The 288,358-nt window shown below is 39.4% G+C and overlaps 4 protein-coding genes, 2 long non-coding RNA genes and 1 other non-coding gene across 17 annotated transcripts in view; 2 read left to right on the forward strand and 5 right to left on the reverse strand.

The window, feature by feature from the left end:
• Positions 1-7,023, reverse strand: part of PGAP4 (post-GPI attachment to proteins GalNAc transferase 4) — a 20,433-nt gene extending 13,410 nt beyond the window's left edge. Inside the window, exon 1 of one of the 5 annotated variants that reach the window (XM_036854661.1) lies at positions 7,003-7,023. The gene's annotated coding sequence lies outside the window, so the exon portion shown is untranslated. Of the gene's footprint in view, positions 1-3,767; positions 3,811-4,033; positions 4,300-4,355; positions 4,972-7,002 lie in introns of those variants that run through there. The other 4 variants (XM_036854660.1, XM_036854659.1, XM_036854664.1 and 1 more) reach the window with 4 other exon arrangements.
• On the forward strand, positions 2,572-2,676 carry LOC118897566. The gene has a single exon (XR_005020461.1). It is a non-coding gene; the product is annotated as a U6 spliceosomal RNA (small nuclear RNA).
• Positions 7,024-35,580: 28,557 nt separating the features above from the next.
• On the reverse strand, positions 35,581-48,288 carry LOC118897514. Of its 3 annotated transcripts, none has more exons than XR_005020447.1 (4): positions 47,907-48,288; positions 45,618-45,760; positions 41,112-41,234; positions 35,581-38,079 (listed from the first exon to the last, which is right to left on the reverse strand). It is a non-coding gene; the product is annotated as an uncharacterized LOC118897514 (long non-coding RNA). The 3 variants fall into 3 exon arrangements; XR_005020448.1 differs by having other exon boundaries at positions 48,095-48,271; XR_005020449.1 differs by lacking the exon at positions 45,618-45,760 and having other exon boundaries at positions 48,095-48,271.
• Positions 48,289-48,368: 80 nt separating this feature from the next.
• Positions 48,369-74,809, forward strand: RNF20 (ring finger protein 20). Of its 5 annotated transcripts, none has more exons than XM_036856391.1 (20): positions 48,369-48,414; positions 49,576-49,730; positions 55,269-55,436; positions 55,557-55,704; positions 55,857-56,039; positions 59,434-59,552; positions 61,743-61,889; positions 62,064-62,141; positions 62,349-62,468; positions 63,600-63,779; positions 64,741-64,876; positions 65,583-65,704; positions 65,827-66,197; positions 67,441-67,558; positions 68,146-68,295; positions 69,857-70,069; positions 70,617-70,742; positions 70,910-71,050; positions 71,795-71,896; positions 72,149-73,251. In XM_036856391.1, the coding sequence occupies exons 2-20, from the start codon at positions 49,602-49,604 to the stop codon at positions 72,323-72,325; spliced, it is 2,928 nt and encodes a 975-aa protein (XP_036712286.1). In that variant the 5' UTR covers positions 48,369-48,414; positions 49,576-49,601; the 3' UTR covers positions 72,326-73,251. The 5 variants fall into 5 exon arrangements, with proteins under 5 accessions (XP_036712286.1, XP_036712287.1, XP_036712285.1 ...); XM_036856392.1 differs by having other exon boundaries at positions 48,378-48,428; XM_036856390.1 differs by having other exon boundaries at positions 48,400-48,505.
• Positions 74,810-81,023: 6,214 nt separating this feature from the next.
• GRIN3A (glutamate ionotropic receptor NMDA type subunit 3A) lies at positions 81,024-231,486 on the reverse strand. The gene is made up of 9 exons (XM_036856781.1): positions 230,101-231,486; positions 183,207-183,811; positions 167,168-168,215; positions 128,937-129,082; positions 124,757-124,872; positions 115,857-116,008; positions 87,671-87,835; positions 86,253-86,329; positions 81,024-81,774 (listed from the first exon to the last, which is right to left on the reverse strand). Exons 1-9 carry the CDS (start codon positions 230,797-230,799, stop codon positions 81,435-81,437), a joined length of 3,348 nt encoding a protein of 1,115 aa, XP_036712676.1. The 5' UTR covers positions 230,800-231,486; the 3' UTR covers positions 81,024-81,434.
• Positions 90,194-107,788, reverse strand: LOC118897504. The gene is made up of 3 exons (XR_005020446.1): positions 107,706-107,788; positions 103,024-103,027; positions 90,194-90,205 (listed from the first exon to the last, which is right to left on the reverse strand). It is a non-coding gene; the product is annotated as an uncharacterized LOC118897504 (long non-coding RNA).
• Positions 97,992-98,501, reverse strand: PPP3R2 (protein phosphatase 3 regulatory subunit B, beta). The gene is given in 3 exon segments (XM_036856782.1): positions 97,992-98,127; positions 98,129-98,198; positions 98,201-98,501. Coding segments are annotated over 3 exon segments (507 nt in total).
• Positions 231,487-288,358: the final 56,872 nt, after the last annotated feature.

Here is a 288,358-nt window from a genome sequence, read left to right on the forward strand (position 1 = left end):
TATTGCCCTCCAAATTTCTTTTCCCCTCCATAAAAGCACTCGCCTTCCCTTGCTGTGCAGGGACTTGCACATGACTCACCATGGTTGCAGACCCTGAATTGCACTTCTCTGCTGATCCCAAATAAACCCATCTTTGTTGGAGAAATAATTGCCAGTCTATTTGTTTTAGGTAAACACTCCCAACCAGAAATAATGTCTCTTTTTCCTCAAGTGCTAAGGCCCTTTACATGAACTTTCATCCAAGGACATTCATTTGTCACTTTCTACTTTAGACTGTATCTATTTATAGTTACCACTAATTAAGCTCCTACTACATAACCAAGTTCTGTACTGGACTCTTACGTATATTTCTTTTGACCAAAAGAGCAACTCTCAAACAGTAATGGAACTAATCTCATTTAAATTAAAAAAAAAAAATGCTACCAAGTTGAAAGCAGGAAATTCAAACACAGGAAAAATTTCAAAGCCTATGCTATTTTCATGATGCCTGCTGCCTTACATGGCTTTTTTCATGGCCCTTGATTTACAACCCAATTGGCCTTATAAATCCCTCATTAGTGGATTCAGTCTAATTTATCTTTGATATTCCTCACAGACCCAGCACAGTATTCTATGCATAGAAAAGGTTTCATATTTGTTAAGCAAATAAATGATCTCTATGGGTCTCAATTCCTCAGCTATAAAATTGGGAGTATCAAAGACTCCCAATTTAATGTGCAGAGATCAACTTACTTGGAAGTGCTTGCTGAGCACTTATTATGTGCTGGGCACTGTTCTAAGCATCTCATTGATCCTCACAAGAAGCCTATGAGAAGTACTATTATTAAGTCCATTTTATACCTGAAAAAAATTAAGGCACAATTAACCTGTACCCTAGGTTAACAAAGTTTTAAATGGGTAGCAAAACTTGAAATCCAGGCAGACTGGTTCCAGAACTCATGTTCTCAACCAATACGCAATATTGTCTCTGCATGGATTGGGAACCCAAGAAAATCAGCTGAAAAACCATTAGAAATGGTAACAGACTTTCAGAATGTGTTCAGTAACAGAATTAATAAGCAAAAATAATATATAATATTATACACACACTACATATATACACTGATTGCTTTCATCTAATCAGACAATTACTAAATTAATCAAGGGGATAAACTATCTCAGTCAAAATGAAAAAAAAAGAAACCAAAAATATCTAGAATAAATTTAAGAAATATGCAGAATATACACACCTATAAAATTCTACTGAAAGACATTCTAAAAGTGAAATAAATGGATAAAATAACATCTTCCCAGCTGAGAAGGCTCACTAATGAAAGAAGAGATGGAGGTCTCTTTCTCTAAAATTAATCTCTATATTTAACATAATGTCAATCCAATTTACTTCAAGAGGGAGTGGGCCAGTACAGTAAATGGGCACTTTCATATAAATTGGTGGAACCTTTGGAGGGAAAGTTGGGATGGTATCTACAAAAATTTTATATGTGCATCTCCTTTGACACAGAAATTCTACTTCTAGGAATCTATCCTGCAGAAATGCCAACACATGCTACCAAACATAGACAAGGAATGTTCACAGCAATTTTGTTTGTAAGTAAGAAAGAGAGGGAGAAAGAGGCGGAGAGGACTAGAGGACCGGGCAGGGAGAAGGATAGACAAACTACAGGGAAAGGAAATGGCCAGCAATAGGGAACAGATGTTTAGATAACTACACATGGGGATGATATGGAGACATTAAAAAGAAAAAGAAAGGTTTAAATATACTGACATTTAAAAAGTCTTAGCTAAGACTCTGCTGTGGACTGAATGTTTGTGTTCCCCCCAAATTCATGTATCAAAATCCGAATCCCCAATGTGATTCGGGGTATTTAGGGTATTTAGATGGGGTATTTAGGAGATATTTAGGTCATGTTTGTGGAACTCTTTTGCTGGGATTAGTGCCCTTATAAGGGACAGAAGAGAGCTTGCTTCCTCTCTCTCCTCTGCCAGTGAGAACATAGCAAGAAGGTGGCCATCCATAAACCAGGAAGAGGGCCCCTTATCAGAACCCAACTGTGCTGGCACCCTGATCGCAGCCTTCCAGACGCCAGAACTGTGAGAAATAAATGTTTCTGCTGCTTAAGCCACCCAGTTTATGGTAATTCGTTATATCGAACCAGGCAGTTTGAAAAAGTCTCTAAGGGAAAAATGCAAACTATGTCAATGCAAATTGTAGAAAAGTGTACATAGTATGATCATTTTATTTTTAACATGGAGTATAACTTAGTGAAGGAGAGATGAAGGTATGAAGGATGGAGGTTTCCTGTTTTGCCCTCTACACTTCTCAAAGAGCATATATTACTTTTATGATCATTGTTAAAAGTTTAATTCAACAAATACTGAGTCTTGTACCAGGCACTGGAATAGTGAACGCGACCCTCAGGAGTCCTACTCTCAGGACCCTAATTATCAAAAATCCAATAGAAATCCAAACATGATTTGTTTCTTTTGGTGGAACAGGAGGGGGCTGGTTAATTTGACCAAAGCATTCTAAAGATAACCTGGAATTAGTACTAATAAAAACTGCTAGGAAATGCTCGCTTTGCTGGGACATATACTAAAACTGGAATGATATATTGAAGATTAGCATGGCCCCTGTGCAATGATGACATCAAGTTTATGTAGTACTCCATAATATTTTATTGTGATGGTGGTTATATTTGACAAAATTCATCAAAATATACATTTAAATGGTGCATTTTACTGCATGGAAACTATACCTTAATAAAACTGATTTCTTTAAAAGCCAGGAAGATGATACTGGGTAATATGATATTAAACTTGTTACAAAACTTCAGTAATTAAAATAACATGGCACTGGCACCAAAATATACTGAGAGACACATGCAAAAATCTACAAATAGATATAAATACATAATAATTTAATATACCATAATTGTAGCAGTCTAAATCAGGGGTAAATAATGAACTTAATAGCTTTGTAGCAACTGGCTAACCATTTAGGAAAAGTAATTAGCTCTCCACTTTACAACTTAAACTAGAATAAATTACACATTAAAAATTTTAAACCAAAGCTTAAAAGTACCTGAAGAAAATACAGGAGAATATTTATACAAACTTGGGTTAGGAAAGGCCTTTCTCAGCAAAATACTCGAGCAGAAACCATAAAGAAAAAAGAAGAATAGAGCTGAATGGCCAAAGATGAAAAACTGACAAAAACATTAAGTAAACTGGGAAAGACTGTGCAACATAGATGACAGGATTACTAACTTAATGTGTAATATATAAACAGCACTTAAAAATCAGAAACAGAAAGACACTCCAACTGAAAAAGGGGCAAAAGAATTAATAGTCAATCCACACACACAAATGCAAAAGGCCAATACACAGAGAAAAAAGAATTGATTCCCCCTGGGTAATCAGAGGTACAAATTGAAACAATTTGTTTTGCCCACATTACTGGTTTAAATGTGTGCATGCAGAGAAAATTTTAAGATATCTAGGAAATCTCAACAATCTAGATGAAGTTTTAAGTTATCTTTAGTTTCTCCTTTACATTTTTCTGTTTCCTGAATGTTTTGTAATAAGCTTATCCTGTTAAAAAATTCTAATTTTAATAATGTTAGACAAACATGGTTTTCTCTTTTCACCTCCTAAAATACCTGGTGCAGTGCACTCTAGAAATGCATCCCTAAAAGCCAATCCGCCTTACGAGGTTTAGTTCTCTAGGGGAAACGCGCGCACACACGCGCGCGCACACACACACACACCTGCAGGTTTTGCTAATGATCGGCATAGTGAGATCATCATTGGATCCGCCCTTGTGTCCCCTCACCTAGGGGAGAAAAAGGGACAAGCAGGGGATGCCGGGGTTACACCCACCCTCCAATACTGCGGGCGCAGTGCGGCACTGGCAACGAACGCCCGCACCCAGAGGCCAGGAAGAGGGCGAGACGAAACGGGGTGGTCCTAACTATCCCTCATGGAAAGAGAATGGCAGCGGAGGACCAGAGTGGATCTAGGGTCTGCCACTGACCTTGGGGAGTCCCCGCCGCGCTCGGGTCTCAGTTTCCCCACCCGTAGGAGGAAACAAACTGTCTCAATCGCCGGGTTGCCTCCCTCGGTCCGGTCTTTCCGGGAGCTGGGAAGGACGCCTTCCTCTGTCCGGTTGCCCTTCCTCGGTCTCGGGGCTGCGAGGTCGCCCGCAGAAACCCAACGCCGCAGCAGCGCGTGTGTCGGCGCGCGGGGCTGGCCCGAGGGGCCGACGCGCGGCAGAGGCAGCCACGAGCGGGCGGCCATTAGGCGATCCACCCTTAGGCTGCTCGGCCGGGCCACGCTGGGCAGCAGCTGGGTCTTACCTGGACTCGCACACGCCCGGCTCCCGCCTTTCTGTCGGCCTCGCGGCGCCACGGAAGCGGACGAGGGGTAGGGAGGCAAGCTCGCTGCGACACTCAGTCATCCCTGCGCAGATCCCGGCCCTGGCCGCGCGGGGGACGCCCTTTTGGGGTCCCCGCAGTCCTCCGGGAGGAAGCAGCCACCGCCACGAGCGGGGCCGCAGCGAAGCCCGCCCGCCCAGAGAACACCGCCGGGGTCGCAGGCCCTCCCAGGCTGCGCCAGACCCTGCAATTGCTCTCCGCGTGCCTGCTGCAGCAACCCTAATTCTTTTTCCCTCGCTCTGGAGACATCTCCGGGGTGGGCGCTCCAGTCATGATGCCAAGGGGGCTGAGCAGATTGTGCGCAGCGGAAACCTACCCGGTGGGGGCGGTCAGCTCCGTCCCCTGCGCACGCTGAAGGCCGCTGCTGGTGTCGCCTCGGCTATCTGGCTCATGCCCACGGAGGAGCCATCGCCGGACCCTGAGGCCTCGGAGGAGCGGGCGCAGCCGGGTGCGCGCGGAAGCCTCACCTCCTGCGGCGCAGCTCCGGCGCGGAGTCCCCTCGCTCTGGCAGGCCATGTGACCTGAGAGCTGGGGAGCGACTGCAGCCCCCAGAAGCCAGCTTGGGGAAAAAAGGACGGGAAAGGCGCCAACTGATGGGCAGAAAGGGAAAAGCAGGCTCAGGGCAAAGGAAGTTGAAATGCTGGAAGGATTAGGTATCGGCAGTGTTCACAGCCCCAGCTGGCCATTAAGCTTGTTCTCTTAATCATGGGAGAAGATTTGGGGCTTTTTTTGTTTTTTTATGTGCAGTCTTATTTTTTTTTTGTTATTTATTTAACATTTTTATTGGAGTATAATTGCTTTACAATGTTGTGTTAGTTTCTGCTGTATAACAAAGTGAATCAGCTATATGGATACATATATCCCCATATCTCCTCCCTCTGCGTCTCCCTCCCACCCTCCCTATCCCACCCCTTTAGGTGGTCACAAAGCACCGAGCTGATCTCCCTGTGCTATGTAGCTGCTTGCCACTAGCTATCTATTTTACACTTGGTAGTGTATATATGTCAACGCTACTCTCTCACTTCGTCCCAGCTTACCCTTCCCCCTCCCCGTGTCCTCAGGTCCATTAGGGGATTTGTTTTTGCCAATAATAAAAATAATAGCGGACACCACTTCCACCCCTAATCCCCACTGTACCCCACGTTATGCCAGACACCGTATGAAAATTCCTCTCACTTTACTCCTGTACATTAGAGACTGTCATCCCCAATTTGTAAATGAGGAAAAAATATTTGAGAAGGTAATTTGCCAAGTGCAATACTCCAAAAGCCAGAATTTAAAAACAAACAAACAAACAAACAGGAAGGTTTGCTCTAATCAAATTACCTAGCCAGGCATGGGAATTAGGTCTGTGGTTCTTTCCACTCACCTGTCAGTCTCTCCCAGGAGTGGCTTTGGTGGTTCATTTGAGTCCAAAGCAACCTCAACACTTAATTTTGGTAGATAGATAGTCATACTCATCTTACAGATGGAAAAATTGAGGTTTGGCCAAAGGAATGATCTTGTTCAAGTGACAGAGCTGGTCAGCCTAGCCTAATACTTAATAATGAAGTGGTTATTTGCTGGCACTGTGCAAAACACATAATTCACATTATTTTAGTGCTCACAACACTCTTATAAGGAAGCTACTATTTTCATTCCGAGTTAAGAAAACTGAGGCTCAGAGGGATTATGAGTTTGTATAAGGTTACACAGCTAGTAAGTGACAGAGTTTGGATTTAAATCTAGGTCTTTTTGTCTACGGATGCTTCAAGTCTCCAAAACCATTCTTCCCCTACACTATGCACCTTCTTGCTCCTTCCATTACTTTTAGATTTTGCCAGAGAGGAGTGGAGTACCTAACTTTTATCCAGAGGCTCAGGACATAGTAACAGCATCTAGCCTAGTACTGAGCTCATTTGCCAAGGCATCTTCTGGATGACGTGCATAGCACTTAATAAATTCAAGTATTTGTTAGTCAGTGGCTGGCTTTCTGTGTATAGGGCCCAGGCTGTACTATTATGGATTCTGATGTTTTTCCTGAAGAGTAACACACATAATTTCTAGGGGCAGATCAGAGTTGGGTATATTTCACTCATAACAAAAGCCAAAGTTCTTACAATGGCCAGCAAGGTCCTGCAGGATGTGGCTGCTGGCTCCTGTCTGGCTTCCTATCCAACCACCCTCCCCTTTTGCCCTCTACTCTAGCTACACTGGCCCTGCTCTTTCTCCAATGCATCAAACACACTCTCACCTTAAGGCCTTTGCACTTGCTGTTCCCCTGCTTAGAACATTCTTCCTCTAGATTTCCATGTTACAATTTATTGGCTTGTCAATGATGTCTCATTTGTTATTAGTTAAGGCACATTTTTGCACAATTCTTAGGGATTCCTTTCTGAGCAAATAATTTTTTTTTTTTTTTCCCAGCAGGGTAAGCACAATTCACAGTCTAACAAAATGGAGTCTTAAAGTACAAAGTGGAGTTATTACTGACAACTCCTTCCACATTTCCCCCTTTGGCTCATGATTTTTCCTGACAAAATGTCAGCAGAGCACCATTAGTCGCTCACGGCCAGAGTGGTTTGATTACCTGCTCCGGTTCCATCTAGTTCCTCAGTTGGTGGAGGGGAGGGTCTAGTGAAGGCAATATCAATAATTTCTTCCAAATCTTCTGATTCATAAAGTCTGTCTCAGTGAAGAACATCTAACATAGCCATCTGTGCAAACATAAACTGGGTAGTTAAGCAAGTTACAACAGAGGTTATAATTTTTAGCAAGCATTTGGTTAATATAACAATGCATATTATTAACATAAACAATAATAATCCAGTTTGTAATACTGTTCTTAACCATGGCCCTATTCCTGATGGTAACCAACTAGAGAGATCTAGATAATCCTCAGGTTTTGGTGTGTATCCTATTTCAGCCAGCAGATTGATATTACCTTTTATTACCTTTAGTTCTTGTGTTACTTTGCCAGAATGACTGATATAAAGCAACATTCTTCCCCTAGTAATGCACAGGTGCCTCCTGTTGAACTGTCAAGATATTAAGTGCCCTTCTATTTCATAGGACAACTTCTGCCAGGCTATCAATTTGAGTTTCATGATATTCAAATGCTTAGACAGAAGCATTGAAGGGGTTGGTCATAACTTTGGATAATTGTGTATTGCTTTTTCTACCCCAAACCAAGGGAGGAAGGCCCTGGCAAAAGCATGACCAAACCCTTTCTGTCTACAATTGGGTTATTAGTTGGCATATATTCAAAATTATAACCATCTCAGCTTCTCCGAGATCTTTTTAACTGATATGAGAAAGACCTTAAGTTTGCTATGTGAGCAGTAGAGGGAAGGGTCTTTCTAACAGTGACGTCAAGGGCAAGAGCAATGATTCCGCAACACGCTTTCCATTTAGTAGGAAAAGTTGAGTAAATATTTGTGCTACACACACAAAATGCCCAGAACCTTCTAGGGACAAAGAATAAGTAGGTTCTTGAACTGAAATTCTTTTATCAGTTTCAAAAGAAGAAATTTCATGGTCAAAAAAATTCATCTTCACTGAGTACACGATAATCTGGTTGACTGGAATTGTGTAAGTGGCTATAAGAACATCTTATATTTCTATATGCCTGAAGTAATAAATGAGTTTATTATGGATCAAAATTTTGCCTAAGATTTGGGGAGTCTCCAGAGAAGAGGTAGGTGGAATTAAATTCCCACCATTTTCCAGATTTCTGATAAATTCTCCACATTGTCCTATTAAGGGGGAGTACCTCAGTGTCCCAATATCCAGTTCTGTTATAGATTTCATTGCCCTACCACAAGGATTCATTGTGAGAAGTTACACTGTAGTCATGTAGACTCCAAGGAGGAGTGAACTCAGGATCATCCGAATCATACGAGTGTATAGTCACAGACATGCAATGGAAGGTAACATAATGTTTTACCAGTACCATTTATATTTTCAAAACATAGGGAAGTATTATGAGTCAACATCCAGATTCTAGTATGAAGTATTCCTTTATGAGCAGGGGAAACCCAATGGAAAGTAGTAATATCTGGGACATGTCTCCCAGAGGGAAGGTGATGAGTGCTTGCTTTCAAAGATACCAAAACAGAACCCTACGTTTTTGTTTGTTAGGGCCTTCCATTCCCCTGAGGACAGAGGTCAATCCACTAATTCTGGAGCATCATGAGTGTGGTTTGCTCTAGCACAAATCCAACAGTCAATAAGATTTGCAAAATCAGAAAGTTTCTGCAGGGTAGAAACAAAAAAGTGCGGTAAGGCATCATTATCAGCAATGAGGCTCACAAGAGAAGATAAAAGGCCAAACCAAGAGTTAAAATTATTCCTAATAACAAAAGTCATTATAAGAAGAATCTAAAGAGGGGTGGTTCACTATGTTGGCCAGTATATGAGTACCAGGAATAAACAAACAGTCAACAAGCAAGGCATTCAAACTGCAGGGCAATATAAAGGCAGCAAGTTCCTCTGATTTCATGGGGTTTTACCACCAACTGAGAATTCCTATTGTGTGTAGTAAGGCAAAAACCATTAGAATACCTATTAAGATAAACAGCAGTCCAAATACTTCAATCCAACAATTCTTCATGTCCAGTTTTCCAAAGAATTTGTGAGATGCTCTTTAAATTAAATATCAAGCATAAGCCTTCACTATGTGCAAGGAGGTCCATAAGAAAGAATACAAGAAGACAGGTTATAAATGGTAACGTGTTTATAATATATAGAAAATTCTCCTAGTAGAATAATTAGAAAGGCAATAGCAAATCAACAAATTGTTCTGTGGAAAAAAATACAGACCTGGTCCAGTCTTGGGAAAGCTATTCGTTCAGATGTCATCTTCTTCAATTCCAGGTCAACTTGAGTTTAAAATTTCCAGTTGGTTCCATTGTCCACTGGGGGACAGGAGCTTTCTTTAAACGAGAATCATGGGTCAACACCCTTATGTTTAGCAGCACATAGATAGTTGAGATAGATTTCAAATTCATTAAAACAATGGGCAGAAATTGTGATCGAGAGAGGCTAAAAATTTCTACATATTTAGCATTGTGTTTTAATAATACCATTTGTCCTCTCAACCAACCCAGAACAGAGGGTGATAAGCACAACTGAAATGTTGTAGAATAGGCCAAGTATCACAGACTGCACTAAGAATTTGACCAGTGAAATGGGTTCCTCTATCACTAGGTAATTCCAATGGAATTCTTCAAGTGGGAATTACTTTTTCCAATAGAATTTTGGCCACGGCAAGAGCACTAGCCCTTTGACAAGAAAAGCTTCCACCCAATGAGAATACATACAAACCATTACCAAAAGAGTTACAACCTTGTGAAGGAGGTAATTGAATAAAATCTAATTGCCATAACTTGAAAGGGCCTTTGGGTAAAGGGAAATGGCCCACTGATGTGTGTACAAGCTTGCCTGGATTATGTTTTGGGCAAACAAGACACCTTTGAAATACCTCAGAGGCAACTCTGGGAGAAGGGTTCCAAAAATATTGTCATCCCCAATCTAATATTTTGTCTGTACCTCAATGTATCATTTCATGTGTCAATTTTAATATTATTTGTTTGTTGTGTGACATTGGATAGGGCCAGACGATGTCTAGCCTATCCCATAACTTAGACTCAGGATTATAGATGCATTTAGCATCTTTCCATTTTTGCTTTTCTTTAGCAGTAGCATGCTGTTCCCATATCTAATTACCTCCTTCAAATCTCTAGTGTCATTCACAATGGGGGAAATCATAAGTAAACAAGAAGAGTTTGGGAGAGTAGCTCTTTTAGCTGCCTCATAGGTCTGATGGTTTCCATGACTTTCATCAATATCAAACTTTAAATGACCAGGCACCTTAATAATTGCTAATTGTTTTGGCAGTAAGATGGCATCTAACAAGGCAATAACATAGGAGCTATTTAGGAGAATTAATGATTGAAAGGATGTGAACATGTAGTGACAAAAACAGCAGTTGAGCTAGGAGAACTAGTAAGAATGTAAACAGTTAATCAGCCATATGGCAGTCTTTAGTTCCTCCCTGAAGTACCTAGATAACAGTATCTGATGCACATTTCCTGAGTTGTTTTACAGATGTTAAAACCTCCACCAAATGGAGGAAGTTAACTACGTGATGACCATGAGCACATAGCCCCCAGACCTACTGGAGCCTGAGGATTGATAATGTTAACCCCTGTGACACTGCCCTGTTACTTCACCATCAATCAATCAGAATTTTGCATGAACTGATCACACACCCTGTGACTTCCCTCCTTCACCTTGCCTTTAAAAATGCTTACCTGAAACCCATCAGGGAGTTCAGGTTTATCTGAGTATTGGCTGCCCTGGACTCCTTGTATGGTGTCTACAGAAAATGCTGCACTTTCCTTCACCACAACCTGGTGTCAGTAGATTGGCTTTATTCACGTGGGTGAGCGGACCCAAGTTTGGTTTGGTAACACAGGGACAGTGGGGACCTGTGGATGAGAAGGAGCCACCGCAGTCTTGGCTGCTGTCTTGCCAGTAGTGCTGTCCTCTTGACCCCTATACTAGGCAGTATTGGCTGCACCAGGGCTTTCTGCCCTCCTCACTGACCTCCTGGGGTCAACAGTAGCATTCTCCATAGTCACTTCCAGTTTGGTAAAGGAAAGTGGTCAGCCCCATGTGCCAAGAGGCAAGACCAGGAAAAGACCCAGATAATGAGGACCACCTGACAGAACAGAAAGAGGATGCTCAATCCGAATTCAGGAAAGGACACCAGGGATGCCTGAGTGGGAAAAGGTCTTAAGGTAGGTACTCGACCAGTGACTTGACCGCTTCTGGTCGGTGCCAGTTTCTCCTGTAAGCTGTTTGCAAGACCAGAAACCCCACTATCAGGATGCCCTGTGAGCTGCTGGCGAGAAAGGAAACACCCACCACCCAACCTCTCTTCCCCCAACTGCTTGTGAAGCGAACCTTGGATTCCTTATCGACCAAGATTCTAGGGCTCTCCTCCCGGTACCAGCACAGAATGCCAGTTGCCCCGGAGATCTGGGAAGTACCCAGTGGGAATCCCTCCTGATTTTAGCCCTCACTCAGAAGTCCAAAAACTCCTCCTTTTCAGCTGAAAGGAGGAAAGAGACCCCCGCCTCAGACAGCTGTGCCACTCCCTAACAGACCAAGCTGGTCAGGAACTAAGGTGGCTAAGCTGCTCTGGCCCAGAGGCAGTCTTACCTCCTGCGAGATAGTCCAACTGAGGAGGGACTTACTATCTCAAGCATGGATCATTATAAATTCAAGGACGACCCTCAGTTATATCAGAATCCATGCCAATTTGACACCTCCTATTTTGGTCTTTTGAGGAATCCATGAACAGTTTGGTACTGATTCCAAGTTTCCTGAACCATAAACCTTATTTGGGTCAAATATTGTGGTATTTGTCTGCCAACAAATCACTCCAACCGCATCCCCCCGCTGCCCCTGCCCCTGCCCCCCATCCACTGCAGGTAGTTGGAAACAAATCCAAAACAGAACATCTAAGGTATAAGGAACAAAACATCCACCATACTAAACCATAGCCCGTTAGGGTGTACCCCACAGAACTGGAAGTTTTTTGGGTATCACCCCCTGACCCCAAAACATTTAATCTTCCTATGTAATACAGCCTGGCCCCAATATTGGCTGGGAGATGGGGAAAGTTGGCCCGTCAATGGGTCTCTATATTACAACACCATTTTACAGTTGGACCTGCTATGCCAGAGACAAAAGAAATGGGATGGACTTCCCTGGTGGTCCATCGGAAGCCTCCATGCTTCCACTGCAGAAGGCACGGGTTTGATCCCTGGTCTGGGAAGTTCTGCATGCCACACGATGTGGCCAAAAAAAGAAAAAAAAGAAAAAAAGAAATGGGATGAAATTCCCTATGTCCAGTTTTCAAATAGCCTTATATCAGAACAAAGGCCTTCAAAGGGGATGTGGGCTCTCCTCCACTGAGGTAATACCAGTTCTTGACCCTCCCCCTGAGGACCTTCTTGATCGCTTCCCTACCCTCCTCCAGTATGTAGACAACATTCTCAATGCCAGCCCTACTAAGGAGGCCTCTGACAAAAATACTGTAACCACTCTGAACCACCTAGCCAATAAAGGTTGTAAAGTGCCCCCCCAAAAAGGCTCAAATATCACAAACTAGGGTGACCCACCTAGGCTTCTTTCTCACAGAAGGTCAGAGAAGCCTACACCAGGAAAGAAAAGAAGCCATTTGAAGCCTCACCCCTTCTAAAACTAGAAGACAGCTTAGCGGTTTTTCCTGGGGATGGCCAGGTTTTGCTGCATCTGGATCCCTAAATATGGTCTAATAGGCCTCTACATGAAAAGTTGAAAGGAAAGAATGATGATATTTTTGAACGGAATTCAGAACGCAAAGGAGTCTTTCAAGAATTGAAAAAGCAATTACTTCAGGCCCTTACCTGTCCCTTTCAGATTTAGCTAAACCTTTTGACCTCTACATTAATGAGAGAAGGGGAATCGGCCTTGGGGTATTAGCTCAAAAACTGGGACCCGGAACTCGGGTGGTTGCTTCTGTCTCTAAACAATTAGATCAAAATGCTAAGGGATGGCCTCCTTGCCTATAGGCAGTAGCAGCTACTACAGCCTTGCTAAAGGCGGTTGAAAAGTTAACATTTGGTCAGCCAATCACCATATGGACTTCACATCAGTTTCAGGTTTTAGTAAGTTCGAAGGAAACAGAATACCTATCTCCCAGAAGGTCGATTCAAGTTCAGGCTATGTTTTTAGACAACCCAGTGGCTACCATAAAAATCTATCACACACTAAATGCTGCCACCCTGCTACGCACAGAAATGTGGCCCCTGGAGCATGATTGTATAGAAATCATAGAGATGATCTTTTCCATTCATCCCGATCTAGGAAGTGAGCCTCTCCCAAACGCCGAAAAGGAATGGTTCACAGACGGGAGCAGTTTTATGAGGGAGGGAAAAGGGCTGGCGGGATATGCAGTGACCTCCCACACCTAAGTCACAGAAGCAAGAAGCCTACCCCCAGGGACTTCTGTCCAAAAGGCAGAGCTGATAGCCCTCACCCAAGCCTCAGAGCTCAGGACAGAGAAGACTAAATAGTTTACACAGACTCTTGGTATGCGTATGCCATCCTACACACATATGGGGCTATTTGGAAGGAAAGAATTATGCTTATTGTGGAGAATAAGCAGGTGAAACATGGCTTAAACATATTGAGACTTCTAGGAGAAGTGCAGCTTCCAAAAAAAGTGGCAGTGATTCACTGTAGGGGTCACCAAAAGGGGATGCAGAGGTAATAAAGGGAAACAGTAGGCAGAGGCAACTGCCAAAAGGATGGCCCTAGAACTACTAACTTGGCAATTACCCCTCATACCTAAGAGGCCAGATCCATCCAATTACTCCCCAGTCTATACAAAGGAAGAATTAGACACAGCCCCCAAATGGGGCTTCAGTAGAGATCTAGGAGGCCCTGGGTGGCTAGTTAATGAACACAGGAAATACTTCTTTCCCCAAACTGCAGCTTGTCAAGCCATCAGGGAGGCTCATCAAGAAACTCACTATGGAAGGGAATTCCTATATAATTGGTTAGTTGGGGTCATGATAACTCCTGGCATGAAAAATACAATCGGGCAGATAGTTGAGACATGCCTCACCTGCACAATGAACAACCCCAAAACCAGACCTCCCAGAGACCCCTAGATAAGGCCAGTTCAGACCAGAGGGACATATCTTGGAGAAGACTGGCAGATTTATTTCACTGTCATGCCAAGAGTACCAGGCAACTTCAGCTATCTTTTGGTGCTAGCAAGACACATTTTTCCGGGTGGAAAGAAGCATTCTCTGCTAGAACTGAAACCACAGCTGAGGTGGCTAAGGCATTACTAAAAGAAATAATCCCTAGGTTTGGGCTCCTAGGGTCCCTACAAAGTGATAATGGTCCAGCATTTGTGTCTCAAATGACAAAGGGGATAACAAGTGCCCTGGGCATAAAATGGATCTTGCACTCAGCCTGGAGACCCCAATCACCAGGGAAAGTAGAGAGATCCAGTCAGACCTTGAAATGGGCCTTAGCCAAGCTATGTTAGGAAACTTAAGAAAATTGGATAAAGTTGTTTCCAATTGCCCTGCTTGGCATGCAGTCAGCCCCAAGGGATAAGTTAAAGTTAAGTTCATTTGAACTCATGTATGGTAGACCCAAGACTGAGAGAAGGGACACCTTAACCCTCTTGAAATGGAACAACTCAAGCATGCCCTCCAGGTAGGAGAAACCATGAAAGCTGCCATGGAACATGGTAACCAAATGCTGCCCACACCCACCGAATTGGCCCTCCACCCGCTGAAGCCAGGAGACTGGGTGCACCTAAAAACCTGAAAAACCGGTAGCTTGCAAGGTCAGTTCACTCCTAAGGGGAATGGACCCCACCTGGTGATCCTAAACACCCACTCTGTCCTGAAGTAGCAGAGGATCACTCTGTGGGGACATTACACTCAAGTGTAGAGGGTCCCTGAGCCCCAACCTCCAGAGAGACAACCTGGGGCAACAGACCCCCTTGACTATTTGAGAGTGAACCCCTCTGACCTGAAGCTTCTCTTTCAGAAAACTACAAAAGTGTAACCAGAGAGAGTCAGACCACGGCAGTGAGCCTGTACATCAGGGCACACTTTTGCCTACAGGCAAAAGACCTAGATACCTTCATGTTTAGGAAAATATGACATGTGACGATTATTCTCTTGCTAATATTTGGGCCATATATCTTAAATTGTCTGGTGTTCTTTGTCTCTAAAAGGTTAGACAAAAGGGGGTTTTGCTCAGGGATACACATGCTTAGGGCTGAGGCCTGGCGACAATCAAACACATCTAAAGGTGGCTGGGGAAAAGTTCTGCTCCTCTCCCCGAGGTTATAACTACCTCCCAATTCAACAGGAAGCAATTACAGAAGACAGACCTGCGCCTCTCAGCGCCCCTCAAGAATGAGGAGCGGAACTAGAGATGGAGGCAGGATTTGTCATCAGCAAAGCCCATTAACATTTCCCAGGAAGTAAAAATAGAATCTGGGTAATTAAATAAAATCTAACCTTTTTTTTCTTTTCCTCTGTGCTTAGTCTAGTTTCACTTGCTCATAAGGTGCTGCGTGTAGAGGCCTCACACCCAGCACTTCAGACCACAGTTCCTAGTGAGAAATGGCTGCCCAACACTTCAGCTCAGGACCATGTGCAGGAGCTGCGCACGACACTCAATTCAAGATGGCGGCGGCGGCTCATGTGCAGAGATGCTCCTCGCGCTGTGATGTGGAGCGTGAGCAGAGCAGCCTCACCGGACAGGCGAGGACTCCACTTCCGCCCCGCTGTTGGGAACCTGGTAAAGCGGCTCCGTCCATGGCTTGTGGAGATGGGGGAGAGTGTGTGCTCTAGAGCACAAGCTCACATCCCTCCATTCTTTGATCAGATTCAAGCTTTCCTTGGTCTTGTTCAACTGCCGGCCGGAGAACACTCGTTGGGACCTGACTCAAAGGGGTCAGTAACAAAATCTCCTAAGATGTGCATCTACCAGCAGAAAGATGTTGAGTGTGTGAAAGTTTAAAAGTGTTTCTACTGACTACTGTACATAAAATAAGTAAGTGGCAAGGATTTACTGTGTAGCACAGGGAACTTTATTCAGTATCTTGTAATAACCTACAATGGAAAATAATCTGAAAAAATATATATATATATAACTGAATCACTTTGGTGTACACCTTTAACTAACACAATATTGTAAATCAACCATACTTCAATATTTTAAAAAGTGCTTCTACTGAATGTGGCACATAGATTCTTAAAGGGGAACCCATGGCAATTTCTTTGGTTGCTTTGAGTTGGAGGGCAGTAGCAGAGAAAGTTCGTAAACAAAGAGGGAGTTCTCTAGCAACAGGGTTTAGTTGGCTATAGTACCCAATTGGTCTTCTATGGTCCCCATATTAATGGACTAGGATGCCCAAGGCATTTCCTTCTCATTCACAGACGAAAAGGGAAGGGGAGAGAATAGTTGAAATATTTTAAGGTGGGGCTGTTATTAATTCATGTTTTCCAGCCTGGAAGGCAGATTCATATATTCCTGGCCAGATAACTGGATTCGGTTCATTTTCCTTTAACAGGGCAGATAAATACTGAGCATACAAGGAAAAATTTGGAATCCAGTTTCTGCAATATCCTGAGAAGACTTCTGGTTTCAGGGAGAAGGACATGAATAATTCCCAGGATGTTGTTAGGGTCCAGCATTAACTAACCCCTGAGGTGTGATTAGATGTCCTAAATATTTAACCTGGGTTTTAATGAATTAAAGGTTTTCCTTAGAGACTTTATGTCCATTTAGGGCTAATTGAGTCAAGAGGAAAAGACTGTCTTGAATGTATTGTTCCTCAGAGGGGGAACAAAGGAGGAGATTATCAGCATTTTGTAACAGGTAGATCTTTGAGGGAAAACTACATCAGCCAAATCCTGCTTAAGTATTTGGGAGAAATAGGATGGACTTTCAGTATAGTCTTGGGGCTTAACAGTCCAGGTGTGTTGTCAGCCTTCCCAAGAAAAGGCAAAAAGGTATTGACTTTCTGAGTCAACAGGGATGCTAATAAAGGCATTACATAAATCTATAACAGAAAAGAAGGCTCTATCTGTAGTAATGGAATTAAAGATTGTGTATGGATTACGCACAGTAGGTTGTCATGGAATAACAATGTTGTTGATAGCTCTAAGGTCTCGAACAGACACCCATGCTTGCCCATTTGGCTTACGAACAGGAAGGACTGGAGTGTTACAGGGGTTAGTTAGTACATGGAATAATCAGGCCTTTGGCAATGTATGCCTTTACTATGGGATGAATTCCTTTAAGGGCCTCTACTCTTAGAGGATATTGCTTAATATTAGCTAAGAGTTTGGAGGCATCAACCTGAATTTTAATGGATGGAGTTGAATGAATGAGACCAATATCATTAAAAGATTGTGACCACAAATTAGGAGGAACAGATTCTAACAATTTACTATTGGTTTGCTTGGCTATTACTGCACTGGAATTCTAAATTCTAGTTGTTGTGTAGATGAATTATCAAAAAGGTTCAGTACCTCAAGATTAATCTGGCCCTTAGGGAAAAGGAGATATCGGCCTTGAATTTTTCTAAAGATCTCACCGTATCAAATGTACTGGGGGATTTCCCTGGTGGTCCAATGGCTAAGACTCTGTGCTCTCAATGGGGGCCTGGGTTCAATCCCTGGCCAGGGAACTAGATCTCACGTGCCACAACTAAGAATTTGCATGCCGCAACTAAGAGTTCACATGCTGCAACTAAAGATCCCGCACACCACAACTAAAGATCCGGAATGCCACAATGAAGATCGAAGATCCCGTGTGCTACAACTAAGCCCTGGTGCAGTCAAAATAAATAAATAAATATTTTTTAAAACATGTACTGGGACAGAAGGTACAAGGAGAAATTGAGGTAATCCTTATAAGGGGGCTATGTCAAAGGATAAAGAGACACCACAACTAAAGGTCCGGAATGCCACAATGAAGATCGAAGATCCCGTGTGCTACAACTAAGCCCTGGTGCAGTCAAAATAAATAAATAAATATTTTTTTTAAAATGTACTGGGACAGAAGGTACAAGGAGAAATTGAGGTAATCCTTATAAGGGGGCTACGTCAAAGGATAAAGAGAGACCTGCATACTTCCATAACATGATTAGAAACGCCCACCATTTTAATTTTTTTAGTACTCTGAGGAAGAAGTACTGGCAGTGTCATTATATAAGTGAGTCCTGTTGTTGCATTTATCACTAGTCATAGGCAGAAACATTTTCTTTTCATAAGTATAGGAAATTTTTAACCTTTAATTTATTAAAACTGTTACTTTAGCAAAACACTATAAACACTTCATTAAAGACATATTGCAGACTGTGTCCCAAGAAGTGCCTACAATTTATATGAACATGCTTGATTTCCTTCTTTGCCCACATCCAGAAATATCTCCAATTGCTCATCACCCTCAACGTGGAAATGGTGCCATGGTAAACTCTAACCATCACTTAATCTTGTGATTCTTCCCATTTCACAAAAGAGAAAAAACCAAAAAGCAGAGATTCTCCTGGGTAAATCTAAAAGTAGATATTCTAATCTATTTTTATTTAAGTAAAACTTTGATTAGCCAGAACTAACATTTTGAATCTATGAATAGTCAGAGCATTTACTCTACTCACCTGACGTTTGGACAGCAGGGCATAGATAGATACTCATAGGTATTACTCATTTGGTATTAGTCTCCTATTCAATCTCAGGCTCTTTAGTCTTTGGCTTCTAAACACACCTCCCAAAGGGCTACCCGGTGAGTTTTCTAAAAACATAAACCAAATCAGGTTTTTCTCCAGCTTAAAACACTCCACCTGGCCAAAGAGTCATTTGCATGACATTTAAGGCCATTCATAACCTGGCATCTGCCAATAGCTTCTGCCCAGGCAGGATTGCCTCTCTGGAAAATGAGTTCCGCGTGGGCATGGAGCTATCTTCTCACACACCAGTTACTGATAATAGATATTTTTGAAATGAGTGAGTGAATAAACAAATGAAGGAATCCTTTATAAGTAGGTCTGGATACTACCCGTGTGTATTACCATTTGAGGTAGCCTTGATCAGGTGGGGACTGCAGTTGATTTTTGATATCTGCACGCAATAGTTGCTTAAAGAAACACAATTTGGTATTTTTGCTGCAAGTCTGATTTTAAATTGTGCTTATTTTTACTGCCTAATGTTCTTGTAGGTTCAATCTAATTTATTTTAGACCTAGAGTTCACAAGTGATAACTTTTTCAAGTTTCTAGGGGGATGTCAAATTAAGCCTTTATTTGATTGGCATACATTTTTTTACATTTCATATTTAAATATGATATACATATCATCACATTTTTAAAACCTGAGATTGTTTTCTTTTATGGTTGCTGTAAGTATTTAGTTATGATAATGAGTTGTTTATTTAGTTTTAATTTTGGAGGGGATGGGTTTTCTGCTTAGAAAGAATTACCTACAGTTACATGTATTGAAAATTAAGTCAATATATTAATGTTGAAATTTTTATTTTTAATTTTTTTAACAAACAACTCTTTATTGAAGTATAGTTGATGATTTACAATGTTTTGTTAGTTTTATTAATGTTGAAAATTTTGAAACCTACTTTTTTTAAACCTAACTATAATTTATAAATGTTTTTCTATTTATAAATCTAATAGTTATATACGCAAATAAGCAGGTTCTTAAAAAATAATTTCAATTACATTTGTACATTTAAATATATTTGATTTTTTAACATGTTTTGAATACCTGACAGTAAACTCAGCACTTTCATAAGCAAAACCTTACTAAGCATTTAAACAACTTTTGAACACTGAATACATTCCTATAGAGAATACCTCTCAAAATCTTGTAACCCCTTCAATGTATTTTCCGCATTGAGTCAAATTCTTCCACATCTTTCAACTTAAAATTATAAGACTAACTGCCAGGTTTTCTTAAACATTGTAAACATACTCAGATTTTCCTGAATTAAATGAAAGTAGTAATACTATGCACTTAATGTATTTTCTCTATACTTTATAAATCTTCCCAGAGTTGAAAAGTCACTTACCTAACTAAGAAGAGTTGTTTTGCCCTCTCAGGGAAGCTGAAGATGCTGGGTCAAAAATTCAGAAATAGGAATCAGAAGCATATCAGAGTTTGAGGACTGAGACATATTACAGTCACTATGCTGCTCTTTTTATTGGGGACTCTTATGTCCATGCCTCTCAGCAACAATTTTGGTTTCTTGATTTGTGTTGGTAACTAACTTCCATCACCCTGATCATATTAAGCCTCTGCTGCAGCGAATGGAATCTATATTCCTCTCATATTTTTGTCAAGCTCTTGTCAACAACTTCAGAGTCATTTTAAAAATAGATTATACCTAATTGCTCTATTTTCTGTCTTAAAGTTTAGTTATTTTACAAAGAACTCATGCTCATTGTGAAAAATCACAAATATAATCAAGTAAAAATCAAAACCTGTCAGATTACACAATTATTAATATCTTTATGTATTTCCTTCTCTCCATCTCTCTTATTCTGTGTGTGTGTGTGTGTGTGTGTGTGTGTAAAACAAGACACTTTTGGCTCTTTGATGCTGGCAATGACATCACTGCAATTTCCCACTGATGTGTGTTTGCATCCATTGAAATACTGGGGCTTTTATTCTTTAACTAGAGGAGAATAGAGTTCAGTTTGGTTTGGGGCAGGGTGAAAAGAGATGAAGGAAAACTAAAAGGAATAGGATGATGTGTGTCTCATCTTACCCACTGAGCTGGTTTTGGGACACTCTGATTAGAGTCAGAAATGGAACAAACTGTAGTTAGGTCAGGTCTGCACCATCTCCCTCATCATCACTTTGCAGTAATGTGGGCATATATAACATCTCCTGTTGGTAACTTAATTTCCAAAATAATTAGGGGACACTTCGATTGGGACTAAGGTTCTGCTTTGGGGAGAGATGGCTCAGAGGTATCATATTTGGTTATATATATAAATGTGATGCTACTTTAAATTCATTCAATTCTCCAACCAATGTTTTGAGTGCTGTATTAGTTTCCTATTGCTGTTGTAACAAATTACCACAAACTTAAAACACAAAAGTATCATCTTATAATTCTGAAGGCCAGAAGTCTGAATTAAGTCTTATGGACTAAAATCAAGATGTCAGCCGAGTTGGTTCCTTCTGGAGGCTTCAGGGAAGAATCCACTTGTTTATCTTTTCCAGACGGATTCTAGAGGCTGCCCATGTTCTTGGCTTATAGCCCCACACCACATCAACTTTTCTTCCCCTTCCTCCATCATCCCATCACTTTCATCCTCCTTTAACCTTTCTTCCTCCCCCTTATTAAGGACCCTTGTAATTACATTTAGGGCTTACCTGGATAATCCAGGATAATCCTTGTGTCTTAGTCCATTTGGGCTGCTGTAACAAAATGTCATAGACTGGATGGCTTATATATACTAAACATACTAAAAGAGATTAGAGATGTTAATAATATGAAACAAGAACAGGAAAATGTAAAACAAGAATAAAGGAGAAATATTAGATATGAAGAATAGGTGAAATAGCAGAATAAAGTCAAGGAAAAAAATTAGTAATGAGAAGGACCAGATTGAGGAATTTTCCCAGAAAGAAGTGGGAAAGGACAATATAAAAGAAAATCTGAGAGATATGGAGGATAGAAATAGGAGTTCCAGAAAGAGAGAGGGGAAAACACAACAGAAGAGAAAATATTGAAAAAATAAAAGATAAAACTCTGATATCATAAAAAGATGAAAAGAAATGTCAAAGAGGAGAGGTTAAAAACCCACAATTAGACACATTTTAGTAATATTTAAAATATGAAAGGCAAAGAAAAATGTTAAAAGTTTACAGAGGAGAACAGATCAAATACAAAGGAACAAATATCAGATTGTGAATAGATTTTTCAACAGTAATCATGGATGCAATAAGACAATGGAATAGGGCTTTCAAATTATTAAAGGAAGAAAATTTAGAATCCAGAAAATTTTATATCCAGCAAACTGTTATTCAAATATGGGGGTTTGACAAAAATGTTCTCAAGTATAATCAGTCCTCACTTTGCACAGTAGCACAGGACTAAAAATGATTGTGTAAGCTGAAACCATACAAAGCCATTTTAATAATTAATCAGAAAATTGTGATTGTTCTATGACCTTAAAATTTTTTGCCAAAACGTTACAAACTCTCTTACTGTTGGTTATAAATATATGGGGAAATGAAAAAAATAGTCAAGCTATTATTTATTTAGTACATTATCATTTAAACATTAGAAACATTGAGAATTAAATGTTGTTTGTAAAAAAGCATTGAGAGTATTTTGAAGAGTGCTTGCCTTCTTTTTTTTCATATAAATTATGATGTATAGATTGCCTCTTAATAAAGGAGCTAATCTATGTTTAACTCTTTATTGGCCACTTTGAGAGTCTGTTTTTCTTTGCACAAATTCTTGACGGTTTTGAACTCTGAAAAGGCTTGTCTCATCAACATATAATATTTGGTGATCATCATAACCAACTGTGTGTCCTGATTTCCCCAAAATACTAACTCTAATCCTAAACAAAACTGAAGGTTCTTCACGGCCTTAGAGCACGACCTTACAGCTTCCTGGAAAGTCAGTTACAGACATGTAAACTTAAGCAAATAAGGAATACCATAATTTTCCAGAACACAGTGGAAAACAATCTACTTATTCATGCTTTATAAACTTAGCTGTAACTACTGAGAGCTGAGCTTCTTTACCACCTTCAGTTTGGAAGTCTCCTTTTCTGGAACAGTTTGTTTCTTGTTCAATAAAATATTCACAGCAAGTTAAGCTCTCTGAATTTTCTTTTGACAGAAGCAATAAATAGGATGGGGGACACCATATGGTTAGTGTAAGTTGCTGCTGAGGTCCTAGTTTTGTTTTGGGAGGTTTGGTATCCAGTCCAGAGACTGCCACATGAACAGTGTTTCTCAGGACTTACCTTGGACCTCTTTTGAAGCTCTTAAATTAATAAGCAGGGAGGCCATTAGACTGAGGTGGCTCTAATGTCATGGTGCCTACATCAGCAAATCAAAATATAAGCCTGTAAATGCCTCAAGGTTACAAAATCAAAACACTAAGGACAACCAATCACAAGCAGCCAACTAGGTTTTAAGCTATAGCCAATCAATAATTTCCTTACTTTGCTTCTGTATTTTGTCTATAAAAATTTCTTCACAAGCCCGTTTTGGTGGAGTGCTCCTAATGTTCTCGTTAGGCACTGCCTAATTCCAGTCAATTTTTCCTCAAATAAACTCTTAAATAGGCCTCAATTTCTTTTAACAAAGTATAAACCAGACTCTATTCGCTTCAGAGGGAATGCATTTTAACAATGGCAATAATGCCCTCTCTTTAAATAGCTAGGTTTGTGTTTGCTACTCAGTCTATGTATTAAATCCTTTTCATATTTATTCATATGTAAATAGTTGGTGAATTGAAATATTTGATTTAGAAAATGGAGTGAATGGGAGGTGAGTAAGTGGAGACTGAAAGTGGAGACAACTAGTGCTGAGTCCTAATTTCTTGTAAAAATGAATGCTACCCATATATTCCTGTAACCTGCTTACCCCATTCAACAATACATTGTAAGTTTATTTCATATTAAGAAATACAGCTCCATATCACAATTTTAACGCCTATATAGAATTCTATATTATGGATATACCATAATGTATTTAGATTGATTCTAAAAATTTTTAAATTATAAATAATGCTATGATAAACATTTTTGTACAGTCATATTTAAACAATTATTTGATCTTATTTTCTTGAGAATACAGATCTTCCTCAACTTACAATGGGATTACATCTTCACAAATCCATTTTAAGTTGAAAATATCTTAAGTTGAAAATGTATTAAATACATGTAACTTACCTAACATCATAGCTTAGCCTAGCCTACCTTAAACACGCTCAGAACACTTATGTTAGCCTACAGTTGGGAAAAATTATCTAACACAAAACCTATTTTATAATAGAGTGTTGAATATCTCATGTAATTTATTGAATACTGTACTGAAAGTGAGAAACAGAATGTTTGTATGGGAACAGAATGATTGTAAATGTATTGCCTGTTTATCCTTGTGATCACGTGGCTGACTGGAAGCTGAGGTTCTCTCCCACTGCCCAGCAATACAAAAGAGTATGAACGTGTATCACTAGCCCAGGAAAAGATCAAAATCTAAAATTCTAAGTACAGTTTCCACTGAATGTGTATTGCTTTCACATGATCGCAAAGTCAAAAAATTGGAAGTTGAAGCATCGTAAGTCAGAGACCGTCTGTATACAACTAGAATTACATATTTTAATTGCTGGATCATTGGGTATGACATATTATAGACTTTTAGCACAAACTGACAGATGGATTGGCACTCATTTTAAAAGTAGGACAGTCTACACACGAATAAAAACATTACAAAACAAGATGTTCAGTACTTCAGGTATTTTAGCATTAACAGCTTGAGACCCCACATGTCTTTGCTATTAGTCTAAATATTAAGGTCTTATTTCAAACAAGGTGATCTAATTAGGCGTGATCATCATTCAGCTGTAAGTGTCCACATACATAAGTATTAGATTAATGAAAATAAGCACAAGCCAAAAAGAGAGATCCTGTATAGTCTTAGGGGAAAAAGTTTTCAAAGTTAACTGAACATTTGAAATGTCAATGCAGTGTCAAAATGTACTCCATGCTTTGGACATGTTCAAGTAACAGTATCTTTATAACTATACTTTTTAAATGCCTATTATCCTGGCATCCAATTCCTTTTAAAGCCTTATTCAATTACAAGCTGCAAATGAATCCCGCTTCTAGGCTAGTGCATAAATTATAATTTGAGGTATCAACTGACAGAAAAACACACAACATAAGAGTTGTGAGTTTCAGTTTTATTCAGGGAATTACTGAGGACTATAGCCTGGGAAACAGACTCTCAAGATAGTTCTGAGGTACTGCTCTGAAGAGGTAGGGGAGAACCCAGTATATATATATATATATATATATATGAATTTTTTGGCTAAGAAATACATGTAGTCAAGCATACATCTTGGTAAACGATTACTGTTAATCACAAAGAACAGATATCTCAAGTTAATGGTTTTAGTGCTTTTCTGTGTATGGGAAGATGCCAGAATCTGGGATCATCAAAATTCTTCCTAGATTCTTAACTATCTAGGGGCCCATTTATTCAAAGCACAGAATGCCTCATCCTGTTTTCCATCCTGCATTCCCTGCAGGGTGCACTGTTGGTGGGCGACTGCACTGGGTTGCAATTTAACCCTCTGTATAAATGGATGATGAGTGACACACTTTGTTCTTTTTTGTTCACAGATTCTCCCCTTTTGGTTATAAATCTGACCAAGGTTTGGGAAGCATTTCATGACCAATTTGTCCCACGGCATTAGGAAGGCTCATTCTTAGGTAAGGCAAGGATTTCATTGATAGGCCATTCATGCACTATATCTGGATAAGACCCCATTGATAACCTAAAAATTCTCTGGATCACCTCTTTTAGTAGTCTGTTATGATCCAGGACATGTTTTCCTTTGTTGCTTCTTCCCATATCTAGAGTTGCACTACTACTATTAATTTTATTTAGGACTATATATGTGATCAATTGCGTCAAGGCGTTTGGCCATCATTAATTTTGTCAGAGACCTGGTTACACACTGGGTAATACAAGAAACAATAATCTTATAAAAATAAACAGGATGTAAGTAATATAGCTAGCAGTATTAATAAGGTCTTAAATAGGGATTTAAGCCATGAGCTTCTGGAACCAAACCAGCTCTTTAAAAGATCAACAAGATCTCGAGGATTAACCAAGATGGCGGAGTAGAAGGACGTGCTCTCACTCTCTCTTGCGAAAGCACCAGAATCACACTGGCTGCTGGATAATCATCAACAGGAAGACACTGGACTTCACCAAGGAGGACACCCCATGTCCAAGGACAGAGGAAAAGCCACAGTGAGACGGTAGGAGGGGCACAATCAGAGTAAAATCAAATCCCATAACTGCTGGGTGGGTGACTCACAGACTGGCGAACACTTATACCACAGAAGTCCACCCACTGGAGTGAAGGTTCTGAGCCCCACATCAGGCTTCCCAACCTGGGGGTCTGGCAACGGGAGGAGGAATTCATAGAGAATCAGACTTTGAAGCCTAGTGGGAATTGATTGCAGGACTTTGACAGGACTGGGGGAAACAGAGACCCCACTCTTGGAGGGTGCACACAGAATAGTGTGTGCATCGGGACCCGGGGGAAGGAGCAGTGACACTGGGGGAGACTGAACGAGACCTACCTGCCGGTGTTGGAGGGTCTCCTGCAGAGGGGGGGCTGGCTCTGTTTCACCGTGGGGACAAGGACACTAGCAGCGGAGGTTCTGGGGAGTATTCCTTGGCGTGAACCCTCCCAGAGTCTGCCATTAGCCCCACCAAAGAGCCCAGGTAGGCTCCAGTGTTGGGTTGCCTCAGGCAAAACAACCAACAGGGAGGGAACCCAGCCCCACCCATCAACAGTCAAGTGGATTAAAGTTTACAGAGCTCTGACGCCACAGCAACAGTCAGCTCTACCCACCACCAGAGCCTCCTGTCAAGCCTCTTAGATAGCCTCAACCACCAGAGGGCAGACAGCAGAAGCAAGAAAAACTACAATCCTGCAGCCTGTAGACCAAAAACCACAGTTACAGAAAGATAGACAAGATGAAAAGGCAGAGGGCTATTTACCAGATGAAGGAACAAGAAAAAATCCCAGAAAAACAATTAAATGAAGTGGAGATAGGCAACCTTCCAGAAAAAGAATTCAGAATAATGATAGTGAAGATGATCCAGGACCTCGGAATAAGAATGGAGGTAAAGATTGAGAAGATGCAAGAAATGATTAACAAAGACCTAGAAGAATTAAAGAACAAACAACAGAGATGACCAATACAATAACTGAAGTGAAAACTGCACTACAGGAATCAATAGCAGAATAACTGAGGCAGAAGAACGGATAAGTGACTTGGAAGACAGAATGGTGGAATTCACTGCTGTGGAACAGACTAAAGAAAAAAGAATGAAAAGAAATGAAGACAGCCTAAGAGACCTCTGGGACAACATTAAATGCAACAATGTTTGCATTATAGGGGTCCCAGAAGGAGAAGAGAGAGAGAAAGGACTAGAGAAAATATTTGAAGAAATTATAGTCGAAAACTTCCCTAACATGGGAAAGGAAATAGCCACCCAAGTCCAGGAAGTGCAGAGAGTCCCATACAGGATAAACCCAAGGAGAAACACGCCGAGACACATAGTAATCAAAGTGGCAAAAATTAAAGACAAAGAAAAATTATTGAAAGCAGCAAGGGAAAAATGACAAATAACATACAAGGGAACTCCCATAAGGTTAACAGCTGATTTCTCAGCAGAAACTCTGCAAGCCAGAAGGGAGTGGCATGATATACTTAAAGTGATGAAAGGGAAGAACCTTCAACCAAGATTACTCTACCTGGCAAGGATCTCATTTAGATTTGATGGAGAAATCAAAAGCTTTACAGACGAGCAAAAGCTAAGAGAATTCAGCACCACCAAACCAGCTCTACAACAAATGCTAAAGGAACTTCTCTAAGTGGGAAACATGAGAGAAGAAAAGGACCTACAAAAACAAACCCAAAACAATTAAGAAAATGGTCATAGGAACATACACATTGATAATTACCTTAAACGTGAATGGATTAAATGCTCCAACCAAAAGACACAGGCTTGCTGAATGGATACAAAAACAAGACCCATATATATGCTGTCTACAAGAGACCCACTTTAGACCTAGGGACACATACAGACTGAAAGTGAGGAGATGGAAAAAGATATTCCATGCAAATGGAAATCAAAAGAAAGCTGGAGTAGCTATACTCATATCAGATAAAATAGACTTTAAAATAAAGAATGTTACAAGAGACAAGGAAGGACACTACATAACGATCAAGGGATCAATCCAAGAAGAAGATATAACAATTATAAGTATATACGCACCCAACATAGGAGCACCTCAATACATAAGGCAACTGCTAACAGCTATAAAAGAGGAAATTGACAGTAACACAATAATAGTGGGGGACTTTAACACCCCACTTACACCAATGGACAGATCATCCAAAATGAAAATAAATAAGGAAACAGAAGCTTTAAATGACACAATAGACCAGATAGATTTAATTGATATTTATAGGACATTCCATCCAAAAACAGCAGATTACACGTTCTTCTCAAGTGCGCACGGAACATGCTCCAGGATAGATCATATCTTGGGTCACAAATCAAGCCTCAGTAAATTTAAGAAAATTGAAATCATATCAAGCATCTTTTCTGACCACAACGCTATGAGATTAGAAATGAATTACACGGAAAAAAACGTAAAAAACACAAACACGTGGAGGCTAAACAATACGTTACTAAATAACCAAGAGATCACTGAAGAAATCAAAGAGGAAATCAAAAAATACCTAGAGACAAATGACAATGAAAACACGATGACCCAAAACCTATGGGATGCAGCAAAAGCAGCTCTAAGAGGGAAGTTTATAGCTATACAAGCCTACCTAAAGAAACAAGAAAAATCTCAAATAAACAACCTAACCTTACACCTAAAGAAACTAGAGAAAGAATAACAAACAAAACCCAAAGTTAGCAGAAGGAAAGAAATCATAAAGATCAGAGCGGAAATAAATGAAAAAGAAACAAAGAAAACAATAGCAAAGATCAATAAAACTAAAAGCTGGTTCTTTGAGAAGATAAACAAAATTGATAAACCATTAGCCAGACTCATCAAGAAAAAGAGGGAGAGGACTCAAATCAATAAAATCAGAAATGAAAAAGGAGAAGTTACAACAGACACCGCAGAAATAGAAAGCATCCTAAGAGACTACTACAAGCAACTTTATGCCAATTAAATGGACAACCTGGAAGAAATGGACAAATTCTTAGAAAGGTATAACCTTCCAAGACTGAACCAGGAAGAAACAGAAAATATGAACACACCAATCACAAGTAATGAAATTGAAACTGTGATTAAAAATCTTCCAACAAACAAAAGTCCAGGACCAGATGGCTTCACAGGTGAATTCTATCAAACATTTAGAGAAGAGCTAACACCTATCCTTCTCAAACTCTTCCAAAAAATTGCAGAGGAAGGAACACTCCCAAACTCATTCTATGAGGCCACCATCACTCTGATACCAAAACCAGACAAAGACACGACCAAAAAGGAAAATTACAGACCAATATCACTGATGAACATAGATGCAAAAATCCTCAACAAAATACTAGCAAACAGAATCCAACAACACATTAAAAGGATCATACACCATGATCAAGTGGGATTTATCCCAGGGATGCAAGGATTCTTCAATATATGCAAATCAATCAATGTGATACACCATATTAAGAAATTGAAGAAGAAAAACCATATGATCATCTCAATAGATGCAGAAAAAGCTTTTGACAAAATTCAACACCCATTTATGATAAACACTCTCCAGAAAGTGGGCATAGAGGGAACGTACCTCAACATAATAAAGGCCATATATGACAAACCCACAGCAAACATCATTTTTAACGGTGAAAAACTGAAAGCATTTCCTCTAAGATCAGGAACAAGACAAGGATGTCCACTCTCACCACTATTATGCAACATAGTTCTGGAAGTCCTAGCCATGGCAATCAGAGAAGAAAAAGAAATAAAAGGAATACAAATTGGAAAAGAAGAAGTAAAACTGTCACTGTTTGCAGATGACATGATACTATACATAGAGAATCCTAAAACTGCCACCAGAAAACTGCTAGAGCTAATTAATGAATATGGTAAAGTTGCAGGATACAAAGTTAATGCACAGAAATCTCTTGCATTCCTATATACTAATGATGAAAAATCTGAAAGAGAAATTATGGAAACACTCCCATTTACCATTGCAACAAAAAGAATAAAATACCTAGGAATAAACCTACGTAGGGAGACAAAAGACCTGTATGCAGAAAACTATGACACTGATGAAAGAAATTAAAGATGATACCAACAGATGGAGAGATATACCATGTTCTTGGATTGGAAGAATCAACATTGTGAAAATGACTATACTACCCAAAGCAATCTACAGATTTAATGCAATCCCTATCAAATTACCAATGGCATTTTTTATGTAGCTAGAATAAATCATCTTAAAATTTGTATGGAGACACAAAAGACCCCGAGTAGCCAAAGCAGTCTTGAGGGAAAAAAACGGAGCTGGAGGAATCAGACTCCCTGATTTCAGACTATACTACAAAGCTACAGTAATCAAGACAATATGGTACTGGCACAAAAACAGAAACATAGATCAATAGAACAAGATAGAAAGCCCAGAGATAAACCCACGCACCTATGGTCAACTAATCTATGACAAAGGAGGCAAAGATATACAATGGAGAAAAGACAGTCTCTTCAATAAGTGGTGCTGGGAAAACTGGACAGCTACATGTAAAAGAATGAAATTAGAATACTCCCTAACACCATACACAAAAATAAACTCAAAATGCATTAGAGACCTAAATGTAAGACTGGACACTATAAAACTCTTAGAGGAAAACATAGGAAGAACACTCTTTGACATGAATCACAGCAAGATCTTTTTTGATCCACCTCCTAGAGTAATGGAAATAAAAACAAAAATAAACAAATGGGACCTAATGAAACTTTAAAGCTTTTGCACAGCAAAGGAAACCATAAACAAGACGAAAAGACAACCCTCAGAATGGGAGAAAATATTTGCAAACGAATCAACGGACAAAGGATTAATCTCCAAAATATATAAACAGCTCATTCAGCTCAATATTAAAGAAACAAGCACCCCAATCCAAAAATGGGCAGAAGACCTATATAGACATTTCTCCAAAGAAGACATACAGATGGCCAAGAAGCACATGAAAAGATGCTCAACATCATTAATTATTAGAGAAATGCAAATCAAAACTACAATGAGGTATCACCTCACACCAGTTAGAATGGGCATCATCAGAAAATCTACAAACAACAAATGCTGGAGAAGGTGTGGAGAAAAGGGTACCCTCTTGCACTGTTGGTGGGAATGTAAATTGATACAGCCACTATGGAGAACAATATGGAGGTTCCTTAAAAAACTAAAACTAGAATTACCATATGACTCAGCAATCCCACTACTGGGCATATACCCAGAGAAAACCATAATTCAAAAAGACACATGCACCCGAATGTTCACTGCAGCACTATTTACAATAGCCAGGTCATGGAAGCAACCGAAATGCCCATCAACAGACAAATGGATAAAGAAGTTGTGGTACATATAAACAATGGAATATTACTCAGCCATAAAAAGGAACAAAATTGAGTCATTTGTTGAGATGTGGATGGATCTAGAGACTGTCATACAGAGTGAAGTAAGTGAGAAAGAGAAAAACAAATATCATATATTAACGCATGTATGTGGATCCTAGAAAAATGATACAGATGAGCCAGTTTGCAGGGCAGAAGTTGAGACACAGATGTAGAGAACAGACATATGGACACCAAGGGGGGAAAACTGCAGTGGGGTGGGGATGGTGGTGTGCTGAATTGGGCGATTGGGATTGACATGTATACACTGATGTGTATAAAGTTGATGACTAATAAGAACCTGCAGTATAAAAAAACCAAACAAACAAAATAACTAATACTAAACTTTCATTGGGTTATTTGTATGGAAATATGTTAATATAAATGTTTCAGACATTACATGAAATTTCTAAAAATCTCATATGTTCTGGTATAATGTTATAAGTCATAATCCTAGTTATTACTTTAAAATGTATATCTCAGAAATAACTAATTTTCTTGTCAACTGCATTATTATGAACTTTCATCAAATCTTTAACTGTGGTCATTTTTAAGTCTTTTGTCATTTACAGACAGTTCTGGGCGTACTCTGATGCTTTTGCAAATATGTTCCTATAAAAGGGTTTCATCTTCAAGAAATTCACGGAAAAGACTCTGACAAGTACAGGTTTCTGGTAACTGACTGTACTGCTGAACTGAATGAATAAGCATTTTCAGAACTCTAATGAAAAACTGATGAACTTATAAAAGTGCTAACAAAAGATCAAGATGAAAAAAAAATTAATTACATGGGACTGAGTGAACTGATGAGGATGATTATAATTTTTGTGACTTTCTGTTTGAAATAAAAAAAAAAAATCCCACAAGGACTCAGAGGCAAAGAATATACAAAACAATTTTCACTGCAAAGTAAAGGAGCTGTTACAGTGGAGGATTACTGGACTGAATGTCAATATTATGACATAGTATGAGTGTGTTTCATGTTTGGTAACTGCAATCATTGTTGCTTTTGTCGTGGTCATCCATGTACAATGCTTGGTGTCAGTCTATTTCTCTCTTGTAAAAATAAAATACAGTGTGTGTGTGTGAAAAAAATAAAAAAATTAAAAAATAAAAAAAAATAAAAGATCAACAAGCCTAGAAAGTGGATCACTTAAAGTAGAAATCTAATTTTTCATGTAGGTCACTAAATGTCTTATATAAGAGGATTCATCTGGTATAATAACACAGAATTTAATTTGAATTATGGCACAGGTGCCTCCTTGAGATGTTGTAAGGATATCAAGGGCCGTGCCATTTTGTAATACTGCTTTTCTCATCACAGAGACTGCAGAATTCAGTAAGCTAATAGCTTGATTACTATCATTTTAGGCCTGTTAGGTGTTAAGTCTTCGATGTGGGCAATTACATCTTCCAATCCTGCTGAAGGCACAAAAATAGCTGCTAAATGGCCATACCAATGAAAGGCAGATCTCTTGATCCATCAGGCTTGTACTACCGGTAAATTTGCTGGAGTCATATATAAATATGCACACGTGTAGCCTTGAGCTCAAGGGAATTCTAGGGGACATATTCCCATCCATGCTGGCTGAAGCCAGGGCCATAAATTCGTGCTGCAAAGCCAATGAGTTCCATTAGGTGTGACCCAGTATATTCCTGGTCTCCTGACCCAGTCTATTTCATACAAATCAATATCTTTAAGAGAAATAATGTGTTGGCATTTTTCATAAGGCACCCAGCCTAATTTCCTAGTGTTATTAGGCTGATTATCTTTAGTATGATTTAATTGTTTCTAACATAGGGGCCCTTTAAACTTAAATGACCATAGCCTTGTATTAGCCATATAAATCCATCCCATAACAGAGGGATATAATTGGGAAGTTATATATATATATATATTTTTTTTTAATAAATTTATTTATTTATTTATTTATTTTTGGCTGTGTTGGGTTTTCGTTTCTGTGCGTGTGCTTTCTCTAGTTGCGGCGAGCAGGGGCTACTCTTCATCGCGGTGCGCGGGCTTCTCACTGTCGTGGCTTCTCTTGTTGCGGAGGACAGGCTCTAGACGCGCAGGCTCAGTAGTTGTGCCTCACGGGCTTAGTTGCTCGGCGGCATGTGGGAACTTCCCAGACCAGGGCTCGAACCCGGGTCCCCTGCATTGGCAGGCAGATTCTTAACCACTGCGCCACCAGGGAAGCCCGGGAAGTTATATTTTTTGACTGAATTTTAGCTCATTGCTCTGACTGAGCTTGAGTAACTTTAAAAGAAAATTCATATTTATGGGGCAGGTTCAGAGCAACTGTAATTGATTAGCCAAATGAGGGGATCTCATCTAGTAATACCAATAGTGGATCAAACAGAACTACAACTTCACTTTTCTAAAATAAATTTTCTAAGGGCCATCCAATCAGAGTCTTGAAGAGGAAAAATCCACCAAGGTAAATCAGAAGTACTGGACATAGACAGTTGACCACAAACCCAACAATTGGATTGGTTTTTACAAGTCTACATAGAATAATGCCCATGATAGAAAAACATTTGAATTATATAAAAGTCCAGGAAATCAAGAAAACACTGTAAGTAACCACATAGGTCAGGTTCAGCATCTTGGGATAGCTGTGTATTTCTGATGTCATCTTCTCATCCTGGTGTGGATTTCATTTCTTCTCTGTTTGAGCATTGTTTTAAGGTGACTTTCAGGTCAGCACCCCTCTCTTTAGATCAGTCCAGTGCAGGGGTCCTTTTTAAGTGGGAAATATGAATCCAAGAGTCAACTCCCTTCAGTTTTGTTGTAAGCTAGTTAAGAATACATTATAAGGGCCTTCCCATCTATGCCGGAGAGAGTCCTTTAAATGATGTCTTTTCCAGTATATATAATCTCCTGGTTGTAGGTTATGGGGTATCTGATCTTCATCCAAAGATATATTTCTATCTTTGATAAACTTCAGAAACAGACTTATAATGTCCTTTTAATAATTCAGTTAAACTTTGCTATACTGTAATACAGCAATAAGAAGCCAACTAGGAAGTGAGTTCAGGCTGTAATTACCTAACCTGGAATACAATTAGCAGCACTAGAACTTAATATCCACTAAAACATTTTTTTTTCTCTATAATTACTTTAATTTCCACCAAACATAGTCAAATTAAGACTAATTTATTTGCAAAATAAGTTTGGTTTCAATAAGTTTGACCTGATTATTTACATAAGTGTAACAAGAATGGCAATTGATCACGTAAATTTACTTCAATAGAACTTTTTATAAGGAATCTCAAATTGACTGTTGAAAGACTCCTGAGGCCAGAAACGTCATTCCAAGGACTCACCATGAGATTTGACTGTAATACCTAGAGAGTTGGGTGAATTCCTTTCTTCTCAAGGCTCCCAAAATATCTTTAGGTTCTTACACCTGCCAGGAAGTGACCTTTCTTAGTCACCTGGTAAGGTTGCTGGGAACTCTGTAAGCAAGGTATCAGACTCTTTTTTTCTAAGGAAATGGCTCCATAAAGTCCATCTTAGTTCTTTAAAGCTGTCTGGTTATATCTGATTCTATGTATTTCTCAAACATGACATTCCAGTCAAAGCCTTGGTAATATAACCAATGCTCCCATTTGTGTCCTGTTATAAGGAGAACAGATTTTTATTGAACTTATGCAAATAACTATACTGCCATAAAAATAAGAATACTCACTAAGAATTTCAAATTCTGGAGAGATGTTACAGAGAAAAAGACAAATGTTTCAATTCTGCTTACAAAGGTGTAATTTACCAAATTGCTCCAAGTTATAGTTAGCTTAAGGGGGAAACTTTCCTTATATCTGGAAAAGGAAGATTAAAAGACAGTAATATTTCAGACAAAAAGTCATAAAAATGATCATTCAGCCCTGTGTAACTAATTCTTGTTGATCATGATTTCCATTAACAGTTTATGAAGTCATAAAGTTTTTCCATTAGTGTTCTGGAATTTCTTACCCAGTTCAGTGGTATTATCTAAAAGTTATCAGAAACCTGCCCCCTGCACTTGTCAAAAAGTCCTTTCTATTAATCTTCTTGAAGAGTTTCATCTTTGTAAAGACATCAGAGTAAAACAATAACTGTCTGTAAATGACAAAAGACTTTAAATGGCATGGTTAAAGACATGACTACAACGCAATTGAAAAGGAAATTTTGATATTTCTGTGGCATACAAAATTTTAAGATAATAACCAGAATTATGACTGACAACATACCAGCACATATCTGAATTTTAGGCATTTCAAATAACTTCTAGAACATTTATATTAATAATATTTGCCAATACAATATAATCTAAGAAAGTTTATCATCACTCATTTGACAATGCTTCCGACATAATTCAACATACCCAAATAAGCATCATTGGTTTAATACCTCTCTTTGAGATGTTTCAGGGAACCTCTGAAACACCCCAAAGTTAGCTAGAGGTCAAAAGGACTTCATTTAGAATTGATTTGGGGAGTTAGTCAAAGATATCAAAAGGTTTTAAAACACTTGGAAAAACTTGGTCAAACAGAATCACAGTCACTGTGAAACAATACTCAGTTAATTATTTAACCAAAGCGACACTAAAATATTTCAAAGGTAAACTACAGAAAGTTATGACAGGGAACTTAAAAGGTAAAGAAACTTTAGAAGCTATTATCAAAAGCAGATCAATATTCCAAGAAAACTTTGTCCTATTAACTGAGAGAAAACCAGACTCTACTTTTGGACCAGCTTACTTTTAATATTAAAACTTATTCACTCACTTAAATTTATTCCAGTGTTAGCCAGTCCTGATCACATACAGAACTCTTTTCTCAGGGATTCTTTTCCACAAACCTGTAACTTCCTTTTTCACCTTCAAATTTTGTCCCATGCTTTCCCCTTTTCTCTATTTTTTAACCTCTCTTCGGACAAAATTACTTTCTTTTCCCTTAACAAAATGCATTTACAATCCTTAAACTCTTTTTTCCGTTGCATATGAAGATGTTTTCCTTATTAATTTTAGTAGTCCCAATTATATGTATTAATTGTATTCTTAAAACCCCTAATCTCTAGAGAAAACTAAGCAGCAAGTAATTGTGAGCTGTCATACTAGCATTTCCTGACTGGAAAACTTATGAACATGCTCCACAACCTCTAGAAACACAGATTGTCTCATAGCATAATTTCTCTCCTTAATGTGGTACAAGATGTATGGGATAAACCCAAACATCTTTGGCTTCTTACTCTTATAAGAAGATGAAAGTAGTTAAACTTAGACATGCTCAACAATTAATGTTTCATTATTTTATCTTATTTGGAAATGATCTGGATATTCAATAAACTTCCATCATTTAGCTTACTTTAGAAAAAACTCTAAAGTTTTAAATTACCAAAAAGATTTGAAGAAACTATTTAAATAGACATATCATAAAACATAATTTCTTTTTTTAAAGACCTCAGAAAGATTTTTTTAAATTGAAGTAACATTGGTTTATAACATAATAGAAGTTCTATGTGTACAACATTATGTTTCAACTTTTGTATACACTTACAGTGCACCTACCACCAGAAGTTTTGTTTCCACCCATCAGCATACAGTTGGTCCCCTTTACCCATTTCACTCTCCCTCTGGTAACCAGTACTTTGGCCTCGTTATCTATGAGTTTGTTTTTGTTTGGTTTGGTTTTATTTTACTTTTTAAATATTCCACATATGAGTGAAATCATACGGAATTTGTCATTCTCTGATTTATTTCACTTAGCCTAATATCCTCAAAGTCTATCCATGTCATAGCAAATGGCAAGATCTCATCTTTTTATAGCTGAGTAGTATTCCATTGTAAATATATATATATATATATACATATATATACATACAACATCTTTTTTTCTGATGAATGCTGTAATTTTTATTGAGATATAACTCACATGCCATAAAATTCACCCTTTTAAAGTGTACATTTCAGTGGTTTTTTCACAGAGGTGTACAATCATCACCATTAGTTCTATCACCCCAAGAAGAAACCCTGTATCCATTAGCAATCGCTTTCCATTTCCCACTCAGTCCCTGGCAACTGCTAATGAGCTTTCTATGGATATGCCTACTCTGGATATTTCATATAAATGGAATAATTACAATATGTCTGGGTGCCAGCAGTTTCTACTTTTAAAAAGGCTTCTTTCCCTCTTTTTATTCTCCCTTTAGGTTTCAGGTTCCACCTGATTGAGTTAACTAGGCTCAGTCTCAGGCCATTTTGGGCTGTGTTTATATTTCTGATCTTGCAAATACTTGCAAGACAAAGACAGTTGCTTTCAATTTCCCAAAGAACTGGGGTGCTGCCTAAATGATATCAAAAGATTGACTTGCCCAACTCTTACCGAGTCCAAGCTCATACTGCTCACCACATGACAGACCAATCAACTGAGAGACAAGATGTTGGGGCAAAGAACAGCAACATTACTTGGAAAACCGGCAGACTGAGAAGATGGTAGACTCATGTCCCAAAGAACCATCTTGCCATAATTAGAATCAGGCTTCTTTTACACTGAAAGGGGAGGGAGTAAAGTCAAACATTTCCTGCTTCTGGTCAGCTTCCAGAGGGGATATGTTAATTTCTTCCTTCCTGCAGTCATTCACAGGTGGGCCTGGTCAGGATGTTTCCTGTGAACTAAACAAAGGTATTTTAGCTTAATGCTCATTACCTGGGAAGCAGGGTTCCCAGAGATGTTCCACTATGTATAATTTAACTTATAGGCAACATCCCTTTACTGATTAACTTGTAATAGATTACAAAGGTTCTTCCCTATTACACAACTATATTTAAAAAAGTTTTGCTTCCTTATATCCACGAGATTTCCCACTAAACTGAAAATCAAAAGAGTTCCATGTTCTGGAACTCTAAGGTTCAATGTATCATGCTTTCAAAAGTTTGTACAAGGCATTCAACAAAGGCCCTCTTCCAAGGGACACAAGTCAAACCCAGACCAATTAACCCTAGGGGCAAAAAAGTCTCCATTATTGCTTTTATTAGCCCCTGAATATTAGCCCCCAGTTTTTACCTCATGCTGTGTGGGCTCCAGTAACCCTACTGGTTCCCCTTTATTATGTTAAATTAACATTGCCTGGGGGGCAGATTTATATGCCCTGTTTCATCATAGCAGGTGGGGAAAGCATTCAACAGTTGAGACATAATGTCTATCTCCACAATATAATCAGCCAAAAGAGATGCACCCATCTTATATAAAGCCATTCAAATAAACCAACTTTCTTATAAACTTCATCTCAATTCTATTAACTCTTACACCCTTAACCTTAGCATCCGTTAGGACCTCATTAACAAAGTCTTGGTCTCACAGGAGCCCTGGAAACTTTTTTATCCCCTGGCAATTTTATCCATTCCTGTATAAAAAGGCTCTGGGGTCTCTGGTGAGGGGTGGAGCCAAGGGACCCAGGCCCATTTGTCAATCTTTAACTTGATTAATTGGCCTAACTGTTGCCCCAAGCAATTGCTGGTCAGGTTTCTCAGTGTAATTTTATCTTCCAGCCTTTTAAATTTTTCTAAAGTGAAAGAGTAGACTTGTATCAACAACAAAGATGAAATTAATCAGTTGATCTAAGAAAACAAATGGACAATTTTATTCACGCCAAATTGATGATTATAACCTGAGAACAGTTCTCAGAAAGCTCAAAGCACAGTTACATAAGTGTTTGAGACAGAGGGTTGTACATTAAATGATGTATTATTGACAGTTTACACAATCCAGATCTAAACAAAGTACAAAGCAAGGAGTGGGTCATTGGTCATCAAGCCCTTTACAGGATTAAGAAGGAAAATTATCTCCTAAAGAGTTGTGACCCTAGATGAAATTAAGAAGAAATGTTATCTCCTCAGGAAGTCTGGTTAAAGCAGATGCACAACACACACTAAAGGGGAAGGAGGAGGCCCAAACGGGCAAAGAAAAATTCTATGTTTAAGTTTTTCTTGTCTCTCCAGAAAATAAGAGTTTTATTTCATCAATTGTTTGGGGCCCTTTAATGTTGGAGGACCAAAGACGGTCCTTTTGGCTCATCTAACTTTAGGTAGTGCTGTATTCAAACCTTTGTTTTAATCCCATCAATGTCTATTTTACCTATTCGATTTCTTAATGGCCATCTAAAGACTTCCATTCTGCTGGGACAAGTCCTTTTAAAATTTTCCACCTTGTTGGGAAGAGTCTCTTGACTTTCCTCTCAGCTTTTTATTCCCTTGTTAACTAACCTAATTAGCATTAACTTAATATTTTTATTAACATATGTAAGACCCATTGAGGGGAAGGTGAGATCACAATTTCAGTAAGTCTTCCCAAACCATTTTGTTTGTTTGTTTAAAATAAGGGAGTTCTTAAGGTTAGCCATTATATGTCTTTGTATCCACCTTTTAATTTGGTCTTTCCATAGGTACCAATAAGCAGTTATTCATGATGAGAGCTCTCTAAAAATTTTCCATTTTATTAGTTTATTACAATTTAAAGGGTCCCTCATCTAGAGGATCTTAATAGCAACTCAAATCAACAACACACAAGAGGTGTCCCCACAAGAGAGTGCAAAGGATGTAGCCCTTACAAGATCTAGAAAGCTTACTCCCCTTCAAAAAAAGTCTGGAAAGTAAAAGGTCTTTGTTGTACAGGTGGATGCAATGAAGATTGAAATGACAAAGGGCCCCTTGTGGACTGGGACCCCTTATGACAAATTTTCCTGAGAGCTGGCATGGCCAGACAAAGAGACTGTCTGGAATCCCAGTGTATTTGATTGGCTGCCAAATGTACACCATATGCATACCTTTCAGATGGCAGAGACCAAAGAGAATTCTCTCACTGGTCAACAAGCCAAAGAGGGTACCTCTTTCCTGAACAGCCTGAAGTTCAAGGAAACCCTACTCCTTACAGCAAGGAGTTTATCAACCACCAGATAAAACTCAAGATTATCAACCAATATGGGAGGTCTGAGACCCAGGAAAGATATACCCAGGTGTCTGGACTCCCTGAGGAGGTAGATGGGTACAAGGGGCCCTTGCTGGTACCAAGGCTCTGGATCCTCATAGAGCTCAGTTGAAGGAGAGAAATCTGCTCAGTTCCCTTCATGGTCACCCAAACTGTCCACTGAAAGAAAAACATACAATCTAAAAGTTGTTTCAGTTTTACTGAGGGAACTTACTGAGGATGAGAGCCTGGGCGGCAGCTCTGAGGAACGGCTCCAAAGAGGTAGGGGAGGAGCCAGTATATACATGGAACGGCTCCAAAGAGGTAGGGGAGGAGCCAGTATATACATGAATTTTGGGGGCTAGGAAATACATGTAGTCAAGCACATATCTTTGTAAAAGATTACTGCTAATCACAAAGAAAAGATATCTCAAGTTAATGAATTTAGTGCTTTTCTGTGTATGGGAAGATGCAAGAACCTGGGATCCTTGAAGTTCTTCCTCAGATACGTATCTTAACTATCTAGGGACACATTCCAAAGCACAAAATGCTTCATCCTGTTTTTCCATCTTGATTCCCTTCAGGCTGCACTGTTGTTGGGCAACTGCAGTGGGTTTTGACTTAACCCTTTGTATAACTGGATGATAAGTGACACCCTTTGTTCTTTCTTTGTTCACAGAGGTTTTAGTTCAATAAGTAAGGCATAACAACTTAATCCATATGAAGGGGAAAGGTTACCTACCAGACTATGCTTGGGAGGAAGAATAGGGAAGGGATGTCATCTGAACTCTCTCCCACCTGCTCCAAATAAGATCATGTATCTCCTGCTTTACAAATGTCTCCAACAGGAAATATCACCATCATCCTACAGTAAAGATCAAGCAAGCAAACTTCAAATGTGAATGAGTCACTTGTGACAGGTAACACATCAGCTTAAATTCACAGTAGTCAGTATGTGTATGTGCAAGGTCAGAGTGTTTCCTGAGGTTCTGAGAAGAGAGAAGAGAGTTGGCTGAGGTATCACGAGGTGATGGGAGTAGGAACACAGCTTTGAGGACTTTACAAGAGCTGGGATGCTGGAGGGAGTCTTGGCTGACTTCACAACTCTGTAGTAACTGTAACGGAGTTAGTCATCAGTGTTGTCAGCCTTATTCTTCCTCTGAGGTGGAGAAGGAGTGCCAATAAGGCAAGATTCTAAACATCCATGGGGTCCTGGCCATATATTGATACTACTACTACAAGACCTCCTTTCAGGTAAGTTTGGCCACATGACTTCAAGCCCCAGAAATTAGTAACTGAATATATCCAAATGAATGTGAGTAACATCTTAATACATGTAGTTTGTTAGAATCAATGAATATTTAAATTGATATACTATGCCAGTTATATTGACATCAATTCTCCTTTATTGATCTCAGAATAATTTAAAAGATAGAGAATGAAAAAGACTAGAAATAAGTAATAATCATGAACCACACAAGACGTATATATACAATTAAATAATAAATAGTATTTTTCAAACTTAAGTAATGTACAGATTCCTGCCTAAAGGAAAATAAACTTCTCATGGACCACCTAGTGCTTACGTAAATTATTTTTATTATAATGTTTGGTAAAAATATATCAATGTAATCTTGGTATAAATGCCTTATGCTTATATAGCTATAAAACCAAAACATATTTACAAATTCAATATAAATAAAGTCAAATAAGCTTCACCTGAACAACACTTGATGTGACACTTGATGTTGTTTTGCTGAAATTAAGATCCTACCCAAAATGTGAATATGGTATGATACAGATTCTTTGGAGTTCAATGATCCATCTCATAACTCTTGACTGCTCATTGGGGAAGATGCCTGACCTCTGTCCATGTGGATTCTCTTGAGACTCCTATAAACTCCAAGGGTGGGGACGGGGAGTTGTGCCTGGAAACCTGACTGCCCCAAATTTGTGCTTAGAGGGGTTGAACTGAACAAGCAAGCACAATTACCCTGGGCTGGGATAATGATTATTGCATTATAAAAAAAAATTTTTTGGGGGGTGGTGAGAACATTTAAGTTCTACTATTATAGTAAATTTTAATTATAAATATGGTTCAATTTTTTTCATGAAAATGAGAGCATACTATTCATATTGTCATGGTGTTTCATATTAGCACTATAAATTTAGATACGTTTTCCATTGTGAAGCTGTATCATTATTTAGCCAGCCATTCTTGATATGTACCGTAAAAATAATACATCTAATCCTGCTTGTTTTCATTCCAGGTTCACAAAGTAGCCTTCTGATTATCTATAAATGTGGGTTCATGCACACACCAGCTACAAGAAGAGAAATTAATAGCCAGAGAATGAAAATTCTTGTCTTGTTGAAATAATTAACAAAAGGTCATTTTTGTTAGAACACTACATAGAAGTTTGGATAATGAGTGTTTTCTTTACTCCCTGATCACCTTTGGGGGTCCTAAAACTCTAATCAGTTTTGTGTTTGCCCCAGAATAGGAAATAAGGTGACTTCACCTACATACCACCTGGAGAGATATCTTTATGCTAACCAGCCAGCCTTCCTTAGGGGATGCCTCCTTCTTGCATTGCCTTTCAAGTTTTAACACTACCTTCATTGTCAGAGTTGGTGAGTTTCGGCAGCAAGAGTCTGGGACATGATCTGGAAAGTCTTAATCAAAGGAATAGAGATATGAATTGGGCCTTAAAAGACAGATATGATTTAGATGGGTGACCCAGATGGGGCATGGTGATTAATAAATGAGGGTCATATCACACAAGCAAATTCAGCTGTCAACTGCTGAAAGACAGTATGTAAGGTGATTGGCATGGACTGAAAACAAACATGGTGGGAAAATACATGTGGTGGGGGAAAAAAACATGAGGAAGGGAATCTTCAGTATCATCATTCTCTTCAAAACATAATGAGATAAGAAAAGGGATAAAAGGAGTATACATATTGAAAAGGAAGTATGACAACTATTATTATTTGCAGATTATATGGTTCTTCTCCACCCAAAAAAAGGAAAAGGAATCCAAGAGAATCAACAAGAGAGTACTGTAAGATAATAAGTCACAAGCTATATATATGTATATATATGTGTGTGTGTGTGTATATATATATATATATATACGCATATGCACGCACATGTATACATATATAATATAGCACTGTCCTATATAGCACTTACAAACAATTGGAAAATATAATTTAAAAAGTCTTATTCTCAATAGTAGCAAAACCTATGGACTATCTAGATATAAACCTAATAAGTAATGTGAAAGAGTTATAAGAAGAAAACCATGAAATTTTACTGAAACATAAAGGAAGACTTAAGAAAATGGAGAGATATGATATATCCCTGGTTGAGAAGAATATTAGAAAATTTTCATTTCTCCCTAAATTAGTCTATAAATGTAATGCATTATATCAAAATCTCAATGGAATTTTGTTTGTAAAGTTTACAGATGGTTTTGATTCCCTGCTCCTGCCATAGGCCCCATCTCCAAATACCATCACATTGGGGGACACATATGAGTTTGAGGGGTGCACAATTCAGTCCACAGCACTGGGTTATTGGAAGTGTTGGGAAATGGGCTCTTCTTCCATTTTTATCTCTGCAGGAATAAAAACAGAGCCATAATTTCAGAGTAAAATACAATAATCTCCATACAAACCATCATCTGAAGGGATCAAGGGAGTACCTATATGCTAGGAGTTAGACCACTTTCCAGCAAAGACGCCACACTTTCTTTTGCAGAAGTCAAGTGGGAGCCCTCGACCTCTGTGTCTCTTAGCAAGACTAAACTGACATTCTTTCAACTCTCATAGCTCTAGGACCTCCAGCGCTGATTACCCCTATCCTTTGCTCAACCAGTGGATGCCATGGTGTGTTGCCAACATCTTCCCCACCCCCCATTAGAACTGAAGAACTCATTTTCCCCAGCTGCTGGGAATGTTGGACGTTGACAGCAGTGAGTTGAGTTCCCCTCCACAGTTTGCCCTTGGCTGAAGGAAGCCACCTCGTTCAAGCTCCTGCCCCCTTCCCCAGGCCACCCAATAGCCACATCCAGTGACTGACTGATGTAGGGGTATAAAAGCCTGGCCTCCTTGCCTCAATTCAGGGCAACTCTGAAAGGCTTTCCCAGTTCTAGAGCTACCCATCCTACCAGTAGAGGCCTTTGTTGTGACAGCAACACAGTCCAACTTCTCCTTCTCCCCAGTCCTGCTTCCTTTACTTCCCTTAGGTATTAAACCTCTTGCACACAAATCTCCATCTCAGAGTCTATTTCCTGAAGACTCCGATAAGGAACAATCTCTTGTTCCTATCTGGCTTTGCCCGTGGCCTTTATGTATCCTTCCTTCACCCCTCTGCATTCTTTGAAATTCTTTCTAAGTGCCTTCTGGAATTCCTGATCAATCAGCAAAAATCTTTATACGAAGGTTTGAGACAGACAATTTTCTTTCAGTTCCCTGGATGTTAGAAGAGTTATATCTAGTTTACTCTTTTGGGGAGGGGTCTGTAATAGGCACCCAACCTTGATAGTTCCTGGGCTTTGTCTCCTGCCCCACCTTGCCCTTCAAGGCCATGAAAACCTAAGTTCATATTTGCCCAGTGTGACAAATACTGTGCTGCTGGAAATGAAAATTCCAAAACTCACCTTTGTAATTATGCTCTGTACCCCCACCCTGATGTAAGTACAGTACTCTCTGCAGGCGAAGTTTTACAAGAGGAACTGGGGGTGGAAGCATGTTGCCTGCTGCCACCTGGTGGCAGAAGTGTATATTTAACGAAGACAGGCAGCAAGGCTGAAGACTTGGGTCCTTTGAGAAATATTAATCAACTAGGAAAAATCACTTGAAATCTTTATGACTCTGTTTGCTCCTTTAAAAAAAGGACTATTACCATATTACTTAAATTATAATGTTGTTGATACAAGCAATTAGAACTTTCGAAGACAAGTGGTATAAAATAGCAAGTATTCTTATAGCACAGCAAACGTTCTGCCATTTAGTAGTGAGAGCCAAAATTATTTTTCCAGGGTTATTCTTTTTTTCTCTTGATTACGATTGTGAACATGTGGTAGCTGATCAGAAATTGGAAACATGGTCAATGAAAGAGGTCTCTGACATCCTCCATTTCATCTATTCCATTTTCCCAAATCTCTAGGGTTAGGCTATCTCTTTGGATCAGGACAGGATATTGGGAAGGTGTCAGATGACTGGAAAAGATAGATCTCACCAGTAGCTGGAGAATCTGGTTATCTACATGGTGAGAAGTGAAAGGTTCTATAAAGGTCTGCTTTCTTCTCAATATCTTCTTCAGCACTCTGAAGTGTGGGTGGAGTAGGGGTGTCCTAGCTGAGTTGATCTGGTGCCACTTCCCTGTTAAAAAAGAAATGACAAGGTTTCCCTGGTGGCGCAGTGGTTGAGAATCTGCCTGCCAATGCAGGGGACACAGGTTCGAGCCCTGGTCTGGGAAGATCCCACATGCCGCGGAGCAACTAGGCTCGTGAGCCACAACTACTGAGCCTGCACGTCTGGAGCCTGTGCCATGAAACAAGAGAGGCCGCGATAGTGAGAGGCCCGCACACCGCGATGAAGAGTGGCCCCCACTTGCCGCAACTAGAGAAAGCCCTCGCACAGAAACGAAGACCCAACACAGCCAAAAAAAATTAATTAATGAATTAAAAAAAAAAAAGAAATGACAGGCCCAAAATGGAATCACCTGTGCTAAAACGAAGACTTAATACCTGACCTTACTGCAGTTACAACCTTCTCCAAGAATGTAATCCTAACTGGTCAGTGTGGAATTTTCCAGTCAGCACCAATGAGGTAATTCTTTCCATCCTCCAATAGGAAGATGAGGTAACCTGGCACATAGATCCCCTTCATCCCATAGAGATACATTATCTAAGCCTGAAATGATCTTTATGTTTTGTTTTGTTTTTGACTTCCTTGCCTTACCTTTAAAAACCTCTCCCTTTCTATAGCCTTTTAGAGCTCCCCTCTACTTGCTAAGTGGGATGCTGCCCAATTCATGAATCGTTCAATAAAGCTAATTAGATCTTTAATATTTACTCAGAGTTTTGTTATTTAACATCCCTGAGATTCTCTTTCATCTCTGTGCTGGTTTCATTATCAAGCCGGGTAGCAAGAAGGCTCCAACAGTTTCAGGCCTCACAAGAAATTCAGAAGATAAATAAACTGCTTCAGTCCTAGTATTCCAAGCAATTCACCCTGATTAAACTATCCACTGTTTAGACTAGGACTTTGGCTTGGGGAATAGGACTTACTATTTAAATTAAGACAATCCTTGGAGATGGAAGTGAAGTCAGCTTCCTTCAAGACATATAGAATGAAGGGGTCTAAATGGATATAAATAATCATATGAATAAAATCCTGGTTGTGTTCTATTAAGAAGGTGAGAGGGGAAATGGATGCTGAGTAGGCAATCAACAACGTTCACTTAGTATCAGGGATTGACTTAGCACAATACAGCACACAGGTGATAATGTTCAAATGAAATCCAACTAGTGTCAGGGAATCGATAATGAATAGTGGGGATCACGGCAAACAGGAATAAAAGAACAACCCAATTCTAGGCAATGTGGCCACGCAAGAATATAAACCCAGTGTTACTAGATCTTCAACATTTTCAAGAGAAGTTGGTAATCTGGATTTTTATGTAAAATATCTTATTTTAAATGTTGGCAACTAAGTCATTTCTTGTTTTCAACCATAAAAGGCAGCCGATACCGTCCAAAATAAGCAAAGCATACCTGTTGGCCACATACAGCCTGTGAACCTCAAGTTTACAAACGTTGGGCTAGAATCATTGCTTGCCATTCAGTGGCTCTGTGGATGCAAGGCTTGCCGAGAGCAGAGCAGAGCAGCCAAAGGAGGGAAGTCAGAGAATGTCATTATTTCATACAATGCTTTTCCGTGGTGGGTCCCCAAACACGGTTCTCAGGCTTCTGCTTCACCTAACAAAACGTGAAGTCCATTTGGAGCCAGTTACTTCTTTCTAGGCTAGGCAAAGTGTGCTAGTACCAGGAACCGTGAACACTTGTATCCCATTGTTTACGTTCTGACGTTATTACGTAGTTTTTCATAGCTCTGCGAGGCATACAGCTTTTTATCGATACATTAGATTGATTACCTTCCTATCATTAAAACACAGACATTTAGTTTAATTGGGCGGGAAATAGCAGTTTGTTATTAACTAAAAAAATCAATGCTTAATTAGCTTAAAATAGGCTAGAGTTGAGATCAGAAACTACTTATTGATTTACGTTTATCTTTTCCCTGGTCAATTTCTGCTTCAAAAGAAGCACAAAAGCAATTGTCAATCCCGTTTGCACATTAGAATCTCGTGCGGGTGCGGGAGGGTTGGGGAAATGCTTTTTAAGAAAGTGTGGATGCTCAGGCCCTACCCTAGAGGGAACAGAACTCCCCGAGTGACTCTAATGTGCAGACAGAGCTCTTATACATTTCCCTGTAAGAAAAGTCTACAAGCTCCGAAACCTACCGAATCTCTTGGGTTTTCTCCAGAACTCTTCATTTCATCAAGAAGGGGCTAGAAGTAATATTTTCCCCAGGTGTCTGAAAACTAGTTCTTTCCCCTGGAGATTGACGGGGCCATCAGCCAATCGGCAGTCTAAGGATAACCAATTGAATCTAGGTAGACCCAATAATAGGCAACAAAAAAATACGCACTTTAAATAAACAGGCACTTCATCTCAGTAGAAAAAGCAGGTCGCAGTAGCAATGGCCAACAAGCGGAAAAAAGCAGGGGCACCCCCTGCGGCGTCAGCGAGGCCTCGGGACGCCCAGAATTCTGAGCTGCCGCCGGGTCCCCAAGCGTTGCTAGAGAGACAACGCTTACTTCTGTGCCGGGGCGCCCTCGAAGCGCGTCACTTCCGCCCGGTTGGGTCTTGTGGTCCACTGCTCTAGGTTGAAGCGACTTCCTCTTTTCTTTCCCTTCTTCCTCTCCCTGGCCCCGCCTCCCGGAAGCCTCGCTTGGTCTTCACTTGCGGGTAAGGGGTGAGAGGTGGGTGGGTTGCACGGACCTTGGTGAATAACTGCCCAGAGTTCCGCTCTCGGGCGGCGCAAGTTGGAAGAACTCAGGTTAGATCTCTGACAAGGATGGGACGGGACTCTGCAGGCAACGGGATCTCCACCCTCTCCAGCTCCCAGGCCTCCCTCTCCGGGGCCTGCATTTGGCTCATCCGGAGGGTGGGGTCCTTGGCCCCTCTCGAGTTGGATTGAGGTCCTTGTCCTGCTCCTCTCTCTCCAGGCGAGATCCCACTCAGGTTGCTGCCACCGATACCCTTCTCCTGGAGCTTGAATTGGAAGCAGAGTAGTGTGCAGTCTCGTTGATGGCAGGGCTATTTCCTAAAGTAGCAAAGTGCTTTAGCATCTATTCCGCCTCCTTTGAGCTCCGAAACCTTGGGAGGCAAGTAGGGCAGACAATATCCGTTCGCTTGCATTATGCATATGGAGAACTCACTCTTCCAAGGCAGCATGGCTCCCTAAAAGTTAGAACTGGGATTCACACCCAGGTCTAGCTTCCACCGGGTTGCACAAATTCGTGGGGAGAGCGTTTGGAAATAGAGAAGAAACTGCAAATATAAAAAGGAGAGCTAGCATTTCTGAGTGCATACTTCATGCTAGGCATGATGCTGAGTTCTTTCTGTACTTATTTCTTCCTTATAAGGAGCATAGGAAGCTTATATTGTTGTTATTTCTGGTTTAGGAACTTGAGGCTCAGAGATGATAAATGACTTGTCCAGTATTAGTAATTTAGTGGACATCTCCCAGGTCTCTTTCAGCTCTCTGATTCTCCCAACACTATAGAATTAACTTCTTTTCTAATCAAACTGAACTTTTCAGATGTTGACATTTCAGGAAATGAGATTCCTGAAATTTTTCTTGGTCTCTTCACCCTTTGCCCATTGTCTTATTTCTTAGCAGCATCCTATTTAGAAATTTGTAGTTCCGTAAATTCAGCTGTGACTCTTACTCCACAATTTTTCTCTTTCCAAGAGGAACTTAAGGATCATGTTGCTGAGTGTGGAATTAATGGATCCAGGTTAAAGGATTGGCCAGAAAAACTGCTAGTTTTTACATCATAGGTGGACCCTCTTTAGTTCTCTTTGCAAAACTTAACTAAGTTTCTGTCTTTTTTTTCTCTCCAGGAAAAGAGCTATCATCTTGTGCCAAGATGTCAGGAATTGGAAATAAAAGAGCAGCCGGAGAGCCTGGCACATCTGTGCCTCCGGAGAAGAAGACAGCTGTTGAAGATTCAGGGACCACGGTGGAAACAATTAAGCTCGGGAGTGTCTCTTCAACGGTATGTGGAAACAATGCTGTGAGAGTGTGTTTTTCTTCTGTCAGTGGCAATCTGAAAGTAATAATTTATGGAAGCCTTCTGGAGTAAGGGAAATTGATTTGAAAAGAAGAGGGAAATAAAACAGCCAGAAGTAGATGAAATGATGCATTGCTCATTTCTGAAGAAGAAATATATTGACATTTGATCTTTATTTTTAAAGGTATGTTTATATTCTCTGAAGAGTCTGGTCCCTGATACAGCACTGAGGTATTTAGCATTATAGGCATTTAGCAGTGAGGGAGCTATACACTGATTTTTCATTCACTGAAAACGTAGGTGCCAGGTACTAAGAGGCAATGTAGCAAAATCACTGAGAGAGTGTCTTCTTATTTCCTTGTCTGTAAAATGTAATTATAGTGCCTAACTCACTGGGTTTTTGAGAGGATGAAATGAAAGAGTTCCTGTTAAGGAATATTACCTTTAACATGGTAATGTACTATTAATAGTTTTTATTGGGCTAGATATTGTGGCTATAATGGTGAATAAAATAGATATTGTCCTTGCTGTTATGGAGTTGACAGTTGTATTAGACTGTTATACACCAACAGCTTATAGTAATGTTATATGTCCATTAGACATCAGAAGCTCACTATAATAGGTCAGGAGTCTGTATTTTGGAACTCAGCCATGGTGATATGGTGTAAAAATGCTTCACATTTGTATAGCCTACAAAACCACATCTACTCTTTGAAATTGAGGATCAGAGAGAATAATAGGAACATTCAGAGTAAATTGTTGTTAAGTATCATTTCTGAAGTTGTCTGGGGTTCATCAGCCTCCTGTTGCCAGGAGGTGATTTTTGTCTTGGCACTGTCTCACGTCATGCATCCCAAGGACATTTATTCATTCAATAATAAACATTTGTTGAGAATCTGTTATTTGCCAGACACTGTGCTTTACCCTAAGGACAGCCCCTGGACTTCAGTTTGTAGGTTGGCACTGAGAAGGGAACAGACTGTCATAATAGAGTGGGAAATGTGCTCTTCACAGGGATAACCACATGTGCTAAGGGAAGCACCGAACACACGTCCCATTTTGGACTTTATCTAGAAGGCAGTGAGAAGCTACTGGAAGGTTTTAAGCAGGGGAATAACATGCTCTGACTTAGGTTTGGAGAATAGACTGTAGGGGAGCAAGGGTTGTAAGCAGGAGTTAAGTTAGCAAAATTGTTCCCTCATTCCTTCTCCCTCTCCTCCCTCCCACTCTCCCTCTCTAAGGGTGGGGAGCTGGGGCATGTATCCACTGATTCCTGCCCCAGTTGGTTGAAGGTTGCCCTTGAAGGCAGTAACTCCTCCTTTGCACTTTGAGGTTGCTGTAGTAAACAAACTGAGATTGTGGAGCAAAAAACTTTGAGACTGCAAGGTATGCTTGAAGTGGGACACTGGTAGGGTGACTGGAGCTGTCCACCGGAGGTGTGCTGGAGTCTGGAAGGCTGACAGATGGGACGCATGGGACGCAAAAGTGTCTGCTACATGTAGGAGGCTGTTGCCGTAATCTTGAGGGATCACGGTGGCTTGGGCCACTGTGGAGGTGGTGTCGACAAGATTTGCTCGTGGATTGGGTGAAGTCTGTGAGAGGAAGGAGGCACGATGACCCCAGGATTTTGGAAGTATGGAGTTTTCACTAACTGAGCTAGGGAGGGGTGTGAGAGGAGCAGATTTCTGGGAGCTGTGGGGGATGAATCATGAGTTTGATACTGGACATATAAGTTTGAGGTATTTATTAGACCTGTGAGTGGATAGGTAGTTGGATGAGGTGATCTGCCATCTGTGGAGAGATCTGGGCTAAAGCTGTACATTTGATAATCATTATTTTTTAACTGGTATTTAAATCCATGAGACTATAGGCTCTCCCATAAGGAATGAGCATAGATAAAGAAGTCTGAGGACAGGGCCCTGGAGCACTGCAACCCTTCACGTCAAGGAGATGAGAAGAGACTAATTGAAGAGGAGCCATTGAAGTAGGAGGAGAATAAGAGAGAGTGGGGTCCCAGAAGTCAAAAGAAGAAAGTGTTTCAAGAAGGAGTTGATCAGGTGCTCCTGTTGGGTTGAGCAAGGGGAGGACTGAGACTTTAGATTTAGCCATAGAAATTTCACTGGAGACTTGACAAGAACTGTGTTGGTGGAGTGGTGACAATGGCAGCCTGACTGCAGTGAACTTAAGAGAATATGAGAGGAGGGGAATTAGGGAAAAGAGGGCAGAGATGTTGCTTTGGAGGAGTATTGATGTAAAGTAGAACAAAGAAAATGGGGCCTTAGCCAGAGGGAAATGTGGGGTTGAGGGAAGGTTTTCTTAATTTGTTTTTTAAAGTAGGAGATATTACAGCATTTTTATTTATTTATTTACTTTAATTAATTAATTAATTTATTTATTTTTTTGACTGTGTTGGGTCTTTGTTTCTGTGCGAAGGCTTTCTCTAGTTGCGGCAAGCGGGGGCCCCTCTTCATCGCGGTGCGCGGGCCTCTCACTATCGCGGCCTCTCTTGTTGCGGAGCACAGGCTCCAGACGCGCATGCTCAGTAGCTGTGGCTCACGGGCCCAGTTGCTCCGCGGCATGTGGGATCTTCCCAGACCAGGGCTCGAACCTGTGTCCCCTGCATTGGCAGGCAGCTTCTCAACCACTGCGCCACCAGGGAAGCCTCATTTTTATTTATTGATGAAATGATTTGCTAGAGAGGATAAAGTTCATGATGTAGCAGAAAAAGAAGACAGTTACTGGTGTGATGTCCTTGAATAGAAGAGAGAATGTAATATGATGCACAAGTGGGAGAATGGACCTTGACTAGGAGAGGGATGGTTTATCGACAAGAAGGAAGGCAAGGGATGTGGGTTCAGATGTAAGCAGGGCAGTAGTGAGGGTTGTGGGAGATGGATGTGGACATGCTCTTCTGATTGCTTCTGTTTTTTTTTCAGTGAAATCAGAAGCAAGACTCATCTGAGAGTGAGGATGGGGGAGGAAGTTTTGGAGGTGCGAAGAGACAGGAGAAGGTAGGAAGTAGTCATCTTGAAGAGAGAATGGACTCGAGAGAAGGAGTAGGGCTGCTGGGCAGCACTGAGGACCTACCTGAGTCTGTGAGCATGAGTTTAAAGTGAGGCCAGTCAGCATGGTGCTTTATTTTTTCTAGTCACATTTAGCTTCATGGATGTAGGTGAAGAGTCGGATGTTACCAGGATTGGGGTTTTTAGCAGGCAAATATGGAGCAAGGGAGGAGAAGGTTATAAAGCAGTGTGACTGGTCATGGAATTTAAGTTTGATAAGGAAGTAGGAAGTGAGAGGAGTGAAAGACATAGGTACAAGACGAAGGTATAGGACCAGTGGATTGTATAATAGATCCTGGAGGAGTTGAAGAATTGTTAGAGTTGATAAACTAGAGAGAGTGAGCTGGAAAAACAGGTGGTAATTGTGGAGAATGGGATGTTTGAAATTGAGCTTATAGAGAACATCCAGGTACAGCTAAGACCAAGAATAGGAATAACTGGGAGTTTGGTGACTGAGGGAGGTAAAGGACAAGATCATTGGAGGAGAGGAGGTCAGGATACAGGATCTGAGATACAGGAACGATCATCTATATGGGAATTGAAATCAGTAAGAAGTACAACATGAGTCGTATTGGAGAGAGTGATGACAAGCCAGGTACTAAATCTTCAGGAAATGTGGGGAAGTGACCTGGGCATTTATAGGTGAGTGCAGCAAGGCAGGGTGGCAGGTGGTCCAGACCAATGGCATGAGCTGCAAAGCTAGGAGGTTTTAGGGAGCAAAGTGGATAATGGCTTAGTGGCAGTGGAGAACAAGGAGGACACCCACCTGCCTCCAGGCACAGGGCTTCAAAGCATGTGGGAGAGAAACAGCCATCACTGGGGAAGCCTGCAGGGAAACAGTGTTCTTATCCAGGTTTCAGGTGGAGCAAAGAAGGGGGAGGTGATGCTCAGAAAAGAGGTTAAAGATATAGTTTATTAATAGTATTCATAAACTGGTACAGTTGGGAAGCTGTTGACTGTTTTGGCGTATCAAGACTGTTTAACCAAATGGAAGAGAGAAAGTAAAAGTGAAACAAGAAATTGGTGCTCTAATAAATGGTTCTTACTTTAAAATATTCATTAATTTCTAAGTAAAGTAAAAATGTAATCCTTTCGACATGCTGTTTCTTTGTCTGAGGTTCTCCCTCCCTCCCCCCCCACCCCCATCCCCCCACCAGCTTTTCTTAGAGAGAGGTTAAAGATACTGAGAGGGGTACACAATTACTGATGGAGTGACGTTTTGGCAGAAACAGAAGAGAAGGGGTCCTCAGCACAGGTTGAGGTTTTAAGAATATGGGCATAAGTTGGTAAGTTGTGTGGATGGGTTTAGGAGATGGGAAATTGAAGAACTTTCCATCTGATGGTTTCTGTTTTCTCTTTAAAACGGAGGCCAAGTCACCTGCTTAGTGTGATGTGAGAGGAGACAGGGTTTGGTAGTTTGACGTTGCCTCAGTGTAGAATAGGAGCTAGATCACTTGATCCAGAAAGAAACATTTCCGGACAAATGATAAGATCTGCTCAGGTTAGAATTCATTTTATAAAGGCACCAGTCTCCCTGGTTTAATGACCTTATCTAGAAGTCTCAGCATACTGGGTATAGGAATGGAATAGTCTAATACGTGGATTAATTCAGATTGGGGTTTGTTCGCAGAGGTAAAATAAAAAGATTAAAGGCAGAGAACTTGAGGAGCCTGATAGGCAGGAGTTTGAAGGAATGTATTATAGGGTATAGTCAAGGTATGGAAGATAGTGGAGACAGAGGAGAAAGGAGAAAATTCAAGATTTTGGAGATCCAGATGAAGACTGGTATATTGAGATAAGAGCATGAGCTATCTGGAAAGATGGTTTTATTCAGAGAATGGAAAGTCGGAATTTAAGATTTCAGATGTGACACAGTTCTAGATAATGACAGAAGTCTAGGATGTGGCTTTTGAAATGTCTGGCTGAAGCACAGTGAAGGAAGTGATCATTGGAGTTAAGGGATTCAAAATGCTGACAGTGTAGATGCTAGAGGATTTGATGGTTTGTCCACACATGTACATGTCCACATGTATAGTGAAGTCACCAGATGTGTTGACGGGGACTGGGATACAGAAGGACCTGGTTGTCAAAGTCTTGAATAAATGACGGGCAGTGGTTAGGAGATAGCTGATTGATTGGGGTAGAGGATGGTCTAGCTGGGTGGTGGAGCCTCACAGTAGCAGTATTTTGTGGATGTCCACGTGACTAGAACAGTGAGCTGGGTGAAGTCAAGGTTCTAGTGTATTTGTGTGTGTCATTCTTTCCTCCCATCATTACAGACCTTTACCTTTATGTATTTCTTCTGCTCCTACTTCTTATCTCATTATTTGCTGTAAGATTTTTTTAATAAATAGCTTTATTCATAGGAACTAAGTAATGCACATTTTAACCCCTGTTGAGTTTAACCACTGATTTGTCTAATTTCTTTATGGAGACTAATAAGACTGGTTTCCTGGGGCAGGAGGAGTTAGACATTCGAACACTGCAAGCCAAAAATCGCAAACTGGCAGAAATGCTGGATCAACGGCAAGCCATTGAAGATGAACTCCGTGAGCACATCGAAAAACTGGAACGAAGACAGGCCACCGATGATGCCTCACTATTGATCGTCAACCGGTACTGGAGTCAGGTAGCTAGCTTGTTAATGTACTCAGGTTTTTATCTGAGCATTGTAGTTCTCCTTAGCAGTCTCTTTATTTCCAAAGTTGTTTCCTTTTGTATTTTCATAACTGTACCTTCCCTCCTCCAGTTTGATGAAAACATCCGTATCATCCTTAAACGTTATGATCTGGAGCAGGGTTTGGGAGACCTACTCACAGAAAGAAAAGCCCTTGTTGTGCCTGAGCCGGAACCAGACTCTGATAGCAATCAGGAACGGAAAGATGACCGAGAGAGAGGTGAGTGTTGGTGGCGGATTTGCCACTTCAGGCTTTATGGGTGTTTGAAGTAGAGCTTCGCTTTGAGGCTCTCCATTTGAGGAGAAAAAATAGATTTTGATATTTCCAGTTTTATAATTTTAGGGGCTTCTTTTTTCCCCCTGTGTCCTCAGGGGAAGGGCAAGAGCCAGCTTTCTCTTTCCTTGCTACTTTGGCCAGCAGTTCCAGTGAAGAGATGGAATCTCAGCTGCAGGAGCGTGTGGAGTCCTCCCGCCGAGCTGTGTCCCAGATTGTGACCGTCTATGATAAACTGCAAGAAAAAGTGGAGCTCTTATCACGGAAGCTGAACAGTGGAGGTGAGGCAAAAACCAGGAGACTGGAAGCAGAGGGGGAGAAATAGGAACTCACCTTTGTATGCTAGTTTGTAGTTTTCAGACTCACATATTTATTTTTAATTAAATTTCTTGGAGTCAGTTTTAATATGTCCTTGATTTTTGTGTTTCTGTTATCTCTAATATTTTCAAAAAGAGTTGACTCAGGCTTTAGAATTGTTAGATTTCAGTGTTTAAAAAGATAAAACAACAAAATATTATAGGGATGGAAAAGTGTCTATTTGAAATAAAAGTATTAATTTATGTTACTGATTAGATTTAATGCAAAAACTTATATTTGTTCAGTGTAGTTAAGTATTTGTGTAGTTAGGTTGCATCTTCTTTTTTTTGAATTTATTTATTTTTGGCTGTGTTGGGTCTTCATTGCTGCGCGTGGGCTTTCTCTAGTTGCGGCGAGCCGGGGCTACTCTTCATTGCAGTACGCGGACTTCTCATTGCAGTGGCTTCTCTTGTTGCGGAGCACGGGCTCTGGATGCACGGGCTTCAGTAGTTTTGGCACGCGGGCTCAGTAGTTGTGACGTGTGGGCTCTAGAGCGCAGGCTCAGTTGTTGTGGTGCGCGGGCTTAGCTGCTCCACGGCATGTGAGATCTTCCCGGACCAGGGCTCGAACCCGCGTCCCCTGCATTGGCAGGCAGATTCTTAACCACTGCGCCACCAGGGAAGTCCAGGTTGCATCTTCTTAAGTGTCCTGATTTCATGCTTTAAATAATAATCCTGGTCTAGTTGTAATATCTTAATTTCTCTGATTGTCATTAAGATGTTTAACTGTTCATTTCTGAAAGAAATATGTCGAATGCAATGGAGGTTGAACCATTGGCTGGGAAAATAAGAATTTTCTTACTCTGTAATTTTGTTTTTTAAGATACTTGGGCTAAATTATCAATAGAATTAAAAGAAGAGGCATATTAAGGACTTGTGAATATTTTGTGGGCAAAGGTTTCCTTTGCTTTTCCAATAAGGTGTTTGTGTATTTCTGTATTTTATTATTTGGATAACAGATACTTGTTTTAAGATATACAAATCAGAAATCACATGAAGTACACTACAAAAGTCCTTCCATCTTACTTTCCAAAGACAGCCATTGTAAACAATATTATTCGTGTCCTCCCAGACTTTTGTGTTCATATATTACATCTACTTTTGTGTTCCCAGCTAAGCTATGTCTCTTGGTGCAGTGCCTTGCCTCACTCTTCTTTGTTTCTCCATTTTCTAGCACTGTTTCTGGTGTCTAGTGGGTGCTTACATAATGGTGAATGAATGGCTATAAATCTTCCCCGTCACCTAATGTAAACCGAGCTGTATGTTACTTCTTTCTCCCTTGGCTCCACTTGAATAGTTAGAAGGTATTATTAAACATTAGTAATATGCCACACGGATATACCATATGCATTATGGTTTATACCATATGCATTATGGTTTATACAATATGCATGGTATACCAGATAATATGCTATATGCAGAGGCTATGTCGTTATTAAACTTGATTTTATAAATGAATATCAAGTAAAGGAATTGCTGTATTTAAAAAGGAACTAAAATGAGTAGCGCATTAAACAGTACTTTAAAATTGTTCTTTTTGATGGCATGCATTTTAAGGTAGGACTTAAGTTAAAAAATAAAAACATTCATTACAAGTTACAAACTGCTAAGCTATTATTTATAACATAAAAGGCAATTGCCATTGATAAGCTGAATGTTCTAAGAGATAAAGGCGTATAAAGTATGAATTGTAGCATCAACTGTAACTTTTGGCGGTTCATTTTTTTCCTCATATTTATTTGGTCCTTGATTCAAAAGAATTATATTTATCAGCTTGTTTATTAATTCACTAAATATTTATTGAGCTCTTATTGTATTCTGGGCCTTATTCTCAATATTTTAAGATATTAAGAGGACTAAAATTCAGCCCCTAGTTCTTAGCTTGGGTTATGAATCAGAATCACTTTGAGAGTTTTCGGAGCATACTCTTTCTTGGCCCTGCCCATGTTTATTCTTATTTAGTAGGTATAGGATGGGTCCTAGGTAAGTATCTAATTTTAGAGGTTCCACAAGTGATTCTGATGGGTAATCTTGGTTGAAAACCATGAAAGCCACCGCATGACCAACCTGTATTATGTTTCTAAGAGTGGTGTCAATTTTACTTCCTGATAACTGTCTCTAGGGGCAGTACATAACCCGAGAGTATGTGGTTTCATTTACTAACATTTGGATTTCAGCTATAGTATTTGTGACTCCGATTTTAAACATACTAATTTGGTATGGTAAGTTCTGTAGATTTACTACCTTCTTTGTAAATAATACTGCACACTTTGGGTTTTTTTGTTTGTTTTTGTTGTTGTTTTTTTTAACATCTTTATTGGAGTATAACTGCTTTACAATGGTGTGTTAGTTTCTGCTTTATAACAAAGTGAATCAGTTATACATATACATATGTCCCCATATCTCCTCCCTTTTGCATCTCCCTCCCTCCCACCCTCCCTGTCCCACCCCTCTAGGTGGTCACAAAGCACCGAGCTGATCTCCCTGTACTATGCAGCTGCTTCCCACTAGCTATCTATTTTACATTTGGTAGTGTATATATGTCCATGCCACTCTCTCACTTCATCCCAGCTTACCCTTCCCCCTCCCCGTGTCCTCAAGTCCATTCTCTAGTAGGTCTGTGTCTTTATTCCCATCTTGCCCCTAGGTTCTTCATGACCATTTTTTTTTTTTTCACACTTTGGTTTTTGAGCCTCAGGAGTGCCTCTGGCATAGTATATCAGAATATGATAAGTAATTCTATGCTCGTGTCTTTATTCTTCATGATTTTATAGGTGCTCATTTGAACAAGGAAATTACTGCTCCCTGCCCTGCCCTTCCCTTCTCTCCCAACAGAGAGATGCTTCATGTTGGTGTTAGTGAATAATAGGAATTTGTGACAGCCTTAGAAAATAGAATTTTATTGCTATTAAGTCTGACATTGATTAGAGATACTTCTGTCTTGTCTACAATGCTAAAATGCAATTTTTTGGGGTGATTGTGCCTTATCTGAATAAAGTTATAGGACCTCTCCTTTTCTTTTCTCAAGGCATTTTAATTTTATAGAAAGGGATGGGCTTTAGGTGACCTTGCCTCTGTGTCTACCTCTACAGAAGCACAAGGTTGACTTATTTCCTTAAGCAAGTGCTTTAACTAAGGACTAAGTCCTCTAAGCAAGCCTGGGTTCTTAATCTGTCATGTGAAGATAATAAAAACCAGCCTACTTCTTGAAGTTTTCAGGAAAATAAAGTGAGATAGCACGTTAATGCTTTGGTGGGATACACAGTTGTAAAATCTGACACTATAGATGCTAAACTAAAGTACAGTTCTTCTCCCTCAGATAATCTGATAGTGGAGGAAGCAGTGCAGGAGCTGAATTCCTTCCTTGCACAAGAGGACATGAGGCTACAAGAATTGACAGACCTCCTTCAGGAGAAGCATTGCACCATGTCTCAGGAGGTACTTGACCAGAAAGGAGATGGCAGTTTCCAGTGGCCTGTGGCAGACATTGACTCAGAATACTAAGTGCTTCAAACATCATCTTACTCTAGAAAGCCTGTTTTTATACTGAAGAGCACGCAGGGCAGGTTAAAGCAACCAGCTCTGAGAAATCAAAATCCGAGGAAAGGTTAACGGAAGGAAATAATTGAATGTTTCTCCTTGACTCTGCCTCTGTTTAAGTGGACATTTTAGAATCTTAGTTTTTAGGAAGAATTACCATCATGGAGGTTTGCAAAACAACACACCAAACCCCCAAATATTAAATTACTCCAAATATAAAAGACCATGTACGATGTTACTGAGGAATAGGTTGGTAGAAATTTATCTGAGAATGGAGCAGTAGGAAATACTGCATTTATGATGACCTACGAACTTGAGGAATGTGGGTTTTCAATCCAAACTTAGACACAAATAGTGCCATGACCAAACTATGTCAAGATTTGGGTATTTGTTTATTGTATAAAATGATTGAGACAAAGTGGTGATAACTCTTATGCATATTGGTAAGTTAATAGTTAACCGTTTACTTAGTGCCTAGCACTTAAGTACTTTACGAATATTATCTCTCATGGTCAGATAACTCTCATCTTACTGCTAAGGAAACAAATTCAAAGAAATTGGTGACTGGTCTGAGGGCACGCAGCCAGAAAGTGATTGAACTGTGATTTGAATGTAGGTCTGTTTAACTTCAAAGCCTATGTTCTTCATTATGCCCTCTTTCCTAAACTGCAGTGCCAAGGTGCATGCTGGGCTGGTTGCATAGGAATCATTTGGGAAGTTTATTAATACTTCTCATCAACCTTCAAAGGGCTTAGAGTATAGTCGTGCTTATAAAGAAATAGGAGTGTAGTAAAAAAAATCAGTATAACTTTCTGTCATGTTTTAAGGCATAAGCTAGGTGCTGCCAAGATGAAAAGGTCTTCCTTTACCAGCCCTTTCCCAAATCTCATTTAGCATTACTAAGCTGGAGAGACATATTGCTCTGCTCAGCTGAGCTGATATCCAAGATGGCTCTCATGGCTGGTTGTTTTTTTGTTTTGTTTTCTCTTGTTTTTTGGGTTTTTTTGGCCATGCCACGTGGCTTGTGGGATCTCAGTTCCTTGACCAGGGATTGAACCTGGGCCACGGCAGTGAAAGCACTGAATCCTAACCACTGGGCCACTAGGGAACTCCCAACTCATGGGTGGCTGTTGATGCTGCCTGTCAGCTGAGAGCTCATCTTAGTTGTCCACTGGAGTGTCTCCTCTCCAGCACGGAAGTTTCAGGGAAGTTGGACTTCTTACATGGCAGCTGACTTCTTCCAGAGAATGAGTGTTTCAAGAATATCAGGCAGAACCTGCATGGCCTTTCAGACATAGCCTTGAAGTTATGTAGCATCATTTCCACTGGGTCACCAAAGTTGACCCAGACTTAAGAGGAGGGGACAATGACCTCGCCTTTTGTTGGGAGGACTGTCAAAGAATTTTGGGGCCATATTTTAAAACAAACACAAAAGATACGTGGAGATTAATGTGAACATGTAACGGTTTTATAATTAAAGTATTAAATAGCATTAGCTGTGTATATCTCCCAAATAAGCAGAGAACAACATAGATTTTTGTATCTTTATAGCATCTGATTCTAGATTGCCCTGGGCTCAGCTTGAAAAAGAGAATGGAAGTTTTCCTTCCATTCTCTTTGGATTATCATTTGTTGAAATATGGGAAGGGAAAGTAGAGAGTAAAGATAGCTGTCTTTTCTAAATAAATATTTGAATTTTTATCTCCTAAAATATTTGTCTGGTAAAATCAAGGATGTTATCTTTTGTCTCTTAAAAAACATATTTTCTGATGGGTTTGTGGTCTATATAGGGAAATGGTGCTTCTCAGAGGTAGAAAAATTATTGAATCTTAAGTAGTCTTTTCTTTGTGAGAGTTCTTGTAGACTTGTACAGTTTTCATGATTGTGACTTACCCAGAACTGTTAAACCTGTGATTTCAGTTTTATACTCATGTGTTGGGAAGAGGGTGAAGTAGCTTTTACTTAAATCTTTTCTTTAATGACACATAAGCAAGGGTTAATTTTGTGGGATTTGGGATCTAAGGCATTCCTTTTCTAACTTGGTCTTTTTTTGCTGTATTTTTCTGAACACCTGTGTTTGGGATGTAGTTCGCCAAGTTGCAGAGTAAAGTGGAGACAGCTGAGTCACGAGTATCTGTCCTGGAGTCCATGATTGATGACCTGCAGTGGGATATTGACAAAATTCGAAAGAGGGAACAGCGACTCAATCGACACTTGGTAGAAGTCCTAGAACGGGCAAGTGCTGTTTTATGCATAGTTTGAAGTCTAGAATCATTTTAAGGAGTCTACTCAGAAAGGATGGACTTGGGTAGTAGTACTTGGAGAAAAAATGGACTTCTTTGAAAGTACTTTGGTTATCAGACTAAAATTTTAGGGTCTCTCACTAAAGGATCTTTGTCTTCTCCATAGGTGAATTCAAAAGGTTATAAAGTATACGGTGCAGGGAGCAGTCTCTATGGTGGCACAATCACTATCAATGCCCGGAAGGTAAAATCGCGACTCCCTGAGGGTGTGTTTTTTTGACCTGGTGTCAGGTATTGTGTTCGGTGCTTAGGATTGTGTTCACAAGTTCACAAGTGACAGCGTGGGGTTTTGCTAGAAGAGTGGATCATTGGAGCTGGAAGCTTAGGAATGGGAATGATTTAGAAATTCCTTTTCTCTATTCTCACTTTGCTATTTCCTCCTTTTCTCCAGTTTGAGGAAATGAACGCGGAGCTCGAGGAGAACAAAGAGTTGGCTCAGAACCGTCACTGTGAGCTGGAGAAACTTCGGCAAGACTTTGAGGAGGTCACTACACAAAATGAAAAGCTGAAGGTAGGAGACACAGCTCTGAGGGGCAGTAAAATGAAACTTTTTGCTGATCAACTCACATATGTGTTGTGAACCGTCATAATTTATTACGGAAAAGAAAAATGTAAGTTTTGTTGCTATATCCATTTATTTAGTTATATATATATACTTAATATTGGTACCCTGCCTTTTCTGAGAAGGATTTAAAGCAACCTACAAAAATGCATTGGCTGAATCAAAGTGCACTAACTTAAGAATTGTTGAGAAAAAATGAGGAGTAGGGTGAACTAGGGTGAGGATCCAAAGTGGGTTTTCAAAATGGGGCTTGTATACAAGATATACGCAAGAAGCATGTAGCGACCGTGCGTAGGCCACTCCCAGGTCAGTAATTGCCAAATGTGGGCCACAGAATTTGCCTCTGCAGTTTCTAACTGCCAAAACAGAGAAAGAAACATGGTCAGTGATCCTGTTGGTTTTCAAACCTGCCCATTAGAATTTTCTCTCCCTGGTTCTTGGGGGGAAGAAAGTAGATTCCGAAAGTCTTCCCACCCCTCTTTCAGTCACAACCACCCATCTTTTATAATTTGATTTGTTTCTAGGTAAATATATGAATAAAGATGTTTGAACTGAAAAGACAAAAAAAAAAAGAACAAAAACAACCTGAGTTGAATCAGTTGAAGTGTTTGGGTAATTAAAGTAAACAGTTACTTAGGAGAAGCATAAGTATTTTTGATACAATAACAAAAATATTTTTCTCCGTGACTGTCAATAAAGAGAACAAGTTAGTGGCTAGGGTCCTCAACTATGTTCTTAAAATAAGTATCCTGACAAATTTCATAGTGCTCTTCTCTGTCCCTAGATCTGACAGATTTCATAGGGCTCTTCTAGTGTCCTTGGATCTCGGTTGACACATAATGTAAAACATGTATCAATTAAAACAGTCCTTGGGTGGAAGAATACAGGTACCAGATACCACCTCTTGGAGGGTCTAATTTAAGTTAGGATAGATTTTATGTAACTAGAGGAATAGGTAGATAGATTTCATTAAAGTTTGTCTCAGTTGCACAAGACGTCAGAGAGTTTAAGATTTTATTTCCAGGCTAGTAGCATCCTAGATTCTGCCTCTGACTTTCCTTTGCTTTGGGCCCTCCTAAGGTGGAATTGCGGAGTGCTGTGGAGGAAGTGGTCAAGGAGACTCCAGAATATCGCTGCATGCAGTCACAGTTCTCTGTCCTGTACAACGAGAGCCTGCAATTGAAAGCCCACTTGGATGAGGCTCGGACCCTGCTTCATGGCACCAGGGGGACCCACCAACGCCAAGTTGAGCTCATTGAGGTAACAGCCTAGCTTTGTCTTCTGTATATAAGCTTTCTCCCTCATAAATTTTATAATTTTACTCTCTTATGCTCAATCTTTTATTCATTCAGCAAACATTTATAGAGTGGCTGTAGGTCTTTACTCTGCTAGATGGTGGGCATCCTGCCATCAGAGATCTTACAGTCTAGTGGGGAGAACAGTATCCAGTAGAATGCAGTGTGTTGCAATAGAGCATATCCAAAAGGTGCAGTGATAAAGGAGACAGAACATCTGATTTGACTGTGGAGCCGTCCTGATTCCACTTACCAAAGTGCAGTATGACTCTTAAGGATAAATACAAGTTTACTGGTAGATAAAAATAGGAGAAGGGCATTCCCAGCAGTGAGAACAGCAGATGTAAAAAAAATAGTTTAGTATGGCTGGAGTCTTATGTGCATTGGGGAGAATAGTGTATAGAAGCTGTATCACTGCTTACGAGCCATTATATCGTATAATGGCATATGTAAATAATGTTTTTAAGGCAGAAACTTTCATTCATGTGTTCACTTCTGTATTTTCCATTGCCTTTAAGGTTATGTTTATAGTAGTTGGTCTTTTACTGTATGTCTGCCAAAGAGTTGAGTATATCTTACTTTGCTGTTTATATACTGTTTTATTCTTTAGTTCTCCAACCAAATTGTAATATTCTCAGAGTTAGGAACCATTTCCTATATTTCCTGAGTCTCCTGCTAGTTCTCAGATCAGTGTTTTGTAGCTGTCTGGTGCTCGTTAAGTATTGATTGAATTGGAACTTTTCAGAGTAATCCCTCTTCTCTTGATATTTTCTCTTTTTCTTCTTAGATCCTTATAGATCAAGGATCTATATACATAGATAAGGATCTTGATCCTTATAGATCAAATTTAGGAAACAGTAATAGAATATGATGACATGTCCACATTTTGATAAGAATTTTTGATTGATTCCTTTTTCTGTGTGTAGCGAGATGAGGTTAGTCTTCATAAGAAGCTGAGGACCGAAGTGATCCAGCTAGAAGATACACTGGCCCAGGTCCGCAAGGAGTATGAAATGCTGAGGATAGAATTTGAGCAGACCCTTGCTGCCAATGAACAAGCAGGTACAGTTACTCTGGCTCCACCCTCTGGTTCGTCTGCTGCACATGCCTTCCTTGAAAGACACAGCGTGGTCACCAGGGTTTGTTATGGAGCTCAGAAGTCCTAAAGAACCTTAATTCAGATCCTGTCATTCATTTTGGTTTACAGCCTGGGTGCTTGTTTTTTTTGTTTGTTTGTTTGTTTGTTTAAATTTATTTATTTATTTATTTTTGGCTGCGTTGGGCCTTCGTTGCTGCACACGGGCTTTCCCTAGTTGCGTTGAGCAGGGGCTACTCTTTGTTGTGGTGCATGGGCTTCTCATTGCGGTGGCTTCTCTTGTTGCGGAGCATGGGCTCTAGGCGCGCGGGCTTCAGTAGTTGTGGCTCGCGGGCTCAGTAGTTGTGGCTCATGGGCTCTAGAGCGCAGGCTCAGTAGTTGTGGCGCACGGGCTTAGTTGCTCCGCGGCATGTGGGATCTTCCCGGACCAGGGCTCAAACCCGTGTCCCCCGCATTGTGAGGCGGATTCTTAACCACTGCGCCACGAGGGAAGCCCTGGGTGCTTGTTTTTTAACTCAGATTGGCCAGTTTTGTTTTCATCTTTTGAGAAGGAATCTTCCTTTTGTCAGTTCTCCCTGTTTCTCAGAGGTCCCTCACGTGTTCTACACTTTCTTTCCTTGTGCCTTTGCCCTCGTCACAGTTCCTCCTGACATTGCTATTGCTGTATTTAAGGCCCCATAAACCGGGAGATGCGCCACCTCATCAGTAGCCTCCAGAATCACAATCACCAGCTGAAAGGAGAGGTCCTAAGGTATAAGCGGAAACTGAGAGAAGCCCAGTCTGACCTGAACAAGGTAAACCAGGAGGAGGAGAATAAGTATTATTTTCTGTTAAGTTTGCAAAGCTGTCTTGGGGTGAGGAGAGTGGTGTGGTCACCATAAGTGTGGGTGCTGCTTTCCTTTCTCTGCCCTCCCAGACACGGCTGCGGAGTGGGAGTGCCCTCCTGCAGTCTCAGTCCAGTACCGAGGACCCTAAGGACGAGCCTGCAGAGCTAAAACAAGATCCTGAGGACTTGTCTGCCCAGTCCACCGCATCGAAGGCATCTCAGGAGGAAGTCAACGAAATTAAGTCCAAACGCGATGAGGAAGAGCGAGAACGAGAAAGGAGGGAGAAAGAGAGGGAGCGAGAAAGAGAGCGGGAGAAGGAAAAGGAGAGAGAACGAGAGAAACAGAAACTAAAAGAGTCAGAAAAAGAGAGAGATTCTGCTAAGGATAAAGAGAAAGGGAAACATGATGATGGAAGGAAAAAGGAAGCAGAAATTATCAAACAACTGAAGATTGAACTCAAGTAAGAGCAATGTTTAGAGTAACTGTTTCTGACTCAAAAGCTAAGGTTAGGACATTGTGCATGAAATGTTTGAATGATGGCATGGCTTATTCAATAATTGTAATGTATCAGGTGTAACTAAATGTACAATTAATGTGGTCTCAATTCTTGATCAAGTGTACAACTTCAGTGGCCTGTGTGGCTATTGTATAGTCTGGTTCAGTGATCAGGTCTCAGTAAACCCCATTGTTGTAGCCTTATTCTTCATGAATCCAAATTAAGGAAAAGGATGTCATGATTGAGGTAACACTCATGAGAATTATTGGAAATAAATACTGCTGTTTACTAGATTTGGGCAAATTGTTGGCATTAATTATAATTTAAATTATAGTAGGTAGAATATGTATCGCTATAACTTGAACAATATTGATCTCTTTGCCTGACAGTTAAGTAGTCTGTGTATATATCAGATCATTTTAAGAGATTTCTAGGAGGTTTACTCCTACAGGCATTGAAACGGTAGGACAGACCTTTAAGTCGAGAAACACTGCCATAATCTCACATATCGCCGCTTCTCATCCTGCTCAGCCGTACCTTTTCTGATAGAACTGGTTCCTTCTTGCTCCCCATTGGTCATGGTTGAGCCTTTATTGATGTTTGGATTTAAGGGACTACTGTGCCCAAAACATTTGAACTTCTTTGGTATATAAAAGGAGAGTTAAGAGGTTCGAAAATTTAGTAAGATAAAGTTTTAGCCTTTAGCTCATGGTTAATCACTCAATTGTCAAATCTAGGATTAGCAGTATATTTTAAACTTTGAATTTTCTCCCTTTTTTTTCTCTCTTCCTCTTGCTCTCTTTAAGGCAGTTTTTTTCTCCTCCAAGTGTGGTATCAGAATCATTTGGGTGACTTACTTAAAATACATTCCTGGACTCCATCCCAGACCTACAGAGTCTCAGTTTCTAAGAGTGGCGCCCCAGAACTTTGCCTATTTAACAAGTGCCATAAGTGTTTATTTTATAACTATGTTGGAGAACTTGGTCTGACGGGAGAAATGAGTCTTTTTATACAACTTACTTTTCTATACTTTCTGAGTGTATCCAGAAATCTCTTGATAGTCTGTGCAAAAGTTTTGTCTTTTAGATGTGGTATATAAAGTGTAAAATAGAACTGTTGTAAAATATTTTGCATAATTCAAAATTCCCTTGCTCTGATGCCCTTTGTTTTCTCATTACACCATTCCCCTCTACCATCCTCATCATAGGAAGGCACAGGAGAGCCAAAAGGAGATGAAACTATTGCTAGATATGTACCGCTCTGCCCCAAAGGAACAGAGAGACAAGGTTCAGCTAATGGCAGCTGAGAAGAAGTCTAAGGGAGAGGTAATCTAATCTGCCATTACCTGTCATTCTGGTCAAAATCTTCCATTTGTGGGATTTTCCTTCACACTTCTGAAGGCTGTAGTTTCTTTAAAGTTGGCATTTAAGACTTAGCAACATTTTCTTGCCTTTCAAAGACCATCTAATATAGAGACTTCCAGATTTTCCACTAGGTGGTAAGGTATATCAGAATTACGGGGAATAGGAGTAACCTTTTCAAACTTTTTGTTCCCCTTTGTGCCATATAAATCATTGTCATACTGATTTTTTTTTTCTGGTTACTTTTGGGAAGAATGCCTTATTCTTTTAAAATTGGGAGGCTAGGAAAAAAAAGGGTGAGAACTATTCTAAAGAAAAGTACATTTGCACTCCTCAAAAATGCTGCTTGCAGAAGCGTGTGATGTTGGAATGGAGTGATGTTAAAGCAGGGTTGTGATGTGGCACTAGTGTATCATTTGTCTCCTTCCATAATCCTATAAAGGTTCTTTTGTTGTTATGGGCCCTCCATCTGTGCACAATATTAATTGATTTTTGAAATTGTATTATAGCTTTTTTGTTTTTCTTTTTGTGTGATTTCTTTCCTCCTATAGTTGGAAGATTTAAGGCAAAGACTCAAAGATCTGGAGGATAAGGAGAAAAAAGAGAACAAGAAAATGGCTGATGAAGATGCCCTGAGGAAGATCCGGGCAGTAGAGGAGCAGATAGAATACCTGCAGAAGAAGCTGGCCATGGCCAAGCAGGTGGGCATACTTTCTTTATTTGATGAGCTTTTTAAGTAAATTTTACTTGATAAGTAAGTTATTGACAGTGAAATTTGCCCTGTCATTCCAGTCTTTTTTTTTTTTTTTTTTTGGTTAATATTTTTTTCTCCTATATGTTTGTTTTTACATTGAAGTCTCTCATCCTTCAGTTACTTTGTTTTGTGTATTTGTGAGGAAGGAAATTTACTTCTATTTTCAGATGGATAGCCAGTTATTCAAAAACTGTTTCTTGAGGGATGTATCGTTTCTCTGCTGATCTGCAATCGGGATGTAATGAATATAAAATTTTATAAAAAGATATAAAATTTTATACACATTATGATTATAAATACATGAAACCAAGAAAAACACATTCCCCAAGTAGTTTACAAATAAATAACCAATATGTTAACTGTAGTGGTTTCTGGATCATAGAACTATAGAGACTTGTCCCCTTCTCATAAGGAACATATATTTCTTTATTTTTAAGTCCCAATGAATTTTATTAACATTCGATAATAAAGATACCAAAAATGCTTGGAAAAACCATATAGGTACATAAATAGACCAAAGTACACATGGGTATTTAATATGTGCAAAAGATATAGTTTTAAATCAGCAAGAAAAAGGAAGACGATTAAATGTGGTGGGCAAAAACAAAATAATTTTGGAAAAAAGTTGAAGATATATTTGAACACTCTACACTAAGATAATTTCCAAATGGAACATATATATAATGTTAAAGAAATCCATAAAAGAACCAGAAGAAAACAGATAAATTTCTTTTTAAATTTGAAGTGGAGAAGATCTTTCTAACTATTAATAAAAGTCTAAAAAATATGAAAGATAAGATTGATAATTTTGACTTGTGAAAAAAACCACACAAAACTTCTACATGACAGCAAAGCCAAAGGGTAAATGAGAAACCTGGAAAAAATATTTCTAACTCTTACCATGAAAGGGCTTATCTTTCTAATGCATATTTAAAAATGCCCAAAAAATGATAGGGAAGAAAACTCAAAAGCCCAATAGAAGAATAGACAAAAGATATGAATAATTCATAGAAAAACAAATGGCTCTTAAACGTATGAAAAGATGCTCAGTGTAATTTATAATAAGACAAATGTAAATTAAAACTATTTTTACATTCAGTTTTTCACCTATCAGGTTGTTATGAAACAGATGTTTTCAGAGTCGAAAAGTCTGTAGATTCAAGTCAGTATTATAATTGTGGAAAAGTATGAGAAAATGTGAGGTTTTATGACAGAAATTTTCTTAACCAACTCCTACTTGATCAGTTTGCTAGATTATGATGTGTATAATTTTAGTCTGCTTCAGCTGACCTCAAATATGGATCAATTAATTAGCATCAGACCAACAATCAATGCCAATGGCTTCAGATTCCTAGGGCTAACCTAGTGACAAAACTAAGCTTCTTAAAACTGTCTTCTCTGTCACTAGGTTATTTCCATAACAACAGTAGGAAAGTTTAGTTTCCTGTGTGCACTTCTTTGGAGTTAGAAGATTCTATTAAAATGAAGGTTCTTCTTTCTTATTTTAGGAGGAAGAAGCTCTCCTCTCTGAGATGGACGTCACAGGCCAGGCCTTTGAAGACATGCAGGAGCAAAATATCCGTTTGATGCAGCAGTTGAGGGAGAAGGATGATGCAAATTTCAAGCTCATGTCAGAACGTATCAAGTCCAATCAGATCCATAAGCTGCTGAAAGAAGAGAAGGAGGAGCTGGCAGACCAGGTTTTGACTCTGAAGACTCAGGTAACTAGAATGAAAAAAGCTTTCCAGAATCCTGTTGAAGTAGGATGCTTTCTACACGAAGATACAAGTAAAACAATGATTATTGTGGCATTTTTTGTAATAGGAAAAACTCCCCAAAACTAATGTACATGATTAGGATACTGGTAAATAAATTATACATCCCTACAGAGGAGTACAGGGCAGCTGTTAAAACAAAAGTGTATCTGCTAATAAGGAAAAATGTTTAAATATATCATTAAGGGATTCATCTATTTATCCCTTTTGTGTTAAAAATGTGTATGTCTTTTGTGCACGTGCTGTGTATCTTAAAAATTTCTGGAAGGCTGCATGAGAAGCTGTAAGAGTGGTTACCTGATTACGTCTGAACGTTGGGATGAGAGAATTACCATAGTCTTGCATGTAATTTGAAGGGTTCATGGATAAAATCAGTAATAGTTCGAGTTTTCTAACAGATTCTCTTTTGTGGGCCTGTGGATTAACAGAGCCCAGTCAGTTTTTTGTTTTTTTCCTTCCTGTTTGTGTTAAAATGTGATTTTCTTTTTCTAAGGTTGATGCCCAGTTACAGGTAGTGAGGAAACTGGAAGAGAAGGAGCATCTGTTACAAAGCAACATTGGCACAGGGGAGAAGGAGCTGGGTCTTAGGACCCAAGCCTTAGAGATGAATAAACGCAAGGTATGATCGATTACTCTGTGGTCTAAAGTGACAGTTAGTCTTCAGAGGAACAGATAAGTTTAACACTGATGAAATTACAGGTTCACTTTATTCCTTGGGCTTGGTAACATTTTGTCTCACTGGAAATAAGTGGTGATAAGATAATGTTGTTCATACATCCCTCATAGGCAATGGAGGCAGCCCAGCTTGCAGATGACCTCAAAGCACAGTTGGAGTTGGCTCAGAAGAAGCTACATGATTTTCAGGATGAGATTGTGGAGAACAGTGTCACCAAAGAAAAAGATATGTTCAATTTCAAACGGGCCCAGGTCAGTTGTTTTTTCTTCACTTTTTGCCTTTTAGGTATTTTCTGAGCTCTAAAATGACCTATGTTATAAAAGAGTCATTGGTCTATCGTATCAATATGTCATTTCCTATTTAACTGTAAGTTCCTTGAGTGAAGAGATAGAGTCTGTTTTCTTCATTGAAAACTATCCCCAAAGCCTGTCATGGTGGCTGCCACCTAATGGGCATGAAATAAATACTTATTTATTTAAATGAATGAGTTAGTGAAATTGTAAAGAAATAGCAGCAAAAAAAACACTAGAGAATTTTAAAGTTCTCCTTTAAATTCTTCTACAATTTTTCTATTTTTTGCATGCCAACTGTTTCTCCTGATGCCTTTCTATACTTATCTATAAATCTGTAAATTTTGATCCAGTCTATCTTCAGCTTAAAAACTAATTGCCTTAAAATAAGATGGCCTATCAAGTTTTCATCTTTTTTCTTTTTTTTAAATTTAATCACTCTAAACTTAGACTGGAGTTTTGCAGAACTGAACTGACAGTAGTTAGATGCAACTGAAGTTTGGTGATATGATTATGGTTGCCTGTTCCGAAACAAAAGAAAATAGCTGGTCATTTGCAATTCTCTACATTCCTAAAATATAGTTAGGCATGAAAGGACAGAAAGTCCTTTCTTTCTGCAAAAGAAAGTTCATGTTGGAGCAATTAATTTTTCTCAAAAATGACAGATCTGGGGGAGTGTGTAATGGGTATGCTATCCCACCACAGGAGGACATCTCTAGACTTCGAAGGAAGCTGGAGACCACAAAGAAACCAGACAATGTACCCAAATGTGATGAGATTCTGATGGAGGAGATTAAGGATTACAAGGTTAGAAAAACTGCCTCAGTGATTTGTGTGTGTTTTTTTGTTTTGGCCTACAATGGCCTACTAACAGATTGGGATAATAAATACTGAACCTCTTTACTTGAAGGTAACAGAGAATGGTTTATTATATGTGAATGGGTGGGCATGTGGTGCTATTACTGTCTTAATGCTTAGTGGATTTTTTGCTTATATATAAGAGCCCTTTGGGTCATAAACCTTTATGGTTGCTCTGACTCTGATTTCTTTTTTTTCTAGGCACGCCTGACCTGTCCGTGTTGCAACATGCGTAAAAAGGATGCTGTACTTACCAAGTGTTTTCACGTTTTCTGCTTTGAGTGTGTGAAGACCCGCTATGACACCCGCCAGCGCAAATGTCCCAAGTGTAATGCTGCTTTTGGTGCCAATGATTTCCATCGCATCTACATTGGTTGATCCAAGCCAAGGGAAGAAGAGGGGCAGGCTGGACAGGCACTTAGTCATTAACCACCAAACCTCCACCTCTTCTCTCCTTGACTGTCACCCACAGGGCAGTTTGTCCGTCAGCTCCCTTTCCTTCACAGACTTTACGTTCAGGTTCTCCTCTCTAATACCTAGGTGACTTCTGGAGGAAAGGACTGGTAATGCAAGTCTTGGGTTTTAGAATGGATTAGAAACAACTTTTATTTGTCTTCCCTACCAGCTTTGTGTATTTCCTGCTTTTAGACTTTTCAACATCTTCAGGCTTACTGTATAATCTTGGATTGTCCATTCCTCCTGAAGAAGTCAAATTGGTATTTTTGACACAGAGAAAGAAACAAAGAAGAGTAGAGACACATGGCTACTTGCAGTGGGCAGTGGTCTTTTAGAAATAAGCTGTTTGCAGGCATAAACAGTACTTGATTTGGGCAGTAAACTTTTTGTAAACTTGGATTATAAAATGGTATCATCATGCTACTTATTCCTGGATGGTTTGAAGCCTTAATGAAATTTATGTCCAGGATGATTCAATCCATTTCCTATTCACTGGCTAAGTAATTTGTTAAGGTCAGCTGGCCTCCTTGTTACAGTTATGTAAATTTTGAATGTTCTACTCATTGATACCTTTACATTTCTCGAGGCTAGAATAATTTCAAATACTATAGCCCCTTTTATCTTATAATGAAATCAAGATTGGAGAGGATGGAGCACAGAACTGAGATGGTGAAGAGATCTTCTGGGTACTCTGCGACCGATACAGGGAGGCCTTGGTGAGCTATGAATTACTCTAATCTGCCTCTCCACAGGGGTTGTCGTGACTCCTGTTTTCCAAAAGATTCTCTGTAATGTTTCTGTAGGACTTTATACTCCACAAGCTTCAATTAAAGCAGGATTCAGTTTGCTTTTGTTTTCATGTTTTCCTTTGAAATTTTTCTATTTGTCAGTATTAGTTGATTTTATACCTGCTGTTTTAGCATTGAATTCTTTTGAACAGAAATAATCAACTTAGATTAAGGGGCTAGCTCTGTTTAAAGTATTTATTTCTCTGATTAATTGAAGCACTTTTCTCCCAGTTTTTTTATTGAATCTGCTCTGGGGAGAGATTATGCCTAAAATATGATGGCTTATTTGACTATTTAGTTCGCTATGGGGGTAAGAGATTGTGATTTGTTTTCCAGAGGGTATCAGACTGCCTGGCACTTTAGTTTGAGAGTTCTTGAAGTATAAGATTTATAGTAACCAGAAAACCAGAGGTTTTCTATATCTCTGGTACGGGGTTGTGTAAAATGGATCCCTTCTTGATCACTGCCTGTCCTAGAAGATGGGTAAGGACAAATTGCATGTCCTTCTGTGGTCACTACCTGTAATTAGAAGGACTTGCGATGGGTTCTACAGAGTCATGTGGAACGGGTTAATAAATGAGTCTAACTGAGAAACCCTTACAGTGTCATCAAAGAGGTCACGAGCCTCTCGATCCCCCCACTCCCCTACCCAACACACACACAGAGCCATAAGGGGGTCTGGCCCTGCTTCAGGATACACGGTGCCTTTGCATTCATTAATAGGGCACTTTCCCCTTACTGTTCTCTTCTTATAAGGCAAGCATGAGCATAAGTTTGTTGTGAGGGCAAACAGACTATTTGGGCAGCTAGTGGTTTGGGTTTGGATATTAATTGTTTATGACACTTGGCTAGGAAAGGCAGCTGCCCAACATCAGGGGACCCTGGAGCCTGTGGAATGTTGTGGAAGAAACCAGGAGTCCCATGGGGAGCTGGATTTAGGGGAAGTTCCTCTAGGTGGAGAGAGCAGGGAGCCCCTGGTCCCAACTAGCTTCAGGTCCAGGCAATACAGGAGGAGCTCTTAAAGTCATTTTTAGGTAACGACCAAAAGCGATGGTGACTTGGTGCACTCGGCTTCTCATTAGAGAAGAGGTCAATGAATGGGCTTCAGGAATACCCACAAATGGTATACGAAATTTTGTTTGTGTGTGTGTACATTAGTCATAGCTTTTTTCAGATCCTTAAAGAATCAAAATTTCTTAAAGGAATTTTGAAACTTACCAATACCAAAAAAGCTAAGAATCACTTCCCTAGATGCATAAGAGATTTTTTTGAGGATTTCTTTAAAGTAATGCCTATAAATGCCAGTTTCAAAGATTATTGTAGAAGTACTAGAGTCTCTCTTTCTCACTTTTTTTTAAACATTTCAGGTCTTGTAGAGATGGTCTATTATTCTTTTTTCTTTAGTTGTTACCTTGGAAATTATCTTGGCAATTTGGACCAAAATCAAGGTTGATGTGCTCTAAGGCATATATCTTAACTGCATGGCTTGGCTCTTACCTTCTTACCTACTCTAGGGATCTTTTTCAAAGGTCTTTGGCTGTTTCTGCTAGCGACTGCATTCTCATATGAATTTACACTGGGATTTCTTGGTTTTTTGTGTTGGTTTTTTTAAAAATTATTTATTTATTTAATTTTATTTTATTTATTTAGCTGTGTCGGGTCTTAGTTGTGGCATGAGGGTTCTTGGTTGCGGCATGCATGTGGGATCTAGTTCCCTGACTAGGGATCAAACCCGGGTCCCCTGCATTGGGAGCGTGGAGTCTTATCCACTGCACCACCAGGGAAGTCCCTAGGACTATGTTTTATTCCCTTGTTTAATGAGAGTTCCCATAGCATTTTGTTCTAGCGTAGAATTGAACCAAAAGGATCTTAGATTTCTCCTTGCTCACCCAACCCATTTATGCATTTGTGGAGTGCTTATTGTGATTCCAGGCACTATGCTAAACGTATTTCTCACGAAGTCAGACTTGGGTGAGTATGGCCCAGCTGCTTAGCAAGTTACTTCAGCTCTCTCTATTTCAGATTCTTCATCTATAAAATAATAACTACTTTGTAGGATTGTTTTGAGGATGAAATGAGACAACATATACAAAAGATTTAGCCCAGAGCTTGGCACCTAGTAAATGCTCAAAACAGCATTTTGCAAATAAAGAAATTGAGAGGTCAATTTTTCTTTCTTCTACATTTTCTTTCTGTTTCTAGGAAAAACAAGACTGACATTTTCTTTGGAATCTAGGCCATGTGTGTTTATCTGTGTCTGTCTGTCTCTAAGTCCACCTGCCCCTGTTAAATGATGCCATGGCCAAGTCATTCCAGAACATCAAAAGGTTAGCTTCATTTGCTCACTGCCCTGCGAACAAGTGCATGTGAATGACAGCCACGCCCACCTAGTGGTGAGGATCCCGATCTTTTCTCAAATCCGTTTTCAGCTTAAAATCCTTGAATGATTCCTATAGTGTTTGGGATACAAATCCAATTTAGCACAGTGATCTTGCCTCTGCTTTTCTCTTTCTGGGCCTGATAGCTTGCTACCCACCTTGTGCTTTATGTTTCTGTCATGTTGAACTATTTGATGTTCCTAAGTGCCTTGATTGCCATAGTTTCCCAACTCCAGAACTGCACGTGCTGGTTTTTTTTTTTTAACCTGGGATGCCTATTACCCTCCACTCGATTTCTCCACTGCACACTACATACACACACACACACACACACACACAGGAAAAAGGGAAAAAGTGTCTTCTTTGCTCCCGTAGTACCCTATGTGCATTTCTTTATCAGAGTACACGCCACATTGTTTTCCCAGTTTGTGTCTCCCCACTAGACTGAGCTCCATGGGATCAGAATCTGCTTTATGTCTTTCTATCTCCAGCAGCCAGCCCAATGCCTGGCTCAGAATAATCATCTAAAAAATGAATGACTGAATGATGCACAACAGACTTGGGTAAGTTGGTGGTTGAACTAGGTTATAGTAGGTGTATGTTTTTGTAGGATTTGATTTGGGTATATGCCAAAAGATTGTGTGGGAAGAATGCATCCATCCAGCTAGCAGATTCATGACAGCAAGTTTGCCAGCAACTAATCGCAAAATGCCTGAGACTACAGGACTGCTGAGTGATTTGCAGCTGTGTTTGCACCAGTTCTTGGTTGGACTAGAAAGCAAAAAGAGATGCCTGAAACAGTATTTCTGTGCTACTTAAGGGCTACAGCATGGAGTTCAGTGGACCATGGCAGGTGCAATTACCACGTGAGCTTTCTGTGGAGCTGGGGACCAGGCTGAGGCATGGGCAGGAGGCAGTATGGCAGAAAGACTAGAGAGGGGGAGGGTTAGAGGAAGAAGGGGAAGTTGTAAGGAAATAATCAGTGTTCTGACAACATAGTCTGGTTGTTCTGGAATTGCACTGCTTGCATATGAATCTCTGCCACTACTCTTATTAGCTGTGGGACTTTCCATCTATAAACTACAGGTCCAGTTTATCTACTCTAGACTAGGTCTAGAGTACCAATCTCATGGAATTTTAATGGAGATTAAATGAGATCACAGTTACTAAAATAGATGCTCAATCAATGTCAGCTATTATATATAGTATTATCAGTTTACAGGTTGTGAAGAGGACAGATGAGAAGGTCCCTGAGGTTAAAGACCATGCCCATCTTATGATGGTCTCCAGCACTTGGCACATAAATATAAATTCTTTAACAAATGTTTGTTGAATTACTAAATGAGGGTGGTTGGAGCAGAGTTTTTCAGAGATCTCTTAATAGTGTGGCTTTTCCTAGAATGTGTCAGACGAAGCTATTTCAGTTTAACGGCATGATGCCAGGGCTCTGAGTTTGCTCAGCACGTTTTGTGTCGCTTTGGACTATACCAAAGAAATAAGCATAAGTCACAGCATCACTGGGTCTCCTGTTAGGAAGGGGCTGGTATCATGTCAACATTTGAGTCCCCAAAGACAATGCCAGCAGTACATCTGGAAGTGAAGTTTTTATCTCAACATTTATTCCACAGTCATAGAAACTGAAAATGGAAAAGGCCTGAGGACATGTAGTCCATCCACGTGGTTGTACAAGAAAAGTGGCTGGAGCAAAACAGCCTGTTCACCTCATGCTCACAAGACAGCATTTCAGTTCTTCCTGGAGCGGAGCGATTGCAAACACATTAAAGTGAAGACACAATGCAAACACTCTTTACAAACCTTAAGAAAATACTTATAGGTACGTTATTTTCATAAAATGATTAGGAACTAAACTTAAAGCATGAGGGAATCCTGGATTAGATGGGTGTGGGTGGGTGAAGAAAGGAATAAGTAAACACTGCAGAGTGAAGTGGTTTTGATGACTAGAAAGTAGTTCCTTCTGAAGACTGGATGGATTTTCTGGTTTGCCTATCAAATATATGAGTTGGGAGGAGGAGAGACTAGTAGTTTCTTTCCCCTTAAGTCTTCGTCTGTACTGAGGAAGTGGTCACTAGCTCCAAGGCTCTAACAGACCCAGCACCATCACCGAGAAGTCTGTTGCCCAGATGACAGCTCTGTCCTGCTCAGCAGCTGCGCCACTTACCGCTTAGCTGGTTGGCACAGAAGCAGCAGCTCGCATATAAGGTTTGTGCAACAGCAAGATCCGTGGATAATGGAGAGTCACCTCCAGGCACCTTAAAGACCTCGACTGATTGGGTCCCTGTGGCTGCCTCACTTGTCTGTCCCAGTCATTCTTCCAACCTGTCTTCAATTGTTGGAGGGATCCCCCTGCTCCTCCACCTTGGGCAGCCACACTCTGGGGCCCTTATTTTCTTTATTTACATGAACCAACAGCCCTATCTGTTCCAACTTGCCCAGTCCTACTTTATTATATGCTTCCTGCGCCAGGAATTCCCCCTTGGAAAACAGGGTTGGGGGGTGTGATAGTGGACTTGTCGTGCACCTGATTTCCTAGCATCAGAGCTTGGAAAAAAATGGAGGTCTTGGGCTTCCCTGGTGGCTCAGTGGTTAAGAATCCGCCTGCCAATGCAGGGGACACAGGTTCGAGCCCTGGTCCGGGAAGATCCCACATGCCGCAGAGCAGCTAAGCCCGTGCGCCACAACTACTGAGCCTGCTCTCTAGAGCCCGCGAGCCACAACTACTGAAGTCCGTGCGCCTAGAGCCCGTGCTCCACAACAAGAGAAGCCACCGCAATGACAAACCGGCGCACCGCAACGAAGAGTAGCCTCCGCTCGCCGCAACTAGAGAAAGCCCGCGCACAGCAACGAAGACCCAATGCAGCCAAAAATAAAAATTAAAAAAAAAAAATGGAGGTCTTCCTGATCTCATGAATGAGAAGCCCACAGTAGGAGGCAAGGTAGCATCCCTTATCTCTTTCTTCTTTACCAGAAAACCACCCTCCACCTGAAGACTTCTGATCTTTGTGTTTCTTGAGCCTGAGGGGAGTTGAGAGAACAGAGGTGGAACAGAACAGGAAGGAAGGTTTTCAAAGGACCCACCATTTCATGAACTCTTTTTACAAAACACAACACACTGTTTCACAAATTGCAAAACACTGTTCAGTTACCATTCCTACTTAACATGAAGACTGCATCATTTCAACACAAGCGATTATGCTTTGTTTTTCTTTGTCCAGAACATGGAGGCATTTCAAGCAATGCTGACGGCAGTAAGCCTGCTTTCAGCTCCTGCTGCTTCTGGCCACATCCTGGCCGCAGTTTTGGCCAAGTAGTTCCTCAGAAGATATTCGAGGAGCCATGCTCTGGTCGTCTACTTTTTTGTGGGTAGGCAGGGTGGTCTGGCATGTTATCACCACTGCTCAGAATGCCTCCGTAGAGAAGCTTAAGGTAAACCTGATGTACAAAAATCCAAACTTACAAAACAAATACATTAAGGGATAATTAATTGCATTACAAAAGGATTCTTTACAAAAGAATTCACCTCTGGGTTCCTTTAAATAGCCAACTTCTCAAATACAGTCAGAATCAGAGCTGCGTTATAAAAAATGTCCAGGTACAATATTAGGAGCATGGTTGTTACGTGAGTTGAGGTACACCTATACGTCAACCTCCCAGGCTGCGCACAGGTTAGGGGTGCAGAGCATGATGGCAGAGTCTCTAGAGCATCCTTAGCTGTTGCAGATGGGCGGGGATGGCTAAGGGGCATAATCTTCCAAAGGCAGTTGCAAACCTCCTTTTGTGTCTGGGGTGAGAACATGGGAGGATGGGCATTTCAAAGGAGAGCTGTCCTTTCTGTTTCCAGGGATCACTGTTCCCTCATTGTTGAACTGTTTCATCTGTGAGGTTGATGAAGTCTAACTTTAGAACCCGTCCACCTCCCTCATCAGAATCTCTAAGCCTATATCCCCCCCACCAGGGTTTTCTCAGACAGCTAATTGGTAGAGTGTTATCTAATTGCAGCTTAAAGTGTTATCTTTCCTTGGGGGACCGGGCAGCTCTTGGTGGAAATGCAGGGACTGCATCCAAAAGTAGGGGAAGAAATTTTGTGGTTGAGGAGCCTTCCCAATGATCTGCAGCTTACAGAGCACGGTGCTTGGCACAGAGCTGAGCACTCTTTGTAGGCCTTCAAACTGATTGGAGCGGAGCAAAGATGATAAGCAACTGAGAAGATAAAGCAATTAATTGATAGACAAGGAAGTCTAGTCCTACATGGTGTCCTGGGGTGGGCGTGGCTGTGTGGACAGTGAATCATCAGGTGTGTGCTGAAGCCTTTTGAGAAACTCTCAAAAAGGCTCTTCTCAATTCTCCCCATGCCTGGAGCAGCCAAATTTCTAGAACAATGTTTCCTGAAGAGTAATTTTTAGACCACATGTCAGTCACCTGGGAGTGTTGGTGACAGGTTTCTGAGCCCACATCCACCCCCTTTCCCATCTCATCCTTTGGGAGAAGAGCCCTAGCAGTCAGCATCCTAACGAGTTCCTAGGCGACTGAGAACTGAAGTTCTATAGTTCACGTATTCCTTTCCCTTTCTGCGTGTCCAAGCCTATGCACACTGGAAAAGGATACCTAGGCAGAGGGGAAACAGCTTACTCATATCAATCTCTTGGAGGCATTAGATGGGGTTTGGGGGAGAATCAGAGGGACCAGTGCCTGTTCACAGTTTCTCACAGATGAGGGGGTGTGAGGCTGCAAGACTGACTTGCTAGTGATCCATATAGGTATGAAAAGCACAGGGCACGTTCCTGAATGTTTAAGCTTGTGGTGTTCACAGGCTTGAAGTTCACTTCCGGGATTCCTACAGCTAAGACATAGGTGACTGCTGATCTGAAAATATCCAAATATATGGCTTGCAGAACATCTTCCCTTAACTCACAGTGCCAACTCACATGTCGTGTGCAGGCAATTAGCAGGAATATTCCAGTTTCATCCTAAGGCCACATCCTTGCCTTGCTTTTCTCTTTCCTTTATGAAAGGCACACACTGTAGTGGAGATGCTTAATTAGATTAGAAGTGTGGGCCTATTCATTCCTTAGCCAAATTGCTTTTCTGGCCCAGAGCTTTTGTTTGAAAAGCATGGGATACATTTTAATGCCTCTTCTGCCTGTGCTCTTTCTGCTCACCACATCCCTGTTCCCTTTCATAGTGGCACGTAAACATGTTCCTACTAAACGTTAGGATGATGTTGGAGATCCAGGACCCTTTCAAAAACATGGCTCTTGCCTGATCCAATCAATCCTTGGCCTGCTATGATGTGAATGAGTTCAGTTAATTTTTCTAAGTACCCACCTTCCCGTCCTAAGTTTCTCTAGCTCTTCCCTGGCTCCCCATTCAGACTGTAGGAACAAATCTACACTGGGGAGTTATAGCAAAAGTCACAACCCTGAATAATCCCGCTCTATACTAAGATTAAAACCAACAACCCAGTAAGACACAGGTATGAGTAACAATTTTATCTCTTGTTGATAGTGCAGAGAAAGGGCTAAAAACCAGAAATGTTACTGTGGCACCAGGTGAAAAGATTTAACAGGAGCTGGCGTTGTCTGGTTCTTCACAGATCCCTCACACGGTGTTTACTTCTGACTAATGTAAGATTCCTGCTCTGAAAAAGACTCCTACCCTGGAGACCTAGGAATGAGCTTGAGAAGACTGGCTGCTGCTTTGCAGGCTAGGGAGAGCAGACTTGACCTCTAAGAAGACCCAGACCTCAGCTTCCCCCCACCTTGGTCAGTAGTTACAAAAGAGCATTACAAAGTGTCTTAAGGGCTCAGAGGAAGGCCAGGAACTGAGAAAAGAGAGCAGCGTGGCCACTTAGGGCTCACAAGTCCGATTTGTCCTTTGGTACTCTTCCAGCTCCGTTTTCCTGCTCACAGCCAGCTGCAGCTCTTGCTGGATCATCTGAATCTGCTTCTCCAGCTCTGAGAGCTCCTGCATCACTGAGTTCCGAGCCCCATTTAGGGAGTCTGCTTTCCCATTGGTGGTCAGCGAGGCAGGACGCTCTCTTCTTCTTGGTGAGAGAGGGATGTCTTGGTAGGTCCGGAGGCTCAGCTGGTTTTGTCCCCCCTCATCACTGAAGGTATATTTTCGTCGATTGTCATGACTCAGATTGGACGTATTCCACACAGTGAGCTGACAGGGTCCCACATTGGACCTAGGAAACCAAGAGACACTTTAGATCGACTTTCTACTCTGCAGCTCTCCCCATCTTTTAGCTACTTCCTTGTGAGTAATATGGAACTGGGTACGCAGATGGAGATGGAGTCACAAAACCATGGACAGACTGCCTGCTGGAGTGTCAGGGGAATAAAAGGAGCCAATGCAATTCTTTTCAACTGAAGTTCAATGGTTCATCAAGTCTCATGCTGTCCTGAAACTTGAATGGGTGTTTTACCTGGAGGGCTGATGGACCAGGGTATGGCACATTCTTTTATGAAGAACCTTAGATGCTTTTCTGTTCTCTTCCTGCCAGTGAGGCTCAGAAATCTGCACTGACTTGAAACAGTCTATGGCTATGAAGATGATGCTTTGGTAGAAATGAGACTCTGTTTATTCAGCTGTTGGACTCTAAGCATGGTCCTGCTGCTAGATACTCTAATATGACTCATCCTTAGCCCCGCAGGACAACCCTGATGTTTACTAGTTGAGTTTGAGGAGAATAAAAGCATACAAGCTGCAGGTTTCAGCCAAAAGTGTCCCATTATAGGGAGACTTTGTGAGTTGAGAATGACAGCTGAGGTCTGAAGCTTAAAAAAAAAACGACCCAAGAAAGCCTCAAGTTCTTGCTGGAATAATGAAAGTCAAATTGAAATAGATTCATAATCCTCTTTCAGGCTCGTGTCGAGCCACCTACCACCATCCTTGAGATGGCTGTAGACAGCAAAAGAGTTATTGCTGACCAGGCACAGGAAGAGGGGGTCTGGTTTCTGAAATACACTTTGACAGATGCAATGAGAAGAGCTTCTTGCTATAAGAACAGATTAGAGCCCTAAGCACATGGCTGCTAATTTCTTCTAGCCTTGTTGAAGGAGAAGGTGGAGGAGGAGGCCGAGGAGGATTATGACCACTTTTGCAATCTACCACAGGGCAAAACAAAATAGAAACACTCTATTCAGTCCTTGTGTCTTTGTTCCCATCCATGTAACTGAATCAAGACTTTATTCCTGGACTCTTACTAACCAGGAGGAGAAGGGAAGGACCTGCAGGGGAGGGGAAGAGGGAGAAATAATTAAGTGTTGATTCAGTTACATGGATAAGTACAAAAACACAAGGACTTAACTAGGGTGATCCTGTTTCATTTTGCCCTGTGGTAGATTGCAAAAGTGGTCATAATCCTTCGTTCTTCCTTTCATCCATATCCCTCTGCAGTGTGACTTAGCAACTCACCCTTGTCAAGGGGGATTCCAGGGGAAAGTCTTCTTTCCCTCCCCGTTGAATTTGGCCTGGTCTCATGACTTGTTCTGGCCAATAGAAAGTGGCAGAAGTGGCAGGTGGTGGTTCCAAGTCTTGCACACTTCCACTGCCTCTCTCAGAACCCTGCTGCTACAGTGGAACCAGTCCAGACTAGTCTGTTGGTTGATAACAGACCATTGGAGAGAGTCCCCAGTCTTCCCGGTTAACCAGCTGAGGCCATCCTAGACCAGCCAGCCCTCTGCTTCTCCCTCCTTTCCCCTAGCTGGCTGTAGACACAGGAGCAAATGTGACTACGATCAGCCAAGTTTGGCCCAAATCAGTAGCCTGCACAGCTGACACATAGATTCATAAGCAACTCACTGTTGTTTAAAACGTTATGAACTGAGATAATTTCTCACACAGCAAAAACTGATTGATACGTGCTCCGAGCCATTAAAACACACAAACACATTCCAAACCACTCTGCAGTTCTTTAACATTTCTCATGGTTTAAGTCCCATATAAATGAGCAGGGAGCACCACAGCCCAGCTTTCCTGTGTCCTGGGCTGGGTAAAAGTTCTATAATGAGCTCACTTACAGCTCCATTGTCTTTACACTGGGTCAAAGGTGTGGTTATAATTTTCCTTCTAGCCTTACAGTTCCCTTTAATTCTTCCTTCAAATCTTTTCCTATTGAGTTGGAATAATTTCAAAACAATCTTGTTTGTGGCATGTGTTATTTGCAAATATATGGTTTACAATTTTTGTATATCTTGAGGTGAGAGGAAAGAGAAAAGAGGAGGTGTATTGGAAACCCAGTGGAGTGAAGAACAGACCAAAATTTACATGAAATCGCATGTTGAATAAACTAAGGACTATATATATAGTCTTTTGCAATATCTACTTTTCCCCTCTGCTTTAAATAAAAAAGGAGCAAAATCTTTTCATACCATGGCCCATAATTTCCCCAGGCCTTTCCTCAAACCCGTATGTTAGTAATTCATTCATTTATCTATTATTTTATTCACTCCATAAATATGAAACATAGGGGAGGGATGTCAAGTTGCAGCAGATAAAGGTATTTGCATAGATATTCTTCCAAAGAAAAAAGAGGGAGAGAGTTTTTGAGCCAACGGACCTAACTCTAGCATCATGGAATGATTCATAGTGGGGAAAACCTGGGAGTTAGGCATCAACACATTTTCCTGGAATGTCCAGGCAACCTCAGAAATCAGGCAAATAGGAATAACCAATCTGGTTTTCTCCAGAGCTTTGTACATATGTCTGGGAATATAATATAGAAGAATAAGCAAAAGCTGGCTTCCATGACATACTCTAGGTGGTAGCATCACAAGTGCTCTGATGATTGACATGCGGCTCTGAGCCACCTATGAATGCAAGGTGATAGGTGCTGAATGCCAGATATGGTGTCTAATTGGAAGAAATGAACGTGTTATATTGTTGGCCTCTACAGTGCTTTGACTGTGGTTTGTAAGCTTTCCTCAGCCTTAGAGTGTAAGGCGACCAGTGAGTTAACTGAAGTTAACACTAAAAAGCTTTCACAGGACAATTTTGTAACGCTGAGTTTCAATACTCCACTAGACCATTCAGAAGAGATGTGACAGCTGTGAGCCCTTAAACACTCACTGCGTTTGAAAGGTTATAGGTGGGTGTTGGGTTGTAGGGAGGTACCACAGGAAACATGGGCCCAATAAGCCATGAGTGTGTGTTGCCTTAGCTCCTTCTCAAAATAAGGGATTTCAGAAGGGAATCTGCCAACAAAAATGGATAAGCTGAGTGAAAGATGCATTTGGTTCTGAATTTAGGTGAGAGAAATGTGAATAGGAGTCATCTCACAGTTGGAAATGGGATCACTGGCAGCTCCCTGTTTCTCTTATGGCTGGAAAACAAATGCTTTGTTATTATGAGATGGTGTCTTTGCTGCTATGTCTTCTTGTGTTCCTCTCTCGTTAAAAATTTATGTTAAAAATAATCATAGAAAAAATATATGTAACACGACATAGAACAGCTGTGACCTGATTAGTAGGCAGCTTGCTGCTGATGGGGCCGCAGTGTGATACAGGAACACCACAGACCCTGAGGGAGAGGGGGGTGTGCTCGCTGCCTGGGAAGAGAGGCTTTAAGAGATAACAGAAATGATTCTGACAAGCTCGATGCAAATTGCAGAGAAGGGGACTGCAGCATTCCCCGAGGAGGTAAAAACAATGAAAAAGAATCATGTTTTCCACCCCCTTTTCCTTGTCCTCTATTGTGAATAGGAAGTGTGAGTGTCAGGTTTTAAAATTACCCAGAAAGCCATGCTTGGAGCTGAGGATCTGCCATAGATGACAGAGTTGCTTGGAGGAAATGCTGTAAACCGAGGCCTCTGGACATAAGAAAGAACAAGGAGGCTGTCTTAGGCAGCATGAAACAGAGGCCAGCCAGGTACTAGACCCAAATACTTCTAACATCTTTAGCCACCATGAATGAGGCAACAGTCTTCCACAGGCTGGATGTGGGGAAGGTACAGAGTTTCAATTTTCAAATGTCAACTATGCATTTAATGCTTGTTACTTCCTATTAATGAGATGCTCTTTTCTGGGGAGTTTGTAGTAACAGTGCCAGGAAATGGGTTAAACAGAACACGTCTGTTGCATATTTCAAATATTCCTAGGAGTGCTGGAAGGGAGTGGGGAGTGGAAACATGCTAAAAGGGCAATATTGCATGAAATTGCCTGTGGTACTTATGAATTAAGTCTAACTTGTATATTGTACACAATAATAGCTAAAATAGCTTTGTTTTCAGGGCTTTAGATGTGTTATCTCATTGAATTCTTATAGCATCTCTAGAAAGTAGGTACTCTATTTATCTCATTTTCACGAATGAGGAAATTGGGGCATAGAGAGGTTAAATAAAGGACTTGCCCAAGACTACACATATTGTGAGTGTCAGAGTCAGTATTTGGATCCAGATGCTTGACCTTAGAGATCAAACCAGCACTTAAACCACAACATATATTGCTTCTACTGCATTTCAGTGTCCATGTATGTACAGATATGTTTTTTATTTTGTCTGTTCTATTTCTATTTGAGACCACATATTTTTACTGATGGTGTTTATCAACAACTTGGTCCTGATTTGATTCATTATACATAATTTCCCTTTTGAGCATGAAGTCTCAGTTACATCTCTAAACTTTTAACAAACATACATGACACCTGGAACCGGCCTCTTCTTACCTCTTTTCCACACGCTTAGTCTTGAAACGCTGCCGCTTTTCCTCTACGAATGATGTGTTTAGTGCTCTATGTAATCTCTGGCAGAAAGAACAGATTCACACACAGAGACTGTTAGAAACACACAACCAGGGGACAAAGTACCCCCTGAGATTTAATCTCTTCACTACAAACCTAGGCCTCTTTAAACAACTTAACAGTGATGCCGGAAAAAAGATCAATATTCAGTCCCAAATCTCAAGAGAGCAAAAATTCTAATTATGTTATTATTCTACCTGGAGGAAAGAAAAGTAATTTGATGGGAAGCTTAGAAATACTCTGAGTTGTAAAAAGGTATAAAGAAGAGTTATCATAACCAACGCGTGGCAAAGGGCCTGGTACAATCGCTAAAGGTGAGTCAAAAACTTAAGTCTGACTTCTTAACAGCCAAAACAAAGAAGGTAAGAACTCCTGATTAATTAAATTAATCATGCTAACATACAATGGAGAGGATCAGTTGTCTGCAGAGTCCTCCTTAGGAGACCAAATAGGTCCTAGGATGAAAGTAGGAACAACAAGGTTCACATGTAACCAAACCAATGATAGTGACCTATCTAGAAAAAAAGTACTGTGTTAACAAAGCAGAGAGTCAGCATAACAATGCAGGGGGCAAAGATGGCAGAACTGGCAGCCTCATTACTGAGAGGCTGCGATAGTGCACTGGGAAGTAGGAGGGAGTCCGTCGGGAGGTCAGGATGGCTCCTCCGGCCTCGCCCGACACCGCGCTCAGGGGGGAACTGCTGCCTTTGCTAGAGCTCCTTCATCAGTAAGAAGCCTTCGGAGTACATTTCGGCTCTCAGTGCCAGTTTCCATCAGGGTGAGATGTGCAAAGGAATACGCTTGAATGGTGGTCTGCCTGACATTTTCAGTTCTCTCTGTAAGTGAGTGTGTAGGTGTCTGGATTACATGAAGGAACTTTGATCCTATGAGCTTGGCCTTGGCACCAGTGGACTTCAAAGCTCTGGACCATTGAAATGCAGTGAGAACAGGGGCTGGTAGGTTCATCTAAAGGGAAATGGACTTCAAGCTCATTTAATGGGTTTCAATTTTGGCAAGAAAAGAGTCTATAGGAAACAGATCTTTCACACCATCTCTTCAGACTGTCACTAAGAGAAGCCAGGTTAAAAGTGACGCTATTGCTTCCACTCTGAGCAAGAGTGGAGGGTTATATGAAAGGCACGAGCATTATGGGATAGCTTAATTTAAGGGGCAAGTGAATTAATGGGATAGAGGGAACTCCATCTTGTACGTTGAGAGTGTCTACACACCCTGGTTCTCTTGGTAACCTGTCATTTGTCAGTCTGACTTGGGGCCCTGGATTCTCCGATTACTGGGAATTCTGACGTTTAGGAACATTGGAGGAAGATGCCTGTGGCACTCACCTGACTGGTGTGGAGCCAGTATTGCAGCCTAGATTTGTCCTTGATGCGTGGGAGCAGCAGCCTGTACACTATGTGCTCACCGATGGTGGTCAAGATGGAGAGACCAAATCCAATGCACAGCAGCACGAAGAGTCCAGAGAAGTGTTCGATGCCCATTTGCAAAGTCTGTGGCAGAACAGGAAAGGAAAGGCCATGAATGTGACGCTCCATCTGGTCCCACGATTGTTCACTCTTAGGAGCAGATTCTTTTTTGCTGGACCCAAGGAAAGCTGGAGACTGTTCCTCTGCGTGCTCCGCAGGCATCACTAAACTACACTGTGAAGGGAATCCATCCAGGACTGAGGGCTGCTGCAGGGCACAATTCCTGGGATGCTACTCACATACAGTCCTATTGTATGAATGATTTCTGGAGTCGTGCAGAGGCCCTGCGTCTGGACCACCCTATGGTCTCAAGAGAGACACAGAGAGATAGACATCGAGAGAGACTGAAAATTGAAACAGTTTAATATATTAAAACATTAAATAGTTATCAAGGAAAGAATCTCTCTCAGGGACAGAGAATGAGTAGATTTAAGGGGAAAAGATGATGAGTTCAATAATTTTGACATTTAGATCTGACAGGAAACATGGAGATCATCTAGTTGAATGTCCTTATTTTAAAGGTGAGGAACCTGGGCCAGAGAAGTGAAGGAAATTGATCCAGGTCACAAAATTAGACAGCCACAGAGGAGAAAGAGAAGGGACCTATTTGTTGATCGCTTACTTTTTTTTTTTGCGCCGAGATAGGTATGATAACTGCAATTTATAGTTGAGGAAACTGAAGTTCCTGCAGCATTTAAGTGAAAAAGCTGGTCTATAAGTCAATGTTTGTTTAGCTCCAAAGCCTGGGCTCTTTCTACTCTACAACAAAAGAGCAGCAACAGCCATAAATATAATAACTTTAACACCTGTGACAGGCACTTTGCTAAATGATTTACACGAAGTCCTTATGAAATAGATATCATCCAGCCACTGACATCGATGACCAGTCAGTCATGCAGAAAGAAAGACATTTGATGCCTTGAGTGCCGACTATGTGCCAGGCACTCTCCCAAGTACCGGGGGGTGAAGATAAGAGGGTTATGTCCCTGCCTTCAATCAGCTCGAATCTAGGGACGAAGCAAACATTTATACCCCATGATAAATTGATCCACGCCTCCTGGGTTTTGCAGAGAAGCTGGCTCATGAGATAAGACTTAAAGTAAGGGAGGTAGAATGTGGAGGCTCGGGTGGGAAAGTAGCACTCTAAGCTGAGGGAAGTAGAAACAAAGAATGTAACAAAGACATGAACTTCCAGCACAGTGATCTGGGGGCTTGTGAAACAGAGAGCTGTGTTCAGGGGTAGGGTGCAGAAGGCCTGTGTCCTGAGGGAGAAACAGGCCCGCGCTAGGCAAGCCTAGATTAAGCACCTCACCCAAGATCATACAAGCCAATGCTAAGGAGCCTAGGTGTCATTCCTTTGCTGGAGGCTTTTGGTCACCATCATCATCAACAACTATTTAGCACTTAATATGTGGAGGCACAGTTCTGAGCTCTTTATCAATGTAGCAACTTGCTTAATCTTCCTAAGGACCTATGAGAGAGGTACTGTTACCATCTCCATTTTACAGGTGAGGAAACTTAGGAACAAAAGTATTAAGTGACTTGTCCAAGGTCACATAACTAGTAAAGGTCAGAGCTGGAGTTCACACCCAGGTAGTCTGGCTCCAGAGCCTACACTCTTAACCACCTCATTTGACTGACATGAGTGATCCTCCCATCCTCTTGATGGGGTCTTCCTTTCTTTCATTCTCTCCACCTCTACCCCCAGTCCTGGAGAAGCAGCCATTCGGGATGGCTCAGACATGGCTAGACCTCCGTGGTATGCCAGGAAGTCTATCTGGGGGCCCAGACTCAGAGGCAGAGCTTGGAGATTTCAGTCTTTGGGGGAGCCTGGGTCATGGAATCTCTTTTCCTCCATGACACTACTTCTGGCAGTGGCTCTGGACCAAAGATGGGTACTAGGATCCCTGAAGAAGAAAAGACTAGAGGTGAGCAGGGGCATAGAGTATGCACCAGGTTTAGGAGACTGGGACACAGGCAGGAAAACTAGCAGACACCTGAGAATGAAGGAGGAAGCCCAGCCTTAGGGAACAAGAAATGCTGGTCTAGGAAATGTGAGAGGTGTATCGGGCCCTGAAGGCTACTCGGGTACGAGGGCTTTTCCTGAGACATCTCTGTACAAGTGGTAACCAACCTGACCTCCAGAAAGTATACACAAATGTGTTTGAAAACAGCCCTTGGCCTGGGCCTGTTGTAATGTGTACAGGACACGGCTATTACAGAAGGATTCAATTACTACTGCTGTGGATGAAGAATGAACTGGGGGAATTAATTTTGGACTTTAACACTAACAGCATCAAACACTCAGCAAAACACTAAACAGACCGGTGTTGCTTTCTTATAAGGTGCTGCCAAGATGAAGAAGAAAAATGTAACTTACAGTGAATCATCCTGCTTTTAAAAGCATGGTGTTCCCTCTGTTTTTTTGTGCATAACAGTAATTAGTCTCATTTTCCTCTTATTATCCCAATAACAAAGAGGCTGTATTCAGTTTATTTTATACATTTCTTTCTTAAATTTCTGTTGTTTACATCCACATGTTAATAGACGAATAGAAGTAGTTGCTGTTTTTTTTTAATTGGACATCTGTGTGTCAGACACCATATATGCATATTATGATCTTATAATAACATTGTAAGTTAAGTATTACTATCCCTATTTTACATTTGAGGAAACTGAGGGTCATTAACTACCATACCCAAGATCATACAAGCTAATAAATGGGGAAGCCAGGCTATGGATCCAGGATTGTCTGATGCCAAAGCCCACACTGCCTTCAAGCGAACACCATTCACAGGTACCCCTTGCTATCTGAACTCTTACTATTCCCTGTTACAACTTGCAAAAAATTTTATTCAGAACTCACCATCTGAATAGAAAATCCACTATAATCTGCCTTTGGGCACCAATGAAAATGTTTATACTGTGTCTGGGTCTCAGTGATAAGATGTACCGCTGCAGTTGTAATTCAGCTGTCCTTCCCCTAGGACCACACTGCTTCAATGTGCTATGCATTACATATGTGCATCGGCCCCACGTTATCAAGTGAAAACTTTTCGTCTGATAGAGTGGAACTTGCTCAACTTGACATTTAGCATTGGTCAGAGGAAGAAGAGGAGCAATGAATATTCAATGTCAATCTTTAAAATAAATTTGAGTGATGCAGACAAAATAATGACTGCAGGTGCAAGTGACAGGAGTAGAAACATCACATTCAGAAATGCAATCACAGCCCAGTCTCATGTTGTCAAGAGCTGTATTAATGAAAGCAAAGAAATGCAAACAGACATAAGTTTTTTATTTTCTTCATCCCATTACTTTATCCCATTTGATAGCTCACAGCCACATACTTCTGGAGTCTCAAGAGCCAAGGAGAGAAGACTGTCCCAGGATTTAGCCACAGGCAAATCTCAGGCATTTATGGCTTCACTTAGTCCTTCGTAGGCTCACTCTAGCCCATCCAATCTCACTCTGTTAACTCTTTAATCAATACATAACCACTCAAAAAATTGTCTTGCTTGCTTATTTTATTTTGCTAAATGTTATTTATACTTGTTATATTTCTTTAACATTTTATTTTATTGTTCATTTACATTAATATATATCCACTGTACTGTGGTGGGAAAGCATACTCTGTATTATGCACACATGAATAACCACTGATTAAGCATTAAAGAACTGGTGTTTTAAATGCTTCATATTATGCAGAAATCATTGGTGGATTGTCATATACAACAATCCATGCGTTGTGCATTAGATATTAAACGTTAATAAATGTCTAAGAATATTTTAGTGATATTTAGGGAAACTGGTTGGGCTTTTTGGATGAGGTGGGAATGCTTTATTGTTCATCTCATACAAGATAACGGAAAGGACTCCTACCATCTGGAAATTTACCAGCCAACACATTTCCAGGAACAGACTAGATTCAGATAAATGGTGATGCCTGTACTATCAAAGGTTCTGAGTGGTCTCTGCCTAGATCATCAGTGACATGTAGAGGCCAAGACCACCAATTTTGTTGCTGCTAAACCCTCCTTTGCATCTTGCTCAGATGTGGACCCTTGAAACATCTGACAGCTGGTTAGATAACTGACTAGGTTCTGAAAACTCCAGCAAGAAATGCAGTTAAAGTATTTCAGTCATCATTTGCCTCAGATGTTACTGGTTAAATCTTATGATCTAAGCCTCCCTAGCCCCCATTCCACATCTCCCAATACACAGCAGCTACCCATTTTCTCTAGTCCTCTAAAGAGTCTGTAATCATTGCTTTCAATTCCTCTCCTAGATACTTGGAAGCAGGATGAGGAGAAGGCAAATGCTGTTTGTAACTTTGAAGACCTGATTTCCTTTTTTTTTGACACCCCACTATTTTGCCCAGAAGAGCAAGTAGCTCAATAAAATTTGGCAGACTTGTTGTGTCTGTACATATAGCCCTTTGTCTGGGTGGGAGGAGGGGCACAGAAGATGGAGACCTCCACCTGCATGAGGTGTGGGCTCCAGAGGTAACAAGGACAGCTACTGCTGGAGAGAGTTTGCCAGGCTGGAGACAATGAGGTAAGATTGTGTGATGTAATCATGTGGGATTTCTAAAAAATTGTAACAACAATCATGAAAAGGGATAAAGAAGATATTCACTCATAGAATCTGGAACTTTCTCATCAATGAAGACTGAAAGACTGAAAGATTACATTTAACAAAAGAAACAAAAAATGATTTGCAAAATCCTGGGAGACACTGCATGAGTGAAGTTAACAGTGCTCACACATTTGGATAAGAAAATAATCTAGATGGACAGTAAAATTAGGGTCCGCAGGAACTTCCCATCGCATCCCTGGTCCTGGCGGCTGTGGCACCTCTGTCTCTTCTAACCTGGAATCTGCTTAATGGCTCCTCAACATGGCACAGCCCAGGTTGCTGAGGAGATGCCCTCTTTCTGTTCCTTGTGCTGCCAGAGCCCCCGCCCCTTCTAGGTTTGGGAAACCATCTTTTAGCCTTGGACCTGGTGCTTAATGTGCTACATTATCTCCACTGTGCGGTCTTTTGAAAAGTCTTAATTTATTAATAAAATAACTCAGAAAAATATTTCTAAAAATTAAATTTGAGATGATTACCATTATCCTTTTACTATATACTTTCAGTTCTTCATTTTCTCCTCTGAACTACAACCATATGCACATATATTTTCCAGAGTTGTAAACTCTGTTATATGTTAATATAACAATTATGCTTTTTAAAAAACTTAATCTAAAAATTTATGGATTTATACAGTTATTTTATTTACTAACTTTAATAGCTTTATATTATCAGTAACTATTATTTTATCATAATTGACTTTACTCCCAAACGGTCAGGTGTTTAATATTACTTATTATATATATATATATAATAAATATTGCCACAATAAAAAATCTTTTGCATATAGCATTTAAAAATCATTTTTGATCCTTTCTTTGAGATATATATTGCAATGGGTGGGATTACCAGGTAAGATCATATAACCGTTCTGATGCCTTGTGATGTGTGAAATGGTCCTCAAGAGTGTGAAAACCATTCCCAGTGATTCCCAATATGCCCCATTGCACAGGATGCTCACATCCTCTCCAACCCTGTTTTGCAACTAATCATTTTTTCCTGTTTTAGGTATTCTGATTTGTATTTATTCAATTTTTCAGGCTACTTTTTCATGTTTGTTTTTCCTGTTGCCCCAGGTATGTATTATATATTTATATGATTTGCTCAATTATGCATTTCAGAAAAGGCATGGATTTTTACTGAAAAAAGCTATTAACCCCTTTCCTAACACATTACATATGTGTCTCAATTTTTAAGTTTTCCTGTTAGCTTTGTTTTGTTAGATTTTATTATACAGGTGTTTGAATTCTATATGGCTCTATTTGTTTTGATTATTGGAAACTCTTCTGTTATTCAGTCATTAGAAATAGCAGTTGTTGGGATGTTTTATGACCAATTGTTTTATTTCTGAAAAATAATGAACACTTCAGTCCATCTTGAGCTTTTTTAACAAGAGTGGAACATATTGCTTTCTCTTTATTGAGACTTGATTTCAGCCCCATGCTGCAGAGGTACCTTAGTCAGTAAAAGGCCATTCCCATCCCGGGGTGGTCTGCATTCCTTTATGCTAATTTTGATTTTTACTTAAAATCCTATTTTAAAAAAAATATTGGCAACATACACATGCACACACACATACACAAAACATTGTGAGAACAAACACCATGTAAAATTAACAACCAAACAATTTATTTTTGTGTCAGATTTAGTCTAAGAGCTGTCAGATTGTATCCTTTATCTACACAGCTTTTATTGCTGCTCATGTCCCTTCAGTGTTATGGTTTTTCACCATGAATCAGCTAGTGCTTTAAAGCTGACACATGGTTTGTTGCTATTTACACAGTCACCAGCCAGTGGAAGAGCTAGGGCAGCCAATACGGAAGGAGAGAGGTCCAGTTCCGATTCTCAGTCTAGCGACCTGACTCCTTTATCATGATGCCACCTTGTCTTAAAAAACATCCAAGCCTCTCCCTTTTCAAGGCATGCAAAAGAGATAAAACACAGTAGCCAGACTCACGAACCACTTTAAATCCTAACAGAGAGAATCAATAAAAAATTCCTGAAGGTTTTTCCTTGAGAATTCCTCTAAAGCAAGATAGATTTAGAGAATAAACCAACTATGCTAAGGCCATATTTTTTCCTACGTTTCAAAAAAAAAAGAAGTGTCTAGTGGTTTGGGGATTGCAACATATGGTAGAGAGCAGACACGATCCATTAATATACAATTCACAACAACATAGTGTTACTGATGTCTACAGCCTCAAAACATATTGGTTGCTGTTACTGTTACCAGCTTAATCTAAATACTGTCACTTATTTCTCAAGATGAGATGGAGGTGGATGATGATGTAAGACTGCCTTGCCTAATACTTTTAATTTTTAATTTTTTGCACTGTATAGAACCAAAGAGGTAGAAGCTGCTTGCTCCTTGAAAAGCAATTCACCTTTTTGTAAAAACTGAGGCTTGGTTTGATTATATTAATAAGACTATCAGGAATAATTTGAGGCAGGTAAATACAAAAACCATAAAAATAGGAGGCAGTGGAGTGAGGTGAAAAAAGCTCAGCATCTGGGGTCACAGAGCCTGGTTCAAGTCCTCGCTTTGCCACTTACCAGCTGGGATATCTTGGAGAAGATTCTAGATCTCTCCATAGCATCATCTGTAAAACTGAGATGATAGCACCCACCCCACAGTGTTGTTATGATGATTAAATGATATAACAAATGTAACAGGACCTGGAACAGCTGTTCAATATGCATTAACTACTATTATTACCCCAAGGAACTGTACAGAACTAGATTTGTTGGCAACTGGCAATTAACAAAGAGAAGAATCAAAGCATTCTAATTTGGAAGTAAATGTGATCTCTCTTCCCAAATATTCATACAGTCAGATCTTTCTAGTTGCTGAAGCTAGAAACAGGCTCACAGTTCAAGGTCACTGCCACAAAGCCTTGGGTAACTATATTAGGTAGACTGATCAAGCAATTAGCTTGTGAATTCCAGCCACTCTAGAAGCTGAAATAGTTTTCCTCCTCTTGTTAAATTTGAACATGTAATCCAACATGTTTCAAACTCTCAGTCCTAATTTTAAATTTCCATATTTTAACGTGCACATTGCAGAGTATACAAATAATGTCTCTCTTTCAGAAATCCTCTTCCCTGGCATTACACAAGCTCACTTTTCTCATGCAAGGTTTCCTCCACAAAGTCAGATAGGTTGGGCTAGAATGAGAGTCTCTCTCTTTTAAACTTTCTCCACTCAAGACCTCTGTTATTCCCTGTGCAAATGCTGGGGTGGGGAGGATCTTGACATTATTTCCATTGTTTCCTTTCTGGATTAGGATCACACAAATGTCCAGCTAATCTGAGAGTGGGTGTGGCTAAGTACTAAGTAAGCATTCAAAAGGAACCAAGAGGCCTCCCTCTCCCTTATATATTGACTTAGTAGAAGAAGACGAAAGGGGGAAGGGAAGGACCTGAGTAGCGTGAACGTGTTTTGCTCTAGCACTTTACATGTTTAATCTTCTTGAATCCTCAAAATAACCTGGGGATGGAGCCTCATTTTAATCAGGAGAAATGACACAAAGAGGTTAAGTAACATGCTCGTGCTCGCACAACTAATAAGAAGTGACTGTGTTAAAAACCCAGTTGTAACTGCATCCAAACCCATCTGAGTCTTTGAACTATGTTACCCTGAAATGGGGGTAAGACTCGTATAACTACAGGATTGGGAGCATTTACTGATCATTAATACATTTTATTTAGGACTGCGCAGGAAGTTAAGGGGCTGGATACCTATTCTTTGTGGTTCATAAGTAATTTATTAAATAAAAAGTATGGCAGGGTGTCTTGGTAGATGGGTGCTCTGACAGTAATTCAATTTGTGGATTTACTTGTCCCACTTTTGGTTTTTTTTTGCGGGGGGATGGGGGCAGGGAAGACTAGCTAGCAGCCTCTTCGAAATATAAGGATAATAAATCTTGAAACAGATCTTTCTTGTCCTGAGAAAAATCACCTGGGTTTTGTCCCTTGGCTAAGTACGTGTAGGGAGAGTACGTCTCATTGTCCTGGTATTTTGAGAGCCTTAAGCACCTTCTACAGGGAGTGGACCACTGTGAGAAACAGGCCTGATGTGAAGTGGCAGACATTGGGACCAGCCCTGTCCCAGCTCTTCTGAGGACAGCTTGTTCTCTGGGATCTGACAGTAGTAAATGGGACCACAGAGAGCTGGTAACATCTAGGATGCAGGCAGCAGTGTACTTACTGGTACACTGGCTCTCCAAAACAAGCAGAAGCAAAACAACTAAAACTTTTTGCTTTTTTCTGTGATGTACTTACTACTCCCACTATGGCTGATTTCAAGCGATCAACATGACATCACTGAACATGGGGTTGGGGAGGGATGTGCACACTTTGATTCTCATCCAGTATGAATAGGCTCCAGCACACCCCTCGGCTGCAGGTTTATTAGGGTGTGAGGGACTCTGGGCTGACTGTTACATTAGAGAAAAGGCTTCCCACCATGAGAGAGCTCTTGCCTTCCCTGCCAGGCCCAGGTCTGATTTTAAAAAGTAAGCTTTGTTAGTGTAGACAGCGTCCACCCCTGCTGCAGAGGTGTACCTGCTCGCCTCTGCATCTTTTGAGTGCCAGGAGCAACACCGCTTCAGCATCCTGGGGAGAGTCCACTGCAGCTGGAATCTTCACTGCCTCTGCCTGTGGGAAGAATGACTCTGAATGTGGCCTATTCTCTCCAACTGGAGTGGGGCTGAGTATTGGAGGTGAGAGAGCTTCCTACGAAGTTCTCTGCCCTGTTTGAGCGGAAGCCCCATTAACGGAACTTAATACTGGGGTGGGCAGCCAACCCTGAAAACCCACCTTCACTGAGACTGATAGTTAGACTGGGCATTTAGTCCAGTCTTAGCATTTCTTACAAGAGCCCTGAGTTTCTGCTCTGAACAGAAACTGTTCAGGAGCTGGAGCAATGAGACAGGGGGAGCCCAGCTGGATTCCTAACCCTCAAGACATGCTCGGGGATTTCTGGATGTACCATGGGGAGTGGGCTGCGGCTTTTAAAAGGGAAAGATGGGTTTTTGTTGCCCAGAGAGAGATGATTAAAAGATGCTCAGCCAAGAGAAATATATTCATCCCTGTTGCTACAATAAGTAGATAACAATCTGTCAAAAGATGCCTGAACACCACAAGTAAATGAAAATAGTTCACCTAACACCTTTTTGGAATTTTTCCCCACATATAAAACCATGAGAAGTAAAGGAAAAGATGTATATTTCCTTATTTTTGAACTTTAAAAGTTCTTCTTTACTCTTTATAGTTTGGCATCTGAATCAAAACAAAGAAAAAAATATGTTCATAAAAGCCATTTCCTTTTCTTCCCCCGCCCATGCTCCTGCATTATGTTCTCCCTGACTTAGGAAATTACCAGGAGAATAAATAACACTGAGGTGGTCAAGAGGTTGGTGTTAGCAAATGTTGCTTCACAAAGAGAAATACTTCCCAGCAGGTCAGAGAGACGGTTGCTGGGCCTCTTGAGCTGATCTTTGAGAAGAAAGAAAAAGTTGTTGTCGGGTGGTGCTCTTCTAAAAGCTCACACAATTGTCACCAACTTCTTGTGGCTCTCCAGGCTTCCGACCACAGCACTGAATTCCTGGAAGGATCTTTTCCCATCGCGATCCTTGCCCAGGACGATGATGGTTTTGTCCACGAGCTGCTGTAACTGCCAGTTTCAGGTTGTCCCCCACCATCATCGTCAGCACCTGGAAGAGCTCCCCGTTGGAAATGTAGCCGTCTTGCCCATGTCGTAGATGGGGAAAGCAAACCTCAGCTTCTGCTCCTTGTCTCCCTTGCCACTGAACTGGGAGGTCCCCAGGATGAATTCCCCGAAGTCCACCTCTCTATTGCCGTCTGTGTCGAAGACGTCTGTCACTCGCTGCACCAGTGGGTTCTCCTGTAGCTCCGGCAGGGACATGAACTCCTCCACGCTCAGAGCGCCCGAACTGTCCGAGTCCAGCTTCTTAAACCGCTTGCCCAGCCGTTTAATTTCGTCTTCGTCAAAGTGGGAGCACATTTCTACCGGGTAACTGGACTCATTTCCCATTGTGGAGCCAGTCTGCTCATAGGGTCGGGGGAGGGAGCAGGGGCGGTGGGCGCACGCAGGGATGGAAAAGGACTGTTACGCCGCCACGTGGGGTGGGGGGGGGCTGGGGGGACTGCGGGGGCCGGGCTCGTGGGACCTCTTCCCCCGCACCGTCTCCTCTCACCCCCCCTACCCGTTCGCACGACCAGGCAAGAAAATGGGCAGCTCTGGGAGCCAGGCGGGGGAGTGGGTGAGCAGGGGGAGAAGAGGGGGTGGGAGGGGGGAGTTTGCAGGGGGTAAGATAGGAAGATAAATAGGAGAGGGGAGCTAGGGGGAATGCCCGGGACAGGCTAAGAGCAGGGATAGCCGCTTTCTTCCTTCTCTCGGTACCTTAACCCTTATCTCTCTTGCTATTTTTAAAAACCTTCTCGTGTCACTTTTCCTTCTTCCCTTGGAAATTAAACTCCAAGGGGGCGGGGCCGGAGCTGTATTAATCACCGCGGTATCCCCAGCATGGTATCAGAAATGCAGTATGTGCTTAATATATGTTGAATGACTGTGTAAACTGCAAGCAGGGGCTCTTGATGCTTATTTGCAGGCCTAGTGTAAGGACTAGATGAGCTAATACATCAAAGCGTTGATGTCATGTATACATCAATAGCTGACTCTTGAACAACATGGGTTTTAACTGTGTGGGTCCACTTATATGCAGATACTTTTCAACAGTAAATACTACAGTACTACTAGGTCAGCAGATGGTGGAATCCTCTGAGACAGAACCGGGGATACTGAGAAAGGATACCCAGGGCTGACTATAAATTATACAAGGATTTTCCACTGAGCAGAGGGTTGGCACCCCTAACCCCCTGGCATTGTTCAAGGGTCAACTGTTTTTCCTAAATTCTCTAGGAGGGAAAGCCAGGATTGACATCCTTCTGGTACAGTGGCCAATGACCTTTTCAGAACATGGGGTTCAGGGTCTTTGTAAGAGACCACCCAGATATTACACAAAATTTCTCACATGGATCATCTACAGGCAGTAACATATTCTTGAAGAATATACACAATGCTGAATTCAGGGCCCTTTTCAAGAAGACACAGGTCCCAAGACCATAGCCTCTGTCACCCTATTACAATACTTCAAATCCATCCTTTCATACCCAGTCCTTATCTTTGTTGGGCTAGTGCCTGGCGGCCGTCCTGCAGACCACTTTGGGGAAAGGCTGTAATGTGTCCTGAGAAGCCTCTGCCATGTTTTGAGAGTAAAAGTGGCCCCTAGGCTGTCTCACTCTTTCCCTCGTTGTCTGAAGTGGATTTGTCCTTTTTTGTTGAAGATGAATCTCACCCCTGCCTCCCATATTCCTTCTTCCTTTAGTTACTCCAAATGCATACGAAGTACACTTGGTTCAAGAACAATGCAGCTCTAAGGGACATGGGGGACTCCCAGGACACTAAATCAAACTGAAGGGGCCAAACCCTCTCTCATTTAAAAAAAGGCTGCCACCTTTTCTGTGCTTTAGTTCAGCCAAGATATCAGCCTACAGGTAAGCATGCTGAAACTGGCACAACAAAGACGTGGAATACCTTACCATTAGATCTACACAGTTTAAAAGAAAAGGAAAGGTTTAGAGGCTAAAATATTTGATGACTGAATTATTATCCTGACTGAATTAACTAGATCTTAAAGAAGCATGGTAGGGTGGAAAGAATTTGGAATAGTATAATAGGGGCGGGGCGGCGGCTGTTAGCGCGAGACCGAGATGGTTAACGCGAGACCTTTAGCTCGAGACCTCGAGACCTCGAGACCGTTAGTTTTCAGCGTTTAGAGGTCTCACTCGGCCGACAGTTAGCTGGGCAGTGGTCTTCACGGCAGAGAGTGAGGTGAGAAGCGGATCGCGGTCTTTTGTCAGGGGCCCTCCCTTCCAGGCCCTCTGGCCTCGGGCCGGTGGGTGAGCCGGGGGGCCCGCGGACAGGCTGAGGGCTGTGTCCTGCAGAGCTCCAGAGCCCTCGCCATGGCCCCCTACTGGCCGGGTCCAGGCCCTGAGGCAGCAGCGAACCTCTGCCCCATCCCCACCTCCGCCACCTAGTGGCGGCGGCAGTCACCGTGGGTCACAGTCCGTGGGACCTGGCCCTCGTCTGGGGGCCCTGAGGAGCCTGAGGGCCGGCTGGGTCCTGGGCGTCTGGCTGCCTCAGTGATGACGGCTGCGCAGGATCTGGGGGCCTGGCCCTGAGGGTGCTGCCAGCTGAGCTCTGCCTCTTCAGTCGGTCTGGGCACTGGCGGGAGGACCCAGACTGAGTGCTGGACTAACGCTCCCGGGCAGGGTAACCGGCCCCCGCAGGGACCCCTTTCTCTTAGCCAGGGCCTGGGCCTCAGAGGGCGAAAGTCGAGCCTTGGGACCTTGAACAAGTAAAATGAGGGGTAATGATGTCGCTTTGCTTACAGAATTTGGTAAGTGTTAAAAGCCGCAAGGAGGCATGGAGACAGAACTAAATGCCTCCCCTTCCCTTTCTTGTCAGAACAGAGAATAACATTTGTTTTGGTGAGGTTTACAGGAACGTCATGACCTCAAGAACAGAGGATCTGACACCAAGAAGTCTGCATCAACTAACCACGCCCCTCCCTCACCTTCCCTATAAAAGGGCTTTGCTGAAAGCTTTCTGGGAATTCGGCGTTTTCAAGGTATGAGCCACCCGTCTCCTTTCATGGCCCTGTAATCAACCTTTCTCCGCTCCAAACTCCGACGTTTTGGGATTGTTTGGCCTTACTGCGCATGGGGCACACGGACTTGTATTCTGTAACAATAGGGCAATCAAATCTTAACTGTCCACTTAGTAGCAGTAAGCAACTTGGAGAAGTTGCTTAATGTCAGTTTTCCCCATGTGTAAAATGGGGCTAATAATATATTTTAAACAGTTGTATGAGGATTAAAGCTGTTACTAGCCAATATGATAAATCATTATTATTGTTGTTATTATTACTAATTTTACTACTATTTACCCTGCTGGTGGAGATGAAGGCTTAAAGAAAGAATACTTGGCAGCCTGGGCACTTAAGTGTATGTGCATTCATTTAATGCACACTCCTTGTGTACCGTGTACAATATGCCAATCGCTGCTCTAAGCCCTTTGCCAGCATTCACTTCAGCTCCTCCAGGGCACTGTTCTTTGGGGGCTGATGGCAGATTTTCCATTGCAGGCTTGAGGAATGCAGTGACGGACCTCACTCGTACTCTTATGGAGTCCTCATGATTTTCTCCTGAGTAATGCCTTGATGGTTGTCCTTTAGGAAGGAGTCATCAGTGTGGAAACTCTTAAGTAAGTGTCTTCCTCTATGCGGTGTGTTATTAGGAGGTAGCGAGGGGCAGTGGTGAGAGCATAGGAATTAAATAGACCAGGTTCCAGTCCCTGCTCTGCCCCATGAGCTGTGAGCTCTTAGAGGAGCTGTTACTGTCCCAGCCTCAGTGTCCTCATCTGTAAAGTGGTGATAATAATCACCTGCTTTATATATTCTAAGAGTGAGATGAGGGATTGCATATAGAAATATTATGTAGAAGGAGAAATATCGTCCCAAGGGTTAACTAAGTTAATGGTCAAACAGACATTACCAGGAAGATGGTACCACTTCTTTGAAATAAAACGGTGCACAATCAGAACTGCTTTACTCCTGCCTTGTAGAGGAGGTAATGTGATGCTGGATCTGAAATTTTAGTCAGTGTGAAGTCGAGTTCCCCATTGTTCCACATTTTATGAACTTTGTAGTTCAGCATTATTATGGGACTCAATGCCATTGTTTCAGTTTTCTCCAGCCATTATTCTTAGTCATTTCCATGGAAAACACTATTTGTCACTCTTTCCATTTATCACTGTGGGGGGATTTGGATTGCTGGACATTCACTGCAGGAAGCACATTAAAAGGACTGGCTGATTGCTTTGGAAGAAATCAGGATTCTGACACCACTTCCATTTCAGTAAGCCATTTTTTTTTTCCTCACAAGTTTTCAGGAAAAAGACTATGAGGGGTTACATGCAAATACAACTGACACTGGAAAATAAAATAGAAACAGAAGTAATGAGAATTGAGGCTCATATAAAGCTTCATCTTCCAAGTTATTCAGCAGAACAAGTTTCTGAGTAATTCACACAGTCACTCTGGGAGCTTTACAGGTGGAAGCCCTCACCTTTCTGTGATTTTGCTGGGCACCATCTTTAACATCTATTTGTATTGAGGTAGCCACTGTGTAGACTGTGGAACCACATCGCCGTGAGTTTAAAAGCATTCATGAGCATCAGAGTTCTCACCTGCAACTCAGAAATACTATAATGGTGTCATATAATGTTATTATAGGTTTAAGTGGGATAACATCTAAAAATTAAAAAAAAAACAAAACACAACACAACTAAAAGAGCACACCAGCGCACATTAGGGGCTCAAGAAATTTTATACCTTGTCTCCTTACTTTTCCCTTTCCTACTCCTTTATTTGCTTTCTCCAAAGCAGAAATTTGACTCTGGCTCTATGTGTTTTATCTTCCTTGGATGTGACAAACCTTGTTTGAAGTTTAAATCCATTTAACAAATATTTCAACAACATGGATGGACCTAGAGGGTATTATGCTAAGCGAAATAAGTCAGAGCGAGAAAGACAAATACAGTTTTCACTTATATGTGGAATCTAAAAAATAAAACGAATGAATATTATAATACAGAAACTGACTCACAGATACACAGAACAAACTAGTTGGCTCCCATTGAGGAGAGGGGTGGGGGGAGGGTCAAGGGAAGATACGGGGATTTAGAGGTACTACTAGGTATAAAATGAGTAAGATTTAAGGATGTAATGTACAGCACAGGGAAAATATGGGCAATATTTTATAATATCTTTATACGGAGTATGATCTATAAAAATAGTGAATCCCTATATTGTACACCTGAAACTAATATTGTAAGTCAACTCTACTTCAATAATAAAACAATCTATTTAACACATATATATTGAGCACTTACTATGTGCCAGGCCCTGTGCCAGGTAATGGAATTTTCTGTGGTGAACAAGACACAGTCCCTTGAGAAATCTACAGTTTAGTAAGTGGTATGGCTTTAAGGATGTATCACTATTTGCTCAGTCTTTTATGTTTATCATGTATATTCAAAAGGATCAAGAGTAATATGCTTGATTTTCTTTTGTAATTCTGGGATGGTGTTTAATATGAGCTTTGGAATATATGGTTTTTCAATCATAGTTTTGCGATTTAACAACTCTGTGATCTTGGGCAGAGTTACTTATCTGAGCCACTGTTTGCTCATGTGTAAAACAAGGATACAATTGCTAACTTATAGCATCATTTTCAGAATTAAATGAGATAAAATGCATAAAGTATTAGACTCAGTGCCTAGCACATAGTAGGTACAAATATTGTAGATATTACAATTATTGCCTACTGGAGACTTGTCTAGAAAATTCTAATTCTAGTAGATTGTTTGTATATCTACACATGCACATATACTCAAGTACTCATTTGTTTTCTACACAAATATCTCCTGAGCATCTGCAATATGAGAGGCATATGGTAGTGACCTAAGGCTGATACTTTCCCAGCTGTCTCTGTCCTCATGGAGCTTACCGTTTGTAGGGAAGATGCACATGAACCAAATTATCATACCTATAAATGTACAGGGGTACCTGTGGTGAGTGTCACAGATGAGAAGTAACACAATAGGAATTTAATCTAGTCAGAAAGATTAACAGAACTTTAATTGGGGAAGTGATGATTGAGCTGAAATCTCAGGGAGAAGTTAACTGGATGTTTAGGCAGGGATGCGTGTTCCAGGAAGAAGGACTTCCATGTGCAGAGGCACTGGGGCAGGAAGAGCATATCAAGTAGGACAAACTTAAAGGCCAGTGTGGCCAGAACAGGGAGGACAAGGGAGAGCATGGTATTAGATGAAGTGAAGAGATGATCTGACCATGCCTTAGACACTGAAGAAAGGGCAACATTTATTCAATCATTCCTTTACAGGGCATCATTTATCCAATTATGTTTTGACATATAAAGCATTGAGGGCATTCAGAGATGGTCCCTACTCAGAAAGCTTACCTACTGCTGAGTGAACTGAGGCATTAGAGATTGTGATTAATTATAGCACAAGATGGAAAAAGAAAGATGTCATCAGAGAGGTAAGGGCAAAGAGCTATAAGAATTCAGAGAACTGAGAAATTGTTGAGAACTTCCTAGAATTCTTGCTGGGGACAAATGGAGGAAGATTTTTTTTCCTAAGAAGTATTGTTTGATCCTGATGAAGACAAGGGTGACAAATACCATAATCATAGAAGTAGGAAAGGGAGTAGGCATAGATACCAGCAACTAGTTTAATGCGGCTGAAATACTTGAGCAAAATATGAGAAGGTTAGCTGGAAGGAAACAGATCAAGGGGAGTTTTGAATGTTTGGCTGAAGACACTTGGTTTCCATATGACAGGGAAAGCACAGATGAGTGACCAAATCAGAATTTTGTTCTAAAAAGATCAATCTGGCATTGTTAAGGGTGAGCTGAACGGGGGAGAGCCTGGCAGTTGGGAGAGTGGCCAGCAAACAATGACAACTATGCATGTTTGTCTGGAATATGGGAGCCTGAGCTAGGATGAAAGAGGCACTAGAGGTGAAAGGTGAGGTGTATTCATTTGCTAGGGCTGCCATGACAAGTACCAGAAACTGGATGGTGCTTTCAACAGAAATTTATTGTATCCCAGTTCTGGAAACTAGAAATTTGAAATCAGGATGTTGGCAGGGCCATGTTCCCTCTGAAGCCTGTAGAGGAATCCTTCCTTGCTTATTCCTAGTTTCTGATAGTTTGCCAGCAATCTTTGGTGTTCCTTGGCCTGAAGCTGCATAAATCCACCCTCTGCCTTCGTGGTCACATGGTGTTCTCCCTGTGTGTCTGTCTTTGCATGCTAGTTGTCTTCCTATAGGGACACCAGTCATGTTGGATTAGGGACTCTCTCTACTACAGTGTGACTGTTTAATCTCATCTTTGATGACCCTATTTTCAAACCAGGCCCTATTCTGAGGTACCAAGGGGTTAGCTCCTTAGGACTTAAACCTATCTTTTTGGGGGGGTACAATTAGACCCATAACACTAGGCCCGGTGTCTTACTGGACAGAAGGACAGAGGGAGGAAGCAAAGGTGAGACTCCAAATGTGACTGCACTGGCTTCCCTGGCTAACCAGCCCTGTGCTTGGATGTTGCAGGAAGCCACCTCTACTGTGTGATGAAGGGCTCACACGGTGTGTGTAAGGGCTCCGGGGCTCCCCGCCCCGCACCCCCTGACGATACTGGCTTCTCATCCAACTCCCACAGCCGCATGGGAGGAAGTGTCTTCAGAGGAAATGTCGGGGCAATTTCTCACATTCTTAGACTTGGTTAATACCATCTGTGAGATATAAAAAAGATGGTTTTCTGATATTTTGTGACACTTCACATTATAGCCACTAGGTGATGATCTTCACACATTTCCTTCCTTTTTTTTTTTTTTTTTCAAGCTGGAATCTTCAGAGCCTGGAGAGTTAACTGTTTAGCACTGGGAATAATTAGGGAGGAGTCCCGTTTCATGTGATTCCCCCACAGATTTCAGTGTATGGAAATCTAAAAAAGTGGAAGGAAGACTGTCTCTCACAATTGTCCTGATCAGTCTGAGCATGAGTTCATTGAATTCAACCAGGGGAAAAACAAGGACTGTTAACAGTATGCGATCTTGGGTATAACAGATGCTCAAGCATCTCTGGTATATAAAAGAGGAGACCCTTATTCCATGTTATCTGTTTAATTGCTCATTAGCATGGGTAAAGCGGGACACTTGCTGGAATTAGTTTTCACTGTATCAGAATTAAAACTTCTGTCATTTATAGTAACCAGAGAGCAACAGAGAAGCAGCCCTAGCTTTGTGATGATATGGGGTGAGGAGAAAACAAGACTAGAGAATTGTAGGTCCCCAGCTTGTGCACCCAGCAACCAGACTTTGAAATACCATTGACCACATTTAAAGAAAGTAGTTACTGTTGTTTCTTTAAAGATCTGTTTTAAGTTCAGGCTAATGGTTTGTATAAGCCACCTTCCTGTTTTCCCACTCAACCTAGAAGCTGAGTTGGACAAAAGGAATAACATGATACTGTAAATGCTGGTTAATCCAACACATTGCGAAACAGAAAATTCTAGAATCATGTATTTCACAAGTCCTCCCTCCAAAAGTCTTCAGTTCTAGAACATGTAATTAATATAATATAAAGAACATTTATGTTGGAATTATAAGGTGCTTCTGCTTTTTTGGAGATGGGTCCAGGAGTAATTTTTTGCATGTGTTTATTATTTATCAAATATTTTTTCTTCTATGTGCATAGCTCTATACTCAGGGAAGGAGGGGGGAACATTTGCTAAGCTAGGTGTTCTCCATAAACTATCTCATTAAATACATTTTATTACTTACAAGTAGACTCTATTGTCATCCCCAGTTTTGGGGTGAAGATGTGAAGTTTTAGAAGTTTCACGGCTTGCACAGACACAGTGATAGAGCCAGGAGTCAAACCCTAGGATGTCCACTTCCAGGACTGAAATTCTTTCCATTATTCCAGACTGCCTTCCATACTAGAAAGGATGTCCCTGCCCTCGTGGAGATAATGGTGGGCTCCAAGGCAGAACACAGGAAAAGTCAAAGACCTATAATTTATTCCTGGGTCTAGCTGTGGCTGCATAACAAGTGGGCCAGGGAAGGTGGCCACCTGTAATTTTAGAATCCCTGAGGAGGGCACCACTAAAAGCATGTGGAATCCTGTGCATCCAGTGTGGTTTGGTGCGGTGTCTCTGGAGGGTGGGGCCAAATTGCATTGCTTTTAATTTCATGCCTTGGTGTCTTGCTCACGCTCTGACCAGAGGGCTCTTCACTCTACAGGGGCTTCCCTCCTCCAGAAAGCCTTCTCTGATTCCTTCTTGCTCTTCTGTGAGTGAACCATGGGCTTGCCTGTGTCACTGTTCCACCTTGCATCTTCTTCTACTGCTGCCCCTGTGGGGTGTGGTCTAGGGCAGGGGTCCCCAACCCCCAGGCCACAGACCGGTACTGGTACCAGTCCACGGCCTGTTAGGAACCGGGGTGCACAGCAGGTGGTGAGCGGCAGGGGAGCCAGCGAAGCTTCATCTGCTCCCCATCGCTCCCCTTTGCTCACATTATCGCCAGAACCATCCCCCTCCCCCCCAGTCCGTGGAAAAACTGTCTTCCACGAAACCGGTCCCTGGTGACAAAAAGATTGGGGACCGCTGGTCCAGGGGGTTTCTTCACAAGTCTGTCTCTACCTGCCTGTGAGCTCTGTATTCATCTCTGCATCAGCTGCACCTGGCGTGGAGCTGGCACACAGGGATTCAAGACATGTTTGCTGACAGATGAATGAATGAATGAATGAATGAATGAGTGAATTTGTTCTGGTAGCGGAGTAAGAGAAGGTGAGGCCTTTCTGAGACTGGGCTCCCTTTCTTCATGCACAATTCCACTCCACATCATAAAAGGACATAGATACAGCTTTGTGTTTCTTCAGGTTTCCAGAAAGCGCTACCTGGATAGGTTCCATCTGACCTTATGCTTGGCTTAAATACTAAACTTAATTACTTAGGCTAGTCCAAGGGAAGCACTCAGCTGTCAAGATGGTTCTTGACTTACACAGGTTTTCAATTTAAAGCAATCTACAGTCATTAACTCTCCCTGCCTCGCTGTAACTTTCATCAGGTTGAAGAGCAGACAGTGACATTTTAAATTGAAAAAGGAAGGAGTAGGGATGAGAGAGGTGCAGGAGGCTGTTGAGATGTGACGTAGTTGTCAAGAGCAAAAAAGGACTGCATTAAGACTCCCCCCTCCCCCACTCCCATACTGTTCCATTTGGGTCTTTAAAAATAAACTGCAAAAAAAAAATAAAAAAATAAACTGCAAAGAAAATTGACAGGCATTGAAGCTTCTTGATGGGACTGTGTGATCTTTTCAGATTTCAGTGTATAGTTGACTAACGCATTACTCCTCCCCACAAAAAATTAACAGAGGGGGCTTCCCTGGTGGCGCAGTGGTTGAGAGTCTGCCTGCTAATGCAGGGGACACGGGTTCGAGCCCTGGTCTGGGAAGATCCCACATGCCGTGGAGCAACTAGGCCCGTGAGCCACAACTACTGAGCCTGCGCGTCTGGAGCCTGTGCTCCGCAACAAGAGAGGCCACGATAGTGACAGGCCAGTGCACCTTGATGAAGAGTGGCCCCCGCTTGCCGCAACTGGAGAAAGCCCTAGCACAGAAACGAAGACCCAACATAGCAATCAATCAATCAATCAATCAATCAATCTTAAAAAAAAAAAAATTAACAGAGGGAAGAATGGGTCTGCCATGAGAAAGCTCCATTTTCTCAGTGAACAGATATTATTAGGTTTCACACTAGGTGCACGTTTTGGTGGTCTGGGGCAGTGGTCAGGGATGGAGAGCCCACACTGGAGGCCAGTCAGTTCATTGTCCTCCTCTGTGTCCCAGGATCCAGATCTTCAGCTAGTTAGGTTGGGATCCCTCTAAACGCGCCTGCTTGAGAACCACAGCATTCTCTTAAGCTGGACATGCTGCTCGGCTCAATCTTAAGGGCAGGAAACAGGCTTCAGAGAACTTAAGTGATTTGCTGAAGGTCACTCAGTTGGTTCATGGCAGAGTCAGGACAAATATGGTAACTACCATTCATTCAGCAGCTACCACATGTCAGACACTTTTATGTACATTATCTCTGTTCCTTACACCAAGCCGAATCATCAAATATTCTTCTCTCTATTTTGCATAGGAGGAAACTCAGAGAGGTTAAGTAATATGTGTTCGTGATGTTTTGATGTACCTTTTACATGTGGATATTTTGACACCGTGGTTGTTTTTGCATTTGCACCTCTACCGTGGTCCTAAAGACAGACCATTTACACTTCAGCTTAAAAAAATTACCTAATAATGAGCTTCACAAACATCTTCACTCCACCCCTGTTCCATGGCCTCATCCCTTACTGGATGAAGTTCAGGAATGGGGGATGCCAAGGATGGGTAAGATTAAGAATGAATTAAAGGTCAGGTTGGGGTTGGGTGCCAGGAATGGGGTGAGGTCAAGGACTGAGTAAGTTCAGGGATGGGGTGAGGGTCAAGTTGAAGGTGAGGTCATGGGTGGAATGGGGCAACGTTTCTTAATGTGCACTTTCCTTAATAATAAAAAAACACTGAAAAGATTAGTGATTTATTTTTAGACTATTTCAACATTTCCTTTTCCTTTTCCCTACCCTATGTAATCGAGGTCTCTGGATTCCTGAAATAGAGCTCTCTCCAGTGCAGTGTTCCACTTCTTGCTTAGTACGTATTTGTTTCCCTAAATACTCAGTGACAACACAAGGAGACCCATGGATTCAGAAGCAGAAAACCTTGTAAAAACCCAGGAAGGTATGGATTCAACTGAGGCTCACAGAGATTCAGTAACTTTCCCGAGGACATAAAACTGCCTCCTCACAGTAATGATGAAGCAAGGGTGACTCCCAAGACCAAGGTCATTCCAGTGGCCTGGTTGTCCTTCTCCCTTCTTCCTGATCCATGCAAGGCATGATCTCCCTCCCTCCCAGAGGTTGGACCTCTGCAGTTGCAGAAGCCGCACATTCATAGGTGGTCAGGCTGCCAGCGCTTTCCTTCAGCTGGCCCCATCCCCACCTTCTTCTGCCATGAGGGGCTGTTCTGGACATTCTTTTGCCCTTCCAGATCCACTTTGCACCTCTTCCCATCCTTCTTTGTGCCCTGGGGAGGTCCTATATGGACCACATTGACAGGCTTCCTTGGCTTAAGGCAGTGGTGGAAGATTGGAGGGCCAGAGGAGACTAAGGTCAGGTATTTACTTCCTGGCTCTCTCTCAGCCAGGTCACTGTGGCATGGCTATGTCCCTAACCAAAGGCTGCAGCTCCTATTAGAATGCCCTCTCTTGTGCCTCCCTGGGTTCTAGGAGTGGCTCTCTCCATTTTCCCCTTTGAGCTAAGGTGTGGTAATGGCTCCTTCAATTTACCTGCGCTGAGAGATTGCACTATTTCTGTTGGTTTCCTTAAACCATACCTCTGCCAAGAGTTTCTTGAAAACTCTCCTTAGACTGTTTGAGTATGCTATCCATTCCCTGCCCAAACTGTTTCCTCTTCCTTCTTGACTATTCCCAGTTGGTTAAAAGGCACATTATTCAACCCAATATTTAAAGGAGACTTTCAAAAAGAGGTATCATCATATATCTTAATAATTCCTTGAAGAATTTTGGGAGTTTCCTAAGCTGTGATCTGCTGCCTTCCTTTTCCTGATTTGTAAATAACAGATTTCACAAAACTGTTGCCCTGGAACTCTTAAATTCAGTCAGTGGCTCAAAAAAAAAAAAAAATTATATTTTTTTGCTGAGTCAGAGGGAAATGAAAGCAATTTAAAGCCTGCCATACGTGTTCCCCCGTGGAATCGATCCCCGAGCCCACTGTGGGCAGAGGCACAGCTATGCTAGGAGGATCGTGAAGAAACATCTGAGGTCAGTTTAAAATTCCTCTCTGAAAATTGCTGCAGTCTGGCCTGCAGAATTGGACCTGCAATTTCCTAGGTGACTCTGGGAGCAGATAAAGCCCTAAAATTAAAAAAAATGAGTTTATTCTCCAAAGAGATTGCAACTAGACAGCTCTGGTGTTGCGAAGAGATGGGAGGTGAATAGATCAAGGTTCTGACAGGGGACCAAGTATTAATGTCCAACTGTGAGAAACAGGTGGAAAAAAGCATCTTTCATGTCATGTTACTAGGTGACCATATATCATTCATTAGGCAAATGAGGATATTTTTTTCAGAGTGAAATTGTTTAATTACTTTGTGACAGCATACATGGACTAGGACTGTACCTGGAAAATGGGAGGTCAGAGGAGTGTCTTTCTCAGGAGCACCTGTTGGGAGAGGTACCCTCCAGAACATACCTGCTTCTGCTGTGCTGTGCTCTGCACCCCTCCCCCTGGGGAGGACGAAGGAGGAGGGATGTGGTCATTAAACTACCATTTTATTAACTCTTCACAAGAAGTTACTGAAGAGATGAAGAAGCTGAGACTGAGGTGGGTTAGTGATTTTTCCCAAGTCAAGTGGATGGTAGAGGCAGGCTTCAAATATGGCTTCTCTGAATTCAAATCCAGTCCTACTTTCTTCACACTAATAGCCCAGCAATGTATGACATTTGAGGCAAAAGGGATGGCAAGCAAGTACTGACAAGCATGCTTCCTTCTGACCTTTTCTGGGAGAAAGCTAAACCCCCCACCCAAACAGCAGGTAGAAACTCATGGATTGAGTGATAGAAAATCCAGCAGGCACAGGGCCTTCACAGAGGAGACTAAGCTCAGCCAATGAGCTGAAGATGGGTTTCATTTAATTACATTGTACCTTTAGGTTCTGTGAGGGTGACATCCTGAAATTCTGTCTTAGGTTGTTCAAGACAAACATGCCAGTCAGTGCACAAGGGTATGCACTCCGTTTAAATGCACACAGGTGAGCAACATTGCAAAGCAGATTGTTAACTGCACAGACCAGAATATGCAGTAGTGCAGGCCACCATCACTCAGAAGTGCTCCATACATGTTCTTAACATTCCCTGAAGCTGGGGGTGGCACCCCCATCTCTACACACACATGGATGTTATTATAATCTTTATTTCTGTCTCTGAAGTTCCAATTAAGGGTACACCTCTCTTCCATTCTCCTCATTACTACCTCTCGCCCCGTTCCAAATTCAGCTGACCTGGAAAATGGGCCCAGGGTTGTGTTAACAACCATAACTTGATCCTGATATCAGCCTCTTATCCAGTTGCTTCCATCTCACTACATCCAGAATTTCCCAAATGCCTCTCCCCTGAATTTGTCCCATTAAAAACCATGGTTGAAAAAAGATGTGGTGTGTTTTGCACATATCATCTGAACAGTTTATGGCTTTTGCTGATTATTTGTTTGTTTTTCAAAATCTGCCTTCTTTTTTGTCCACACTTAATTTGGTTTTGTTTGAAATTACTGATAAATCCTTACAGCCCTGGAACAGTTGAAACCTCATCATCCTTAAGGATATAAGTTACTTTGTGGTTATCATACTTGGATATAGGCTCAGTATTTTATAAGCATTAATTATCTGCCTTAATTTTCACCACAATCCTATAAAGTAGACATTATCACCCCAATTTGCAGAAGCTGAGGCTCAGAATGGACAAGTAACATGTCTTGTATCACACAGGTGGTGGCGTTCAAACCTAGAACTGTTTCCAAAGCCCATGCTTTCAACCATTATGCTATACTGTAAATATATTAAATATTCTCATCTCAGGATGATGTAAAGGAAAGACCGTAATCACTGTATCAAAGGTGGAGGGCTCTTGAATATGATTAAATCCACATACCTTATTGTAATGATGACTAGAAGTGGGTAGGATGGGAGAGAGTGTAGAAGAGGTGGTTGGTTGCCTATTTAGCATTCATTCTCCTGTCTCCTCCTTCCTAAGGGAACCCTGCTTTCGTTTCATTTCATTTAGAGAACCTCATTCTCTACGGGGCCATGTATTTCAAGGGAAGCTGCCCCTGGAGCAGCTAATAAGTCCTGGAGGATGAGTCACGACTGGCTAATCTATCATGGTGATCTCATTCCCCTCACCACTGATTGGCTTTAGACATGGACAGATGATGTAATTTTGGCCAATGAATATGAGGAAATCTACTGGAGAATTTCTGGGAAGGTTTCCTTCTAAATAAAGCTGCAGAAAGATACCTGAAGATATCTGTGAACCCCAGGAAGTTTTCCTGATGGAAGGAGAGGAAGTATTAATATTTCTATTATTTACTATGCCAGGTTTTTTACTCGGTCTCTCCATAAATGATCTCTTATTCCCAGAACAAAATGACAAGGCAGGTTTTATCATATCCATTCATGGATGAAGAAATTCAGACTTAAGAGCAGTTAAGTCACTCAGTTGTTAATTGGTAGAGCCAGGATGCAAGTCCAGAAATGTATGGCTTCAAATTTATCATGCTTTGTGTTAGATATTTTCACACTGGAATCAATAGATGTATGTTAGTGCTTGTTAGTCTCCAAAAGTATGTTCCCCTGTATGTGCCCAGGTGGAGTTAGGTTCTGAGCCTGAAGAGCCCTGTACCCTCAGAGGCTTGCCCTGGGAGTCAGTCCATCCAGCTGATGTCTTGGTCTGATGGTCCTCTGAAATGGCACAGCCTAGAGGTATGCTTGTGATCAGGGAGGTGCCAGTCATTCTGTATTGCTGGCTTTGGGGGCATGACGGGGAGGCTCCCTTCGTCTTGTCTAATGTCTTGCTGTCAACTTTGAATCACTTGGAGATTTTGGCTTGAGTTAACCATGGTCACAACAAATGGTAGGAAACATGAAATGCTTGTTGCTTTCTTTGCACAGTTTAAGCAATTGGTTTGTTTATTTTCTAGGCTGAATTAATTCAGCTGACCAGTGTAAGCCCAATTTTATTTCTTTTAGGAAAAGCCATGCAAATATCTCCAAAAAAATATAAAAATGCTTGCCTTACAGGGTTGTAGTGAGAACCAATGAGTTAATGTCCCTAACAGTTTTTGTCATGTGATAAGAAACAGAGCATGCTAGTTCCCTAATTCCTCATTTCCCTCTTTGCTTCCTTTAAATCTTTGCTCAATGACCATCTTCTGAATAAGATATAATATGAGATTATAAAGGGAGATATGATTCAGATTGCATCAGGGACTATGGGCAGGCTGTGAAGAAGGGAGATTTCAGCTGGGAGTTTATAATGAGAAGGCATTAGCTAGGTAAATGTCGGGAGTTGGGGAGAGGAAGAGTATCTGGGAAGGAGGATGCATCAGCATGTGTCAAGACCTCAGGGCAGGAAAGCCACTGGTGTATCTCCATCTGGAATGACCATTTTGGTGGGGTGTAATGAGCCACAAGGAAAGTTGCATGAGATGAGGCTGAAGAAGTAGGCAGGGTCAAGTCCTGCAGGGCACTGCAGGCCATATTCAGCATTTCAGATTGTTCCCTAATTAACATGGGAAGCCATCGCAGGCTTCTAAGTAGGAGAGTGATCTGCCATGTGGAAAACAAATTGGAGAACGGCAGGCATGAAAACAGAGAGACCAGTTAGGAGACTTTTGCAGTGGTCCAGGTGAGGGATGATGGCTTGGACTAGAGAGATGACAGTGGAGATGACAATAAATGGGCATATTTGAGGCATATTTTATAGAGGAAAAGATATGGCTTGTTGATGGATGCAGAAGGTGAGATGTGGGAGGCATTAAGAATCCCTGCCAGTTTCTGGAATGAGATACTCGATGGACAGAAGTGCCATTATCCAAGATGTGACGCACAGGGAGAAAAGCAGATTTAGGAGAGAAGAGCAGGGTTCAGTTCTGACAAGTTAAATGTCAGATGCCTGTAAGATATTCAAGTGGAAATGTCAAATAGGAAGGTAGATATATGGTTCTGGAGCCCAGAAGAAGAGTTGGTGTTGAAATACAAATGTGAAAGTTGTTGGCGAAGAGAGGCTATTTGGAGTCATTATTGTTGGCTTTAGATTTTTTTTTTAAATGTCAGGCAGACCTCGTACTGCTTTATTTGGCTTCTCTTTTAAATACTGGAGCCTGTGGCTCTTGTTACACCTTTTAATCTCCTCTCTTAATCATCCAATTTCTGGCTCACTTTGCAGGTTTCTTTCTAATTACATCGTAAAGGCAGAGCATTGCAATAAAAAGATGTAGATTCTGACTATTTGTGTGCCTTGGGCAAATCACTTAGGATCTCTGGATATTAGTTTTCCATCAGTAAAAGAAGGGAATTGGTTGTTTTCAGTTTAAAAAATCTAGGATTATCTAAGAATTACCAGTTATAAGTTAATATCTCTTTCTCTAAGCAGGATTCATCACTGGACCACTGGGAAGTTAGATCTTGAGAATATTTTGAAGTCCACATTGTGACCAGCAATTAACAGTTAAACCAAACACTGTTAATGTCAATCTCAGATACTATTGCTGTAATGCAGAACAGCATTTCTTCTGTACTTGTGGATATAACATATAGGCAAAAAATAGAAATTCAGACATTTACTCATCAAAATAGCATCACAGTTAAATCCAAGACAAACTTGTCTTACAGAAAATTCCTATTGAATAGGCATCCTTCAAGTGAAATTAGGAGTAATCTAAATACCATGGTGAGTCTTAGGAGATGTAATAGCCTGGATTATTGGCCACATATGACAGCATTTCCTCATATTTTTCAAGGTAAAGCTGTACAAAGCATCAACATTATCAGCAGTTTTTCCCTTACCTCAGTGACAGCGAAACTTCTCTTGCCACAGGGAACCACCTTGTACCACTTGTCATATAGCACATCCATAAACCCATGTGACTTGTATTGACTGATTAGCTCGGATATATTGGAGGTCAAAGGAGAGTTGGGAGGGAGACCGATGCCGTATCCTAGGAGAAAATATAATCTCAGATGAGTGTTTCACCTGAGAGGTTCCTGAGATGTTGCCACCACACTTGCGTGATGTTGCTGTCAGGCCTGGTAACAAGGGCATAGTGAGCTTTCACCATCTTTCCTCCAAAGGACTCAAAAATGTCCAAGGTATACGGGGAGGGGGAAGGGTAAGTTGGGACGAAGTGAGAGGGTGGCATGGACATATATACACTACCAAATGTAAAATAGATAGCTAGTGGGAAGCAGCCGCATAGCACAGGGAGATCAGCTCGGTGCTTTGTGTCCACCTAGAGGGGTGGGATAGGGAGGGTGGGAGGGAGATGCCAGAGGGAGGGGATATGGGGATATATGTATACGTATAGCTGATTCATTTTGTGATACAGCAGAAACTAATACACCATTGTAAAGCAATTATACTCCAATAAAGATGTTAAAAAAATGTCCAAGGTATGATTACCTTGGATCTGCTACCTCTCTGAGTAAAAGAGATGAGTCTGGAAAGGAGAGGAATGAGCTGCGTGGTGTGTACTGGGGCACATTGTATTCCAAGGCTTTCTGCCCTTCCCTTCAAGATATTCTTTAGAAGCCATCTTTGAGGTCTTTACCAGGGCTAGGATTCCCTATCTACTTCTCCCAGAACCCCTCCCCTGGACCTTAAATACACAAAATTAGATGAATTACAATCCCTGGTTTATGAAATACTCTTATCATTGGTCATGCATGACCCTCTTTTACTTTTATTTTATTTTTTAATAATAGAATGAGACCATGTGAATGTACAATATAGCATAAGTACTAAAACATCAGCAAAAACTTGTCAAAAAAAAGGGAATCTGATAAAACCAAGTGTTGGTACAAATGTAGATCAATAAGATCACTTATTCGTTGCTTGTGGGAATGCAGATTGATGTACCCACTTTGGAAAACCGTTTGCTATTACTTTGTATAGTTGAAGATTTATAAGCTCTAAGACAAGCAACTTTAAGTACATTCCTAAAGAACTCCTCCATAACCACACCAGGAGATATGAACAAGAATGTTCTTAGAGGCATTGTTCATAATAGCAAAAATTGGAAACAACCCAAATGTTGACGAGAGAATGGGTAAATAAATTGTGGAATGTTTACACAATGGAATATTGTATAGTGTGAAACATAATGAACTAGAATGACATGGAATAATATGGATGACTCTTAGCAACACTGAATGAAAAAGGTCTATCCCAGAAGATTATAGCCTGAATCCATTGTGTAAATGTAAAAACATTCAGAACAAAACACTGTATTTTTAAGAATTCATATGTATGTGATAAAAGTATATTCAGAAAAAAGTCAAGGAATTGATAAACCAAATATCTGTGACAATGGTTATTCAAGGCAAGAGAGGAAGGGGAAAGGATGAAGGAGGAGCGTAAAGAAGATGTAATTGTTGTCAGAGTTTTATTAATTAGCTTGGACTCTGTATCCTCACTTAGTATGGGGCTTTACTTGCTTTCCAAACTGTTACTTCACTGTTAATCTCTTTGAAGAGCTATGTGAAAGAGCTAATTACCTACATTTTGTCTGTAGCTATTGGATAGCATAGTCGAAAAAAGATGTATTGCCCTCAAGATGATTGAGGAAGACAAACTGAAACTATAGCTAGCTCCTTTTTTCGCATATAAAGACCAAAAGGCTGTCAAGAATCCAAAGATACTTCATGGAAACAAATACTTGCTATAATGATTCCATCTTTTTTTTTTTAATTTATTTTTATTTATTTATTTTTGGCTGCATTGGGTCTTTTTTGCTGTGTGTGGGCTTTCTCTAGTTGCGGCGAGCAGGGGCTACTCTTCATTGTGGTGCTCTGGCTTCTCATTGCAGTGGCTTCTCTTGTTGCAGAGCTCAGGCTCTAGGCGTGTGGGCTTCAGTAGTTGTGGCACACGGGCTCAGTAGTTGTGGCTCACAGGCTCTAGAGCGCAGGCTCAGTAGCTGTGGCGCATGGGCTTAGTTGCTCCACAGCATGTGGGATCTTCCCGGACCAGGGCTTGAACCCGTGACCCCTGCATTGGCAGGCAGATTCTCAACCACTGCGCCACCAGGGAAGCCCAATGATTCCATCTTACAATTTATTTCCAAGGACATTAGTTTTTGTTCTTTTTTTAAATTACAGATACACAAATCCTTTTTTAAAAAATATAGGGCTTGAGATTTGTGTATAACTAATAAAAGAGAGGAAATAAGTAATACAGAAAAAATTTTTGCGTTTTAAAGAGCTATATGTTTTTTTCCCCCTGGTAATTTTGTTTGTTCCTTAACAATGGCGAGTCAAGGAAATGATGACAATGTCAAGAGCATGATTAGAATTTTCCATTCAAAGAGCTATTTTGAGTGCCTATTTTGTGCCTAGTAGTTTTGGTTTGAAAGGCAAGACTGACAATAAAAGACTTTACACAGGCAGTCTGTTCTTCTGCTGATTCTACCATGAAATAACATTTTTTTAAAGTAATGGGTAACTATACGGAAGTAACCGATTTTCTTTAGAAACTTTTATTATAATGAATGCTATTGACAAATTCAGTTGCACAGATTTTCATTCAGTACCTATTTACATGTCAGGCACAATACTAGTCATGTGTATGATAATATTCACTGACTAATTCACACATTTATTCATTCACTCATTCATCCATTCAACAAATATTTATGAGTGAATAGGCACTGTGTTAAGTGGTTGGGATTTAGCAGTGAGCAAGGTAAATATGGTCCCTGCTGTCATGGAGTATACACTCTCTTAGGGAGACATATATTAAACAATGCACTGCATAATGATTATTTCATTACAACTGAGGCATCCCAGCTTGTACCAGCTTGAGGGAGAAGAACTGGGACTTATACAAACAAATAGTAGAAGATCTTGGAACTGTCTGGTGGGTATGGGTTGATGGTCAGGATCATTAGGTCAGGTTTGCTGAATATTTTATATTTTTTCCCCTGGAGGCAATAATTTTCAACAACAACAATTTCTAATACTTATAGAGGGCTTACTATACACCAAGTACTGCTCTATAATAAACTTTTTACATGTCTTACCCCACTTTGTAGATCATGCACTAGTCTAAGATTGCATACTGGAGTGTGGCATACAGGTCAGTTAAATCACTCTGGGATTCTAATAATGAGAACTAGAACATACTGAGCCCTACTGTGTGCCAGATACCATTCCGCATGTGTTTAACCCCTATGTGAACCCATGCAGAGTAGAGACTTAAAGATTGAATAGGGCTTCCCTGGTGGCACAGTGGTTGAGAGTCTGCCTGCCGATGCAGGGGACACGGGTTCGAGCCCTGGTCCGGGAGGATCCCACATGCCGTGGAGCAACTAAGCCCGTGCGCCACAACTACTGAGCCTGCGTGTCTGGAGTCGTGCTCCGTAACGAGAGGCCGCGACAGTGAGAGGCCCATGCACCGTGATGCAGAGTGGCCCCCGCTCGCCGCAACTGGAGAAAGCCCTCGCGCAGAAACGAAGAACCAACACAGCCATAAATAAAATAAATAAATTTATAAAAAAAAAAAAAAAGATTGAATAAATATACAGCCCAAGTTCACACAGCTCATAGATGGCAAAGCTAGCATTTGAAATTAGGTCTGTTTGAGTCTAAAACCAATGCTCCCTCCACTGTATCCATTATAGCATGTGACCAAGGCAAAGGAATACTTGACCTATTCCTCCCCTTCAAACAGGCCCTATCACTACAATCATATTGATATAATCTCCCTAAACCAGGCAATGCAGTAAAAAACTACAATCATCTAAACTGGTGGTTTGAATTCAGCAGACACAAGTATATATTATTCACGGGCAGATTTTGTCATAAACTTCTCAATAAGTTGTGTAAATATAGTGTAAGTACAGCCCCAATTGGTATATGATTGTACATAAATGAGGAAATTAACTAGCAAGGACCCTCCCTGACTATATTGTTTCTCCTAAAAATCCCCTTAAAGCCAGTAATTCCAGCACAGGTTACTGTAATCATGGCAGAATTGTTTTCATTTTTCATTTGATAAGCATTTATTGCATTCATCTATTCATTAATTCCACAAACAGGGGTTGAATGCTATTCTGTCCCAGACACTCTGACAAGTGCTGTGGAATTTACCAAGTTAAATTAGACACCAAGTCTATCCATATGAAGCTCATGGTGGCACGGGGGAGATGAAGCATGCATAAATAATTACACAGCATGGTAGAATGTTATAGGACTTTTCTTGAGAAAAAAGAGAGGTGAGTCATAAATTCAATAAACATAAAATATAATGACAAAGATGCAACGAAGAGGATGAAGAAAACTCTGTTGTTAGGAGGAGAGAGATTGCTACCAGATGAAGGGATGAGAGAAGGCATCTTGGAGTGATTCTTGATAGTGGTATTTTGGATAGATGAGACCAAAATGCGTGATAAGAAAGTTTAAAAATTGGAAATTAATATTTATGATAAATTTACATATTCTAAGAATAGAATTTTGGCAGTACAACAAAAGTATAAAAATTGCCTTAGGGAAAAAGCTATGTTGAAGTTGCAGAGACATTTATAAAAAATTGCTACATAGGAGATAATAAATATTAAATCACTCCATTCCATCATGTCAAGGTTAATTTGTAATTGACCGCTAAAAATAGATTCCTGTTCTTTAAAATTTTCTGTTAATGCATATATTAAATATTGATATTTTAATAATTATTGGCATAAATAATTATTATTATTATCTAATTAAAACAAACTATGCATATGGAACAAGGGGAGAAACAGGAAAACAAAGTTATGTGGCAATTTGAAGAGGTATGTGTTAAAAGACATAAAAATCAATTTTATTCAGAAACATAAAATAGTAAAACCATTTTTGTCCTCTTTATCAGCTGCTTTTCAAATTTGATTGTGTTCATTGGTCAAAGAATTCTTAATTTTAAATTGCTGACTCAACTTAGCAGCCTGAGTTGCTTTCATTATCATTAGAAACGTGGCTTTGCAATAAAGACGAGGTTGACTATTTTGTGGTTGATAGATGAAGCAAAATGGAATCCTTCAACCCTAGAGATGAAGGCTTCAGGCACCCTTGAAATTGGATACAGCTTAATAGCCCAAGAGAACAATTTTCAGAATAGAATTCTGATCTTTTCCCCATGGATAAATCAGCTTTACTCAGCTAAGAGTGGTGGAAATATATTTTGGCTAGCAAATGTATAGTTAGAAATTCATAGACTTCAAAAATCTTCCTGAAATGTGGTTGGAAAATAGATATTTTGAAAATAAGGTCTTAGATAGGGTTAATAAGACTTCAGGAAGAAAAATTAATTCTGTTTTATGGTCTGGCCTTGGAATACCATATTTAGCTACTGCAGGGCAATGGTTGAGAACATATTGGAATAGTCCTAACCTTAAAGGAGACTTTAAAAATGGGTTTCCCTTACCCCCAGCACATCAAAGTGGAGAGAGAAGTATGTGTGTGAAGCTGAGATATATGAACGCTATCTATCCTAGGATAATTTATAATGAATTGGTCTCAATCTATTAATTCAATATAATGAATAATAATAATAATTTATTGGGCACTTACTGTGTGCTTGTACATGCTTAACACATATTATTTTACTTACTCTTCACGACAACTCTGTCATAGATGTACTATTCACAAACCCATTATGCAGATGAGGACCTGCCCAATGTAGCACAGTTAGTAAAAGAAACTCTATTCTAACCCAAGTACTCAGACTCCAGAGCTAGTGCTCCAAGCACTGTATTAAATAATTAGTGGAAAGCAAGTAACAGAACAAACTCAAAAACGCGCAAAGTCTTCAGCAGAAAGGTCACAAATCAGTACTGTGCAGTTCCATTACTCTTTCTTCTCATTTGACCTTTACTGTCAGCTAACTCCAATGCGTAAATTTGGGACATGTATTCATTTATCTCAACACTTTCTTTTTTTCCAGAGTGCACAATATGTCTTTTTGTCCCTGGTGTATGGTTTTTAATATGACCAGAGACTTTCCATATGCTCTTGAATTCTTAAAAGTTTTGGTTTGCTGCACTGAAGACTTACGAAAAGGTTTCAAACTCAATGTGGACTATTATCTTTCATTTGTCCCACTTGACCTTTAAACCTTAAATAAATGCAGGATGGTGAAGTTGGGAGGGGTATTCAGTAGTCACATCGAGTTGGTATAATGTCGTTACTACAGAGAGCGAATGTACATTCAGCATGAAGGAATCAGTGGACTCCATTTTCTTTCCTAACTTCCCGAAGTCATTTAAGCACTTTGGAAAGTGTATGCAGACCTTCAGGGTGCTTTTGATTACCTACAATAATAAGTGAATTAGGTACTTATTTCAAATACAACCTAATAGTTATATAATACGTAATACATCATTTATTACATAACTGATATATGCTTTGCATTATACTAGGTCCTATGACAGGATACAGATAGACATATGAAACATTCCTGTAAGCTAAGTGGGTAAAAATTGTTCATAAATTGCTTTTATGATATATTTATGCCTATGAAGTCTAATTAATTAATAATAAAGTCCACATTTTCATAAGTTCACGAATCCTAAATGTTGCTAAAGGAAAGCATATAATATTTTTTAAAAATTTCATGAGAGAGAAATATTCCATAAAAATCTATGAGATTAACTTTTTTGTTAAAAGCAGCAATCAAGACTTTTACTAGTATCTCTATCATGTTGTTTTTAACTTATGTGTCCTCCCTTTGTGTTTTACAAAGTTTTGCTTTTAGGTTGTAAACTTGTTCACAGAGGCAGTATTGAATTAAAATTTCTGATTTGCACCTCACCCAGAATAAACCTGCAATGGTTTTTTTAGAATAAGCCAACAATGACGAGACCGTTCTCTGTATTCAAATCTGTAGTCTCTCTGCTCTCTTGCAGAGAGAGCACTTCCTTGCGCCATTTTGTATTTATCCCCTTTGAAAACAACGCGGTATCTGGAGATGATGGGAACTGCAAGACACCAAGTCTCAGGAGCACAGATGGAAATGTAAACAGGAAACCAGTGGGGAGTTAATTGTGTGGCATCTGGCACTGGGGTCTAGCAGAGGCAAACAAGCTATCTCACCACTGCCTTTTGACAAGATAGAGTTGCCCCCTAAGACAAAGGTGGAAAATAGAGTCCTTCATTCTTTTGCCCACTACAGATAATTCATTGTTAACAGCTGCTAATGGCAAAAGGGACCTCAATTACCCAGTGCATGTAGGACAGAAAAAAAAAAAGTAACATCTCTTCCATATCCCTAGATGCCACAAAAACTGGGTATTTTCCCACTGTTACATCAAAATGAGGTTATATAATGAATGTTCTTTGGTTTTCTAGTTTTTCTTTGGCTTTTCTTTTTGTGCCCTGCTACATCAGACTGTCATTTTTTTTTTTAAACATCTTTATTGGAGTATAATTGCTTTACAATGGTGTATTAGTTTCTGCTTTATAACATAGTGAATCAGCTATACATATACATATATCCCCATATCTCCTCTCTCTTGTGTCAGACTGTCATCTTAATAGAAGATCCCTACCACTAAATCTCTCTCTTCCTGAGTTCTATTCCTGGTTCAGGTGGAGGTAGCTTTGCCTGGAGAGGGGATTGATTTCTCTTAGGAGAGGATTGATTTCTCTTAGGAGAAGGCTCGAAGAAACAGCATCAGCTGTTACATTCTCATTCATCACAAAAACGAAGACTGAAGTAAAAAATTTGCTGATGTATTTAGGGGAGACAGGGACCAACTGTGGTTGGGGAATTGGAATCTGAATAGTCTCGATATACTAGTTAACATACAGGAAAGTATAGTTTTCTGGAAATAGGACTTGGGCACCCCCGTGGGATTGTTTCAAGTCAAAGTGCTTTCTGACAAGTGAGTATGGCTGTTTTGGGAGCCAGCATGTACTGTCAGAGGAGGGAAGCTGGGAACTGGGCGATGTGAAATTTGCTGGTTCAGGCTACCAGCTCCATATATCAACTGTTGTCCAGAATGCAAGGAGCTACTGACAAAGCAGTCTTTCTTTGGTCCTTAAGTTTGATTGATTGGTTGACCAAATTGAAAGCAAAAATTTGCTGCCAGTGGGAAGAAAGACAAACTCAAGGTCCCAAACAAGGTTTTGTTTAGGACTCTTAGAGGTTACTAAACCACAAAAGTTGATTTTTTTCTACTTATTTTCCAATAGTGGAAATATTTATTTAAGGGCCATGAGATTTGGATTCTAATTCTAGTATTATCATCTAATTGTGTGATTATGAGGAAGTGATAAAATGTCTCTGGGCTTTCTTGTGGATAAAACTGAGTAGATTGGATTAAATCAACACTGGGGTCCTTCCAGTTGTAATGCAGTCATTCTAGTTTTAGCATCAGATTCATTACAGGATTTGGACATTAGAAAATACAGATTAAATTAAAACTGGACTCCCTATTTATTACACTGTCACCACTCCCAGATATCTAAAGCAACATTGTTTGGATAACAATGGCGTTTTGGTTGTTGTTTTTCTAACAATTGGATAACAATATGTTTGTGGAGTAGGGAGAAAATAAATACCTAACTTCAGCAACTTAATAGCTGAGTGCTTAAGAGCTGAAAATGAAAACAGGGAAGATGAATAGGTCTTTGCCTCTGACATTGGCATTTGTGACTTGCTAGGTTGGCAAACTGAGCACATTCCGAGTAAAAGTGAATCAAGAATGACTGATTGATACCTTCCATGGCAAATGGCTTCCCCACAGTTAGAAGTTTGCAGTCAGCGTCTACTGACACTTCATAATCCAGAAGGGCTTTGTCCATAATGAAGGCATCTAGTTTCTCTGGATCATTCCTATGTTTAAGACGAGGAGAAGAAAAGTGAAAAATGATTCATTAATAGACAGGAAACCCTAAGGCTGACAGCTGGCTTTTGTTTAGGGAACAGAAACCTGGACAATAAGGGCAGTACAAGCTGGGCAGCTGCTGGCTCTGCCTTGCTGACATCTCACTGACCTGCAGAGAATAGACCAGGGGAAACAGACACTCTTATAAGAGAGCATGACATCTTTCCAGTGGATTCATCTACCAGTTTCTTTCATTACTTCTAAATCCAACAACAAAACCAGAGTGATTATGAATTGAATGGGAAGGTAAATAGTCAAGGTTCATTTCTCTTACAATAACTGAATGACTTCTTTGTGTAAGCATTGTATTTATTGTTCTCCATACATTTTACCCCTTATAATAACCTTGAGGGGGGTGGTAGTATCCCATTTTAGCAGATGGAAAAATTCAGGCTCAAAGAGTCAAAGTAACTTAATCCAGTCTACATAGCCAGTAAGTGTTGGAGCTGGGGGTCTCATTAATCAGTGTGTGAAAATTCTTAATTCTTTCTGTCATGATCACTATCATATTCTTCAGAGATCAGGCATTATTTCATATTTGGGAGTACATATTAAGGAAGTGCAAATAAGAGATCCAGCACTCTTGGGGAAAAGGGAGTTCAGGTCTCTTTAAAGTCCTTAGGCTGGTGTTCAATAAATGGAATGGGAAGCATATGTAATAGATCTTTGTAATCTGATTTATTAATATATCTCCAGAGACTCATGTTTCACTCCCATCCCAGGAGGCAGTTCAGGCAAAAATCATTTAAAGGCAGGTGTTTCTGGACTCTATCAGTGAGTCGGCTGTGGGCTGGGCTCAAGGTGCCAACAGACATCCTTGTGCATCCTTCATGTGTTCTCCCCAGTCTTTGGACATAGGCACAGAGATGGTCCCAAGGAAGGCAGTCAGCACTGGCTGAGCTCCACTTGCAAAGGTGGCAAGGGAGGATGAGTTTCAAAGGGAAATGTTTAAGGTGTATGCAATGACTCTTGTTTTCAGCTACCTCAAACTTTTTTTGGAAAGATATAAGACATACATCCATTTAATAAAGGCTTTCTGACCCTCAGTGCTGTCCAAACAGCTTGGCAAAGAGAACAACTCTTCTCTATCCCATCTGGGTCCAGTCATTCCTCTCTTAGAGCCAAAAATGAGGCTGTTGGAATTCCATACATAGGAGTAGCTTCTAAACTCAGAGGAGAACATGGCTAGGGCCCATCAAAAATCTAAAAGAGAAAGGCACCCTTAGACATCTCTAAGATTCATCATTGAGCGGCAAGTACCTTTTTGATGGCTTTGTCTGAGCCACACATGGACATACATTAAGTAGGTCAACATCCCTTCTTGGTGCCAATGACCATTGCTTCCTCTCTCTACTCTTTTAGGAGGTAAAATAGCCACTTCAAAATAAATCCCTTTTCCAGGAATATTGAATTTAAGTTACAGTGAGGCCTATGTTTAACTTTAGCCAAAATGAAAAACATCTCCCAGCTCGAGAGCTGTGGGAAGCTTCTAAAAGGGCTGGGGATAAGAACTGTCTCCTGGAAGCTGAAGATGAGGAACCTTAACGGAATCCTGGCAGTAAGATAAAAATCAAGCTGAAAGATGCTTCTCCAGTCAAATCTTGACTCTCACAGTACCAGAATGTACCTTGTGAGCTACACAGGAACAAGTTACCATTTACTAATAACTCTGCAAATATTTGTGGCAGCAATAACAATACAAAAAATTAGGGCTCAGTTTTTCTAACCAGTATTTCCTGAGGTCCATCTCAGTGGTATCCCTAAATAACTCATGATTTTGAAATACAAAGTGAAGTTATCTATGGCAGGTCTCTATTGCATAGCAAGGCAAGAAGCAATTAGCTCACAGACTCCCATGGGGCCCTAAGTCACTGGTGAGGAAGTGGCAGTGTTTGATCCAGGTATAAGGACCTTCTAGACTGGTTGAATCATCCTTATAGTTGGCATGGCCATGGCCTACAGTTGTTTCTCCCGTTATAAAATTATGCTGTCTTTTTGAGCATTCATTTAATAACACATATACCACAAAAGCCAGTCAGATATAAACATACTAAAAGTAATTAATACTTTACTAGGGATTAATTTATTGGAATACTCTCACCTCAGAAAGCAGGGCCCTAAGTGAGTAGGGTGAAGCCCAGGGGAATTCTGATGGGAGAGGGGAGGGACAGGTTTAACACAGGAACCTGTCTTTATAGGCGACTCCAGGGGTTGTGCTTGCAGGTCAGGGCACTCGGATGTCAGGGGGTAACTTGAAGACTGGTTGTTGGGAGTGGTGGCTAAGAGCATAGGCTTTATCTGGGCCAAAAGTGGAGAGAGAAGCCCAGAGAGAAGAAGGCAGAGGGCATTGATGATAAGCTCTGTTCCAATTTCACCTCAATCTATGAGTCACCTGGGGAGCTTTTTAAAATGCAGATTCCGGGACAGGGCCTGAGAGTTTGCATTTCTCACATGCACCCAAATGCTATCTGGTACACGGATGCTGCTGAAACATGCACTGTGTTTTGAACACCAAGGACCTACTCTCCGGTTTTGGTTTCCAGACTAGCCTGCAGCAGTGGTTGGATTCTAGAGACCTGGTTCTAGTCCTGACCCTGCCACTTGCTAGCTGTATTTCCATGGACAAGTTGCTTCTTTTGGAACTCAGCTCCTTCATCTGTGCCTGTTTTCCTGCCTAACAATTTCTTCTCCCCAGGCTAGAGGAGGGCCAACTCTGAGCACTTGGGCCTTCTAGGTGAAGCCTCCAGAATAAATGAATACCCTGAGTGGAGTGGAGCTGGAGACTGCAGCAGTGGCTTATCTCACCCTTTCACACTGCCATAAGGGCCCAGTTTGTCAGCCATTACTATCTAGCGGGGAGCCATCGCTGTCTCCCTGACATCTTATTCTTTTTCTCAGCCATGAATTTCCCTAAAGGAGAGGATAAAGAGGAGGAGCTGGGAGGCAAAGGAGCACTAAACTCTGTGTCAGAGAGGGACTCTAATGTTTTAATGTTCTTGCAAAATTGCAAGTGCCATTTCATAGTGCTTCAACACTATATATAACTGCAAATCTGAGAACACAAGGCTTCCTTTCTAGACTCTAGCTTAGTCCATAAAATTGTTTTAGGGGCTGATTACTAGAGCTCTTGAGAAACACAGAGCCCCTGTGTTCCATAAAATTATTTATTTCCCTTTCTTAAAAAAAAATTTGAGGTGCCAAGTCTTGTTGTCCTTTGGGGAGATTATTGTGTTTGACAATAGAGACACCAGTTTCCTGGTGCTGCACAATTCTAGGGACTGGAGTTTGAATGTATGTCATTGTCCTGAGACCATCAGGCAGGAGGGAGAGGACTGCTTGCCTGCATGCTGTGGTGCTTATCAGGAGCCATTCATCCCCTTCTCCCAGGCAGACTAGATGAGCAGACCCATAACTGCACCAACCTCTTTTGCATTCAGCTTCACTGAATTACAGGCTCTGGTAATCTGCCATGGTAATGTGATTGCTCTTGATTGCTTCTCATAAATGCCGATGAGAAGGATGCAGGCATGGGAATCATTGCCTTTTATCTTATTTTCTTTCTACAGGAAAGCTCTAAGATAAAGTCCACTTCCTTGTGATAAGTGGAGACAGTCCACATGCTTAGAGATTCACTGTGAAGGAAAGGGTTGCTTTGGGGCACTTTATCCTCTGGCCACATTCCCTGAGTGTTTGATCATTTCAGCACCATTGTTTTCCCAAGTGATGTCAAACCAACATTTACTTCCCCCACCATCTGCTACACTAATGACTGCACTGGCACTTTGATCAAAGCTACGGCCAACTTGGGACTGTGCAGGAACTAGTAAACTAGGTCACATAATTAAATGCACACTTATTCCATACTGCCTCCTGGATCTCACATGGTGTGAGATATTACTGAACACACAATGGATATATTTAGCTGTCATTTAAAAAAACCGACAAACACTACCTCAATAGCAAGACTTCTTTTTCATTGACAACTTTTTGGATGCAAGAGGTTGACACTCACTTCAGATACTCCACTCCATCGGGTGTGTCTGGTACATTGTATCTTCTCATATACTCATGCATCTCTGGGAAGCTTTGCCTCACATAATCTTCAGCACTGCTTTCCCGGACAGTTCCAAAGCGGAAACCTTGAGAGGGATGATGTAGCTATGAGGCAGAAAAAGAAGTGTCTTTAATACAAATTATTCTTAGAGTTGTTTTCAAAATTTTCTTTTCCATCATTCTTTGGAATCTAATAATGACTTAGGATTTTTCAAATGCACACAGTCATAAACAAATTTCCATGTGCCATGTGTACATGCTCTTTCATACAAGCTTTCACATAAGTAACTGTTCAATCTTCACATAAATAATTGTTCTATCTTCAGAAGCAAACAGATGAAAACAACAAACACAAAGTACAAAACAGCTTTCTCCTTTATATTGAGAACCTGTCAGAATTCTTTAGAAACTATAAAACGGTGTGTAGAATCAAACTTGGTATTAAAAATTGCTTATCAGACAAAGCATAAAGTTAAGATAGTAAATTAAAGATTGTGCCTTTCCTTGGTTAGAACTACACAAAGGCCAAGTTAAAACCTTGCATCCTGAGATTGAAATATACATGACCCCAAAGAGTGAACACATCTCTTTTATGTTTATTGGTCTTTATGCTGCAGTATATTTTAAGTTTGTTGAGTTTTTGGTGTAATTACAAAATGACCTCTTTCCTTTAAATGACTGTGTTACCAGTCATGCTTTATATTTGCTCAAATGGAATGGTATGTAAGACAATTAGGAGCAACAGAGGAGGAGGGTAGCAGGAATAGATCCAGTAATGGCACAGTTCTCCAGAATGTAAGACCTCACAGTGAGGAGAGGCAGTGTACTGGGAGTCCTGTAGAAGCTTTCTGTCACTAAGGATAATAAGAATACAGCACATGAGGCAGTATAGTTCATGGAAGTTGTACAGAAGTGTTAATATAGAATCTAGACTTATTTAAAATATAAGAATGAACTGGGATTGGGCTGTATTATGAAAATAGTCAAATGTACTGTAGTAAGCAGTATATTAGAGATTATACTTCTCCACAATTGTTATGTTAAAGTTCTTTAACTTTTTTGTTCTGCTTCGTGTTAACATATTTGATATCATTGGTTCTGACTGAAGCCCTGGGGACAGGAATTCACTGATGGGTTTCATGGAGTTTATAAGTCTCCTGAAATTCTAGGCAACATTTTTTGTAAATATGTGTTTGTAATTTTCTTCTATAAGGAAGATAGTACAGAGTTTCATATTTTTTTAAATAATTAGGTTTTCAAGTTGTTTATAGCCCCTACAGGTTAAGAAATCACTGAATTTGGTAACAAATAACTTATATTTGAAGATTAATTAGTTTTGACATACACCAGAGGTCTAACAATATGGCAATAGTTAAATAAATTATATGCCACATCCTTATAGAATGTTATCTAATGTATAAATCATGTTTGTGAAGCATATTTAATAAAACAAAGCAAATGCTCATATGACAAATTGAGAAAAAGCTTTTGTATGGTCTGATCAAAATTAAATATGTATATAATTATTTTAAATGCTATGACCCCCCCACAGATATCATATATGTACATGTACACACACACACACACACACACACACACACACACACACATACGTCTTGGAAAAAAATATATCAAGATATTAACAATGGTTCTTCCATTGATGGTGAAACTACAGGTGTATTTATTTATTTATAGATTGTTTATAGAAACATGCCTTATGTTTGTAAGTAAAAAAAACCTTTATTTTACAATCAGTGAAATAAATCACTCATTAATTTATTCAATATTTGGGGGAGGCAACTTTGTATAATTTTCAAAGTTACTGGGCCCACAAAGGTAAATACCTGCAATCATTGCCACAAAGGGACTCACCACCTGGTTTGTGGTATTTCTTTGGATATCCCACTGTTGAGCAGGTGATATGGCAAACCCTTGTGTTCCATACACTGAACAAATTCTAATGTTTTATGCCAGCATAACCTTAATGAGGCATCAATAATAATAGCTAACATTTATTGAGTATTATTTGCCAAATATGATGTTTACCTGCATTATCTTGATTAATCCTCATAAAAATTTTATGAAGAGGGCTCTATTAATACTTCCTTTTTAAAGATTAATCAACTGAAGCTCAGAGAAATATAGTAAGTAATAAGTAAGAGTAAGTAATAAAAGTAATAAGATCACACAGCTATAAGTAGAAGGAACTGGATTAGAACCCATGTCTGTTTGACTTCAAAGCCCACGCTGTTACCGACCACATCACCCTGCCTTCCAGCTCATGGCAGCAAATGGAGAGGAGATGTTTATTAGAATGAACTCACTAGTCTTTTAAAATAGTCTCCTTAAGCCTTAGGCCTAGGCTGCTCTCACAATAGCAAACTGCAGCCCTACGGCTTGAGCAAGGCAAATTTATCAGCATTCTGTTTGTCCAACACCTATTCATTGTTTAAGGCCTAGAACAAGACTCTCTGTGTGAAGTATTTGGCCTTATCTAGCTTCACCCTCCTATCCAGGAAGAACAAAAACAAAAATAATGTACTGCTTATTTATCTGTGCTGATACAGCACCTTGAATATACAGAATATGTAGGCTAGGTACTTATTTAGCCATCTTTCACAGTTTTCATGCCTATCTCCTTTGAGCCTCCCAAGAAACTTATGAGGTATTTCTGTTATCTTCCTTTTATAGATAAAGAAACTAAAGACTAGAAAGTTTGTTATTTGCCCAAGGTCATAGAGCTAGTAAACGTTGGATCTGGAATTTGAACCCAGATAGTCTGATGGAAAATAGTGAGCTCTGAACACCATGAACAGAGCTTCTGACACTATGTCATACTGACTCTGGGTCTGGTCATTACAAAACTTGCTACTTTTGTGACAGTCAGTGAGCTAAGGGCTTTGCACATTTTGAATTCTCACAATAATCCTGCAAGATAGATGTTATTTTCTTATTTTACATATTAAGATGCTGAGGTTCGGGCAAATTAATAATCAAATTCTCATAGCTAGCCATTAGCAAGATTCAGCTTATTCTTTTCCCTAACATGCAGACCAGGTTTCATTCATCTGTGGACCACAGTTACCTACTATGACACTTGGCACCTGATAAGGGCTCTATAAATGTTTGTCAAATCAATTAATTTTACCACTATTCTTCTATCCTCTCTTCACCCATTTAACTTCTATTCATCCTTCTATTCTCAGCTCAGTAATCACGGCCCTAACTTGCTGTCTAGGCCAGATGCTCCTTTCCTAAGCCCTCATAGCACGCATACCTTTCTTTTGTAGAACTTATTACAGTTAAACTTTTAAAATTTAATTGTGTAATAGTTTAATGTCTAGACTTTCAGCTTCTTCACTGGACTGGAAGTCTATGTAAAACATTTAATTAACTGTTGTATTCCAATGCCTTTCACCATGTAGTTGCTCAATAATATGCTTGATGAATGACTGACAGATTCTTTGAACCCACAGGGAGATGAGAGCTTTGTCATCCGACTAAGCACAAAAGGGACTGATGATATAGCTTACGACTCAAGCTTTTGAAACGAACCCTCCTTTTAAGGTAAAAGGGTCTTAGGTCAGTAATTAGAATACTTTTGTCTTACACATGAAAATAATCCTTTTTAGAAGTCCATTTTCTCACATTATGCTGTGACACTATCTTTATGGCCCATGAACTATTTCTAGGCAAACTCTGGACCTCTTTTCTTTGCTGAGTGCATCAATACATCACTCCTTCCCAAGACACTGGAGGGAGTTGTGAACCAGCAGATCAAAGCTCGGAATTCCCGAGGAGGACAGCTAGCCCTTTGTGTTATCTCCTTTTCATGTTTTCCCGCTGCCTTTTGCCAATGGGCTCCCACATCTCCCTGACATGGCTCTCATGCCTGTGAAGGAGCAGTTTTGAGAATGGAAAGTTCCTTCAACATTAACATAAATAACTAGGTTCTATGGGAGGAAGAATTTTGTTAGTCTGACAGGAACCCCACTCTAACCTGGATATGTATTACAAACACTGCCACTTCTCCAGTCCAAGCCACCATCGTTTCTGCCCTCTGCACATTCCCTCTCTTCCCCTCCAATCCAGTCAGGGTAATCTTCTTAGAGCCCAAAACGGATCATGTCACTCACTTGCTTAATACCTATCAATGGCTCCCCATAGCCCTTGGGATGAAGTTGAAATTCCTCACGTGGCCTCAGCATGATCCTTCTCCTGCCTTCTTCTCTCCAGCCTCTTCTCCCTACTCTCCCCCTGGCCTCTAAGCTTTAGCCAGTTCTCTCAGTTCTTCCAGCATATACTTTTTGCTTGATCAGAGCTCTTGCCCATAGCCTTCATTCTGCCTGGGATGCTCTGCCTCCTCAACCCTAACTTCCCTTTGTGTAGCTAACTCTAAAATGTCACTTGCTGGAGAAGGGTAGAGGGAAGGGATAGTTAAGGAGTTTGGGATTGACATGTACACACTGCTATACTTAATAAGGATAACCAACAAGGACCTACTGTATAGCACAGGGAACTCAGCTTAATGTTATATGGCAGCCTGGATGGGAGGGGAGTCTGGGGGAGAATGGATACATGTATATGTATAACTGAGTCACTTTGCTGTGCACCTGAAACTATCACAACATTGTTAATTGACTATACTCCAATATAAAATAAAAAGTTAAAAAAAATAAAAAATTAAATGTCACTTCCTCAGAGAAGACTTCACTGACCCCTAAACTAGATTAGGCCACCTGTAGCACCCTCCCATTGTACCCTGCAATTTCATATTGCATTAATAACATTTGGGATTATTTGTTCAATGTCTACTTTTCCTGCTAGCTTATAAACTTCCATGAGGGTTGGGCCTATGCCTGTCTCATTCGTGTAGTCCTAAGTCCTCAACAAATGTTAGCTGCTATTACTCTCATCATCATCATCATCATTATGCAGCAAACACGGTACAGAGCAGATGTTTGATAAGTATTGGTGTAATAAGTCTTCATTATTAACACAAATTCTCTTAGGTTAGATACATTACAAATTAGATACTTTTGTCACACTTCATGTTGTCTTTCTTTCCTTTTAAATATTAAATTTTTTCCTTTAATTCTTATCTTAATTCTTTCAAAACAGTATGTTCTTTTTTATTTCTATGTGTGAGTTCCAATAAAAAAAAAAAGCTTGAGCTACTGAGCAGTCACAGAATAATAGAATCAGAAAAGGGATCTAAGAAGCTATTGATGCAATTGGATGGACTAGCATAGTCTGCCCTTTGTGTCCATGTGGTGTGTAATTCAAAGAGCCAAGGATGTCAGAAAGCCTGCATCCAGGAGGGAGGATAAAAGTATACAAAGAGCTAAAGCAGTTGAGCTGCATTACAAGCATCACCAGGAAGTTCCAGAGAGAGAAAAATTTCTTTAAAGTTTCAGCTAAATATTTCACCAGCTCTTCCAATTCTATTTATATTTGTGTCAGCCTCTTCAGGCCTTGCAGAAATATCTAAGGTTAAACCATGTATTTGTATGTGAATTTTTCAGTATTAATGGAATACTGAACTCTACCCAGAGCACCTGTGTGGAGAATAATCAGATAGACATTTTGCAGAAAGCGGAGAAGTGGCTCAAAACAAGATGGAAGCAAACTCAAGAAATAATCAAGCTGCTCTGTCCATGGTAGATATGTTGATTTAGATTCAAAAACAATCTCAATATTAAGTATTTTCATTTAAGCTCTACATTTGTATTTATCTGAGATTGTTACTTAAGTATGAGTGGAATGTAGTCACTAGATCTGGTAAAATGTCCTTTGGAGGTGGGTGGAAAAGACCATTCTTAATTTCATCAATGGAATGGGATATACTAGGTATTGGGACGATAGTTCCTCCCCGTGCCAATATAATGTCCAGTTAAAACCTATGGACTGTATAATAGAGGGTGGTGTCAGAGTTCGGAGGGGCTTTAAAAGTCATCTACTCTGTTCACTGATGCTTGAATCTTTGATAGCAAAGCTAAATATATTACTTGGAATTTCTTCAAAATGTAGATTCTGACTCATTAGGTCTAGGTTGGAGCCTGAGAATCTGCATTTGTAACAAGCTTCCAGGTGATGCTGATACCTTGGTTCATGGACCAGATGTTAAGTAGCAAGGCTTTACTTATAACGTCACTATTATTTGCCTGTTAAGTCTCCGCTTGAATGTCTCCAGTGACAAGGAAATCACTTCTCTTGAAGCATATCTTCTGTATAGGAAGGGTGCCTTTGTGTTCCACCCAACAAATCTATCTATTTGAATATGTAATAATGATAATAATAAAAAAATAACAGCTAATATCATTTTTGGTTATTGTGGGTGTTCTGTTCATAAAAGGTTAAAACAAGCTTGATGGATCAGCCAAGCTCCCTAAAACAAGCACATTCATCCTTGAATCCCTGGGGGTCCAATATTTGTGTTCAATACCTAGCTGTCTTGGGAGTGGCCGTAGGAGAACTGAGCCCTCCCTGCTCCTTCCTCCCCTTGCTGGCATCACCACATCTTCACACACATCTCTGCTGCCACACTGGCCATCTTAATGCTTCTTTTTTCCACTCCGCTTGGGTTACAGGTGGGGGCTAGGGACTGAACTTGAAGAGGGGTATCAAAGTCAGGGAGGCTGTAAAAATAAGGAGTCCAGACTAGAGGAAAGATGAGTAGCTGCAGGAGATGCTAGAGATCATTTAGTCCATTCATTTTTATATATATCTTGCATTTATTAAGAACTTTCCATGTGTCAAGCATTGTGCTAAAACTTTAACATGGATTGTATATTTTAAGCCTCATAGCAACCCTATGAGGTATTTATTATCGTCTCCAACTTTCACATAAGAAGTAAGGTATGTGTTTAAATAACTTGCCCAAGATTGCTCAGCCAATATAGGAAGGTTCTGAACTTGGTCGGACTGCAGAGACTTTGTATGTAAACATTCCACTGCACTACTTCCTGATCTATACGATAAAGAGACTTAGGCTCTGATGAAAAAGGTGAACAAGAGACTTGCTCCAGGTCACACAAATAATGCAAAGGTGAGCTTGAAAAACCTGAACTCAGGCCCAAGTAGAATCCTGTTGAATGTATAATCCCCTCCCCAAATGAGTATGGCTGATAAAAAAAATTGTTCTTTGTTTCTTCTTTATAGTAAGCTATGTTCAACAACACTTTCCCATCTACTATTTATGAAACCACAAGTTTCCAGTCTTTATGTCCTTCTCTAAAAAATAATTTCCTGAGTTAAATTTGCTCAGCAACATCCATAAATGGCACTACGGTACTCATTTACCAGGCCTCTGGAAGTCCTTGGTATTTCTCTGTCTCATGTATAGTCATGCAAGGGTAGGGTCTGTTATCATAGTCTTTGTAGTGTCTAAAAGCTAGATATTATAGGATTTCTAGAGGGGAATTATCGCTATTCTGCTACAAATGTTCAATCTCTGTCTTTGTTGACTGTTCCCTTTCTTTGATGAAATTCACTTTGTTTTGCTTCTTCTCTGACCCTGGTCTAATGTGTCATTCTATTCATCTGGAGCAGGCTACCCTTTTCAGTTCACTGAGACCATTCCAATTTATTCAAAATCCCCTTCAAATCCCATTTTATGCTGTGTGATCTTTTGGAGCTATGTCCATTTCTCCCTTATATGCCAGATTAATTATTTCACTACGGGTACTATAACACTACTGGTGTTTCCAAATACAGAGACATAGAATAATAATAATCTCATTGGTGGTGATGATGATGATGATGTAGCTCACCCTGTGCCAGGCATTGTTTAAATACTTTGGAGATATTAACCTTTATAATCCTTACAACAATCATATGAGGTTGATTCTATCATATCCATTTTATAGGTGAGCAGCCTGAGGCGCAGAGCAACTAACTAACTTGTCTAAGCTTATGGAGCCAGTAAATGACAGAACTGGGCAGTCTGTGTGGCTCCATTATTTATGCTCTTGACTCCCATTATACATAGCACAAAAGTTTTTGGCTTTACCAGCTATTCCCTTAATTGCCGTGAGAATCAGTTCCCTTATATGTAAAGCGGCTAACTGAAAGAGTTCAGCCATTGTACATGTAGCCCAACAGCCAGTGGGGGAGCTTAATTAGTCCCTAACAACTTCTTAATACTAGTAGCTATCTGTTGTGTTGATTACATGCATGGCCCTCCATACTCATAATCTCATTTCAGCCTTCCTATATCCCTATGAGATAGGTTCTGTTAATAGCTCTAGTTCATGGTTGTGGGCAAGTTCAGAAAGTTGAAAGAACTTTCCCCAGGCTCTTCAGCCCATGCTGTTGTTATACCCACTTATCAGGTGACTCTAGAACCCAGCTACAGGTAAAATTATTGTCTTAATGGGACTTTCAAAGGTAATTATGATCACAGTGCAATTACTTTAGAACCATAATTCCTCTAAATATGTAATTCCACTGTGATAGAATTGAAGTTTGAACCAGGTCAGCTGAGGCCAGAACCGACACCTCTTACAGAAAATGGGAGGATTCCATTCAGCTCATGGCATCAGGACAGCCCTGTCTTTTTGTTTATATAATTGACTTGCTATCCAGCCAAACTTCAAGGTGAAAAATGACCTGTGGACTGTGGAACTCAAACTTCTCACTTGAGTCATTGCGCATCACCAGCAGTACTGTACCCTGCAGACTGAGCAGGCAGTAAGGTGCTTGCTGAACCTAGACTCAGCAACTCTGGGCTGACTAAATGCAAATGAATGAAAACAGCTATAAATTTACCTGCAGTCTAGTGATGTAAGCTTTTTGGCACAACTCTACCCAAATCCTTATGGCACAGGGACTTGTTTTAATGCCATTTTTTATTTAATTATATAACAGAATAATTAAATATTAAAGTATGTCCAATTGGGCCTTCATTCAGGGTGGGCTGGATGCAAATGTACAGTAGGAGGTTTAGCCTAAAGGTCAGTAATCCCACAGCATCGACCCCAGGAAACCAGCCTCTTAGAGATCCGCTAAAGCAAAGCATCAAACAAGCAGAAAGACAAACTACTGAATAACAGAAAGAAGAGAAATGCTTTCCTCTTGCTTAAATTTTCCCTTAGGCTAGCCCTTGGTGGTGACTTGGGCTGTATTTAATAATTTTGTTTGCCATGGCTGAAGAGTCAATCTATCTTTGCTCTAGAGTGCTCAGGGAATCAGTGACTGAGCCATTATGATGGAGGGGCCCTCAAAGATTCAAGCATCTATCCTGAATATATGCATCCAGGAGAAGATACCTCCTCACTCCCCCTCCTCCAGGGCAGCCTGCCTGTAGCCTTGTTGCCAGCTTTTCCATTTCAGACCATCTCCCAGTTTATGAGTGAGCTGGTGTTTGCTTATCTTTCTCTTCTGTTCAGCACACTTGCTCCTGTTAAATGAATCACAAGAGCAGCACAACTAAAGTGGCGTTTTTGCTTTGTGAGCCAAGCACTAGCGCGTAGCAGTCAGCTGAGTTAAAGAGGCATTTTCTTTCTACTTCTTTTGCAAATTTCAGAAAATTTTCATGCAGCAATAAAAGTGACATGCAATGATTCATTTAGTTTGCAGTTGAGAAAAATGAAGATCAGCAAGATTAAGCAACTTGACCAAGATTAGATAGATAGCTAAGTGGAACTATGTCATACACACATTTAACAGATTGAACTTGTGTGCTGCCTCTAGAATTTAACCTGAATGCAAGTTCTAAATTCCACTATCTTGAGTAATTCTCACAAACAAACTAGGGGCATGAATTGAGGAGTTTATAATTCATATGCAGAAACTGGCTTGATGCAAACTGAAAAAGCAGGTCCAGGAACTTTTTCTAGTGTCTAGATAGTAGCAGTAAATGCTTTTAAGTGTTTGATGAATGAATATGCCCAGCGTGGAAAGAAAAAACAGTTTGCTCAGAACCAAAAATTCATGGTGTTAATTAATCTACACTGAGTTTAAAAAGATAAGTTAAATGTATCTCATCAGTTTAGAAGTAATTGTAAGTGGAAGCTATTTGATTGTTTTAAGATCATCTGTTAACATCAGTGTACATTAAAAAGTAGTAAAATATTTTTAACTACAAATATTGATTTATAAAATTTGGTCACTTAATTGAACTCTGAATTAACTCTTCCTCTTTTTTTGGGTTCATATTCTGAAGGGTAATTTTCAGATAAGTGGGCTTATCTGAAAAAATAGACCATTTCTTCTGAGAACTATAGAATGTTAGACCCAAGGTGATCTTAGAACCATTTAATTCATAATCCTTAATTTGCAGATGAAGAAATAGAGTTGATCAGGGTTAAATGACTTGCCCAAGGTCAAAGACTTGATTATGACAAAGTTGGAACCAGAACCTAGTTTCTTGGACTTTTGAGATAACATGAGTCATATTAATAAAAATAAAGTGTGACTAAATAGGTAATATTTAAGGATGAAAATTGAACAGAAACAACCTTGAATATCCAGATCAATGTTTAAGCTGTTCAAATGGAAATTATGGAAAAACTTAACTAGTTTCACTTTATGAAAAAAACATTCATTTACTTAATGCCACAACAGAACATGAATCTATTCTCACTGTAAAATGCAAACAGAAGTTTTATAGCATAGAACATTATAGTAGCTCTTTTTCCTTCCTGATTCTACAGCCTCCTCCAGTAGTAGCCATTGCTGATATTTTAGTTGTCATCATGCATATTCTTGAGCTTACCTCAGTCTCTAAGGGGCAGAATTTGGTATTCAGATGTCCTTTTCTGATTACAGCCTGGAAAATGTTCTAACTTGTTTGAGACTACTGTTTTAACGAACATGAAATAGGAGTTTAAGCCTAAATATGGAGTTAGCTGGCGTGCAAGCCACAAATAGAGTGACCCCAATCTCTTAGATTTCTATAGTAAGTTTTTTTTGTATTTGTCTATTTATTTTCAGCTAAAGAACTTCAAAAAAGCCTTCCATACATTTCCTCCCAACAATCCTGGGTTTCAGGAGGAAGGAATTGCTGTGTTCTCCATTATAGAATAGGAAACCAAACTCTGGAGAGATTAAGTGGGTGCAGTCTATTGATTGTATTAATGGCTCCAATTCTTCTCCCCTCTTTGATTTACTTCCTTTGCCATTTCACCATGAGTGCCCTCCCTCTTGGACTCTGGTCCCGAGCAGGTGACTTACTTTGGTCATTGGAGTGTTAGCAGACATGATGTTAGAACAGTCTCAGAAAAGTGCTTGTACCTTTCTGCTTGTGCTATAACCCTCTGCTGTCACCACGAGGACATGCCTGGTTTGCCTGCTGGATGATGAGACATGTGGAGTAGAGCCAGGTCACCCCAGCAAATATTAAAGCCACCCCAGATCAGTCAACAGCTACCTGCCCCCAGATACATAAGTAAACCTGTACTAGGTCAGCCAAACCTTGCAAACTTGTGAGCTATATAAATTTTTTTGTTGTATGCCACTGATGTTTATGGCTGCTTGTTATGTGGTATTACTGTAGTAACAGGAAATTGATACAGTGATACAGTGGTAATAACTATAAATGAGAATCCACAAATTTAACTAAGACTCTGCCTCTAAGCCTGGTGCTCATGTTATTTGGCCCAATTCTGCCTTTTTGCATTTATACATGCTATTACCTTTGCGTGGAATTCCTATTTCTGTTCCTCCTATTCTTCCTTTAAAATCCAGATTAGGTACCATCTCTTTTCAGAAGCCTTCTCTGATCTTCCCAAGAAAGAGTTAACTATCCTTGTGGGTGCCACCTCTCCCTTTTGCATATTTTTATTATTTCATTAATCACATTGCAGAGCAATTAGTTGTTTATTTGCATGTGTTTCTGAAGGGAATATGATTTTCTTTGAACTCTTTTAGAAATCATCATATTGCCCTCATTAATATTTTTAGAATTATAGTAATTGATAGAAGAACATGATAGAAGAAAGGAATAATTTCTTGCTGAATGATTTGAAGCATATTTCTGATTTGGTTTTGCCTGCTATGTAAGTTAGGATCCCTAGGTCAGGTGAAGGTTCAAGAACAAAGAATCCATTAATTCAGCACATATATATTATATATACTGTGTACCATTACCATGAGTAACAATAGGACAGGTCTCTACTCCAATGGAAAAAAACGATAAACAAAAGGCAAACTAGATACTTACAGATAGTGACACATTAAAGAAAGAAAGAAAAAAAATGGTATGATGAGATAGAAATTCAGGCGAGGTGGTCAGGGATATTGACATCCTCACTTGGTACTTAATGGTGAACGCGCTTCCTTTCCTGGTTTTACTGCAGGGTTTAATCTTAACTTGATTATACATTTTCTGAGAACAAAAATTGGGTGTAATGTTCTTTACATCTTACATAGACTCTAGGCACAGAGAATGGCTTGCTGGCTGATTTATTAAATTCATTGTGTGTGTGTGTGTGTGTGTGTGTGTGTTTCTGTGGTGTCTTCCCTTCAGATTTTGAAATTTATGCTACTTGCTTGGAGGGTTATTATAAGTCTGTAAATTCTACAAATAAATTTCATATTCCTTGGTAATACTTCTGGGCTGCTTCTGAGATTTCCCATTTGGAAATGGTCATAAGCTTTATTTTGAAGATGTATGTCAAAGCATAAATCCTGAATGCCATGACTGTTAGCTGTAATTCTTCCGGGAGAAGTCAAGGATGCAGTTGTTCTTGGCCTAAAGTTAGAGGTATGAGAAAAATAGCTAGAGTGGATCCTCAGCCCTTATATTAGATATAATCTGTTCTTCTTCATTCATCTGGTCATCTGGGATTATGGTCATCTACAACTCTGGAGAATTTAGATTTAACAAATAATTACAGAGCACTGATACTGGCCAGCCACTGTGTTCAGAAATTTTATACACATTATCTCATAATTGCATAAAGACAGGGCTATGAGTAGGTATTATTTTCAAGTCTATTTCTTAGGTGAGGAATCTGAGGCTTGGAGTTTAAGTAACTTGCCCAGGATCACAAAGCCAGTTATTTCCCAGAGACAAGATTCAAATACAAGTTTTCTGACTTGGAACAGGATTTAGAGGTCTTTCATTTTTGTCAGCAAATGTTTATCAAGTACCAGGCTCTGTATACAAAAATGATCAAAATGGCATGGGGCAATTCCCATGAGATGCTTTTATGTCACCCCATAAACCTCCGAATAAGAGAGGGAGAAGAGAAAAGGAAAGAGTGGGTTTGAGGGGTTCTGTGTAGCAGTTTGTCAATTTAGAAGAGCAATTTTTCCATTGAATTCCCTGGAGAGCCAGCAGTTCCCAATATTCTGTTCCCACCGAAGACACAGTCCCCTAGGGATGGAACTGACCGCCAATGGGTTGATCAGGGGTCCCAGGCAGTAAGCCTTGTGTCATGCCCCGTGACTGTGGTTTACGTGCTTTTGCCAACCTCCTTGGACCAGGGGACACCTGGGACAAACTGGCTTTCATATTTTCCTTCAAAGCCAACTGGTCAAGTAAACTTTTCTTTTATGAGGCTTGGTTTTCTATCAGCATTTAGTTTTTATGTATTCAGACTTTCCTCTAATATGCATAATTGCTGAAAGAAAAAGGCTGTAGAACAGCCATGAATTATGGCTCTTAGGGGAATGAACATTGCGGTTAATGTTGCAAGACAGCTTCCATTATAATCCTGTTTTCACATCCTTATGATTTTTTAGGGGGGATTAAGGGGAGGTAGAACTTTCCTTTGAGCTAAAATTTTCCATGGTTTGACTCAGCCCAAGGTGATTTTCAAAAATGAAACATTTGCACAAATGCCTCCATTTATTTCTTGAGTTATTGTATTTGGAAAATGCTGTTCATTTTTACTCCAAGTATTAATGCATAAAATATTCCAAGTATGGATGGCTATTAAAACTTCAGTCATCACATTCCACTTGTCTCAGGAATGACATCTGAGTACAACTGTAAAAGAATTATAATTCCCAAAGGCTAGATTCTCTGTACAACCATATTATAGCATTTAGTGCAAAAATGGTTAAAATATTTCATTAGTTTCAGAGTTTCACTGTAGTGCTTGGTTAGCACACAGCTTTTCACAGTGGAAATAAATATTTAGGTTACTTTTACTACTTTCAAATTTATAATGAACTCTAAAGTGACAAAATACATTTAAAAATAATTTCTATACTTTTTGAACTATAGTAATCGTGGTTTTAATTCTTTAGCTTAGATCTGTTTTAAGTGTGTCTCCTGTAAATGACACAGTATTGAGACAAAAAAAATGAAACCAACTTTTGGGGATCAGAATTACTAATAATTATCATAAAACCAAAACCAATTCTTCCCATATCTGAGAATATCTATTTAGAACTTGGGGCACGTATGTAGTAAGTGTTTTGTTCTATTGGTTTGTGTCTCTAACTTGTTTTTCCCTTCCACCTATTATTGGTATAGTTTGATATTCTGAAACATAATAGTTTTTGTGGCTATTTTTTGTTTTATGTGTATGACTTTAGATAATTTATTTATGTTTTACCTATGCTAAAATACTGCCAATGTACCTAGTCACTAAGCTGAGAAAATATTAGGTATATTGTAAAGTTTGATACAAATGAAAATTGTATTGTCACTTAAAATAATAATACAATTAATTGTTTGCAATGATATTGAAATATTGTTGAGAACTGTCTTATATGGTCAGTAGCTCTTTCTCGGCTTTTCCACTTGGTGACAATCTTTACATTCTTGTCCAAAATGAATGACATCTTCATTAGGTAAATATTTCACACTGAATAACCTCTTGGTCTCTTCTAGAATTTTGTACCTTTATTCTATTCAATACAATGTTTTATGAGCTTATCATCCTGATTAGTTACCCTTTGAATATTATCTCTATAGTCTTGAAATCTTATTCTTTTCTTTTGTGACTGGAGATCAGGCATTTTATAGAAAATGGCTAGGTGTTTTCTCATTACAAATTCTGTTCTGGTACATACACATGTACATATATGCATCCATACACACATATATAAAATATACATATATCATAGACTGTACTATATATACTATGTTTCTCATTATATACACATATATAATATGCAAATATTATACATAATATATTATGACATATACACATACAATATATAAGCATATAACATATATATTATTAATGTATATTATAACAAGACATATATCATATATTAGCATATGGAATATACATATACATAAGAAATATGTATACACATATATTATATATTATATTATATATCATTATGTTATATATGTGTATACATATTATGTATATGTGTATTATATATATAATATGCATATTTCTTGCTAATGTCTAGGCTACATTATTTTCTGATTCTTTCCCCCTTTTTCCTATAGCATATCCACACAGCCATTCTCATCATCTGGAAGGAGGTTAGATTTCTGTGTTCTCCTTTCAAGGTCTCTTTTTTTCTCTCTCACTCTCATTATCTGCTTAAGAATGAGCTTTCCTCTCCTCTTATCCTTCATAGTTCTGTTTCATCATTCAGAGTTCATTCAGCTCTATGTTTACTTCCTCGAGGAGGCCTTCTCTGATTGTGTCTCCTGCTCCCCCCACCCCCAAGTTGGTAAGCTTCCTATAATATACTGGCATAGCACTCTGTTCATCATCATAACGCTTGTCTCATAATTATGGTCATTTAATGTCTGATTCCCCTGCTAGAATGAAAGTTCTCCAAGGGGAGGCTTTGGGATTTGGCTTGTCTGCTGTTGTAACCCCAGGCCTTATCTTAGTGGCAGACATGGGGTGACATACATATTTATGGAATGGGTGGATGAATGAATCGCCTGCCTGCCATTCTCATTTTAAAAAATAATTTCTATATTTAAAGTCATTAGTCAGTATGACTAGGCATTTAATATAGTTTTTCCTATAATTGCTGTAGAGGACAGGCTAGTTATGGTACTCAATGGCTGAAAGCATTTCAACAACTTTTGCCCATGGGGAACTATAATTTCACCTTATGATATCATAAACCACTCAAGGATTTCATGTAGTTACCAGAACCTTGGGGTAAAATTATAACCCTGAAAGCCCTTGCTGCCTATTAGTCATTTGGTACATGACACAAAGCAAAATATATTCTGCATTCTCGGACTTCAGTTTGGCTCTTAGTATATTGGCTGCTCGATTTTATATTTGACCTGCAAAATATTCAGCTCCCTGAAAGCATAATCCATCTAAAAATCTAAGGTAATTCGCAAGTACTAGATGTACCTCAAGCAGTAATTAAGTGAACGTATTATGAATTTCTTATTTGTTCTGATAATTATTTTTCTCAAATTACATTCCTGAAATGCTGAGCAGAGCTTTGGGAGCTGCGAGCATTCCTACCCTTGCATGCTTAAGAAGTTTTTTTGTAAAAATTAATTAATTTTTGGCTGCGTTGGGTCTTCACTGCTGCGCGTGGGCTTTCTCTAGCTGTGGCGAGTGCGGGTTACTTTTCGTTGTGGCGCGTGGGCTTCTCACTGCGGTGGCTTCTCTTGTTGCGGAGCACGGGCTCTAGGCGCGCGGGCTTCAGTAGCTGTGGAGCACGGGCTTAGTTACTCTGTGGCATGTGGGATCTTCCCGGACCAGGGCTCGAATCTGTGTCCCCTACACTGGCAGGCGGATTCTCAACCACTATGCCACCAGGGAAGCCCTTAAGAAGTTTTTGAACATAGTTTAATAGGAGGCAGCACGTTGTGCTGAAAATTGTGATGGATCTGAAATGAGGAAACTTCGGTTCAGGTAGCAGCTTGAACTTTCAAAAAATCACTTAACCTCTCCGAGCCTCAGTCTTCTCTGTTATTAAATGTCTTTTCTGCCTCCCAAAGACATAAGGGATAAATTGAGGTGCTGGAGTGAAAGCGTTTGGGAAGCAATGGAGAGCTTTAAAAATCATTTGTATCATTATTATTTGTCATAGTAGTGAAGCAAAATAGTCATTTTCTAAAACCATGTAAAAATGAAAAGAAAATCACTGGATCAGGCTAAAAGCTTGTATTTCCTATATGTAATACTTTCTCTTCTTTCAGCACTCAATTGTAGATAAGAGCTAGTGCAGGCCTGTGCTGATGGCAACCTTTTGTGAGTACACGGGCATCTCCTTTCATTCCTCCAGGCTAGCTGGAAACAATGATTTGTCCAGTGATTTACAAGATGTGAAGAGCAGGGTGAGAAATGGGTTAATAATGGTTCAAAGAAGAAGCTGATAAGCTGGTTGCTATCTCTACAGAGGAAAGAACAAGCGTGAAAAGGCTCACAAAGCAACACAAGGAAGAGCTTCTTGGCAGTGAGGGTCAACCAGTGACAGAGACGAGGGGTTCTTTTCCGAAACTCTTTAGAAGATGGACTTTTGTGCTACTGGTTTGGCTGGAAGGTGCAGAAGCAGCATAGGTCAGTTTGACAGTGGGGAAGGGAGAATTCTGGGTGGACCATGAAGAACAAAAGTGTTATAGGTCCATTATCCAAGATGTCTACCAGCTGGGCTAAAATTAAGGCTGGGGCTCTGAGTCAAAGCATTGCTCCAGTGCTGGGAGAGGACCAGAGCTAAACAGGATCGCAGTATGAAAGTGACTGGAACCTTAAACTCGTTAATAGGCAAGGCACCACTTATAAGATGGAGGTAAAGTTTAGTCCTGGAGCATGTCATGATTCAAGGGTAAAGGGCCAGGAGCAAAGTGACCTGATGCTCGCTCATGTGAGAACTGACCTACAGAGATGCTTCTTCAATCTTTTTTAAGAAATTTATCTATTTATCCAATTTTTTTTTCAGTTTTATTAAGATATAATTGACAGACAGTACTGTATAAGTTTAAGGTGTATAGCATGATGATTTGACTTACATGTATCGTGAAATGATTACCACAGTAAGTTTGGTGACCATCCATCATCTCATGGAGATACAACATTAAATCCTTCTCCAATTTTACTGTACAAATGAAACACCCAGGAATCTTGTTAAAAATGCAGATTTTGATTTAGTAGGTATGGAGTAGGGCTGAGATTCTGCATTTCTAACAAGCTCCCAGAGATGCCAAAACTATTGGTACTTGGACCACACTTCTGAGGAGAAATGATTTAGATAGCACAACTTAAATTCTCCCTGAATGAAATTGGGATTAGTTCCTGAACCTGGTTGGGGGAAAGATAAGAAAGAGGGCTGTGCCTGAACGTGAGGGAGAAGTGACCTCAGCTATGAGAAGTAGAGATAGAGGGAACTGATCTTGGCAGGAAGCTATGCTGGCTGCCTTTTCCTTTGGTCTGTTCCACAAACCTGATGGTTGGTGTCTTCTCCCTAAAATTAATCTAACTGTGCAGTGGTACATATGTTCCTTGCTCTATGTAAGCAGAATTATCTAGTCTAAATTAACCCATATAAGAAACCAAGAGAAGTCTCTCCCCTCCTTCAGGGAACAGGTCTTTTCTCAAAATATATGCAGAATATATAGGGGCCTTTTGGAGGAAATTTTCTTAATACAAGGAAATGGCTGATGGGAGAATTTCAGGACCTGTGGCAGGAAGAAAGATGTGAGGTGCCTCTGATATCATTATTTCTAGGGGTGAGCAACCCTTTTACATGAGTGCCAATTCAGTAAAACTAAAAATGTTAGTAGAATGTTTTTACTATCTTATTTTATATACATATTTTGTATAATCTACTTTTTTTACTTGATGATATATAATATATCTAGCTCATTTTTTTTTGTTAATGGCATCATTATGTATCAACCTCCTCTTAATGACTATGAATTATGTCTAGCCTTTAATAGTATAAACAATAGCTTGATGAATAGAGACTGATTTAGTCTCTTTGAACAAAATTTATGTGACCTGAGCAGTGCTGAAGGTGGAGTGGAGTACCAGTTTGAGGGATTTAACAGGGGGAAGATTAATTAGCACCAGAGTTCATAATCAGACACTACAGCTTCATTTGGAGCTTTCCAACTGCAGGCTAAGAGGAGAACTTAAGTGACCATTTCACAGGAAGCGGAGGCAGGGGAGCAGGGCAGCATCTGAGACTGTGACCTTATGCCACAGTGGTGGTAGATGGAAGACACTCTGCAGATAAATAGCTGCTTCTTCTTAGTGTATGAAGTACCCAGGAGGGCATAGTCTTGCTGCAACACTTCCCTGGGTAGGCTTGTAATGATGCTGATTGTGAGGGTGAGATGGGAGTTAACTTCCTGGATCTGTGTCTCTCTCACTTCGTCATCACATACTGAGTCACATACTATACTGTGTGTGCACAAATTCAAATGTCACAGCCTCAGCAGCTGTCTCTGCCCTTGAATCATCTTTGCACATGAACAGCTTTCCCAGACTAAGTCCAGGGGTGGAGAAAGGGCTGGTTGGAGTAAATCAGGTTGGGGAGGACATTCTTACTGCATGTATAAATGAAACACTGAGTGGGAATAATTCACAGTCAGATATTGTTGGAAATGAATCCTGCCTCTACCATTTATTAGCTATATGACCTTGGATAACTTACCTAATTTATTTTAGCCCTGTTTCCTCATTTGTATGGATGCAGTAAAGTTTAAATGAGAAAAATACATGTAAAGCAATTAGCATAGTCCCTGGAACATAGCGGGAGTCCAATAAATATTATTTATTGATGATATTTTCAGTTCCTATTCCTGATGTTATGTCTGTGGTCTTATTATGAAGCTAAGTAGTTCATATATGACCCTCAGGATGCTGATTGATCATCATTTTAAACACGTAAACCACAGGAAATGCACATATTTATATACCTACTTTCACTTACATTCTTATTTGCAGTAAGATTCACTTCCATTAATTCTACGTCTTTAGTCATGCATGAGAAAAAAGCCTAGTTCAAATATAACTTAAATAAACATTGATAGGTTCTGTTTTGGTTGGCACTGTTAAAATTCTACTGTCTTTTGGCATTTTTTAGGCAGCAGCTTTTTGATAAAATGTGATGGTAAGTGCACTTCCAAGTTTGAAAAATATGAATGGATTCTGACAAAATGTCTGTCTGAACTTCAGCTATGCATAACATCATCTATATTATATGTATATATATATGATATATATAGTGCAACTGAATCTATATTATATATTATATAATAATATATTATTATATAATATTATATATATAGTGCAATTGAATCTATATTATATATATACACACACACACAGACACAATGCAATCAAATTGGCTGGAGCAGGCTTATATGCAGTTGCAACTGGGAAAAGTGCACCCCAACTGGCTGAATATCCCAGACTGAGTTCATAATAGAAGTGAACTCACAGTTAAGCCTCCTGACTTGCCACTGGATACACTAGTGGTTAGATCACATAGCTTCTGATTTGATAAAGAACCAAAATGTCAAGTTGAGACTAAATCATAAAAATCCAACATTCACCTTAATTCACATTATTAATGGAACCAAAATATGTATTTTAGACATAAAAGGAGTCCCTTTGGGGGTTGCCACATAGATATTTATTGAGGATGAAAATGAGATTTTTCACAGGGCAAACCATCAAACTTAGCATCAAACATCTATCTATTCAATATCAGGACTTTGCCTTTTGTATCACAGTACGTCACCCCCTACCAGGGCTCTCCATCTATCCATTCCATAACATTGAGTATGGAATGATCTGAATGCTTTGAATGATTGTGAGACCAAGCAGTGAGGTGTGGTCAAGATGAGTCCAGTAGGATGGAGACAGAGGGTGGGAGCACCTCTTACCTGCAGTTGAAGGGTGTAGCCAGGTGATTTCCACATTATGTCCAGCAGTGACCTGGAGTAATTGTTCTTTCTAATTACAAATGTGTGTGTCCATTTAAACTGTTTTAATTTTTATATAATATAAATGTATGTGTTTGAACATACATACAGTCCATAGACATGTATGTGGATAATTGTTTATAACTACAAAATATATATGTGAATATTTACAGATACCCTAGGACATATTCATTGATTTAGAAAGTATCTATGTATAAAGACAGTGCTTGCTAAGTAGATTAATAATGTAAACAAAGTTATAGGCCAGTTTTTCCCTAATTTAAGGGAAGGGTTTGCAAAAATTTGGCATGTTTTCTGTTTGTATTCAAATGAAGGAAGTGATGTTTGACATTCATTAAAGAAAACCCAACAGGGTGTCTAATTGAAAACATTTTGCTGCAGTTAGTATGAATTACTGTATCTATTTGAAAGTAGTAAAGCTACAGTTATTTAAAAAATTCTATAAAGATGCCGTCTCAAAATTATTTTGGTAGTAGGTAAGGAAATAAACAGATTGCATGCTCATTTGTTCAGTTTTCCATTTATCAGCCTGAATTAGCAAAGTCTTAATTTTTTTTTTTAAGTTCCTTCAATTAAAGAATATTCAGGAAGGGAAGAGAAATATCCATTTCTCAAAACTCCTACTAAGTGTCATGTACTGTGTATATGATCCTTACTGGACCATTGAATATTTCTGACCTAACTCCACAATCTGCTGCCAGGGACCCAGAACCACCTAGACTGTGGCAGCATTAATCTGTCTCATGTTCCCATTCAAGGATCCTATATCTCTGATCCCTGTCTCCACTATGGGCATCATGGTCTTAGGTTTTCTTTGCTTTGATAATCTGCTTATATCAATCTCATGGCTCAAACACTATGGGTCACTCTTGGATTTGAAACTCACTTGGGTATACTCTCCAGCTGCAAGTGAGAGGTGCTCCTGCCCTCTGCCTCTTTCCTACTGGACACATGCTGGTCACCTCTGCTTGGGCTCTTGGCCAAGTCCATTATCTGAATGAGTGGTTGACATATGCTTAGGCTCTAGGAATACAGGTGTGTAAGATACATCTGATTTCTACTGTCATGGAGTTTATAATCTAGTGGTGGATGGAATAAGAACTTCAGACAGATATTTTACATCCATTATCTCCTGTAATCCTCTCAAATGAGGATACAGAGGCCATGGCAAGTAACCTGCCAAACTCCACACAAACATACATCAAATTTAGATCTGTCCAACACCAGGATTTTGCTCTTTGTATCACAGTACATTGTCCCTTACTGGGGGGCTTTATTCATTCCATAGCGTCTAGTATGAGAACGTTTTTGTATGGTCTTATCAAAAGCATTTGATTGATTGATTGATCGATTACAAAGTAATCCCTGCATAATGCTATAGCCCTATTCCTATGATGCTGCCATTTTTCATTCATTTATTAATTGAAGAACATTTGTAAAATATTTACTGTTTCCCCAACACTGTGAGGATCCAGTAAGACACAGTGGGACGATTAACAACTAAACCAATAGATAACATGACAATTCCAGTTTGTGTTAAGTCCTGTGAAGGGAATAAACTGGATGGGAATGAAAATATGCTTCCACAAGTCTCTGTGAAAGCATAGCATCTTAAGGATGTAAAGATTTTACTATGGAAGTGCTACTCAGTGAGGAACTCATTCTACCTGGACTTGAAAGGCTGCAGACAGCAGGAGTGCATGTGTAGCAAATATTGCTGTTGTGACTATTGTTATGTCTGAATTATTCTCATTCTTACTTGGCTTATTATGCACTTTCTCATAACATAAATAATACATGAACATTGTAGAAAATATGAAGTGGAAATAATAAAATAAATATTTTCTGTAATTACACTGCTCAGATACCAGTGCTGTCAACATTGTGTTATATTTCCTTCTATGCATGTTATATTTCCTGTACATATGCATGTTATAAAATTGGAAATATAATATATGGTTTTGTATTCCAACTTCTCACTTAACATTATATTTTGATTTTTTGACATTTTAAAAGCTCTTCAAAATCATCTCTACTGGATGCATTTTTATAGCACATAGGAACATTGTAATGCATTAACTGTGCTGTTGCTGGACATTTACATGGTTTCCAAGTTTTTGCTATTTTGAGAAAGGCTGCAGTGAATCTTTGCAATAACCTGTTATCTATCAAGTTATTTTCTTTGGACAGATTCCTAGAAGTGGAAGTCAAGGGTGAAAGGGCATGAACCCTTTTAAGGCTCTTGATATAAATGGCCAAATTGATTTATGAACATATTGTAACAACTTAACAATAGCAGTGTATGCTGGTGCTAGTCTTAATGTGCTTCCATCAACATTTAGAACTATCAATAGAAGACGCCTATTTTGATAGGTAAAAACATCATTTCATTACTGGTTCAATTAGCGTTTCTTTGATTACAAGTAAGATTTAATATTTTAAAAAATTACTGGTTAATTTTGTTTCTTTTCTGAATTGCTGTTAATATTCTTTATTTATTACTTGATTTTAACATTACTTATTGTATACATTCCTCTCTTCCTGGAAAGATTTAAGGCAGCTTAATGGTCACGTAAAATACAAGATAGCATAAATTAAAATAGGGTGAAGTAGAAAAAGAAACTATATGAAGCCAGGAATGATGTTTAAAATGCATACCACAATGACAATAAATCTGCTATTAGTGCACAAGAATTTTGCCTCCAAGCTCTGTAGAACTGAGCTCAAAAAGAGAATCTTGCCATTTATCCAGTTCACACTGGCAATGAAAGAGAGAGAGAGAGAGAGAGAACTAATTGTTCAAGATAAATATAATTAATATTGGTATTAAAATCTGACAAGACTTTTAACTATTTTTATTATTATTTTGTGCTCCCTAGTTGTCAGACACTATGCAAGTTGCTTTACTTGGATTATCTTAATTTCTATGACTATTTAATGGGGGCAGGTACTTTATTAATGTAATTTACAACAGTGCTTGGCATATAGGAATGGTCAGTGAGTATTAGCTTTTTCTCTTATTATTACTAATATTATTTCAATATTTAGAACAAAAAATCCCTTGAATCTTCTTTTAAAATTATATATATATATATATATGTATAAATTTTTTAGAAGATTCGGCAACAATCAAACAAACGGACAAAAAAATCCTTTGGGATTTTGATTGGAATTGCTTTACACCTATAAACTAATCAAGGAAAAATTTGACATCTTTAAATATAATACTTAGTCTTTCAGTTTGGTAATATGGCAGTTTGTTTGGAATTTATTAAAATAGCTTTATTAAGATATAATTCACATGCCATACAATCCACCCATTTATGATTCAGTGGTTTTATTTTATTCACAAGATATGTGCAACAATCAGCACATTCAATTTTTTATCCAAACCATCTTTTATGTTTTGTACATTAAAGTTGTTTTCTTTTAATGCAATTCTTATAGAGGACACTTCCCTGATCTATCATGAAATTTTGTTGCTAGAGTGATTGGGATGTTTCTCCTGTTATGTTTTCTATCTAGAAGTTACATGGAGCCCATGGGAAGTGCCGCTCCATTCAAACTACAGCATTTCTTACATTTTTCTTCCTTTGAGAAATTTTTTCTCTAGAATGTCTGGTAATAAAACCCTTCTAGTTTATTGCTTATCGTATTCTTGTTCCCCTTTTCTTGGCTTTCCAATCTCGTAGCACATGATGGAGGGTCACGACTACACCCTCTCCCTCCAGTCTTGGGGCTTCTGCACGGGCTGCCATGTCACCCTGAGATGCTCTTATCCTGACATGCTCTAACACCCCACCCAACTCCTCTTTTCTCATTTCCCTCCTTAAGGTCTTATCCTTCAGATCTCAGCCAGACTTTCTCTCCTCAGGGTGGTGGTCGGGGAGGGGCTTCTCTGATTCTCCATTCGGATCAGGTCTCCTGCGAGGCTCTCAGATTCTGCTGTATTTTCCTTCACAGTAACTAACCACGGTTTAAATCATTACCTGATTTATGTGTTCCCTTGATTAATATCTTTCATCCCCACTAAACTCCATGTTGCAAGGACAGTGTCTGTTTTGCTGACTATTAAATTCCCAGCCACCTAGCATGGTGCCTGGAACAAAAGTTGCTGTTATTGGATGAATTAAAGGGAGAACAAATAAATGGTATGGTGTAGTTTAGTTTTCTTCCCTCCCACCTCAAACTCCATTTTCAATGTCTTGTTTGACCTAGAGTTCTGGCACCCCTCCCTTCTTTAAGGCCAGCTTTTATTATATGAATTCATATGTTTTATTGGGCAGCCACATGCTGTTATATGAAGATCAATGAAGGTGGTTTTTATTATTTGGGGAAATGCTTATCATTTCATACTAGGGCTGTGTGAGTGTCCTTTAATATTTCTTATTAAAGTTTTCTCTTGCCTTCATAGGCAGGACTGTTTAATTTTTAATATTTACTTGACTGTTCACCAGGACTCTTTCTAAAGCAGCACCATCATTTGCCTGTACAAAAAATGACATTAGTCTCCTAATCCCTCTAAGGAGGTGACTTTTTTTATATGTTAGAGACAGGGGGCTAAAAGGAGCATTTTATATGAGAAGCTGGAAAAAAACAACTAGAAAGTGCATTAAAATCAGCAAATAGTTCATTTTAACTGCTCATGTATCCTTTCAACTGGGTCAATTCAACGATATGAGGGGAGGCAGGGCTTTATTTTTCAGTGTACCTTATGATTTATGAAGTGATTTTCTTATCTCTTATACCTCACCAGATTGTATGTCAATGGCTAGAATGTTCTAAGAATGCCCAGGTCTACTCCTTAGACCACAGACCCAGATGAAGAGCTCACTGGATAAAAATAATGCTGCAGGTTTTATCCACCTGTCAATCATCCCAAAAGGCTAAGAGTAAATGACTCTGGATGATGAGGCAATGAATGGGTGCTTGCTTCCATCTGTCTACATTACTCTATTTTCTGCATTGCCTATAGTGAGTAGTGCTAGTTTTATGTCAGAGACATACCCATATAAGCTCTATTAAATATATTACTCACAAATTCTTGCTTTCATGGTCTCATGCTTCAACAGCCCACCCGCTTTGAAACACGGAGCTTGCTTCCCAGAAGAGTTGGTGGGAGGCTGTGAGAAGCTACATATATTACTTTTAGTGTAAAGTAAATTATTCTGGCAAAATAGTTTAGTTAAGTGAGGATAGAACTATCCTCTTGAATTTCATTTGTACAGCAGGCCATTCCCTCTCCCTTGGGGTTATCTGTAGGAGCAGCCAGCAACAAGATTATTTCTTCCCTCCGACACCCTGTCAGAAAAAAAAAAGCATTCCAACTTGCCTTGGCTGCTGTAACATATAGTGAATCATAAATTGGTCCGTCCTGCACAGCCTTTTGCCTTTAATTTTATTTCTGATTCAAGGTGGTTGGTTGAAGCCAGTGAATCTCAACTCTGAAAGGGTGATAAAATGTTCACACTCTTAACGCTTAACAGTTTTTTTAATTGTGTTAAATGTATAGCCAGCATGCGAAACAATTATGTCCAAGAAGAAAAATGGAGCTATTACAGTCATCGTAAGTTAGCTAATATCAGGGTTACAGATGCGTATAAGCCAGGACTCAATTTTCTGATGGATTGGGTATAAATACAGATCATAAATCTTACTTTTTAAGTCAATAGGTTTTCATCCAAACACATTTCCCATAGGAATATTTTATAAGTATTTTTTTTAGATTCCAAGACTGATATCAAAAAACTATACCCAAATTTTTGGGCTAGAAATAGATACTATTTACACAAAATAGTAAAACACTATTTCTATAATTTAAAATATTTTATGCAACGGACAAGTAGTTTTAAGGAAACAGTAGATGGAACTCTTGGGAATCTCTTTTTTAGGTTGGGGCTGCTTAGATGGCCTCTAAGAGCTGAAGACATCAATTCCTAGGAGCACATTTCTTTTTTTTTTCTTTTATTAACATATTTATTGGAGTATAATTGTTTACATTGTTGTGTTAGTTTCTGCTGTATAACAAAGTGAATCAGCTATATGTATACATATATCCCCATATCTCCTCCCTCTTGCGTTTCCCTCCCACCCTCCATATCCCACCACTCTAGGTGGTCACAAAGCACCGAGCTGATCTCCCTGTGCTATGCGGCTGCTTCCCACTAGTTATCTATTTTACATTTGGTAGTGTATATATGTCCATGCCACTCTCTCACTTCATCCCTGCTTACCCTTCCCCCTGCCCGTGTCCTCAGGTCCATTCGCTATGTCTGTGTCTTTATTCCTGTCCTGCCCCTAGGTTATTCAGAACTGTTTTTTTTTTTTTTTTTTTAGATTCTATATATATATGTTAGCATACGGTATTTGTTTTTCTCTTTCTGACTTACTTCACTCTGTATGACAGACTCTAGGTCCATCCACGTCACTACAGATAACTCAATTTCGTTTCTTTATATGGCTGAGTAATATTCCATTGTATATATGTGCCACATCTTCTTTATCCATTCATCTGTCGATGGACACTGAGGTTGCTTCCACGTCCTGCCTATTGTAAATAGAGCTGCAGTGAACATTATGGTACATGACTCTTTTTGAATTATGGTTTTCTCAGGGTATATGCCCAGTAGTGGGATTGCTGAGTCGTATGGTAGTTCTATTTTTAATTTTTTAAGGAACCTCCATACTGTTCGCCATAGTGGCTGTATCAAATTACATTCCCACCAACAGTGCAAGAGGGTTGCCTTTTCTCCACACCCTCTCCAGCATTTATTGTTTGTAGATTTTTTGGTGATGGCCATTCTGACTGGAGTGAGATGATACCTCATTGTAGTTTTGATGTGCATTTCTCTAATGATTAGTGATGTTGAGTATTCTTTCATGTGTCTGTTGGCAATCTGTATATCTTCTTTAGAGAAATGTCTATTTAGGTCTTCTGCCCATTTTTGGATTGGGTTGTTTGTTTTTTGGATATTGACCTGCATGAGCTGCTTGTAAATTTTGTAGATGAATCCTTTGTCAGTTGCTTCATTTGCAAATATTTTCTCCCATTCTGAAGGTTTTTTCGTCTTGTTTATGGTTTCCTTTGCTGTGCAAAAGCTTTTAAGTTTCATTAGGCTCCGTTTGTTTATTTTTGATTTTATTTCCATTTCTCTAGGAGGTGGGTCAAAAAGGATCTTGATGTGATTTATGACATAGAGTGTTCTGCCTATTTTGTCCTCTAAGAGTTTTATAGTGTCTGGCCTTACATTTAGGTCTTTAATGCATTTTGAGTTTATTTTTGTGGATGGTGTTAGGGAGTGTTCTAATTTCATTCTTTTACATATAGTTGTCCAGTTTTCCCAGCACCACTTATTGAAGAGGCTGTCTTTTCTCCATTGTATGTTCTTGCCTCCTTTATCAAAGATAAGGTGACCATATGTGTGTGGGTTTATCTCTGGGCTTTCTATTCTGTTCCATTGATCCATATTTCTGTTTTTGTGCCAGTATCATACTGTCTTGATTACTGTAGCTTTGTAGTATAGTGTGAAGTCAGGGAGCCTGATTCTTCCTCCAGCTCCGTTTTTCTTTCTCAAGATTGCTTTGGCTATTCAGGGTCTTTTGTGTTTCCATACAAATTGTGAAATTTTTTGTTCTAGTTCTGTGAAAAATGCCAGTGGTAGTTTGATAGGGATTGCATTGAATCTGTAGATTGCTTCGGGTAGTAGAGTCATTTTCACAATGTTGATTCTTCCAATCCAAGAACATGGTATATCTCTCCATCTATTTTTATCATCTTTAATTTCTTTCATCAGTGTCTTATAGTTTTCTGCATACAGGTCTTTTGTCTCCTTAGGTAGGTTTATTCCTAGGTATTTTGTTGTTTTTGTTGCAGTGGTAAATGGGAGTGTTTCCTTAATTTCTCTTTCGGATTTTTCATCATTAGTGTATAGGAATGCAAGAGATTTCTGTGCATTAATTTTGTATACTGCTACTTTACCAGATTCATTAATTAGCTCTAGTAGTTTTCTGGTGGTATCTTTAGGATTCTCTATGAATAGTGTCATGTCATCTGCAAACAGTGACAGCTTTACTTCTTCTTTTCTGATTTGGATTGCTTTTATTTCTTTTTCTTCTCTGATTGCTGTGGCTAAACTTCCAAAACTATGTTGAATAATAGTGGTGAGAGTGGGCAACTTTGTGTTCTTCCTGATCTTAGTGGAAATGGTTTCAGTTTTTCACCATTGAGAACGATGTTGGCTGTGGGTTTGTCATATATGGCCTTTATTATGTTGAGGTAAGTTCCATCTATGCCTGCTTTCTGGAGGGTTTTTTTTTTTATCATAAATGGGTGTTGAATTTTGTTGAAAGCTTTTTCTGCATCTATTGAGATGATCATATGGTTTTTAATCCTTCAATTGTTAATATGGTGTATCACATTGATTGATTTGCGTATATTGAAGAATCCTTGCATTCCTGCGATAAACCCCACTTGATCATGGTGTATGATCCTTTTAATGTGTTGTTGGATTCTGTTTGCTCGTATTTTGTTGAGGATTTTCACATCTATGTTCATCAGTGATATTGGCTTGTAGTTTTCTTTTTTTGTGACATGTTTGTCTGGTTTTGGTATCAGGGTGATGGTGGCCTGGTAGAATGAGTTTGGGAGTGTTCCTCCCTCTGCTATATTTTGGAAGAGTTTGAGAAGGATGGGTGTTAGCTCTTCTCTAAATGTTTGATAGAATTCACATGTGAAGCCATCTGGTCCTGGGCTTTTGTTTGTTGGAAGATTTTTAATCACAGTTTCAATTTCAGTGCTTGTGATTGGTCTGTTTATAATTTCTATTTCTTCCTGGTTCAGTCTCGGAAGGTTGTGCTTTTCTAAGAAAGTGTCCATTTCTTCCAGGTTGTCCATTTTTTTGGCATATAGTTTCTTGTAGTAATCTCTCATGATCCTTTGTATTTCTGCAGTGTCAGTTGTTACTTCTCCTTTTTCATTTCTAATTCTGTTGATTTGAGTCTTCTCCCTTTTTTTCTTGATGATTCTGGCTAATGGATTATCAATTTTGTTTATCTTCTCAAAGAACCAGCTTTTAGTTTTATTGATCTTTGCTATCATTTCCTTTATTTCTTTTTCATTTATTTCTGATCTAGTCTTTATGGTTTCTTTCCTTCTGCTAACTTTGGGGTTTTTTTCATTCTTCTTTCTCTAATTGCTTTAGGTGCAAGGTTAGGTTGATTATTTGAGATTTTTCTTGTTTCTTGAGGCATGATTGTATTGCTATAAACTTCCCTCTTAGAACTGCTTTTGCTGCATCCCATAGGTTTTGGGCCGTCGCATTTTCATTGTCATTTGTTTCTAGGTATTTTTCTATTTCCCCTTTGATTTCTTCAGTGATCTCTTGGTTATTTAGTTGTGTATTGTTTAGCCTCCATGTGTTTGTATTTTTTACAGATTTTTTCCTGTAATTGATATCTAGTCTCATAGCATTGTGGTCGGAAAAGGTACTTGATATGATTTCAATTTTCTTAAATTTACCAAGGCTTGACTTGTGACCCAAGATATGATCTATCCTGGAGAATGTTCCATGAGCACTTGAGAAGAAAGTGTATTCTGTTGTTTTTGGATGGAATGTCCTATAAATATCAATTAAGTCCATCTTGTTTAATGTATCATTTAAAGCTTGTGTTTCCTTATTTATTTTCATTTTGGATGATCTGTCCTTTGGTGAATGTGGGGTGTTAAGTCCCTTACTATGATTGTGTTACTGTCGATTTCCCCTCTTATGGCTGTTAGCATTTGCCTTAAGTATTGAGGTGCTCCTATGTTGGGTGCATAAATATTTACAATTGTTATATCTTCTTCTTGGATTGATCCCTTGATCATTATGTAGTGTCCTTCTTTGTCTCTTGTAGTAGTCTTTATTTTAAAGTCTATTTTGTCTGATATGAGAATTGCTACTCCAGCTTTCTTTTGATTTCCATTTTCATGGAATATCTTTTTCCATTCCCTCACTTTCAGTCTGTGTGTTTCCTTAGGTCTGAAGTGCGTCTCCTGTAGACAGCATATATATATGGGTCTTGCTTTTGTATCCATTCAGCCAGTCTATGTCTTTTGGTTGGAGCACTTAATCCATTTACATTTAAGGTAATTATCAATATGTATGTTCCTATTACCATTTTCTTAATTTCTTTGTGTTTGTTATTGTAGGTCTTTTCCTTCTCTTGTGTTTCCTGCCTAGAGAAGTTCCTTTAGCATTTGTTGTCAAACTGGTTTGGTGTTGCTGAATTCTCTTAGCTTTTGCTTGTCTGTAAAGGTTTTAATTCCTCCGTGGAATCTGAATGAGATCCTTGCTGGGTAGAGTAATCTTGGTATAGGTTTTTCCCTTTCATCACTTTAAATATGTCCTGCCACTCCCTCTGGCTTGCAGAGTTTCTGCTGAAAGATCAGCTGTTAGCCTTATGGGGATTTCCTTGTATGTTATTTGTTGCTTTTCCCTTGCTGCTTTCAATAGTTTTTCTTTGTATTTAATTTTTGATAGTTTGATTAATATGTGTCTTGGCATGTTTCTCCTTGGATTTATCCTGTATGGGACTCTCTGTTTCCTGCATTTGATTGACTATTTCCTTTCCCATATTAGGGAAGTTTTCAACTATAATCTCTTCAAATATTTTCTCAGTCCCTTTCTTTTTCTCTTCCTCTTCTGGGACCCCTATAATTCGAATGTTGGTGCATTTAATGTTGTCCCAGAGGTCTCTGAGACTGCCCTCAATTCTTTTCATTCTTTTTTCTTTATTCTGCTCTGCAGTAGTTATTTCCAATATTTTATCTTCCAGGTCACTTGTCCATTCTTCTGCCTCAGTTATTCTGCTATTGGTTCCTTCTAGAGAATTTTTAATTTCATTTATTGTGTTGTTCATCATTGTTTGTTTGCTGTTTAGTTCTTCTAGTTCCTTGTTAAACGTTTCTTGTGTTTTCTCCATTCTATTTCCAAGATTTTGGATCATCTTTACTATCATTACTCTGAATTCTTTTTCAGGTAGACTGCCTATTTCCTCTTCATTTATTTGGTCTGGTGGGTTTTTACCTTGCTCCTTCAACTTCTCCATATTTCTCTGTCTTCTCATTTTGCTTAACTTACCGTGTTTGGGGTCTCCTTTTTGCAGGCGGCAGGTTCATAGTTCCTGTTGTTTTTGGTGTCTGCCCCCAGTGGGGAGGTTGGTTCAGTGGGTTGTGTAGGCTTCCTGGTGGAGGGGACTGGTGCCTGTGTTCTGGTGGGTGGGGCTGGATCTTGTCTTTCTGGTGGGCAGGACCGTGTCTGGTGGTGTGTTTTGGAGTGTCTGTGAACTTAATGATTTTAGGCAGACTCTCTGCTAATGGGTGGGGTTGTGTTCCTGTCTTGCTAGTTGTTTCACATGGGGTGTCCAGCACTGGAGCTTGCTGGTCGTTGAGTGGAGCTGGGTCTTAGTGTTGAGATGGAGATCTCTGGGAGAGCTCTCGCCAATTGATATTACATGGGCCTGGGAGGTCTCTGGTGGTCCAATGTCCTGAACTCGGCCTTCCCACCTCCGAGGCTTAGGCCTGACAGCCGGCAGGAGTACCAAGACCCTGTCAGCCACACGGCTCAGAAGAAAAGGGAGAAAAAAAAAGGAATAAATAAAATAAAATGAAATAAAATAAAATAAGGTTATTAAAATAAAAAATTATTAAACTAAAAAATAAAAAAAGTAATTAAAAAAAGAGAGCTACAAAACCAATAAACAAATCCACCAATGATAACAAGCACTAATAACTAAACTAAGATAAACATATAAATTAGAATCTAGTCAGTTGCATACAGCAAACCCAAAGTCTACAGTTGCTCCCAAACTCCACCGCCTCAATTTTGGGATGATTCGTTATCTAGTCAGGAATTCCACAGATGCAGAGTACATCAGGTTGACTGTGGAGATTTAATCTGCTGCTCCTGAGGCTGCATGGAAAAATTTCCCTTTCTCTTCTTTGTTCACACAGCTCCTGGAGTTCAGCTTTGGATTTGGCCCCGCCTCTGCATGTAAGTTGCCCTGTGGCGTCTGTTCTTCACCCAGACAGGACGGGGTTAAAGGAGAGGCTGATTAGGGGGCTCTGGCTCACTCAGGCTGGCCGTTGGGGGAGGGAGGGGTATGGAATGCGGGGCGAGCCTGCGGAGGCAGCATCCAGCATGATGTTGCCAACAGCCTGAGGCGCGCCGTGTGTTCTCCCGGGGAAGTTGTCCCTGGATCACGGGAGCCTGGCAGTGGCGGGCTGCACAGGCTCCCGGGAGGGGAGGTGTGGATAGTGACCTGTGCTTGCACACAGGCTTCTTGGTGGCTGCAGCAGCAGCCTTAGCATTTTCATGCCTGTCTCTGGTGTCCGCGCTGATAGCCGCGACTCGTGCCCATCTCGGGAGCTTGTTTAAGCGGTGTTCTGCCTTCTGTGTGCAGACTAGGAAGGAATCCCCTCTCCTCACGCACTCCGAAACAATGGTCTCTTGACTCTTAGGCAGTTCCAGACTTTTTCCCGGACTCCCTCCCGGCTAGCTGTGGCGCACTAGCTCCCTTCAGGCTGTGTTCATGTAGCCAACCCCAGTCCTCTTCCTGGGATCTGACCTCTGAAGCCTGAGCCTCAGCTCCCAGCCCCCACCCGCCCCAGCGGGTGAGCAGAGAAGCGTCTCAGGCTGGTGAGTGCTGGTCGGCACCGATCCTCTGTGCAGGAATCTCTCTGCTTTGCCCTCTGCACCCCTGTTGCTGCGCTCTCCTCTCTGGCTCCAAAGCTCCCCCCCACCCACCCCCCTGTCTCCACCAGTGAAGGGGCTTCCTAGTGTGTGGAAACTTTTCCTCCTTCACAGCTCCCTCCCACTGGTGCAGCTCCCGTCCCTGTTCTTTTGTCTCTGTTTTTTTGTTTTTTCTTTTGCCCTGCCCAGGTACTTGGGGAGTTTCTTGCCTTTTGGGAAGTCTGAGGTCTTCTGCCAGCATTCAGTAGGTGTTCTGTAGGAGTTGTTCCACATGTAGATGTATTTTTGATGTATTTGTGGGGAGGAAGGTGATCTCCACGTCTTACTCCTCCACCATCTTGAAGGTCCTCCAGGAGCACATTTCTTAATAAAATTCTTCTAGGGAAGTCTGGGAGTTGTTATTCTCAAAGTTTTCAGGCACACAATTATAACAGGAAGACATGGGGAGATTATCCCAATATAACTAAAGAAGAGTTAGAGAAGGGAAAGAGGCAGGTGTTCAAGAGCATTAATGTGGAGGCACAGGGAAATTTGCCTGGGGTGAATTAAATGAGCTGTGGGAAAATGGAATGAAAATGGCAGCATAGTACAATGTCTTGATACCCAGTGGGTGAGGGGGATGAAAAGATATGAAAATAAATGAGACAGACTGTGAGTAAGGGGCAGAAGAATTTTCAGTGTGACCAACACTCCATATAAACCACCTCATTCAGATTTAGGAGATTTTTACCTTACATGGAAAAACAAATATCCCAAGAGAACCACAGGAGATCTGTGACTTCTATGTAAATGATACCTTTTCACTCCTCAGCTAGAATGCTATGAAAATGGAATCTTGAAAAATACCGGAAAAAAGCAAACCACATAAACCCAGTTTCATCAGACATTCAAAGACACACACACGCTAATTCTCATGGTTTGGACTGGGCACTGATCAGCCTTTGTCCTATTTGATAACTGCCTTGGCAGATGGGATAATATCACTCTTCATCTCAAAAAGTTAAAATTCAATCTACAGAGAGGCATTCAAGGGCCTGCAATGACTTTGCTTCAAGGTACTTTTAATCTCCTCACATTCTACACCTCATCTCTCCACAAACCCATATTCCAACTTTATGCCTGCTGCTTCTCCTCAGACAGTAATTTTTCTCCCTACTGCCTTCTCCCTTGGGGATCTCATACTCCCCCAGTGCTTTAATACGCAGTGTCACCTCTCTGCCTAAGATTCCCACCAGCTTCAATGTCACTCCTGAACTCTGGCTCCATGTTTCCCAGTGCCTGGTGGATTTCACCTGGATGTCCAATACAGCTTTTAAAATGCCCAGTATGAAACTGACCTGATCATCATATTTTCTAGCTCTTAAACTGCCTTTTCTGCTTCCTTGAATGGTACCATCCCCTCAGACACTCGGGCCTGCAACTTTGAAGGTGTGACTCTTTGTTGCCTCTCATATCCAATTAATTGCCAAGTCCTACTGACCTGGTCACCGCAATGTTTCTTGACTATTTCTTCTTTTTATCAGTGACAGTAGCTATAACTTCAACTCTGTCCACTGTCTTTCTCTTCTAATCGTGTTTACATGCTGCTGCCAAAAAAACCATCCTAAATGGATTCTGCTCCTCTCTGCTATTCCATTGTTCAAAATGTCAATGGATATCTAGTGTCAAGTATTCACTTTCCTTAGCCTGATGTCAAAGATCCTGTGATATCTCAACCGAACTTACTTTTCAGACTTGGATCTTCTCTTTCCTTTCATGCTGTGGCTAAAGTGAACTCCTCAAGATATCCTGACTGTGCCTTATACTTTCCATGTCCAAGTAGTTCATTCTGTTCTTTTGCTTGGAATGTCCATTCTTCTTTCTTTGACGCACATGTCCAAATTCCAAGTCTTCTTCAAGAATAAGCACACATTTTATCTTATTAATTAAGCCTTCCCTTGAAGGTGATCACACTTTCCTTGAACTTTGACATATTTATTTGTTTCTAAACTTTGGCATGCTTATAACTTTATTTTTTGTAGTTCTACTTTTAGTTTTTTGAGGACCTCCAGACTGTTTTCATAGTGGCTGTACCAATTTTCAATCCTACCAACACTTATAACTTTCTAAGTTATTTCTCCTTGTGATTTTATCTTTTTTATCTTTTCTCCCCTACTTGACTTATTTACTTCTGAATTTCTCCACATCATTTAGTGTAAAAAAAGGATAGAGTCACTCAAAGAATTGAGCATTGGTAGGAGAGAAAAGAGCTCATGTGAGTGAGTGGAATATACTTAAGAATGAATGCTGAGTGACTGAAAGGGTATGGAAATTATTTTGATCATACCTCTCCATGGGAAGGTGAGGACATTATGTCATCTGCATAATACCATACATCTGGACGAAAACTGAACAATTCTGTCACCAACATTATTTGCCAAAAGCCCAGATGTCGAGTATTGCTTAATCAAGTAATCTGGGTGTCTTTATATGAAAAAAAAAAAGTGAGAGACTTTAATATAGAAACAACTTTAGGAAAGAGAAATACATTTTTGGGAACCTTAGTGGATCTTCATTTATTATCTAAAATTGAAAATGTTTTAGATTTAGGCTTGTCCCACTTCATTAAGACCTTACTAGATGTAACACAAAGTTGGCATTGTCCATTTCCTCTCACTCTGTCTTGTGGGCTGGGTTAGATTATAAAAGTGTCACCTTTTTATTCTGGTGGAGTTGGGGTTGGAATGATTGTTTCATTTTGCTTAAAAAAACTTTTACTGCTCTGTATGGTTTATCTTTATGCTTTCTTTCTAATCCCTAAAATAATGATTACTTCAGGTTTCTCATGCATAACATCCATAACAGTTTTGGTAATCTTTGGTTCTGATTAATGAAACTCTAGTCAGTATTGTGTTCACCTTTTTACATATGATAATGGTCTGGAATCTTCACAACAACAGGCATATATATTAGATTGTTTCTTATACTAGATTGGATTGAATGGTTTCCAAGTCGAGTTTGTAATTTAAGAATCACATTGCAAGATTCTTGCAAGAAAATTCGAGTAAGCTTCTATTAAGATGGTGAACCTTTGGGAGATCTATAGGCCTCTTGGGGCAAAGAATAAATAGAGGCTGCTAATACCAGTGCAGTGTGAATGCTGAAGCATCACCAAAATCTCTTTTCAGGGTAACACATGTATTTATACTACAGAACTTATTTGTATTCACTAAACTCTAGCTGATAACCTAAAGTCCTGAGTGCACAATAAGAAGTGATGCAATTCATTGCCTGTCAATGACCCATTGTTTGTTGAATCTTTTCATGAGGTTCACGTCTCTTACGAGGAGGTTTTCAGTATATGGGTCAAATTTCTCACGTTCATTTATTTGCAAAACAGACCATATCCTAATCCAAACCATTTATGAGAATTCTCTAAAGCTGCCACCAGCCTTCTGGGCCACTCCATCATTTAACAAAGACAATTGTAAATGTCCTATTTGTTCATGCTCTGTGCAATTAATTTTAAATGTTTGATAAAAATATGTAGTAAATGGTTCAATACCATGAGATTTGATGTGAAAAGGGATATTTGAAAAGGCATGGTGAATGTTTCACAGTTTGAAACGCTCAGCTTAGCTCAAGTTGCTTTAAACACAGTGTGTCCTGGGGATGCCCACTGAATTGCAGCTTTCTCCAGTCTCTCCTAGATGGGTCTTACACATTGGAATACGCTTCTGCTCTGGATCTGCATTCTGTTCCCCATTGGGACTGTAGTACTCCCTGGAGTCCTATTCTAATTGCTTTGAGCCCTGACAACCGCCTCCTCTCTACTCCCACCAGGTTGGACCAAGTTCTCCATAGTCCCAGTCACGAAAGAGGGCTTGTTTCAATCCAGAGAGAACATAGACATGGCTGTCCTTACTCAAGTATCACCACTGCTTTACCTGCTTACCTGAACTTCACCCTCTTCCTCCCTTCTACCCTTACAGTCAGATGTCTAGGATATCAAAGGCGGCCTAGAATAGATACAATTTTCTTGAATGTTCTTGGACGTTGTAATGTGACTGCTGGCACACTCCTCCAACCCCAAGATGACCAGTTTTCCTTACTCTATAAGGACACCCTGTTCCTAGCTAACCTTGCCACCTCAGTTAGCTCAGTACTCCTTGTCTATACCCATTGAGTTTTCTAGCATCCGACTTTGGGCGCTTATGATAAAATGTTAGTTCTTTCCCTTTTACAGTTTTTCATGATGAAAAAAAGTTTCTTTACAATTTAAAATATGGACCTTACTATTTATTTCCATTAATTCCCAAGAGAAGTAATTAATCAATTTTGAAGTTTACTTTGGATGAAAATACTTCGTAAGACTATTCCCTGATAGCTATTCTGCCAGATGGTTAACTAACAAAGGAAAAACTGCACAAATAGATGTTTCTACCAGAAGGACTTTCTCTGGAACAAACATCTCCTAAAAACATCCCTCACTCTTTTTGTTTCATTTAATAAAACAATGAAATATTTAGTGCAACCAGGCAACAGGCTTTTTTGGACTAGTCTCTATGGATGGTTCAGAGAATATTCTTCTGTTAGATGAAAGAATATAGACATACTACAGCATAAAATACAATATATGGAGTTAAAATTGACAATAAGGAAATCTAGAGTTAAAAGAAGTATTACCTTAGGGTCATGTATTCCAGAAAGCTCTTCATAGATCTTCTCACCTACCATGACAGCAGCCAAATTCGCCGTGTATGTAGAAAGGCAAAACATACAGAAAATGGCCCAAAGGTTCATCAGAAACCTTCCAGTCCAGCATTTTGGGGGTTTGATGGCTGCTGTTCTACCAAACAAGAGGGCATAACAGACATTCAAGGCTGAAGAGAAGGAGAAAACTTTACTTCTATTCCGCCCCTTGGGAGTCATACCAAAGGGGCTCTTCCATTCATAGAGAGTGAGGAAGATGGCAGTGATGTGCAGAGCCACAAAAATCCCCAGCCACATTGTCCAATGGAGTGGCCACATGAAGGCTCCAATGGGAGCTGCTGTGTCTCGGGTCCTCACTAAGATGCCCAAGCTGGTGGAGAAGAAAGGACTGGTGAAATCTATCACCTGGCTTCGTGCAGTATTGATGCTGAAGGAAGTGACTGCCATGTGGGCTGACCCACTGAGGAGTTCACCCACCAGCCCAGTCCAGTGCCCATTTTTCCAGGCTCCATATTTGCCATCCCCAACAATATAGAGATCAAAGTCAAAGTTCATGTCTTCTGCTAGCTTTTCCAGCAGATCAATGCAATATCCATAGCAGCACTTCTTGAATTTGATGGGCACTGTATCATTACTGCTATGAAGGCTGCTAAAAAGGCTGTCCAATATGGAAGAATCATTAGTCATGGGGTCTAGACAGAGTTGGCCAGCAGGGCACAAGCCTTCATCATCTACCTCCCGTGTGAAGACAAATGGATGCTCGATCAAAGTAACCACTCGCAAGTGTAGCTTACTTGGGTGTTGGAAGTGGGTCTTGTGCCTCTGGGCTTGCTCTGGCCATATTCCATAGTCCATGATAATCTTCCCCTGCTGCCAGCTGCCCAAGCGTGTCCACATTGGCTTTCCCAGGGGGTCATGTTGCAGATTCCAGATGAAAAAGTTGTTTTCTGAGCTGATGATAGTGGAACCTTTTACTTTGATGGAACCACTGAGGCCTCTGAAAGTGGTGTTGGCTAGAAACCTGGCAAAGAGGAGCAAAGGCAAAAAGTGAGGAAGAGAGGTGAGGCCAAAGTCCGGAAGCAGTGCTCATCTTTTCTTCTCTGTCTTAATAAGAAGAAATTCTATTTTTTTTCAAAAGGCACTGCCTATAATTACTTTAGGAATTAATAAGCTGGACTCTTTCTAGGACAAGAGTCCTATTTCATTGAGCAAATGAGATCTCACCCTCAGGTTCTAACACCTGGGCTGGGTGCTTGACTTGTGGTCTTACTCCAAATCTTTATTCCTAGTTAAGGAATGTGTTAATTGTTTTCTGTTGTAAATGGTTAATTATATATTCTCACAAATTTCCAAGCTATGAAGGTTCTCAGCATCTTTAACATGTCTCATTTCTACTGCTCACCACATTCAATTGCAAATAAATCAGCTCAATAAATATATTATCTTTGGTGCAAGGAATAAGTTATAATACATATGTATATACTTTTATAATTGCTTAAAATTATATTCATAATTCTAGAAAATAGCCAAATCTTGTTATCAGTGTTTCTCCTTTTAGCGTGGAAGCAATCAACATGTCTGTCCCCATGCGGCCAGTCTAAGCTGCATGTTGGATACCATCCATGGAATAAAGAAAAAGATGATAAATAGACTTGCAGTTCCCAGGACAGCCTCAGGCTAACCTCCCTCTAAGTCATTAGAGAAAAACAATTGGCTCTGGCTCTAGAGAGAGCTTCTGCCAGAAGTCAAAGAAAGGAAAATTACCAACTGAATGATATACTGATTCCTAACCCTGGGAAGCAGGGCACTGTCAGTATATGTTCTGCTATGGACAAGGCAGGGAAATGCTTGGTCAGTCTCTGTCTTTCTTGAGTTTGGGAAGATAAGACAGTAAGAGGTAACATATGAGCTTGAGGCACCTCTGTACTCTTAATTATGGCCTTGTGTCAGAATAAAAGCCCAAACTTTGACATCAAACACTCCTGTGTTAGAATATTGGTCCACCCACCTTCTAGTATTGTCCTTGGACACAAATTTCTGAACTCTAAGCTTCAGTTTTGTCATCAGCAAAATGGTGGAGGTAATTACATTTTTATTTTTAAATTATTTCTACTGCAAGGGTTAGAAATAATGCATGTGAAGTATATACCACACCTTTTGACATAGAACAGATGTTCCAGATATGGTAACTATTATTTAATGTCATTCAAATTTTTTCAATCAAGGCTGTCCCAGGTCACTTTTCCTAGTCTTTTAATAGAACTTTTCTAGTTGGAGGCACAAAGTACTGCATTATGATAAACTCATAGAGGGTACTCAAGACTTATTTCAAATTAAAAGAAATTAAATTGAAATGTGGACTGTAACATAGAAGATTTTTATGAGGAGTTGGATGATACAGAATGTGTTTCTTCGTGAAACACATTCATCCATTGCTTGCCACAAACATTACTCTGTAATTTATAAATGCAAATACCAGTAGTAATAAGTTGTGCTGCCACAGAAGAAACATAGAAAAATCAGAAAGTGTGAAGAATATACTAATTTTCATTAGAGATATAAATGTAAATCACATTTGAAGATGCTACTGTCACTAAATGCAATGAAACTGCTCATTTTGGTAGATTGCGTATAATAGTAATTATTCATGTTAGCTCTCCCCAGTGGGACTCTACCACTTAAAATGAATTCTATTTAGCAACAAGTAGTGAAGTCTCAGTTATCTTAGACTTTCAAACAGTTTTCTGCTTCTTTAGGGAAGTAGGGAACCAAATCATTAAAATATACAGATTAATCAACTGATAATTACCTAGGTACTATAATAGAAGGGTGATTACAACTGTGTTTCTGATGAGCAGTTTACTGTTAGATTTGTTAAGACACACACACACACACACACACACTGACATAGCCTAGGGAATAAAACAGTTATTAGTAAATAGGTTAATTTTATTTGGTCAATTTAGTGATCAGGAAAGTAAAGTTAAAGTTGTAGAAAGAGAAGCCCTTCATTATTTTAAGAACAGTTGGGGCTTAATGATTATAGACTTTTAACTGGATGGACCTACGAAGGACTACCACTGAGTAAATATATACTTAAATCATCTCAGAAAAGCGGTCTTCAGGAATCTTTTAGAGATTATATAACTCCCTCATTCCAGTAAAACCTATTCCTCATTATCGATGTTAAATAGCATTCAACATGGCCATGACTAAAGAACAATGCTCAGTTGTCTTTGAGGCACTCATCTATCACAGAAAGACATATCAATCAGGATCTAAATGTCTTTCATTTTCCCAGATTGGAAAATCCAGTGTTTGTTTCACTGTGCAGTTGGCACCAAGAAATTGGGTGTCAGAGAATCCCCATTAATGATGGATTATTTCTATTTTATTTTCAGTTTTACAGAGAGGATAAATTAAAATAATCTCATTAATAGCTTTAGTTATTGTCACCTTCACTATGTATTCTTTGTAATGGAATGACAATGCATAGCCAAGTTTGAATATTCACTATGTTAGTTAAAAGATTACAGTGTTGAAATCTTGCTTTTGCTTGAAGTGATTTCTACCATGTTCCTTTTTATCTTGCCCTGGACTCTTCTTGGATGAACAAGAAAAAGGAAAATCAGGAATAATTTTATTGGCAAGATAAACTGATACAAATACCAGGCACTGTTCTTAATATGAGTTATAGAGATGAAAGACACACTCATTGTTCTCAAGGAGCTCAAAGTCTAGTGATGGGGAGTAAGAAAAGCAAACAGGCAATTCTAAACCAGTGTAAATAAGCATCCTGATGGAGGCAGAATTGGGTGCCATTGGAACAGAAAGCAAGGGCACCCACACTCTAGGGGTGACAAGGAAGGCTTCTGAGAGGAGCAGGTGCAAGAGCTGAGTCTTGAAGAAGGAATTACAGTTAACCAGGAAGAGAAGCTGGGGCTTGATGCTGTCAACACAGGGAGATGCATGTGCAAAAGCCAGAGACAGAGAGAGCAAGCTGCATGATGGTAAGTGGTAAGAAATAAGGCTGGAGATGAGGGTGGGAGATGAGTTACAAAAGGACTGAGGCCACGATAAAGCTAATGGAGAGCCATCGAGAGAATTTTTCTGGGGAGGGACAGGATCATCAGATTTGATTTTAGAAAGATTTTGTTTTCCTGCTAGCTATATAGGAAATGGTTTGGAAGGAGAAGGTGGCTGAGCACAGTTTCAGCTGTGAGGAATAATGCTCCTTTCTGCCTCTTGCTTCCTCTCTTCCTCTGTCTCTGCCTGTTTCACAAGGGCCTTAAGGTGACAAGGGCTAAGGTAATAACAGAAGTGGAGAAGATGGCAAAATCAAGAGATACATAGTTTCAAAAAGAAAAGTAGTGATTTTGAGAGGGTCAAATGCACATGATTGCATTTAATTCACAAACTGTATTAAGAATGTGTAAAACTCGGCTTGATGGAAGGTCATATAAATAAGACCTGGAGTATTTAAGTTGATTATCAGCTAAATGTAAGCCCACAGAGCACTGTGGGAAAAAAAAGAGAGAAAAGTAATCTTAAATTCTTTTAATAGTAATTTAGAGCCTGGGTCACAGGGACCAATAATAATACCACTACATTCTGTGCTGATCATACTACTGCTCCAGCCTAGCTATGAATTCTCAATAAATCTTCCAGTTCAAATATGATGAGGAAGGGTAGGAGGTGGAAAATTTAACAAGGGGTGGTAAGTATAACAATCTGATTGGAGAGCAGAGTAGAAACATATTCAGGTTGCAACTGAACTCTAGAGGCTTTGCATGTCCATTTTGTGAGACTGGATTTTATTTAACAGGAAAAGGGGAGCCATGAAGATTTCGAAGTAGAGTAATGATGTAACCATAAGTCTGCATTGGTAATACTGCTCTGGCAACAGGTACAATGTGTCCATAGGAAGGAAGAGATAGTGACCAGGAGACCACTTAGAAGACTAGTACAGTAGCTCTGTCATGGTATGATAAGGGTCTGAATCACACTCCATGAGTGAGAATCTGGTTTAGCACTGTGCCTTGTGCATAGTGAGTGTTTAACAAAGCAGATCAGGTATACATCTTTCTTATCAGCAGATCTCCCAAGATACCACTCTGCTTGAAAGAATAAAGGTCATTGGTTAATCTGCATGGAGGTAACTTATTACTTCAGTAAAATTCCCAATTATGTCACTAATTAAGAATATGTGTTGATTTGACTAGGAGCTGAGATAAAATCTGAACTTTTCAAATTATGTAAAAAATGTTTTTGAGACAGTTCACAAATATAAGCAAGATCAGTGTTTAATGTATTTAATATATTTTAGAAGCCACATTTGCACACGAAACTTGACTTACTAATTAAAAGATTTTCTTATTCATTAAAATAAATGAACAAAGATATTAAAACATCACCCGATCAATCATTTATTCATTCCATAATACTCACTTTTGCCAGGCACTATTCCAGATTCTGGGGGATATAGTAGTGAACAAAAGAGACAAAAATCTATGTAGCTTTTAGTCTATCGAGGGAACAGAATAAATATGATAACTAGGGAATATGAATGGGATGTTAGTGCTAAGTGCAAAGGAGAAAAAATAAAGCAGAGTAAGGAGATAAGATGTGTCAGGGTTGGTGGCAGTAGGGTGGAATTTTAGATTAGAGAGGCCAGGAGAAGGTGATATTTGAGTAAAGGGCTGAAGAAAGGGAAGGAGCTGACCAAGAGGATATCTGGGTAAAGAGCATTCCCTGTATAGGGAGCAAGGAGTCCAATGTCCTTGAGTGTGACTGTACCGGGTATGTTTGAGAAATAGTTAAGGGAGGGAGGGGCAGGAGAGTTAAAGACGAGGGCAGAAAAAACTTATGGGGAGTGGGAGGTGGGGAAAATAGGATTTTGTAGGTCCCTGTAAGGACTTTGTTTCTTCTCTACGTGAGATGGAAAGCCACTGGTAGGTTTTGAGCAGAGAAGTGATAAGATATGACCTACATTTTAACAGGCTCGTCTCAGTGTTGTGTTGAGATGGACTACAGAGAGACAAGAGCAGAAGCAGAAAGACCAGTTAGGAGGCTGTTTCAAACACCAGACAAAAGTTGATGATGGTTTAGACTGAGGTAGTAGCAGTGGAGGTGAGAAGAATTAGTTGGATCCTGATAAATTTTGAAGCTGCAACTGACAGGATTTGCTGATGGCTCATATAGTTTAGGAAAAGGAAACATAAGGATGACACCAAAGTTTTTGCCCTGAGCAATTGGAAGGATGGAGTTGCCATTAATTAAGATACAGAAAACTGTAGAAGAATCAGGTTGTGAGGTGGGTGAGAACCACCAGGAGTACAGTTTTGCTAATGTTAAGTTTGAGATAATTCATGGATATCTAAATGGAGTTGTCAAGTAGGTAGGTGGTGATCTTCCAGAGTTCAGGAAGTAGGTCTGGACTGGAGGTACAATTTGAGAGCCAAAAGTCTATATATGGTATTTAAGGAGATCACAATGGTAATTGTAGATGAGAAGAAGTTCAAGGAATGAGTCCAGGGCACTTCAACATTTGGAGGTGGTGCAGGTGAGGAAGAACTAGCAAAGGAAACTGAGAAGTAACCAGAGACATAAAGCGGGCTGTGTTGTGTTCTAGAAGCCAAGTGAAAAAGATATTTCAAGGAGGGGACACTGATCAGCTGTGTCAATGCTTCTAACAGCTCAAATGCAGTGAGGACTGAGAACTGACCGTTCACTTTAGAAACATGTAGGCCACTGGTGACTTCATGAGAGTAATTTCAGTGAAGTATTGGAGCCTAATGTTTCAAGGGAAAATGGAAAGAGAGAAACCGGAGATAACTCTTTAGAGAGTTATGCTATAAAGAGGAGAAAAATGGAATAGTGGTGGAGAGGAAAAATTAAGTACATATATAAATATAAGTATATATATATGTGCAGGCTTTTATGATGATGGGAATGATCTAGTAAAAATAGAAAAATTGTTGATGTAGGATAGAAGAGAGAGAATTCCTGGGACAGTTCCCTTGAGGGCCAAAAGGGATTGTGCTCTAAGGTGCAAGAGGAGGTGATGCTCTTTGCTGTGACAAAAGAGGAGTATGGACATGAGAGAAGGCAGAGAGAATACAGGGTCCAGAGGCAAGTAGGTGGGTGGATGTGGACAAGAGAGCTTGTGGAAGTTCTCTCTTGATTGCTTTAACTCATTTAGGGCATTTAAAAAGTAAATTATAGAGCTCATTATACTCTCCCCTTTATAATTCATTTGAGAGAAGGTTTATTGTATTACTCTCAAAATGAGACTGAAGGCACTCTTAAAAATGCAGAAAGCAAATAACTTTCATAAGAAATAGATCAATTCCAACTAAAATGTTTAGTGTTTTGTTTTCCCACTTGAGTTTGCAAGAGTAAGTTGTAAAACTACCTGGGCCTGCCACTTTCTAAAAAATTGTAATTTTTCAATCACTTTTTCAATCTCTTCTATTAAACTTTCTATTTCTCTGGGTCCATCTTGGCGAATGATATCCTCCTAAGAATTTGTTGCTATAGAACTGTATATAATATCATTTATACTAATCTTAGGATTTCTTCTAATTACTTAATTTGGGTTTTGTTAATTCCTTCTTTCTAGATCTCCTCCCACCTCTCTCTTTTCTGGGTTTTTGGAAGAGGAAATATTTGTGTTCGTATATTCTTTAATAATAGAATGTTAACTGCAGTATTTATCTTAATTTATTGGCTTAATTACATATTCATGTATTATTTTTACTTTTTAAAAACTTGCTCTAAAATTTACTAAAGTTAAGTTAAAATCTCCTACTGTAAATAATGTTGCCATGTTCTTAAAGATTTTAAGACCTGTTGCCCCTGATTTTTCTTCTTATTCAGCACATAAAGTTTTACTAATCTTATGTTTTTATATTCATTATAAATTTGTTATCTTTTCTTGTCTTGAACTAGTTCTGTCATAATCCCGTTGTTTCCAGTCTTCATTTTGGAGACGTATGAATCTACCTTTGTGTTGTCTAAATGCATCATCATCCTTATGTGTCTTCTTCCATGCCCAGTTGTTTATAAGTCATATATTTATTTCTACTTTGATCTTTTTTTCACGCATCAGCTTGTCTCTTTGCATGTCTATTGCTCTCATTTGTTTTTCATTTCTTTTAAAATTGCCCTCTTATCTTTGCTTTTTTCCCCTGTTATAGTTGCCTTCCATTAACTATCTATATCTGTATCTGGAAATATCTGTTTTGCTCTATAAATCCTTAAAATTTATTTTTCCCTTTGGGGAAAATTGTATCTCCAGTCCAGAACTCCTTCCTGAACTCTGGAAGATCACCACCTACCTACTTGACAACTCCATTTGGATATCTATGAATTATCTCAAACTTAACATTAGCAAAATTGAATTCCTGGTGGTTCTCACCCACCTCACAGACCTGATTCTTCTACAGTTTTCTTTATCTTAATTAATGGCAACTCCATCCTTCCAGTTGCTCAGGGCAAAAACTTTGGTGTCATCCTTATGTTTCCTTTTCCTAGCAACCACCTAATTGCGGCCAGTTAACTCCATCTTTGACTTTTCAGACTGTAAGATCCTCAACGGCATGGATTTTGACATTCTCCACATTCTGAGAGCAGTCTCTTCCATACAGTTGCTGTGAGGAATGAACAAATCCTCCCTTTCCCACTGCTCTGCTTCATAACACTGCAGGCTGTCCAGCTGAGACTTCAGCGTTCATCTAAGCATCTATCACACTGAGTCATCTTAGGATCTTAGGCACAACACGGTACCTGGACAGGATAACTGCTCAGTGATGTTTGTGGGATAAATGCAATTAAACACATGTTTTCTGCTCAAATCAGACATGGGTCTCTTCAAGAGCACTTCCTCACATTGCCAGAAGAATGGGACTCAATCAGCCAGGAAGTATTGATATTGTAATTGTAATTTATAGATTATTCAGAGCATTAAAATTCCAGTACATTTCTCCCTGAACAATGGAGAGTATCAAAAATAGAAATTAGTTCTATGGGAAACCTCTCTGACGATAAGGAATTTAATAGGAATTGGAAATTGCTAAATTTCAATCTTTAAAGCAGAGGGCCCCACATTGTAACCATTGACTATATCCTCTTTTAAAACAACTTACAAAGCTCATCTTTTAAAATAGATTTCTATCAGCTAATGAACAAACAGCAATTTAATAACATATTAAATGTACATACGTACACACATGGACCATTGGGGTCTGTTTTGCCAATAAGTGAAACTATAGAGTGGAAGGAGAGCTCTTGTCCTTCTTGACTTTTTTCCCAAGAGGAGAAAAATATCAATACTAATCTTTGTGATTGAGTCATGTTTGAATATACTTCTTGGGCTGTGTGTGTGATGTGATGGGATCACTAAGTCAAAAAGTCAGACACATAGACATAGTGCTCTATTTTTCTGCTTTCATGTGGCACAACTGGCAAGCTGGTACTTCTTTTTTTTCTGTGTTTTTCTCCCACAGTAGTTAGATCTGTTCCATATTCTTAGGTTGTTTTCCTTTCCTTTCATTTTTTGATATAAACCTTGACTTCTCTCCGCAATTATGGCCTGTGCCCATCCCTTGGACGGCTCCTCTTGCTTTGTGTAATATCCCACCTTAATTCCTTCTAGCTCTCTAGATCTGGCTCCAGCACTAGTCCAGGTGATGATATCCCTTCCCTTAGCATAGCCCTGTCAATGGAACACTATGTAGTATTTGCCACTGGAAGTTGAAGTGGCCCTGGGATAGATCTAGAATTCAGAATACCTCTTTTTTTGACATATTTCCAAATTTTATAGTAGATGCATACAAAGTAAAAAGTATTCAACAAAGAATATAATCACAATTTCCACTCAGGCAAAGAGAAGCTTGGAAGTTCTCCTAATGTGGGAAATGTCCACAGTTTAAAACCTGCTGGAAGCTAGATTAAGCAAATTTAAGCTGTATTCTTCAAAACAGGGTCCTGAGGGAATACACATCTTTCACTGTTCCTTATTTGAGGCCCCCATGACTTAGAGAAGATTTCGACACAGCTCTTGGCATGACTTAAGTGACATAGAGGGATGGGCAAATTCAAAGGATTTAGCCAAATTAGTCCAGTGACAGGAGTTCTTACTGGAAACATCTGGAAACACAGACCTTAACTGTTGTCCTTAAGATTCATGACACCAAAGCATGTGTTTTCTAGAAGTACTGACTCCGTGGTAGCCTTGCAGAGAAAGTTAACTTAGGAGTAACAGCTGGACACACTAGGTCACCCCACAGTAATGGGTTCTCCTTGGGGACCCAAGGAACCAGTGTTAACATCATCCAACCCCTGGCTTTCAGGTTCAATGCAACTGCATTTCTTTTGAGTACATGTTGAAACACACAGGCTAACTAGTTTGGCTCAGTAGAGGTCTGTAGGACAAGAACACTTACACATGGGTAATCGCACCTCCTGATTTATATAGCTTTTGGCTGAAAGAATATGAATGACAAAGTAATGGGATCCCAGTTAAGGAAAGTTTATATTAATTCTGAAAGAGCCTGCAACTTGGATTTAGACAGTTTAAACCTTCCCCTATAAAGTACTAACTGAATGACCTTAGGCATACCACTTAACTTTTCAAGGTAGGAATCCTTATAATTAAGGAAATAAAATTTTCTAGAGATTAAATAACTTTGGCAGGGTCACAATGCCAGTAAATTATTGTAAAGGTGAATGGGAATACCCCAGGTTAGAATTATATCATGCCACCTCAGGTTCTCCTGGAACTCTTCTACTATCCAGCAATGAGACCAGGAACATCATCAATTTATACCTTGGGACTTTTGAATGGGTATTTGTTTTAGTCTTTTTTTTCTGAAGCTTCCTAGTGCCTCATAATACATGGCACATATATGTTCTGGATAATACATGCAGAATCAATCAATAAAGCAACATTTACTATTAATGAAAGGCCAGTGAATCTTGGTATTGCTTGACCATGTAAGCATAAAGATAGCCTGGAGGGGAAAGAGTCTCTCTAGCACATTGAACCATTTTTCAAGGACAACTGAGGAGAGGGCCTAACAATGCCAGGTAATGCCAGAGGATAATCACTAGTAGAATGGGTGTTGTCTCAGTGAGGAATGATAACCAAACTGCTAGGTCAAAAAAAATGGATAAAAAATATGGATAAGTGGAAGAGCATATTGTCTCTCGCTGAAAGAACAAAAGAAGGGGGTTGTAAGCTTCCTGGGAGCAGGGCCCCTGTTTTCTATTCTTTGTGTCTCCAGCATTAGCTAAGGTCCTAGCCTAATATTAGTAAGCTTCAACATATGTTTGTGGATGAATAAATGAATTAATCACTGCCCACTTGATACAGAACTGAAGTGCAGAAGCTATTCCAAGAAGAAAGGCATGATTCCATAGCCTGCTGAGAAGCTAGACTAACTATCAGGACTATGATTAATTAGCTAAAGGGTCAGGGACTTCTTAGGCCAAGGGGAACAAGGTGTCTATCGATGTCTAGGGTCTTGGAATTATTAAAGGAAGGATAACTGCCTTTGACCAGGCTATGAATAACTCAAGGGGCTCTCTCTCCAGAAACATAGATTCATTACCACCCTGGGCCTTCAGATAAGCATGGGCAAATCCTAACCCTAAGAACAGCAGGGAAGTCCTCAAACTCCTATTCATTTTCAACAGAGTCTGGTGTTTAGAATGAGGTAAGGGAGTAAATGTGGGCAAAGCTAAAACAGATTTGGAGAAATAAAAATTTTTTATATCTTAATGGTTTTTAAAAAATTACTCGCAAGGATTTTATGCTGTATTACTTTATTTGGTTAATTTGTTACAGGATTATGATTTTATAAATATGTCATCCCTAATGTTCTGCCATTCAAGTGACATCCAGACTGCATATAAAATGCATACTCCTTAGCTTGGCATAAAAGCTTTGTGTGGCATGCTATCAAATTAACAACTTTTCCAGAATCATGTCAGATTCTCTTCATATGCAATGTACATGCCAACTGTACTAAATTTCTTTCACATCTTGGTAAATTTGCATGTGCCATTTTCTGTGCCTGTGAGGAAATGTTTGCTCCAAACCAGAAAACTCCTATTCATTTATCAAGATCCAGTTCCAGTATTTCTTCCTCATCATCAACTCTCTGAGAAGAGTTAATTATTTCCTCCTCTGTGTATTTGAACATATTTCTATTTTTAAGAATAACATATCCCTTTGTTTTATAACCATTTACTTACTTTTCAACCTCATGCACTAGGCTGCCAGCTCCAAAATGGCAGAATGCAACTCTTCATTTTGTCTGCCTCACCCTAGTTCAACAAATAGTCACTGACTACACAGAAACACCTTTGCACATGTATTTGTGAAGTTACTGCCAAGTAATATATCAGATATCATTGCTTCAAAGTAATTAACATTTAATAAAACAACTTGCAAATAAATTGTTAAAGATCACAGTATGAACTTGGCCCCCAAGTGGTTTTGTCTACATTTAGTTATGATGGATGTTTGCTCTGGCATGTGGGGACCCAGGAGGAATTAAATCCTTTTTACCTGTTATTACGTCTATGTAGTCTGCCATGAGAAATGATTATTTTCTAGTCTAAAGGCCTATGCTGAAAAAGCCACGTTTTTGGTGATTTCATTAACATTTTAAAATGTTAACAATTCTGTCAGCCTAAACTGAAAATGACTGTGTGAGAAATGAAAGCTTGCATAACTCTGACACTCGATATTCATGGCTCATTATCCTCACGACTTTCATTATGCAGTGAGGAAGTAGGGTCAGCCTCACAAAATTCAGGAATAATTAAGAAAATTACTATATGGAGATGTGACTTATGGACTGAGAATAACGAACTTTCTAAAAAGACTGTATTCAACAAAATAAATAAGGATGATGAAAAATCCACAGATGTTTTATAGCTTAAGGCAGCTTTTCAGTTATTCATTATAAAGACTCCTTGAAGGCTTTTGCTCACTTCCCTTGACCCTTTCCTGAACACTTTGAAACTTTCTCTTTGACTGTATTCCTCAGGGAGTTTAAGAAGTCCTAGGCATATTTCCTGAAGTTCTTTAAGTTCATTCTCAAACACATCCACGGAGATGAAAATATTGTTGCTGACCTGTATACACTGTGAATTGCTTCCAGGCTCCAAACCTCACACTCTTCTTTCACAACTTTCGAAGTTTGTGGAATAATCATGTGGAAATAGCCACAAGGGCAGAGGTTATCTGCTAACCTAACATTCTATCAAAAAAAAAAAAAAAAAAAAAGGAAAAGAAAACCGGATGGTATCTAGGTAAGTTAAAAAAACTCTGTTTTTAATTTAGACAAAATTATTTATTAACCACCCATTATTCTTCTAGAACAACAGATGGTGTAGGTTGTAAATATAATATAAAATTTCCTTTTCTTTCTACGTTAATTTCAATAAATGTCTATTAAGTAGCTGCTATATGCCAGGCATTAAACTAAGTTCAGTAGTGTCTCCACTTAATAGAATTTATATTTTAGTTCAGAAGTCAGACACATAGACAAATAATGATGATGGAATAGACTAAGTACCATCATATAATTTCAGGTACAAAGTGCCATGAGATCTTTATAGAAGGAGGCACATAACTTTAATATAAATTAAATTTTGAGGAGCCAGAAAGATCAGTTTGATCTTGATAAAATGAACCCCTAAAGTATATACAACCCAAGTCAACAAATATTTCTCTCTGTAGCTTCTAAACATTTTTAGGATCCAAACAGAATTATTTTTCTTGTGCTCTCCATTTTATGTAAGACAGAAAGACATTGAAAACTTTAATATAGTTTTCACAAGTGGTTTTTCCTGTCTATTGTTTAAGATTGTCCTTCCAAAATAATGACTATTTGAAATTATAACTAAAGGCTTTGCTTATATTTTTGTTATGAAGGAGGATGTTTCTTATCCTAGATAAAATCCTGAGCCTCAGTGAAGTGCTAGTTGAAAAACAGTAGATTAGGACTTCCCTGGTGGTGCAGTGGTTAAGGATCTGCCTGCCAGTGCAGGGGACATGGGTTTGAGCCCTGGTCTGGGAAGATCCCACATGGCGCGGAGCAACTGAGCCCGTGCACCACAACTACTGAGCCCGCGTGCCACAACTATGAAGCCTGCGCACCCTAGAACCCATGCTCCGAAACAAGAGAAGCCACCACAATGAGAAGCCGGCACACCACAACAAAGAGCAGCCCCCGCTCGCCACAACTAGAGAAAGCCCGTGCACAGCAACGAAGACCCAATGCAGCCAAAAAAAAAAAAAAGATTAAAAAAAAAAAAAAGATTAGTTTTGGATAGTGGCTATAAAATAAAACATGCGTAGACCTTATTGTTTTTTCATAGACTTTAATCTTGAGGAAATTCAAATACATTATGGAAAAAATGGAAAGTTCATTTGATGATAGGACATCTAATTTTATCATTTATAGATTCCTAATAAGTGAATTTTTGAGATATTTTATTTTATTAACAACATTCTTTAAGGAGTGTGTAGGCTGTGCTTAAACTCTGCCATATATATGGCATTTAGCATGTTGCCTTGTGCATAGTACGTGCTCAATCCATACATGTGAAATTAAAAGTAAAATGCTTTGCACCTTCTGATCTTTCCTCAAACGTTCATGTCTTTTTTTTTTTTTAATTAATTAATTAATTAATTAATTAATTTTTGGCTGTGTTGGGTCTTCGTTTCTGTGCGAGGGCTTTCTCTAGTTGCGGCAAGTGGGGGCCACTCCTCATCGCTGTGCGCGGGCCTCTCACTATTGCGGCCTCTCTTGTTGCGGAGCACAGGCTCCAGACGCACAGGCTCAGCAGTTGTGGCTCACGGGCCTAGTTGCCCCGCGGCATGTGGGACCTTCCCAGACCAGGGCCCGAACCCGTGTCCCCTGCATTGGCAGGCAGACTCTCAACCACTGCACCACCAGGGAAGCCCACGTTCATGTCTTTTAAAAGGCAAGACACCATGAGGTTACCTTGTGCTCCTCAACACAGTCAAATGTCCCTGTTCCAAGAGGACTTCCTAAAATGGGGCCAGACTATAGCTAAGCCTTCATCTCTGAAACAGCAATAATTCTCTGATTTGGCCTCTCTGACCGTAGGTGCTCCATTTCAGGAAAAAATCTAGGCCCCTTTAAAATATCCTTTAAGGATTTCTCCTTTTTCCAGGGATCATGAAAACCATGTCTATAGGATGAATTATTCTTTAACTTAAACAGGCTTTTTCATTCTAGATTCTGAACCAGATTGAGGAACTGGAAAAGAAAGGTATACATTTTACTCTTGTGGAACTCTTAGTTCTATCTATCTATCTATCTACTTACCTATCATCTACCATCTACCTATCACAACTCCTCCATGGATAGTAGGATCTACTGTTATATCTTTTTTACATAAATGGGTATAGGACATAGGAAACTAAGGCTCAGAGAAGTTAAATCTCTTGACCAAGTCATGCAAAGCTAAAATTCAAGCATAGGGAGTCTGGCTCCAGGGTCTATGTCTTTAGTCCCTTCTCTATTCTGCCTTATTCATCATGGCCTGGGAGTAGACAGAAAAGTCTATCTCCAGCGTGACTAATTTTTTTCTCTGTATAGATTTAGAGAGATTTGTCCAAGTCTGTTGATATAGGAATGAGTGAGCAGGGATGGAAACATTTGTTGTGCATCTACTATGAGCTGAGCAGTGTTAGGTACTTTTCATGTAGAATTTTGTGGTGTCTTTATTCTAATATATCAAGCTATTTAATATTATCTTAGTTTACTAATTAGAAAACTGAGGCTCAGAGTTTTTAAATAGCTTGCCAAGAACACATAGCTAGTATGGGACTAAGCCAGGATTTAAAAGTGGGACTGAGGATTCCCCACTATATGCCATGTGCTTTCTGCAAATGGGATAGATAGGGAGATTTTACTCCCTATCACAGCCCTGTGATTGGGGATGTAAACCAGGTCTTGCATCCTACCTTGATAAATATTGTCCTGAAGTGAGATTTGCAGTTTCCACATCCATGCAGTTCATCGTGCTGGGAATGAGAGCAAGTTCTGGCTGGATCATGGTGGCTGTGGCCACAGCTCTTGCGACCAGTTCCATGGCATCTTGTACATAGTACTCAAAGACAGACTGTGTTGTTTTTCCATGAGCAATGAGCCCTAAGGGCAGACCTTCTGTCCTCAGTTGCTCAACATTCTGGGAATCCCCCAGCACCCAACGAAGCTCAGGGGGTGCTACCCCAAACTGGGTGGTAATTTCGAAAATCCGCCGGATACTTTCCATGTCGCAGCCAAACATCACCATTGTGGGCGTACTGTTCTTAACGCTCTCAAGCTGGACCTGCAGGAAGCTCAAGAGGTCCTCAGTGGAGGAGAGGTTGATGGTGATGTTGATGATAGAGCCCAGGTGGAACTTGGAATTATTCTGGGTAAGGACGAGGAAGTCGGTGATGTTCCAGTCTTCCTGGCACAGCAACAAGCTAAAATTGTACCAGTTGTTCATGGTCAGGATTGAGACAGTGACATCAGCATCAGAACTTAATGAATTTTCTAAACTCAGTTGGAGGTGAAGGGGATTCTGTATTTAAAGATATGAAAAAGAAGAATTAGAAAGTAATGGCCAAAGATTATAACATAGGGTACTTTTGCTTTCTTATGAGGCTTCATCTTTTATTTTTCCCTATGATATTCAAGTGCCTCTGGGATAAAATTCCCATAATTTTGAAAGCTATGTTTCTTGTCTAACGGAATTGATTCCTTACAACTGATTTCCTTATAATTTTTGCTCAGACTACCAAAGGGCAGATGATTCTTGGTGTAAATGTCAGGGGTGACACAACTGTACATTTAGTCTTACATTTTTATCAGGCTTGTCTACTTCCTACAGACAGTCTCCTTTAGGCATCCCATTTCTAACTATCCCTCTTCTTAACTCATTTGTTCAATTTTCCTGTCAGGTGAAATAATTGAAAGAAATTACTTTTGCTTTCCTTTAAAACTACTAGTAGAAAAATCTTAAAACAGTGCAGGTGCTTGTATTAAGGATGGTGTGGAAAAAGGATGCATCATAGTTTCCCAAACTTCTAGCCCCTGAGGAAGGCACATTTAATATATGTGGTGCTATATTTGAATGTTTATGTTCCCCAAAATTCATATGTTGAAATCCTAATCCCCAATGTGATGGTATGAGGTGATGGGGCCTTTGGGAAGTAATTAGGTCATGAGGGCAGAACCCTCATGAATGAGATTAATGTCCGAGAGGCTCAAAAGAATTCCCTTATCCCTTCCACAATATGAGGACACAGTGAGAAGCTGGAAGTCTGCCACCATGCTGGGACCCTGATTTTGAACTTCTAGCGTCCAGAATTGTGAGAAATGAAATTCTGTTTTTTACAAGCTACCCAGTCTGTGTTACAGCAGCCTAAATACACTAATACATATGGAATAATTAACAATATACTCATAAAAATTAAATACATAGTCTAATATTGAAGGTTTGATTGCATTTCTGTATCTACTGAGACTGGATTCTTGCTGTGAAAGGTGAAATGTGTGCCATTTAAATGCATTTATGTAACTTCCACCACAATTTCATCTACTTATAGAACTCACCAACTCAATGAAAGAAAAGTATCTTATTTGAAAAATCACAAACTATTAATCATATAGATGAAGTGGAAATAGTCCTCTAATGAATGAATCTGTTATTTGTTCTTCCTGAGAGCAGACTTTTGACATATTTATCCTTTAACACTGACATCCTGAGGATGGTTAGCACAATGCTTTACACAGTGTAGTGTACAATAGACACAGTCCAAATTGAACTAAATATGGTCCCATTTTGGAGCTATTAGACTACTGAACTATTTTTCAGAACTTGCCAAACATTCAGGTCAATAACATGAGGAGGGCTTTCTCAGTAAAATTTCATGCCCTTGTACAAAAGGAAAGAAGTGTGGCCTTCCTTCATCTACCAAAAAGTGTATAACAAGAAATAGAGTTTGAACTGAACTTTGAATTCTTTGAAGGGTTAAAAGGATTCTGATATGTGTAGAATAAGGAGTGAGGATTCCAAAGGAATTTATGGGAGAAAAACTATGACCAAAGGCAGTAAATGAGAGTAATCATAATGGTAAGTAGGAGGGAGTCTTAAAATTTATTTTGATAACTTGACTTTTGCAAATTAAGCTTTTGAGCAAGACTTGTAATGATAAAACCAGAGCTTTTGGAGGATCATCTATGGGTAGCATTCAAAAGGGAGAGGGAAAATAAGCCTTCTAAGATTTCGATTAGGTGCTAAGGGTTTAAACTGGAAGCCAGTGTTGGTAATGATAGGAAGAGTGATTAAAAAAAAGGTTTTTTTAAAATTAAAATGTAGTGACAAGGTCAGATGGAAGAAGCAAAAAGAGAAAGGTGTCAAAAAACCAGGAGGTAGGTAGTTCCTGTTTCTAGGCTTGGGATGCCATATAAGATAAAGGACCATAAGCTTCATTTCCTCACTCTTACTACTGATGAATTTAAATTGCTCCAGAGAGTTCTTTCTGTCCTCCTCTTTTAACTTTCTTCCTTTCCTTCTTCCTTTTTATATCCTCCTGTGCCTTAACCCTCTTCCAGAATCAGTGAGCAATGGAAGGCAAGCTATGCATTTAGCTGGCAGGAACAAATTATTCCCAACTGTTTTCTTGGCCTCAGTTCCCTATTCTGTTGCCAGTTTTCTTTCTAAAACATAAATATGACCGTATCATTCTTCTGCACCGTAACCTCTGAATCACCCATAGGACAAATTTCAAACTTCACCTCTAACACTCCAAACATGTACCCCAAGACAGGTCATAGTGGACAATTTATTTTTCTTGTGTCAGAGTGAGCATTTTCACATCTACACAAATTTGATATGCTGAATTCTCCACCTGTGAATGTACTTGCGTATATTCATATTCATCCTTCAGAACTCAACTCTTGCATGCAGATTTCCAGAAACTAGCTTACGTTCCACTTACTACTGTTTCTGCTGCTGAGCTTTTTTTCTCACAGTATTTTGGCCCTTTTGATTTCCTGCAATGGTGAACTGGGTTTTTGTTTGACTGCTCCTCTGACTGTTGCCCAAGCAGAATTAATCGTCTCATGTCTATGTCAGGGTGTCATTTTGTTCATCCCTCTATTACAGCACCCTTCATACTGTAAGTTAGTTATTTGGTTAAGTGTTTATCTCTCACACTAGACTGGAAGCTCCTTTAGGATAAGGACCATATCTTAATCATCTCTTCTAACACAGTTATTAGTTAACCAGAGATAGTATTTATCAACTGGAATTTTCTTTTGTCCATCCTGGGCTATGATCATAATCTTGTCACTGAAAGACTGAGAAGAAAACCATTTCCAGCAGAGCTGTATGACCCAATATTTTGCCCCCAGTGGGGACAAAGGCCCATCTATCCACTTCCTACAGAGAGATTCATTAAATCAGTATGTGAGGATCATGTTCTAATGGAGGCAGAGATGAAAATGTTCTCCTCTTGCTAAATAGGGAAGTAAAATTAGCTAATCACATTGAGCATTTAGCACCAGAGAGACAAATGCATTTGGCATGAGAAAGTGACAGAGGAGTAAAATGAAAGCCCCTCCCCGTGGATTATGTGATCCGTATAATCACACTCATCCCTACAAACAATTCTAGTAAGAAAGTCTAGATGTGGAAGTTAATCCTTACATGAATTTAAGGAACACAATTCTTCAAGTAAATATTTATTAAATAATAGTTTAGAAACATCTAGTGATATTGTATTTATCTGGCAGCCTCAGAAGCAAAATCTCCTTATTTCTCTCCATATAATAATCAAGGGAAAGGTGCGTGTGCATGTGTGTGCGTGACACACACACACAGATATGAAAACTTATAACAAAAAATTCAAGCCTAATAGTAAAACTTTCATCAAAATCTGGGACAAAAATTAAACAAGACCTATCAAATGAAACTGAGAATCAAAATCTATGTCTGACAGATAGTTTGCTGTTTGCAGAAGAACAACCCATGGCCTGAAGGAAGGTATAATTAAAAAAAAAATTTCTACATTGTTTATCTCCTAAATCAGAGATCCAATAACAAAACAACTTGAGTCAGGAAGCCTCTCTCAACCATGCTGACAATAAAAACTGCTTCATAAGTGCATTCAATTTATATAAATTAAAATATACAGGCTCAGTAGGAAGAGGTAGGGGGAGAGAAAAATGAAGTTAAGTAGTACTGATAATTCTAATTATCCTAAGTGAGTGTATTCTTTATTACCTATGACTATTATATATAGGTATTATGTATTATAATAAATACATGTTATTACACACAGTTATATACACAAAATCATATATGCCAAATTAAATAGGTAATTTTTAAAAACTGAAGTATAGTTAATGTACAACATTATGTCAATTTCAGGTGTGCAACAGTGATTTGACATTCAAATATATTATGAAATGATAACTATAATAAGTCTGGTAACCATCTGTCACCATTCAAAATTATTACAGTATTATTGACTACTATATTCCTTAAGCTGTCTAATACTTCCTCATAAGTTATTTATTTTATAACTGGTAGTTTGTATCTCTTAGTCTCTTTCACCTATTTCATCCAACCTCCGCCCCAACCTCTGGCAACCACCAGTTTGTTCTCTTTATCTATGTCTGTTTCTGCTTTGTTTTTGTACGTTGATTCGTTTTGTTTTTTAGATTCCACATGTAAGTGAAACCATATGGTACTTGTCTTTCTCTGTCTGACTTACTTCACTTAGCGTAATACCCTCTAGACCCATCCATGTTGTCACAAGTGGCAAGATTTCATCCTTTTTTATGGCTGAGTAATATTCCATTGTGTGTGTGTGTGTGTGTGTGTGTGTGTGTGTGTGTGTGTGTGTGTATCACACATCTGCTTTATCCACTCATCTTTTGATGGACACTTAGGTCGTTTCTATGTTTTCGCTAACTTAAGGAATTTTCTAATGTAATTTTCTTATACTTTGAATTGAGTCTTTATTTCTAAGCAAGATAACACGCCACTCCACTTCATTGAGTTTTAGGGTTTTATTCCCATCATAATCTGCTTCTACATTATTTGGGGGCTGACATTCCCAAAAGTATGGGCCAGAAGTGTGGATGGGAAATGGCCATGTTGAAATGCACTGATGGAATGAAATCTCAACAAGTCAAGTGCAGAGCTGGAAGGAGAGAGGAGTTGCTAAGACAGCAGTGCAGTTGCCAGTGTCAGAGAATTGCAGAAGTGTCAGAGATTTATTCAATTGTGTAAGGGAAGATTGCTTTAGCTGTTATGGAGCACAGTGGATTTACAACTAGTAAAAGATTAAAATTTCACAGAAACAAAAACCAGGCAAGAAGGTTAAGAAAATGTGGAAAAATAAAAAGATAGAGGGGCCGTGCCTTAAGAGATATTAGAACACAACAGAAAGGGCAATTTTTATATAACCATAATAATTAAAACAGGTAAGTATTAACAAAAGGATTAACAGGTAAATAAATAGAACAGATGTTAATGCACATTAAGAAGCACATTGATTTAATATACTATATTAATATATTGAATACTATACACTGAAAATTATAAAGGAATACAGAAGAAACACATATGAAGTTAGGAGTTGAGAAAATAGATTATTTGGGAAAATAAATATCATTTAAAGTTCTAGTTCTACCATATATTAAAAATAAATTCCAGGCCATTTAAGAGTTTAAAGTACAATGTCAAATCATTAAAAGTTAGAGCAAATAGGTAAATGTGTCAGAAATCACAATGATAAAGAGAAATACATTAAACTAAATATTACAGTATGCTTTATTTCCAGCATTAAACACCTCCCATAAACAAAAAAATAAAGGAACATGAGAAACAAAAGAATATTTGCAACATATTTGACAGAGTTAATGGTCACAAAATTTAAAGAACATTTACTAATCAATCAGGAAATAGAACCCTTGACTGAGCATTCATTCAATCAAGAAAATTAATTTTAAGCTCCTACTGTGAGCCATACTCTGTAAAAAATTTCCTGTTGTCTATACAGTGGGTGAGAGATAGACAATTTACAGATAAGTAGACAAATAAACACTTAATATAATTATCAATTATAGAAATTACTGTAAATGAAACTAATAGCGTGTAGCAAGACTAGGAAAGGGGAAAGAGTATCCCAGGAAAAGTGTAATAATTATGATTCGTAGGGTAGGTGGATGCACGTATTTGCACTGTATAAGCACTCTCTAATTGGGACTTTAGAAAAAATAAGGGATGTGTATAAAAATGATTAATCACTATATATAGGTAAACACAAATATTGATTTTTTAAAAAATACACATTTAACTAAAAATGTAGTTTCATTTTGACCATCCATTCCTCTTTGACTAGGTACAATCTTCCTAGTCCCAGACAAATGGTTGGAGCCACTACCTGCTTCTACATTCCCTCTGCTTGATTCTTTTTTATTTTTAAATTTTATTTATTTATTTATTTATTCTTGGCTGCGTTGGGTCTTCGTTGCTGTGTGCGGGGTTTCTCTAGTTGCGGTGAGCGGGAGCTACTCTTCTTTACGGTGCGCAGGCTTCTTATTGTGGTGGCTTCTCTTGTTGCGGAGCTCAGGCTCTAGGCATGTGGGCTTCAGTAGCTGTGGCACATGGGCTCAGTAGTTGTGGCTTGTGGGCACTAGAGCGCAGGCTCAGTAGCTGTGGTGCAGGGGCTTAGTTGCTCTGCAGCATGTGGGATCTTCCCGGACCAGGGCTCGAACCCGTGTCCCCTGCATTGGCAGGTGGGTTCTTAACCACTATGCCACCAGGGAAGTCCCCTCTGCTTGATTCTTTACGCTTCCCTTTTGCAGTGTCTTCAATGTTCTTGCTCAAATCCTAAACTGTCCCTTCTGGCTGGACCACTGTCTTCAGTAAGCTGAGCTTTTCTCTCCTTTTGTGGGACAGTAAGTTTTGTGCTTAGGACTTAGTAGTCCCAGCAACCTATCCTTAGCTTCTGGCTCCATCATTTACAAGCCATGTGGCTTTCAACAAGTCACTCAGTGTCTCTGAGTCATAAATTTCTCATCTCTAAAACGAGGAAGATACTTCCTCCTACCTTACAGAATCATTTAGAGAATTAAATGTGAGAATGTGATAATGCATGGAAAGTAACTGGCCCAGAGTGAAGGCCCAGTAAGTAATAGTTGTTACAGTTTTCTTAGAGTTAAGTCATTGTGTTGGACATGCCTACTAAAGTGACTGCAATACAATTTTTTTCTTTGCTATTGCTCTTTTTCCTTTCTCTTTTCTATTTTCACCCAATGGTCCCTGCAATAAATATCTTTTACAAATACCAATTATACCAACTCCTTAGCAGGAAAAGAGCAACTCCATCTCAGGATGGGAGCCGCTATTTATTTGGAAGACATCATATTCACAGCAGAGCACACCCCCCCATAAAAAATCCCCAAAGCAAAAAACTTCTTTCTTTGGTAACTACCTCCAGTGTGACATCACGAGTTAAGGAATTTTGGGTGCCAGTTGTTGGAGATCCCCCATCAATCTTTGTTCTTCCCAAGAGCACAGATTCAGCTATTTTAGGGATCAGTAAAAGTTTCAAAAACAGGATTCATTGCAGCAACGAGCTTGTCAGATGCTTTGAGATATTCCCTGACAGAAGAAAAGAGGTAATGAGGTTGGGTTTGCTTTAAGAGAGGAGAAAAGATGAAATTCTCTCAGCTCTTTCCTGGGCAAGCAAACCCATTTAGTTTTGACTTCTAGGCCAAAGCTCAGAAAGCTCAAGTGAGCATAATATTTCCACTACTTTTAATGGAGATGAAATTCCCTTCTATTCCTAAGTCTGCTGATTGCTAAAGGTGTTCAAGGGGCTCAGAACTGCTTCCTATACTGCTATCGCTTCTCCTCAGCCAAGGAGGCTGCAGGAGGTTTGCTGTTTCTCATTACCGCACAGCTCATTTGACCTATATTATATAGAAGTCTTTTTCTTTCTGAAAATTAAAGCTTATTCCTTTAGAAGCCCAGGCTTTTAAATACATTAACTGTTTTTGTGGTTGCATTAGGGATTCAGGCAAACATAAGGCATAGTCCCTGCCCAGAAATTGTAATCTAATAATAATAATAATAATACAAATGAAAAGCTAATACCTACCAATGGCCCTAGTGCTTTTTGCATATTGTCTTATTTTATCCTCACAATGACCTCATGAGGCGATTACGATGATTAGCCTCCTTTAACAGATGACAGAAATGAGGCTCAGAAAGAGTGAGTAATTTCCCCAAGGTTGCATAGCTACTGAGAAATAGAGCCTGGGTCCAAAATCCAAGTTTGTAAGACTTGAAAGCCTGTGCTTTGGGCCAGTACTCTATACTGCTCCCTCCACTTGGTAAGAATAAAATGTGCATTAGAGTCTTGACATTTGTAGATTTAAAATTTATAGCTCCAGTTATTTGCAAGTAATCCTAAAAGCCCACGGAATCAAGTCCCTTTTAAGATGTGTCATGGTATGGGTTAGAATAACATGCCCTGTGCGGCTGGCACACGGGAGCCAGTGAGGGGGGCCAAGCCCGCTGCTCAGCATGCACACGGCTTCTCAGCCGTTTTCTTCCCTCATCCTCCCATTCGTAGCAACTCTTGTGAAACAAGACTTGTGTTTCTTCAATAATGACAATTTAACAAAGAAAGCCAGTGGTATAATTAATGACATTAGTTTTGTGTTTGGTAAAATAAGAAAGTTTGGAGAAGGTCACTTGAGTTTTTCATTTAGATTCTACTGAACTTCATGGACGAAACTATAATCTACAATGGTGTTTGACTATTATGTATGGGACTGTCAACAAAGATCTTAGGACATATCCCTCAGGACTTTTGAGTGATATATGAAGCAATATATAAGAGAGTAGTAGAATACAAGGAATGCTTCAGAAGGCAGGATTATGGATACATGGTACAGTTGGCATAATACTGCCAATCATGCTGGGTGTGGTCTATTTCACTGCAGCAGTTTGAGGAAAGCTGGTCTTCCCTCCTGGAAATAGAGCAGACACCGGTAGACTGGCTCAGTTTTAGGAGGAAGTATTGGTACAGATACACTGTCTTCAACAACAACTGGCTGATGGATTCATCCAACAAAGCAAGTGTTGAAAGGCTATTATATGTCAGGCCATGGGTACAGCGATGCATGTCTTCAGGCAGAGGAATGAGCAGACACATGCATGCAGTAGGTACTCTTTGAACCAACTCAATCCTTTTTCACCTTAGGCCGATTTCCAGAAAGAGAAGTCAGGGGCATAGCAGGTCAGCTTGTGGCAATCACTCAAGCTTCCTGTGCTGGGCTTTCGATCACGTATTTTTTCCCATTCTAGATCCATCTAATTATCGATACTCAACTCTTTCATCTATGTTCCACCCACTTCTACCTTTTGTTGTGGATGGTTATACTTTGTTTCTCTCACCTGACCTTTGGTAATCTTGAAAGCCTTTAGCTGCCACTCACTCTCTGAGCTCTGTCCTCTCAGCCCATGCATACAAGATATACCCTGCCCAGGTACAATTTCTGGGGCTTAAAACTGTCACCAGTATACTTGGGGAGGGGGAGGACTTTGTTTAAAAGGATGTGGCTACATAAGATATGTAGTCATATGGTGCTCAAGAGAGCAGTCAGTACAGGCAAAATGGCCCAGTGTAGGAAAAGGTGAACCAGGGACAGGGAGTCACTGGAAATGTGGCCATTTGACATCAGGAAAGACTAGTAGCAGGCAACAAGGTCCAAAACCTTGGTTTGGGGTTCAGTAGGTCACTGCAACTCCCAGGGGAGCCCAGAGGAGAGAATACTTTGGCTCTATTTGGAGTAACTCAGACCTTTGTTTGAATTGTGGCTCTGCCATTTACCAGTTCTGTGTGGTAGACTTTATGAAAATCATTTAGCCTCGTGGAGCTTCACTTTACTTTTCTGTGCAATGAAAATGATACCACCTACCTTGCAAAGTTTGTGAGTATTAAATAACATAATATATATAAAACATCAGCACACAGTAAACAGTAAGCAGTAGCTTATAATAATGATGCTGTTGCTGATGAGGTTAGGAATATTATGCTAAGAGAACTGAAGTATAAGGGCTAGACTGGTGGTACATTCAGCTTATTGAATGAATAGTTGAGTATCTCTTTTGTGCCAGTCATTGGGTACTGACTACTGGGACTACAGTAGCGAATAAGGCCAGAGTTGTCTTTTCTTTTATGGACTTTAAAGTCTAGAGGATACTATTACCAGCACCAAGACACAAACTGAGGATTAATTTAGACATAAAGCAGCAGACCAGTGACAAGAAATAGGGCCCAAAGTTTGAGCCAGACTAAAAGGAATGGTGATTTGGTTTTTCAGTTTTAGATTATGAGGCAAATATCTTCACACCCTTCTTTGCTGAATTTCAGACAAGCCCTGGGTACTGGGGCAAGACCAAGTTTACAGGTGAAGGTCATGGATGACATGGAAGGGAGGAGGAGGCTAGAAGAAGTCAGGATCTGACAATTAAGGAGGTGTCCTCACATGCCCGACATGTAGTAAGTATCTGGTAAATGTTAGCCTTATTACTATCATTGGTGTTGTTAACAAAATTAGCCCACTTACTTGGGCTGGCACAATTGATCCTTCCCTCATGACTCAGAGCATTCTGATGTCAGCACCAGTCACTGTGCCTGACTGCAGGACCATGATGTGCTCAGGGGCCACGGAGCCAGCTGCTTTCCATGTTGACTGAACTAAGTAGGGCTGAGCTTATGGAAATGCTGGAGCTCTTGAGCCTCTCTCGAAAGTATATTTTTTCTCTTTCCTCCCACGGCGTAGGGTTACCTACTATCCCCTTTTGTTTTGTCAGTTGGCCAACTTTCATCAACTCCTTGCAGCCTCTTTTTAATATACTTTGAGCTAGAAAGAGTATAACTCTCATGTCACTATTTTGTCTCAAATAAACGTAAAATACATCAAGACCATCTCATAAGCAAATATTAAGAAGGGTGTGGACTGGATTTGATATCAGGACTGTTCTGGGGAACTTGACTTCCACTTCTTTAACTGCGACAAGAGAATAATAATAGTCAACCAACTACTTCAGGACAGTGTGGAGACCACATGATGATATGCATGTGAAAGTGATTTATGAAGTAGAAAGCACTGTTACAGTAGGGGACACGATGCATTTGCATGTCTGTTTTCTGGACAGTAGGGGGTTGGCAGGATCAATAAGCTGGATAGAGGTAAAGGAGGCATTTCTAGAATAGAATATTCAAGTTAGATATAATTTTCAAATTCTGTGCCAACTTTTTCATCTTCATATTACAGGGGATAACATTATTTGTTACACTTCAAAAACTTTTGGAATAAAGATGTTGGTTTAAGACTGATTTTAGTTCCTATTTCCATGCTCAGGTTTTCGTCAAATTAAGTAGTATTTGAATGAACCTCCACATTTATATTAGCAGCAGGGCAGATGATTTATAAGATAATTAAAATTTATTGAAGTATTCAAACTATTGTTATAGACACTCTCTCGGTGACAAACTGCAGCATATTTTCTTATAATGGGAACTGTTGAAATGTGCACCAGATAAACTGTCTAGCATGCAAGTTAAATTTCCTATGGAAATTTGATTATTTTATGTCAATGCAGCCTGAAACTATTATTAAGAGATGGCTTATGTCACATGCTAATTTGCTTTATTATACTAAGAATGAAAAGTCAGCTAAATGTTGATTATTTCTATTAACTGACACCACAGTTGACATAAACTTTTTTCTCGATTCCATAAACCACTTTTTAAATTGATACAAGTACATGTTTTGTACATTTAAACCATGGTTCAACTAATTGTGATGTAACATGGCTTTCGTATATTCTGGTTTAGCATTCCAGATTAATTTTCATAATATCATAAAATTTATAGAATCAATTTAGTTGCATAATGGCTTCTTATTTCATTTGAAAAATTAGATGGACTCACATTCATTGCTTGCTACCTGACATTGACCAGTTTAATACTAGAAATAGTATTAGCATGACCTTAAATAGTATCTAAGTAAATTTCCATCTTACCACCTTATTTCAAAACTTGTGATCTATTCGTTATGATTAAGCTTTGCTGCAATACGTTTTATTTCACTTGCATTAATAGGCACACATTAGCATAGTTAATTCTTTGTACCTTTCAAATCCTGGTTCAAAGTAAGAAGGCATTAAAAATATTGAATTTAGTTTCAAAGTCTCTGGTCACAGAGGCAGTACTTTCTCATGAATTAGAGAAAGTAGAATTAGAGCCTTCAAACTCTTAAAGCCTCTATAAGCAGTTCTGGTGACTTCAGGTCCAGAATTATGAATCCTGAATGAACAGACCTATGTTCATTCAGGATGGTCTATGTGAGCACTGTCACTTATTATGAAATGAAAAATGAACTATTTGGTTATTTTCAAATTTAAGATTTGGATTGCATCTGGCCCTGTTGTGAACTCACTTGTCACATCATTGCCCGTATCCATTCAAGCCCAGTGATAATCAGATAAGGCAGAAATATTAAGTTTGAAGGTCCACCAAAAGCTAATCAGTGCACTCATGATTTTATCATTTGGTTTGTAAGGGACCTTAAAGCTCACTTAATTCAAACTCCTGTACAGTTTACAGAATGCCATGTATTAAGGTGCAAGAGTGAGTTAAAGGTCTTTCTCGCTCTATTTGGAAAGTTGATAATTTGTTTAATTGAGGTGGTCTGTCTTCCTTACAGTCTTTTGTGAATATGACTAAATTTTTAATATTTATGAATATCTACTTGTGTTTAATTTTATTTTAAAGGAAAGATTCAGGCTCAGCCCAAACATGCACACTCTAATATCTCTCTGCAGTCCTTAAACCACAAATAATTGCTCTTTATAAAAGAGGTATAAAGAGTGTACTGATTTATGAATTCACTAATTTTTCTTCTCCACTGTGACAAACATATACAATCACATCATGTCTTGAAAGGGAAACATTAATCGCTAACATATCTAGTGCTAAAAAGAATTAAATCAAATAAAATGGATTTTCTGGGTTTCCATCCAACTTACTGTATGAACTCTGGAATGATCTCTTTCTGGAATTACTTACTGTCCATATATATTCATTCTGTTAGCATTATTTAGCCTCTATTGGCATTATTATTATTTTTTAACTCTTGCATATCACACCAAAGGCCTTTAGGCTTTAAAATGAGAAGAACCACCAAAGATCATCATTATGTTTTCTAAGTCAGTCCAGGGAACATAGACCCACAAAGAGATCAGGGACCTTGAGAGGTCTTTACTGTTTCCAGAATAAAAGAGAGTTGATAACCCAGCCTTTGTAACTCAGTCCAGCATCTCAAAGTGCTAAATTCACAATGTTGATGATTTTCTCTCTCCCTCTGCCTGTGTCTTGGGTGATCCTGGAGAGTCCTGATATCTTATTTCTTGCCTCCCTTTCCAGATTATGCAAGATCCATCAGAGCTGACTGTTACATCTCTGTTTTCTAGTCATCATCCTTATCTCCTTTGAAGCACAACAGGGGTGGTACTGTTTATTCAGTTGTCTAAATATATCTTAGTTTCCTTTGATCTTGGAAGCCATTTCAAAAACCTTGGAATTCCCAGCTCTCTTGCCTCTACATCCATGGATCATTTTCTCTGCCCAGAACACTCTTTACCTCTCTTTTTGCATCACTAACTCCCAGTCATCTTTCAAGGCTGTGCTCAGGTTTCTTTTCTCTGGTTAAACATTGTTACTTGCCTCACCCTCAAGTTGTATTACTTGCCTGCCTTTTATCTGCAGCCCCACCATATTTTGTGCATTTGCCTCTCATTTATTACATGGCATAATCATTAGTTTACTCATCTCTCTCCTTCCCTGGAATATTTGGGGGCTAGAGAAGTTCCCTCATATAGTGAAATCCTGAGTTACATTGCCCAGAAAATAAGAGACTCACAGAGAAGTGTTGGTTGAATGAATAAATGGTGATATGTAAGTTTAGATTTAGAGGAGAAGTCTGACCTTTAGCTGAGATGTGTGTCTATTTTTTATGTCATTTTCCCTCCTGTTTGACTAATATGGTGTCTCTCTAGAGCCAAGAATGATTATTATCTGCTTTCCCATAAAATCCTATCCTTCCAGATGACACAAATCTTCTCTGGTGTCAATCAGAAAAGTGGCACCTGAATGCCAACAGGATTGACAGAATTGCTCAAATGCATATTCGCCCCAGGCACTGTTTAGAAATACAAGTGAATCATGATATGCTCAAACTCAGTGTGTGTCAGTCATTTTCTTTACACTAAAGATGGTTGTGGAGAAATATTTATTGTGCTTTATAAATTATTTGTAATTGAATTTGTTTAAATGCTCAACAGTGATGCATTTAAAACATGATTCAATATACAAAAGTGTCAATACTGAGGCAACCTTTCAGTTACCTATCTGTTATCTAGAGTGAGGTACCATTATAGAACTGGAGAAATGACTTTGAAATCTCCGTGACCAACCTACGATGGGATTCTAACAAAGTAACTGGAAATGACAATAAATAAAAACTATGTTAAGGGAAAGAAGAGGACAAAGGAAGATGACAGAAGTCTTATCAGGATTTTAAACCTTAAAATAACACACCTATTATTACTACGAATAACAGAAAGTATCTTGGAGTTTGCATAAAGGAGAAAGTAATTAAGCTTCTCCTTGAGTTCAGAGACACAACTTGGCTTGGAGGATGGGAGAGGGGAACATGGACACCTGAACTACAGTATGAACTCTCCCCCCTCCTTGCCCTGCGTTAGTCTAGTTTGCCACTTACTGTAGATGGTGAAAGTATGAAGATGCTTACTCTTCCTCAAGAAAATAAAGTGTAGATTGTTATGAGTTGAAGTAAGCTGGGTCCAGAACTGGTACCTGCAGTGTCTGGCAATTTTCTTTTTTTTTTTTTTAATTTATTTTTGGCTGTGTTGGGTCTTCGTTGCTGCACGCAGGCTTTCCCTAGTTGCGGCAAGCGGGGGCTACTCTTCGTTGTAGTGCGCGGGCTTCTCATTGCGGTGGCTCCTCTTGCTGCGGAGCACGGGCTCTAGGCACGTGGGCTTCAGTAGTTGTGGCTTCACGGGCTCTAGAGCGCAGGCTCAGTAGTTTTGGCGCACAGGCTTAGTTTCTCTGTGGCATGCGGGATCTTCCCGGACCAGGGCTTGAACCCCTGTCCCCTGCATTGGCAGGCAGATTCTCAACCACTGTGCCACCAGGGAAGTCCTAGCACTTTTCAGTTAGAGAAAAGATGGGGAATTTTTTCTTTCTTCTGTCTCACCTCCCTAATGACCTTGTTCTGGAATTTGCATCAGCAGTTTCTCTCTCTCCCCGGGATCTCCCATAAGCTTACAAATATCCTCAATATCATCCACTTTCCTACTCCAGCTACTATTCTAGTTATTACTCCTTTTCTGCAGCACAAGTCTGAAGATGTATCAATACTTAAAATTACTTATTCCTCATTTTTCATTTTTCTCACCTAATCAGGCTTTTGAATTCACCACCACAACATTTATTGAAGCAGACAATGACCAAATACTACTGAAGTGAAAGGATGATTTTCATTGTACAGGTGACTCACCTCTAAATACCATACAACACAGTTTTTCACTCCCTCTTGAGACACTTCATCCTCTAGGCTTCTCAATTCCATAGATGGGCCTTGTTTTCTTCTTACCTCACCAGTTTATCAGTCTATCATTTTTCTAAATTTGATGCCCCTGGCTCTGTCCTTGCCTCCTGTTTTCTTATCTACGCTACAGCCTACTAAGTTTAAGTACCACGTATACCCTTTATTCTCTAACCTGCGCCTTGTGTATTTGACTGCCTTCTTGATATCTCTTTTTGGATTCCTGTTAGGCATCTGAAACCTAACAAGTCCAAAGAGATTCATTGTGTTCTTTCCTCTTACCCCCACTCCACCCCTGCCAAATCCACTTCCTTGAAAGCCCTCCCCAAGTACCATCATCCACACTGACTGCTCCGACCAAAAACTAAGAAGTCTTCATATCCCTCATTAATCCATCAGTAAGTCTCATTCACTCCAAAATATATCTCAAATTCAATCACCTTCGTCATCTCACTTTCTTTTTTTTTTTTTAATACATTTATTTATTTATTTATTTTTGGCTGTGTTGGGTCTTTGTTGCTATGCGTGGGCTTTCTCTAGTTGAGGAGAGCGGGGGCTACTCTTCATTGTGGTGTGTGGGCTTCTCATTGCAGTAGCTTCTCTTGTTGCGGAGCACGGGCTCTAGGGTGGGCGGGCTTCAGTAGTTGTGGCACACAGGCTCAGTAGTTGTGGCACACAGGCTCAGTAGTTGTGGCTCGCAGGCTCTAGAGCGCAGGCTCAATAGTTGTGGCACACGGGCTTAGTTGCTCCACAGCATATGGGATCCTCCCGGACCAGGGCTCGAACCCGTGTCCCCTGCATTGGCAGGCGGATTCTTAACCACTGCGCCACCAGGGAAGTCCCCATCTCACGGTTTCTAGAGCAAGCCTCCCTCCCCTCTGTCACCTATGCTAATGTGACAGCCTCCTCATTTAGTCTCCCTGCCTCTACCACTGCTGGTCCAGCAATCAGTTCTATACATAGCAGGCAAAATGATCTTTTAAAAAAATCTAAAATCTAAAATCATTCCTATGCTTAAAATACTTTAATAATTTTCCACTGCAACTAAAGCAAAATGTAAGCTGTTTGCCTAGTGCCCTAAATGATCTGGCTCTGCCTATTTCTCTAAATTCCCCACTCCACTTGTGTGGTCTCAAAGCCCTTATACTCAAACCTTGTATTTGGTGTTCCTTCTTATTTTATGCAAAGTGGGAATACTGTTCCCCCATGTGGCTGATTCTTTCTCAACACTGAGACCTCAGCTCAAATTTCTGGACTTTCTATCTAACATGAGCAGCCTCTCCACTGCATCACCCTCCTGTCATTTTCTTCACAGAACATGATTTTATCTTCTTCAATAACAGAAATTATTGGGACTTCCCTGGTGGCATATTGGTTAAGAATCAGCCTGCCAGTGCAGGGGACACAGGTTCGAGCCCTGGTCCGGGAAGATCCCACATGCTGTGGAGTAACTAAGCCCATGTGCCACAACTACTGAGCCCGCCTGCCACAACTACTGAAGGCTGCGTGCCTAGAGCCTGTGCTCCGCAACAAGAGAAGCCATTGCAATGAGAAGCATGTGCACCACAACGAAGAACAGACCCCGCTGGAAGCAACTAGAAAAAGCCTGCGTGCAGCAACGAAGACCCAACGCAGCCAAAAATAAATAAATAAATAAATTTATTAAAAAAACAAATTATCTTATTCATTTGTTGATGAATTTGTTGACTATTTTCTCACTACTAAAACGAAGTTTCTAGAGGGCCCAGACACTAGATCCTTACTATCTCCTCAGGGCCTATAGTATTGTTGAATGGTGTTTGTTGGTTGACTGACTCAAGATATCTCTCTATCACATATTAAAACTGAACTTTCTACCAAAAACTTCAGAAGGTCATTTTTTGAGCAATAAGGCGTATCCTAGAAATTGTCCCAGTAGAATAATTTTGGGGCGGTTGATCTATAGAAATCTGTCTTCTTTGCTACCTGTCTCCATCCATGCCTCCATGGTGCTCCCTTTGCCTTTATTTCTCCCTCTGTCTCTGTCTTGATCTTAATCTCTATCTTGGTATCTAAATTTCTTTGTCTAAACATTTGTCTCCTTTGTGGCCCTATCTCTAGCTTTCCCTCTTGTTTAAACACAAGCAAAGGGCTTCCTTTAAAAGGAACATAATAATGGCAAGTGACTGTATTTACTGAACATTAGAAACCATTATCATATTCAAACAGCTTGCTGTTTTGGCTACTGTCTTTGAAAGATGAGACATTTTAGCTATTATGGCACATATGACTCATTATGGCACAGCTCTTTACTGCAAAATTGGCTATCTGTGGATCAAATCATGTTTCCTAAAATATTCTCATACAGTATTTCTCGACAGAATAGGGCTAGTCCATTCAATAAATTAATGTAATGTTACAGAGAGTCTCAATTTAATTCTTTGGTGTCTGAAGTCGTATTCACTTTCAGAGTAACTCATGTTTTTAGGCAATATACTTTAAGTATATTTTTATTTGTTGAATTGCTACGATATGGCAGGCACTGTAATACATATTGGAAGTGTGATGGGAATGAACAAAACAGACATGTCATCTGTCTCTATGGAGCTCAGAGTCTTAAGGGGGAGGTGGATATTAATAAAATAATACATTAATAAAATAAAAAATAATAGTAGGTAACAGTTATTGGGTGAATGTTTACTATGTGCCAGTCAGTGTTTTAAGTGTCTTACAACTATTAACTCATTTAATCCTTACAACAATTCTATGATGTAAGAACTACTAACATGCCCATTTTATAGAGGAAGAAACTAAGATCACATATCTGGTAAGAAACCAAGATGGAATTCAAAATCAGTCTCTAGAAGCCATACTTTTAATCACTACATTTTCCTGCCTGGAGAGACTTGTTGAAAAAAAAATGAAAGGCAAGAATCATTCCAAGTAAATTCATAATTATAATGATAAGTTCTATGAACCTAAAGTGAACAGTATAAAGAGAGTACAGTCCAGAGTGACCTAGTCTGGGGAATCAGGGAAGATTTTCTTAGGGAAGAGAAGGGGAGGATTTAATTAATTTATATTTCATTCCCTCCAGCCCTATTCTGCCCTACCTAATACTACAAGAACCTTCTTTTCAAAGGAATTGAGAAGCTCCTCACTGACAATTTGGTAGTTAATTCATTCTCTGACCTTTCCACTTCCTGCAATATAATCAGTCTTCGCTGTTGCTTAACATAGTGCAAAGTCAGAACAAATGAATATAGGTCAGATACACGTAAAAACACCCTGGGTGGCAATGGGGGTCTGTCTCAGGATGAATGTGGCACCTTCAATAATAACCCTAACAAGTGAACAATATTAACTCCAATTCTTTTGTGACCCATTCTAGCCACTTGTAGATTAGCTATAATCTGGAGAGGAATTATTTAAGAGCATCATAATCAGATTATGCAATTAAGGTCCTGGAAGGACTGACACTATTGCATTTAATTTATGACACTGTAGTAAATCATTTCAGGGAAATGGCACCTCTCCTTTTAACACAGGTCATTAGGAAAACAGTCCTCACCGTCCATGTGACAGAACACTAGAATGTGCTGCCAGAGGAGGTCATCGTAGGTTCTTTTTAAGCAACAGCTCATTTAATTCCCACATAGGCCAGGATGCTTCAATTTGTTCCTTGGGTACAGATTTCATTCTTCACCCCAGCACTTATCTAAAAATGTAGAACGTTGCACACAAGGGAGACCAAGAGAAAGAATGAAGATGAATGTGTTGCCAAATGACAAAGTTTTATAGTCTCTCAAATCCAAGAGGATTGATCTCTTTATTTTTTTCACTTGCAGATGAAACTTATGGATTTCAGAAAAGAAGTCACAGACGTGTAATGAGGTGGTGAGACTAAATCAGCAAATGAGAAGCAGGAAACATCCCAACAGCAATTCAACAGCCGCTGAAATTTGCAAAATATGCCAGTATCTCCCAGGAGAGTGAACAATCATGATGTTGAAATGTCAACTGTGGAAATAGTATGTTAAAAATGCAGTGCAAAATTTCCCAGCAGTATATTTTGTCTTATAAGGTGTAGCCTTATGCACAATAGTCCATAAGTAGCCTCAGGGTTGTAGCTACATCAGCAGAAATCTCTTTACTTCTCTGTGCATGGTAATCACTAGTGAACGCAACTGGGGACACACTGGCTAGCTTAATTTATTATCACCAGTTAATTGTCTATGTCTAATAAGGTTAAACGATGAAATTCAAACCCAAATCCTATATCACCCATTTGACTGCTCTTCTTGAAGGCTAGTTTATTGTCTGATCCTGCATATCTTTGGCACCATCAAGAAAGGCCTCCCTTTTGGTTGCCCTGGTGATGCTTTCCTCATATGTCTTTTAAAATATCCCAGATGGGCAGCTCCTCAGAAATAAGAAATGGATATAGATGGGAGTCATATTACTTAAAAAGTAAACAAATTATTAATGTACTTATCTTTCTAGTTTAAGCAAACACTGCTTTTGTTTTGATTTAACTTTTTACAATTGCTCCCAGTACTAATAGAGACATTTCTAACACTATACAGTATGCCTACAGTTTTCAGGTAATATCAAGGCAATTGTTTTCATTCTTAACTGTGGCATCCTAAGAATTTGGGATTAGCAGGCAGTGAATTTTGACTCCCTTCTTGGAATGTTAGGGTAATGTTCTACTCTTTTTTATGCTTAATGTTTCTGCCAAAGAGAGTGAAAAGGAGCACGAAGTCAGAAGTTACTCACTATGCTTTTGATAGTTCTTTGGCAAGGCTTTCCCTTTAATGTTAACCAATTAATTGCATCTCCCCGATCATTAGGTGAAGAAAAGATGGAGTCCCTCAATGAAAAAGACTGGGGTAGGGGGCGGTGCTCAGAGGTGCTGCATGTGTAATAGACAGGAAGAGAATGAGAACAATCCTACCGTTTGGAGGAAGAGCCTAAAATGAGTTTGCTGATGAGAGTAAAATATTTGTCATTCTAAAGGGTCCTGAGGCCATGTCAGTGATTGAGTGCTAATAGTAGTCGAAAGATCACTACGTGACTAATGCAATCCCATTTTAGGACTTGAATAGCTAATTGGATTTTATGATTTTCGGGGATTTAACATTATTATGGGCAATGGGTTGTCCAGTGGTGGGAAGACCAGCATCATATGCCTTTTAAATACCTCTTCAAACAAGATAATGTGGTTTTTGTTTTTTTTTTTTTATAGGTAGAGCCAATTAAAGCATATTTTGCTCCAGCGGCACTAGAGGACTACATGATAGTATTGCTAAGCCAAAGTGGGAGTAGAATGCTCTGTACGAAAGGGAGAGATGGGGTACTGTGGCTTAGCCCCCAGTGAGCTGAAGGTCGTAGATATTAATGTGGCCTGGGAATTATCTGTATGATACCTACCATGACAGGGTTCTATTTATATAATTATAATTAGTAATGAATAAGTCATTTTGGTTTAGAGACCCAGAATTAAATTTATCATCTGTTCAAGGCATAAATCTTCAGAAAGAATGGGATAATGATTTGTCTTATGCATTTCTATGGCTAGCCTGACATTTTTATACCAGATGAGTGAGCATGTAGCTCCAAAGTTATAAGGTCTACACTAATGTCTCCCAGATGTTTATCAAAAGTCCTCAAAGTAACTATACAGACTCTCACATAAAATTTCGCAGTAAATTCCCCAATATATGCATATGTCTTAGGACGTATTTTATGAATCTCACATAATAGCAGAAAGCTCAGGATTAAATTTTTGACTGTTATAAATGTTTTCAAAAAGCTTTGAAAAGGATTCAAAATGATCATAACACACAGGCAATTTCAAAATTCTCCCATGACCCTTGGCAATGGACTTACTCTTTTAACGGCATGTTCATATTTTCCCAGCCATAACCTGTATCCTGATTCTTTAATTTTTTTTTCTCTTTTGAAATTGATTTTTCCTAGGAAGATGGGTTGCTTAACATTTCTAGAGGTTGGACATGAGTAAGGGAAGTTAATGGTAAGTATGTTAATATGTATTCAAGGTCAGATAGGTCTCAGAAAATTCAAATAATCTTTTCCAGAAAGAAACAAGAGCCATTATTTGTCCATCTCAGCAGCTTCCAATGATAATAAATAACATTTTAAGATGCCAAAGGGGTCATCTAAAGGCAGTTTTAAATAACATACCATTTATTGAAACAGAGTACAGCTACCTGCTTAAAGAATCTTTGGTAGAATATCCCTGGTGTTTTGAGGCAGCAGAACCTGGTGATTAAAGTCTCAAGAGAGGAGCCAGGACCTTTGGATTCTGAAGTTGGTGCCAGAGCAGCTCATACACTCACTATCTAAGTTCTCAGAAGGAGAATCTCTGAATCTGTAGTGATTTAGAAAACAGAGGACTGAACTTAAGATCAGAAAAATTCATTTTAATACTTGCTTGGTAAATAGTACACCTGAAGCTCAGTTTCTTTAAAACTTCATTTGTAATTTGATGGATTAATATCTTCCTCCTAGAGTTGTAGGGTGTTGTGTGAGGTTATGTGAACTAAAATTATTTTGTAAATTGTAAAAGACTCATCAAATGAGAGTGATTGTTTTTATTATACAGATACAAAAAAAAAAAAAAAAAGCTCATGCCTTGTCCCCAAGACCTAAAGGGAATGAGACACTCTGTCATAACCTCACACTGTACTTATTCCTTCTTCAGTTATAAAAAAAAGTCTGTTGGAGAATGTAGGAATGGTGTTTTTATGCTATCAATATGATGGTGTAAAAGGCCTTTCAAAAAGTATTGTTTGGATATGCCAAACAAATTTATTATATATACAACCTGTCTCTTTTAGTTACAATTATTCTTCTAAATTCTTTTTCATGGAAATCTTTTGTTTTGGAGAACTCTTGAGTTTACCTCAGTAATTTGGAAGGCTGGAAGAAGGAACTAAAGTGCTGGCAGTAACAGTCCAGTCTTTAAAAACCGGAGAATTATTTTTTATTTATTTATTTATTTATTTTTTATTATTATTATTTTTTGGCTGTGTTGGGTCTTCGTTTCTGTGTGAGGGCTTTCTCTAGTTGCGGTGAGTGGGGGCCACTCTTCATCGCGGTGCGCGGGCCTCTCACTGTTGCGGCCTCTCTTGTTGCGGAGCACAGGCTCCAGATGCGCAGGCTCAGCAGTTGTGGCTCACGGGCCTAGTTGCTCCGCGGCATGTGGGATCTTCCCAGACCAGGGCTCGAACCTGTGTCCCCTGCATTGGCAGGCAGATTCTCAACCAGGGAAGCCCGAGAATTATTTATAGGTAAATGATAATTGAGAGTCTGGGCAGATTAGGGGTGGGCGAGTGGAAACTAGGGAGCTAAGATTATTAAGGATCTAAGTCTCAATTATGAAAAAATCTCAAATGACAGATAATAGCGATTTTGTGTTGAATCAAATTCTCTATGTCAGAGAATTCTTATTATTTTTTTGAGCATCAAGCATAAATATAAATTAAGACAAAAGTTCAGTTATTGTTGCATGGAGAATGCCCAAATATGTGCAAATGCTAGTAATCTTTTGCAGTTATCAATGGATATATTAAGTCTTGACAGATGACCAGTGTCTCAAGTCTATTCTCAACAGTAATAATTTATTAGCTAAAAAGAGAGCTCAACTAGTGTAGAGGTCTGTAGTAGGCTGATACTTTCCAATTTCTACCCTGGTCCATAGATCCATATTATAACTCAGAGATTTATATTTATGGCAAAATTGTATAGTCAGTTTAATCAAGTTGCTTTCTTAATGGAGAGGCTACTGAAGAGAGTCAACCTCTGGTGATGAGGTACCCGAGGGAGGAATTTTGCCAAACAATTACAGTGACATTATGTGGCATAAAGTCAACTGGCACCTAGGCATTGTCCCAGGCAATCTGAAAGACAAAGTAGATGGCCAAAGCAAATAACTCACATTAATGTATTTTTCTTTAAACTCTGTACTGTCTGATTCAACTATCATCTGTTTAGTTCAGATGAATTGGAAAATTGCCCAGTCTCCACAGCTCTCAGCACTCAGGTACACATGCCTAACATACTATGGTAAATGTTGTGAAATAATAATTTTATTGATAATAAAACAGTATCAAACCATGTTGAACAAGGAGACATTAATCACTCACAAATACATCTCAGAGTTAGAAGATGTCATAGCATCAATGGCATCCACTATAGGCCTAGTCAGAGCTGTGTGGAGGCTTTGGAGCTACAAAGAATGAATATGATTCCTGACTGTGCCTCTTACTAGATGAGTGACCTTAAGCAAGTAAGGTCCTTAAGTAAGTGACCTTAAGTAAGTACTCCCTAATCTCTTTGCCAATAATGTAAGAAGAAAAATATTAGCTATGTGAGAAGATCTGGTGAGAATTAAATATGATAATGCATGATGCCTAGCACATAGTAATGGTGCATTGAATGCTACCAATCATTACTACTATTTCTTTGAAATCTGAGTGACACACTGTGTCTATTGTCTCTCACCTCCAGACCCACCTTCCTCTTCTTTGCTTTGGGATGCTGGAGCTAGTGTACTACAAATCACATTTCTGTTTTGCCAGGGGATTCTGGTAGGCTCTGCCAATAGAGGCCACTAGAGGGAGACTGCAGGGCTGGAGAAGAGAAGGGACTTTCTTCTTGTGGGTTTTCTGCCTGCTCCAGTTTCCATTAAGCATTGCTTCTATTGAAGCAATGCTTCTTCATTCTTTCAACAGTTTCTTTCCAGGGCAGAAGCCAAATCCAGTGCAGCTTTTCCGGCACTTGCAGAACCACTTTATCCTGCACACTCAGAGATACCACCACCAACCAGCCAGTTAGAGCTCTGTATCTGAGCCCTGATGTGCCCTCCTTAGAGCTCAGAGGCACCATCACTAGTTGAGCAGCACCCCTTTTTCTCAGATGTCCAAGTTTTAGCTTCACAGGGCTCTTCCTCTAAGCTTTGAAGTATTAGTATTTCTAGCCTCTTCCTATTGTTTCCTCAGCTGCAGGGATGGTAACCCCTTTCAGGATTTGCTATCTTCACACCACAGAGTTCTCTTATTATCCTTCCAGTTACCAGACTGACAACTTTGTACCTAGTTAATTATTTATTGTATTAAATTTCCTCTCTTCAAATAAGTGGTATGGTTTCTACTTCCTGAGTAGCGCTCACTGACACACTCAATATCTGACAGTTTATTTAATCATTTGGACAGCTTAGAAAGATCTCAGTTTTGAGAGGGGGCCCTTTTTAACCACACAGAACAACTTTCTGAATTTCACCAGCTTATCCAGTATCGACATGTTTCAAATAAGGTTACTGCTCCAAAGTCACATAACTAGGTGGAAGTTATGAGGTAGACAAGGCAGCCAGTAGGAAATGGCATGAAGGCATGGATAGAAATGAAATGATTGATTGCTTGTTCAAAGCAAAACTACAGTGATGAATCACCATTCTAGAACTTATCCATAAAATTCCAATAAAATTCAGGAACTGGTCTGATGCAACATTCCTCAACTTCCTATTAAAATATCAAATACGACATAAAAATATGAAAGCTCACAACTCTAAAAGCTTCTGTTAACAATCAACTTATTGCTAGAATGGAAAGATGTTGCACAAACTGCAAGCTAGTGGAACCAGAAGAAAAAAATATGAAATTGATATTGTATCTGAAAATAATAGCTAATATTTCTTGAATACTTAATATATACCAGGCATTTCTTAATACTTTTTTATAAGTTATTTCATTTAATCTTCCTTAAAACTCAATAAGATAGATCCTACTATCTCTATCTTATAAATGAGGAAATTAAGGCATAGAGAGGTTAAGTGATTTACCTGGTTACCTTTAGCTAGTCAGTGGCAGGGATGGGATTAAAACTCAGGTACTCTGGGTCCCCTGGTTTTGTTTTTTTTAAAATTCAAACAAAGTCACAAAAATTATAATCATCCTCATCAGTCCCCTGGTTTTTGACTCCTATAATGATTATCACCTCTTTCCTTCTATCACTTAGCTCAATTAGAAGGGTCACCAAGGCCCCTCCATTGCATGAGTTCTGCTTTTTGAGGTAGTCAGAATGACATTCAATTACTTTCCTTCTCTGATTAGTATTTTTATTCCTGAATCTAGATAAAAGAGAAATTGCATATCCAAGAGGAGTGTGTATGGGAGAGGTTTAATGCCCACAAGCAAAGCACCATAGAAGGTAGCAGGATCAGAAATTACTCTAGAAACATGCAAAACCAACTGCTATGGTGGTTTTTTGTTTTCGTTTTTTTCATGTAATTCATTGGTTCAGATCAATGATTCTCAACAAAGAGGGCACACTGGAAACACCTGGGAAATTTTTTACATACACAACCCTATGTCTCTCAAGATTTTGAGCCAAGAGGTCTAGAATGGAGCCTAGGTGTGTATTTTGAAAAGGTTGCCTAGGTTGAGGAACTAATTAAGAGTCACTGGTTCATATTATCTGAAAGTGACTCAGCAAATTCGCTGATTCAGAGAAGCAGATTCCAGCTTGGTTCAGCAGAGTCACACCACATGCTTGATGACTGCTAAAGACTGAGGTTTGGTTTAGGCAATAGGCACAGTAACGTCCTGTCTAGCTTTATTTATTAGAAGGGGATTTAGTCAGAACAAAAGTGAATTCAATGTAAGGCAATTAGCAATCTAAGCAGTCTGTTTGATGGCAGACAGAGGGTATAGATAGATTTCTTATTGTTCTAGGATAAGAACGCCTTCCACCCAATTTAAAAACAAACAAACAAAACAAACCATGGGCCCTATAAATATGCTGTAGAACAAAGGAAAGGAAAGACATAATTTGAAATTACTTTATTTTAGAAACTAAAGGAAAATTAGAGAAAAGAAAAAACCCACCAAAACTCCTGATTTTTAAACATTAAGATGGATAACATGACTCTATGAAACATGAGTAATTCACAAGAGGAGAAATGCTGAGACGAACAATAATAGAATGGAATGAAAAAGAATAAATGTTAAATGGAAAGAAACGGAAATTAAGAATCCAATAACAGATTTCAAATATGCTTTGGAAGCATAAAAGGCATGATAGCTCTTGCAAAGCACTGAATTACTGACATGGAAGACGAAATTTAGAAAACCTTTCAGGATACGGAACAAAAGGATCAAGAACTGTAAATAATGGAAAAGGATGGGGAAGGTGACTGTGCGTCTAAGTTTGTACTCAGTTCCAGTTTTATGCCCACTGTCCTATGTAATTACTAACCACTCCCTCCTTTTTCACTTTCAAAATTGTCCTGGTTTGAATATAAATTATTTGGTCACCTAACTATGGGGGACAAACCTCAGAATTATGGTGTACCTAAGAAAGAAGCCATATACACAGGAACAGAAGGACTATTCAAAGACATATCTGCAGAAAAATTTTGTTTTTTTTTTTTAATCTTAATTTGATGGACCAACCTTATTCTTCACAAAATCAATAAAAACAAACTGTGCTTAGACACATATCTGGTAAAAATGTTTTAATAAAACTGTCAAGCATTTAGGAAGAAAGAAAAGAAAAAAAGAGAAAGAAAAAATGGGTTTCTCATTACTGCTACGTTAGATGCTCAAAGACAATAAAATGATACTTAACTGAATTTGTTTGGGAAAGAATTTTATGCTGTGTCAGTTGTCTTTTATCTGTAAGAAAAATAACAAAGCCATGCTGGGATATATAAAGGTGTAGAAAATAAAAATATGCCATTCATATATCCCATGTGAAAAAGATCCCTGGAAATACTCCAATTAACTAGCACTTATTTTCCCTTTCCAGGAATCTATGCTAAGGTAATAATCTACAAGTGGACAAAGAGTCTATGAACAAAGATCTCTATTGTGGAACACTTTATTCCACAATAATTGTCAATTTTTGACAAAAATTGTAAAAAACTTAAATGTCAACATTCTAGGCATATTCAAAAGCTTGGGATAATACGTAGTTAATAAAATAATGGTGACAGTGGGTTTCCCATGTCTTGGAAAACACTGGCAACATCACATCAAATAACAGAATCTGAATAGAAATTCTCCATGTTATAACAAATACTAGGAGAAATATTTCAGCAAGTTAAGAGTGATTGTTTCTGGATAGTGAAATTAAGAACTTTTTTCTAAGCTTTCATATTTTTCTTATTTTTAATTAGAAAAAGGTAAACAAAACAGAGAAATATGATTTATTTGAAGTCTGTGGTGACTTATAAAAGATTCATGACATGATGGAAGTGAGCAAGGCAGAATAAAAAATTGACTGTACATTTATAATTTCAGAAGTTCATTCATTCATCCCTTAAACAAATATTTGAGTACTACTATGTGCAAAGCACTATAATAGGCCCTTGGATTATAATGGCAAGTAAAACAGAAAACACTAACCTCAGAGAGATAAAACATGTATACATTGCAGATGACATGGTACTGTACATAGAGAATCCTAAAAATGCCACCAGAAAACTACTAGAGCTAATCAATGAATTTGGTAAAGTTGCAGGATACAAAATTAATGCACAGAAATCTCTTGCATTCCTATACAATAATGATGAAAAATCTGAAAGAGAGATTATGGAAACACTCCCATTTACTACTGCAACAAAAAGAATAAAATACCTAGGAATAAACCTACCTAGGGAGACAAAAGACCTGTATGCAGAAAACTATAAGACACTGATGAAAGAAATTAAAGATGATAAAAATAGATGGAGAGATATACCGTGTTCTTGGATTGGAAGAATCAATATTGTGAAAATGACTATACTACCCAAAGCAATCTACAGATTCAATGCAATCCCTATCAAATTACCAATGGCATTTTTTACGGAACTAGAACAAATTATCTTAAAATTTGTATGGAGACACAAAAGACCCCGAATAGCCAAAGCAGTCTTGAGGGAAAAAAACGGAGCTAGAGGAATCAGACTCCCTGACTTCAGACTATACTACAAAGCTACAGTAATCCAGAAAATATGGTACTGGCACAAAAACAGAAACATAGATCAATGGAACAAGAGAGAAAGCCCAGAGATAAACCCACGCACCTATGGTCAACTAATCTATGACAAAGGAGGCAAAGATATACAATGGAGAAAAGACAGTCTCTTCAATAAGTGGTGCTGGGAAAACTGGACAGCTACATGTAAAAGAATGAAATTAGAACACTCCCTAACACCATACACAAAAATAAACTCAAAATGGATTAGAGACCTAAATGTAAGACTGGACACTATAAAACTCTTAGAGGAAAACATAGGAAGAACACTCTTTGATATAAATCACAGCAAGATCTTTTTTGATCCACCTCCTAGAGTAATGGAAATAAAAACAAAAATAAACAAATGGGACCTAGTGAAACTTCAAAGCTTTTGCACAGCAAAGGAAACCATAAACAAGATGAAAAGACAGCCCTCAGAATGGGAGAAAATATTTGCAAATGAATCAACAGAGAAAGGATTAATCTCCAAAATATATAAACAGCTCATTCAGCTCAATGTTAAAGAAACAAACAACCCAATCCAAAAATGGGCAGAAGGCCTAAATAGACATTTCTCCAAAGAAGACATACAGATGGCCAAGAAGCACATGAAAAGATGTTCAACATCACTAATTATTAGAGAAATGCAAATCAAAACTACAATGAGGTATCACCTCACACCAGTTAGAATGGGCATCATCAGAAAATCTACAAACAACAAACACTGGAGAGGGTGTGGAGAAAAGGGAACCCTCTTGCATTGTTGGTGGGAATGTAAATTGATACAGCCACTATGGAGAACAATATGGAGGTTCCTTAAAAAACTAAAAATAGAATTACCATATGATCCAGCAATCCCACTACTGGGCATATACCCAGAGAAAACCGTAATTCAAAAAGACACATGCACCCCAATGTTCATTGCAGCACTATTTACAACAGCCAGGTCATGGAAGCAACCTAAATGCCCATTGACAGACGAATGGATAAAGAAGTTGTGGTACATATATACAATGGAATATTACTTAGCCATAAAAAGAAACGAAATTAAGTCATTTGTTGAGACGTGGATGGATCTAGAGACTGTCATACAGAGTGAAGTAAGTCAGAAAGAGAAAAACAAATATCATATATTAACGCACGTATGTGGAACCTGGAAAAATGGTACAGATGAACCGGTTTGCAGGGCAGAAGTTGAGACACAGATGTAGAGAAAAACGTATGGACACCAAGGGGGGAAAACTGCAGTGGGGTGGGGATGGTGGTGTGCTGAATTGGGCGATTGGGATTGACATGTATACACTGATGTGTATAAAATTGACGACTGATTAAAAAAGAATAATAATAAAATAGAACAAGAAAAAAACCAAACAAACATGTATACAAGAGGACAAACATTGAAAGGAAATGTATGTTATGATGGTGAAATTATTAGTTTCTTAAATTGTAAAGACAGTTTTCAACATCACCATTGCATTGTTTTTTGTATAAAAATGATTATTTTTAAAAGTCAATGAATAAGAGTATAATTAATAAAGTAAATAAATATGTATACATAAATAAGTAAATGTATATATATGAATATATAAATGCTTATGTGATATACATAATATGTACATATTAAATACATATATGTATGTATGTAAATATATGTGTATTTATATAAATACTTACATAAATATAAGTAAATATGTATACATAATAAAATAAAGTAAAAGCAACCTTCCTAGACCACTCTGGCCCCGAGTTCTATCAGCTTTTTCAGAATTATCCACAAGAATTCTGCAGACCATTTGCTTAGCAACTTCCTTTGCACAGGATTTAGAATCACTGAACCCACAGTAGAGGAAAGAATGCCAGTGATGAGATGCAAGGACATTTTTGTATTTTGAAATGACATTTCTTATGAGTCCCTCTTATGAGGGACTTGAATCACTTTGTCATCACTATCTCATTAACTGTCTCATCATAGAAAAGTTATCAGTTTTCTTTAAGAAAACCCCACAAAATCAAGGGAGTTTGTCAGATTTTTGCCATAAGCTTGCTTTTCTTTAGTGCCTGTTGAATTTTAGTGTATGGGAACAGAGGTTTAGGGAAAGGGAAAAAAAAGGAACTAGCATATTTTGAAAAAAGCTGAGTGCCTACTATGTATCATATGGTGTTGCTAATCCATTTGAGATAAATTATTCTACTCAATCAGTACCTCCAACACTATGAGTAGTTATCATCATCTTATTATCTCTATTTTATGAGTAAGGTTTCTAAGATTCATTTATGGGTACACCTGGAATGGATTACATTCATTATCTTTATTTATTTATTTTTTATGGCTGTGTTGGGTCTTTGTTTCTGTGCGAGGGCTTTCTCTAGTTGCGGCAAGTGGGGGCCACTCTTCATCGCGGTGCACGGGCCTCTCACTGTCGCGGCCTCTCTTGTTGCGGAGCACAGGCTCCAGACGCGCAGGCTCAGTAATTGTGGCTCACGGGCCCAGTTACTCCGCGGCATGTGGGATCTTCCCAGACCAGGGCTCGAACCCGTGCCCCCTGCATTGGCAGGCAGATTCTCAACCACTGCGCCACCAGGGAAGCCCTCATTATCTTTTAGTACCTTTTTACCCCTCTTGTTCTCTTGCTTCACATGAGGGTGGCCACCCCTCCTTTACAACAGGTACGTTTTCTAGTTTTTCCTAACTGCACCTTAAAGCTGCTGTACTTATGGTTACAGGCCTATGTCACCTCCTGTTGCTTAGCCAGTCACTGAGGCATTTCTGGTTAATACTTGCCTACTCAAATGCATTAACATTTCTAATCCAGAAGCCTGATCCTCAAGCTCTAGCAGGCCTGCAGGTTATTTTTTAAAACATCAGTTACTTAATTCACTCGATGTATATGTATATCAAATCATCACATTCTGTGCTTTAAATATCTTACAATTTTATTTGTCAAATATATCTCAGTAAAGCTAAAAAAAAGGGGGTTAGTTGTCAACATTTAAGGACAATTTTACATTAAAAAAAATCCACACTCTGGCTTCCTTTGAACATTCAGAATATTTGGCAACATCCCATGAGTAACAGCTGGTTGGAGGTGAGTGGTGGCCAGCTGTCTCCTTCAGAAAGGCTAGGCACCCTTCAGTTACCTAAAATTTTTACTACTCCCTACTGAATTATTTGGGACTGTTTTTCACATTTCCATTACCATCCTGGCTCCTATATGGCATCTTAGTTTGAGACCTCTGCCCCAGGTCATAGATTCTCAAACTGTACTATGCATATATAGAAATCACCTGGGGGAGTTTCTTTAAAAAAAAAAAAAAAAAAAAGCAGTTATCAGGCCACGGCATATAATTTAGTGGAATTCAGTGAGTCTAGAATCTAGACTTTAAAGAAATTACCTACTTGTGATTTTGTTTCAGGTGGTACCCAGTCACAGTCTAAACATTAGGGGAGACTCTTAGGATAATGTGGTTCCCAAAATACACTCAGAATCACCTGTGGACACAATCATCAGCGAAGTTGTTTGGTTTTTGCAGAGATTTCTACAGTCCAACCCCAGGGATTCTGATTTGATAAGTCTGAGAATACATATTTTGAAAAGTTATCTGGGTGCTGCTGACACACAGATGGCCACCACTCCAGGGGCTGAAAGCCTAAGGAATTACACTTATTGACAGAAAAACAGTGAGTACAATGGGAAGCTAGGAATAGAACTGGCTAACCTTAGCCAGATCTGAATTCTTGTCTGATTCCCTGATATTTTGTTTGGTAAGAGATGACAGGATAAAATACAATTCCAGGCTTTTTCTCTTTTTCACTAATGATTATTTCCAGTAACTTTACTTTTCATCAACTCTGACTTTCTCTGATTTTACATGTCAAGAATTTTTGGCCACGCAATATAGTGACATTGGATGGGGTATGGGGGCGAGAATTTGGGAAAGCAGTGACTCAAAGCCAGGAGAACGACATCACTTTTATCTGGGGACAATGAAAAATTTAATAGGGTAGTAGAAACACTTTTTCTACTTCTTACAAAATCAGTTTCCTCAAGGCCTTACTCTTCCAGCTTTGTTCTACATAACACAGTAAATTCTGGGTGGTCGTGAACTCTATCCCCCCAGTGAATGAGAATTCTTTTTCATAAAGTGGGACATTTCTTAGGTTCACATCACCCCCACCTTGACAGATGAGGACATTTCCACAGGTGTTACTTAGTTCTGTTACACTGGAAAGGATGGAAACGGACCATTGATTCAGTTTGATCAATAGTCACTGAGCATCTCTTATGAGCCACCCACTGTGCTAGAAGCTTAGGGTTCAATTTAGTGGAGGAGAGAGACACATATGTCAACAAATAATTACATGCCTGTGCAACAGATCTAGAGAAGAAGAATGCTCATGGTAGAAATGACACAGAAGTTAAAGTGATAAACTGGGGTAGGGATAGGGTGGGCAGCGGACTGCACAGGTGATATGTAAGCAAAGTTTTGAATATTGAATAGGAGTTTCAGGCAGACACCGGGGAAAGGGCATTCCAGGCAGTGAGAGCAGCATGTGAACATGGGCATTGCTGAGCGGAATGCACGGGGTGAGGGTTAGTATCTAGAAGATACGAGAAGAATTAAGCCAGGCTCAGGTGATGAAAGGTCTTGAATACCACACAAAAGCTGCTTAGAATTCATCCTATAGGTTAGAGCTTTGAAGAGTCGGGGGTTCCTGAGATGATTTTAGGTTCCTCGGGGGGCTTGACGTTAAAAAACTCAGAATTGCATAGTGAGAAAGTTAATCCCTTTTCAATTAAATGTTTAATCCTTCTGCTAAATCAAGGAGAAAGCCTCAGTTTGGTGTCAGTATATCTTTAACACTTCTCTAACACCTGGAAAATTCGCTTTTAAAAAAAAAGCTCAGGCAATTCTACCTAGCCAGAATTATTCTGTTTTCATTGTGTACTTATTTTCACAGTTAACTTCTATTTATGGCAAGGGGTACTGGTTTTTCATTAGTGTCATGATGAAAATATCTTTAAAAATAAATTTAAATGAAACAGTTAATTTTAAAAATAGCAACAGGTGATCAGAGATACAGCAGAAATTATGAGGGCAGTACATGAATGCCTAAAGTTTGGGAAACAATGCTGTTGTTTTTAGGAAGTAGGGAGAGGGTTCAAGCAGCTAGCGAACTACTCTTCTGACAGCAGCTTGGAGAATATAATGGAGGATCCAAGAATGGAGGCAGAGAAGTCAAGAATGGAGGTGACTGAACTACTGGCAGACGTGGTGTGGCCAAGGTTAGCCTGTTGGTTTATTCCTGATCTTTCCTAGGGTTACATCATCACATGAGGGGGATCCTAAGCATTCTCCTGGCCTGAGCTGCGGCTATTTCTTGATGAAGATGCAAAGATCTTTAAGTGGCTGCTGCCCAGCAAGTGTTAAAGGCAGACTTGAAATAAAGGTCAGAATGAGATTTAATGGACTCTTATTTAGAAACTGATGCAATCTCCAAACTCTTAACTAATGGATTTTTATGAATATAAGCAGGCAATCTTAGCTTTAGTATTTGGTTTCCAAAGTGTCTCATTCTAATCTGTGTCCTGGCTGTGGGTCTCCTATCCTGTTAGCTCCTCAAACTCCCTCAGTCCCCCTCAGGTCTAAGATAGGTGGCAGACTATGCAGGCAGTTAGGGTGAGCACTTTTTTAGTCCGTTTGGGAAGTGGGAAACGCTGCTCCTCTTTCCTCCCTCTCCAGCTGCTGCTGACCATTTAGCAGTTACAGTACGAACACTCCAGTTCAATGCAGGGCGATAGAACATGGGTGGGCTGTTCCTACTGCCAAATGAGTACCCAGGAAGATGTGCCCTGGCCTTCTCAAACTGGAATTAGAATCATTTTCCCAAAGAAAAAGATGTTTCAATAAAAATGCTTCTCATCTGTTTTTAAGATTTGAATGTACAAAGTGTTTTTATGTATATTAACTCACTTGAAACCCTTATCAATTCTTTAAAATAGCGTGGTAGGTGCTCAATAAATACCTGTTTAATGAGTACTATTTATAATTTATAATGGAAGAAATTGAGGCTCAGAGAGGTTTCCAAAGCCATTCAGATGGTTCTGGAGCTATAACTTGAAGACAGGTCTTCTGGTTCTCCTCCTCACTCCACATCCCCTTGATCTCAAACAAGAAGAGCCTTGTTCCAGATAGTGTTTGGTGTCTACAGAACTATAAAAATCAGAGTTCTGCTATATTATGATCAAACAGGCTCTTGTGCCCTGGCCTGAGGTCTTAACAGCCACAGATAACATTGTTTCAATGGAAAAATCAATTCTGTATTGGAGATTAATTCATCTGCAAATCACGACAACTTGGTGCATATCTTTCTATATAGATATGTAACAGAGAAATGCTTTTTAATATAATGATTTACATTTATTGATTTTTTAAAAAGAAATCACACCACATTTTAATTCCTAGAGATCTTATGCTTTCTGGGCACCTGTATCTCAACAGAATGTCACGAATTGGAAAGAATTATCTGCACATGTTTGTGGAAGGCCTTGAGGACCAGGTTCTGTAAGATTGCTGACAGTTATTGACCTGTGTTTCTCTGGCTTTAGGGGAGGCATGTCAGAATCTTGGGATTTGGGGATGGAATGCTTTTTTGAACTATATTCAAAAAAGCTAGAGAATCTGATATATTCCTTTAAGGCTGGTGGATCCTGCTCCAATTTTGTGAATTACTCTTGTAGTGATTGTTATTAAGGTATGGGTTTTATCCATCAGGAGTGTTGATGAGTGGAAAAAGAATGATAATATTGCCATAGTAAAGTGTGTTTTGAGCAATGGGGAAGCATTAGAGTCAGTACAGTATACTTTATGTTTGCTGAATGAAAGAAAGAATGAATAAATGAATGAAAGTTGCTTTGCTTTAAGAAGATTTATCTAGCAGTGGTGTGCAGAATGGTTTGGAGGAAAGGAACTAGAGATATTAGGGGCTATTCAAGAGTATTGGTGGGAGGAGCTAATGTCCTGTGAAAATAAGAAGGAAGAATAAGGACATGCAAAACATACTGAGGAAGGCAACAGAACCAGATGCCAAGACAAGGGAGAAGTCAAAGATGCTATGAGAAATCTCGTTATAGGTGGGAGGGGACACCATCTCAGGATGTCTTTAAATATTTTGAGTTTAAGGTGAGAATGAGAGCTATAACTGGAGGTTCCAGTTAGAAATTCCTGGTGTTGCCATATGCAAAGAGACAAAATCAAGAGTCTAAACCTTGAGAAATGCCCATATGTAGGAGTGTACTAAAGCTGGTTATTGCCTCACTATTTATACCTCCTTCTTTGAAATTGTTTGAACTTGTCAGCAAATGGTGTTATGGATTCAACAAATATTTATTGCTATGCTCATTCCTACCTCAGGGTCTTTGCACCTTTGTTCTCTTTGCTTGTAATGCTTTTCCCTCAGAAATTTGCATGGCTCACTCCTTACTTCAATCTCTGGTCAAATGTCACCTCTTCAGACAGGACTTTGTGACTAACCATCATCATTCTTTAATCCTCTACCCTGCTTTATTTTCTCCATTGTACTTGCCTTTACTTAATAATACCATATTATATATTTATTTGTTTGTATGTCTTATTGTCTGCCTCCCTGACTAGAATATAAGTTCTTTAAGAGCAAGGGCTTTGCTGTTTTATTTCTTGCTGTATTCTAAGCTTTATATTGAGCACTTAACTTGGGAGGCTGGTCACTGCTGTTTGGAGTAAGGGAGGACATATAACTTGGCATGGAGGGGAAACCATTCTATGTGGGTTGAGCCAATCAGGTGTCCAGAGAATGTGGGCTATGAGATTTAAGGAACACAGTCAGATGATTTGATTAGAGTTATAAAGTCATACAGAGTTCAGGCTAAGTTCTGTCATGGTAAATTAGAACCACGTCCATGCAGAAGTTATAGCAGGAAAGAGGAAGAAGCTGCTGCCCAGACAGGAGGATGGAGCAGATGAGAAGTGAGAGCCAAGAGAAGAGCTTTTGGGCCCCGGAGGAAGGGAAGAAGAGAGTAGCTGCCCAACACTCCCCAGTGGTGCAGTCCAGCTTCTCCTCAAGCAGTTCCACTCCTCGTCATTTTCCTGTAGTTTTTCAGCACAAACCCTTTGCTTTTGAGCTCCATGGAGTGAGTTTTCTGTTCCTTCAAACTCCAAGCCCCAGACAGCAGTAAAACTGTCCAACAGAACTTGTGTGAAGAGGGAAAATGTATATCTGTGCTGTCAAATATAGGAACCACTACCCGCATGTAGCCACTAAGCACTTGAAATGGGTTTAGAGTGCCTAAGAAACTGACTTTTAAATTTTATATCATTTTCATTAACTTAAACTTAAGTATTCATATAGGGCTAGTAGCTATCAATATTGGACAGCCCAGCACTATGGTTATTACTACAAGAGGTCAAATACAAGAAGCGCAATTAGTAAAAGACAATGAAAGGGCCAAAAAAAAAAAAAAGAAAAGAAGAGAAAAAAGGAAACCATAATGGTGTCACAGAACTCAAGTAGAGGGTGTTCCACAGCACCAAAAACTAAGGAGGATGAGTCTGGTAAAGTCCCATTAGTAGCAGTGTTATTTATCCTTTCACAGTAAATACCTGGTCCAAACAACAGGGGTTGGTTCAACAAATCATGAAACAACTCATTCAAACTAGCCATTAAAAAAAATAGAAAAATCATTAATGATATGGGAAGATGTTTATAATACATAAGTTAAACAATTTCATAAAATATTATGATCCCAATTTTATAACACATACATATGTCTAGATCTCTGGGCTGTGGGTTTATGGGTTATTTTAATTTTATTCTTTGGCATTTTATTAACTTGAAGAATTATCTACAAAGAACATAATTTTTAATAATCAGAAATAAAGGAACAAATGATATGCTTAACACAATAAAATGGCTACATCTTTTCAAGCTGCATCATAAACCAAAGTGATAGTAAATACAGCTGCTAAAAATAATTATCTATCTTACATTTCTAAAGTTAGTCATTCACATTTTCCTCCCAACCTCTCTAGACACACACTCTGAGATATCTTACTTTAAGGTTTATAACTGCAATTATGGTGACAGAACAGCAGAGATTGTTGGATCTTCTTAGAAGGCAGAAGAAGATCTTTTCTTAGATGGACTAACCTAGATTTCCCATAGTCAAAAGACCAAGAAATGGACTAAACGCTGCTTGGAGTCCTTTCCTGCCTTGAGAGGTTGAATTCTTAGGATGCTCTAACTTAAAGCTATATTTTAGAGACCACTAGATGGCGCCCTGTGCCTGCAACCAGGTGAAGGCACATTGGATTAATTCAGGCTTGCATTTATCATTCATTTTCAGGTATACACCGAAGCATTTCCTTATGTGTATAACACACTGTGTGTCATGACTCAGATTAACTCCTTGTATAGCATTAAAACAATAACAGCGCTCTATATGAACCTATTAAATTCACAATACATAGAAGCAAATTCTTTGTTTAATGGAATCCCCGTTTAAGTACATCTGGTTGGGACTGAACAAATAGAATTCCACAACTGAGCCAGATTGTAATTCTATTAGATAAAGACATGCTGAGCATCTAACTTCGTTTATGGAAATAAAATTTTTTAATTTTAAACTGGAGAGTATTCACCCAACTTCTGTTTGGCTTTGAGTTGAGGCTTTCAATAGAAAAATACACCAATTGATTGTATGCAGGTTGTGCAGCCATCAAAGTGCTTGATACTGAAAGTTCAGTTAATGACCACCCCTAACTGAGAAGAAAGTAGTGACAACCCATGTCTAAGTCATTCCTAAGAATGCTACTGAAAGATCCAGACAGAGCCATTGTCTGGAACTGTACAGGCTTAGCACTTGCAGAGCAATGAAAATATAAAGCTAGGCTCAAATACAAAGGAAAATACCACCCTTTAATACAGAAATACCATCAACTCAGAATGTCCATGCTTCAAAAGCCATGTCAACTCTGACTTTTCAGAAAAAAAAAAAAAAGATGAATTCCTTTCTTCTGTTCTTTGATGCCATCTTCCAATTGGAGTGACAACAAGGCTTTTTTTTACTTGGACCCAAGTGTTTCTAAAAATTTTAAACCATTATCCTTGAGAGAATGAAATATATCAAAATGTTACTCAAGGTTATATGAGGATACCCATGGGGTAGTAGCGCATATGCATTACTTTTATAATCAGAAAAGCGATACACATTTTAAAAGTCCCTGAAAATTGTATGCGTCAAACAATTTTGTTATAGTCAGGATTCAACCAAACACAGTCTGCCTTATGGATATCCTTTTTTATAATCCTTAGTATATAACAGTGCTACTGTCTAAACTTTGATCTAATAAATGCCATAAGTCAGTTCCATTAGCATGGATAAAGCCTGCATGAAGAAAGGGAAACTTCTGAACATTCAATCCATGTCAGGTGAGACTCTCCCCTTTCTAACAACCCCTTTCTCCCCTTCTCCCCCAAGAAGTCTAGACTGTCAACTGGGTCACGTTTCTACTGTTCCTTAAGTTTAGTTCCTAGAAGCCTCCTATGAGAAATCAGGGTAGTAGATAAGACAAGACTTGTGAATTCCTCACTAATACCGACAGATAGAAATAGAACACTGCTTTTTACCTCTGACATAACTGGTCCAAAGATCCAATCATTTAGAATCCATACAAAAAAAGCAACTAGTTGAAACTGGACCTCAAAATTCACTTCATTGCTGACCAAATTTACACATACCTAACCTGAGGTGCACCTCAGTGAGTTGGAATTCTACGTGCGGTTTCAAAACAGCAGAATCTTTTTTTTTTTCTTAGGCTTGGTCCACTGGAACCAGATCTCTTAAGCCTAAATATCATATACATACTGAAAATGCATGTAGAAGTACTCTGGAGAGAGCAAGCTAGAATATTTGAGTTCTCATTCTGATTATTTTGTTTTTTTAGTAAGCTACGTCAATACTACGTGCTAAAAGAATGATCATTAGAATAAGAATACACAGTGCTCTAGGTACTGTGCTTAGAATTTTGCATACATGATATCATCCTCACCGTAACTTTATGAGACAGTCATATTTTGTGGATCAAAAATTGAGGCACAGAGACATCAGGCATGTTTTCTCAAGGAAAGATGTCTAGAAAGTTGTAGAGCTAAGATTCAAACATAGGTCTGTGCTTCTCAAAAACCTATTCTCTTCACCCCTACTTTGTATTTCTTCCATCTATATGTTATTATTGTCTGATTTGTAAAATAAATACTGTCTTGCTCACTTCACAAAATAATTATGAGGATAAAACTGAAATATAGATGTGAAAGGATAAATTTAAACATATACTACAATTAATTTGTTCCTGAAGTCTATACTTTCATATGAAGTATTAAAAGCACTGGTGAGGAAATGTGAAGGTAACTTGTCTTTTTTTTTCTCTTATTATTTTTAATTGTGTAGGCAATACATACTTATTTTTAGAAAAATATCAATAGAAGCATGCACAGGGGAAAATGTGGACTTCTACCATTCAGTTACAATCACATTTAACATTTTTATAAATAAAATTTTAGACTTTATATTTTACAGAAGGTTACACTTTACATACAATGTATACTTTTTTATCTCTCTGTGTCAACAACTATTTTCATTTTGAATGGGTATGCAGTATTCCATTGTAAAGATATTGATAAATCATGATTCATTTAATTAAACTTTTTTTTTATATTTGGTAACAACTTTTCATTCTGAAATAAACACACTTGGTATCAATACTTTATTAAAAAGTATTTGTTAAATAATAAATTAAGAAATACATCTCTGTTTCTCAAGAAAGTTGACAATGAATGTGTCTTGTACAGCTTATCAAAATTTGGTGTTCATCATGGAGGACTTTGAACTATCACTTAACGACATGTAAGCCAGAAAACGAAAATTTGTTTAAGAAGTATCGACCTCTACTTCATAATTTAAAAGTCATTGTCAGCAGACTGTGACTAATATAATGGTTTAATTGGTACAGCAGCAGATGCTACATTTAGATATCACGCTGTAAAGAATGATTTTTCATTTAGATCAAGTGGTTAGTCTTCCAAGTTAATCTTGAACTTTATTATTCCACTATTTTTTGTGCATATAAGGAAAATGAAGACAAAGTTAATATGTAATAAACTTCTATTATTGGATATTTAGTGTGAAATATGCTTTAAACCATAGAACCTAGAAATAGATCTCTCTCTTTTATCTTTCTTTTTTCTGCAATAATTCAAAAGCAGTGATGGATCCAGTCTGTTCTCGGATTGTAGGCTGACAAATACACTAAATTCAGAAGGAGCTTAGTCTATTTTCCTCTTGGTGACGTCTCACTTCCTACAATGCATAACTCTTTTAGTCCTTTTATGTTGTCTATACATTGTTATTTACCTCACAGGACTGTTAAAAGGATGCTTGCTGTAAGCGCATTTGTGAAGGAGTCTTGAAAGCATACATTCTACAAAAATATATATGGTTGGGTTTTTTCCTAAATCTGTCTCAAATGAAAAGCAATGAGGCATAATTCAGCCTCACTAAAAGAGAAGTCATCCTGCTTAATTCTTTACCACTTGAACACTTGAAGGCTCATCTCTACAGACAGACCATCCCTGGCCAAGCAGATATTAGCTTTTCAGGGTCAGAGTTTACTCCAGCTGACACAATACCAGCCCAGGTAAGTAGGATCAACCGACTTCCTCAGTACAGGAGGAACACAGTCTCCCCTGAAAGTGTCTGACTCCTTCACAGTCAGGAGATCTGAAAGTCTAGCTGAGGTGTTAGGTTGAGGGAAGGTGGCTGGCTTACTCCTTGTTTACCTTTTCCCCATTGTTCTCTTCTCCCACCATCCCATACAGGAAAGATCTGAGAAAGAAATGAGTGGCTTAAAGATTGCCATTAGTTTGTTATTCATGCATTTACTCAAAAAGCAATGTGGCAGATGCTGAGATGTTCTTTCTTCCTTCTTGCCTAGTTTTAGAGATTCCACATCCCATTTCTAGTGCTGTACTGTTTCTCTACTCTTTTGTGTATGTGAATGGGAGTAGCTAGAGTAGGCAGGAGAAAAGGCAATGAGATTCTCATCTCTGCATTTAGTGGTGCCACTAAGGTGTACAATACCTTGCTATGAGAGCTCCACATATTTGCCTAGGGCAATGATACTCAAAGTAGCTGGTTTGCAAACTGTTGTCTATCCAAGCTGAGATAAGGAGCTTGTGCCAGTATGAACCAAATATGAACCAACACACTGCTTTCTTCATCAAGAAAGACTTGCCAAGAAAATAATGTCAGATGAGCTGAACAGTGGGCTTAGTGGTATGGTAGGCAGAGTTGGGGTAGAGAGGTTAGACTGTGTGTCCGTAGTCTCATGAGGAATCTACTATAATTTCTCCTATAGGAGAAATGAGAGACACCAACATTTCTGAAAAACCTTGGGCATCTTATTGAAGCTTCTATGGCAATACCTAAGGCTCTAGAAACTGCATTGATGATGTGCATTTATAAAGATTTGCCATTGGTATAGAAACAGTACCTATGGCATGTCTTCTAATCCTAGGCAAGGGTGCAAGCTAGTTAGGAACATAGTTCTTTTCGGGGGTGGGTACTAAACCCACTTACTTTTTTTTTAAGAGAAATAAAATGAGGGAGTGGGTAGAGAGTAAGGTGGAAGATGAAGACATGTTACACTGTGAATCACATTCTATTTTGATTAGTAGCAACTAATGGAGAATTAGTGGTGAATTAGGACTAGGATGATTCTTAGCAGATCAAAACCAACACCTCTCTACTGGTTATTTAGCTAACACTATAAATTTTTCCAAAGTACTTCACTTTCTTATTTGATTCACACAACAACTCTGTCAGATTGGTAAAGTAACCTTCTTTTGATTGACAAGCCTAGATGCTCACAGAGAGAGTCACCAAGATTCCATGGCCAGTAAGAGGCAGAGGTACACTGAGTCTTTTTTTGAGTACTATTTAATATACCTTCCATTATGTCATGCTCGTTTAACCAACATGACTGGAATTTGACTGGAGGTATTCATGAAATAAAATCTAGTGGCACGAAATCCAAGGTGATTTCTGCCACACCAGAAGATAAAACATTAAGGAATTAGACACCAAAATTGGTTTTCAGTTGATTCAATCATAAGTTTACTCCAAGATGTAATAGCCAAGGAGATGAAGACCCAAGATTCTCTATGACTCTTCTATGGCAGGCGCAAAGAAAAGGGGTGAGACAGATTAATTGCCCAATGAATGGTGTGTGCTAGTCTCTTCTGCTCTATTTATCTAGAAAAATAAGTAAGCGTTGTAAACAATATTCCCAGAATGGAAATAAAAACTTCCAAATTAATCCCAGGTCTCTGTTTTTCAAGAGGAACCTGTAAAAGATCACTGCTAAGAAAAGTTTTGCATCATTTGACATTTAATTTGAAATCATTTATCTTCAAGTTAGCAACAATTAGGTGCTACTATCAGCCATTCATCATGAATTGCAGAAGAATACATTTCCCCCAGAGGAGAGAGAACAGTGCCTTGAATAGAGAAAGTCAAGGAAAACCACCACAGTTGAGAGCAGATGTTTTAAAAATAAATGTCCTTTACTTGTCCCCTCATGAGGCACATAAGTTATATTGTGATATCATTGCTTTGTCCCTTGTACCATACAAAAGTGGCACCATGCTAGCGAAATTCTAATAAACAGAATTCAGTACTTAGCCCTGTATTATAAAAATGGACCATCCAAAACACTTATATTTCCATGGGAATAAACATATGCTAATTAGTTAGCATATATGGCTCGTGAGACAGGCACATGGTACATTCAACAAGAGAAGAAAATAGTAATGTGGTCACCTTTTAATTGCATGGGTTTGAATCTAAGCCAATTATATTACTCCATTAACTCTGCCTAATGAAACCAACATGGAATTAACACGAAATACACATTTTAGAAAGAAATGTGTATCTGTCACTACCTCAGTAGGTAAATTTGAGGCATTAACTTTGGAGAAACAATACAAACTCTCAGAAGAAAAAGTAGTAGGGGGAGTGAAGAGAAAGAAAGAACTGTAGGAGCTGAATGTTACTTAAATGTAAATGTTAACTGCATCCACGTGCAGAATCATTATTTGAAGGTCATGGGAACAGAATTTAGTTGGCCTCAAGTGGAGGTTTGGGTGTGATAAAGTCAGAATTTTTGGGGTGGAAGCATGCTTTGACTCTATCCTATATGTAATGTTGTATTAAGCTTTTATTATGTAGTGATAATACACATACGGTTTCCAAAAGTGGGTAGCTAACTATCTTATTTTAATGGATTTCCCTGATTGAAGGAAGTTGGTTCCTTCCAAGCTGATGAACCTATGCGTTTATGTTTCGAATAAATAGTATACTGAAATAAAACGACTATGCTCCTCTCAGGGGTTTGATCATATCAGTGGTATCTCTTTCCATTCAGGAGTTGTGGCAGGATGCTATCAAAACCATTATTTACTAATTAAAGGTTTCATATGAAAGAAATCAGTAGCCCAAAAGAAAGTGGGAGAAAACATTGTTGCTGTTCCTGCTCTAAAAGCAATTTTGATTTGTCTGATCGTGTGGACAAGTCCACTCTCTTCTAGAATCCTTTAATCATGCACTGGCACAGTCAACAAATTAGGTCACTGGGCATAGACTCTAATAAGGACAGTGGCTAAATTAAGTCAATTTGATTTAATGTGTAAAATGACTTCATCATTCTTTTATATTTAGGAAGTTTAAAAAAAAAATCACATCATTGTATTAGAGAAAGGTCCACTTTTCAGAAGCCAGGGGAAGATCAGTTATTATTTTTGCTGAAAGCAGATGGTGGTCATATCTTAAAATTACATGTTACAGTGACTTGACATTGAGCTGGACACTTTAAATATAGAACATTATAGTATGACATTTAAATTATATACTAAAAGTAAGACAGGTTAGATATGTTTGAATTTAAAATACAAAGATGAATGAAAGAAAATGTCCTCAGTTGGCCAAACTAGATCTGAGTTAATAAAATAATCCCTCCCTTTCAAGATGTGTGCCATGAAAGTAACAATGACAACAGTGATTTAAAATACACTTCTGAATTGAAATACAGAAGTAAATGTGCTTGACATAGTATTTATTTTATTGTCAGCTTGCAAGGGTTGTCCCTGGAAGACTCTTCGTCCTCCAGTGGTCCTAAAGCTTTGAAATTTACTTATTCTAGATGCTTCTTCACAGTTTCTCTGGTCTCCAAGTTGTGGTGTGCTGTATACTACAAAAATTCATCATGGAGCATAGACAATTTCACTTCTAACTAAGGAACACTAATTTTGGGGAAAATTCTTGCTATTTAAGACTCTTGCCAAACAATCTACAAATGGAAAGGAGTCTGGAGAATGTGAACACTGTTGGCATGTATGAAGTACTAGGTAATAAAGAAGCAATGATGAGAAGCAAGTGAGGCTGACTCTTGCATTTGTTAGATCTTATTCTGCATATCTATTAATAATGATACACCTTATGGATGCAATTTCATGTTTATAACACTCTGGGCATTGGCAGCATTGTGCACCTGTGTTTTCCATGCCCTCCCATCTGCTGCCTACAGTCATTCAGATTCAGGTGACGGAAATATTTCAGATAAAAGTTAATTAGCCTGCACTCTGCAGATCAAATCTCTACAGTTCAGCATTAAACAGAAATCTTCTGGGCAACTGCTGAAAGTAGCCTGAGGCTGCCCTTCCTAAAATTAAGAATGTAAGATTCGTTTTTCTAGAAAAAGAAACCTTTAGTACTCTCTTTATATTTCACGCATAGATTTGATCAAACTTTTCACATATATTTGTTCTTACTCATTTTATTTTTTTATCTCTGTATATATATCGAAAATGGAAGAGAGATTAGAAATATTTTTTTTCAGCTGCAGTGATAGAATGAAAATGATATAGAGTTAGAAATTCTCCCGAGTCTGGACTCTATTATTAGTACACCAACCAATATTGATCAAGCCCCAGAACTTTCCTCAGTTTCTCAGTTTTTAAAATGGGACCAACACCAACTACCTATGTTTCATAAATACTTTGTGCAAGACTCAATAATGCTTAATATTTTATTTAAAAATAATGCACAAAATGCAGAAAACTCCTATTGCTAAAAGGACCCCACCTTCTCCGTAAATATTTATCTTATTAATTGTCAACAGTTAAGTTCTCAAATAGCTTCCTTTATTGAAACTATATATATATATATATATTTTTTTTTTAACCCATAGGAAACTAAATCATAGTCTTCTTTACTTCTAGATAACTGGAGCAGAAATGGGCTGAACACAACTAAATATAGCCAGTCTTTGAACCCACATCACATAGAGAGAGAGTAGGGACAAGAAACAATCCCAAATGAGTCCTCCCATCCATTTTTACGGTATCAGATAATATTTCTAATGCCTTTCAATACCCAAGACTAATTAACCACTCTACCTATTGCTTCTGTACTAATTGCAGATTTCCTGTTTACTCAAAGGAATTCAGAGGGAGGTGTTTTCTTCTTTACCCGGTCGCCTAAAGCTCAGGGACATCGTCTAAAGAAGTCAGAAGGAGCAGGTGCTCTTTCCGACAGGTCCTTTTAGAGTTCCTCAGGGGACTGAAAGACTCTGGCAGTCTGGGATCTTCTATGCCCATTCCCCGCGCTAGTCATTAGAACCTCGACTGCTCTCCACGCTCCTGAACTTCGACTTCTATTCAACACTTCCATAGGGTATCCACTAGGTTTCTCCCAACTGGTCAAAACGTGAAGATTTTTTTCGCTTATTCTCCCACTTCCTTACTTCCATCTGCTACTCTACCTCTCATTTTATGTCCATCTGCGCTTTAAAATGTTTTATTTTACTTCTACTGAGATCCTTCTAACTATAACCTACGGATATGGTCCGATCCTTAAACAATATCAAAGTTGCAAAGCCCCACGACCCTCAGGTCTTCATCCGCGTTCCCTTTCCTCGCCCTCCCTCCGCCCCCGCTACCGTCCCGGCCCCCAGCGGTGCCCATCTCCACTCCACGCGCCAGACTCCTCTCACCTGACTCTCCCGCGGAAACTCGTGGCGCACGATGCTGATAACTGGAATGTGCAGGACGGAGCTGACCAAGTCGAGCTCCATCATCTCGCCCAGGCCCTGCGGGAAGGCGAGCAGCGCCGATACCCCTTGCACCACCACGGTGTGACACACGCTCTGCAGAAAGGAGAAAGGGTCACTGCTCCACGGCGAGCTAGGGGAGGAGAAGGGCAAGAGCGGCAGATCGCCCAGGCCCGCCTCGATGGCCATCACTACTTCCAAAGACAGGTTGTAGGGCAGCAGCCCTTCCACTCGGTTCAGGTTGTCCACGGCGAAGAGGAGGGCATCCCGAGGCCACAGGGTCTCGGCCCGGTCGTCCTCCCCGGGCTTCCGTGCGCCCGGCGGCCCCCGCCCATACAGGGCGCTCCCCAACCAGCGTGCGCCCGGCGAGGGCGCCGAGGGCCGCCAAGTCCCTGGCTCAGGTTCATCTCGCTGGGCGCCTGTCCGGCTGCCGTCCGGGGCGCGGCTGGCCGTGCGGGGGGCCGTGGTCCAGGGCTGCAAGTGCACCGCGCCCACCCTCACCGCGTGTCCGATGCGCTTGAGGATCTGGCAGGGTTGCGGGTGCGAGGAGGAGCCGGGCACCCCGGCCAGCACCAGTGCGCAGGGCGGCGGCAGCAGCAGACAGACCCTGCTCAGCAGCCACCACAAACTCAGTCTCCTCATTACTGAGACCCGCAGGGAGAAAGCGCGCCCCCTCCGGCCCCCGGCTCTCCCCCGGGCAGCCGCCGCCTAAGGTCTCCGCCCCCGAGTTCCGCTGGCAGCTCACTCCGCGCAGCGAAGCTGTCCCAGGAGCTGAAGCGGACTCCGGGCCATCCAAGTTGGAGCCTAGCGCGCCCTAGGCAGTCTCGGGACCTGCTCCCAAGTCCCTCCGCCTCGCATTCTCTGCCCGCCCGGTCCCTGCGCTGAGCGGGGCGGGCGGCGCTGGTCACCCGCGGCTTGGGCGCTTGTTCCCCGCCCGCCCCATCCGCAGGGCGGCTCGGGCACTGCGTCCGGCCCCGCGGGAAAGCTGGACTGAGAAGCGGCTGGGATTCCTAGGGGGCAACGGTGACCGAGGAGGCAAGGTTCTCACTTGGATTCTTGTCTCGCCCAGGCGAGACCCACTTATTTCCTTGGGGTCGCGCAGGAGAAGGCGTTCACGCTCGGGGTGCGGAAAAGCAGCCAAAGCCTCCTTGCTCCACCGTCGGCCACCCTCTCGCGGGCTCCCCCAGCGCTGGCTTCATTTTTCTTCTTCCCTCGCTACTTCCTCTCTTCCTTTCTTTCGTCCTCTTTCCGCCCAGTCGCCGCCGCCGCTGGCTTCCTCAGAGGAGCGACGCGACTGGCCAGCAAAGGGTGGTTCTGCTGGGAGCGCAAAGTTCTCCCCGCCTCAGCCGGCGCCTCTCTGCTGCTGAGCCCTGGCGCCAGCCTGTCGCTTGGCTGTGCTAGACGCCCACTGTTGGTGAGATTCCCGGGTGGCGCTTCCCGCGCCCCTGGCAAGTTCTCTCTCCTCCAAGGCTAGGGGTCATAGTTCGCGAAATTCCTTGCGACCTAAGAGGGAGAATTCTGGATTCGGAGTTGCGCCCGAGGAATCTGAAATCCAGTAGGTTGAAAGAGGCCGTGATTTTAAGAAGCTTCTCTTCGATGTCTTGCTTTAACGGTTTTTCTAGCTGAGGGTATTAAAGCAAGAATCATATACACGTTGAATCTCGGCTTCCTGCTCTCTGGCGCATGGGCCTTTGCCAATTTTTAAGGATCCCAATGTTTTGGGGTTCTCAAAATTATAACAGTGAATTCGAAGCAATTATTTGATCAAGAAATTAAAGAGATTTAAAATACTTTGAAAGTATACTTTCAAGCACAGTCAACAGCAGTTTGTAGTTTAGACCAAGGGTCCTCCAGATCACTGTTACTAGTAAGTGCTTTCATTTGTGTGGTAATACAATGAGGTCAGTGAGTTATGATTTGATCTTTTCCTCCATGATCTGAACGATCTGGAGTTAGAAGGAAGGAGGGGGTTAAGGGTAGGCCTGTGGTTTCCACACATACAGTACATTTATTTTATTTTATGCCACAGTTTCATTTAGAAGGAGAGTAGGAGAGATGTCCATGGGGCAGAGCAAGCACCCGGGATCAGGAGTTCTGAATTTCAATAACACTTCCAGAGAACCATGACCTTGGCGATTTATTTCACCTGACCTTGCCCTGCTGTTTGGATCTGGTAAATTGTTATGCAAATGCAGCTAGGTTTTAGCTCTGGAGGGTTGTTTTGATTCATGAGCTACAGTTTCCATCTTGCTTTAAATCCTTGGGCTGAAGAGGCTCTAGCTAAATAAAATTCCCAAGAAGCTTGCAAAGTGAATGTTGTTTTCCTCAGCACAGATCTTGAAAGTCATCTCAGAGCTAACCTTACCTGACATTCTAATTAGCTCTTGCAAGACTGGGATGCCGGAGAAAAGACTCCCATGAGGCAAAAGTGGAAATCACAGTAGAGTCTGAACCAGAAGGGAAGGATTCTTCCTGAGGCCATAGAGGGGCTCTCATGCATGGACGCTGGAACTTTCCTCTTGCTCCAGATGATTCCACTGATTGGGATCTGAATACGAAAACTATAGAATTTTGTGGTCCTTGCCTTACAGGAAGACTGGGAATCAATTAATTGTGTAGGAAGGAGGTGTGTTTGTCTGTGTATGAGTATGCGTGCATGGAGGAATATGACATTCCACATTATGACCATGCCCTCGAGTGATTATCATAGTACTTGGCATTACATGTATGTTCAAACCAGATTCCCAAGAAAGTAGTCGGTGATGAAGAACAGTTGGATCTCATCTGTTAATGGCATCCGAGAGCCGCTGTGTTACTAACCCTTTCCAGTCAGGCCCTAACAAGGGTCCTACTGTCCCGTGTCCTTGGAGCCAATAGAGCAGACCAAGTTCAGTTTAGAAGCGAAGTAAAGTTTTTTTCTTTAATCAGAGAACCGAGAGGTGCAGGCTCGCACCCCAGAGAACGTGCTTTCCCTGACAGGCTACAGGTGGGGCTTCTTTATAGGGATCTCGTCAGTGGCGGGGCGGGGGGTGGGGGATGGGGGGAGGCAGCGTCCTCACCGGGCACGCACAGCTGTGCTGCTTACGCCCCAGACGGAGCACGCAGGGCCTCTGGGCGGGGCCCGCTGCCGCCATCTTGAATTGAGTATCCCGCGCGGTTTGTGCACACCGCTCCCGAGCTGCGGCGTCGATGCAGCCATTTCTCACAGGGAACACTCCGGTCTGAAGTGCTGAACGTGAGGCCTCTGCACCGGCACCCCAAGAGTAAGTGAAACTGGACTAAGCGCCAAGGAAAGAAAGGTTAGACTTTATTTTATTACCCGGGCTCTGTTTTTACTTCCCAGGAATTGTTAATGGGCTCTGCTGGTGCCCGTTGTGTGTCCTTTAGGCCTCTCACGAGTCCTGGGCTACTGGGGGGGAATGCCTCCCCTGTCTGCTCATAGAATAGAGGATGCTTCCCACAGTTCTGAGGACAGTGCTGGCTCATGATAAAACTATAGCTAAATCGTTCAAATGCTGTTTGAATGGTGAAGAGCAGCCCTTCCTTCTTGTGCTTCCTCTGGTTTCTTTAAGGGTTTTTCAATTATGCTACCCTGATTTCCTTCCCATGTTCTCATGCTGCTTGGCTCTCTTTCCATATCACTGTAATCTGAACATCTCTGACATGATTCTTTTCTCTCCTTTCCCCACATCTTCCTTTTTCTTTCCCCTTTTTCACGCTTCAGTGGTCATAATTTTGAAAGCTTTTTAAAGTTTCAGTCATCAGTTCAATGACCATTTATGAAACTCCTACTATGTGCAGGCATTGCTGCAGAACTGTCCAGGGGAATGGATGAATAAACTCTAGTTCAGAGAAGTTGAGGATATTTTTTTTCCTCCACAAAGTCACATAGTTAATGAGTGAACAAAATGCTAACATCGAGCTTATATTTTAGTGGGAGAGACAGACAATAAAACATACAAGTAAGTAAATGTAGGATGTGTTAGTTGATACTAAGGGGAAAAATAAAGCAGCAAAAAAGAAGTATTATGGAGGAGACTGGGTAGTAATTTTAGATAGGGGAGCCAGGGTAAACCCCTCTGAGAAGATTACTTTTGAATAAAGACCTAAAGGGAGGTGAGGAAGTGATTCATATGAATACTTAAAGCAAGAATTTCCGAGCAGAGGAAACAGCAAGTGCAAAGGCCCTGAGGCAGGAGTGTTTCCAGTATGTTTGAAGAGTAGTGACGGGTCCAGAGTTGCTGGAGCAACATGACCCAGTACGAGAGTGATGGCTGGTGAGGTCAGACAGGCAATGAGGAGGCGGCAGATAAAGTAAGCCAATCATTAACTTTGACTTCTACTCTGAAAGGGATGAGAAAGCACTGGGAAGGAGAGAGTTAAGAAGAACTTAGGGACTTATGTTTTACCAGGACCACTCTAGCTGCTCTGTTGATAATTAGAGGAAAGATGGGCTAGGATGGAAGTCAGGAGACCAGGTATGACGCTGTTGCAGTAATCCACGAGAGATAATATTACTGTCAAATCATAAAACAACTTTATTGCATTAGTGTTATGATTCCCATTCTACAGAATAGAAAATCATATCTGAGGAAAGTTGAGTTATTTGCACAAAGTCATCACATAGTGAGTGGCAGTGTGGATTAGAAATTTTAAGTTCATCCCAGCTGCATTGTTGATAGCAAGAATCAGCCAAATTTCGAAATTGGCTCACTCAGAGAAGATGAAGCTCTTTTTATTACCAGATTTGAGATGAGAACTACTAATCTAAGAACCCACGTTGGAGAGTCAAATAAACCAAAACAAATCCAAATGTTCACAATTTAAAATGTGCTTTTGTGCACATCTCTGTTTTCTGGTACCCGGCACGCGTAGACTGAAAGTTGAGATATTCGGAGGTAGCCCAGGAAAGGCTGCAGTGAAGGATGCTGTGTGAATCAGGAACTTGGATGCTGTTCTCATCTCTGGTTCCCTATGGATGTGACATTTAACCTCCTGGAGCTCAAGCTTTCACCTGTGTACTGGGGTTGTGGTGACAGCTCTTGGTGGTTGTCTGCATGGCAGTGCATGGACTCCTGTGAACCCTTTCAAGTTCCACGGGAAGAGGAAGCTTCTTGTAGGGCTATCAGTTCTGTCACATTTATAAAGGTTTGGAAAACTATCTTTTTTTTTTGCCTATACCCTGACATATTTCAAGTTCTACCCATATCTAGCTTTGTTTTTGTAGATGGCAACAATATTAAATGGCGTGTTTCTATCTGGGTCTGTCTTTTATGCAGTAGTAACCGTGTAGGTTTTTAAAATCAATATTCAGATGAAAAGTGTGCTCACCTTTAACTAATAACACGCATGAGCCCAATTGTGCCCTCTCCCACGTCAACTTCTCTGTCTCTGTTGCGAGAGACCTCATGGTTATAAGAAGCTTTCTGGGTAGAAACAAACAAACCAGAAAATATGTGGAGTTGGTAGAGGAGCCATGGTAGCAGAATTTGAGGAGGGAATGAATCTAGAAAAAAAGCAAGTCAGTTTAGAGGAGCAGACCCTGAGGGCTCATCTATATAAAGCTTAATTACTCTTTTCTTGTTCCCCTAGTTAAAAAAAAAAAAGCATATGTCGGCTTGAAACCTTGTAACATTATCCTATATTCTACTAATTAGGCATTAATTTTGGCAGTAGTCATCCTCTTCTAAAAATGCAAATAACTCTCATGATTATGGGACTACCCATCACACATTAGTGTAAATTATTTTACCCCAATTGTTGTAAAATTAATATCGTGTTGGGAATTTTGGTGGGGGGGGGAAGGAATTCATTTTGTATTATAAGGGAATTTGGGGATATAGAAAAGAACCAGTGGGATTTCACTAAAGAAGTTTTGGGCAATCTGAGGGACTGGAAACAGGAGAAAAAGAGTATTAGGAACTAAGAAAATGGGATGATGAAAAGGAAGCAAAAAATTATTAGTCCATCTTGACTATTTCAAATAGTGCTTAAGCTTTGCCCTTATACTGGAAAAATAAAGAGAAATGGTTTCTCTTTTGTACCACATGATCACCTATACCTGAGAAACCAAATTCAGTGCAAAGTTATTACCAACATATAAATTAGGACCTGACAATAGTTGTCTTTCAGCTGTGAATAAGAACACAGCTGTGGTGTCTTCAGACTCGTTGTCAGGGCAGTAAGTTATCAGCTGTGACGAGAGCGTGGCCTTTTCAACATCCACCAGGATTGTTAGCTGAGCGTTTGGATCTCCTGATTCTTGTCCTAAACAGCGCACCACAGGGAACTCAAGTAGGACTCGGAGAGGCCAGTATGGCAGTCTCCCTCCATCTCTCTCTTTCTTTTATTCTAATCATTCCAATTTAGTGCTTATCCAAATGAGTTATAGAATAAAACTTGGCCCATTACAGATTGTGACATTTTTAAAGGACTTTTTCTTGCCCAGTTTGTAGCATGAATTTTATAACTAGCCAAAAGAATTTGGGAATTTTCTAAAGGCTATTTGCCTTTCTAGATCTCATGCCTTACATCTGTGAAAAGCATTTTGTTTTTAAAAAAATAGTTTTTGTTTCTTTTTTCTTTTTTTTTTTTAACTTTTTTTTTTGGGGGGGGTTTATTTTTTTATTTATGGCTGTGTTGGGTCTTCGTTTCTGTGCGAGGGCTTTCTCTAGTTGCGGCAAGTGGGGGCCACTCTTCATCGCGGTGCGCGGGCCTCTCACTGTCGCGGCCTCTCTTGCTGCGGAGCACAGGCTCCAAACGCGCAGGCTCAGTAAATTGTGGCTCACGGGCCTAGTTGCTCCGCGGCATGTGGGATCCTCCCAGACCAGGGCTCGAACCCGTGTCCCCTGCATTGGCAGGCAGATTCTCAACCACTGTGCCACCAGGAAAGCCCCAGTTTTTGTTTCTTTAGAAAGAGATTTTAAGGGAGGTTTTCAGAACATGCACAAGAATTGGTAAATCTTCGTTATTCTAGAGCTTATTATCTTGAGTGTCTTTTTCATGTCAGGCACTTTGTATACATGATCTGCTAATGTTTTATAGATGATGAAACTGTTGCTTGGTGAGGTTGAGTCATTTGCAAAGGACTGGGAGGCAAACCTAGATTTGATTCTCTGACTCCAAAGTCCATGCTCTTTTAATTTCCACTTCAGACCTGGCTGACTCTTGAACCATTATCTAACTAATGTATAGGGATGAACATAATCACAGAGCTACTTGATTATCACTTGTCAGAGTATATAAATGAAAACTCTAAAAGTTTTAACATTGAAGGAGGTCTTAGGGAATGGTTTTCTCACTGTTTAATAATGCACATAAATAGGCATGAATCATAATTTTCTATTCTCATATTGGGCCACAAAATATCCAGGAGATATATTATCTATTTCAGTTGTGAAATGACTCCTACCATGGCTACAGTTGGAATGTCATTGGAAATATTATCTCATAACTCATTATCCTCTTTAGGATCTCTGTTCAGCAACCATATAGGATATCAAGAAATATTTCAATATGTAAAAGTTTAGGTGATTTGGGATGGTGCTTCTGGAACGTTCTTGGGAAAAGTTTAGTTCAAGGGCAACCTTTATTCTCCATAAGGAAGACCAGAGTCTTTTTTTCATAGACTGTAATTGACAAGACTTCTATCCTGATCAAAATATTGAAGAGTTTGCTTGGTATAAGCTAGCTCACTCAAAAATGAGTTTGGATATACTTTATATTGTGATGTGTGAGTTTTGGCTAAACAGAGTTATCCTCTGTGCCATTTCCAAGTGCTACAATTGATGCAGACAGAAAAGAAAAAGATCTCATGATTTTGCTGAAGGATAACCTCCTGGGAACTGAACCTCTCTTTGAAATGAGAGCTAGTCATCTAGAAATTGTTAGTGAAAGAGGAATTACCTCTTCCTGAATTTGAAACCCCCTTAAAAAACACTGTACCTTTTTCTTCTGGGGGGGGTGCCATAATTGGGTTAAAAAATCAATTGCTCCCCTCCCCAACAGTTCTATCACTGTAGTATACACTATGGAGGGCAGACTGAGAAAGACTGAGACAGTAGCAGCAGTGATTAGCTTATGATCACATGGAATTCTACCAAGAGCTCAATGGGAAAACATTCCGTCCATTAAAAATGCTGGTATAATGAGACTGATTAGGATGAAGCAGGTTGAAAATAATAACTACTGTATTCTGGAATGGGATGACACCTCTTTTTTTGGAAGAGCTTAATGCCTTTTTGCTAAATTAAAAAAAATCTCTAAAGAAGAGGGTAGACAATATATTTATGTAGTTTTAAATCAATTATAAATAGCTGATGCCTGCAGCAGAGGGTCAATAAATGAATAGCCCAAGGTTCCACAGCAGAATTAAAATCCCATTTCTTTTATAGCAGTAAAAATGGGAGGCAGAATTTACTACTGTGACCACCGATGGGGGAGCTGGTGCTGTGTAGTCTGGTGTTTCTCCTCTGATCTGCTCTCAAGCAAAGAGACCCCTATTTGGTTCTGATATTTGATGCCATTAAGGTGAGGGCTGAGCTTTTCTGGTAATGAAAACACTTGCAGCCCATTTGTTTATAATGGCCATATCTGCCTTAGTCTTCATTTGTATTTTTTAGCTGAGAGGTTTGCAGTTTCCTCCAGCCTTAGTATGGCTTCTTCCTGAAGTCCTTCATCTGGTTGGTGGCTCAGTCATGTTTCTGTGGAGTTTTGAAAATGGTCTTCAGCAAAAGCAATCTCCCTTTGCTATTGTACCAGCTATTCAATCTTCCTTTTTAAGACTCCCTGCTGCTTTCTAAATCAAGCTGTGATTTTCCTGGTTTATCAGCCTCAACATCATGGGGTTTAAATTTGCTATTAGAGACTTTTTTTTTTTTACTGGTATCTTCTCCAGTGCCGAAATATATCATCTTCACTCCAGAAGTGGGTGGCCTGGCAGCATCCACAGTTAGTGGTGCAGGCGTCTGTGTATGTATGGGATACAGTCTGTATGTATATGGGATATAATCTCCCATTGTCTATAGCTTTTTTGCTTTTGCATCCATAATTTTCAAGTGACTACAGTATCTGTAGGTTGCCTGTATATTATTTTGTTCTGATTCTGTAATGCCAGCAAGTCTTTGTCTACATAGTCAGGGGCTGTGGTTTAAAGAAATGAAACTAGCTAATGCAATCTTTGACTATATTTTTCACAAGGTCAGAAAATATGATAGTGAAATTACACTGAATCCTATGAGTATATTAGGAAAGTCTTGAGTAATATATTCATGTATAATGTATTATAAAATAGATGTGTGTATAATAAAAATATAATTTAGCAGTAGGTACGAGTTGAATTATTAATTTCAATTCTCTAGTCCCCTGTATTAGTAACATGGCCTCATGCTAGGTGGAATATATATCCCTAGTCCTTGATTTGGGGCTTGGCTAACCCATTGCTTTGACCAATGGAATTTTAGTGGATATGATGCAAACAAAGGCTTGATATGTGCTTGCACAGTTGGACTTGTTTTCTTGAGCTCCCACTTTTCACCCAAAGAAAAATATTCTTTGGTTAGCTGCTGGTCCAAAGACCATGAGAGGTATGTAGAACAGACCTGGACCCAACTGCAGCTTGAAGCCAAGTCCAAATGACTTCAGCCTGGATCAGCTGAATTCCAGTGAACAACTGTCTGGTGAGTGAGAAATAAGTGCTATGCTTTATGCTGAGATTGTTTTGTTATCTGTTATGCAGCAAAGTGACTGATACACATGTATAAATCTGTGGGAAAAATTAATTAGATGCATTGTGTTCACTTTCAGGAGAAACATGCCAAAGATAAACCAGAGAATTACAGGTTAAGAAAAAACTCTCAAACATCTCCATAGTATATCCTGGGGTTAGCCCACATTCAGTCCAAGCTCTTAAATTTGTTGGGTTGGCCAAAAAGTTCGTTTGGATTTTTCTGTAAGATGTTACAGAAAAAGAAGAATGAAATTTTTGGCCAATCCAATGCTTTTGTAACCTCACACCGTGAATATTCACACTCTTTTCATGACCCAACACAATGAAGATATTGAACCAGCGTGAAATTGAACATATTCAGCAAGTACTTATGAAAAACAATTACATAAATTCATATAGTGCCTAGAATAAGCATTATCAAGGTTAAAATGAATACATCTAGTCACAAAATAATCTTAAAATAACATATACTTTATTTGCACTTTTCAAATAGCATGAAGAGAGATACATACAGTGTAGTAATATTAAAAATTTTTTTTATCTTTCCCATTCATTTCCTTTATTCACTGCAACTTTTTCCACATTTCTTTCATTTTAAATTGTCCTTAAAATCTCCTTTTCCCTGTTCGAAGATTTTCTCAGCCATAGCCTGTTTTCTCTGCCTCTAGCTTTCTTTGGGGTTCTGCATAACAAACCCTGAGAGAACTGAGCCCAATCCAGCTGTCAGGAGACTGAGGACTTCAAGCCAGAATCTTCTTTAGTGCCCAGAGTTAGGATAAAGACTGGGAACACTCATAATTTAATAACTGTTGACGCATCACTTGTGGAAACGAAATCAGCTCTGTGTTAGGGATATGATAAATGTTTGGTGTAGAATGCAGACACAAGTGAAAAGGTCCCTGCTTTGGTGTTAGAGAATTTTGTTGTTCCAACAAAGCATTAAAAAGATATGAGAAATAAAGCTTGAAATGGAAGATACTTCCTGAGTTGCTAGTGAGTTCTTTGTAAGAATATCAAACATAAAGGAATCAACAGAAAAATGTTAGACGACAGAAAATACAATATATGCCAGAAATCAGAAAGTGGGCCTAATAGGATAAAATAAAGCCTAAATATATTATTTTTTTAATATAAATTTATTTATTTATTTATTTATTTATTTATTTATGGCTGTGTTGGGTTTTCATTTCTGTGCGAGGGCTTTCTCTAGTTGTGGCAAGTAGGGGCCACTCTTCATCGCGGTGCGCGGGCCTCTCACTATCGCGGCCTCTCTTGTTGCGGAGCACAGGCTCCAGACGCGCAGGCTCAGTAGTTGTGGCTCACAGGCCCAGTTGCTCCGCGGCATATGGGATCTTCCCAGACCAGGGCTCGAACCTGTGTCTCGTGCATTAGCAGGCAGATTCTCAACCACTGCGCCACCAGGGAAGCCCTGAATATATTATTAATACACATATATACATATAAATATTGTTTTTAATTTGACATAGTAAATATAGGGGTTCCCAAATTTTATGGTCTCCAAATCAGTGGCATTTTGGGTTGTAAAAATGCCACTTTACTTTCTATAGTTAAAATTTAATATAGCTTTCAAATTTCCATTCCTACTGATGGTGAAAAACAAAGTAGGCCAGTTTAAGGGTATTCAATCTGTTTGATTTAACACAATCCCTTAGGGTTCTTTCTCTCCCATTCTCCCTTCTTCCCTTTCCTGGGGTGGAAGTGGATTTATGAGTTGTCCTGGTGTTCAGTGAGGGGAGTTAGTTTTGTGGGCACCTCTCTCTCTGTTCTGGCTTACACTGGCATCTCCTGATGTGGGCTGCATCTTCTTTTGAAGCCTTAAGCAACATGCCTTCTGTGGCCTCCTTGTTCTAACTCCAGGATTCTTTGAGCCATTGGCTTTTCAGCCACTTCTACACAGCTGTTAAGCAGCTATGAGAATTTTCTGACGCTTGTCCATACAACACCGGGGAGTGTGGAATATGGGGAGGCTGCCCTCAGGCCTCTATCTAGGTGCTGCCCTCAGCTACTGTTCAAATGCTTAAGGACTTCTCTACAAGGCTTCCAAGCCCATAAGTTATGCTCCAAGTTCCTAGGGAATAGTTCTTCCTTCTGTGGGATCCTCTTAATCTATTTGGGGTTCATATAATCAATCTTTCTCCCCCTTAAGGATTTCAACCCCATATTGGTTTTCTCTTGGTGGTAATAACAAATCACCACATATTTAGCTGCTTAAATTAACATACATATTATCTCACAGTTTCTGTGGGTCTGGAGTCCAGGCACGGCTTACCTGGGTCCTGTTCTTAGGGTCGCACCAGGCTGCAAGCCAGGTGTTGGCCAGGCTGTGTTCTCATCTGAAGGCTCAACTGGGAAAGACTCTACTTTCAACTAATTCAGGCTGTTGGCAGAATTCAGTTCCTTGGTGCTGTAGGACTGAGAGCCCTGGTATTTGGCTATCGGCTGTTGACTGCCCTCAGATCCTAGAGACCACCAGTAATTCCTAGAAGCTGCTTTCCTTTCCATTTGGGCTTCTCCAAATTGGCAGCTTATTTTCTCAAGCCCTCAAGGAGAGACTCAGCTAAGATAATCTTATGTAAACATCATCAAAGGAATGACATCCCATTACCTTTACCATAAAACATAACCTAATCATGGGATTGACATCCTGTTAACTTTCCATATTCTATTGGTTAGAATCAAGTCACAGGTCTTTCCTTTACTCAAGGGTAGGGATTATTTAAGGAAGTGGACACAAAGAGGTGGGGATTATGGGGACCACCCTGAGGTCTGTTCATCACAGACCCCAAAATGAGGTAGAGAGCTGGGTACCTTCAGAGGCCCACTGCAGAAAAGTTGTAGTCACATCCCCTCTACTTCTCCTTTTCCTGTCAGCTGGTAATGTTTGTATTTCTTCAGCTAACTCTTACATTATCATGTACACTTTTCTAATCTATCTATGGATAAAATTTATGACCTAAGGGTTGGTCTGTAGATCTTTCAAGTTTTTAGAATTCCAAAACAAAAACAAAAATTTTCTCTCTCAAGCCTGGCTCTTGAAAATGTGGGCTTTAAGAATGATCCTCTATGCTGTAATTTTGCAAAAATCTACTCAGGAGCTAAAAAGCCAAAATATGATTCTATCTTTTCTCTTTCTGCCTTAAATTATGCAATAAACCTCTTTTCTCTGTCTAGCTCTAATGATGGGATAGATGCAAAATTAAAAACAAATTATCAAGAAGGAAAAATAGATCAGGTGATATTTCAAAATATAATTCTTGTCCATAGGCATGAAAACAGTGCGGAATGCTATTATTAAATGACTACTTCTTGAAAGCTTGCATATCAACATTGAGAAAGCTCACTTTTTACCAAATATAATTCAGTTGGATTAAAGAGCTGAGTATAATCACATAGGAAAGTTAAAATATATAGATCAGAGTACTTAAGGCTACATTGTTGATGCTTTGAAGAAACAAGAATATTCCTATGATGATTATAAAATCAAGCTATCAACAAATATGGAGGGCTGCGCACATTTTTGATAAAATGATCTGGTACATGGAAATTAATACCAAAAAACAAAGAAGAAAAATAAGGAAGAAAGGAAGAAAAACTAAAAGTTGTAAGTAGAAAGGTATTTTGCAGTACAATTGAAACACTGTACAAACCTGGAAAGCAAAATAAATATTTAACAAGAGAGGAATGATTAAGTTATTTATGGCATATTAATTCTATGTTATTTCATTCATTCAGTAAAAATGATGAACCTGAAAATTTTAGCTTTTGGTAAATCACCTACAAATATGAAAAAAAACCTGAGTATGTATTGCATATACTTTGCTTACAAATCTGTGTACGGACTCTACATGTTACCGAACAAAAGTTCCTGTGCCTGATGCGCAGTGAGGCCAAACAAACCAAAAAGTCAGAGTTTGGAGCAGAGAAAGGTTTATTGCAGGGCCAAGCAAGGAGAATGGGTGACTCATGCTCAAAAAAACCTGAACTCCCCAATAGTTTTTTGGGGAGAAGTTTTTATAGGGAAAATTTGGGGTGAGGGCTGCAGGGCATGTGACTTTCTTCTGATTGGCTTGGGGATGAGGTAACAGGGCAGTGCTCCGGGCATCTTGTGCTCAGCCTGAAGTTACCATCCTCCACCTGGCTGGGGGCCTTAGTTCTGCAGAAGAACTCAAGATACTGTTATGTATATTCCTTGAGGAGGAACCAGGACCCCGCCCCAAGGCTGCACTATTGTTTCTTTTTTCTTTTTTTAATTTTTATTTATTATTTATTATGTTTATTTTTGACTGTGTTGGGTCTTCGTTTCTGTGTGAGGGCTTTCTCCAGTTGCGGCGAGTGGGGGCCACTCTTCATCGCGGTGCGCGGGCCTCTCACTATCGTGGCCTCTCTTGTTGCGGAGCAGAGGCTCCAGACGCTCAGGCTCAGTAGTTGTGGCTCACGGGCCCAGTTGCTCCGCGGCATGTGGGATCTTCCCAGACCAGGGCTCGAACCCGTGTCCCCTGCATTGGCAGGCAGATTCTCAACCACTGCGCCACCAGGGAAGCCCTGCACTATTGTTTCTTGATTGCTCCTCCCTTGTCTCTGTATTCCCTCCCTTCCCTGATTAGGAACTGTTTGAACCTGCCCTTTGGAACTCAGGGAAGGTTAAGGAGGCTGAATGAAGCCTATTTCCTACAAACAAGAAATGGGGGACACTGAAAGCATTTGTACCAGGGAGGACCCCACAGGGTTCTGCTCCATTTCATACACATTGATAGAAATTGGAGAATGTCAGAAAAATATTAAAATAACATAATGGTTATTATTTCTTTTAAATTAGTAGTGCCTCCAAAAATAAACTAAAAATGGATTAAAGACCTAAGTGTAAGGCCAGACACTATAAAACTCTTAGAGGAAAACATAGGAAGAACGCTCTTTGACATAAATCACAGCACAATCCTTTTTGACCCACCTCCTAGAGAAATGGAAATAAAAACAAAAATAAAAAAATGGGACCACATGAAACTTCAAAGCTTTTGCACAGCAAAGGAAACCATAAACAAGATGAAAACACAACCCTCAGAATGGGAGAAAATATTTGCAAATGAAGCAACTGACAAAGGATTAATCTCCAAAATATACAAGCAGCTCAATATCAAAAAAACAAACAACCCAATCCACAAATGGGCAGAAATCTAAATAGACATTTCTCCAAAGAAGATATACAGATTGCCAACAAACACATGAAAGGATGCTCAACATCACTAATCGTTAGAGAAATGCAAATCAAAACTACAGTGAGGTATCACCTCACAGTCAGAACGGCCATCATCAAAAAGTCTACAAACAATAAATGCTGGAGAGGGTGTGGAGAAAAGGAAACCCTCCTGCACTGTTGGTGGGAATGTCAATTGCTACAGCCACTATGGAGAACAGTATGGAGGTTCCTTAAAAAACTAAAAATAGAACTACCATATGACCCAGCAATCCCACTACTGGGCATATACCCTGAGAAAACCATAATTCAAAAAGAGTCGTGTACCACAATGTTCATTGCAGCTCTATTTACAATAGCCAGGACATGGAAGCAACCTAAGTGTCCATCGACAGATGAATGGATAAAGAAGATGTGGCACATATATACAATGGAATATTACTCAGCCATAAAAAGAAAAGAAATTGAGTTATTTGTAGTGAGGTGGATGGACCTAGAATCTGTCATACAGAGTGAAGTAAGTCAGAAAAAGAAAAACAAATACTGTATGCTAACACACATATATGGAATCTAAAAAAAAAAAAAAAGGTTCTGATGAACCTAAGGGCAGGATAGGAATAAAGATGCAGACATAGAGAATGGACTTGAGGACACGGGGAGGGAGAAGGGTAAGCCGGGACAAAGTGAGAGAGTAGCAGTGACATATATACACTACCAAATGTAAAATAGATAGCTAGTGGGAAGCAGCCGCATCACACGGGGAGATCAGCTCGGTGCTTTGTGACCACCTAGAGGGGTGGGATAGGGAGGGTGGGAGGGAGACACAAGACGTAGGGGATATGGGGATATATGTATACATATAGCTGATTCACTTTGTTATCCAGCAGAAACTAACACAACATTGTAAAGCAATTATACTCCAATAAGGATGTTAAAAAGAAATTAGTGCCTCATTTACATATTTTAAAGTGAAAACGTAATATACAAATTAAAGTTATAACTAATCTAGCAAGTGATTACCCAGTTACCTCTCATATTTGAAACATGTTTAGGAACCAGAAAATAAGCAAAAACATATCCCAGGAGCCAAAAAAGAAAAAAAAAAAAATTGGGAATGCAGATGCTCCGAAGTTCACACACTTTATTTATAGAAAAACACTTCCAGCTATTACTCAGAGCATTCAAACCAGCCTTATTCCTATATCACAGCAGATTTGAAGAGATGGTCAGAAGACAGGGAGCAAACCTCAGAAAATTAATGATAATAATAAAATCCATACAATATCTTGTACTTTTTATAAAATGCATCCACATACATTGTTTCATTTGATTCATACAAGACTTTTGAGATACTATTTTTAGAGTGTGTCCAATTTACAGAAGAGGACATTGAGACTTAAATAGTTAAGTGTGTTTGCCCAAGATGGTGAAACGTGACATCTGACTGTCTTCCCACTTTTCAGCATAGTGGGTTCTGGATCAGTCAGACTTGTTTTGCCTCCTGGCTTACCAGCTTTGTGAGAATTCTTAGCCTCAGTTTCTTTGTTTATAAAATGGGGAAAACATTTATTGGGCTGTTGTGCTAATTAAATGAGAAAATGCAGGTAGAGTGCTTGGCCTAGAGTCTAGAGTCTAGAGTAATATGGAAAGTTTTAAACACCTACACTATGCCTATATGCGATGAACTATGCTTCTTCATCATTCTCTTAGCTTCCATGGTTTTCATTCTAATCACGAAATTAAAAAGTTAGGAACACTGTGCTTTTTCAAGTGCAGGTAACAGTCTTCCTTCCAGAAAATCTTAATGACTGGAAATACGTGGAATTCTACCTGATGCTACTTTATATCATGGATTTTTAGAAGGAATACAAGGCCCAGAAAAAATGAACATCAAAAGCTTCCATCATAAGAAAAGATTTCTGTGACCTGTAGAAACTTGAGTCAAGTGGTACTCCTTTGAAATGAGCTTGAGGCATCATGTTATTCTTTCTCATGCTGTCTTTTGACTTCATGAAGTACTTAATATATTTTTTAAAGTCCTTCTGGCCAGATTAATTGGTATTTTCTAGATTATCTTACACCCATAAAAGGGCCAATCAAAGAAATAGTTTTGGTGCTGGTAATTTTTTCACACACACACACAAGCACACACACACACATACCACACATCCTTGGCCTCGACTGTCTTGACTGCCCTGTATCGAATTTCTGTCATGTCTTTGTTTTAATAGGTAAACCTTTGAACCCAGGGAAATAGACCCGATTGTGTGTATAAAAAGATAATGGGATTTACTCTTTCTTGGGTCATATATATGCACTTAACTCTTTGGTACCTCTCCAAAATTGCTTATGGTACCAAATAGGTGTGCAATAAGTAGTGGCAAATTCAGACTTTCCTACTTCCAGCAGACCAGGTACTAGCTGAATTAACCATATTTTACTTGCCTTCTAGCAGTCAGAAGAACAGATGTATCACATACTGGGATGAATGAATAAATGGCAGGGACCACTGAAGGTTTCAGCTCTGGTCCTCCTTCCCACCCTCCACAACTCGTCCGCAAGAATACAAAAGTGATTCATAAACACTTCTGAAAAACAAAACAATAGAACAACAACAAAACAAAATCCTCATTCGCAAACAAACAAGACAGAGAAGCACCTGGTAGAAGCTACTGGGGTTAGGACCTACAGATGGAGACAATCTTTCTAAAATGCCAGTCTATGTCCTCCCTTTTGTGATACATTTGAGCTTATGACTGTGGCCAACTAGACTAAAACACAGCTGGGATCAAATCTTAGATTGAAATGTTCTAATACATGTTTCTTTGTGTTAAGGTGACAACTGATGGGGAATATTACTGGTGATTTTAGAAAATTCATAAAGAGAAAGTTAACCAAGTGGTGTGTAGAGGGAAAGGAATGGATTGAATATCAACAAGAGGACCTAGCATCTGAGTAGGAAAGAAGGTTCAGATTTTTAATGGAGAAACCTTTCTGAACTTCTGAATTGTCACTCTGGCACATACTGTGCACTCAGTATTAACTGTAATTATTACTGACTGAAAACAAACTCTATATACCATAAAAAAAACTACAAAAACAACTTTGAAAAGCATAGGGTTTTAGTATATAGGCAAGTTGTATTAGTCTTCGAAAGCATCTCTGCATTTCAATAGAGTACAGTAGACAGCTGTTTATTCTTTCAATTAGATTGAATCATCACAAACCTGTACACTTGGATTGCATTAGTTTATTCCTTTGAAGAACTGCATGTAATGAATTTTATTTAATATTATGCACTTGTCTTTTTTAAAAAAACTTTAGAATTTATTTTTATTCATTTATTTTTGGCTGCGTTGGGTCTTTGTTATTGTGCACGGGCTTTCTCTAGTTGCGGCGAGCGAGGGCTACTCTTCGTTGCAGTGCGAGGGCTCCTCATTGCAGTGGCTTCTCTTGTTGCGGAGCACGGGCTCTAGACGCATGGGCTTCAGTAGTTGTGGCACGTGGGCTCAGTAGTTGTGGCTTACGGTCTCTAGAGTGCAGGCTCAGTAGTTGTGGTGCGTGGGCTTAGTTGCTCCACGGCATGTGGGATGTTCCTGGACCAGGGCTCGAACCCGTGTCCCCTGCATTGACGGGAGGATTCTTAACCACTGCGCCACCAGGGAAGTCCCGCACTTGTCTTTTATTTTAATTACTATGACAAGATTTGCTAAGCATTTTCTGGAAATAACGTTGAAAATTTTCTCTACTACCTTAGTTGCGCTTAGATAAAATTCTCTGAATAATTCTTTTAGAAATAATTTATAGAAAAATCTTGGTTCCCCTTTAAGAACTGTGATACCCCTTCCTTTCTAGAAATGAGAAATATGATGTGTTCTAATACCTCTTTCACTGTCTTTACCAGGAAGCTCAGTAGTACCAACTTAGAAATTTAGCTAAAGCAAGCATATTGACATTTTTTTGGCCTTTTTAAATACCAATTTCTTGATTTTTGTGTTTTATATCATTTATATTCCACTATTACATTTCATGCTTTTTTTTTTTTTTTTTTTTTGGTGGCCTGTTGTCTCAAATCCTTTGTGGAAAATAATCACAATTATTTGTGATCAAAATTTAACCATGCAATCAATCAGTTCCACCAAGTTCTGTGTATGTTGTTTGAATTAAGAGAGAAGTGTGCAAATGATACATTTAAAATGGACACATTATGCATTTATCTAAATTTATTAAATTTGACAAGGGAAATACTCAGCCAAAATGCAAACAAAGAACTTCTAGATGTTAGACCCTTAGGATTGAAAGGACTTTGGAGGTCACCTAGTTACACCTTCAATCTCTTAGCTTTTGCATTCCTATTGACATGATTTTCTGAAGGTTTTGTAAAGCTCGGTATACAATTCTTCCATTTTTAAATCTTGTGATAAATAAGCATTTAAAAGATACACTCAAATTAAGGTAGGATTGTTCAATAATGATAATGTACATCACAGCATATCAAATAATTTTAACTAAAAGTGAAAGTATTTTGATCTCTTTTATTTTCCTCATAATTTATACATTTATAAATATCCTAAGGCTCATTCAAACCACTTGTTTCTGAATTATTTATATTCATCTAAATGCTAGTAAGAGTTATCTTCTATCTAAAAATAACATCTAATTTGTGCCTTTGTAAACTTTTCTAAGCTTGAGAAAAAAGAGAAAACAATTTATTTCATTATTATTTAAATTTGGGTGTGAGCTGAAAATGTAGTAAGTTTTAAAAATGTAGAAACTTAGTAAATAGTTAATCTCAAACACAGGGATCTGTATACCCTAGCTGTAAAGAATAACAAAAGTGAATTGTAGTTTCGGTCAGTAACCTATATCCCACCTCACCCAACACTCTGTCAAGTTGCAGAAAATATGGAAAGATTGTTTAGGAGCCCTGGAAAATCTAACTGAGGAACTGGGGACATCTGAATCATGAAAGTAGCTGCCAAAAAAAATAAAACTGCCAGCTATGGTTGGTTTTGTGTAGGAATGGGCAGTCATCACAGCTGGGGTTGCTGGACTGTGTTGAGAGAAGAGGTTCCCACTAGCTGTTGTGGTAGGATCCTGTCCATAGAATCAACCACTTTCCTGATTCAGTGAGCCTCTTCCGATGCTTTGTCTTGTGGAAACATTTCCTTCTAAAAAAACTTGAGTCATGTGCAAATGGTTGTGAAGTTCCCTTTCCCTGAAAAGGAAAAGGAGAAAAGCTTCACGCATTTACTTTGGGTAGACTTAAAGTACTCCTTTGGGTGCCTAGAGAAGACTTCTTTAGAGGTGAGAACCCCGTCTTAGTGTGTTTGGACTGCTTATAACAAAATACCACAGGCTCAGTAGCTTGTGAATGGCAGAAAATTATTTCTCACAGTTCTAGACTGGAAGTGTGATTTCAGGGTGCCAGCATGGTCTTCTGGGTTGCATACTTCTCCTTGTATCCTCACATGGCAGAAGGGGCTAGGGAGCTCTGTGGGGTCTCTTTTATAAAAGCACTAATCCTGTTTCTGAGGGCTTCACCTTCATGACTTAATCACTTCCCAAAAGCCCCTCCTACTGATACCATCACATTTGGGGTTTAGGACTTCAGCGTATGAATTTGGGGGTGGCGACACATTCAGACCATAGCAAACCTTTTGCAAAATGTCCCTTGTTTCCTCCAATTTAAATTTATACCAGTACCAAAAATAGGCTGAGGGCTTTCCAAATGGAAGACCATGGGCATTTCTTCATGGGCAAATGCCGCATTTCCTTTGAGGATTGCAGTCTTGGGATGACAGCTTGTGTTTGCTCTTTTCTTCCTCTGATGTTTGTGCTTTGTTAGTATCACTTCAGCACATCACATGTTCAGTTAGCCAATTAGTGTAAAATTATTGTCATATGTGGAAGTGTTTGGATATAGATAAAAACACACAGGCTTTTTATTTTCAAAATAATGTCCATACAAGGTCACTCAAATATTAATATTCCAACCAGACTTGATCAACTGTCAGGTGAGACAGTATCACTTGCCAGAGCATGCAAGTGACCCACACAATTCTTCTGCTAGAATTCAGTGTGGATCATGGTGTTTTTATACTCAGGCATTGAAAAATCATGAACGTCTTTTTCCTTATTTTTTTTTATCCTGATTAATTCTATTAACCTATACATAATTTGCGTGGAGAAGTTCTAGTCAGAAAAGCTCAATTCAGGCAACGCAGAGTATATAAAAGTGCAGCCTGTCTTGGGTTCTATCATGGAATAATCTGAGATGGAGATTTTGTTTTTACAGTAAAATTTAAGGAAGCTGTAAGATTATTACCAATTTTCTGTTAATGACTTGAATTTTTAAGTTACAAACATGACAGCTGATCTTTGTGCATAAGTCATATAGAGATTATGTTGAGGATGACACCCCAATTTAGGCACCAAATTTAAGAAACAAATATAAGGACATTTAAAATTGGATACAATTTTAGATGTCCTGGGAAACTCTAATTTTGGCATGTTTTAATGTTTTTATTTCTTTTCATTATGCTTGATTAATTGACCCCATACTTGTTAAGTACTTTTATGTATTTTTATCATTGGTTTTTCAGTGAAAATGATTATGACAGATTCAGTATGGAAACAGGAGGGTAGAGAAAGTTATGTATCAAGAAAGGTGTTTGGGCAGGAATGTAACAGTCAAGGAAAGATGATGCCAGAAACAGAGTGGGCCCATCATGGGTAAGTCCCACTCTTCTTGGTCTGTAAGAGATCTAGGATACAGTTCTCTGTAAAAAACCAAGCACTTGTAGAGCATCTTGTGGCTTCAGGTAGCTGTGAGGCATTGTGGAGTCTTCTCTTGAAGTCCTAGGCCAGGTTCTCCAGAAACGTGAAGAGTTGAATATAGGAAGTTTACTGGAGAACGTGCTTGGGAACAGCACCTGTGAGGGGTGAGGAACTGGGCAGAGAGAGAAGGTGATGTAGTTGCAACAGAGTCCTCAGTAGACCCCCAGGGAGCCCTGGAGCAGGGCTGGCCTCTCAGAGCTGTCCCCAGTTGAGGCAAGGGGACAGGGCCTTTGCTCTGTCTCCTCTGACCTCCTCCGACCTTCCCTTATCACCCAGGCATTCGAAGAGGGCTGCCTCAAGAGGGTGTGAATCTTGGGTGGGGTTGCTCCCTTTATTACTGGGCATTTGCCAAAGACTGTCTTGGTCACGAGCTATCAGCTATTAGTACTCCTGGTAGCTGGGATAATGAGGTCTCTGTTCTGAAGGGGGATTATGGTGGCCTGACCACAGCATTCTTTGTGATTACCAGGCCCTGTTGAATGTAGAGCATGCAATCATTATATTACTATTGTTATTATTAGTGATAAAAGCTAACATTTATTGAGACCTCTTCATGTATTGGGTACTGTGCCTAATGCTTTGTAAGGCTGGTCACTTTAAGCGTGACCTCATTGTGAGGCAATATAGAGCAATGGTTACAAATACAAGTTTTGGAGTCAAAGTGTTTGGGTAAAATGCCAGCTTGGCTTTCTGCTTTTTTACCTGTGCAACCCAGAACAAGATACTTAAACTTACAGATGCTATCTCCCAGAGCACCTTGAAATATTAAAATAATGAGCTTAATTGTATAAAGCATTTAGATCAGTGCCGTCATATAATTTATACTTAAGAAATGTTAGTTATAAGTATTGTTTTTCCCACTTTACAGATGAGGAAACTGAGGCTTGGAGAGGTTAGGTAAATGCTAAGGCACATGAACTCAGGTAATTTGACTACTGAGTCCATTCTCTTACCTTTATTGAGCACTTTCTGTAATAAAGTGCTAAGTATATGTGATAGGTAGAGGTCCAGGAAATCTAATAAATTGTGTTTTCCATGCCTTTTGGATAAGAGGGTCCAACTGTGTGAAGATTAACTCCATAAAATAATATGAGAAAATAATCATTTATTTGTTTATTCATTCATTATACAACAAAATTTTTTTTGACTTGGGCCATAGTGTTTCAGCTGTTTTGCTGGACTCTGGGATTAAAGTGGTTAGCAAGACTCATTGTTCCTCCCCTTGAAGACTTATGATCAAATCAGAATAGCGTGCTAAATTTTATAAAAGGTAAGTATAAGTTATGTGGATATGAGAGGAAGAGCGAGTTTCAGATTTAGTTAATACTTAAGAACCTACTACATTTATGGCAAAAACTGCCACTCTCATACTCATAACCTACAAGAATCACTAATGATCACCCTATTTCCGCCTGACCCTTGATGTGGCCTCACAGCATGTAGTAGAAGCACATTACATGTGCTCAAAAGGAAAATAAAAAAGTGAAATTTTCGTGGTACAGGTGAGCCATTTCATTCAATGGCTATATGCCCTGGAGAGAGCATGAAATGGGAAACATTACTTTGCTATTCAGTCAGTTGACTTCAGTTTCCATTTATTTTCTATGATATGAACACTTTATCGAGCTGGGCATGATTCTCATGTTAAAGACACTTACTTTTCAAAAATATAGCCTCTAAACATAAACTAAGTATTTAATCTGTGCTGAATTGAAGAAACAGCAATCTGTTCCAATCCTGAAGAAAAAATTTCTGGTGTTGAACTTATTGGTCTCCAGTGTAGTATAAAATATGCCCATGTATGGTAGGCATGATCTGTGATTACAGGGATTTTTAGTGGTAGTTTTGATTATATGCAATTTTTGCCTTGTATATTGACTTTAGAACTTAACCCTTGAATATGATGTGACTTCATATAGTACTGTCCTTAAGTAAATGTATCCTGCAACCAGGTAAACTTGGGTTCAAATCACAGTTCCCACATAACATTTGTGATATTGGGGAATTCAATTAACTTCTCATGCTTCATTTTCCTCCTCTGTAAAATGGGGATAATCTTATAGCATAGGATTGTTAGGAGAATTAAATGAGAATATATGTAAAACCCTCAGCACAGTTTATTGAGCAATAAGTGGCATTATTAAAAAAATCCTTGTGAAAGGTAGAACTCTAAGAGTCAGAGTTGGCACAAGAGCTAAAAGTTATTTTTGTGCTGATATGCGTATTAGGAACCAATAAAACATGGAAGAAAGTAGTGTATAAAACAGTGATTAAGTTTAATTTTGGAGTTAGTGCTGAGCTTGAAACTCCACTTACTACACTTACAAGCTTTGTAACTTTGGGCAAGTTATTTGACTTCTCTAAGCTGCTTATCTGTAAAATGATGCAACTAAGAATTCCAAACTCACCGGGTTGTTTGAGAATTAAATGAAATGATCCATATGAGGCACTTAGCTGAGTTCTGGCACATAGTATGCCCTCAAAGGTGTTAGCTATTATTATGGGAAATTTTCATACACAATAGCTTTTTAACTCTCACAGTTTTTTATTTTACAAATGCAAGAAGGGAAGTTCAGTGATTTGTCTAGCTAGTAAGTGGTGACGCTGTCTCAGTCATGGATCTTTTGACTCCAAGTTCAGGGCCTTTCCCACAACCTGCTTCCGGTCCCTCCTCATACTCCCTTTCCCCTCACCCCCAGCCCCGCACCTTGTCCTCACCTCCCCAACAAAACATGGGTAAGATGCTGTTACAGTTTATGCTTCTGATGTAATTGTAATATAATTGCACAGACCTGATACTCAAAATGGATCCTAAAACTAAAATTAAACTCATGGAAAATCCCAGCAAGGTTTCAGTAACATACAACTATGTCAAACTGTGGAAGGCCACAATACCTGAATGAATCCCCAGAAATAATTCAGAGGATATGTCAAGTTTAAATATTCAGACAGAATTTTAAGAAGAGAACTAAAGATAACTTTCTGTAAATACAAAGCGCAGATTAGAAGTGGCAGAAGAGCATGAAAGTAAACTTTTCATTGTGGTTGTTTTAGTTTAGGAAGGATTCATGATAATTGCACTTCATGGTTTAGAAAATCAAATACAATCTCTTGTTGCCTCATTAAAGTCCATTTTTTTTTTTTTTTTGCTAGTTACAGAAGCCTTTCAATATTTACATCTTTAAAATCCATTTTAGTGTTCACATTTATCAACTGGGAGTGCAGCGTTTTCTTGAGTGGAAGAAACAGGTTAATGCTGGATGTCCACTGCTTCAGTACCTAATAAAATTGACCCATGTCTTTGAACCCTGGAATCTAGTGTGATGAGCAGGTCCTTAGCATCATATTCAGAGACATTAGGGTGCCTGCTGCATATCGTGTCTGTGGCATAAAGGAACCATATACAAATTCAAGGCCATGGTGGTTTTAGTCTAGTCAGTCTGGATCACAGTGATTCTCCACTTCGTTTAGCTGTTGAATCCTTCTATCTTTTGCATATAAGCCTGCCTAACATCCACTAACTCAACAGTGAGGCGTGTAGTTTCAACAAGATTGACGCAGTTGTCCCACTTCCTCTTCTGTTTTTCTTTTTCTTTTTTTAACATCTTTATTAGAGTATAATTGCTTTACAATGGTGTGTCAGTTTCTGCTTTATAACAAAGTGAATCAGTTATACATATACATATGTTCCCATATCTCCTCCCTCTTGCGTCTTCCTCCCTCCCACCCTCCCTATCCCACCGCTCTTGGTGGTCACAAAGCACCGAGCTGATCTCCCTGTGCTATGCGGCTGCTTCCCAGTAGCTCTCTATTTTACGTTTGGTAGTGTATATATGTCCATGCCACTCTCTCAATTTGTCCCAGCTTACCCTTCCCCCTCCCTGTATCCTCAAGTCCATTCTCTAGTAGGTCTGCATCTTTATTCCCGTCTTGCCCCTAGGTTCTTATGACCATTTTCTTTTTTTTTTTTTTTTTAGATTCCATACATATGTGTTAGCATGTGGTATTTGTTTTTCTCTCTTCTGTTTTTCTATTGCTGCCTGTTCTCATTCTGACTCAGCTCCTGTTCAATTCCTGGCACTGGACTGAGTCTCTCCACCTCTTTACATTGTGTCTGAGGAGCTCCTGACTTCCATGTCAGCCTCAGAGATTTTGACTTCTACATTTTACTGCTTTGAATGTCCTCTGTTAGGATACCCTGCCCTAGTTTGCTTTCCTGCTCCTAACTTACTTACCTGCCTACACTCTAGGAAGATAATACAACCCAAACAGCTGGTTGGCGGCATCAGGCAGACTTCTTCAGATACTTGCCCCACTCTTGGGGGATTTCATAATTATCACCACCCCATCCCCCAACTCACATGATAAATTCATATATACAATTCTTGAATTGCTTTGTACACCACCATTTCTTGCATAAACTCTGCTCAACTGCACACGTGTATTATTTTCACACGTTTCCTCCTGGAAATTATAATAATAACTAATGTTTATATAGCACTTACTGTATGCCAGGTACTATTCCAAGCACTTTATACACATCAAACTTATTTAATCCTCAATTCTGTTGGGTAGGTAATATTATCTCCATTTTACATATGAGATAACTTAGCTGAAGAGAAGTTAAGTAATTCATCAAAGGTTACCTGAAATATTACTAAATGAAACTTATACAGTGTTCTAACTATGTTAGTACATTAAGTCTACTCAATCACTGACAGTATGGATTCTTCATCCCCAGGTGGGATGCAATAAAAAAAAAAAGTGGATTCTGGGTTACAATATTCAGTTAACAATGTAAGATACATTTGTCTATAGAGTTTCTCATTTCCCCATTGAAGTACCATCCTTCCCCTCAAAGCCTAGTTCTTTTAATTGTCTTATTAGGAGAAAATCCTGATAAAGCAGTGGTCCCCAACCTTTTTAGCAGCAGTGACCGGTTTCGTGGAAGACAATTTTTCCACGGATGGGGGAGGGGGGTTGGTTCAGGTGGTAATGCGAGTGATGGGGAGTGATGGGGAGTGATGGGGAGTGGCAGAAGATCCCTTGTGCGCCGCTCACCTCCTGCTGTGCAGCCCAGTTCCTAACAGGCTGTGGACCAGTACTGGTCTGCGGTCCAGGACCTGGGGACCCCTGTAATAGGGGATGTATAGTAAAAAGTATTGTGACTCAGAAGAAGAAAAGTAAATGCTCCATAAACATATGAAAAGATGCTGAACCTTACTAATAATCAGGAAAATGCTAATAAAAACAATAAAATATTTTCACCTAACACATTGGCAAAATTTTACTCATGATACTCACAAAGTTGTGGGAAGTCCCATTTATGCTCTGCTGCTGGATGTACACATTGGTATAGCCTTTTTTGGATGGCAATTTGGCAGCATTTTATAGACTTAAATATGTATAATCTTCAAGACAGCAATTCCACTTTTAGGTATCTGTCTTAGAGAACTGTTCAGATGTGGACATAGTAAGTAGAAGGATGTATACCATAGCATTATTAGTAAAAGCAAAATCCACAAATTGATAATAAGTTAAATAAATTGTGGTACTTGTATTCATAGAACATCATGTATGTAGCAGTTCCAAAAAATCAGGTAAATATTGGGTTGACCAAAAGGTTTGTTCGTTTTTTTTCTGTAAGATGGCTCTAGTAGCACTTAGTTGTCTTTAACTTCATTCAAAACAATTTAGTTAGATTGTATGTGACAGATGTCATATCAGCGTGCATTTAAAAAAAGACATCAAAATTGGTGAATTTTTGTGTAGCCATTTTAATATTGATGATGGAAGAAAAAAAGCAACATTTTTGGCATATTATGCTTTATTATTTCAAGAAAGGTAAAAATGCAACGAAAATGCAAAAAAAAAAAAATTTGTGCAGTGTATGGAGAAGGTGCTATGACTGATCGAACATGTCAAAAGTGGTTTGTGAAGTTTCGTGCTGGAGATTTCTCACTGGACAATGCTCCACGGTTGGGTAGACCAGTTGAAGTTGATAACGATCAAATAAAGACATTCATTGAGAACATTAACGTTATACCACGCGGGAGATAGCCGACATACTCAAAATATCCAAATCAAGTGCTGAAAATCATTTGCACCAGCTTGGTTATGTTAATCACTTTGATGTTTGGGTTCCACATAAGTTAAGCGAAAAAAACCTTCTTGACCATATTTCTGCATGGGATTCTCAACTTAAATGTAATGAAAACGTTCCGTTTTTAAAACAAATTGTGACGGGCAATGAAAAGTGGATACTGTACAATAATGTGGAACGGAAGAGATCATGGGGCAGATGAAATGAACCACCACCAACCACACCAAAGGCTGGTCTTCATCCGAAGAAGGTGATGTTGGGTATATGGTGGGATTGGAAGGGAGTTCTCTATTATGAGCTCCTTCCGGAAAACCAAACGATTAATTCCAATAAGTACTGCTCCCAGTTAGACCAACTGAAAGCAGCACTCTATGAAAAGAGTTCAGAATTAGTCAACAGAAAACGCATAATCTTCCATTATAATAATGCAAGACCACATGTTTCTTTGATGACCAGGCAAAAACTGTCACAGCTTAGCTGGGAAGTTCTGATTCATCCACCATATTCACCAGACATTGCACCTTTGGATTTTTATTTATTTAGGTCTTTACAAAATTCTCTTAATGGAAAAAATTTCAATTCCCTGGAAGACTGTAAAAGGCACCTGGAACAGTTCTTTGCTCAAAACGATAAAAAGTTTCTGGAAGATGGAATTAGGAATTTGCCTGAAAAATGGCAGAAGGTAGTGGAACAAAAGGGTGAATACGTTGTTCAATAAAGTTCTTGGTGAAAATGAAAAATGTGTCTTTTATTTTTACTTAAAAACTGAAGCACTTTTTGGCCAACCCAATATATATGTACTGACATCTGAAAAGCTCCAAGATACATTACTATGCAAAAAGGCAATTTTTATTTTTATTTATTTATTTATTTATTTAGGCTGCATTGGGTTTTCCTTGCTGCGCGCGGGCTTTCTCTATTTGTGGCAAGTGGGGGCTACTCTTCATTGCGGTGCGCGGGCTTCTCATTGCGGTGGCTTCTCTAGAGCCTCACAGAGCAAGGGCTCTAGAGCACGCGGGCTTCAGTAGTTGTGGCATGTGGGCTCAGTAGTTGCTGTGCGTGGGCTCTAGGGAACTTGGGCTTTAGTAGTTGTGGCTCGTGGACTCTAGAGCGCAGGCTTAGTAGTTGTGGTGCATGGGCTTATTTGCTCCGTGGCATGTGGGATCTTCCTGGACCAGGGATTGGGCCCGTGTCCCCTGCTTTGGCAGGTGGATTCTTAACCACTACGCCACCAGGGAAGTCCCAAAAAGGCAATTTTTAGAAAAATAAAGGTACCTGTTAATCAAAGAAAGACAAAATTACACACCTCTATATGAACATGTATACCATATGCATATAAACCAAATAGAGTAGCAGCTATATTGGGGAAAGCTATCTGGAAAGTGGACATACTATTGTTTGAAGTTTTTATATATATACACACAAATACATTCATGGCTTTCTTTTTGTGTGTACATTTAAAGAAAACAAATAAATGTATGTCTTTTTACAAAGAGTTTGTGTCTACCATACTATTCCTCCTTGTTTTATTTGCTTTTTTGAAGAGGACTGCAGAAGAGGGCTATTGTTTGACCATTTTCTATCTACTCATAAGAGGCTATCCTATGATCAAGGCAGGTTAACATCAAAAGTTTCCTAGTTGTTTGTATATCACCTCCAAGGCAAAGTGGACTTAAATGACAGGGGGATAGCAACAATCATTTAGCACAATTCATTAGAATTTCCCAAGGTCCAAACCCCACTGTTCTTATCTGTATTACTCAGTTGCCCAATATTGCAGCCTAACTTGACCCTCTAAATGTTGGGTTTACTCTTTTCCCTTTATGTGACCAGCTCATCTGGATGCCAAATAGGCTTAACCCTTGGATTTCAGATGTTCCAATGATATCTTTGTTTTTTTTTTTTTTTTAATTTATTTATTTATGGCTGTGTTGGGCCTTCATTTCTGTGCGAGGGCTTTCTCTAGTTGCAGCAAGTGGGGGCCACTCTTCATCGCGGTGCACGGGCCTCTCACTGTCGCGGCCTCTCTTGTTGCGGAGCACAGGCTCCAGACGCGCAGGCTCAGTAATTGTGGCTCACGGGCCCAGTTACTCCGCGGCATGTGGGATCTTCCCAGACCAGGGCTCGAACCCGTGTCTTCTGCATTAGCAGGCAGATTCTCAACCACTGCGCCACCAGGGAAGCCCCGATATCTTTGTTTTTTGAATTGAAAAAAATTTTTATTTTATTTTTTTCTTTTCCATTGTGATTTATTACAGGATATCAAATACAGTTCCCTGTGCTATACAGTAGGACCTTATTGTTTACATTATATATAGTAGTTTGTATCTAATCCCAAACTCCTAAGTTATCCCTCCCCCAACACCTCTCCCCTTTGGTAACCATAAATTAGTTTTCTATGTCTGTGAGTCTGTTTCTGTTTCATAAATAAGTTCATGTATATCATATTTTAGATTCCACATATAAGTGATATCATATGATATTTGTCTTTCTCTGTCTGACTTACTTCACTTAGTGTGATAATCTCTAGGTCCATCCATGTTGCTGCAAATGGCATTATTTCATTCTTTTTTATGGCTGAGTAGTATTCCATTGTGTTTATATACCACATCTTCTTTATCCATTCATCTGTCAGTGGACATTTAGGTTGTTTCCATATCTTGGCTATTGTAAATAATGCTGCTATGAACATTGGGGTGCATGTATCATTTTGAATTATAGTTTTTTCCGGATATATGCCCAGGAGTGGGATTGCAGGATCATATGGGAACTCTATTTTTAGTTTTTTAATGAACCTCCATACTGTTTTCCATAGGGGCTGTACCAATTTACATTCACACCAGCAGTGTAGGGGGGTTTCCTTTTCTCCACACCCTCTCCAGCATTTGTTAATGATGGCCATTCTGACTGGTATAAGGTGGTACCTCATTGTAGTTTTGATTTGCATTTCTCTAATAATTAGCGATGTTGAGCATTATTTCATGTGCTTATTGGACATCTGTATGTCTTCTTTGGAAAAATGTCTATTGAGGTCTTCCACCATTTTTTGATTGGGTTGTTTTTTTGTTATTGAGTTGTATGAGCTGTTTGAAAATTAAGCTCTTGTTGATCACATTGTTTGCAAATGTTTTCTACTAGTCTTAGATTGTCTTTTTGTTTTGTTTATGGTTTCCTTTGCTGTGCAAAAGCTTATAAGTTTGATTAGGTCCCATTTGTTTATTTTTGCTTTAATTTCTATTGCCTTGGGAGACTGACCTAAGAAAACATTGGTATAATTTATGTCAGAGAATGTTTTGCCGATGTTCTCTTCTAGGAGTTTTATGGTGTCATATGTTGTATTTAAGTCTTTAAGTCATTTTGAGTTTATTTTTGTGTATGATGTGATGGTGTTGTTCTAACTTCATTAATTTACATGCAGCTGTCCAGCTTTCTCATCACTGCTTGCTGAGGAGACTGTCTTTTCTCCATTGTATATTCTTGCCTCCTTTGTTGAAGATTAATTGACCATAGGTGTGTGGGTTTATTTCTGGGCTCTCTATTCTGTTCCATTGATCCATATGTCTGTTTTTGTGCCAGTACCTCACTGTTTTGATTACTGTAGCTTTGTAGTATTGTCTGAAGTCTGGGAGGGTTATGCCTCCAGTTTTGTTCTTTTTCCTCAGGATTGCTTTGGGAATTCTGGGTCTTTTATGTTTCCATATACATTTTAGGATTTCTTTTTCTAGTTCTCTGAAAAATGTCATGGGTAATTTGATAAGGATTCCATTAAATCTGTAGATTGCTTTGGGTAGTATGGCCATTTTAATAATGTTAATTCTTCCAATCCAAGTGCATGGGATATCTTGCCATTTCTTTGAATCACCTTCATTTTCCTTTTTCAGTGTTTTACAGCTCTGAGCATATAAGTCTTTCTCCTCCTTGGTTAGGTTTCTTCCTAAGTATTTTATTTTATTTTATTTTATTTGGATGTGATTTTAAAAGGGATTTTTTTTTTTTTTTTTACTTTCCCTTTCTGATATTTCATTGGTAGTGTAAAGAAATGCAACAGATTTCTGTATGTTAATCTTGTATCCTGGTACCTTGCTGAATTTGTTTATAAGTTGTAGTAGTTTTTGTGTGGACTGTTTAGGGTTTTCTATATAGAGTCTCATGTCACCTGCATATAATGACAATTTTACCTCTTCCCTTCCAATTTAGATACCTTTTATTTCTTGTCTGATTGCTATGGCTAGGACTTCCAATACTATGTTGAATAGAAGTGGTGAGAGTGGACATCCTTGTCTTGTTCTGGATTTTAGCGGGAAGGCTTTCAGCTTTTCACCATTGAGTATTATGTTGGCTGTGGGTTTGTCATAAATAGCTTTTAGGTTGAGATAAGTTCCCTCTGTACCCACTTTTGTAAGAGCTTTTATCATGAATGGATGTTGAATTTTATCAAATGCCCACCCCAGCCACAGGAGCACCAGTGTTCCATTCAGATGCACCTCAGGCACTGAGTTTACAAATGAGCTGTGGCAAGTAAATCCGTGGATCTCACAGTTGCTGGGACACTCAGATTTCAGCCCTGCTCCCAAAGTTGCTTGGTCCCTGAAGATCCGCTCAGGTTTTAGCCCCACCTTTGCGTGTGGGCAGCCTGCCAGTGCTTGCGTGCTACCAGAACTTGTAGAGGCAGAGCCATACTCACTGGGAGTGCACCTAGAATGAGGCTGCTATGGCAGACTCTGCCCCTCCCTTCAAGCACACAGGTTAACAGTGGGACTTCAGTGGCATACCCAGGCTCCTTCCTGCGCACAACCCTGGTTGCAGCCTAGAGCACACTCCAGCCCCTTCAGACTGTCTCCACGCAGCCAATCCCAGTCCTCTCCCTGGTCTGTCCTCTGAAGCCCAAGTTTCAGCACCCAGCCCTGAAGCACACCAGCAGATGTGTGTCTTGGGCTGGAGAGTGCAAGGAAGTGGCTAGGACCCTCTGTGCTATTCTCTCTCTGTTCTGCCGGCTGCAGACCAGCTGCTGCGCTTTCCTCTGAGCCACTGATGCTCCCTTTCTATCCTGGCTGATCTCCCTGCCAGTGCAGCAGCTTCCCAGTGTGAGGGCACTTTTCCTCTTTCACAGCTCCCTCCCAGGGGTACAGATCCCGTCCAGATTTCTTTTTTTTTCTTTCATCCTACCTGGTTACATGGTGATCTTTCTTGTAATTTTAGCTTTATGAGATCTGCCAGCATTCAGCAGGTATTCTGTGAGAATTGTTCTACGTGTAGATGTATTTTTGATGTATTTGTGGGAGGAGGTGAGCTCCACATCCTTCTGTTCCACCATCTTGATCTGCCCCTTCCCCCCAGTGATATCTTTGATAGCTCTCAGTACTTTTTCTAATGAACCCACTGATAGTCTCTCTGATTGCCCATAATCTTGTGCTTCCAACCTCAGGCAAAACCATGACCCTATAATGGACTAGGCAGGCTTCTGAATATTGTGGACCTCCAAAGGCTACTATGAAGGACTTCAGCTCCTTGAAACTGGGAGACATGGGAGGTCAATATGTAAGAAGCAACCATTGTACTTTGGTCCCCTGTCCAAGAGGCAAAGTAGGGATAATGTGAGTTGTGCTTCCCAGGCCACAGGCCAGAAGTTTCCTGGGAAAAAACTATGAATACAGTGAGAGTGATGCCAGAGACTGGATGAGGGAACCACAAGAAACATGTGTGGTAATTAAAAATAAGGACATGGGTTATAGTTGCTAAAGTGACCTTGTTCTGCTAAATGATGCACGTTTTTCTCAGACTCAGTGTGGTCATGGCACACTACTTATAGACATTGCTTAGACTCCTTCATTCATGCTCCATTAAGCTCTTCATTGTGGTCTCCTCTTTCTCCCGCACCGCCCCCTACCTGCTGCCTGTCTTTTCTCAATATGATGGACAATGTTTGTCTTTGGTGATAGCAGGGTTGTTGTGCTGAAGGCATCTTAGGCCCATAATCCTGCTTTTTATTTCTATAGGCAACCAACAATCTGCCCAGGTGCTCCTGGGGATCTAGTATAATAGAAGCAAAAGGACAAGGTGATGGCAACATGTTGTTAGGCTTGGTCTAAAAGGAGAAGGAAGAGCACTGGCTGTAATAGGAGCCAAACTGCAGCCTTTTTAGACTCTATGCTTTCTCTTTACACTCAGGAGTATTTTGAAATCTCTCAGCCTGCTTAACTATCCTAAAGAAATAGAAGAGAAGAGTTATCATCTATTCCTGAGCCAGAGACTTAGTGAGAGAATAGTACAATCTCCAAAGACTGGTGTAATGGTGGCTGCAGGAATCCAAGGGTGAAATTCAAGAGGGAAAGGCAGAACCTAAGGAGAACCTAGTTGTAATCTCTTGGTCCTATTTGGAGGTATATTCTAGATTCTGGGCCTAGTTTAGGAGAGGGTTTCAGTTATCTTTAGCAATAGTAATTTCCTTGCCATTGGGGGTGTTCAGACAGAGGTAGGATGACTGCTCGTCAGGCTTGACATTGAGAAGATTAAGGAAGCAGGTAAAATAGAAACTGTAGATGATACCACAGGAAACTGGCAATTTTAGGATTTAGAGTTATTGAATTCTTGGTATTAGTCAAACATCATATGGAGTCATGAAATATAGCATAGTTTGTTTTGAATTTTTGGCAAAAGAAATGCAATAGTCTATCTTTAATTTGGGTAATTGATCCTAGAATAATCATTTAAGTGATTAAACTGATACCCTAAAAGCTCACCAACAAATTCAGTAGAGGCAAGCATTTATTTATGTGGTATTCTACCTAATTGTGAAGATCTTATTCTTATAAAATTTTTTTTAAAATCAACATACATGCACATATCCAATGAAGACATTCTTTGTACTTCTCAGACTCAGTAATTTAAGAACAAATATGTAGAAAATGTCTTCACGTTATTTGTCTATATGATCTTTAAAATAACCAAAAGTGTTTAAACCAGGGCATTCACCATACTTGTTTTTCTGTCTACAGTCACTAAACTTTTTTTTTTTTTCCTCATTTTGATTTGTAAGATTTGGCCCAACACCCAAGTCTCTGAGTACACACGTTAACATGATTTGGAGGCAGTAGAGTGCTTAGAAACCGTAGTGATTTGTGTCGTTAAAACAGATTTTTGAGGTAATAACAACTCTTGAACTTAAGCTCCACTCTGGCAAAGGCTTGATTAAAAAGAAAGCATTTGCAGTTTTCAAATCAACTTATTATTTGTGCTCTAAGGACAATGAAAAGAAGCACTCAGCATAACCAACCATCTTCCAAACTTAATGAAATGCAATGAGAGTGAAACACAATTATGCAGTGTATCACATTCCTAGAAATTTAAACACAATGAACAATCATTGTTCACACAAAATATAACTCCTTTGATCATTCCCTCTTTGTCCTTATTGTTCCTATCATATATTTACAGGGTCATTTTTCAAAGACAATGAGAGGAATAAGAATGATTTTTTAGCCTCCACTAGGAGACACCTCATTTTAGCCCTGATTCAATTGCAATGCCAGTCAAATAATTTGCTCTTTGTACATAATTTACATGAAGATTTTTAATATGATATGTAAAGTGTCTAAATGCTTGGCTTGGCTCTTCACTGTAATGGAATATTTGCAGTTCAGAGACAATAGTAGTAGTAATAGTAATAACAATAATAATAGTAGCTAACATTTATTGAATGCTTCCTATATGCCTATTACTTCCATTTATAGAATATATATGTACGTATATATATATGTGTGTGTATATATATATACACATATATATTTATTTATTTTAGCAACTGACTCTTTGGTACTGGCCTCTCTAAGTTGGCAAAGGCTTTCCTCCTGAGAATTCCTCCTCTTATTTCCAGACTGGGTCCCATAAGGTTGAGCTTATTAAACGTGTACTCACCCTCTGGTAGGTGATAGGCACTTGCATTATCTACTGAGAGGCATGATAGTAACAGTTGCACATTGTGATTTATAAGAAATATATATTTAATCTTCATCCCCTTTTCTGTCACAAAGCTCCTAAAACCCTTGGATTTCCTAAGTGGAGAGAGCAAAAAGGTGTGCTTTGTTATGCTATGAGGTAACTTTTGGAACCTATGGAGGGATGGGGGCTGGTTGCCAGGAGAACCAATTATGTGATTGGAGGGTTAAAACGTTTGTTCCCACACTCCTGATCTCTAGAGAGGAGAGGACTGTAGATTGAATCAACTGTCAATGACCAATGATTTAGTCAGTCATGTCTGTGTAATGAAGCCTGCATCAAAACCCAAAAGGACTGAGTTCAGAGTTCTTCCAGATTGGTGGACACGTAGAGATCTTGGGGAGAATGGTGCCCTTTCCCCACACCTTGCCCTATGCTTCTCTTCCATCTAGCTGTTCCTGAGTTATGTCCTTTTATAATAAACCAGTGATCTGGGCTTGTAACTGGCCTCTGAAGTCGGTAGCGGGGGTAGGGGAATGGGTGGGGGGGTGCGTCTTGTGGGACTGAACCCTTAACTGTGGAATTTGATGCTATCTTCCAGTAGATAATGTCAGAATTGAGTTGAATTATTGGAAAACCAATTGGTGTTCAGAAAATGGCTTTTTGGTATGTAGAACTACCACTCCCAAAGTGGAATTGGGTCCCAGAACCTAAAGACATATGGTCACTGCCCGCCATGAATACCTACTTAGGTGCTGTTTATTAAGGAGGACATACAAGCTGTTATATGCTTAATACTGTTTAGAGGTATAGCTTTTTAGTTGACTGTCTTTCTGGTTAAACAATAAGCTCCTTGAGCTTAGAGACCATTCTAAGCTGTCTAGTGTTACATATCCAATTCCTAGCATAGTGCCTGGCTTAAAAATTGTTTGCTGAGTTAATGGTCTAGTGGAGGAGATAGAGATATACACAGATATTATGATAAATGATACAACAATAAGAAGTGAGATGATGAAAGTGGAGATTGAGATCACAAGTATTATCCTTCTCCTTTAATATATTATAGCAATATGGTGGAATTCTATTGTTATATCTTTAATTTGATAATGACTGTAATAGTATATTAGGTATAATAATAACTGAACCACAGTATATGGCTTTTAACTTTTTTAGGTGATTTCACAACCTGAGAAAATATATTTTCTCTCATTCTGTAGGTATGCCTTTTCATTTTTTTGGTTGTTTCTTTTGCTGTGCAAAGTGTTTTCGTTTGATGTAGTCTCACTTATTCATTATAATCATGCCATATTTTTGGAGTAGGTAAAAGTGTCATTGCCCTCATCTTGCAAATGAGGAAATTGAGGTAAAAAGGGTTTTAACAGATGCTGTTTTCTAAGCAGCGTTGCTATAGATACAATCTGTGCTGAACAGACAGCCCATTGGCTAGTCATATTTTAAAACATTTATTTATTTTTCCAGCTTTTTGAGATATAATTGACATGTAACATTGTGCAAATTCAAGGTGTACAGTGTGTTGATTTTATATAATTATGTATTGTGAAGTGATTGCCACAGTATGGTTAGTTAACACCTCCATCACCTCACATAATTACTCTTTCTTTTTTATTATGAGAACACAAAATTTATTCCCTTAGCAACTTTCAAATATATAATACGGTATTGTTAACTATAGCCACCATGTTCTACATTAGATCCCAAGAACTTATTCATCTTATATCCAGAAGTTTGTACACCTCTGACCGACATCTCCCCATTTCTCCCACCCCTCAGCCTCTGGAAACTACCTTTCTCTTCTCTGTTTCTGTGAGTTTGGCTTTTTTAGCTTCCACATATAAGTGAGATCATACAGTATTTGTCTTTATCTGACTGATCTCACTAGCATAATGCCCTCAAGGTCCACATATATTGTTGCAAATGGCAGAATTTCCTTCTTTCTTGTGGCTAATGTTCCATTCCATTGTATACACACACACACACACACACCCCCACATTTTCTTTATCCATTCATCCATGGATGGATATTTGGGTGTTTCCATATCTTGGCTATTGTAAATAATGCTGCAGTAAACGTGGGAGTGCAGATATCTTTTTGATATAGTGATTTCATTTTCTTCAATTAAATACTCAGAAGTGGTATTGCTGAATCATATGGTAGTTCTATTTTTAAGTTTTTGAGGAACCTCCATACTGTTTTCCAAAGTAGCTGTATCAATATAGATTCCTACCAACAGTGCACAGGGATTTCCTTTTCTCCACATCCTCACTAACACTTATTTCTTATCTTTTTGATGAAAGTCATTCTAACAGGTATGAATTGATATCTCATTGTGGTTTTGATTTGCATTTCCCTGATGATTAGTGATATTGAACATTTTCTTTCTTGTACCTGTTGGACATTTGCATGTCTTTTTTAGAAAACTGTCTATTCAGTTCTTCTGCGCATTTTTAATTTGATTTTTTTTTAACTATTCAGTTGTGTGAGTTCCTTGTAGTTTTTGGATATTAACCCCTTATTAGATATATGATTTGCAAATATTTTCTCCTGTCCTGTAGATTGCCTTTTCATTTTGTTGATGGTTTCTTCTGCTGTGCAGAGCTTTTTAGTTTGATGCAGTCCCACTTATTAATTTTTCCTTTTATTTCTTGTGCTTTTGGTGTCATATCCAGAAAACCATTGCAAAGACTGATGTCAAGGAGTTTTTCCCTATGTTTTCTTCTAGGAGTTTTATGGTTTCAGGTCTTATTTTTAAGTCTTTAATCCATTTCAAGTTAATTTATGTGAGTGGTGTAATATAGAGGTCCAATTTCATTCTTTATCTCTAAGGTACTCCCTTATCCACAGCTTCATTTTCCATGTTTTAAATTACCTGCAGTCAACTGCAGTCAAAAAACATTAAATGAAAATTTCCAGAAACAAACAATTCATAAGTTTTAAATTGCATGTTGCTCTGAGTAGTGTGATTAAATCTCATTCCATCCCACTCCATCCTGCCTGGGCCGTGAATTATTCCTTAGTCCAGCCTCTCTTGCCTGTTAGTCACTTAGTAGCCATCATCTCAGTTATCAGATCAACTATCCAGTATCACAGTTCTTGTGTTCAAAGTGACCCTTATTTTACTTGATAACTGACTCAAGAGTAGTTAAGCTGGCAATTCAAATATTCTCTTACTGTGCCTAATTTATAAATTAAACTTTATCATAGGTAAGTATGTGTAAGAAAAAACAGTATACATAGGGTTTGGCACTATCTGCAGTTTCAGGCATCCACTGGGTGTCGTGGAACGTGTATGTCATGGATAAGGGGGAACTACTGTATTTTTATGCCAGTACCATACAGTTTTAGTTACTATAGCTTTTTAGTATAGTTTGAAATCTGGAAGGACAGCAGTGTTTTTTGATATCAGGCGCTATGCCCTTTGGACACAGCTGATGGAATTAAGGGATAACCTTGATCCAAGGTCAACCAATTTATAAGCTAGTGTGATGGAAAAAGATAAATTGAGCCTATCTGATTCTATCTCTGGAGAATACTGAGAGAAAATGGCAGAATCATGTAAAACTAAAGTTATGAGGGAACAGAAGTAGTAGACACAGGATAATAGATACAGGGTAATGGACACAAGATGGGTGGCAAAGCTGGTAGAGAAGCAGGGAGACACAGGTAGGGAGAGAGTTGCTGAGTCATGTAAATGGATGAGCATTTGAGGGAATAGATGTGAGATCCCTTGAGCTGTAGTGGACTCAAATTAAGCCTCCAGTTTATGCTGTTCCTGAGGCCAGATGTTCAGGTTTTCATATGCCCCTCTTGTAGTTTCCAGGAACTTGAATGAATTGTTGTTTTTGTAACCCTACAGCATAGGAGAATATTGTTTTACTATAGTGCCAAGGTTTGACGATCAGCTCAAAGGTATTGCCAGTGCCAGGCTGACCCCAGGCCCAGCAGAACTGGCTACCTTGATGGGAGTCCAGTATAAGACTCAGCCAAGGAGTAAAATGGCAGTGACCCATTATTCACACCGGGATATAAAGTTGGAGTTGTGACCATGGGGATGTGAGCAGAGTGAGTATAGCAGAAAAGTCATGTTACCAGTCAGTGAATCTCTGCTTTGAGGCCTCCTCGTTCTTCCAGGCTGAGAACAGCAATGGCTTCTAACCCTAGGGCAAGACTGAGATAGTTGCTAGGATCTACATGGATCCAGTTGTAACTCTGCAGTCTCATCTCATCCGTCTCTGCCCTTACTCGTTAAATTTTCTAGCCACATTGGCCTTTTTCAGTTTCTTAAGTGTTTTAATTTTTTCTGCTGACGCCCTTACTTTCTCCTCATTAGTAATGTCTACTCATTCGTTTGGTTTTGGGTTAACTGTCCCTTCCTCTTAATGCCATCCTTGACTAATAATTTTAAATACTCTAAAGTAATTCTGTACCATCCCTCTACTTTATCTCAGAACAATTTGTAGTTTTTCCTCAGGGCACTTAACAAAATTTATAATTATATATTTACTTGCATGTTTATATGTTAAATGTATGTTCTCCCCACTAGACTTATACCTCACAAGGGCAGGGCCTATGTTTGCCTTAGTAACTTCTATTTCCCTAACACCTGGTACAGAATTAGACTTTAATAACATATGATAAATGAATAAGTAAATACATGAGAATTAAAGCAGTGTATGGGTAAGGAGTTGGGCAGTCCATTATTGAACCAAGTGTTTGCTTTCCTTCAATACAAGATCATTATTGTTACCTAATGATAATTTTCTTCTTACTATAAAACTGCCTTGTATTTTTAGTGATTTTTAGTCTCTCTGAATGCCTTTTTTAAAAAAAGCATCTAATCAAGGAAATTTCTTTTCTCAGGTGAATTTCTTGGTGTTATGTGACTGACATATATTGAGTGATACTATTAATGACAGTCTTAAATAGTTGCCTTTTAAATAATTTTTCAAAAAGCTTTCCAAAAGAAAGTCACAGAACACACACAGTCATTTGTAAATTATGTCACCCTTTCCTTAAAAAATTCTGCATTTTTTATTTCAGTTGGAAATCTGAGTATCATGACATTTTTCTTCTTTTAGAATGAGAGTTTAATCCTGATAGCCTAGTTTTAGCTGGTCTTGTAGAATTTAGCATGTCAAAAACAATCTTATCTGTTTTTCATATCAGATTCTAAAGCAAATTCACAGTTGGATCTAGCAGAAGGGAAGGCAGGGATGTCAAAGAAACAGATGTTGGCATTGTAAAAGCAGATGCTCTGTGCTTAATTTTACATGCCAAAAGTTTCTATTATTAAAATTCAACATCTGTCTTTTTGGAGGAATTACTCTCAGCCAGGTTGAAAGTAAGCCCTAGTATTCAATTATAGGTATTCTGTGACTCAGAACATTATACTTTTGAAAATCAAGCCAATAAACCAGATGAAAACCTCTTCCAATATTAGAAGGCCTTCCAGTGATGTATGCAAGTAGCTTCCGACGTGAAAAGTTTTTTATATGATTTGCATCTAATTTCTGCACTCTGAACACTCCCTTGTCCCTTGAAGAACCTGGCAATGACAGGGATACTGGTGTAAGACTACCCATTAGAAGGAAGACGAAAAGGAACTGAAGTCTGAGCCCAGGAGTGTTCCTAGAGAGACTTTTGATCAGTAATGAAGGGAGGCTTATCTAAGCCTGGGCTTTGAAATCCTGCATCCTTGATAAGGTCAAAGATACAGAGCTGGCTGCCCTAGAAACCTAATCAAAGCCCTGCCTCTCTGCGAGAAATTAAGCATCGGCAGGAAGGAAGGCACCAGCAGCTGTCAGGAGGCCATTTCTTCAAGGACAGCCACACCTTGACAGTATTTTAAAAGTGTTTCCCTCATCTGCTCTGTGAACTCCTAAAACTCAGTCCTTTTCATCTCTGATTTGACAGCTGGCCTTGAACAACTTAGTGAGTCTGTGCTGCTTTTCCCATGCAGGAAACTGCATTCATGCACAGGCCTTCTCATTTGTGGCAACTCAAAGTTGCAGTGATTGGACAGTGAGTCTATGGATGGCCCATTCATTAGGAGGGAGGTGAAGGAGAAGCATCATATTAAACAAGGAACCTGAGTTTCCAGGGTCATGCATTTCTAAATTAGACAGTTGGAGTTTCAGTGCAGCTTTTCACTTGGCTTTTAAGGGAGAGGGTTGGAGAATCCATTTAACCCCACAGAAACTGGATGGCAGAAGGGCACTTAGGCACTCAACATGTGTTAATCTGTTTTCAGACATTCTGAAGTCTTGGAGGAAAGTGTGTAACACCTTGTAGGTTTCCATAATACTTCCCAACGTGGGTTCTGTAAGTCCACTGCAATTCCCATCAGGAAATGCCAGGAGGAAATTTCTTTTCACCTGTGGATTTGGCATCTAGATATTGATGCCTGTAAGAAGGATTTCGGTTTGACAGTGACTAGGGCATGAGAAAATCCACAAGGGAGTTTTCTGAGCACGAAAGAGAGAAATCAAAAACTTGTTAGGAAAGGCAGAGAAAAAATACATTTCTACTACAAGAAACCATCAAATATATACTTCACTTCTGGTTGAAGACTGAATTTGAAACTTGGGAAGCACGAAATTGATAAATATGCAAGATTCTGAGGTACTTGAAAGAAATTCACTTGGTAATGACAATGGTGGGAAAGCATGTCTCTCAGGACCATTGAGAGGGTCTAATAAGAAATCTGTAGCTGTCCAGGATAGTGTCTGTTACATAATGCTGAGATCAGCATTAAAAGCAATAAATAAAAACAAACATAAAATATTGTACACCCATTTCTTTTAGCACTTGATATTTTAAAGCTCCCCTTTTGACTCGTATATGCTGAGTGTTAGGATAGGTTTGCTCTAGCATGCTGGCTTTTGACTTTGACCTCTTTGAATATGCAACTGATTCTTTCATCCAGCTTCAACTTGAGCTCGAGTAAATTGAGACAGAGTGACAGTACCAATATTTTCTCTAGTATATAAAGAAACATAACACAGACACCAGAAGTGTGCATTGTTTTCTGATCCTTCCAAAGGATTGTGGACTCTGACAGCTTGCTCTGATTCCCTCTGATGCAAGAAGGAGTACTCAGATCTTCCTGGGTGAATGAGAGAAAGCTTCATACAGCTGCTGTTTTGGCTGAGATCTAAAGGCTGAGTAAAAGTTTGCTGAAGGTGTAAAATAGAGAGACATAGGCAAGCGTGGTATGACCCGATACCTATAAATTCCGCTCCTATCTTTGGTTCCTGTAATTCACTTTTTATCCAGTGGCCGAAGTATTCTTTTTGAAACATAAAAATCCGGTTACATTACTCCCCTGCCTGGTACCCTCTTTTGGCTTCACAGTGCCAAACCTCTTATTTCTCCTGATCCATTCTGCCCCTGCCCATGACTTTTCAGACACACTGGATTTCTGTTTCTTGAACCTGTCAACCTTTCTCCTCAGTCTTTACCCTTGTTCCCTCTGCTAGAAAGTTCTCCCTCCAGATTTTCAGAAGTTGGTTTCTTATTATTCAAGCCTTTCCTGAACACCTTCCCAATCTAGCTACTCCTATAATATTTTTCTGTTATATTGTATTCATAGCATTTATCCCTTTCTGAATTTATTAATTTTGCTACTTACTGTTTCAGTAAAGAGAACATAGTACCATGAGACTAGGGACATATCATCTAGCTTCAGTAAATTTGTTAAGACAGAATTGTCACAGGTGGTAGGTGCTCCACAAATGCTTATTGCATGGATGAATGAAGAATCAAAGAATGAATATTTTTGTAAAGTTGAAAAGCAGTGAGTGTCAGAAAATAAAGCTTAAGAGGTAGATAGACACCTGACAATTAAGGCTGAATGCTGTGTTAGGAACTTTAAACTTTATTCTGGAAGAGTATAAAAGGCATTGAATAATTTTGAGAAGGGGTTTAGTATCAGAATGGATTTGAAAGATGTGAAAGGATGGATTGATGAAGAAGGCTGGAAATAAGGAGATGACTTAGACATGTATTCCAATACCTTTTGAAGGAAAGGTGGTAGAGGGAGGAAGTGTGTCATGTAAGCTGTGCGGTCACACTGCATGGGTTTGAATAATGGCTGCCTATTTTTTCTTCTGTGAAATCATGGCAGATTACTCATAGCCTCTGAACCATTTATGAAAATGTGCCTTTCAGATCTTTGATTGCAGGGAGGGAAACAGCCCCAGCTGCTGCACTCTGAAATTGATCACTGCATTCCCACCGAGGCCGTATTTCCCTGGGCTGCTGCTGGCTAGTGACTGAGCGTGCTGGGGATACTAAGGCAGGTCCTTTCCTGGGAGCTGTGGGACTCCTCTGAACGGTGAATTTACTTTGAGGACTCCCCATCTGCCTTTCAAAACTTTTTTAGGACTGCACTGTGGTCTAAGCAGTTCTGACTCAACCTTTCTTCCCTCCCTCGTTCACATAGGTTAGATCTGCATCTTGGTTAGATTCCTCTCGCAGCCTCCTCTGGCTTCCATCTACTTTCCCATCACATGTGTATTCCCCAATAAGTATCTTGCTAATCCTGCCTTGATGCCTGCTTCTTGAAGACCTGAACTGACACACTTTTAGTCTTAATTCCCTGCTGTTGTTGTTTTTGTTATTTGAAAGGCAATTTTAGAGAGAATAGATAGAGCTTGGTGATTGCCTGGATGTTTGTAATAAAGCAGAAGGAAGAGTGTACTCCCAGGTTTTTGATCATGTGATCTTAAGTAACTGAGGCAAAGGTGTTTACTTGCACAGATAAGGAATACAGGAACTATGTTTGAGGAAAAAGGGAAGAAAAATGGGTTTTGTTTGGACATATTACTCTTGAGACCCCTCTAAGACATCTTGAATAAATGCCTGGTTGGTCATTTGATCCATGGATCTGGAGCTCAGAGAAAATGTAGGCTAGAGATTATGAGGTAGGTGTCATCAAGGTATGAGTACAAGCCATGGGAATGGACAAGACTGCACCGGAAGAGCAGGAGAGCTGAGAGAGCTTCCAGGAACAGCAATTCTTAGTGTGCAACGGAGGAGGAATCAGCAAAGGACAGAGAACAGACAGTTGATTATAAAGCTGCAATTAAGTTCAAGAATAGAAATATAGATTAATGCAATAACAGAAAACCCAGGAAATGGTCTTGATTTACATAATATTTTTTTATGTGACAATACAGTGGAATTGGAAAGATTGTAGGAATCTGGGAAAATATAATTCAGATTCATACCTAACATCATAAACCTAAGTATATGTGTTAAGTAGATTAAATAAGTATAAGTCAAACAAAAAAAATTTAGATTATCATATACCCAAATTTGATTAGAGTTGATAGAATTACTGAATTTTGGAGAGTTGATACTTTTCTATGTATTACATGAAAAAAGTATCAGATTCAATTAAATAAACATTTTAAATATTTGTAAAATTAAAATGTAACCAAAGCAAGAATGGAAATCAACAAATTTAGAAATATTTAGAAAATTTACAAATCTTTAAAAAATTTACATTTTAAAAAATATTAGAACATTTAGAAATATTAGTAAAATGAGAGACAAAGGATTCATACCAACATTTTCTATAAAATATGAAAAGTTCAATAAATAAATTGGCAAAAGACATAAAAAAAAGAGATACAACTATAAGCAAGCATATGGAAGATTTCTACCTACCTCATTAGTGATGAAACATATGGATGAGTGTTCAACCTCTTTATTTATCCAGGTATAAAAATTAAAATAAAAAGGTTTGGAGGTATAGTTTTACACCTATACAAAATGAAAAATAACTTGCCAATTATTGTATTGAATAGATTCCTTTATTTCATTTCTCATATTTTATCAATCATTAAATTTATTTACTAATTTAGCAAGTATTAACTAGCACCAAGTGCTAGATACTGCTCTAGGGATTAAGGATAAATGGTGGTTAAGATAAGGTCTTCCTTAATATCACTCATTAGAACATCCTCTCCTTTTTCTCTCATTAGTATTGCCTTAAGGGTGTATTTATCCTTTTTTTTCTTGCTTATGGTGGTAATATTCTGAATCTACTGGGTCCACATTTTTTTCAATCAGTTTTTTACCTTGCTACCAGAGTGATATTTTTAAAATATATTTTTGTGAACTTCATTATACATGTCAAAGAGTATATAAAATATGAAGCTTAGATTTGATTTTAATTTGCATTTTATTATTACTAGTGAAGAAGAACGTCTTTTCATATGATTAGGGGCCATTTGTGTTTTCTTTTCTATGAAATGCTTATTCAAGTCTTTTACCCCCTTTTGGCCAATTTAATTGTCTTTTTCATAATGATTTGAAGGTTTTCATGATTTATACCTACTAATCCTTTGATACTTGTGTGTGTGTGTGTAAACCCCACCCCCCAAACACATACATAAGTACATTTCTTTCTCCCTGATTAGCAGTCCTTAATTTTAATTTTAACACGGTCAAATTTACCCATCTTTTCCTTAATGGTTGTTTGTGCTTTTTGAGTCTTTTTATGAGATATTTCCTAGTGCACATTTATAAAGAGATTTTCCTAGATTGTTTCAAAATATTTTATGAGTTTATTTTTCACCTTTATTTTTAATTCTCTGGGAATTGATTTTCATCTATGGTGTGTGGTAGAAATCCATTTTCCTTTTTTTCCACATGGATAAGCAGTTGTCCTAACACCATTTATTAAATAGTCTAGCCTTTTCCTACTGCTCTAGAGTACTATCTTTGTGATAAATCAGTTTCAATACACATGTAGGTCTGTTTTGGTGCTCCATATTCCCTTGGTCTATTTCATTAGCCCTTACAATGTACCAAACTGACTTAATACCCATAGCTTTAAAATAAAGTATTGGTAGTAAGTAGGGCAAATCCTCCAACCTTGCTTTCTTCTATAGGAATATTTTGTGTAATTTGGCTCTTTGCTCTTTCACGTGAATCTTAGAATAGCTTGCCAAGTTCCATGAGAAAAAAATATCCTGTTGAGATTCTGACTGGAATTGCATTGAATCTGTAGATTAAGTTGAGAGAATCGACAGCTTTATGATTTTGAATCTTTCTATCCAGGAACATGGTTTATCACTCTATTTGGGTTGTATTTAATAGCTTTTAATAAAGTTTTATAGTTCTATCTATAAAGGTCCTGCACATCTTTTGTTAGATTTATTCCTAGCAACCTTATATTTTTGCTGCTATAAGTGGTTATATTTTTAAAGCTACATTTTCAAACAGTTGCCAATGTCTAGAAATGCAGTTGTATTTGTGTATTGATTTTATATTCAACATTGTTAAAATCTTTTAGAATTTCCAAACATCTGTCTGTAGTTACTTTTTAGGGTTTCTACAGAGCCAATTATAGCATTTCCAAATATTAGCAATTTGGTTTATTCATTTCTTATCCTTATAACTTTCATTTATTTCCCCTTAAGCCCTGCATTAAAGAATTTCTAATACAATGCTGCATAGAATTAATGACAGTAGATTTTTTTTTTTTATTTTACAGTATAGGGAATGCTTTCAACATTTCACCATTGTGTTCGAAGTTTATAGTAGGTTTTGGTAGTTACCCTTGATCAGGTTAAGGAATATTATTTCTAGCCTTGTCTTCTATATTTTTTTAATATCATGAAAGGATAATACATTTTATCAAAAATGATTTTCTCATCTATTGAGATTATCATATCATTTTTCTGCTTTAATCTATTCATGGTGCATTACATTTTTTGATTTCTCATTTAAAACTAACTCACAGTGTTGAATATAATAAACCAATTTGGTCACAATTTAATCCTTTTAAAGCGTTACTGGATTTGGTTTAATAAAGTTTAAAATTATTATTTTTTGTCTATATTCATACATGAAATTGACTATTATTTAATCTTCTGGTTCTGTCTTTGTTAGGTTATAATAGCCTCATAAAGTGAATTGGGAGAATTTCCTCTTTCTTGTTTTTTTTTTCTTTTTTTTTAAATAGATCTTTATTGGAGTATAATTGCTTCACAGTGTTGTGTTAGTTTCTGTGGTACACCAAAGTGAATCAGCCATAGGCATACATATGTCCCCATATCCCCTCCCTCTTTTTTTTTTTATTCGAACAGAAAGTCACAAAAATTATAATCATCCTCATCAGTTCACTCAGTCCCATGTAGTTAATTTTTTTTTCATCTTGATCTTTTGTTAGCACTTTTATGAATTCATCAGTTTTCCATTAGAGTTCTGAAAATGCTTATTCGTTCAGTTCAGCAGTATAGTCAGTTACCAGAAACCTGTACTTGTCAGAGTCTTTTCCTTGAATTCCTTGAAGATGAAACCCTGTTATAGGAACATTTTTGCAAAAGCATCAGAGTACACCCAGAACTGTCATTAAATGGCAAAATACTTAAAAATGACCACGGTTAAAGATTTGATGAAAGTTCATAATTAATGCAATTGACAAGGAAATTTAGTCATTTCTGAGATATACATTTTAAAGTAATAATTAGAATTATGACTTATAACATTATACCAGAACATATAAGACTTTTAGGAATTTCATGTAATGTCTGAAACATTTATATTAACATATTTCCATACAAATAACCCAAAGAGAGTTTAGTATTAGTTGTTTTTTTAAAGTTTTAAATTTAACTTTATTTATTTTTTTATACAGCAGGTTCTTATTAGTCATCAGTTTTATGCACATCAGTGTATACATGTCAATCCCAATCGCCCAATTCAGCACACCACCATCCCCACCCCCCCGTGGCTTTCCCCCCTTGGTGTCCATACGTTTGTTCTCTACAGCTGTGTCTCAACTTCTGCCCTGCAAACCGGTTCATCTGTACCATTTTTCTAGGTTCCACATACATGCGTTAATATACAATATTTGTTTTTCTCTTTCTGACTTACTTCACTCTGTGTGACAGTCTCTAGATCCATCCATGTCTCAACAAATGACTCAATTTCGTTTCTTTTTATGGCTGAGTAATAATCCATTGTATATATGTACCACGACTTCTTTATCCATTCGTCTGTCAATGGGCATTTAGGTTGCTTCCATGACCTGGCTATAGTAAATAGTGCTGCAGTGAACATTGGGGTGCATGTGTCTTTTTGAATTATGGTTTTCTCTGGGTATAGGCCCAGTAGTGGGATTGCTGGGTCATATGGTAATTCTATTTTTAGTTTTTTAAGGAACCTCTGTACTGTTCTCCATAGTGGCTGTATCAATTTACATTCCCACCAACAGTACAAGAGGGTTCCCTTTTTTCCACACCCTCTCCAGCATTTGTTGTCTGTGGATTTTCTGATGATGCCCATTCTAACTGGTGTGAGGTGATACCTCATTGTAGTTTTGATTTGCATTTCTCTCATAATTAGTGATGTTGAGCAGCTTTTCATGTGCTTCTTGGCCATCTGTATGTCTTCTTTGGAGAAATGTCTGTTTAGGTCTTCTGCCCATTTTTGGATTGGGTTGTTTGTTTCTTTAATATTGAGCTGTGTGAGCTGTTTATATATTTTGGAGATTAATCCTTTGTCTGTTGATTCGTTTGCAAATATTTTCTCCCACTCTGAGAGTTGTCTTTTCGTCTTCTTTATGGTTTCCTTTGCTGTGCAAAAGCTTTGAAGTTTCATGAGGTCCCATTTGTTTATCTTTGTTTTTATTTCCATTACTCTAGGAGATGGATCAAAAAAGATCTTGCTGTGATTTATGTCAAAGAGTGTTCTTCCTATGTTTTCCTCTAAGAGTTTTATAGTGTCCGGTCTTACATTTAGGTCTAGACTCCATTTTGAGTTTATTTTTGTGTATGCTGTTAGGGAGTGTTCTAATTTCATTCTTTTACATGTTGCTGTCCAGTGTTCCCAGCACCACTTACTGAAGAGACTGTCTTTTCTCCATTGTATATCCTTGCCTCCTTTGTCATAGATTAGTTGACCATAGGTGCGTGGGTTTATCTCTGGGCTTTCTATCTTGTTCCATTGATCTATGTTTCTGTTTTTGTGCCAGTACCATATTGTCTTGATTACTGTAGCTTTGTACTATAGTCTGAAGTCAGGCAGTCTGATTCCTCCAGCTCCGTTTCTTTCCCTCAAGACTCCTTTGGCTCTTTGGGGTCTTTTGTGTCTCCATACAAATTTTAAGATTTTTTGTTATAGTTCCGTAAAAGATGCCATTGGTTATTTGATAGGGATTGCATTGAATCTGTAGATTGCTTTGGGTAATATAGTCATTTTCACAATATTGATTCTTCCAATCCAAGAACATGGTATATCTCTCGATCTGTTGGTATCATCTTTAATTTCTTTCATCAGTGTCTTATAGTTTTCTGCATACAGGTCTTTTGTCTCCCTAGGTAGGTTTATTCCTAGGTATTTTATTCTTTTTGTTGCAGTGGTAAATGGGAGTGTTTCCATAATTTCTCTTTCAGATTTTTCATCATTAGTGTATAGGAATGCAAGAGATTTCTGTGCATTAATTTTGTATCCTGAAACTTTATGAAATTCATTGATTAGCTCTAGTAGTTTTCTAGCGGCATTTTTAGGATTCCCTATGTATACTATCATGTCATCTGCAAACAGTGACAGTTTTAGTTCTTCTTTTCCAATTTGTATTCCTTTTATTTCTTTTTCTTCTCTGATTGCCGAGGCTAGGACTTCGAAAACTATGTTGAATAATAGTAGTGCGAGTGGACATCCTTGTCTTGTTCCTGATCTTAGAGGAAATGCTTTCAGTTTTTCACCATTGAGAATGATGTTTGCTGTGGGTTTGTCATATGTAGCCTTTATTATGTTGAGGTAGGTTCCCTCTATGCCCACTTTCTGGAGAGTTTTTATCGTAAAGGGGTGTTGAATTTTGTCAAGAGCTTTTTCTGCATCTATTGAGATGATCATATGGTTTTTCTTCTTCAGTTTGTTAATATGGTGTATCATATTGATTGATTTGTGTATATTGAAGAATCCTTGCATCCCTGGGATAAATCCCACTTGACCATGGTGTATGATCCTTTTAATGTGTTGTTGGATACTGTTTGCTAGTATTTTGTTGAGGAGTTTTGCATCTATATTCATCAGTGATATTGGTCTGTAATTGTCTTTTTTTGTAGTATCTTTGTCTGGTTTTGGTCTCAGGGTGATGGTGGCCTCATGGAATGAGTTTGGGAGTGCTCCTTCCTCTGCAATTTTTTGGAAGAGTATGAGAAGGATGGGTGTTAGCTCTTCTCTAAATGTTTGATAGAATTCGCATGTGAAGCCATGTGGTCCTGGACTTTTGTTTGCTGGAAGAGTTTTAATCACAGTTTCAATTTCATTACTTGTGATTAGTCTGTTCATAATTTCTGTTTCTTCCTGGATCAGTCTTGGAAGGTTATACCTTTCTAAGAATTTGTGCATTTCTTCCAGGTTGTCCATTTCTTTGGCATAGAGTTGCTTGTACTAGTCTGTTAGGATGCTTTGTATTTCTGTGGTGTCTGTTGTAACTTTTCCTTTTTCATTTCTGATTTTATTGATTTGAGTCGTCTCCTTTTTCTTGATGAGTCTGGCTAATGGTGTATCAATTTTGTTTATCTTCTCAAAGAACCAGCTTTCAGTTTTATTGATCTTTGCTATTGTTTTCTTTGTTTCTATTTCATTTATTTCTGCTCTGATCTTTATGATTTCTTTTACTTCTGCTAACTTTGGGTTTTGTTTGTTCTTCTTTCTCTAGTTCCTTTAGGTGTAAGATTCGATTGTTTATTTGAGAATTTTCTTGTTTCTTGAGGCAAGCTTGTATAGCTATAAAATTCCCTCTTAGAACTGCTTTTGCTGCATCCCATAGGTTTTGGATCGTGTGTTTTCATTGTCATTTTTCTGTAGGTATTTTTTGATTTCCTCTTTGATTTCTTCAGTGATCTCTTGGTTATTTAGTAACGTATTGTTTAGCCTCCATGTGTTTGTGTTCTTTACGGTATTTTTCCCCCTGTAATTGATTTCTAATCTCATAGTGTTGTGGTCAGAAAAGATGCTTGATATGATTTCAGTTTTCTTAAATTTACTGAGGCTTGATTGTGACCCAAGATGTGATCTATCCTGGAGAATGTTCCGTGCGCAGTGAGAAGAAAGTGTAATCTGCTGTTTTTGGAAGGAGTGGCCTATAAATATCAATTAAATCTATCTGGTTTATTGTGTCATTTAAAGTTTCTGTTTCCTTATTTATTTTCATTTTGGATGATCTGTCCATTGGTGTGAGGTGTTAAAGTCCCGCACTATTATTGTGTTACTGTCGATTTCCTCTTTTATAGCTGTTAGCAGTTGTTTTATGTATTGAGGTGCTCCTATGTTGGGTGCATATATATTTATAATTGTTATATCTTCTTCTTAAATTGATCCCTTGATCATTATGTAGTGTCCTTCCTTGTCTCTTGTAACATTCTTTATTTGAAAGTCTATTTTATCTGATATGAGTGTTGCTACTGTGGCTTTCTTTTGATTTACATTTGCATGGAATATCTTTTTCCGTCCCCTCACTTTCAGTCTGTATGTGTCCCTAGGTCTGAAGTGGGTCTTTTGTAGACAGCATATATATGGGTCTTGTTTTTGTATCCATTCAGTAAGCCTGTGTATTTTTGTTGGAACATTTAATCCAGTCACGTTTAAGGTAGTTATCGATATGTATGTTCCTATGACCATTTTCTTAGTTGTTTTGGGTTTGGTTTGGTAGGTCCTTTTCTTCTCTTGTGTTTCCCACTTAGAGAAGTTCTTTTAGCGTTTGTTGTAGAGCTGGTTTGGTGGTGCTGAATTCTCTTAGCTTTGTTTGTCTGTAAATCTTTTGATTTCTCTATCGAATCTGAATGAGATCTTTGCTGGGTAGAGTAATCTTGGCTGTGGGTTCTTCCCTTTCATCAGTTTCAGTATATCATGCCTCTCCCTTCTGGCTTGTAGAGTCTCTGCTGAGAAATCAGCTGTTAACCTTATGGGAGTTCCCTGTATATTATTTGTTATTTTTCCCTTGCTGCTTTCAATAATTTTTCTTTGTCTTTAATTTTTGCCAATTTGATTACTGTGTGTCTCAGCATGTTTCTCCTTGGGTTTATCCTGTATGGGACTCGCCATGCTTCCTGTACTTGGGTGGCTATTTCCTTTCCCATGTTAGGGAAATTTTTGACTATAATCTCTTCAAATATTTTTTCTGGTCCTTTCTCTCTCTCTTCTCCTTCTGGGACCCCTATAATGCGAATGTTGTTGTGTTTAATGTTGTCCCAGCGGTCTCTTAGGCTGTCTTCATTTCTTTCATTCTTTTTTCTTATTCTTTTCTGCAGCAGTGGATTCCACCCTTCTGTTTCCAGGTCACTATCCGTTCTTCTGCCTCAGTTATTCTGCTATTGATTCCTTCTAGTGTAGTTTTCATTTCAGTTATTGTATTGTTCATCTCTGTTTGTTTGTTCTTAATTCTTCTAGGTCTTGTTAGACATTTCTTGCATCTTCTCGATCTTACCTCCATTCTTCTTCAAGGTCCTGGATCATCTTCACTCTCATTATTCTGAATTCTTTTTCTGGACGATTGCCTATCTCCACTTCATTTAGTTGTTTTTCTGGGGTTTTATCTTTTTCCTTGGGTACCCTTGTTCCAGAGAGTACGTAGCCCTCTGCCTTTTCATCTTGTTTATCTTTCTCTGAATGTGGTTTTTGTTTCACACGCTGCAGGATTGTAGTTTTCTTGCTTCTGCTGTCTGCCCTTTGGTGGATGAGTCTATCTAAGAGGCTTGTGCAAGCTTCCTGATGGGAGGGACTGGTGGTGGGTAGAGCTGACTGTTGCTCTGGTGGGCAGAGCTCAGTAAACTTTAATCCGCTTGACTGCTGATGGGTGGGGCTGGGTTCCCTCCCTGTTAGTTGTTTGGCCTGAGGCAACCCAACACTGGAGCCTACCTGGGCTCTTTGGTGGGGCTAATGACAGACTCTGGGAGGGCTCAGGACAAGGAGTACTTCCCAGAGCTTCTTCTGCCAGTGTCCTTGTCCCCACAGTGAGCCACAGCCAACCCCCACCTCTGCAGGAGACCCTCCAACACTAGCAGGTAGGTCTGGTTCAGTCTCCCCTGGGGTTACTGCTCCTTCCCTTGGGTCCCGATGCACACACTACTTTGTGCCCTCCAAGAGTGGAGCTCTGTTTCTCCCAGTCTTGTCGAAGTCCTGCAATCAAATCCCACTAGCCTTCAAAGTCTGATCTTTAGGAATTCCTCCTCCCGTTGTTGGGCCCACAGGTTGGAAAGCCTGACGTAGGGCTCAGAAACCTTCACTCCCAGTGGGTGGACTTCTGTGGTATAAGTGTTCTCCAGTCTGTGAGTCACCCACCCAGCAATTATGGGATTTGAGTTTACTGTGATTGCGCCCCTCCTGCCGTCTCATTGTGGCTTCTCCTTTGTCTTTGGATGTGGGGTATCTTTTTTGATGAGTTCCAGTGTCTTCCTGTCGATGATTGTCCAGCAGCTAGTTGTGATTCTGGTGTTCTCACAAGAGGGAGTGAGAGCACGTCCTTCTACTCTGCCATCTTGGTTCTACCCCTCTTTCTTTTTATTGTCTGCATGAATTTGTATAAGATTGGAATACCTGTCTTTGAATGTTTGGTAGAAGTTACTTAAATTTGTATCTGAACTTCCTGTTTTCTTGATAAGAAGATTTAAGCAGGTTCAGTTTCTTTAATTGATATAGGTGTATTGGGATGTTCTATTTCTTCTGGAATCAGTCTTCATATGTTATATTTTTCAGGAATTTGTTCATTTCATATGTTTTAAAAACAGTTGTTCATAATGCCTAATCTGTTTAGTCTCTGCTACATCTGTGGTTTATCTCCTTTTTCATTACTAGTATTTTCACTGTGTTTTCTCCTACATGCTCTAAGTTTCTCTTCATTAACCTTGCTTTTCTCTTTCTATTTATCTTTATTAAAAAACCCAACATTTTGCTCTGTTGATCTCTTTATTTATTTATTTAAATATCTTTATTGGAGTATAATTGCTTTACAATGGTGTGTTAGTTTCTGCTTTATAACAAAGTGAATCAGTTATACATATACATATGTTTGCATATCTCTTCCCTCTTGCATCTCCCTCCCTCCCACCCTCCCTATCCCACCCCTCTAGGTGGTCACAAAGCACCAAGCTGATCTCCCTGTGCTATGTGGCTGCTTCCCACTAGCTATCTATTTTACATTTGGTAGTGTATATATGTCCATGACACTCTCTCACCCTGTCACATCTCACCCTTCCCCCTCCCCATATCCTCAAGTCCATTCTCTAGTAGGTCTGTGTCTTTATTCCCGTCTTGCCACTAGGCTCTTCATGACCTTTTTTTTTTTCCCCTTAGATTCCATATATATGTGTTAGCATACTGTATTTGTTTTTCTCTTTCTGACTTACTTCACTCTGTATGACAGGCTCTAACTCCATCCACCTCAGTACAAATACCTCCATTTCATTTCTTTTTATGGCTGAGTAATATTCCATTGTATATATGTGCCACATCTTCTTTATCCATTCATCCGATGATGGACACTTAGGTTGCTTCCATGTCCTGGCTATTGTAAATAGAGCTGCAATGAACATTTTGGTACATGACTCTTTTTGAATTATGGTTTTCTCAGGGTATATGCCCAGTAGTGGGATTGCTGGGTCGTATGGTAGTTCTATTTTTAGTTTTTTAAGGAACCTCCATACTGTTCTCCATAGTGGCTGTATCAATTTACATTCCCACCAACAGTGCAAGAGTGTTCCCTTTTCTCCACACCCTCTCCAGCATTTATTGTTTCTAGATTTTTAGATGATGGCCATTCTGACCGGTGTGAGATGATACCTCATTGTAGTTTTGATTTGCATTTCTCTAATGATTAATGATGTTGAGCATTCTTTCATGTGTCTGTTGGCAATCTGTATATCTTCTTTGGAGAAATGTCTATTTAGGTCTTCTGCCCATTTTTGGATTGGGTTGTTTGTTTTTTTGTTATTGAACTGCATGAGCTGCTTGTAAATCTTGGAGATTAATCCTTTGTCAGTTGCTTCATTTGCAAATATTTTCTCCCATTCTGAGGGTTGTCTTTTGGTCTTCTTTATGCTTTCCTTTGCTGTGCAAAAGCTTTGAAGTTTCATTAGGTCCTATTTGTTTATTTGTGTTTTTACTTCCATTTCTCTAGGAGCTGGGTCAAAAAGGATCTTGCTGTGATTAGTGTCATAGAGTGTTCTGCCTATGTTTTCATCTAAGAGTTTGATAGTGTCTGGCCTTACACTTAGGTCTTTAATCCATTTTGAGTTTATTTTTCTAGTTTTCTCTATTCAGGGTCTTTTGTGTTTCCATACAAATTGTGAAATTTTTGTTGTAGTTCTGTGAAAAATGTCAGTGGTAGTTTGATAGGGATTGCATTGAATCTTTAGATTGCTTTGGGTAGTAGAGTCATTTTCACAATGTTGATCCTTCCAATCCAAGAACATGGGATATCTCTCCATCAATTTGTATCATCTTTAATTTCTTTCATCAGTGTCCTATAATTTTCTGCATACAGGTCTTTTGTCTCCTTAAGTAGGTTTATTCCTAGATATTTTATTCTTTTTGTTGCAGTGGTAAATGGGAGTGTTTTCTTAATTTCACTTTCAGATTTTTCATCATTAGTGTATAGGAATGCAAGAGATTTCTGTGCATTAATTTTGTATCCTGCTACTTTACCAAATTCATTGATTAGCTCTAGTAGTTTTCTGGTAGCATCTTTAGGATTCTCTGTGTATAGTATCATGTCATCTGCAAACAGTGACAGCTTTACTTCTTCTTTTCCGATTTGGATTCCTTTTATTTCTTTTTCTTCTCTGATTGCTGTGGCTAAATATTCCAAAACTATGTTGAATAATAGTGGTGAGAGTGGGCAACCTTGTCTTGTTCCTGATCTTAGTGGAAATGGTTTCAGTTTTTCACCATTGAGGACAATGTTGGCTGTGGGTTTGTCATATACGGCCTTTATTATGTTGAGGAAAGTTCCCTCTGTGCCTACTTTCTGCAGGGCTTTTATCATAAATGGGTGTTGAATTTTGTCAAAAGCTTTCTCCGCATCTATTGAGATGATCATATGGTTTTTTCTCCTTCAATTTGTTAATATGGTGTATCACGTTGATTGATTTGCGTATATTGAAGAATCCTTGCATTCCTGGAATAAACCCCACTTGATCATGGTGTATGATCCTTTTAATGTGCTGTTGGATTCTGTTTGCTAGTATTTTGTTGAGGATTTTTGCATCTATGTTCGCCTTTGAAGCCATCTGGTACTGGGCTTTTGTTTGTTGGAAGATTTTTAATCACAGTCTCAATTTCAGTGCTTGTGGTTGGTCTGTTCATATTTTCTATTTCTTCCTGGTTCAGTCTCAGCAGGTTGTGCATTTCTAAGAATCTGTCTATTTCTTCCAGGTTGTCCATTTTATTGGCATGGAGTTGCTTGTAGTAACCTCTCATGATCGTTTGTATTTCTGCAGTGTCAGTGGTTACTTCTCCTTTTTCATTTCTAATTCTATTGATTTGAGTCTTCTCCCTTTTTCTCTTGATGAGTCTGGCTAATGGTTTATCAATTGTGTTTATCTTCTCAAAGAACTAGCTTTTAGTTTCATTGATTTTTGCTATTGTTTCCTTCATTTCTTTTTCATTTATTTCTGATCTTATCTTTATGATTTCTTTCCTTCTGCTAGCTTTGGGGTTTTTTTGTTCTTTCTCTAATTGCTTTAGGTGCAAGGTTACGTTGTTTATTCGAGATGTTTCCTGTTTCTTGAGGTAGGCTTGTATTGCTATAAACTTCCCTCTTAGCACTGCTTTTGCTGCATCCCATAGGTTTTGGGTCGTCATGTCTCCATTGTCATTTGTTTATAGTTATTTTTTGATTTCCCCTTTGATTTCTTCAGTGATCACTTCGTTATTAAGTAGTGTATTGTGTAGCCTCCATGTGTTTGTATTTTTTACAGATCTTTTCCTGTAATTGATATCCAGTCTCATAGCATTGTGGTCGGAAAAGATACTTGACACGATTTCAATTTTCTTAAATTTACCAAGGCTTGATTTGTGGCCCAAGGTATGATCTATCCTGGAGAATGTTCCATGAGCACTTGAGAAAAATGTGTATTCTGTTGTTTTTGGGTGGAATGTCCTATAAATATCAATTAAGTACATCTTGTTTAATGTATCATTTAAAGCTTGTGTTTCCTTATTTATTTTCATTTTGGATGATCTGTCCATTGGTGAAAGTGGGGTGTTAAAGTCCCCTACTATGATTGTGTTGCTGTCGATTTCCCCTTTTATGGCTGTTAGTATTTGCCTTATGTATTCAGGTGCTCCTATGTTGGCTGCATAAATATTTACAATTGTTATACCTTCCTCTTGGATCGATCC

The sequence above is a fragment of the Balaenoptera musculus genome, chromosome 6 (assembly GCF_009873245.2).
Source record: "Balaenoptera musculus isolate JJ_BM4_2016_0621 chromosome 6, mBalMus1.pri.v3, whole genome shotgun sequence".
NCBI lineage: Eukaryota > Metazoa > Chordata > Mammalia > Artiodactyla > Balaenopteridae > Balaenoptera > Balaenoptera musculus.

Excerpts from the sequence above, each read along its gene's own strand:
- RNF20 (XM_036856391.1), top strand. The coding sequence starts at position 49,602 with ATGTCAGGAATTGGAAATAAAAGAGCAGCCGGAGAGCCTGGCACATCT. Across the intron at positions 49,731-55,268 it reads TCGGGAGTGTCTCTTCAACG|GAGGAGTTAGACATTCGAAC; the intron begins GTATGTGGAAAC and ends TTCCTGGGGCAG. Across the intron at positions 64,877-65,582 it reads TGCTGCCAATGAACAAGCAG|GCCCCATAAACCGGGAGATG; the intron begins GTACAGTTACTC and ends GCTGTATTTAAG.
- GRIN3A (XM_036856781.1), bottom strand. The coding sequence starts at position 230,799 with ATGAGGAGACTGAGTTTGTGGTGGCTGCTGAGCAGGGTCTGTCTGCTG. Across the intron at positions 86,330-87,670 it reads ACTGGCTCCACACCAGTCAG|AGATTACATAGAGCACTAAA; the intron begins GTGAGTGCCACA and ends TCTTTCTGCCAG. Across the intron at positions 81,775-86,252 it reads ACTAAGCGTGTGGAAAAGAG|GTCCAATGTGGGACCCTGTC; the intron begins GTAAGAAGAGGC and ends TTGGTTTCCTAG.